This window comes from Saccopteryx leptura, chromosome 2, assembly GCF_036850995.1.
Source record: "Saccopteryx leptura isolate mSacLep1 chromosome 2, mSacLep1_pri_phased_curated, whole genome shotgun sequence".
Lineage (NCBI taxonomy): Eukaryota > Metazoa > Chordata > Mammalia > Chiroptera > Emballonuridae > Saccopteryx > Saccopteryx leptura.
Window position 1 is genome coordinate 222,282,364 of NC_089504.1, and position 242,398 is coordinate 222,524,761.

The window sequence follows — 242,398 nt, forward strand, 5'->3', positions numbered from 1 at the left end:
GACCCCTCGTTTGCCACCTGCCCACCTAAATCCTATTTCTTGTTAAGACAGGCTGTGGATTAAGCAACAAAGTGATGCTTCTCTCCAATTCTCTTCTCTGTTGGGGCTGACGAGTTGGAAAGGGCATCCTCCTAGCAGAGGCTTGAGTGGCTCCTGACTGTGCTCATATTCATGCCGACATCAGATGAGGACGGAAGCCCCGGTGCAGCACACTCCTTTGCACGACTCGTGTTCACTATACCAGAGGGACGGTCATCCAGCAGTGACCTTTCACAGTGACACTTCTCAGTGAGCGGCAGCAGCGCCAACTCCTCCACTGGGGTCCCCTGGCTGCCACACTCGCCACCTCAGGCACCCCACCCAGTGCCTCCCGCAGCAGTAATCCCACTCCAGTCTCCCGAGCAGAAACAGTCCTCGTCCCCTCCCGGGGACCAGAGAAAGCAGAGGCACAGGCATAAACTGCTATGTTACTATTTCTTGCTTTAAAAAATCAATCTAAAAAGTTAACCTTTCAGATACCAAGTTATATCTAAAATAAAACCTCAACTCTTTCCTTAAAAAGAAAAAACAAAATAAAAATACGAAGAAGGAAATATGCCAAAACAGTAACAAGAGTTCCTCCTGGGGGTGAGATGACGAGGACTCCCACCTCCAGTCTGACTTTTCTCCTTCACTCTCCTTTACTGACTGTTTAGAACGGGTGTTATTACCTTTAAAATCAGAAAGCATATATAACAGAGTTCCAAAATTAATCAACCATCTAATAACATTCAAACACTTCAAAATTCAACAGAATAAACCTTCATGAATTAGTTTCCAACCCAGCTCCAGGAGGGGCCCCTGTGAAGTACACGCACTGCCACAGAAATATCGCTGGGGAGGCCCGACTGATTTTCATACCAGATGATGCAGAACTAGTCCAGTTTCAGAAACCCACAGAAACGGGAATTGGCCTACTGAAACATCCGCGTCTCCGAGGTAAACTGTCCTTGGAATACAAGAGCAAACACACTTCTGGAGAAAGGCCACGCCCTGTGTATCTGTTACAGAAGTCAACTTGTGAGTGTCCACCAGGCTCCGTCTGACGCCCCTGTTCTGGGCTTCAGCCTGGGCTCCCGGCCCTGTGCACACAGGAGTCCCCAGACTTGGAATAAGCCTTCAAGTACAAGGCAGGTCTCGTCAAAGGCTCCTGCCTTTGTTCTCCCCGAGTCTAGGCCGCTTCAGTTCTGGAGGACTGGCCTGGGGGTTCCCAGGTGTCTCTGAAACATCAACAAACACAAGGTTGGCAAGTAAGTGAGACTTCTCTGAGTTAAGAGCTGTTGATAACAAGACATTCTGCCTGGCCAGTTGGTGGCACAGTGGATAAAGCATCAACCTGGGATACTGAGGACCCAGGTTCGAAACCCCAAGGTCACCAGCCAGACTTCAAGTTCACCAGCTTGAGCGCAGGGTTGCCAGCTTGAGCATGGGATCGTAGACATGACCCCATGGTTGCTGGCTTGAGCCCAAGGTCAACGGCTCAGCTGGAGACCCCTGGTCACACGTATGAGATGCAATCAATAAAGTGCTACAACCATGAGTTGATGCTTCTCATTTCTCTCCCTTTCTATCTATCCCTCTCTTGCTTAAATAAATAAGATAAATTCTGTGCCCAGAGGAGAAATTACACTGCCTGGCAAGGTCCCATGTGCACAGAAAGAAAGGCTCTGTGTCAGTGGCTCTCAACCAGAGGTGACATGGGACAGTGGCCGGGGGAGATGGGCACCATCATGCAGGGGTGCCAATAAACATCCTACAATCACAGGACAGCCCACCACGAGGAGCGGCCTGGCCCAGGGCATCAGCAGCGCCGAGGCTGAGAAGCCGGCACTGACGTCTCTGACGGCAGTGTCCACCTCGCCGAGAGTTTTCATGGGGACGTGGCACCCCACTGAGAACAAACAGGCCTCCAGGAAGTCCGGACGGGTCTAGTGACATGCCTCCTCACTTTCTCAGAACTGACTTAACATGAGCGAATGTCAAGTTTGAAAAGAACAAAAGAGAACACATTCTGCTCTTCAGGATACGAAACCAGTGTCACCTACCTGAGTGAACTTCCTCTGTGGTAGGGGTGGAGGCCACACTGCCTGGTACCGCATTTGGAGTGTCTGCCTTTAAGGGTATTAAGTTTACCCTCCTGGATTAAAAGAAGGGAAAGGGCACATGGTGACCAATGTCGTGGGAATTTGTGTATGACACATTTCAGAACTACTCAAAAGAAACACTGGAAATTGCAGCCGATCGTACCACGTGAGGCATTAAACAGAAGGCTGACGCACTGCTCGTTTAGTGACAAAGGATTATGATCATGTACTAAGTTAAACCATCACAGGTATGATAGTCAACTTAGCCCTCAACCCAGCATCTGACAGTTCCAAAGCCTACGTCTGGTTAATTACCTGTGGTATGCTGTCAGACACGCTTTCTACTATGGAAAGCTCCAAAACAGAGTTTTGGTAGTTCTTTTTAAAATCCACAATCTCTATTTTCAACAACTGTTATTTATTTTTCAAAAATTACAACTGCAAGAGGCTTGTAAGACATTAAAATGGGAAAAGTTCAATACCAAAAATATTTCAAAGAACACCTTTCTATTCCCTTCCCCCACCTAAAAAACAAATAGAAAAAACAAAACACTGCTGGTCTGAAGAAAAAAAGTGATTCACAAAGAACCAACACACCCCTAACCCATGTTGTGGATCTGCTGATGAAGTCACATGAATATAGCAGAGACACACAGTGCTTCTAGCATCTCTGTCCACCCTCACCCCTCCTGCCCGGCCACCTCCCTGCCCAGTCTGTCCAGAACGCTGGGCAGTGGAGGACTGGTGGAGAAGGCAGCACAGAGCCAGGTGGTGGTAGTGCAGAGGGGTAACTTCCCTGACATCCAGGGAAGGAGGCCGGGCAGTGGCAGCCACTGAGGACAGTGCTGGCATCTGTCTGTGGCACCGCCAGGGACCTTGGGCGTGTTTACCAGCAGCCTGGCAAGAACTGGGACAAGCACGACTGTACTGTCACCGGCGGTGATTTCTTATCAGACCAGACCCACTGTTCAGGAGGAACCCATTTCATGGACAGCAAACACCACCTTGCGACGTCCCTTTGAGTTCTCGCCTACGGTAAAGTGCCCATTACTGTTCTGGGCAAGAGACCTGGGTAAAGAGGGGCACACTTCCTGCCCTCGGGGGCTCATAATCTAACGGGGAAACAAGCAGAAATGGGAGCCCTGCCGCTGAGTGTGACGTGTTGTGACAGAAAAGGGCTGGAGGACAGTAGTGTGGCCCAGGGGAGCAGATGCCCAGGGCTCCCCAGGGGAAGGTAAAGGCAGAGGCTCAGGACCCAGCTGTGCTCTGGGGACCGGCTCTCAGGTTGGGCTGGAGAGGCAGGCACACACGGCAAAGGGGAGTGACAGCTGACAGTCCGGGGCAGTGGGCAGAGCCACGCCGTCTCTGTACCAGATAGGGCTGTCTGGCCCTTACACAACAGGTCAGAAGTGGGGACCCCACAGGTCTGCGAGCAGGAAGCAGCGTGCTCAGAGCGGAGGTTAGGAAACACCTCTCTGGCAGCAGCAGGAAGGCCCTGGTGTGTGGAAGTGCACCCGCTGGAGGTGGGGGCCTTTGTCTCCCGCCACAGGCCACAGTTCTTACCGGGAGGTCATCTTGCTCCGGTTCTGCAGAGTGTTCAGAGTGACCCTGCGGGATGGGGGTGCTTTCACATTCTGACCGCTGGGCTGCAGGGTCTTCTCTGAGGGCCCGGACATGGAGCTTCTGGCCACAGCAGTTGGGGGCGTGTCCCTGGCCACCGCTGGGGCTGGAGAAGGCTTCGCCTGAGTGGGGGCTATACAGAGACTGCTGGAGTCTTGGATTCTGCTGGTGGGGGTCCCCTCTACCAGTCTGGGTCCTGGTGAAGACCCTTGTGGTGTCTGACCCTTAGTTTTCCTTGTTGTATCAGGAGTTCTCATGCTCAAATCTGGCTTCTCTTTGAAAGGTACTCCAAGTTCATTCTTCTCAAATGTCACAAATGAACAGTAGCCATCAGTGGAAGAAATGGCCAGGAAGGCCCCATCGCTGGACCTTTGTTCCAGAAACAGGAGAAAAAATTAGAAACTCTACCCACCTCTAGGGGCCACTCTTCACGAGTTAGAAATGGGAAGTTCAGACAAAGCCACAAGCTTGTTGGAAGGGGAGAAACTGGACTGACAAAGGGCCGGTGGGACTTTCTCATCCCTCCCCTCTCCCACCGGCACGACTCTCTAGGGCACACCCCCTCTCTGCACCGCCAGCAGTGCACCCAAATAAATGTGACACGACCTCTGTTTCCCAAAACAGAAAGAATATTAAAAAGAAAAAAAAGAAAAAGTTATAAAGAACAAGAAACAGCCTGACCAGGTGGTGGTTCAGTGCACAGAGAATCAGACTGGGACACAGAGGACCTAGGTTTGCAACCTGAGGTCACCAGCTTGAGCATGGGATCATAGACATGATCCCATGGTCGCTGGCTTAAGCCCAAGGTCACTGGCTTGAGGCTCTGCTATAGCCCTCTCCCCATCAAGGCACATATGAGAAAGCAATCAATGAACAACTATGGTGCTGCAACAAAGAACTAATGTTTCTAATCTCTCTCCCTCCTGTCTGTCCCTATCTCTCTCTCTCTCTCTCTCTCTCTCTTTCTCTCTCTCTCTCTCTCTCTCTCTCTCTCTCTCACACACACACACACACACACACACACACACACACACACACACACACACACACACACAGAGTAAGAAACAGATGCTGGCAGAGCCGTAGCTGCAGGTGGGCCTGAGCAGGCAGGGAAGGCCAGACGAGGAACCCAGGGAATCAGAGTGCAAAGTGATACCACAGGACAGACGGCACAGTTCTGGGCAGCAGAAGTCTGCAGGCACGGGCCCCCTTAAGTTGTGAGAATGACTTAACCCCACGGGGCAGTCCGAATGGCCCCATCACAGCAACGGCTGTTACAACAAAAAGTAGTATCGGCTTTCCTTTTCATGTTGATTCTTCTTAAAAAATTGGTAAATAAAGGCCAAAAGCCATGTCACTCCTCAACCCCAGCAGTAACAAAATGCTCCTAGACCCAAGGGTCTACCCCAGGGTACCAGATACCGTCCCTCCTCTGTCCGCCTTCCCTGTCCACAGCACTCACCAGGAAATGTCGCTCAGGGTGTGGTAATGTATGTTCGACACGTAGCCGAAGGGGAAGAGCTGCTGCGTGTCGTAGAACAGCACGGAGTCTTCGGAGGCCACGGCGAACACAAGGCGGTAGGGCAGGCGCACCATCGGCCCCTGCAGCGGGCCGTCTGTGGGGGGGACAAGGACAAAGGAAGGATCGTGACGCAAGTGACAGCCACGTTCCTGCAGGAAACAGGTAACAAAGACTCCCCCAAAAGCCTCCCGGGGGACAGATATGATGTTATTTTATGAATGCTTCACAAAAGAATTCAGGTCTATTAGTGTACAGGTGAACCCAGGACTAAATGAGAACCATGCATGAAAAACACCATAACATGACCCAAGAATCATGTGCACCAGAGGTGCACAAAACAAAGAAAGAAGGGGATGTGTGAACGTGGCAGGGCGACCTGAGGGTCAGGCTGCCCTGCCTAGAGCTTTCTGAGGAATACAGGGTCACAGCGAAACACTGTATGTAACAAGTGATGTTTCAATGCTCCTTAGAGTTAATTACACTCATTCACATAAAAGATTAGAAAGTTAAAAAACAGCTACTGCTTCCAGCCTGGGAGTAACAACGACCCAGTTTACCCTCTGACTTTTTAAGACACTGCTCATCAGTCATGAAGGACAGTGACCCCTGAGACGGGAAGAAAACGTGCTAAGTGCTACAAGAGCCTTAGTTTGTGGCCTGGAGCTTCCAGGCCCAGCAAAGGGAGGGAGCCAGGTCGCGTCCGGCACGTGTCAGAGCAGGGAGCTTGGGCTCAGGCGGGAACAGTGACCTGGAAGGGCCCTGTCGTCTACGGCAGACACTGCTCAGGGCATGCATGTGAGGACATAACCTGATGCCCAGCTGCCAGTAAGGGCACTCTGGCTCCAGTTGGCACACAATTTGGCTCACGTTCCCTGCCAAGCTGGCCTCTCCTTCTACTAATTTCCTATTTGGTTCAAAAATTGCCCTGAGGAAACAGCGTGTGTCCCCACCAGCCGGGGGACAAGCTCCTACTGTGTGTCAGCGACTAGAGTGTCAGAAGACTGCCTCAGGACCGGGGAAATCTGCCCTCAATGCAGTGCTGCTGGGAGCCCCCCAACAGAGTGTACCAGCAGGACCCGTAAGAAGCAACACGGTTCCAAGTAACACTACCACATCTCATGACGAAGTTCAAGAAGAGTGCTTGTAAGAATAAGAATATACCCAGCATCCACTAAGGTAAAAATTTACATCTGGCTTATAATAAAAAACTTAAGGGCACAGGGAAGAGCAGGAAAACATGACCCACCGTGAGGAGGGAAAAAGAAACAATCAAAATCAATCCTGCAGACACAAGAGTTGTGAACACTGTGCTGCTCCCAGGAGCAGGAGGACAGATGAGACCCGAACAGCACTGCAGAGGTGACCAGGACACTGTCCCAGGGACAGCACCAATGAGCTGTGAGGTACTTTACAAGGCCTGACCTATATTGAAGCTAGAGTCCCGGATAAAAAATACTTGGCAGAAATCATGGCTGAAATCACCCAAATTCAGAGAAAAAAAAAGTTTAAAAACCAAGAAAATTGTTGGTTTTTTACTGCATAAAAAAAAATCAATTATGAATAATAACATTCAACGTGCTTCAGAGAAAAATAAGACTGATTTTCCTTCCGAGTTGTTTTAAGCAAAGTGTGTGTGTTTAGGACAATGGAAACAACTGACATCTGCTGTGGTGACACTGGTCTTGGCTCCAGCTCTTGGGGATAACTAAACTAGGCCAAAGCCATATACTCCCTTTTCCCCACGAGAGCAAGTCCAGACCACACCCCATCCCCGGACCGCCTGACAAAACACTACACTTTCTCCAGGTTCCGCCGTACCTGTTTCCACCGCCGGTCTCAACTCAAAGTAGATGGGGCAGCAGCGGACAGCAAGCGTCGCCTTCCCGGGACACGGAAGGTGTGCCACAGGCCTAAAGGTAAATCGTGGTTTCAGAAACAGGTGCCATTGCTCAACAAAAGCAAAGAGATAGGGTGACCGTTTCCCACAGGTCCTCAGTTGCATACCTTTTCAGATTCTTCCTGGAGAAAACATACGTTGTGTTGGTCACGTTTTCACCAGATTCCACGCAGCCGGCTGGGGAGGCAGGAAAGGAGGCATGTCAGTAAATCATTCCCCAGCAACATGAGGGCACCCAGTTCTGGTTTGTAAAATAACTCTTTTTTTTTTTTTTTTTTTTTTTTTTTTTGTATTTTTCTGAAGCTGGAAACGGGGAGAGACAGTCAGACAGACTCCTGCATGCGCCCGACCGGGATCCACCCGGCACGCCCACCAGGGGCGATGCTCTGCCCACCAGGGGGCGATGCTCTGCCCCTCCGGGGCATCGCTCTGCCGCGACCAGAGCCACTCTAGTGACTGGGGCAGAGGCCAAGGAGCCATCCCCAGTGCCCGGGCCATCTTTGCTCCAATAAAGCCTTGGCTGCGGGAGGGGAGAGAGAGACAGAGAGGAAGGAGGGGGGTGGTGGAGAAGCAAATGGGCGCTTTTCCTGTGTGCCCTGGCCGGGAATCGAACTGGGTCCCCCGCACGCCGGGCCAACGCTCTACTACTGAGCCAACCGGCCAGGGCCTAAAATAACTCTCTTGAAAGACGGATTCCCTGGACAATGTTTTTGTGACCAGAGACACTTACAAACATCCCTGCACAGTCTGGGCTCAGCCTTATTCTGGTTCTACCCCCTGCCCTCTCATCTGAGTATCATCTCAACTGAGAGGCTTGGCCTCTCCCAGAGCCACTTCTGGGCTCGGCAGGAAGAACAGAAAGCGGGAACCCTTGCTCCAGACCTCCACCTCACACCCAGCCCATTCCTGCTGGGGCTCTGTGACCATATCCCTGGCTCGAGGGCCCCCGGATGCCAACCTCAGCTGCCATCCCAAGGCTGGGCCTTTTCCCGTCTGCCCAATGGAGCCAGGCAGCTGCCAGGCAACCCAGCCCTCTGCCAAATCTCCCTGCAGAAGCTGACTTAGTCTGGGGGGGGCAGCCCATACTTGGGATCTCACTACACTTAGCCCAGGAAGTACTTAAAACCGGGTCAGATCTGGCAGAGTGACTGTCAAACACAGCTGCTCTTGGAAACACCTCCTTGTCATATCCTGCTCTCTCCCGATGCACACACACATGCATGATCACAAGTGACCATTTCACACCTACCAGGGAGGGCAGTCCATACCTCATACTGTCCTTCTGTCCCCACACCCACTGTGACAAACCATTGTGTCATCTCTCTCTCCTGTGCTCACATAATGATGACAAGTTGTAACTGAACTGCATGCATAGGCACATAGTGGGTTTTCGGTTTGTTTGCTTTACAAAGTGGGGTATTAATTCAGGCGTCCCCAAACTACAGCCCCCTGAGGCCATTTATCCGGCCCCTGCCGCACTTCTGGAAAGGGCACCTCTTTCAATGGTGGTCAGTGAGAGGAGCACTGTATGTGGCGGCCCTCCAACGGTCTGAGGGACAGTGAACTGGCCCCCTGTGTAAAAAGTTGGGGACCCCTGATAGACATTCCCTTATTCCACCTCTTAGTCACTTTCTCATGAAAGCTAACTTGCACAGCACTAATGCGTCCTTTCACCCCTCCTCTTATCCTCCTTGGGTATCCTGCTTTCCTATTTTTATTCGTACTTTTGCCTTTAGTCTATATTTATGCATTCTATCTCATATTGGCACTCCCTGTTAGACACCTGGAGGTAACAGAGGTGCTAGTCCTTGGCCTGGGTCCTGGCAAGGCCTTGGCTCTGTTAACACACCTGGTGTGAGGAGCAGGGACCCGTCAGGAGTGAAGCTGAGTCTACGGAAGAAGGACTTCATGCTGTCGTCATGAAACATCCGGTAGCTTCTTGCCTTTGGCACAAAGTTTCATCATTATTCCAAATCCTGACATTCACAGGAAAGGCTTAATACATCCAGAGTCCTTTCCCTTTACATGTTATCATTTATTACTGACAATCACAAACAAAACTGAAATAAATCTGTCACACATCAAATACCCCTGCAGGACTGAACTCTCTATGTGTGTGTAGGCATGTGTTCATGTGTGTGTGCGTGTGCGTGTGCGTGTGTGTGTGTGTGTATGGTTCTATGGTGACTTGAAAACAAACCTCTATCAACAGCAGTGTATGTGGGGGTGGGACTGGGAGAAAGCAGAAAACAACTACTTGCTTGTTGTACTCTGCTTGCCATCTGTGTGTCTAACTTAGAATTTCCAACTGAATGCACATTTTTAAAACAGAATACAGTTACTTATTAAACTGGTAAGGCATATGTTTCCAAACATTTCTTGAACACCCCTGGGGAAGGTTTTGCTGCCATTCACAAACACCTGAACATTAAGACTTTAATTCTTAGGTGGTGGTACAGTGGACAGAGAGTCTGCCTGGGATACTGAGGACCCAGGTTCAAAACCCTGAGGTCACCAGCTTGCGTGCAGGCTCATCCGGCTATGACCCCCATGGTTGCTGGCTTGATGCCCAAGGTCACTGGCTCAGGCAACGGATCACTGGCTCGGCTGCAGCCCCCTGCCCCCACTCCGGTCAAGGCACATAGGAGAAAGCAATCAATGAAAACTAAGGTGCTGCAACAAAGAACTGATGCTTCTCATCTCTCTCCCTTCCTCTCTGTCCCTGTCTGTCACATCACCCCCTCGCTAAAAAGATAAAACAAAAAATACTTTAATTTTCAAGAATCCAAGGAAGTGCCTGGCCTGTGGTGGCACAGTGGATAGAGCACTGACTTGGAACCCTGAAGTTATCGGTTCAAAACCCTGGGCTTGCCTGCTCAAGGCACATAGGAGAAGCAACCCATGAACAACTAAAGTGAAGCAGATATGAGTTGTTACTTTTCGCTCTACATCCTCTCTGTAAAATCAATATATAAAATATTTTAAAAATAACCCAAGGAAGCATCACTCCTTACTTCACAAACGGTGTGACCTGTCACATCCACCAGCCCAAGGTACTGCCACCCTAGGACTGGAGTTGTGCCCGTTACCTTCTTATGCCAGTTACTGACTAGATCCCTCTTGCCTAAGCACTGGTGCCTCAGCAGTCTCAGCTCCTCCAGGACTCAGGACCAGGACCCTATTTTCATCCACTAGTTTTTTCTAAGGTCAAATTCCCTCCTATTCCCAAGTGCAGCCCGATAGCTGGGCCCTGCCGTCTGCTCCCGGAGCTCTGTTTACCTGCCGAGAAGCTACACTGCCAGCTCCCAGATGACCCGCAGCATGACCACCCACCTTCCCACGCCTGGTGCTGGGGTCCTGAGGTCAGAGTGCTCAACCCTCGCCACACCTAGGAATCCCAGAGGCCCCGCCTGCCTCGAGCCAAGTGAATCACATCTTTGGAGTGGATACCAGGCATTCGTATTTTTTAATGTTTCCCAGGCGACTCCACACTGCAGCCGGGGTTGGAAACCACTAATCCTCCCTCACCAGCTCTCCCCCAGGCCCCTGGCGTCCTGGTTCCCAGACAGGCCAGCCCCCTACACTGAGCTGTGACTATCTGAGAGGAAATCTTACTGTGAGTCATGAGTCACTGAGACAGTGATTTAGCTGCAAGATGAAGGAGCTCAGACTTCCTACGTCTCAACTAGAGCACCACTACAACGGAAGCCACGGTGTTCCCACCTCTCCTTCAGCCCCTGTTCCAGACAGCATCTTGGAGACGTTGAACGCCACACGTTTCTTCTGGGTGCTGTACACCCTCAGGGTCCTAAACAGAAGAACAAAGTCTGGTTTGTCTCTTCTAGTAAATGAGCTATGTTCCACCCCTGCCGATACTCAGAGAACCTCCCTGCAGATTGCTTCGCTAAGTTGTGGCCTGCGAAATCAAAGAGTAAAGAGGGCATCAGCGGGTGAGGCTGGCAGCTGGTGACTCTTGTTATTCCCGCTGGCTGACCAGCGGGTTACCCTCCCGACTGCCTGAATACATCTCATAATCAGAAGACAAATGACATTTGGAAGGTAGCAGGAGATTCCACAGAAAATGCACCCTATCTCTTCCCTATGACTTCCCTTTCAGGGCCACTGGAAATTAAGTTTGCTCTAATTAAAAGTAGCTGACAAATATTCAAAAGGACTATTTTGATGGATGAGTAAGTAATATGCCAGGCGCTCTGACTTCTAAAAATACTCATTGTTCCAAGAACACAATGTAACCCAGATGCCCGGCACACCAGGAGGCCAGTCCTCCTTTCAAAAGGGAGGAAAGACTCTATTTTTACATTAATGTAAATAGCATTACTAAAATCACTGCAGTCATCAACTATAATCAAAAATGAAATAAATGTCCAAACCCCATCGCTAGGTATCTCTTCTTTATTTATTTATTTATTCTTTTTTTTTTTTTTAGAGGAGACAGAGAGAGAGAGAGAAGGGGGGAGGAGCAGGAAGCATCAACTCTCATATGTGCCTTGACCAGGCAAGCCCAGGGTTTTGAACCAGTGACCTCAGCATTCCAGGTCAACACTTTATCCACTGCGCCACCACAGGTCAGGCGGTACCTCTTCTTCAGTCGTATTTACAAAGGACTTTTTCTTTAAAAACTCCCGTGAGCCTGACCTGTGGTGGTGCAGTGGATAAAGTGTCGACCTGGAAATGCTGAGGTCGCCAGTTCGAAACCCTGGGCTTGCCTGGTCAAGGCACATATGGGAGTTGATGCTTCCTGCTCCTCCCCCTTCTCTCTCTCTGTTGCTCTCTCTCTCTCCTTTCTAAAATGAATAAATAAAATTAAAAAACAAAACAAAACTCCCGTGAAATTCTAATTTAACTCAAAGCCCTCCTGCATTCCCTCACCCATTCAATAAAGATTTACCAAGTACTAACTCCATGGAAAGAACCTGCCCTGATTAGTGTCCCATTTTTCATATGTCGTAGGAATAACAGAAAACAGAATTCTGTATGTAAAACCAAGAACAGAAGAATCCAAGCTAGACCACAGTTCATACTGGTAAGTTGTGATAAAATACCTCTGAAGAAATCTTCAAGTAAATAGATAAGATAATTTGTCCAATACGAACATACCTGTCGCAGCTCAGGGTAGCCACATACTGACCCAAAGGATCCCAGGTTACTCCTTGTACATAACTTTTATGTTCATTAAAAATTGAGATCTTCTGTCCTACGAGAGAAGCACACAAACCCTCCTGACTACAATTTAAGTGTTCTTGCCTTTACTCTATTCTGCATTAGGTAAGGGGTAAGTCAGACTCTGGGGACACAAAGGTGCCGTCACACAGCCCCATTCCCAGGTAGTCAGTCAGAGCTTAGTGGCAGACCCGCCAACAGGTAAGCACATAGCAGCTTTGACAGAGGGTGTGCTGTGGCCCAGAGGAGGACAGGTTAACGAGCAGCAGGTGAGGGTCAAGGAGGCGCGCTGAGCCCAGCCCTGCAGGTCAGGCAGGATGTAGTGGTTAGGGAGGGACGCTAAGCAAACCCACGGGCTAAGAGCCAGCTCGGGTACATGGAGCAGACAGCAGCTGGGACTGCTAGCGGGTAAAGTCAAGGCCTGAGACGACAAGGCCAGGAGTAAAGGAGCCTGGGTACAAGGAAAGGGCTCTGGGCATTCACGCTACAGCTAAGAGGTGTGACCTGATTATAAAGATGGAATGGAGGTTTTGAAAAGAGCATAGAAAGTGTCACTAGTTAGGGGGTGAGAGCAAACCAGATAACAGACAAGGGCTTGAGTCAGAGAAGTACTAATACGATGGATAGGGAACTTTGGGGTAATATTTAGAAGGAAAAACCACAAAGATTACCTGGATAGAGAGAGGAGGGAGTTATGAAGCATTGGCCATCGTTGAAAAAAAAACAAAACCCTCATCTCTGAAGTGGTCCACCCTTAGCTCACTCACTGTCCATTCCCCCAGCGCTCTGCAATGTGGCTTCCACTCCCCGCCTCCTGCAGAATCAGACCCTAAAGCTGCCAGTGACCAACTCGTGTCAAACACGCACATGCTTCAGGCTAACTCTGCCGCCCCTTCTTCCTTATCACGCTCGTCAGAGAGCCTGCTGAGGTTCAGGGCCAGGCTGACAAAGAGGGCAGAAGGAGGCTGGGGGTGGGGGGTGGGGGCGGCCACTGGGAGAGCAGGAAGGGGTCCGACTCCCAGGTGGGGGACACTGAGACCCCACCTGAGGGTAGTGAGGGCGACTTGGTAGTGGTCCAGTCTGCACGGTCACAACCTGAACCAGCTGTGCTCAGCCTAGGACCAGGAACTAAAAGGGGACTGTTACCCCAATCCCGGGTTGGGGTCTGTCTTGGTGGGAAGAATGGAAGGACAGGGTCCGAGGGAACCAAGTGTTGATAAGTGACCACCTGGGGACGCACACTGGCTAGGGAAAGTCACCACAGCCAGAGCAGCCAGCAGACAGGGAAACAGGAGGGGACCCCAGGGCTCCACAAGAAACAGAAAAGGGGTCAAGGGAACTGAAGGAGATGGTTCTGATGGTGGTGTGGGGCCCTAGGCTTCAAATGTCACTGGCAGAGCAGCTAGAAGACCTGCGGACTGAGGTGACGTGACGTGACGTGACACCTGGGGCGGAGCAGACATCGTCTCACGAGTGCTGTGTGGAAGATTAGGAATCACACTGTGAGGAACTTAGGTGACGGGCAGTAGAAGTAATCACAACACACAGGATTTCTTAAGTAAAGATGTGCTGACTTTAGAGAAGTTTGCCTGTGTTACACATAATTTAAAAAGGAAAATTTTACAAAAAAAAAGAGAGCAATCTGGGAGGTGACCTTGATTTTCACACTCCCTGCCAAGACGGTTCCCTGCCCCTCTGCACCGTGTCCCAGCTCAGGAAGTGGCACCAATATTCACCTGGCTGTCACAATGCTCAGAGTTACAGCCCATGTATCAAACCCTGTGAGCCCTCTCTACAAATCAGGTCCCAACCCAAGCCTTTCTCACCCCTTCCATCACCAGCACCCCAGCCCGGGCCATCACTACCTCTCTCCTGAACTACCCCGACACCACTCACAACTTTCCCTGCTAGCACCTGTGTCCTTCCAGGATCAATTTGCCATGTTCCACCCAGAGACACCTTTTTAAAACATAAATAAAAATCCCACTAATCTCCTGCTCAAAACCCTTCAGCAGCACAGGTCACACCTGGGACACAATCTTCAACCCCCCCCATGGCTTACCCCCTGATCCGTAGGTTATCAATTTCCTCCACACACAGGGCCTCTGCACTCCCTGGGCCACAGGCTGGAATGCTCTTCCCAAAACAACGCACACAGCTTGCTCCCCAACTTCATTCAAGTCTCTGTTCAAACACCCTCCCATGCCGGTGCTCCGAGAGCCTCCCGGGCCCCTACACTCTCTGACCCCTCCAGCACCTTCACTACCCAACACCCCACGAGAACACAAGCACCTTGCCCATGTACTTTCCCAGCACCTGCAAGTGTCCAGCATGCTGGCTACGTTCAAGGTCATTACAGCTGGCTTCATGGGGGCACCGGCAGGACTGTCCAGGACAATGGCCAGATCTGGGGACACTCGTCTTCCATTAGAAACAGCATAATGGAGGTAGTGGATGACAGAGCGAGGCAGCTGGAGGGTGTGGTGCAGCGATGCACCGAACTAACGGACAGATTGCTAAGGAGATGAAGACTGGGCCACGGCAGCAGGGACCCTCCTCTCAGAGAATCAGCAGCCTGTGCAGCAGAGGAAAGCGGAGGAAGGTCTGGGAGACAAGCCTGCGTGAAGGACTGCCCGGTTAGGCACGAGCCACTACTGACCTGTGGTGCTTCACGGCTCTACATGCACCTACAACTTCTCATGGCCTCTTGTCTCCCCAACTGGAGAGCTGGTTCTTTAAAAGCAGCGAGGTGTCTCTCATCTCCTGAGATGGAAGCCTGACCCCACCTCCCCCACCAGAGCAGCCAACACCCCAGTAATGAAGACTCGCTCACCTCCCAAGATCTAAGCTCCAAAGGTGAGGTCAGCCTGTCCCCACCAGGGCTGAGTGCCCGAGCTGTGGGACTCCTTTTGATTGACACCAGTGATTGAGACACCACTGCTGAGCCTCACACTTCCTGACCGGGACCCTCAAACTGAGTTGGACCAATATATGGGCAAATCCCTAACCTGTTGTGCCGAACCCCCATGCAGCTTGCTGACGACACTCTTCTTTCGCTTTTAAACAGAATGCAGGTTAGGCTTTTTAGCCACTTAGAACACTCCTTCCCCGGAAAACAACGAAAACATATCAGCTACCTTTGCTGACATCCCATATGATGGCTGTGTTATCCACCGAGGCAGAAGCCATTAAATTCCCATCGGTTGCCCAGCAAATATCATACACATCTTCCAAGTGGCCCCTGGAATCCAGAGAAGAGAAAGAGGGGGAAAAATAATCAAAAACTTAAAGGCAACCTCAGGGACCATCCATTAGAATGGGATTTTAGAAACAGCCACTGGAGCTACATTAGCCATAACTATAATCTACTACATTCAGGGACATCTGTATCTTTAAAACGGAATTTTACTAAGGAAAAATTTATAGCACAAACTAAGGAAACCCGTTTTAATCATGCTTTTATTTTTCTCTTTTTTAAATTTTATTTACTGATTTTAGAGAGAAAAAGGGGGGGAAAGGCGAGTGAAGAAGGGGGGTGAGAGAGAGAGAGAGCGAGAAAGGGCAGTAAGGAGGAGTGGGAAGCATCAACTTGTAGTTGCTTCTCATATGTGCCTTGCCCTAGCAAGCCTAGGATTTCGAACTGGAGACCTCAGCATTTCAGGTCCACACTTTATTCACTGCGCCACCATAGGTAAGGCTAATCATGTTTTTATCTTTTAAAACTATTCTTTTATGTCTTGAATAAGTAAAAGTCTCAAGTTAGATACAAAAATCAAAACATGTATCAGTATCATGTACTCAGAAAGCCCAGGTAAGTCACCCCATGGTCTCTCCCCAAGGTACCTCAGGGTTTTCACCACGATCCAGTCTTCCTTATTCAGCTCGGCCTCAGCCTCATCCTCATCCTGAAAGGCGATCTGCTCAGGCTCCTTGCTATCATTCACCTTCCACAGCAGGATGACAGCGTCTGAGGAGTGATTCAGTTAAGGATGAGTCACTTCTGGACTTTTAGGCTATTAAATAATATTTATGCTGTCTGACTATGACCATGATGCTTTACTTCTAAGAATCCTGACAGGAGAAATAGGCTTGCCTTCTGAATTAAAACTCGAAAATCAAACTCATACCAGGTCAGAACCAGACAAAGGCGCCTTAAAAGCAGGGTCCCCAGGCCACCAGGCACTACTACCAAGTGACTGACCACATTAATCAATCTAAAGCCATAACCTAAAAATAACTGAATAAGGGGAAAACATAACAACAAAAAACAGCCACAAACAGCCACCAACACAAGGACTAGCAAATCATCCCTAGCTGTGTAACTTTCAGCAAGTCACTTGAGGCCTCAGTTTCCTCACCTGATATGGGAAAACAGTGGTACCTTGAGATATGAGTTGAATTCATTCTGTAACCAAGCTCGTAAGTCAGTCAACTCTTATATCAAACAAATTTCTCCCATTTAAAATAACTGAAATAGATTTAATCTGTTCTATCCCTGTGAAACATCCCCAAACCATCCAAAATTATTAAAAAATACATGTTTTTAATTAAGAAACACATGTATACTTTACCAATGCATAACAAAATATATAAAATAAAAGAATAAAGTGTTATTTATTACTGTATTCTTACCTTGGAGACAGACGAGTGCGGCTAATGGAGGTGAATGGCGGAGGAGGAGGGAGGGATGCAGGCACTGTAGACACGTAAACTAAAACTGCACTTTAACACTAAATGCATTAAAACTGCATTTTCTTTACTTTAAACAAAACTAAAACTGCACTTTCTTTACTTAAAATGAAACCACAAAAACTTAATTGTAAAACAATATACTTTCTTAACTTTAAACTTAACCTAAGCTTAACATTACATATTTTTCATCTAATCATCACCTGTTTTTGCCTTTTTGGCTGCACTTTTGGCACTTTCACTTGCAGGACTTTTGAATAAAAACCTATCCAAAGAGGTTTACTTTTGCCTGCCTTTTAAAATGTTACGGAAATGTGACAAACAAGTGTCATTAAAAAGTGCTGAAGCACAACCAGATGAAACTTTTTCTGGGTGTTTCTTTTCAATGAAACTTGAAAGCTTCTCCCACATTGCCAGCATGGCTTTAATTTCACTTGTAGAAATCATTTCCTCCGACTCTACCTCCTCCTCACTACTAATCTCTTGCAGAAGCTCCGTATGTTGCATCATCTGTAGCTCCTTCAACTCCTCAGCTGAGAGTTCCTCCTCATGTTCCTCGACGAACTCATTTACATCACCCTCATCTACCTCCTGGCCCATTGATTTTCCAAGGGACACAATCTCCAACGCTTCTACCTCGGTCTCAGTCTCTGGTTTGAATCCTTTGATGTCCCTGTCTGCAACAACATCAGGCCATAACTTTTTCCATGCCGAGTTCAAGGTTCTTCTTGTAACCTCTTGCCATGCCAAGTCAATAATGCATAAACATATCACAATGTTGTAGTGATCTTTCCAAAACACTCGAAGGGTTAGAATTGTATTCTCAGTCACCTCAAAGCAGCGGCGGGACAAGTGCTTTGTGTAAAGCTTTTTAAAGTTGGAAATGACCTGCTGACCCATAGGTTGCAAGATGGAAGTCAGGTTGGGTGGGAGTTAGAGGACTTTCATGAATTTGAACTCATCGAGAATGTCATCTTCAAGACCAGGTGGGTGGGCTGGAGCATTTTCAAGGATTAGAAATGCTTTCATCAGGAGTTTATTAACTTGAAGATATTTCTTCACTGAAGAACCAAAGATGAGATTTACCCATTCAATAAAAAAACTGCCGCGTAACCCATGCCCTAGCATTGGCGCACCGCATAACCTGCAGTTTTTTTTTAAGAGTCTTGTGAGTCTTAAAGGCTCGAGGATTTTCAGAATGATACACTAGCAGTGGCTTTACTTTACAGTCACCACGAGCATTTGCACACAATATAAGGGTCAGACGGTCCTTCATGGGTTTATGGCCTGGCAGCTTCTTCTCCTCTGCAGTGATGAAAGTCCTCTGGGGCATTTATTTTCCAAAACAATCCTGTTTTGTCAGTTGAACACTTGTTGGGGGATGTAGCTTTCCTTTGCAATAAGCACAGCGAAACGTGTGATGTACTCCTCAGCTGCCTAACGTCAGCACTTGCAGCTTCACCATGCCTCACCACCGAGTAGATGCCAGATCTCTTCTTGAAATTTTTAAACCAGCCGTGACTTGCCTTAAACGTATCTTCTGCTGCCTCTTTTGAGGTTGATGGTTCTTTCTTTTTCAAGTTGCTGTAAATAATACGGGCCTTTTCACATATTACAGTCTCCATTACTGTATCTCTTGCCAGTTTTCTCTTTCACCCACACCAGCAGAAGCTTCTCCATTTCTTCATGGATATTTGTCCTTAATTGGGACAGAATTGTAGTTCCTTTTGCTGGATTTGCACTTTAGATGGCATCCTTTTGTTTAAGGATGGTACAAATTGTAGATGTATTGCAGTCATACAGCCTTGCCAGTTCAATCACTTGTATACCACGCTCATGTTTTCTATTATTTCTTGCTTTACTTCTATTGACATCATTCTCTTCTTCTTCTCACCACTGTCTTTTACACTCACTTTCTTCGGCCCCATGATAGCACATAAAAAAAGTTAGTAAAAAATGCAAAAATGATGCAAGAACGAGTACAACGCATGAGATTCTACTTGATTCTGTGGATAACATGTGAGAAAGAACGAGATGCTGGTGTTGTGCTGCTGATACTGGACCCGTGTGCCAACACGCCAACTAGCAGCAGCTTCCCGAATCATGACTCGTATCTCAGAATTTCACTTGGATCTTGAACAAAAATACGGACCGAGTTGCAGCTCGTTATCTTAAAAAAATTCATATGTTGGTCTGCTCGTATCTCAAGGTACCATTGTAATAATAGTATACCTCCCTCAGAAGGCTGTTGTTGCAAGGATTAAATGAGTTAATGAGCATAAAGCACAACACAATGCCTGGCACATGGTAAGCCCACACACGTGTTAGGTGTCAATATCGTGGACGCAACAGATAAGTCAGCATGGTGTCATCCACTGTCTGAGTCCTGACTCCTGGCACTTTGACACCAGCTCACCACATAACCTACCGTCCACAACTCTATTTTCCTTTGAGGACCACCCCAGGAGAATGAAGGAGACCACTGTGTGGACACATGCCTTCTCATTTTGTAACTGGAATTCTGGGAGCTTGGTTGAGCAGAGACGACCCCTGATGGATGGACACTCTCCACATGCCAGTTTCTGGGCCTCCAAGGTCAAAGGACTTTGCTGCCCAGTGCAACCTCACAAAGAAGAGTGGCCAGCCCTACCAGAGGCACTCCTCACTCACCACCTGTCCCCTCTATGCCAGTGCTTGGACTGTCACAGCACTGAACTGAATAACCAGGTCTCTCTCCCTCCTGCAAACAAAGTCTGAGATTTGTTTTAGTTTGTACTAAGTTCTAGACTCTTCTAGTGTTAAAGCATGGTAAAAAGATTTACCTTTTCTGTATAGTTTGAAGAAAGGGTAGAAATAGGGAATATAAAAAGTGGAGTCATTTCAACCAAGCTTGTAAAATTACTCGCGTTGGGAACGTTGAGGCAGGAGGAAAGACTGTTCTTATTCTCACAGCCTGAGGACTCAGACTTTCTGAACTTCCTGAACTTTCCGGTCCTGAGTCAATGCCTGGATATGTATTTGAACATACACCAGATGTCCAGGTAACACTCTGATTGCCCACTAAAGGACTCACTATCCAGGCCACCTGACATCCATTATCCAGACCACCAGACGTGATTAAACCCATGTTGCCCATCCTCAACCACCAGGCATCCACCACCCTGATTGCTGGACACCTAACTGATAACTACCCTGGATGAATCCCACAGCTAAGAGCACAGGACTGGCAATTCTCGAGAACATACCTTTGACTATTAGAAATCTTAACCTTCCTTGCCTTGATGGAGCACTTCTGGGTTTCTGCCTCGCTGTGTGCCCAGTGGGTAAACTCTAGAACTCTCTTTTTTTTCTTTTCTTTTTTTTTTTTTTACAGAGACAGAGAGAGGGACAGGGACAGATAGGTAGGAACAGAGAGAAATGAGAAGCATTAATCATTAGTTTTTCGTTGCACATTGCGACACCTTAGTTGTTCATTGATTGCTTTCTCATATGTGCCTTGACTGTGGGCCTTCAGCAAATCGAGTAACCCCTCGCTCAAGCCGGCGACCTTAGGTCCAAGCTGGTGAGCTTTGCTCAAACCAGATGAGTCCGCGCTCAAACTGTCGACCTCAGGGTCTTGAACCTGGGTCTTCTGCAACCCAGTCTGAAGCTCTATCCACTGTGCCACCGCCTGGTCAGGCTAGAACTCTTAAATAAATCTCTATCATTCATTACTAGCCAAAGCCTCCAGATTCTTCTTGAGTTCGTTCAACAAGTTTTACGCCACTTAAACACAAGCAGAAAATATAAAACAATCTACTTCCACCAAACAAAAATAATTTAGAGGGCCATGTGAACGATACTCTCTAAACTAATTGATTAACTTCATAATTATACATGAAGCAAACTGTGAGCACTTACAAATTCTGAATGAACAATCAAGCAAGGCCAGACAGTGCCTTGAGACCCTGTTGGAACGATAAGTACCATCCTACTGTCTCCAACCCAGCTTAGTGGGAGCAAGTGGGAAAGCAGCCGTTTTCCAATAGGTCTTCTCAGTTTAGGTGTGTGTCCTCCTTCCGTTCATGCTCCCCACAACATTATTTTTATTTTACTAACCTATCTAAATGATGGATTGACAGGTCAAGCAACCTGTAAAATAACAAAGCCTATCTGGCTGCAATCTCACTATATAACACAAGATACATGGGTAATGTGAATCAGAATCTAAAGGATTCTGAAAGATAATACTCACCATCTCCTCCTGATGCTAAAATCTCCCCCTTTGGAGAAAAACGCACAACATTGACAGCTTTGGTATGGCGGGCAAGGCTGGACAAAAATTCAACAATGGCCTCTCCATCTGGTCCTTTCTCCACCTTCCAGATCTGTTGATACCAAAACATTCACCCAGAGAAATATATAGTGAGCACCCACCATACTATGCACACAAAAACAATTGCTTATTTTCAGGAAGAAAATTTATCTTTTCTTTTGAAACAGAAAATGAAAGAACTTCTGTCTGCTCTCTCCTACCTGGTTCTAGTAAATTATTCCCAGTCAGGAACCTGGCTCAGGATTCTACAATAAAGGGGCATACAAGTTCCATCAACCTTGGAAACAGTACCCAAGGAAGAAAGCAGCTTTCTTTTATTTTCACTGTTCTCTCATGGCCCTGAGGCCTTATCCCTCCAGACTAGATGAGAAAGTAAGTCTGAGTTCATTGACATTAGTTTATAATAAAAGATTGGAGAATGCTGCTTCAAAGGTGCTTCCTGTGCCCTTCTGTTTCCTGAAATTTACCCTTACGGCAGTGTCCACCCCTGCGGACGCCAGTCTGTGAATCCTCCCGGCCGTCCCATGCTGGAAATCCAGGCTGTACACCGGCTCCTTGTTGTGCCAGGCTATTTCGCGAGTGATGACTTTCATTCTCTTAAGTCTCGGAGGAGCAGAAGGAATAGTCCTCGGGCACCGTTCTTGATCCAAAGACAAAGGAAAGCTGAAAATCGATGGTAATAAATTGATTAGAGAGAGAATTGGAACACTTATGAGCCAGGAACCCTAACAATTAAAAATGCATGCTATATTGGAAAAGGAGGCTAATATGTCCTGACACAACACCTTGCAAATTGTATCTAAAAGCTCTACTACCTTCAGAAAAGCAAAGTGGAACCTTCAGGCAGAGAAAAGCAGGCCATCGGGCTGTGCTCGGGGGCCTGCTTAGTGGGGATTGGGGGGCATAACCGGAGAGCCGAGGCTTCCAGGAGGAGGGGGCTGTAGAATGCGGGGGCCGGGCCGCGCGGGGACCCCACTTCCCAGAAACCAGGCAGCCCAGTGGAGGAGACCCTCCCATGAGAAGGGGGCTGCAGGAGTTGAGGGCTGTCCAAAGGAGGGGGCTATATATATAATGAGGCGGCCGGGGCCGCGAGGAAATCCCGCTTCCCAGGGACCAGGCAGCCCGCGGGAAGGGGCCCCTAGGAAGATAGGGCTGCCCGGGAAGGGGGCTGGCTGTAGAATGTAAGGGCGGCCGGGGCTGGGGGGAGAGATCCCACTTCCCAGGAGCCGGGTAGTCTGAGGGAGGTCCCAGGAGAGAAGGCTGCGGGTTGGGGGGTGAGGGAGCGGTAGGAGGCCGCTAGAGAAGTGGGCTGCCCGGGGGCTGCAGACGAGGGGGCCGAGTCCACGAGGGAACCCCGCTTCACAGAGGCGAGGTCGCCAAGTGCAGAGGGCCTTCCGAGGCAGGGGACCTCCCCTTCCCAGGCTGCACGGGACACGGCGCCCGGCTGGCCCGGGAAGCCGAGACCCAGCCAGGCGGGGAGGAGACCGCGCGGGGCCGGAGCCGGAGCGGGAACCGGCCGCCCGGACGCACATCGCCCGCAGCTACCCTGCCTCTGCAGCCTGCCTTCAAAAGAACCTCTCGTCCCCAACCCGCCCGGAGACCCACGCGGTCACAGGGACGCAGAAGCCAGCGGGGCAAACACCGTACCTGCAGGGACACGATCTGCCGGCAGCACCTCCCAGCGCGCCAAATCCCGCGCGACAGAGCGCCGCCTCCGCGCGGGCGTGGTCACGGGGCGCCTCGCTCATCCCCTGCCGCGTAGCGCGCCGCCGAGTTGTCCAATCAGGACGAGCTCCTCCGGCCCCGAGTTTCCCGCGGGACCGACGCCCCGGCTGGAGAATGGGTGAGCTCATCCATTCATTCGTTCAGGCGCTTCTCCTCGTATTCAGTCATTCTTTTAGCACACCTTGCCGGAACATCATCCGCCCTACGCTGAGCTGCGTGGGGGTGCAGGACACGCGGTGGATGGCGAAGCGGACTCAAACTGACCCTCAGGAAACCTACAGCCGCGGGCAGAAGAGCCGCCCAGTAGGACAGGGGCTCTGAGACCCGCCCAAGGCTCCCGGGCCTTTCCATGCTGCAGGGGATACTGGAGATATGTAACCTGGGTCGGCCCTGTCCTGTTTCTAGTTTCAAACATCAACAAAACAGACAGTTCTCGGCCTCCTGTCGTCACGGGCACAGGAATTAAAATTAAAAAGATAAAGTGGAAAGGAGCGTGAAAAGGACCCATGTGCTCGTACAGCTTCAAGGACAAAGTTATTTTGTATTTGAGGACTCAAAGGAAGATTGAAGAGAAGAGGGCATTTGAAGTGGGCTTCGGATAATAGTTTGGGATGAGCAGCGCTGAGATATGGGAACTCGAGCTAAAGAAACTCAGTTGACAATAGAGCACACAGTGGGAGTGTTACATCCTGGCGAGATAGGCCACAGCAGACACAAAGTAAATTTTATAAGTTTTATTGCAGACCTGCACAGGGACTGCAGGCAACCCATGCAAGGGAGCACTGCAGCCCCCCAAACCTGCGCAGGGACTGCAGGCAACCCACGCCTCCGAAGAGACTGGAGCACTGCAGCCAACCAAACCTGCGCAGCCAAAAAACTGCGCAGGGACTGCAGCCCCCCAAACCTGCACAGGGACTGCAGCTCCGAGCTTCTAAAATGGCTCCTTTTTATAGGGTGGCTATCTAGGATGAGCAAGCATCATACAGCTGATGTGGCTGTTAGTCATTGGCTAGGGAGGTCGTGCGCAGTTACGGGGGGGGGGGGGGGGGGGGGGTATTACTCAGTGGAGAATTTCAAACATAAACTTCTGATAAGGGTCTCTGACTCAATGCAGGATGTTGCTGAACTCTTTGTTCTCAGCATCACAGGGACCTTGTACACTCTTGGCAGCCCCAGCATGTCAGTACTCCCTGAATCTAACAGGAGCAGTACGACCTGTGATGGGAAAGGATGGATGGGGCAATGACCCGGAAGCCTTTGGAAGCCTTTGGACGGGAATGAGCATGTCAAATGGTGTGTTTCAAAGGCAGTGCTAAATCTCGTTATAAATTAACTGGTATCCTGGGTTGCATACATTAGTCTTGGAGGTTGGTGAATATGAGATTGACCCCAACAGATGGACACTCTCTTCCTTGTTGTAAAAGCAGGGTTCAGTGCCTTCAAAGTCAAGGGACTTTACAAAATGAGTGCTATTCTGTGCAACCTTGTAGAAGAAAGCCTCCTGCAGGCGACTCTCCCACTCCTCACCTTTCTCCTCATCTCTCTCTTTGGGTATCACAGCACTGAAATCAACAAGGTCTTTTTCTTCAACAAAAGTCAGATTTGTTCTTAATATGTTGGCTTCTACAACATTTTGAAGAGGTCAAAGCTATGGGGTTCAGCACCTGGATTGCTTACATTTGACCTCAATTAGCAGATGTGGTTATAAATACTTTTTAAAAACAGAATTCAGCCCTGGCCCGGGTAGCTCAGTAGACAAAGCGTCGACCTGGTGCACTAGTGGTGGCAAGTTTGACCCCCACAGTCCAGGCCTGCAGAAGCAATCAGTGAGTACAGAACTACATAAATAGAACAATTAAGTGAAACCAGGAGCTGATGGTTCTCCATCAGTGGGAAAAAATAGTATTATAAAGGGAGGCTAAGTAAGAAGACAGAAATAGATGTAGCAGGCCTTTTGAATGGGATAATTTTCCGAATGGGACAGTTTACTTGTGAACTTCCTAGAAGACAAGGAAACAACTACGTTGGGATACATAGCTTTTACTTGATAAAAGAAACGGGATAATTGAAGAGCCAACTCTTCCTGGCATTTTTAGGAAAAAGAATTGACACAGATTCTTCTATAAGTGCTGGTTGGTGCTAACCCTAACCCTAACCCATACATGTTGTATATAGCTGCTATCATTTAGATGTTTTCTTTTTTTATTTATTGATTTTAGAGAGAGTAAAGAAGAGACAGAAATATCAATCTGTTCCTGTTATGTACCCTGACCAGGGAGGGATCGAACCTGCAACCTTATGCTCTAACCCAGTGGTTTTCAACTGTTTACATTTGGGTACTGGTGACCTAGCCAGCTGGAAACAGAAACACGCTATGACTAAAGTTTTATCTTACCGTACATAACAGTGCAACATGGTATAAGTCTGTGCTTGATTTCTGAACTCCACATGTACAATGCATTGAGCACTACATAATTTTGTCTAAATGCTTTTTGTAGATTGTGCATGATTTGTAAATGCTCTGCATAGTGCAAAAGGTTGTTCAAATGACCCTACAAGTTCCAAAGACATCTAAGACAACCTCAATAGTATTTTCACTGAGGATACAGGCCAGTAAGTGGCCATCACCCTGAGCATAAGCGAATTCGACTAAGGTCATTGGCTCTACAGTCTTCATACATCAGGATGGTTAACTTTTGCAGACCAGCATCAGCCTGCAGACCAGCATCAGCCCGCACACCAGCAGCTGAAAAACACTGCTCTAACCTACCAAGCTAGGTTGGCCAGTGCTAGACAAGGCCTCTTAAGAGTAAATTACTTGGACACAGAAGTTCCTTCTCAAGTGTAAAATATAAGCACACACTTCCATTTCAACATGAGCTCCATTTTAGAGCATTGGGGTAAAATGAGCTCAACTTTAGGGTCGTAATGGACACAATTTTAGTTTTCAAAATATAATCTGAATATAGAATTCTTTAGAAGTAATATCCAAGGAGTTGGCCATTATATATATTTTTATTTTATTACAAGATATTTTTAAATTTTAGGCAGATACAATTGTGACAGAAAACCAGCTTCATACCAAAAATACACTTTCAATTACTTTATCAAGCAAATAAAACAATCTTCATTTATTTGCTTTTTCTAGAACTTAAGGTACAGTAAAAAAGTATTGTATAGGACAGACATAATTAAGCATACAAAAATGTATTGAATGTTCAGAAACAAAAGTAAAAATAAATAGCAATGATAAAACTTTGAAAAAAATGTGCATTTAAGTTGTGGAAAATATGATTCTTAATTATATATACAGTTATACTTAATAAAAAGCCATCTCTTCAAAATTGCACAAAACAAGGGACAAGTAAAGCATTAATTTTTATGGCATGTAATACTATAATCCTAGGGTAATCTGTTGCTTAACTCCAGGACATAAAACACTTAGGTTTGTAATATAATAAAAGGTATGCTGTGTTGTTTGAGAAAGACTGTCTTCCTCAACTCACGGAAACCTGTAATAATCCTAATAAAAGGCTGTACAGGAAATTTCATTAAAAAGCAAAGAAATTAACTATTTCTGTGCCTACTCCACGCTGACTAAGCAGCCAAAACTGGGCTTCCAAGTAAACATGGTAAGACAGTTAACATACTTGGATACTTTTTTATACCAAAGCTTATTTCTTTGTTCTATAAAAAACACTTTGCTTAATCATGATTGGCAATCTCAGCACAGAAAATATGCCAGGTATATGGATGGAGAGAGTTTCTACTTATCTTATTTTCAGGAATAAAATATTTCAGGAGATAATTTATAGAAAAGAAACATTAATGCTCAATTCACTTACAACTTATCAGGAGTGTTAATCCATTTTTAAAAACACCTGCTTAAGCTTCTCTGTACAAAAATCAAAGGTAGCATTTCCACTTCTATCATGGAACAGCCCTAACTGCAGATAAAAATACACTTTGGGAAACCAGAAAAGACTGCACAAAGGTTAGGGGCAACCTGAAAACCTCTCTGTGAAAAACACTTAAGTCATCTGGGTAATAAAAAAATATGTGCAGACTTAATTACAAATATTTACATTTTAAAACAGAAACATGAGTTACTTATTCAGCTGCTCAATATCAAGACTCACAGGCATTTCAAAAGGTGTGATAATGTGTCCACATATTTGTAGCCACACTTGACTGCATAGGATACAGTTCTTCAGTCTTCACCTATCATATCTATAAAACAAAACTGTTTACATTTTGAAAGCTGTACAACGAAAAGGACTGAGCAAATACTTTTATTATTTCACATAAAATATACATTAAGAACTACTGATTTCACTCATTTGTTCGACAACTTGTCCTAAAATCTCATCAACTACATCAACATCATAGTTCACTTGCTGAAGGTCGAGGTCGGGCACAATCATGGCCAGTAGCTGTCCTACGTTAACTCGGAGAGACCGTAGTTTGAGGCTGCAAATAGAAACATTACACTTATTAGACGAACATTGTAATACAGTTTAATACTCACATGGGGCTTAATATTTAAGGGAAACAATCTACTTATTTAATAATTCATAATTTAATAATATAGCTGGTGGTCAGTACTGTTTTATAACATTACAAAGTGACTTTTTGGTTCCAACTAATAGAATTTTTATTTGAGGCCAAAGATAGCATGAACTGGTAAAATGTATAAATTATAAGATGTTGTTTACAACTTAGAACATTGTTATCACCTAGAAAACAGCAGTGATATACTAATGAGAATACTGGTCTAAGAATAAGAATGCATCTCTGAATTTCAGCTCCTTTGGAGGAAAATAAAATGAATTGTTCCCTAAAATATGTTCTATGAGATAGCCATTGTTGTACAAGAAGAGAAAGAAATGGTTCTGTAATCAAATAAGCTTATAAAACACTGGGCAAATAATGTTAGTTATGTATGTATGTATGTATGTATGTATGTATGTATGTATGTATTTTTCCGAAGTGAGAAGCAGGGGAAGCAGACTCCCACATGCACCCGACTGGGATCTACCTGACATGCCCACCAGGGGGTGATGCTAGGCCCATCTGGGGTGTTGCCTGCTGCAACCAAAGCCATTCTAGTGCCTGAGGCAGAGGCCATGGAGCCATCTCAGCACCCAGGCCAACTTCACCCCATGGAGCCTTGGCTGTGGGAGGGGAAGAGACAGAAAGCAGAGGGGGAGGGGTGGAGAAGCAGATGGGCGCTTCTCTTGTGTGCCCTGGCTGGGACTTGAACCTGGGACTTCCACATGCCAGGCCAACGCTCTACTGCTGAGCCAACCGGCCAAGGCCTGGGTAAATAATGTTAAACAAGACATTTTAAAACGTAAGACCATGCTAAGTTCACTGAATACCCACTTTATGTATTTATACAATCTTTTTTTTGTATGCTTTGGGATCTGGCACTCTCTTTTTTTGACAGAGACAGAGAGAGGGATAAATAGGGACAAACAGACAGGAAGGGAGAGATGAGAAGCATCAATTCTTCATTGTGACACCTTAGTTGTTCATTGATTGTTTTCTCATATGTTCCTTGACCGGGGGGCTATAGCAGACCAAATGACCCCTTGCTCAAACCAGCGATCTTGAGCTCAAGCTGGTGAGCCTTGTTCAAACCAGATGAGCCCGCGCTCAAGCCAGTGACCTCAGGGTTTCAAACCTGGGCCCTCTGCATCCCAGTCTGACACTCTATCCACTGCGCCACTACCTGGTCAGGCACAATTTTTTTTACTTATGCAATTTTTAAAATCTATTTTGCTGAAAACATTGGGAAATCCTGGACTAGGTCAGCATTACCATTCCTTCCAAGTTCATATACAAGTATCTGACTGTCAACATGTCAGACTTTAAACACCTACAGCTACACAGCAGCCTCTGCATCCAAGCCCGAGTGAAAAGAGAACACTGCAGCTGTTGTCCTGCACCCTCAAACGTTCAGTTTACAGATACTGACATTTCTAGGGTAGATCTCTTTGAGGGGATGCTCATCTTTAGGTTAACAATATACAAAAATGTGATTTTAAACATGTTTGGTTGGCTCCTGTGGTAAGATTCCATGGACCTTTGATAAAATGTTACACCATTCTCATGGCAGTGGTTTTTGTCGAAGGTTTCCCATTCAGCTCCCATAAGAGGCCCAGGGTCCAAATCCTTTGGTTTGCTTTGTGGGAAGGATTAACCATCCTATGTCATACCAAGAGCATCCCCTTTCTCAGAACTGTGAAATAACAAACACAGACCAGTGTGACCCTCCGCCCTCTTACCCAGCCTTTATGTCTTCATCCTGGGCAAATTTCTCCTGTCTACCTGACCTGTCACAGACTCCTATTCTCAGTGTATAAAACAGCACTGTCTGAGAGAAACACTGTGTGCTCCACACACAGTTTAAAATGTTCAAATAGGTCCATTAAAAAGTAAAATGAAACAATAAATTTAATTTTTGTTATACAGTGGTCCCTCGTCTATTGCGGGGATTAGGTTCCAGAACACCCCCCCCCCCCCCGTGATAGGCAAAAATCCACGAAGTAGGTGAAGTAGCGACCTTATATTTATTATTTATATACATTTTAAGGCTTTATAAACCCTTCCCAGACTCTTATAAATCTTTCCCACACTCTTATAAACACTTCCTATGCTCTAAACAGCGGTTCTCAACCTGTGGGTCGCGACCCCGGCGGGGGTCGAACAACCAAAACACAGGGGTCACCTAGCCATCGGAAAATACATATTTTATAAATCCACAGGTTGAGAATCGCTGCTCTAAATACTTTTTACATTCTTTTTTTTTTTTTTTTTTTCATTTTTCTGAAGCTGGAAACGGAGAGACAGACAGACTCCCGCATGCGCCCGACCGGGATCCACCCGGCATGCCCACCAGGGGCGATGCTCTGCCCACCAGGGGGCGATGCTCTGCCCATCCTGGGCGTCGCCATATTGCAACCAGAGCCACTCTAGCGCCTGGGGCAGAGGCCAAGGAGCCATCCCCAGCGCCCGGGCCATCTTTGCTCCAATGGAGCCTTGGCTGCGGGAGGGGAAGAGAGAGACAGAGAGGAAAGCACGGCGGAGGGGTGGAGAAGCAAATGGGCACTTCTCCTATGTGCCCTGGCCAGAAATCGAACCCGGGTCCTCCGCACGCTAGGCCGACGCTCTACCGCTGAGCCAACCGGCCAGGGCTACTTTTTACATTCTTAAACCTACGTAATTTTAACATATAAAATTCTATACAGGCTATATATGTAGTATATTCACTCAGTGAATATACTACAATTTGAATGATGAAGATGATGATGAGTTAGCTGTGCAGTACTGATGACGATGAGATGAATGTACTGCACAGTCAAGAAGAGCATTACAGCTCTTCTGAAGACACCACTTCATCAGGTGGTGCAATATCTTTGCTCTCGTCTGTACTTCTGTTTTCTCTAAAGGTGTAAGTGTAACCAGTGTCTCCTTCCAAGTGAGAAACATAAGTTATAGGAGTTGCTAGCACTTTTTCTTCTGGGCAAGAAGGTTTTTATAAACTGACATGCCACCCTGGGTTGTATTTGAGAAATGCAACGAATGAAGCACCTGGGGGTCCCATTCTTGAGTCACTTGCTCAAGTTCTTTGGCCATTCTGACCATGATTGTGAGGCAATGGAGTGTTAGGCCAAACTCCTCTTCTTCAACCCCTAGTTCCTCTTGTTCCTCTTCAGGCTTAGAGCCTCCTTCCTTGATGATGGTTTTGAATGTGTTATTCTCGTACTCCTCAGCTCTGCTTTATCTTTATCTGTAGAGGCAGCTTCTCCATGCAGAGTAACACTCTTAAGTCTAAAGCGTTTCTGAAACTTGTCAAACCAGCCCTTGCTGGCATTGAATGGGGTTGGTCTGGTGGAAGAAGCACTCGATGGTCCAGCTTCAGCAGCAGCGTCCTTGTCATTGATTTCAGCAAAAGTTTCCTAAAGCTTCTTGGCCTTCTTGCAGATGGTGTTGGTATCCATGGTATCCAGTGAGATATCCTTCTTCCTGTAGTCACTGATCCACAGGGCCAGTGCAGACTCCATTCTCACAATGGCCTTATTGCAGGAAGTTACCACCCTCTTCGCAGTCTTGTTAAAAGACACTGCTGCTGTCATCCTTATATTCTTTTCGTCCTTCTTTATGTAGCGAACCGAAGATTCATTGATCCCATAATGGCGGCCTACAGCCGTGTAGCTTCTCCCTTCCTTTAGCAGGTCGAGAAGTTCCACCTTTTCTGGCGCTTGGGTTTGGTGCCAAAAGCCTTAGAAGGCGCAGAACGTTTGGGCAACATCATAAGGCTTGAAATAAATTCAATTTTTTATGAAAATTTCACAAAAACACAATACCGCAGTGCAACACTACCTGCAGCGATCAGACGTAGATGTGAAACGGGCAGGACGAGATGCTGAACACTTGCTATACGCGGGAGACGGAGGAGACTGATGCTACAGTGGTGGAGCCAATCAGCGCCCAGAATACAGAACACAGCGCTCTGGATGGTCGCCTCCCATCCACCAGCCAATAGTGTGCTGTGTACAATCTCACCTGGGCAAACTAGCTCAAGTGGAAACAGCCGTAGCTGTGTTTTCCATACATGTGAGTCTTTGTTTACTCATCTGCTGTATGCTATGTATTTTATTTCAATTTAATATTCTTTTAATGTTTTAATTAATACTTTTTATATTGTTTTCAATTTTTTAGGCTGAAAATGCTTATTTTACCACAAAAATAATTAAAATAATAAATATATAAATATACCTATATATGGCAAAAGCCCACGATATAGCAAAAAATCCACGATACAAAATTAGATATATACAATTTAAAAATCTGCAATACAGTGTGACTGCGAAAAGTGATCCACGATATGGCGAGGGACGACTGTATATTTTAGTTAATCCCACACATCATTAAGATATTTCATCGTCGGCCTAGCGTGCGGGGGACCCGGGTTCGATTCCCGGCCAGGGCACATTGGAGAGGCGCCCATTTGCTTCTCCACCCCTCCGCCGCGCTTTCCTCTCTGTCTCTCTCTTCCCCTCCCGCAGCCAAGGCTCCATTGGAGCAAAGATGGCCCGGGCGCTGGGCATGGCTCTGTGGCCTCTGCCTCAGGCGCTAGAGTGGCTCTGGTCGCAATATGGCGACGCCCAGGATGGGCAGAGCATCGCCCCCTGGGGGGCAGAGCACCGCCCCTGGTGGGCGTGCCGGGTGGATCCCGGTCGGGCGCATGCGGGAGTCTGTCTGACTGTCTATCCCCGTTTCCAGCTTCAGAAAAATGAAAAAAAAAAAAAAAAAAAAAAAAAAAAAAAAAGATATTTCATCATATTATCAAAATATAAGTTTACTGAAGTATCTTACATTCTCTTTCTTTTCATGGTAGGGCTTCAAACTCTACAGTGTATTTTTTTTTTTTTTTTTTTTGTATTTTTGTATTTTTCTGAAGCTGGAAACGGGGAGACAGTCAGACAGACTCCCGCATGCACCCGACCAGGATCCACCCAGCACGCCCACCAGGGGCGACGCTCTGCCCACCAGGGGGTGATGCTCTGCCCCTCCGGGGCATCACTCTGTTGCAACCAGAGCCACTCTAGCGCCTGGGGCAGAGGCCAAGGAGCCATCCCCAGCGCCCGGGCCATCTTTGCTCCAATGGAGCCTTGGCTGTGGGAGGGGAAGAGAGAGACAGAGAGGAAGGAGGGGGGGTGGAGAAGCAAATGGGCGCTTCTCCTATGTGCCCTGGCCAGGAATCGAACTCGGGTCCCCTGCACGCCAGGCCGATGCTCTACCGCTGAGCCAACCGGCCAGGGCCTCTACAGTATATTTTTATACGTAAAGCACACCTCAGTCCACTTCAAGTGTTGGCAGCCACATGCGGCTGTACTATTCTGGAAAGCGTATGTCTAAAGATCATCAGTTATTCAAGGTTAGTGCGCAAGACAATCATCTGGGAGACTGTTTCAAAGTTTCCAATGTAATAAACTGCACTGCAGCCCAAGGACCTGAATTTCTACAAGTACTGCAGCCACTTGTGGTTCCCATTTACAGAAACATCAAGTGGGAGCTTCTCCTGACTCCTTTCCCCCCTTGCTTGTACGTGGCCCTCTGGTCTATTTCCATGAACAGATTTCATGAATCCTTCAAAAATTTAGGCTAAAAAACACAGTTATATAATTGCTATCTAGTGAGGATGGTGGGTTACTTCTCAACAGCACCTTTATATATCTGAAGCCCTACTGTGGGAGCAAGAGGGGGCGTGTCATTTAGCCCTGAATGTCCATTTTTGAATGGCAAGCCATCACCACAGCACCAACACTGTCATCCCCCCATCTGAACAGAAATCTGCCTTCTCCACTCTCAGAAACAAAATATACCAAAACAAAACCCCAATCCAAGTTTATATATTACTGAGATAATCATTTGCTGTATTTTAATTGATTTTCTTTTAGAGAGAGTAACTAATCAATTTGTTGTTTCGCTTATTTATGTACTAATTGGTCGATTCTTGTATGTGCCCTGAAGGGGATTCAAATCCGCAACGGGGGCAGATCAGGATGACGCTCTGACTGACCTACCGGGCCAGGACTCAGTTGCTGTTTTCTTATTTTCAGAGAACTTCTTCCTAATGAACACCTGTACTATGGCAATTTTTAGTAACTTTGGAATGTCCTAAAAGTTATGATTGGGGAGGGCACAGAGTAGTAAAATGAGGATAGCAAGACATAGAGAAATGGTGCCAAATACAAAAGTCTAAGAAATCAAGCATTCCAAATCTCTACCAATCAAGTGCTTTATTCCTTTGAAATTCCTATTTCAATGAAGTTGAATCTGAACTGTTAGTTTCTTGAAAAGAAAGATGATGACATGGACATCTTTTCTATCTCTCTATCATGTTGGGATCAGTCAATAATTTCACTGGATAGAACAGCAGTTAGGTGTATCCTAGTAAGTAGGTATCTTGCTAACCAGAACTGCACCCGCAGCAAAATGCCTCATTTAAAATTACCTTTCCCCATCAGCATAATTTACAGACTCCTCAATGTTACTTGAAGTTGAAACATCCGTTCTTATCTGTTGAGGTGCAGATTTTAATTGTTCAATTTCAGTTTTCAGTTCTTCACACTGTGAACGCATTTGTGATTTCTCCATTTCCAATAATTCAACCTGATAAAAAATTAATTTTTAACTGTAAAAGTTTTAAAATACTAATATCAAAGCACAAATTTAAGCTAAGAAATACAGAAAACCTGCTTGATGAAAACTACTAATAAAAAATAATTAGATAAAGCCCCCACTAGCTTTCCATAAACAAAGCTTCATTTGTCTAGTTCACCTCTACATCCTTTCACATCAAAAGGATAAAGGAGAAAATGTCAATTACTACTTGAATGAAAATAAATGGTACCTAAAAACTGGAAAACCAAGATAAAAATGCCTGAATTATGTTACCATCAAAGTAGCTTCCAGTTCTTGCACACACATCAGCTCTAAGTAATAACACGAAGCTTTTACTGATTTTGATATATTTTATCACCTAGCCCCTAAGCCAACAACACATGAAAAGTGTGACTGAGCAGTTATGTCAGCAGTATTTCCAAGAATGGGCAGTACTACTGTTTCCAAACTCTTTTGCACAGAAACCCTCCTTTCAAACACCATCTAATATGAAACATATAATAGATTTTCTTTAAAAAGAAGCTGCCAAAATATGAATTGGTGACTACTACTTGTCTTCTGTCACCTACTCTTTCTCAGCAAATGAACCCCTGCATAAAGACTACACTTCCAGGTCACCCATTAGCCAGCTAAATCCCAACTGATAGAATACCAGTAACTCTCAGGAACTGTCTCTTCCTTTTTCCTGCCACTTGGAATGTAGATACACGGTGGCTGGGCCTGAAAAGCCATCTCAGAGCATAAGGGCACACTGGGAAGCAAATCCACAAAGCCAGGTCCTGCACACCGCAGGACCTTTACCAGATGCGGTCACCACCCATTACGTCTCCCAGCAAGCCCACTTATCTCAAGACAGTTTAAGAACCAACACCACCCCTACATATTTCCACATGCCCCCAGGACCAATCTCCACTTAAGAACCAGTGGAGTAAGTCGATAAATGGAACTACTAAGTGACTTATTCCAATCTAGCAAATGGCAGTTCTTGGGAGGTTCAGACACTCTGGGTTCCCATTACTCCCAAGACACTGAGTGATGTAACTCACCTCACTTTTATACTGGTCCCTCTCAATAGTGCACTTGTCCAGCTGTCTGAACACATCGTCTAGCTGCATAACCATTTCATCCACTTCACTTTTACTCTCATTATTGGAGCACTGACTACATTCGGGCTTTATGTGCTGCAAAGCACTACACTGTTTTTTCAGCCTTTCTATTTCTTCCAAAGCTTGCTGATACTGAGATACCACATGGTCTGGGCTTTCAGGTGTGCCGTTAACACTTTCAAGTAAATGCAGAGCTTCCGTTTCTGTAGACTGGTGGCAAGTTTCCTTCTTCACATATTTGTTGTTCATTTCCAATATTCTCTGCTGTAACACTGAGATCTGGTCAGTAAACACACGACATTGTTGTCTATAACTTTCCTTCTCTTGGGTAACTAGAAGCAGCTCATTTCTCAGTTCACTTAACTGGCACCCAGCCTCACCCACAGCCTGGTCCATGGCTTCCCGGGTCTCACGCGTCCCCACCTCAGCTGCCACACAGGACGGCAGTGCAGCAGCACCATTTCTGGTATTTATGTCATCCTCAACAGTTTCTTCCTTTTTGACAACGACACCTGGTACGTCAGTCTGTGTGGCCACAGCATTTCCCTGATCACTCATGGATGACAAAGTGCCTGTTGCACTTGTCCATCTACAAGGTTCACTGTCACCCATAGATAGTAGCTGAACATCACTTTGCTCGATGTGACTCTGTTCAGGTTTCACTTCAACATCATGATCGACTGCAGGCTTGGGAGTGCTGTTTTCCTCTAAGATGATGACATCTTCATCATCATCTTTATAAGAAGAATTTTCAAATGCTTGATTACTCAATCTCCGATTCTTTGCATTCAAAATTGAGGAGCGGGCAGAAAGTCTCCGTTTCATGCTGGAAAAAATTTTATACATAAATTAAGATAAAATATAGACAGACAAACTAGAAAACCTTCAAGTACTCCACCTTAAAGTTCTAAGAAATAGTCATGCTTACTATTATTATTTTTTTTCCTTTTTTTATTGATTTGAGAGGGAGGGAGGGAGAGGAGCAGAGAGGGAGAGGAGGAAAGAGGGAGGGAGAGGAGGAAGGAGGGAGGGAGAAGGGAAAGGAGGGAGGGAGAGGGGCAGAGAGGGAGAGGAGGAAGGAGGGAGGGAGAGGGGAAAGGAGGGAGGGAGAGGGAGAAGGAGGAAGAGGGGCAAGGAGGGAGGGAGAGGGGCAAGGAGGGAGGGAGAGGGGCAAGGAGAGAGGGAGAGGAGGAAGGAGGGAGGGAGAGGGGAAAGGAGGGAGGGAGAGGGAGAAGAAGGAGGAAGAGGGGCAAGGAGGGAGGGGAGAGGGGCAAGGAGGGAGGGAGAGGGGCGAGGAGAGAGGGAGAATAGGAAGGAGGGAGGGAGAGGGAGAAGAAGGAGGAAGAGGGGGAAGGAGGGAGGGAGAGGGGGAAGGAGGGAGAGAGAGAAGCATCAACTCGCTGTTCCACTTAGTTGTGCATTCATCAGTCACTTCTCGTATGAGCCCTGACTAGGGATTGAACCCACGACTTTGGTGCACTGGGATAATGCTCTATCCACTGAGCTACCCGGCCAGCCCCCCAGCTTATTTTTAACACTGATGCATTACAGAGTACTGCCTAATGAGTAGGAAAGTAGAGAGTATTTTCTCCTTCACAAATGAGAAACAGACTGTTGAGGTGTCTTTAAAGTATCAGTGGTACACTGCCAAATGTCTCTTCACTTGCTGTCCTCTGGGCACTTCAGTGTATCTATGTCCACAACAGAACACCACCATCCAGCGCAGGTCTGCCTTGCATTCAGAGCTCAGTGAGTGGCACTGTCATTCCTACTTGCCCATCATGATGTGTCAACATTCAGCCATCAAAAGTGGGCCTTTCATGCAAAACAATTTTCCTTTATTAAAAATTGCCTCAGGCCCTGGCCGGTTGGCTCAGCGGTAGAGCGTCGGCCTAGCGTGCGGAGGACCCGGGTTCGATTCCCGGCCAGGGCACACAGGAGAAGCGCCCATTTGCTTCTCCACCCCTCCGCCGCACTTTCCTCTCTGTCTCTCTCTTCCCCTCCCGCAGCCAAGGCTCCATTGGAGCAAAGATGGCCCGGGCGCTGGGGATGGCTCTGTGGCCTCTGCCTCAGGCGCTAGAGTGGCTCTGGTCGCAACATGGCGACCCCCAGGATGGGCAGAGCATCGCCCCCTGGTGGGCAGAGCGCCGCCCCATGGTGGGCGTGCCGGGTGGATCCCGGTCGGGCGCATGCGGGAGTCTGTCTGACTGTCTCTCCCCATTTCCAGCTTCAGAAAAAAAAAAAAAAAAAAAAAAAAAAAAATTGCCTCATTTGGCCCTGGCTGGTTAGCTTAGTGGTAGAGTGTTGGCCCAGTGTGTGGATGTCCCAGGTTTGATTCACAGCCAGGGCACACAGGAGAAGTACCCATCTGCTCCTCCACCCCTCTCCCTTTCGCTTCTTTCTCTCTCTCTCTCTCTTCCCTGCCTGCTGCCATAGCTCAACTGGAGTTGGCCTCGGGCACTGAGGATGGCTCCACGGCCTTGCCTCAAGCACTTAAAAATGTCTCCAGCTGCAATGGTGCAAGGGCCCCAGATGGGCAGAGCATCGCCCCCTAGTGGGCTTGCCGGGTGGATACCGGTACAGGTACATGTGGGAGTCTGTCTCTGCCTCCCCTCCTCTCCCTAAATTAAAAAAAAAATTGCCTCATTTTACTTAGTTTTCTGTAAATTTATCACCAGTTGATTACTTTTTGCCCAACTTAGAAGGGATATTTGCCTGGTCTGCTCTTTGGGCCTTCTGTGTTAGTCCACAGGCCTCCCTAACCTAAGAAGGACTTTCCTTTCTTGAACTTCCTTTCTCCTATCCTTGGGGCACACTCTCCAATCAAAACTTAAGAAAATATATACAGGAAATAAATCTTTGCTTGATTGATGAAAATATCTTTCTTTACCCCTCAAGTTTACTTCTGGCTTGGTTTTATACAGACTTTCAGATTGGAAGTTACTTTCTCAAAACTTGAACATCAGCCTGACCAGGCGGTGGCGCAATGGATAGAGCGTCGGACTGGGATGAGGAGGACCCAGGTTCGAGACCCCGAGGTCGCCAGCTTGAGCGCGGGCTCATCTGGTTTGAGGAAAGCCCACCAGCTTGGACCCAAGGTCACTAGCTCGAGCAAGGGGTTACTCCGTCTGCTGAAGGCCCGTGGTCAAGGCACATATGAGAAAGCAATCAATGAACAACTAAGGTGCGGCAATGAAAACTGATGATGCTTCTCATCTCTCTCCGTTCCTGTCTGTCTGTCCCTATCTATCCCTCTCTCTGTCCCTGTAAAAAAAAAAAAAAACTTGAACATCACCCATCCTCCATCTACTGTCCAGCATCACTGTCTTCCTCCTGACCTCCCGGAAAAAAACTCTCTTTCCTGGTGTTCTACAACTTCTGTGCTCCTTGGAATGCAGCTTTCCCTCAACATTACACTACTTGGTGGAAACTGTCTTTCTTCCATGGCTTCCTCCCATCTTCTGATTACCATCCTGAAGTTCCCTGATGTTCACCCTCCTATACTTTGTCTCTTCTTTCTTCTACTTTCCAACTGTTTCTTTTCATTCTAAGAGATTTGTCTAACATCTACCTCCTCCCAGCAAATGTCACATAGCTTCTTCATTTCCTTTGTTTCAGTTTGTGCATAACGATTCTTGGCTGGCTCGCTCTCTCTACTCGAGTGAGGGCTTGGCTGTGACTCAAGGGCGCTCCAACTATCCTCATCTGGGGCTTTTCTTCTGGAAGCCCAGTGTGGGGTAACTGTGTTAGGCTTGCTCGCGGCGTTACCAACTGCAAGCACTCTGCCTGATTGGTGCGTCAGCACATGGCTGTGTCACGTGTGTATGGCCTATATAAGGATATGGGTGCTTGCGCTCAGAGAGATTGTGGATGGCAGATTGCCTGCCTGCCACTATGAGAGGCCATTCTTGCTGTTTGTGTGCTGGAGAAGAGGTTTTCCCCTGCCTGTGTGCACATCTGCCATTGTGAGACTTTATTAAATGATAATAGCCCGGGCCCTGGCCAGCTGGCTCAGTAGTAGAGCACTGGCCCAGACGTGGAAGTCCCAGGTTCGATTACTGACCAGGGCACACAGGAGATGCGCCCATCTGCTTCCCCACCCTTCCCCCTCTCTTTTCTATCTCTCTCTTCCCTTCCTGTAACCAAGGCTCCACTGGAGCAAAGTTAGCCCGGGGGCTGAGGACAGCTCCATGGCCTCCACCTCAGGTGCTAGAATGGCTCTGATTGCAATGGAGCAACATCTCAGATAGGCTGAGCACTGCCCGCTGGTAGGCATGCCAGGTAGATCCCAGTTGGGCTCATGAGGGAGTCTGTCTCTCTACCTTCCCGCTTCTCACTTCAGAAAAATACAAAAAAGTAATGGCTCAACACTTTCCGGCTCCGCAGTTCCTCTAACATCTGCCCAAATTCAGTGGGAAGCTGCCTGGCCTCAGCCACCAGCATTACACTCTGTTGAGGGAGGTAGGGAGGGAGGCAAATTTCTCACCATTCAGTGCTCAAACTGTCACTGACTCCTGTTTTCAAAACTGGCTCACCCACATCCTCCCACAGTAGACTACTCCAGAAGGCACACCGTCCACCTTCTGAGGCAGGAAGTGAGGCATGTGCCAGACTCTGCAGGTTAAGAGGAGGTCCGGGAAACTCGCCTCCCTAAACGGTCATCAAGCCCCATGTTCTCAGCCCTGTTTGCCACCTTCAGAAGCTCTGAGTCCGTCTAGCGACCTCTGGAGTTAACCCTAATATTTTTCTTATGAGGCTTCTGCCTTGTCACCGATAAGACTTAATTTAGGAAAGTCTTTTCACAGAGTTTGGCTGTATAAATTTGAAAATTTTTTAAATAATAAAATAAATATAGGCTTTAAAATTTTCCTTCTATTCCCATTTTCCATTTTGATGTCACATTTTTTGTCTCTAAATTTTACAGATTTTACTTTTTCTGGAACCATTTTTATAAAGAAAAACCAAAAATATGAAGGAGACTGCCTGACCAGGTGGTGGCGCAGTGGATGGAGCGTCAGACTGGGATGCAGAAAGCCCAGGTTCGAGACCCTGAGGTCACCAGCTTGAGTGAGGGCTCAACTTGTTTGAGCAAAAAGCTCACCAGCTTGAGCCCAAGCTCGCTGGCTTGAGCAAGGGGTTACTTGGTCTACTGGAGGCCCGTGGTCAGGGCACGTATGAGAGAGCAATCAATGAACAATTAAGGTGTTGCAACATGCAACGAAAAACTAATGATTGATGCTTCTCATCTCTCCATTCCTGTCTGTCTGTCCCTGTCTATCCCTCTCTCTGTAAAAAAAAAAAAAAAAAAAAAAAAAAAAATTAAGGAGACTGGTTTAAAAAGTCACACATGTTCTTAGTTGGAGCAGCTGAGCCCCAAAGCACATCCACAGAATATGGGCTAGAAACAGCCAAGCATTTAGAACACATCTTTGATGCGCACATGCACAGGACAGTTATCACTCATCTTCCCTGAGGTCGCAACGCCCTGGGAGAATCTGATGAAGGCTAAAAAACCTCTCAGAAAATGTGGCCTCACCACCTCAGAGAGCTTGTTCTGGTGTTTCTCTTCCACAGTGAACATCAAGGGCCATCAGCGTGACCCACTGCTTCCCTGGCAGAACGAACGCTCTTCCTTCACCTGCGTTCATTCCATTCCCTCTGAACAGGCCTCGGGCAGAGCTTTCCGAACGCTGGGAACCAGCCTAAGCACCACGCCTCAGAGAGCCTCCCAGATCACTCCAGCCACAAGCACTAACTATGCAGCCCACTATCACTCACACCTTTCTTCCTCTTCCTTCTCCAATCACTCATCCTATCTACAGCATGCTACAGGCTCTGCTAAGAATTATGGGTCACACCTGACATCATAATGTGCTAATGACTTCATGTTTTTCTTTACTTAGATACTGATGTTCTTAAAAGCACAAATTTTCATACTATAGAAACTCTCCAAGAGATGACAATGTGATCAAATTCCACAATAAGTACAATTTATATTTTAAAATTGATTTAAATAGGTAGCATGAATAGGGTGTAGTGTAGAGAGTAAAAGCAAAGCCATGTGTCCATACTTTTTACACACAGACAAAGGGCAATTTGTTAGTCGTGCACTACTGCCCCACAAGTTCCAAGTAACGGCTCTGTTGAATACGCATTCCTCAAACCGAAAATCACATTTTCGCCACTGACCTATTGCTCTCCAGTTCAGACTGGGGTGAACCTCGATGATTATTTATAAGTCTTGTGTAATTGTTTGCTGCCTCTGGAAGATGTCCTCTTGGAACACTGTCCTTCATGGGAGAAAAACTTCCACATGACACAGGGGTTGTCCGAAGCAACAGTTCAGGATTAATCTGTTGGAGGAAAAAAAATTATCTTAAAGGAATTTATTTTTAATGTGCAAGGTCCAAAACACAAAATATTATTTTCCCTTTTCCCCTTATCCCAGAAGATATTGACAACTACTATCCTACCCAGCAAATTCTTTGTGCCACACCAGGGAGCAAAACACAACAGACCAATGAGCCAACTCCATCCTGCATGTGAGCTAAGAATGGTTTTATTTATTTATTTTTTTTACAGAGACAGAGAGTGAGTCAGATAGAGGGATAGATAGGGACAGACAGGCAGGAACAGAGAGAGATGAGAAGCATCAATCATCAGTTTTCCATTGCGACACCTTAGTTGTTCATTGATTGCTTTCTCATATGTGCCTTGACTGTGGGGCCACAGCAGACCGAGTAACCCCTTGCTCGAGCTAGTGACCTTGGGTCCAAGCTGATGAGCTTTGCTCAAACCAGATGAGCCCGCACTCAAGCTGGCAACCTTCAGGTCTCGAACCTGGGTCCTCCGCATCCCAGTCCGATACTCTATCCACTGCGCAACCGCCTGGTCAGGCTGGTTTTACATTTTTAAAGGTGTGGACAAAACAACAAAACAAACAAAGAATATGCAACACAAACTGTATGTAGTCCACAAAGCCTAAAACATTTACTATCTGGCCTTATACAGAAGACTTGCTGGCCCTATACTATATATAGAACTTACTGAGATAGAACAAAAGCGAATTTTTCTAAGAGAAATAAATTAAAAGTCATAAAGATGCTGCCTTTAAAAACCAAGTAAGCCCATTATTCTTCCAAGTTCGAGTTCTGCTCTCACCACTAAACCCTCAGCCTCTATACAAGAAAACATTTCAATGTAACTATAAGCAAACATACACATCTGTAGCAGACCGAAACTTCTCACACAAGCACAACCACCTAGTCGTATGCTCAGAAAAGGCTCCTTATCACCATTAAGCATTTAGAAAGAAAAGGGTCAGGAGGAGCGGTCAACAAGAGAAAGAAAACATCCTAGCTTTGGTCCAGGTTAGTACTAGGACACGGCTCCCTGGGGGTCCTGTGAACTTTTCCTTGAACAGCCTAACAACAAGATTAAAAGAATGTCTGCCTTTCTTCAGAAGATGCCCAACTAAATAACACAACTGAACAGAAGAATGAGTTGGTGGGTTAAGACATCAGGGTACGGAAGGAAGGTGTGGGGCAGCTGTGTTAGGCTTGCTCACTGGTTTGCTGGCTACAAGCCCTTTTTGCCTGATTAGTGCGTGAGCACGTGGCAGCACCACGTGTGTATGGCCTATACAGGGCTATGGGTGCTTGCACTCAGGGGAATTGTGGATGACAGATTGCCTGCCCACCACTGTGAGGGGCCACTTTTGCTGTTCATTTGTCTGAGAAGAGTTTTCCCCTGCTTGTGTGCTTGTACACCATTGTGAAACTTTATTAAATGGAATGGCCCAATGCTTTCTGGCTCTGCAGTTTCTCTACTGTCTGCCCGAATCCAGTATGGACCTGCCTGGCCTCAGCCACCGGCAATACAGAGGGCAAGGCAGGCACAGGAAAAGAGGAATGCGTGAACTGAATGAACAAGATCACTTCAATGCAACTCATAAGCTTTAAAATTGTTAAGTTAATCACTACCAATCTAAGACACAGCTATAAAATGGAACTCTTCATTACCTGAGGGATCCTTTCCAGTTGTCTGAACCTGAATTTTTCCTTGTCTCTAAAAAAAAGATAAAAAACATGCTTAGATTTATTTAATCATTATTTTCCAGTGGTCTCACCATTTCACTACCAAGTCACTGGATGTGCACGCCCTTAGACATCAGAGGGAAGCCCCTGGGCAGGGGCTTTCCCCTCATGTCTTAGTGACAACCAGACGTTGTGAGCCTCAAGCTCTCCATCCCTACTGTTTTCGGCCTTTGAATGGGAATCCACACAGGCTTCTACCTAGTTTGTCTACTTTCAGTCCTGCTGGATTTATCTATAAAAATCAGTGCACTATGAAACAAAACTCCCCAGAAGTTCTTAGTAGACCTGGCCTTCTGTGTGCAGCATATGAGCCTGACATCCACCCGGGCTGACCTGCACCCCACACTATCCAGCTTCCCTGGCCACCTCCACTTTCCACCGTGCCACCAACACACTTATCTAGTTCAGCTAAACAAATCACTGTTCCCTGTACAACCTCATCCCACTCCAAGGCCCATGACAAAAATGTCCTTCATGAATTTTCCTGATCCACTTTGCCTTCTCTGTCCCTGGGCCGGAAGTAATCTCTCCTATGGGTTTTGCAACAGGACTGGATTGTGCCTTTTACGGTACTTGTCAACGTCTAAGTGACAATACACGCCTCACTTCTCTATTAGACTATTTGCTCTTAAAGAGCAGTATTCACTTATGATGCATTTGTGTGTAGCCCCAAAAGACAAACTATTCTGTATGTAAACTATTGTGTATACAGGACAGCAATAAACACTAGGTGAAAAAAGAGGGCAGGTATCCACAGCATAATCTTTGTTAAAAAAGCACTTGCTATTACATCAGTATCTTTTTTAGGGTCATAATCTCTTCAGCTATACAGTCAACCCTGGAACAACATGGGTTTGAACTTTGCAGGTGCTCCTATACACGGATTTTTCCCAATAAATGTACAGTCAGACCTCCATATCTCTGGGTTTCACATCTGCAGACTCAGTCAACCACATACACGGAGGGCCAACCTAAGTTACAGGCAGATTTCTGAGTGCAGGAGAGCAGGGTGTGGTGGGCCAGTAGGCATCCCCAACCCATGCTGTTCAAAGGTCACCTGTCCTACCTTTATCTTGGAGAAACAACAACTAATAGGATCTGGGCGTCAATTACTTTCCCACTGCACTCACTTCTTTTTGTAAGTTTTCTCGTACGTGGGATGCACTAAGTCCTCATCTTCAGGTTCTTCTGGAACATCACAATGTCTAGTCAGAAAAATCACATGGGAAGAACCGGTCACCAGTGCCTACTTATACATTTTGAACAGCATTTCCTCCTTTCCAAAAAGGGAACTACCAACTATATGGTACCTGAACTGTGGGTCAGGGTTATTGGAGCAATACCATTTTTCTGGAAGTTGATCTATTCCATCTGGTAACTTTCGCCACTTTAGACAGGAATCACATTGAACCCATGTCTGATCAGGACGCTTCCTATAACAAAACAACAAAATATAAGCATGGAAATAAGGATGCTAAATATACCATTTCCATTATTAAATGCCCCTACCATTTCATTCTGTCCCTGAAAACTCTGCATAACTATTATTGTGTACATCAAGTTAAACCAAAATAACAATTTTGGTTACCTTCAAAAAGTTATAAATGACAGGCCAATTTAAGCGAAGTGACCTAAATGAATTACTTAATAACATACTATTAAATCTGTTCTATGATAATAAAAACTAAAACAACTGAAAATATTTCTAATGCCTTGCTTTGAAATGTGTAAGTTAGCATCTGCAATGTCAAATCTACTACACTATATTAGCACAATAAACCACTCAGGTCCAGAAAATAGACAAGTTGTACTACTACAGTTTAAGCGAGTCTTTATAACTGTATTACATTCTTAACCTCTATTATAGCACACTTCTTAATAACTAAAATTTGCAAATTCTTTCAGTTTATAAAATACTTTCATCATTTATAATATTACACTGATCCTTTAAAGAAGTAATATACTCATTTAACATATGAAGACTTCACCTTAATGACTAATTTTTTAAATCTAGTTTACAAAAATGCAATTTATAGTTATAAAAAACTTCAATCCAAAAGTTTATAAAGTAAATATAAACTTGTTTCAGGTTACATTATGCACATGTACACACACACACACACACACACACACACACACACACATTGGGAAATTACTATACTCGGTCATATCTGTTTCATTAAGTATCTTGAATACCTTTCCTACAGTACAATTACTCGTCCACAGGGTTGTATTATGTGCTCAGTGTATTTCTGATTGCTTGTCAGACAGCATATCTCTTAATTCTTACAATTCTAAGAGGTAAATTCTCTTAGAGTTTCCATTTTACAAAGGAAAAACCGGAAGCTTATAAGAGGCCAAGTAACATATTCACTGTCACAGTGACATCAGCAGAACTAGAATCTAAACTCAAGTCTGGCATCATACTCATGATCCTATAACACAAGCCCAGGGTTTTTCAAACTATGAGATATAACCCATTAGTGGATTGTGAAATCATTTTAATGGGTCAAAATGTGTATTTTTTCTTTTTCTTTTTTTTTTTGAGAAAGACAGATAAGAAGCATCAACTCGTAGTTGTGGGCCTTTTAGTTGTTCACTGATTGCTTTCTCATATGTGCCTTGATGGGGTGGGGGGGGCTCCAGCCAAGCCAGTGACCCCTTGCTCAAGCTGGTGACCCCATATTCAAGCCAGCAACCTTGGAGTTTCGAATTTGAGTTCTCAGTATAGCAGGTAGATGCTCTATCTGCTGTGCCCACCACCTGGTCAGGCAAAAATGTGCTGCCATTTTTTTTAAAGAGAGAGAGAAAGACAGGAACAGAGAGCTGCTTCTGTATGTGCCCTGACCAGGGATTTGAACCAGAAACCTTTGCATTCTGGGATGATGCTCCAATCAACCGAGCTATCTGGCTAGGGCTTAATTATTATTATTATTATTATTTTTGAGACAGAAAGAGAAAGGAAGAGAGAGGGTGCATTCATTGGTTACTTCCCATGTGTACCTTGACCAGGGACTGAACCTGCAATCTTGTTATTATGGGACAATGCACTTAACCAACTGTGCTAACTGGCCAGGGCCCAAAATGTGCATTTTAAGAAATGAAATAAATGATAATATACAACACATGGGTAAATACTGTTTCATGAGTCTTTTGTAACTACATGTAAATGTATATATTCATCAGTTCATTTTACAGTAAGCTGATTTGAGCTGTAGAATTTCTTTCTTATTATGGGTAAGAGTCAACTATGAACACCAATCGCCCTACCCGCCAACATCACATCTTGATATTAGAGTGGTCTTTTTAGATGAGCACTTACTGTATATCTTCAACTGGCAAATTTAGAGGATATTCTGCATTTTTCTTCACTTTCATTTCATTCCAGTAATCATTAAGTTTCTCTCCCAGTGCTATTATCGTAAGCCTCAAAAATGTAAATTACAAAATCAATTTAAGAAGAAAAAAACAGTAAAGTTTAAATCTTTGTCAAACACAGAGAAAGTACAAACAACCTAGTAATGATCATGTGGACAGAGGGGGGTTGGGGATGGACTCCAAAAAGTATAGTTACAGTCAGAGTAATAGCAATTTTCTAAAAGGACCTTATAAATTCCTAAAGCACAGCACAGAGCTCGGATCACCTAGGAAATAAGATATTAAAATAATACTTAGGGACCCCAGTGGTGAAAGCATGCTGTCCACCAATTACTAGGAGAACCACGGGCTCTCTTATTTTCAACTTCAACCTTACAAGCTTCAATTCAATCAGAACTCAAACTTTTGATTCATGCAAGTATGCAATCGTTACCAGCAAGTATACTTCAAGTAGCTTCTGTCCCACAATGAAGACTTTCACTTCTCCCACAAGAAAATATTTTCAATTTACTGAATTTATTGAGGTGATATTGGTTAATGAAGTTATATAGGCTTCAGGTGCACAGTTCTATGATACTTTACCTGTATATGTGCTGTGTTCACCACCCCAAGTCCCAAAATAAGACATTAAAAAGCAAATCAGCCTGACCAGGCGGTGGCGCAGTGGATAGAGCATCGGACTGGGATGCACAGGACCTAGGTTCGAGACCCCGAGGTTGCCAGATTGAGCGCGGGCTCATCTGGTTTGAGCAAAATCCCACCAGCTTGAACCCAAGGTCACTGGCTCCAGCAAGGGGTTACTTGGTCTGCTGAAGGCCCGTGGTGAAAGCACATATGAGAGCGATCAATGAACAACTAAGGTGTTGCAATGCGCAATGAAAAACAAATGATTGATGCTTCTCATCTCTCTCCATCCCTATCTGTCTGTCCCTGTCTATCCCTCTCTCTGACTCTGTCTCTGTCTCTGTAAAAAAAAAAAAACAACAAAAAAAAAACAAAAAGCAAATCAAAGAGACCCACTGAGATAAGATGAAAGCCACATTTCTTCCACATCTCTTTTTTCATCACCTCTATTGCTCAGCCTGTGAGACTGTACCCATTTCTGTTAACAATATATGTACCTAGGAGTGGAACTGCAGGGTCACAAGGTGGGCATCTACTTGACAAAGCCTAATAGTTTTCTTTTTCTTTTTTAAATTTTTATTTATTGATTATATTATATATAGAGAGAGGAACACTGATTTGTTGTTCCACTTATTTATGCATTCACTGGTTGCTTTTGTAAGTACCCTGACCAGGAATCGAACCTGCAACCTTGGTGTATAGGGCAATGCTCTAACCAACCGAGCTACCCAGTGAGGGCTGAGCCTAATAGTTTTCAAAAATGATCAAATTTCACAGCCACCACCAATGCATGAGAGCTCCAACTGCCCTACAGTTTGCCAACATTTGCCATGTTTTATTCATCGTAGATATTTTTCCATTTTTGCTCATTATAATGGATACTTTAGGCATTTTGTTTTAAAAACCTGTGTAGCCTGACCACGTGGAGGCGCAGTGGATAGAGCATCAGACTGGGATGCGGAAGACCCAGGTTCGAGACCCCGAGGTCGCCAGCTTGAGCGCAGGCTCATCTGGTTTGAGCAAAAATTCACCAGCTTGGACCCAAGGTCGCTGGCTCGAGCAAGGGGTTACTCAGTCTGCTGAAGGCCCATGGTCAAGGCACATATGAGAAAGCAATCAATGAACAACTAAGGTGTCGCAATGCGCAACGAAAAACTAATGATTGATGCTTCTCATCTTTCTCCATTCCTGTCTGTCCCTGTCTATCCCTCACTCTGACTCTCTCTCTCTCTGTAAAAAAATAAAATAAAAACCTGTGTAATAAAAGATTACAAAAATATTCTAGTTTCCATTTTGCTTTTGCCTTTCTCATTTAGGTCTACAATTCATCTACAACTGGCTTTTTGCTTCACTTAAAAGGTAGGAGTTCAAATTTATTTTATCTATACAGATAGTCAATTGAAACAGCATTTTTGGAAAAATCACCATTTTCTCATTACACACTAATGCAACCTCTGTAATAAATCAGGTGACCATATGTATAAAAAGTGGTTTTTGTGGTGTTTTTTTTTGGCTTCTCTACTCTACTATTTCAGTAGACTGTCTTTCCTTTCATTAATACCCACCTTTTTAGTTACCACAGCCTTTTAAGTGTTATTTTGTAGCGTAAGTCTTCTTGCTTTGTTGTTCTTTAATTATCACTGGTCTTGACTATCCACATAAAGTTTAGAATAAGCCTAAGAATATAGCAACAACCCCACACACCTGCAGGGTTTTTTTCTTTATTTTAACTCAAATAGCATTATTTAATTATTTCAGAGAAAAATCGAGATTTTATAATACCCAGTTTTCCAATTCTTGAACCTGTTATACCTACTTATCTAGGACTTGATTTCACTCCACAATGTTTTGTACAGTTTGTCCCGGTCTTTGCCTATTTTATTTATTCCAAAGTACTGGTTTTTTAGATACTACTACAAATGATTTTTTAGAAAATTCATGCTGTTTTTCTGTTGTTGCTGCTATGCAAAAATACAATTCATTTCTGAATACTTCTTATCCAGCAACTTTAGAATAAGTATTTTGGCATTTTTTAATTTATTGATTCCAGTTTATGAATAATTTTGGACTTTCTATATATCATATTATCATCAACAGAAAAGTTTTGTTTCTTTCTTTCCAACCTTTATAACTTTCACTTCTTTTTCTTGCATTATTATATTGGTTATTTCCTCAAGTATGTTTATCTCATTCTCACTCTTGGGTGGGAAGCTATCAATAATTCACCATTAGAAATGATGCTTGCTGCTTTTTGTAAATAATCTTTATTGTTATTTAAAAATAATTGTATTGTATTGTTACTATGCCCTTTATATTAATGGTTTTGTAATGCACTTTTTTCTAAAAAAAGATCCTTTTTACTTGTGTTTTATCAAGTGCTTTTTCTATACCTATGAAAATAACCAAGCCTGACCAGGCGGTGGTGCAGCAGACAGAGCGTAGGACTGGGATGCAGAGGACCCAGGTTCCAGATCCTGAGGCTGCCAGCTTGAATGTGGGCTCATCTGGTTTGAGCAAAGCTCACCAGCTTGGACCCAAGGTCGCTGGCTTGAGCAAGGGGTCACTCAGTCTGCTGAAGGCCCACAGTCAAGACACATATAAGAAAGCAATCAATGAACAACTAAGGTGTTGCAATGAAAAACTAATGATTGATGCTTCTCATCCCTCTCCATTCCTGTCTATCTGTCCCTATCTGTCTCTCTCTCTTACTCTCTATCCCTGTAAAAAAAAAAAAAAAATAGCCATGAGTTTTCTTTCTCTCTCTCTTTTCTTTTTCTTTCTTTCTCTCTCTCTCTCTTTCTTTCCCTCCCTCCCTTCCTTCCTTCCTTCTCTCTCTCTCCCCCTCCCCTTTCCCCTTCCTTCCTTCCTTCCTTCCTTCCTTCCTTCCTTCCTTCCTTCCTTCCTTCCTTTCCTTCCTTCCTTCCTTCCTTCCTTCCTTCCCTCTCTCCCCCTCCCCTCCCCTCCCCTCCCCTCCCCTCCCCTCCCCTCCCCTCCCCTCCCCTCCCCTCCCCTCCCCTCCCCTCCCCTCCCCTCCCCTCCCCTCCCCTCCCCTCCCCTCTCCTTCCTTCCTTCCTTCCTTCCTTCCTTCCTTCCTTCCTTCCTTCCTTCCTTCCTTCCTTCCTTCCTTCCTTCCTTCCTTCCTTCCGAGAGCTCTAGAGACAGACAAGAACATTGAGCTGTTCCTGTATGTGCTCTGACTAGGGATTAAACCAGCAAACTCTGCACTTCAGGATGACGCTACACTCAAATGAGCTATCTGGCCAGGGCCTAATTTTTTATTTATTTATTTATTTTTAGAGAGACAGTTTTCTTTTTTAACATCTACATGATGAACAACACTGAATTTTGAATGTTAGAAACCACACATGCCATCTTGCAATATAATCCACTTAGTTTAATTTATTATTCTTTTTATATATCACTAGATGGCATTTGCTATTATTTTAATTAAGACTTTTATATCTTGATCAGAGAAATGGACATAAATTTCCTTTCATTTCTTCCCCATTGATTTGAGAGAGGGGAAAAAGAAGAGAGAAAAGCATCAACTCATTGTTCCACTTAGTTGTGCACCCTTTGATTGCTTCTCATATATGCCCTGACTGGGGCTTGAACCAGCCACCCTGGCGCTCTGGGACAATGATCTATCCACGGCACCAATGGCTAGGGCATAAATTTCCTTTCTTGTAACATATTTATGAGTTTACTACTTAACATGTAATAAGTTTTCTAAAAATTGATTTAATTTCAAAGGAATGTTTTCATACCATCTAAAATGCTTAAAAATTATTCATGCTATCCCTTTGGTAAAGTTTTTGTGTCTATAGACCTTTTCATTTCTGATAATGACAATTCATTTTTTCCTTTATTTCCTTAGTGTTTCTTGATATTTAGAGACTATAAATCTTATTGAAGAGTTAACTTGGAGGTTTTTGATTGTGTCATATATCAATTTATTGTCCCTCAGCTCCAACTAGCCTTCCTTGCTCAGTTTTGTGATGCCAGAGCTTGCTCCTAGAACCATTTACCCTTGGCCAGCCTGGGCAATGCTAAACAGGGTTAGTAGGCACTGAGCCCACCAGGTGATCGCAGCAACACACTTGTCTTTCAGGGCTGGGACTCGACTGTCACTGGCTGGCTGGAGCCCATCAGCCTTCCAGAGGAACACCTGCTGTGCTCTCAGAGCTTGCTCTGCCCTCCCATAGCAGAAACCAGGTTCTAGCAGGCCAGATCCTAGCAAAGACAAATCTTTACAAACCAGCACCAGTCCACCCATGGCCTCTGGCAACAGGAGGCCTTGGTACAGATCAGTACTGACCAGGCAGGTAGCTCGTTTCATGACCCATGACCTCTAAAAAGAGATCTGACTCTCTGACTTCAGGGGTCGCGGGGGAGGGGCTTTCTCCTAGTTCCCCTACTGCCTACTCTTTTTCAACCTAGAGGTAATAGCTGTTCTTGCGTATTTGCTAGTTCTGGGCACCTACTGTCTCATTTACTTACCCCTTTTAGTAATCACCTTTTACTATTCTAGTTGTGGATGAGAAAATGGGCCACATACTAAACCTGACAAGCTCAGGGGAGGCCTGTATGGAGGCCTTATAAATTCAGAGACCAAAGTAAGCACATAGGATTATCTGAAATTAAAACTTCCTAAGTGAACCTGACCAGGCGGTGGTGCACTGGACAGAGCATTGGACAGGGACAAAGAGGACCCAAGTCCCAAGGTAACTAACTGGCTGGCTTGAGCATGGTTTCATAGACATAATCCATGGTCGCTGGCTTGAGCCCAAAAGTTGCTGGCTTGAAGCCCAAGGTTGCTGGCTTTAGCAAGGGGTCACTCGCTCTGTTGGAGCTCCCTGGTCAAGGCACATATGAGAAAGCAATCAATAAACTAAGGAGACTAAGGAGCCATAACGAAGAATTGATGTTTCTCATCTCTCTCCCTTCCTGCCTGTCTGTCCCACTCTCTGTCACAAAAAAAACAACTTCCTAACTGAAAGTGAGTCATGGTGAATAGTCATGTCCCAGCCTGGTATCTTCCTGACAAAGGTCAATATTTACCTTAACTGAGCCTGTTTACTGTCTTTTTTTTTTTTCTGTATTTTTCTGAAGCTGGAAACGGGGAGAGACAGTCAGTCAGACTCCCGCATGCGCCCGACTGGGATTCACCCGGCACGCCCACCAGGGGGCGACGCTCTGCCCACCTGGAGCTTCTCTCTGTTGCGACCAGAGCCACTCTAGCGCCTGGGGCAGAGGCCGAGGAGCCATCCCCAGTGCCTGGGCCTTCTTTACTCCAGTGGAGCCTCGGCTGCGGGAGGGGAAGAGAGAGACAGAGAGGAAGGAGAGGGGGAGGGGTGGAGAAGCAGATGGGCGCTTCTCCTGTGTGCTCTGGCCGGGAATCGAACCCGGGACTTCCGCACGCCAGGCCAACGCTCTACCTGAGCCAACCAGCCAGGGCCTGTTTACTGTCTTTTTGCATCTGCGATAATGCACCTCTGGAATGTCATTCCCCCCTGAACAGGGCACAATCACCGTACTATCCTTCTACCCCTAGTTGTTAATTGTTGACTGTAACTATGCTATACCCACCTATGTAAAAGATGTGTTTCTCAGGTTTACTTTTCATTCAATCCCACTTTGCTTTCTCCAGCCTCCCTAACCTATCACCAGTGGATGCCATGTAACCTCTGATTGTAATGTATATATATATAAAATAAAGTGCGAAACTGCCATTCTCTGAAGCATTTTCTCATTATTTCAGATTTAGTAGCAATTGTCAGTACCCTGGGGATATCCCTAACTGGCTGGGGATTAAGTTGCCCCCAAGGGCACAATGGCTCCTGTAGCATGTGAATGAGCCTGTGAATGCTTAGTTTCCCACTGAAGCAGGCTCCCCAGTTTCATTAAGCTTTGCTCAGTGTCTGATTCCCTTTGCTCCCTTCGCTTATTAATATTTAGGTACCTTCCCATATTAATACTTCCCTTTTCTCTTTTATTTTTTCTTCATTTGAGGAGAGGACTGATAATATTTGCTTTTACCTCAAATATTTACATGATATTTGCATTCTCCTCCAAAATATATGTTCATTAGGACTGTTCGTGCTTCTCAAATTTACAAGTAATATTAATGGTCATATGTATTCTATGGCTTGCAACCACTCTTAAAAGATATGAGTCTTTCTGTCTAAAGTACACAGGACTAAATTGTCTTAAAGTTCCCATCTAAGCACAGTTTCCAGGTTTTATGAATACATCAAAAATGTTGATACCAAGGAAGCAGGAACTTCCTCAATTTTCTATGACTCGCAGAAATACTTCATCAGTAAAGACGGGGGGGGGGGGGAGATGCATTCAGGCAACACTAGAATCTATGTAAACACAATAAATTAAAATCAATTAAAAAAAAAAAAAGACTGGGCCCTGGCCGGTTGGCTCAGTGGTAGAGCGTCGGCCTGGCGTGCAGGAGTCCCGGGTTCGATTCCCGGCCAGGGCACACAGGAGAAGCGCCCATCTGCTTCTCCACCCCTCCCCCTCTCCTTCCTCTCTAGTCTCTCTCTTCCCCTCCTGCAGCCAAGGCTCCATTGGAGCAAAGTTGGCCTGGGCGCCGAGGATGGCTCTATGGCCTCTGCCTCAGGCTCTAGAATGGCTCTGGTTGCAACAGAGCACCGCCCCAGATGGGCAGAGCATCACCCCCTGGTGGGCATGCCGGGTGGATCCCGGTTGGGCGCATGTGGCAGTCTGTCTGACTGCCTCCCGTTTCCAACTTCAGAAAAATACAAAAAAAAAAAAAAGACCAGAGAATATCTTTCTAGTTGTAGAGTACAATTCCTAGGACAAAGATCATGTTAACTGCTTCATGTGCAAGCCTTTCACACATCCAATCTTAATGTTCTACAAGGTGAAACATCCATAAGATAAAAAAACAAAAACAAAAACTCAGCTTAGGAAAAGTTACTAAAGTATTTCCAAAATAAACTACAAAAGGTAAAAAATGTAAATAGGTAACACACCTGTACTCGTTAGTATAGTCGAAATCTTGTTTGTTATGCGTTGGCTTTAGGAAATTGCACTCTATAATTCCCACTACTCCAACACCCAAGTTGTTTGCCTGAAAAAAAAGTGAAATTGGCTTTTTAAGCATAAGACATGATGCTCAAAATAACCCACGAAGGTTGATAATTGTATCTAACATTTTCCTGTATTTTAACTCATTGAAATTTAGACTGAAAAACAGCATCTGGTAGGTGTGGAGAAAAAAGGGGCAACATACTAAATCTGACAAGATCAGGGGAGGCCTGCATGGCAGCCTTGGGCATGGCACACTCAGGGACCTAAAGTTACCACACAGGATGGTCTGGAATTAAAACTTACTAACTAAAAGCAGTTCGTGGTGAGTACTCCTATGGTAAGCATGTATGTTCCCTGACAAAAGTCAGTATTTACCTACTCTGAGCCTGTCTAATGTCATTTTGCATCTGCAATAACAAACCTTTAGAATGGCAGGGCTCAAAGCCACAAATGCCCTCATTGTTATTATTATGTTCACTATTGACTTAACTATCCTACACCCACCAATGTAAATGAAGTATGTGCCTATTCCTTTTACTTTTGTCCAATCCCAGAGATTTCCCCAACTGTGCTTTCTCTCTCCTCCTAATCTATGGCTTTCTTGTAATCACCTTAAGCCTCCTCCTTTGATTGTAATGAATAAAATAAAGTGCAAAACTACTATTTCCAAGATCTTGCTTCCTACCAATTATCAGTTTGGCTTGGGTAACTCATGAAAATTTTTACAGGTTGGATGTTTCTTACGTTGACAGTGGTAATTTATGCTTCTGGAAGTTAATTCCTAAACATACTAGAGCCTTTCTCCCAAACCACTTCCACTGTTGTCAAATATCCATTCAGACAAGTATTACCACCCCCAATTTTATACAAGGGGAAAAAGATCACCTTAGAGTAGAAACCTAACTTATTTCTCTATCCATAATGCCTAACAAAGGCTCTGGCACATAATATTCCATAAATTTGCATATAAAAATTAAAGTTATTTATCCAAAATTATACATCCACCAGTTGTTAATGGCAATGAAATAAAAACCTACAATGGTAAAAATTCAAGTTACTACTGTTAAAACACTGCTAGCTAAAATACTGAACTCAAAGCATGAGTCATATTCTGATTATATGTGTATATGTGTGATTATCAAGTGTATTTTTTTGAGAAGATATTTTACTTCTGAGCCTACATATAATGTAAAATATGTAATTTACAAAGTAACTATTTTCATAAATATAACCACACAGGGTGGGGCAAAAGTAGGTTTACGATTGTGAATACACAAAAGTTACTCATATTATTACTTATTGTATTATTTTCCAAACGAACAAATGAAAACCTACTTTTGCTCCACCCTATAGATGAAACCATATAAATCTAATCATAACCCTATTCTATCAGAACCATCCGTAGTTCTGCATCTCACACCACTTGTAAACCACAGCACCCTTCAATTTATGTTCACCTTTGTTTCAGCCTCATCTTCCTGTCCCTCCCATTACTCTATTTCCCACTATCATCCGGGCCAGGCACAGCAAACTATGCCCTTAATGTTACCATCTCAGAGCTTCTTTCCCTTCCTTTGCAATACTCTGTTCTCTGCCTGGAAATCCCCTGCTAGACTTTCCAACACAGCACAGTCAACAGAGACTCATCTCAATCACTGTTCTCCCCAACAAGCCTTTTAGGGCGCTCCAAGGAGAGACCACATCCCCCTCACCACACTGAGCTCTGAGGGCATGCTCTGTATCTTGCCATCTTTTTATACTGAGCATCTAGCATGGGAAATCATACTGACATCTACTAAATAAATGTTTACTGAGTCCACAGAATGCAAATACTAGGGTCAGTCCATCATCTGGTAAAGAAAAACTTTAAAGTTGGTTGTATGCCTGACTGGTTGTGGTGCAGTGGACAGATAGCATTGACCTGGGATGCTGAGTTCTCAGGTTCAAAACCCCAAGGTTGCTGGCTTGAGTGTGGGGTCACAGGCTTGACTTGAGCCACCCCTCTTCCCAGTCAAGGCATATATGAGAAGCAATCAATAAACAACTAAAATGGTACAACTACAAGGTGATGCTGTTGACTCTCTCCCTTCTGTTCTCCTCTCTCTTTCTCAAAACAAAACAGAAAAAAGTTGGTTGTAAAAGTCTGTTCTTTACAAAGTCAAGTTTAACCATAAATTATACATATATGCATAAGGCAAATTTAACTGAGTGGGAAAAAGGACTATGATTCTTAAGTCAGATTCCTAAGTGGTAAAAGATAAAAAGATTTTACATTCTATAGCAAACACAATTTTTTTTGAATCCCAAAACACTTAAGAACTAAGACCTATGAGCAAAAATACATCTCCAATTAGTAGAAATTCAGAAAATTTAATTACAGAATATTTCTGGTGAAAAGTATTATTTTGATTACAAATGAAAACTGGCATTTTAAATATGTTATTGATACTTCTTACCATGGTTGCCAGAGTTGTGGATTTATTTGGTGACTGAAATTAATGGTCACAAAGAGCCCAACAATGTTCATTTACTTTTGCAAAAATGCTATATTCTGAGCTCATGCCATATAGAATATGTACTACAGAGTTATAACCTGCTGAATAACATTCAAGATAAATCCTTACTATCATACTGTATAGAGTTCACACATTCTATGATACAAAGAATTCAGAATGAAACAAAATACATCAAAACTGAAAGTCATAAAAAAAAAAAATGGGTCCTGGCCAGTTGGCTCAATGGCAGAATATCAGCCTGGCGTGTGGATGTCCCAAGTTCGATTCCCCATCAGGACACACAGGAGAAGCGCCCTTCTGCTTCTCTACTGCTCCCCTTCTCACTTCTCTCTCTCTCTCTTTCTCTCTTGCAGCCATGGCTCCATTACCTTGGCCTCAAGCACTAAGAGCTCAGTACCTGAGCAATGGAGCACCGCCCCCTAGTGGGCTTGCCAGATGGATCTGTCCAGGCGCATGTGGGAGTCTGTCTCTCTGCCTCCCCTCCTCTCATTGAATAAAAAATTAAAGTCATAGAATTGGAAAACAAAATGTGCCCAGACTTAAAACCCTTAACAAAGTTGATTTTCAGAATTTATCACAGAATTCTTAACACACACACCAAAATAAAACTTTCTGTGAAAGCACGTAAAGGATAAACAGGCCGACATGAACAGTGTCCATTATCCTAAACTGAATTCTACAATGGACATGGCTTAGAAGGCTCTAATATATTTAGAAACTAACTTCAAAAAAGTAAATCACCAACCAGATGCTGCTTTTTCAGGCTACTGAGTCAGCATCAATTAAAACCAACCAATTTCATCCCAGTGTGAAGTAACCAGGGATCCAGATCCAAATGCAGCCCCAAGAGCTGTGTCCGAGCCTGAGATCTGCCCTCCTCACTAGATCAAGTGGGAGTTACTGAGCCCCGACACTTCCTCATCTGTAAAACACAAACTACTCTGTCCCCCTCATAAGGTTATTCAGAATCAAATGAGAAATTAATATCAAAGTGCTCTAAGTTCAAGAGCCATACCAATGTTATTAAAAACAGTGACATTTAAGTCATCAGGCAAAAAGCATATTATTTCACATTTGACCCAAAAACAAGTTACTTTTATAAAAGACATAGACATTTTCAGCTTACCTTCAACTGATATCCAACTTTTTCATAGGCTTTGATGAGTCTATTTTTGTGATACATCATTATCCCATAATGATCTTTATTTCTGCAGTTGAATCCAAAAGTAATTCTCACTGCTTTAGTCTTAAATATTAAGGAAAATTCTGAACATACCATTTCAGTCCCTTGAAATCATCCTTTCTATTTTATTATTTGAGTCCAAAAGCACAGAAGGGCAAAGTTAAAGGATGAGACTCAGTATCAGGAGAAAGGGGGAATACACCTGACTAGTATAACTCTATCCAGCATCATAAAAAGGAAAACAAAGGATACTAAATATTTTGGTCGATAAACATCATGTTCAATGTAAGCAAGGCTCTTTGAAACTAGCTGTGTCTTTACTTTCTGTCCACGTAAGATGATCTGCATCCTTGGCTTTAGATACAATATACTGCAGTAAGCCTGTAAAGACACAAAACAATATCTGTTCTTTTGAAATAATTACCTACAAATTTATTCAACACTACTTATGCATCTATTTAAAAAGATACAATCCTACTTCCATAAAAGACCCATAAACTTTTCAATAAAATATACACTATATATACTTTTCACAAAAAATAAACTCAGTATACTAGAGCCATTAAAAAAAGAAATCTCCAGGCCCTGGCCGGTTAGGTCAGCGGTAGAGCGTCGGTCTGGAATGTGGAAGTCCCGGGTTTGATTCCTGGCCAGGACACACAGAAGCGCCCATCTGCTTCACCACCCTTCCCCTTCTCCTATCTCTCTATCTCTCTCTTCCCCTTGCGCAGCCAAGGCTCCATTGGAGCAAAGTTGGCCCAGGCACTGAGGATGGCTCCATGGCCTCCGCCTCAGGTGCTGGAATGGCTCCAGTTACAGCAGAACAACACCTCAGATGGACAGAGCATCGCCCCCTGGTGGGCATGACAGGTGGATCCCAATCAGGCACATACATGAGTCTGACTGCCTCTCCACTTCTAACTTCGGAAAAATACAAAAAAAAAAAAGACAACAGGAAATCTCCAAAGGAAATGAATTGAATAACTCAAGGATAGATGAAAAGTTCAATACAAAAACTAAAATTTGAACTTTTCTTTTTTTCTCCTGACTTCAAAATTAGTGGCATTTTGCCTCTTCTAAAATTCATTGATGATATTTTACAACGCTGTACTTTGCAGAAGACTAAATCCACACTATCCCCTCTGGCTACCTCTAGACCCATCCATACTTGAGCAAGATTTTCTTAACAATTAGGAGATACCTCAGTAACACATTGGTGTATATCAAGTTATAGTAATATTTGCCATTTGAATTGCTAACAAAATTATATGGTAAACTAGTAAATGTCAAATGTATCCTCAGCTTGGGTTATGAAATCACTGCAGCACAAAAATAAAGGGAAAGGTTAGTATGACATATTATAATGACTAAGTAATTTATATCAACATTGCTTGAGATATTAATTTCCTCAATCTCAAAATCAACTATTTCTAACATCAAATTTAAGAAATATTTATCACAAATTATATTAATGTACATTATCTCTAGTCTATACATAACACTGCTTTAGGAAGCAAAGGTGTATTTATTCTAGAGTATTTTACATTAAAAATAGAGAAATTCTGAATTTGGTCACTTTGACTGATTAATCAATATGGACATCATAGGATATACTGATTCTACTATTCCCAATGTAAGTAACATAACCAACACAGTGAAAAAAACTATAAATGCTGTTAGACCTTATGACTTCACAATTAAAAACGGTTTCTAAGCAAATAAAACAACCAGTGTGCTTATGAAAAGTTTAGCAGGTTGGCTCATATCTGAGACACTTTCATTTAGAGATCAATGGCAGCATTTATAACACAAGTGGACAAGATAACTTCCATTATTTCATTATTTTTCTGACTTCCATAGAAGACATGGACACATACCCTCAGGGAATAGTCGCTTTCTGGGGCAATTTGGTCCATCCTCTCTTGTTTTTTGTATCCCTTCTTCCCTGTTGTCTCATCTAAGTCTTCTGGAATTCTGATGTCATATTTATCCTTATCAAAATCAAACTCTGTTGCATTTTTGTACCTGTAAAAACAATTTTTTAAAAGAGTAAAATTTTAAGCAAGATAAGCAAGAAAATACTATTAGTTAACAAAACAAAACACATGTGTTTGGCGCCATGGTAGTGGTGGTGGTAGGGAACAAAAGTGAGAAAAAAAAGATAGAAAAGGCAATCCAGGAAAATGCAAAAACAAACAAACAACTGTATTCACACACATTGCTGATGAGAAGGTCAAATAGTAGAGCCATTCTGAAAAACATTCTGGCAGTTTCCTAAAAAACTAAACATACAATTCCCCTATGACCCATCAATTATACTACTGGTGATTTACTGTAGAAAAATTAAGATTATATTCCCACAAACACCTGTACACAAATGTCTAGAGCAAGGGTTGGGAACCTTTTTGGCTGAGAGAGTCATGAACACCACATATTTTAAAATGTAATTCCGTGAGAGCCATACAACAACCCGTGTACATTACGCATTATCCAATAAAAATTTGGTGTTGTCCCAGAGGACAGCTGTGATTGGGCTCCAGCCACCCGCAACCATGAACATTAGCGGTAGGAAATGAATAGATTGTAATACATAAGAATGTTTTATATTTTTAACGTTATTATTTTTTTATTAAAGATTTGTTTGCAAGCCAGATGCAGCCATCAAAAGAGACACATCTGGCTCGTGAGCCATAGGTTCCTGACCCCTGGTCTAGAGCTTTATTGGCAATAGCCAAAACTGTACACCCAGATGACTTTCAACAGGTACCATGGTTAAACACCCTGGGCTCCATCCACACATGTACTAGTACACAGCAAGAAAAAGGAAGCAAACTACAGCCATATGCACCTGCATGAATCTCATCACCCAATGATCTTTAGAGTCGGATGGGGAGGAATGAGAGGGGAGAAAAAAAGAGAGAGGGAAGAAGAGGGGGTGTAGGAGAGAGAGAAATACCACTTTGCTATTCCACTTATTTATGCATTTACTGGTTGATTATTTTATTCTACGTGCTCTGACCCAGATCAAACCCACAACCTTAGCACATCGATATGACACTAACCAAATCAACCAATACTATGTAACATTCTTGAAATGAAAAAGTTATAGAAATTGAGGCCCTGGCTGGTGGCTCAGTGGGCAGAGCATCAGCCTAGCATATAAATGTCCTCAGGTTTGATTCCTGGACAGAGTACATAGGAGAGATGACCATCTGCTTCTTCTCCCCTCCCTTTCTCCTTTCTCTCCCTCTCCCCCTCTTGCAGCCAGTGGCTCAATTTGCTTGAGCGTGGCCCTGGGTTCTGAGGATCGCTCAGTTGGTCTGAGTGTCAGCCTCAGGCGCTAAAAATAGCTAGGTACTCGAGCATCAGCCCTAGTCGGATTGCTGGGTGGATCCTAGATAGGGCACATGTGGGAGTCTGTCTCACTATTTCCCCTCCTCTCATTTTAAGAAAAAAAATAAAAAAAGAACATGTTAGAGGTTGCCAGGGATTAAGGAAGACTGGATGTGGACATAGAAGGGCAACTTGAGGAATCCTTGTGGTGATAAAAATGTCCTTTATCTTGACTGTATCAATGCCAATACCAACTGTACTACAGTTCTATAGTTTTTTAAGATGTTTCATGGGGGAAACATGAGATCGTTCTATTATTCCTACAACTGCACAAGAATCTATAATTATCTTAAAATTTAAATAAAGAAAACTGGGGGAGGGACAAGAAAGCAAGAAAAAAAGAAAGAAAAAGGGAATACAGGAGAGCAGAAAAGGACAAGAGTTAAAGTATTTTTGGTTTACCATAAGTTGTGCTTTATTCCTATGGTGTAATATGTCTTCTATCTCTCAATATTACATTCATTCTAAATTTTAAAACTTTTATTTGCAAAAGATCTTATTCTCATCACAAAGAAAAGAACTACCAATTTAAGTCTCATCTATATTACTTTTCTCACCAGAGCTAAATCATGCTTAGCTTTAACTAATGAACCAAACGGACAAAAATTTCTCTTTTAACTCATACGAACTTGGACTTGGCTGGGTTTTTATCTCCCCATTTATTTATTCATTCGTCTTGTTTTGAGGACAGGGGTGGGATGACAGAGAAAGAACAGTGTGCAATGGAGACTAAACCTGAGGGCTGAAATTTATAACAACATGAAATTATTTCAGCCCTGGCCGGTTGGCTCAGTGGTAGAGCGTCGGCCTGGCGTGCAGAAGTCCTGGGTTCAATTCCCGGCCAGGGCACATAGGAGAAGCGCCCTTCTGCTTCTCCACCCCTCCCCCTCTCCTTCCTCTCTGTCTCTCTCTTCCCCTCCCACAGCGAGGCTCCATTGGAGCAAAGATGGCCTAGGCGCTGGGGATGGCTCCTTGGCCTCTGCCCCAGGCGCTAGAGTGGCTCTGGTCGCAATAGAGCGACGCCTCGGAGGGGCAGAGCATCGCCCCCTGGTGGGCAGAGCATCGCCTCCTGGTGGGCGTGCCGGGTGGATCCCGGTCAGGCGCATGCGGGAGTCTGTCTGACTGTCTCTCCCAGTTTCCAGCTTCGGAAAAATACACACACACACAAAAAAAGACAAATCATTAACTATGCCAAAACATGAGCCCCTTCCAATGCATCGCTACTCTGTTCAACAACCAATGGATGACTGTAATAATCATTCTGGCACATGCACTTAACTTCCACAATGATCAACATCTAACTGAAATCTGAATTTACCTTCTAAGATTCCAAATGATGATTCTTGTCCCCTTCTTACCCATAATGGCATCCAGTTCTGCTAGTAATTTCTGTTCCGTAGAAAACAGAGAATGGTCCAGAATTGCAGCGAGGCTTGCTTTTGATTCTGCTGAATTAATCACCTGTCGTATATCTTGAGTTAAAGACTTAGACCAACAACGTATTTTCCCCACAATTGCAATATGAAAACCAATTCAAACTTAAACCACAGAAAAACTATTTCTTAAATTATTTTCTAAGTTTTAAAATGGCAGTTTGAGTTCAAATGAACACCCAGAGGATGAAGCCAGGAACAAGTTTATTATTCCTAATTTAATGCTTTCCAATATTTGAAATGTTTTTACACAGAAGATATTTTCCTATAGATATCCTGCTTTTCATGGTAATTAGTGAAATTTTCAAGCCAGATCACAGTCCTATTAGACCACAATGAGACTGCTATAAAGAGGAAGGCAACAAGAAGTTCAACACGACATGCAATCAGCTAATGGTAAGGATTTTCACAGTACAACTCTGCAGAGAATAGGGACAGCGCTTAGATGCAGATGTAGGGGAAGAAATAGGAACAGGAGCTAGAATGGAAGGTGTGATTTAAAAACAAGAGTCTGGAGGAAGGCAAAAGGATAGATGGTCCACATTATTTCTTCAGTTTCTACAGTTTCCGTTTCAAAATCAAAAGGATATGGTGTTTATTGAATGTCACTATTGGGACAACAACATGTTCTGCTTCTATGGTGTCCAAGTAAGTCTGAGACAAGAAGCCCACGCTCATACCTTCTCCATTTTTGGTAAAAACGATTGCATCTTTACCCAAACGCATAGAACCTGACTTGAAACCATTTCCATACAATCCAACTGGAACACGACCATTCATGGTGACTTTGTCACTGAAGCCAAAGCTAAAAAGAAAATGAAAAGATTTTAAAAGTAAACATATAATCATTTTTATTTATTGATTTTTACAGAGAGAAAGGGAGGGAGGGAGATGGAGAGAGAGAAACATCAATTTCTTGTTCCACTTATTTCTGCATTCTTTGGTTGATTCTTGTATGTGTCCCGACAGGGTATAGAACCCACAACCTTGGTGTTAATCGGGATGATGCGCTAATCAACTGAACTATCCAGTTAGTGCTAATCTTTATGTTTTTAACTCAAAAACATATATAAAAAGCCTGCATTTGTATGCTGCCTCATCCTTCCTAGATGATATGCATAGGCAAATAAGCTTTAACCTGCCTTGATGTGTTTTCCCATCTCTGAAATGAAGGAAGCAAGTCTCCCTCATTGGGATTTAAGGGCACACATACTACCCAGGAGCCGGTTGCCTGGCACACCCTGGATAAACGGCAGCATTACTGTCCGGGTCCCTGGGGCCCTGAAACAGCACCCCACGCAATCTCTTCTTGTAAGTGGGAATGCTTTCCTTGCTCTCAGCAAGCCTGCCGTAGTCTGAGGGTTGGTTGCCTTGACTTTTCGGCAGCGTAAGGAGTTTATGAGGAACAGTAGAAAGGCCTCTGCTAACAAATTCTCCCTCTACCCTGTACCTGTGCTAAGCATCTTAGTTTCCATTTCAGGCACATTTGGCTTCATATGACATCCTGTATTGTGACTCTTGGGCCCAAAACCTTAGGACTATTTTATGCTGCTTCCTCATCCTCTGAATCCTTTTAAAATTAACCTCTCACCCCACCAAAAGCGGTACACTTTATTGGAAATACTGGTTAAAACTAATTTACATGAAAGTAAAAATAATGTATTCAATATACTACAACTCTAGAAAGGAAGAGTGGAATTTTAGGTAAGCCAGACATGGGGGGAGAGATGAGAGGAATGGTAGAGACTGCTGATACACTAACAGTGGAAATGATGGCAAACTTTAAAGCAGTGGTTGGCAAACTCATTAGTCAACAGAGCCAAATATCAACAGTACAACAACGATTGAAATTTCTTTTGCGAGCCAAATTTTTTAAACTTAAACTATATAGGTAGGTACATTCCTTATCAAGATAGCGCCCGCACGTGATATTTTGAGGAAGAGCCACACTCAAGGGGCCAAAGAGCCGCATGTGGCTCACGAGCCGTAGTTTGCTGCCCACTGACTTAGAGAATAGAGTGCACTGTGGGTACCATATTTCACATTTAAAAAACAAGAACTTTGGACAATAAATGTAACACATAAAACCGGGAAGCAGGGAAAAGCATGACTAGGTGTGACACTTTACATACCTGAGCATTTTATGTAACTTGTCTGGCGTCATACCATTGCCATTATCAGTGAATGTCAAACATATCTGGTTATCTATCACTGTTTTGTCAATCCATATCTGTTTAGCATTCACATCAGGATCATATGCATTATCTGAGAAACAAGTTTTGAGAGATTTTGAGTTTGCATTTTTTTAAAAAGCAATTAGTTCAGAACAATCCTTTAATAAGCAACAGAATAACATTTTAAGGACATTTAAAATACTAAAATATTAAGAACACCTGAGATTTGAAAACATGAAACTTAAAAGATAGTACCCTATTATATTATATATCACTCACTATTACAGAATTAACTCTTTCCAAAACTCTGCTGTCATTATACACAGAACAAATACTGGTCCTCACTATACCGAAAAAGTGTAAAGCAGGAGGAATCACTGCACTACAGAGATGTTGGAGAAAAGAAGGTCTTCTGCCCCAAAAGCCAGCCCAGCGATCACAGGAAAGCCAGGAACCGAGTGTCAGCAGGCACTCCGGTTGCTGCTGCACAAACAAGAGAGCAGCGTCATTCTCTGCTAAGCTGCGTACACAGAGAGAGGAAGGTTTACCTTCTATAGTGTTTTTCAAATTGTGGCCCTTATCAAATTTTTTTAATTTTTATTTACTAATTTTAGAAAGAGAGGAAGGGAGAGGGGGAGAGAGAGAGAGAGAGAGAGAGAGAGAGAGAGACCAACAGAAACACTGAACTGTTCCTGCATGTGCTCTGACCGGTGATAGAATCAGCAACCTCTGCACATTGGGACTACACTCTAACCAACCAAGCTATCCGGCCAGGGCACAATTGTTAGAGAAAAACCAGAGGCCCAAAATGGTGTTCCTCATGCTAAAAGCCCATATTTTAATATGTGACCTAACTGCAGTTTTAACCTCTCCCCAAAATGTTATCTTAGTTAACCTTGACCAGTCTGGAGTTTTCTGGTCAAGAACCAGTAAGGTCATCTGTGACATGACCTTCTCCATCCCCCACCCAGAAAGAACAGACAAGGCAACCTAAAGGATTACAAAAACCTTTTTCCTCCCCCCCAAGGATGCTCCCAAAATAATCCTTTATTTTCTTTCACTAACAGCTCCCTTGTTCCACTGGGCTTCCTATAAAGTCCTTCCATTCTGTATCACGCCCCCACTGGCCCATCTAGTTGCTAGAGGGGATGCTGCCCCCCATTCATGAATTGCTTCGTAACAATTAGAGCTCCAAAGTTACTTGGTTGAATTTTGTTTTTGTTTTAACACGGTCTAAGCAAATTTATGGTGGCTTTTATACTTCTACGTTCTCTGTACATCTCTCATTTAACACCCTAGTTTAGCAACCTCGTTTCAGAATAAGTGTGAAGGGAATACATCAAAGGAAAAGGGGAAAAACTCAACAGTAGCAGTAATACAATCAACTTGTAACCAAAAATACTTCGTGAAGTATATTTTAAAGTATTTATTATAATACAAGTAACAGTTCTCAAACTATCGTTTCATAGGCTGCCTACAATTAAAATCAAATAATCGGGCCCTGGCCGGTTGGCTCAGTAGTAGAGCATCGGCCTGGCGTGCAGAAGTCCCAGGTTCGATTCCCGGCCAGGGCACACAGGAGAAGCGTCCATCTGCTTCTCCACCCCTCCCCCTCTCCTTCCTCTCTGTCTCTCTCTTCCCCTCCTGCAGCGAGGCTCCATTGGAGCAAAGATGGCCTGGGCGCTGGGGATGGCTCCTTGGCCTCTGCCCCAGGCGCTAGAGTGGCTCTGGTCGCAACAGAGCGACGCCCAGGAGGGGCAGAGCATCGCCCCCTGGTGGGCGTGCCGGGTGGGTCCCGGTCGGGCGCATGCGGGAGTCTGTCTGACTGTCTCTCCCCATTTCCAGCTTCGGAAAAATAAATTAAAAAAAAAAAAAATCAAATAATCTTTTTTAAATCAACCACTTCAGGAAAGACGCTGTTTCATTAAAAACTTAAATCTGATACACCACCCAGAGCACCACGATTTTCAGCTGCTCTACCTGGAAGCTAGAGAACCACTGTGTGAATGAATGATCTCAGGCTAAGGAGATTCTCCGGGCTCCAATGCCACAGCATGTCCACTCAGGGGTTTTAAAAAAACACCTGAATAGCGGCTACAAGACTATGAATAATCTAACTATATCAAGCAAAAAAGAAACTCAAAAACGGCTTCCTTCTTTTTTTTTTTAATTATTATTTATTGATTTTAGCAAGAGAGGAAGGGAGAGAGACAGGAACATCAATACGTTCCTGTATGTGCCCTGACCGGGGATTGAACCAGCAATTGCTGTGCTTTGGGACGATGCTCTAAGTTCCAGGGGTCTCCAAACTTTTTACACAGGGGGCCAGTTCACTGTCCCTCAGAGCATTGGAGGCTGCCAAATACAGTGGTCCTCTCACTTACCAACAATGAAAGAGGTGCCCCTTCCAGAAGTGCAGTGGGGGCTGGATAAATGGCCTCAGGGGGCCGCATGTGGCCGGCTGTAGTTTGGGGACGCCTGCTAACCCACCCAAGCTCTGACTAGGGCAAAAAGTGGCTTCCTTTTTAAGACAGTCCCTTCCTTGATAAAGAATCTATATCTAAAAATATCTTATTATGTTTCTCAAATATAGCCTTAAGCTAAAAGAAAATTCAAGTGCATAAATCTTCCCAAGGAAAAAAAACCATGACCTCATAATGTAAATCTGCACAACCTTGCCTCTTTCTTCATGTTTATTAAGGCATTATTAAAAGACAATCCTATGCCTCGATCATTTTATCTACTGGAGGAAACAAGATTACCACAAATCAAACATAACTTTAATCCTCCTACTAACTACTAACAACAGAAAAAATGAATCCATTCTATGTTTTACATACTTCCCAACTATTATAAAACATAATTCTCATTTTCTAGAGTAGATCTATTTCTTTTCTAATCAGAATAAAAATACTTTCAACATAAATGCTTTATGAATGTAGCGAATTAAAATACTGTCAGTAGTATAGGAAAGGTTAAACAGTAATTAATTTGACTAACTTGATATTCATTTTGAATAGCTGTTATGCTAGATAACCTTTATACTTAATGCTATCAATCAAGATACATTTGGTTTTTTTTAAAATAAAAACATATTTACATAATATTTTCCAACAAAAACTTTTTCAAAATTTCAACTGCAAGCAATAGTTACATATGAAATGTCAATTTTACATACCTATTAATTCAGCAACTGCACTGAATGGCCAAGTGTGACTAGTAGAATTTGTGTGTAAAAACTTCGGGCAAAGCTGAAACAAACCAATGATTTACGTAAATTAACTCAGGTCTTACTTTTTTTCTTTTTTAAGTGAGCGGAGGGGAAATAGAGACAGATTCCCACATGCATCCCGACAGGGATCTACCTGGCCACCCCCATCTGGGGCCAATGCTCAAATCAACTGAGCTATCCTCAGCACCTGAGGCCAACGCTTGGATCGCCCCAGCTATCCTCAGCGCCCCAGGCCAAGGCCTGAACCAATCAAGCCAATGGCTGTGAGAGAGTAAGAGAAGAGAGAAGGGGAAGAGAGGGAGGAAGAGAAGCAAATGGTCACTTTTCATGTGTTCTCTGACTAGGGATCAAATCAGTGACATCTGCACGCCAAGCCAATGCTCCATCTACTGAACCAACCAGCCAGGGCCAGGTCTTGCTTTTAAAAACAGAAACCAGGGAGAGAAAAAGTCTGAGAGATCCTAAATTAAAATACAGTGGGCAGGAGAGAGAAAGTAACCAGTCAATAGCTGCGGACCAACTAGCAAAACTGCACACATTCCTGGCTATATGTTGAAGCTTTGAATCAACTTCTGTCATGACCACCAGACTCCACAGCATCCTGCTAACGCATGAACTTTCAGGACTGTTTCCCAAAACCAATCAAAAGTAGTACGCATCTCTTCCTCATTAGCTGTGCAATGATCCTAGGACTGCCCCCACTTCACCTTTTCACCCCACCCCCTTATCTGTAGCCAGTGTAATCTGTTTCACAACTCACATCTGTATAAAAGTGCCCATCATCTCCAGGACTGGACACATGTTTGTCTTTTCCACTAGCAGTGCTGGTGGTTCAGACTTCATGCCCCAGGATCTGGCCTTTTCTGGCTACCATTTGGCTCAATAAACCTTTTTTGCACAAAAGTTTTCAGCCATAAAAGCTTTTTTTTTGTTTAATAAAACCAATATAATTTTCTGTCCTTGCTTTAAACAACACAGAGACCGAGTAAAAAATAACCTAGCTGCTTCTTTCAGGATATACCTGGAAAATATAACATAAGATAAGGCTATTACTCAAGTAAGTAGTTTAGTCATCAAGACCTTCTTCAAAACCTTTGCCTCCCTATACCCACTAATCCAAAGCCATGACATCACAAATTGCCCAATCCCAAAGTTATCAACCTTGCAAGACCTACCTCAAAACTACCCAGCCAAGGTCCTAAAATCCTATACACATCATTTCCTAATCTCCCTACTGTGAGATACAACTAAAATTGTCAAGTGGGTGTTTTCCACTTAGTACATTAGGCTTATTAAACTTAGCTTTGCTTATTAATCAAGAGGCTTTTCTAGTGATCTACTGAAGAGTCATCATAGTTGAACTCATGGCAGTAGAGTAATACCATGTTTCCCCATGTATAAGATGCACCCTTTTTCAAAAAATTTGAGATAAGTAAAAATTAAATAAATAAATAAATGGCAAAAGTAAATAAAATAAATAACCCATAGATCAAACAAAATCCAAAAGTAAATTAGAAAATATTTCTAACTAAATAAAAATGGATAAACAGGAAAAAAAATTGGGGGTCTAAAAACTGGGTGTCTTACACAGTGGTTATAGATTTTTATTTTATTTTTTTTGTATTTTTCTGAAGTTGGAAACGGGGAGGCAGTCAGACTGACTCCCGCATGCGCCTGACTGGAATCCACCCGGCATGCCCACCAGGGGGCAATGCTCTGCCCATCTGGGGCGTCGCTCTGTTGCAACCAGAGCCATTCTAGCGCCTGAAGCAGAGGCCATAGAGCCATCCTCAGCGCCTGGGCAAACTTTGCTCCAATGGAGCCTTGGCTGCAGGAGGGGAAGAGAGAGACAGAGAGGAAGGAGAGGGGGAGGGGTGGAGAAGCAGATGGGTGCTTCTCCTGTGTGCCCTGGCCAGGAATCAAACCCACGACTCCTGCACACCAGGCCGACGCTCTACCACTGAGCCAGCCGGCCAGGGCTGGTTATAGATTTTTTTTTTTACTTGCATTTCCAGCTTTTTTGGGCTTGTTTTTGTGCTCATTGTTGCCATTTTTTTTACTTGCATTTCCCACTTTTTCATGCTTGCTGTCTTTTTTTCAAATTTCAGGCCCCAAAATTAAGGTGTATCTTATTCATGGGGAAATATAGTATATATATCCATAAACCATTTAAACAACGCCAAATAGTTCAAATGCAACAAAACTTAATTTTTCAAGGATCTTATGTTTGATTTAATTCACATGAATCCAGTATGGAGAAATATGCCAGTCAACCTCATGGTAAATATCAAGCGTATAAAAATATACAAATGGTTTTAAAAGGCTGAGGCTTGAATATTTCCACATGCAGAGAATTTCCATGCAATCAGAACTTTACAGATTATCTCATATTTAAGTGGAAAAAAAGAAAGGTGCTTCAAGTGTTTTCTGTGAAGAGCCCTAGAAATGTAATTAGACTTCAAATCAGCCACATTTGTAGTGCTCAGCTGCAGCCACAAGGTGTCAGAAAGAGGTCACTTTTCCTCTGTGCACACTTGACTTTAGATCAGTGGTCCCCAACCTTTTTTGGGCCACGGACTGGTTTAATGTCAGAAAATATTTTCATGGACCAGCCTTTAGGGTGGGATGGATAAATGTATCACGTGACCAAGACAAGCGTCAAGAGTGAGTCTTAGACAGATGTAACAGAGGGAATCTGGTAATTTTTTAAAAATAAAACATCATTCAGACTTAAATATAAATAAAACAGAAATAATGTAAGTTATTTATTCTTTCTCTGCGGATCAGTACCAAATGGCCCACGGACTGGTACCAGTCTGCAGCCCGGGGGTTGGGGACCACTGCTTTAGATAATCCCCAAGAACTAGTTCACCATTAGGCTGAAGTACACGTGTGAGAAAAGGTATTCCCACTGGAGTATATGTAATTACGATTTCTAGTGGCATATATTTATGTAATGTAGAATATAAGTACTATAGTTCAGACTTCCCAAAACACACATCAAAAAGAGTAATGAAAATCGATGCACAGATTTTTATCTTGAACAAGGAGCCTCTCCTCTAATTAATCTGCCTGAGACTGTGCCAGGAGTCATAGTTCCTCTCCTTGCACAATCAATATTCTATCATTTTTTTTTAAATAGCATATTGCTCAACCTTTCTATATCTTAGTATGGGTGTAAAACTTCTAGCTTCAAAAGAAGAACATGATTCATCAATCACCACACAACCTTTGTGTTTCTGTCGCTATTTTATTCATTCCCGCCAGGTGTGAAAACTGGAGTCAGAAGTATGGTATTTGGGTCTACGATGCAGTACTTTGATTTTAGATGTATGGCAAAGTGTGATGGTAGAAATGTTAATTTTCTTTTCTTTTAAAATTCTTTATTTATTGATTTTAGAGAGAGGGGGAAGAGAGGAAAGAGAGAGGAAAAAGAGAGCCTGACCTGTGGTGGCAGAGTGGATAAAGCGACCTGGAATGCTGAGGTCGTTGGTTCGAAACCCTGGGCTTGCCTGGTCAAGGCACATATGGGAGTTGCTGCTTCCTGTCCCCCCCCCCTTCTTTCTCTCTACTCTCTCTAAAATAAATAAATAAAATCTTAAAAAAAAAAAAAGAGAGATCTATTTGTTTCACTTATTTATGCATTCATTGGTTGATTCCTAGCAAGATCAGGATGACACTCGAACCAACTAAGCTACCCAGCCAGGGCAGGAAAGTCAGTTTCTATTTAATAACTTCATCATATTCACCAGCTCCAAACTGACAAGATACAGATACAAACTCATCTATTTATTTATTTATTTATTTATTTATTTATTTATTTATTTATGACAGAGAGAGACAGAGACAAAGAGAGGGACAGACAGACTGGAAGGGAGAGAGATGAGAAGCATCAACTCTTTGTTGCGGCACCTTAGTTGTTCATTGATTGAGTTCTCATATGTGCCTTGACGGGGGGGGGGGGGGGGGGTTACAGCAGACCAAGTGACCCCTTGCTTGAGCCAGGGACCTTGGGTTCAGGTTGGTGAGCCTTGCTCAAACCAGATGAGCCCATACTCAAGCTGGCGACCTCAGGGTTTCGAACCTGGGACCCTGTGTCCCAGTCCGATGCTCTATCCACTGAGCCACCACCAGGTCAAGCCAAACTGTTCTTGAGTAAGTCTCAGGAGAGCAAAGAAAAAAAGGTGTCAGTGAGAAACAATGAAAGCAAACAGTGGCGTTTTGGATGTTCACACATAAGCAATTATTTTCAACTATTCTATATATTAATCTCTAGAACATGTCATTAACTGGAAAGAAAACCACTCGAACAGCTGAAGCAGCAGTGTAACACACACACACATGCAGACCATGGTGTGTGGAATGTATTAAGTGTGTGATCCTGGGCAACAAACTTAACCTCTGTGCCTCAAGTTTTGTCATCTGTAAAACTGAGGATAACAGTATCAGTATACAAGGTTGTTAAGAGAATTAAATGACTTAATATTTGTATATGCTTAGAATACCTGGAACATAAGAGCATTGTAAGTGTGTGTGTGTGTGTGTGTTTTTTAAAGTATTCCTTTTAGAGCACAACTAAGCTCATAAAAATAAAAATAAGTAAAGCCCTCAAGAGTCTCAAGTAGCCTGACCAGGCGGTGGCGCAGTGGATAGAGCGTCAGACTGCGATGTGGAAGGCCCAGGTTCGAGACCCCGAGGTCGCCAGCTTAAGTGCGGGCTCATATGGTTTGAGCAAAGCTCACCAGCTTGGACCCAAGGTCGCTGGCTCAAGCAAGGGGTTACTCAGTCTGCTGAAGGCCTGCAGTCTAGGCACATATGAGAAAGCAATCAATGCAACTAGGTGTTGAAACGAAAAACTGATGATTGATGCTTCTCATCTCTCTCCGTTCCTGTCTGTCCCTATCTATCCCTCTCTCTGACTCTCTGTCTCTGAAAAAAAAATATATATATATTTTTTAAAAAGAGTCTCAAGTAAAGGAATAAGAAAAATAAGATTTGAAAATGGGGATGCACTGGGGGTTAGAGTGTTTAATGGAAGACAAAGGCTTTGGGGTTAATGGAGACTCTGGGACAGATGTGCTGAAGAGAAGCACACACTGAGCCTCCCACCTTCAGTGAAGAGGGGGAAGGAGTGAATCTGCCCAATGTGAAGCTTGTCTGCTTCAGTCTGGACTCTAGGTAAAAAAAGGAAAAAGTATAGCCTGAGATTCTGCAAAGAGAGGCAAGCTTCCCCTTGGGTTAAGCGTTTCAAATTCTATAACCCATAGATTCACTGTGGAGACAGATACTGCCTCAAGCAGACAGCATAGGATTCTTCCAGATTGTTATTTGAGGAATATTTGAGTATACCACCTAAAATAACATTTAAGGAAAACTCCACCAGGAGAAAATGTTGCAGACAAGACAGCACTGTTAGACACCCACCCCAAACATTGGGTAAAAGACATTATCACCCTCTAAAATAAGTATTCCTTTAAATCACTAGACATTTAGATAGTGATTTCCAAAAAAAGGCGTGTGAGCACGCACACACACATAAATGAGATGCTATGAAGACCACACAAATGTTTTTAAAAAATATATAGTCACAAATTTTAAATAATTTAAGAATAACTTTTAAAACACAAAAGCTTGGATACATGGCAAATGTTTATCTCTGCTCTGTCTTGAATCTGTTCTCTAATGATAGAAAAAATGGCATACACTCTGAAGAACAAAAAGAGTCAATGGATAACAGTAGACAGTAGTTTGGAAACTGAAATTTTTCACTTATTTAATAATCTGGAAGTGAAAAATCTGACGCCTAGCGGAAATAAGAAACCCAACAAGAAGCAAGCCAGGAACCTTAGAAGAACCCCAGAAAGCCTTACAAATTAGACTTGGGTGCCTTTGGAAAACAAGACAGGTTGAAAGTCTTTACAAAAATCAGTTCAAGCCCTGGCCAGTTAGCTCAGTCAGTTAAGAGCGTCGTCCTGAAACAACAAGGTTGTGGGTTCAATACCCACAACCAGTCAGGGCGCACACAGGAAGCAACCAAAAAATGCACACCTGAGTGGAACAACAAATGCTTCCCTTCCCCTTTCCTTTCTCTCCCTTCCTCTGTCTCTCTAAAAATCAATAAAAGTTAAGGCCTGGCTGGATAGCTCCAGAGCATCCTTCTGGAGCACAGAGGTTGCCAGTTCAATTCACCAGTCAGGGCATATACAGGAACAGATTGATGTTTCTATCTCTCTCTCTCTCAAAAAAAAAAAAAAAGAATCAGTTCAGATTCCCTGAGATCCTTCTTTCACCCTAAGTAACCCTGCAACTACCCAGGCAACCTCTGACAAGACTGGAAGTGTGTTTTCTGGAGAAATTGATGATGGCAGGGTCAGGCACAACTCAAAAGAGATATTAAGAGCAACAAATAGCCCAGATATAAACCTTCCCATATATAAGGCCCCAAATGATTTTTCCTAACCAGTGTAATAATGACCATTAAATGGGGGGAAAGAAAATCTTTACAACATATATAGCTGGGCAAGCTGAATATCCATATGCAAAAAAAAAAAAAAAAAAAATGAAGCTGGACCCTTACCTCACACCATATACACAAGTTAACTCAAAATGGATCAAAGACCTCAATGTCAGAGCTGAAACTATAAAACACAGGAGTAGGTCAAGTTTCATCACACTGGATTTGGACATTTTCTTGGATATAACACTAAAAGCACAGGAGAGAAGTGAAAAAAATCAATAAATAGGACTATCAAACTTAAAAACATCTGTACACCAAAGGACAAGTGAACAGTGAAAAAGCAAGCTAAAGAATGGGAGGAAATACCTGCAAGTCAAGTATCTATTAAAGAATTAAAATCCAGAATATATAAAGAACTATCACTCAACAACAACAAAAAACTAATAACCCAACTTAAAAAACAAAGCACTTCAGGCCCTGGCCACTTGGCTCAGCAGTAGAGCATCGGTCTGGCATGGAGAAGTCCCGGGTTCTATTCACGGCCAGGGCACACAGAAGCGCCCATCTGCTTCTCACCCTCCCCCCTCTCCTTCCTCTCTGTCTCTCTCTTCCCCTCCTGCAGCCAAGGCTCCATTGGAGTAAAGTTGGCCCACGCTCAGAAGGCAGCTCCATGGCCTCCACCTCAGGCACCAGAATGGCTCTAACTGCAACTGAGCAATGGCCCAGATGATCAGAGCATTGCCCCCTGGTGGGCATGCCGGGTGGATCCTGGTCAGGCACATGCAGGAGTCTGTCTCTCTGCCTCCCTGCTTCTCACTTCAGAAAAATTTTTAAATAAATAAATAAATAATAAATAAATAGCACTTGAATAGCTCTTTCTATAGTGATGGTATACAAATAGTCCCTAAGCACATGAAAAGATGTTCACACCATACTAATCACCAAGGAAACGCAAACTGAAATCACAATGAGATAGCCAATGGCTATTATCAAAGAGTTAAAAAATAAATCCACTTCACAAACACAATAACAAAACCAGAAAATAAGAAGTGTAAGAAAAGACACGGAGAAACTGGAACTCTTGTCTATTCTTGCAACATAAAACACTACAGCCACTATGGGAGTTCCTCAAAAAATTAAATCTAGAATTACCATATAACCCAGCAATCCCAGTTTTGAGAATATACTAAAGAGTACTGAAAGCAGGGATTTAAACAGATATTTGCATACCCATGTTAAGAACAGCATTATTCACAACAGCCAAAAGGTGGAAGCAACCCAACTGTGCATGGATGAATTAACAGGAAAACAAAATGTAGTATATTTACACAATGGAATATTATTTGCCCTTAAAAAGGAAATTCAGACACAGGCTGCCACATAGATGAAACCTGAAGACATGTCAAATAAAATAAGTCATTCACAAAAAGACAAATATATACTTATTTTATGGTCTAACACTTCCACTCTTTAGTATTTGCAGATATTGACACAGAGTGCCCCCCACAAAAGAGTTGCTCTTTCCTATCTGATCACCTAACACAGAATCCCGAGGACTAGTTCTACACAGGAATGAACATCTTTCAGTCAGCTGTTGGTGTCTCACTTGGAAATGTAAGCAGAAGGCTAATCATCTCCAGACATCAGAAATCAAAACAATACACACTAAAAGAACAAATAGCCTGACTAGTGGTGGTACAGCAGACAGTGTTGACCTGGGACACTAACGTCCCAGGTTCAAAACCTCAAGGTCACCAGCTTGAGCATAGGCTCATCCAGTTTTAGCTCAGGCTCACCAGCTCGAGTGCGGGGTCCTTGGACTGAGCATGGGATGGACATGATCCCATGGCCAATGGCTTGAGCCCAAGGTCATTTGCTTGAGCAAGGCGTTACTGCCTTGGCTTGAGTTCTCTGGGCAAGGCACCTACGAGAAAACAATCAATGAACAACTAAAGTGACACAACTATGAGCTGATGCTTCTCATCTCTCTCTCTTCCTGTCTCTCTCACTTGCTCTCAAAAAACAAACACACATACAAACGAGAAACATAAAGAGGCAATGTAGAATAAAAAAAAACTTCAAAAATACTATGACTAATATGACTAGCAATTAGAACAAATATTTTGTCCTGGGAGATTTTTTCTTTTCTTCTTTTTTTTAATTTAGAAATTAAATTTGATGGGGTGACAGTGATCAATAAGAGTACACAGGTTTCAGGTAAACATCTCGATAGCATACGAATTCTTGATTGTGTTGTGAGACCATCACCCAAAGTCAAATCACTTTCTGTCACTGTATATTTGTCCCTCTTTACTCCTCTCCCCACCCACCCCCCGTAACTACCAGTACTTCACTATTATCTATTTATATAAGTCTCAGTTTTATAGGGGAGATTTTTTTTTAATTTTTTTTTATTTTTTATTTATTCATTTTAGAGAGGAGAGAGAGAGAGGAGAGACAGAAAGAGAGAAGGGAGGGAGGAGCTGGAAGCATCAACTCCCATATGTGCCTTGACCAGGCAAGCCCAGGTTTTGAACCGGTGACCTCAGCATTTCCAGGTCGACGCTTTATCCACTGCGCCACCACAGGTCAGGCTATAGGGGAGATTTTTAAAAACTTCATTTTAGAGAGTGGAAATGAAAGAGAAGAAAGAGAGAGACCAACTTATTGTTCCACTTATTTATGCATTCATTGGTTGATTCTTGTATGTGCCCTGACCACAAATCAAACCTGCAACCTTGGACTATCAGGATGATGCTTTAATCAACTGAGTTACCCAGACAGGGCTGTCCCAGAAGATTTTAAGAAGACATTGAAAAAATAAGATAGTGTTTATAATAATGAAATACACAGTGAGAGAGGTAGGGGGGATCAAATGGAAGAAGTTTCCCAGAAAAGAAAAAGCAATTAGAAGGGGCCCTGTCCAGCCGGCTCAGTGGTAGAGCATTGGCCCAGCATGTGGAAGTCCTGGGTTCGATTTCCTGGCCAGGGCACACAGGAGAAGTGCCCATCTGCTTCTTCACCCTTCCCCCTCTCCTTCCTCTCTATCTCTCTCTTCCCCTACCACATCCAAGGCTCCATTGGAGCAAAGCTGGTCTGGGTGCTGAGAATGGCTCCACGGCCTCCGCCTCAGGCACTAGAATGGCTCCAGTTGCAACGGAGCAACACTCCAGATGGGCAGAGCATTGCTCCCTAGTGGGCATGCCGGGTGGATCCTGGTCAGGTGCTTGCAGGAGTCTGTCTGTTGTAGTAATATAATGTTATAGTAATTAAATATATAGAAATATAAAAAACAAAAATATGGAAGATATATACAAGTAATTAAAATATAATATTAAAAATAAATATTAAAATTAAATAAAGTTATGCCATTGGGATAGGAATTAATATAGTGGGTACAGATGTGATAAACAGACTCTGACTTTCAAGCAGTGCCCAGTTAGTATATGTATGAAGTTATCCATAGATAAGAAGTGGCTTGGTGTCATAACTCTGTAATGTGATAAACAGACTCTGACTTTCGAGCAGGGCCCAGTTAGTATGTGTGTGAAGTTATACATAGATAAGAAGTGGCTCAGGCCTGACCAGGTGGTGGCGCAGTGGATAGAGCGTCAGACTGAGATGATGCCAAGGACCCAGGATCGAGATCCCAAAGTCGCCAGCTTGAGCGCAGGCTCATCTGGTTTGAGCAAAAGCTCACCAGCTTGGATCCAAGGTCGCTAGCTCGAGCAAGGGGTTACTCAATCTGCTGAAGGCCTGCCTGCGGTCAAGGCACATATGAGAAAGCAATCAATGAACAACTAAGGTGTAGCAATATGCAACAAAAAACTAATGATTGGCCTGACCTGTGGTGGCGCAGTGGATAAAGCTTCGACATGGAAATGCTGAAGTCGCCGGTTCGAAACCCTGGGCTTGCCTGGTCAAGGCATGTATGGGAGTTGATGCTTCCAGCTCCTCCCCCCATCTCTCTCTCTCTGTCTCTCCCCCCCACCCCGTCTCTCCCTCTCCGCTCTAAAATGAATAAATAAAAAAATAAAAATTTTTTTTAAAAAACCTAATAATTGATGCTTCTCATCTCTCCGTTCCTGCCTGTCTGTCCCTGTCTATCCCTCTGACTCTCTCTCTGCCTCTGTAAAAAAATAAATAAATAAAACTAACTTAAAAAAAAAAGAAGTGGCTCAGTGTCATAACTTTGTAAGTTAATGTAAATAAGAACATCTTAAAAAGTGGTTTGATGTAAACATTTCAGTAGATTAGCATAGAGGGGGTTCCCTTCGAGGAACTCCCAAAAAGGTGGTTTGAGGTGATAATCCTGTAGATTGACACCTGTTAGAAGGTGTTGGCCAGAAAAGGTACTAAAGCTGAGGGGCCTCCTGCTGCGGTAGTCGCCCAGACTCCAACATGAACGTGAACTGTCTCCACGCCGCTCTGAGCTCTGACCAAAGACAGCTGAGAGGAGCACACCGACGGGGACCCCTTAAGCTGTACCCAGGCACAGCAAAAGGATTTGTGAGTAATAAACTGCCTGTGTGATTCTTGCAACTAACTTGTGTGTCAGTCGTGTCTTTGGTGGCAGTTAGTGTGGGCACTGATAAGTAGAATCCTCATAGCCGCCTCAAGAGTAGTCTCGAAGAGGCTGCCAGCCCTGCTGATAAGCAGGAGTGTCCCACTGCACGGGAAAGTCGAATCAGGGACGCCTGATCGACATAGAGCTTGGGCTCTACTGGGATACTGTCTCTCTACCACCCTGCTTTCTCCAGAAAAATACAAAAAAAAAGTGCAATTAGATAGGAAACAAAAGAGAACAGAAATACAGAGGGAAAAATCTGGTAATTAAATGAGAAAATTTTCCAGATTTAAGGACTTAAGTTTCCAGCCTATGTGCCCAAGGCAATGCACAGGACTCTATTAAACAATAACACATGTCGTTAAAACTCTAAGACAAATCATTTCTAATCCAGAATTACCCAGCCAAATTATATGTAAAGAGCAAGCAATGGTACCAAAAGATCTTTTTCCAAGTAAAGGCATAAAATTTTTTTCTTCCTATGTACTCTGTTCTTATAAAGCTACATCTGTTTTTGGAAGAATGGATGGCTCAACCACCACCAGTAACAAAATAGCAGTATTTCCTGGTTGCTTACAGCATGCACATGTCCTTTATAGGTATTTGCTCATTCAATATTTAAAACAACCCTCTGAGGTGTGTAAGACTATTTCCCCCATACTTCAGATTGAACACTCGGGCACAAGTGGTTTGATTTAAGTAAGCTGCCCAGGGTCACATATCCAGGCAGGCGGTTCCACTGTGCTCACCAAAGGAGAAAAACTCAAAAGAGAAATATGTGAGATGGAGACACAACAAAAAGGGGAAGGAAATATCCAGAAAAATGATAAAGGGAAGTTCCCAAATCACAACTGAACCAACAAAACTGACAAAATATTGGGTATGCTTGAACATATTTGGAAAAGAGTTTCCAGGTCTCTGAAAGTATGAATGAAAAAGTAAGCAAACATGTAAACAAAATACAAATCAATGATTAACTGCAGGGAAAACAAAAAGCTGTACAGCAAACTAAACAGAATCACAGTTCTGCTGATTCATTCGTGAATAGTAGTAAAATTGGTAAGTCACAGAATAATTCAACCAAAAATGAGATATATAAGCACTGGAGAAAGATAGGAGGAGGTGAAAAGTGTGTGTATGTGTGTGCTAAGTCCACAGCAGGATTGCTGGAAAACATCAAAATGCTGTCAGCATTTTACTTAGAAATATGGAGGCAAAAAATAAATATTAAAAAAAAAATTTTTTTTAAGTAAATATTTAAGTTTTTGTCACTCCACATTCCATTCTGGGATCTCCCAAACCTACTGATTTTTTTAAAATTTGTATATATTACGGTTCCCGGTTTGTGTTTTATGGCTTTTGACAAATGCATAAACTCATTAATTCCTAGACCCTCTCAATGTAAGTATTTGAGAGCTATACATAGACAAATGAGCATGGCTAAATTCCAATGAAACTTCTGTATGAAAACTATAATAAAATGTCTATTTCATACAACCTTCATATGTCACTAAATATTCTTTGATTCTTTTGGTAACCATTTAAGAATCTAATCATTCTTAGTTCATGGGCCATACAAAAACAGGTGGCAGGCTGGATCTGGCCCATGAGCTGCAGTTTGCCAATTCCTGTCCTACAGCAAAAAGACTGATAGTGCGGTAGTGAGCTAGTGCAGAAACTGCAGATGGGAGATTTTGGTCAGCGAGGTTCCAAACAGTCCCTACCGCCCACAAAAGATTTAGCACATGGGCAACTAACTGCTTCACGACTAGCTAACAATAAAGGTCTCTTAAGACTGGTTTGACCCTTATCTAGGCTTTATTTTTTCCTCAATCTTGAAGAGCCAGAGACAGAAACATGGGAGGGGGAAGGGGAAGAAGGGAGAAGAGAATCTAAGTGCAGACAGGGGGAAAACCAGCTCACTTCTTTCTCCATCACAGGTTTCTTGGCCAGAATTTGGCCCAATCTGGGAAAAGGGTGAGGGGACAATGAACTGAGACAGATTTTAAACTACATGAGGTCAGACTTGACTATACCTGAGGCTAATTGGAAAGCATCAGAATCTGCCCAGACTCACCCATGTGTGGGGATGAACAACCAGCAAACAATGTTTAAAGCCAGTAATAAGAAAGAATAGTTGCTCTCTACATTCAAACTACAGTACTAAATGCTGTCTCATACAATAAACCAGTTATGTAACCACAGGACCTTTATTCAGAACAGGTAAAGGACGCTTGGTAAGATTCCCCCCATCCCCACCCCGCCGCCGCCAAGAAAAAGGAAACAGAAAAACCGGCAAAGGATGAGTATTTTTGAAAACCACCAAAATGACAAAAAGAGTGAATAGGAAAAACTTTCTATTTCACAAGCAGTCAAGCAAATGCAGAGTAAACCCAGGTGCCATTTCACACTCATCGGGAATAAAGTCCGACAACACCAGGTGATGGGAAGAAACTGGCTGAATGAATGAAAGGGGCAGGGCAATGCAGCATTTCAAAAGTAATAGTCTTCACCGCGCGGGTGTCCAATGGACAGAGGCTGGAGTGGCCATCCTTCGGCCAGAGTCAACATTCTCGGTAGAGGTGGTCGATTTTTGCATAACACACATCAACTTTTTTTTTTTTTTTTTTTTTTTTGATGAGCAGGAAGAGAAACCACGCCCACGTTTTAAGATGTGAAATTTTCATTCGTATTGTGTGGCCGCTTCCTATGACTTAAGAGTCAACCAATACTGAAAGCTTTCCAAGAACCCAAAACAGACGCGGCGAAGAGGCCAGAGGGGAAACCGGAGAGCTCAGTGACCTAGTGGTTCGGCCCGAGGGCTCCACTCGAAGGAAGAGGCAGGAATTTCAACGAGTCAGAAAGACTAGCCCGGGCTCGCTGGGCCGGTGCAGCTGCCAGGAGGTCAAGGCCGCCGGCATTGCTGGCCGCTCCCTGCCTCTCCCTTCCCCCCGAGAGTGCCCGCCGGCCCGCAGGCAGAGAAGGGTCAGAGGCCCCGCGGTCCGAGGCTGCGGCTACCGAGGCCTCGCCGGCAGACCACGGCTGCCAAACAGCCTGGACGCAGCCAGGAGGAGGGGCCGCGGGCCCGGCCCGCCCCGCAGCCTCGGACGTAGAATAGAAACCTAACGCGGAGGAAACGGGACGCAGCCGGGCCTGGCCCTGCTCTGCCCTGCCCGACGCCGAGCCGCTCCGCTGACGGGACCGAGACGGCTGCCCCCTCCCGCGACCCCAACGCGGCCCCGGCCGCTCGACCGACTAGTCACCACCGCCCACTGCCGGCCCCCCTCGCTTGCCCGCCTGCCCGCCCTCCTGGGACACGACCGCTCCACCCCTCGCGGCTGCTCACCGCGCTGAGGCGGATCCCGCAGGGTGGCTGCGTCGCCATCTTGAGCGAGCTACAAAGCCAGGACCGGCCTCCGCAGCAACCCGACCGGGAAGCTGGCAGCGGGTGCTGCCGCGGGCCCTGAGGGGGGTACGCCCATTTCCGGGGCGGGCCGCACGTCCGCTCCGCCTACTCACTTCCGCCTCCAGGCGCAGTCAGGGTGGGTGGGTGTGTAGGGCTGGCAGGTAGGCAGAGCCGGAGATCTGGGCGGGTGGCGGGGCGCGGCGAGTTCCGAGGAGTTTTCGCCCTAACCCGATCCTGCGGCTTGAAGGTCTCCAGTTTGAAGCCTGGCGCGGTGTGTGCTGGTTTCCCAGAAGGATGCACCCGAAGCGCCTGATCTGGCCAGGCGTGAATCGAACTGAGAAAAGCCATTCCGTACCCACCCGTGTCGACGTGATGTGAAAGCTTATTCACGAAGTGAAAAATTTGTACTTTCTGGGTTCACCCTGACAGTTACTGTTTTTTATCCTGATCGAGTCCATTTCTGCATGCGTTTGTATCGAGGTCTTTGGCCCTGGCTGAGTAGGATATAGAAATTAAGTAAGTCAAGAGCTGTCGTTCACTACACATAAAGATTGAAAAGGTTTTTACTATCTGTTGTGTTTTATGACTGTAAAACTGACGTTTTCTTTGTAAAACAAACAAACAAAAAAACCTCAAATAATATAGAAACATAAAACCAAGTTTATCCCCAGTGCCTTCGCCAGAATATATAAACAATTTGGTGTACATTACTCCAGACTTACTGTACATTAAATATTATTTACAATATGGGACTAGACCTTACAGATTCTTCTGCAATTTATGTTTTCATTTTTTCCAATTACTTAGACTTGAGGCTTGTAAGTGGTCAAAACATTTCTGAATTAATGAATAAATACATGAGTGAGGAAATGCTAAACAAAAACGTGTGTGCTGTTGCCACCTTGGCCCCTGAGCATTGGGTAAGTGACGATCTGAATCACCTAAATAAGAGTGCTGGTTAATTCTGTGTGAGATGCTCTGGCCTCGGTAATTGCCTCCAGCTTTAAGATTGTGAACCAGGATAGTGAGAAGCCAGGGAAATTCCCTGGAAAATGGAAGGAAGGAACTGAGAAAGATAGCTGATTCCAACTGGCCTCATCCGGCACCCTGACTCACCTGCCCCCTTCTCCCTTGCATGACCACGCCCCTAAGCATTAAGCCCTCAGGACAATGAGGTTCTGATCAAAATCAAATAATGCTAGGAACAAAGCCTTGGGTCTGCTGACCACAGAAACAGTTTTGGTCAAACTAGAGATAACATCTAGGCCTCAGTTGTGTTTCTGCTCCAGGCCCAGAAAAGTGACAAAGCCAGATAAAGGGAGGATATAGCTGACCTCAGAACCAGATGCAATGACTAACGGCCCCATTTTGTAGTGCTGACCATTCAGTGGAGACCAAGACCCTAACCCTATACACACATTTTGATGAATCATCATACTAAAGGACATATCTGGAAAGCTGACAACTATTCTATTGAGATTCTCAATAGAGTCTACTGAGACCGCCACTAAAAGTTCTGCCCTTAGACAATGTTGGGCAAATAAGTTTAATGTGATTTTTACGGTCACTTTTATTGTTAAAGATGGTGCTGCCCACGTGGATGGCTGTCGCCTAGGTGATATTAATTACCTTCCTGCTTGGGAAAGAGCTTGGTTATGCTAATGTGTGCTGGAGGAGGGGTTTGTCCTGCCGAAAAGTTTTAAAAGGAGGCCATTTTGGAGAGAGAGAGACCATGTTATTGTAGAGAGGAAGGCAAGGAGGCCACGTGGAAAAGCCAGCCAAAATGGAGGCATGCAGAGGGGACTGAGTGAGGCCTTGGATTCTAGCAAAAACCTGAGAGTCAGTGGCTTTGGGAACCCTGAATGGAAAGGGAAGTGTTTTCCCGCTGTGTGTATTTTCTCGCTGGCCGATTGCAAGCAGGAATAAAGGAAAATGGCCCACCAGTTCTTGGCTCTGTTGTTTCGCTACAATAGATCTGAATTAAATGCGAACCTAAACCTGCAAAAGCCAGGCAGCTGTGATGCTGGCTGTGGCTACTGGCCCTACAGAAAACATAAAACTCATTAAGACAAAGGACCCAGGGTGCTCTCTCTCTCTCTCTCTCTCTCTCTCTGAATATGCTGGTATATTTACTACCACCACCCCTTCTTTCTTAAGATGTTTATCTTTGCTTTCTTTTCCCAAAAGCCCTTCTTTTGTCTCAGTAACTTGATCCCTGAGTCCATGCAGCCCAGCTGGCTCACTTCTTCTGCCTCTGTGACTTTCTAAAGAGCCAAAGCAGCCATGCCCATGTGTGACTCTCCCTCACTTCACTTTTCCATAATTGCTAGGGCAGTTTGGCCTAAGCTCACTCATATAGCTATGATCTTGCTTATTCTACCTTAAGCCCTTCCTTTTTTTCACTGTTCCCAGCTTTAATAAACTTACTCTCAAAATCACCTGTACTTGTGTTATGAAATCCTTCCTGCACAAAGGCAAGAATTGAGAGCCCACAACACTTCCACTAACAATTGTATTGTTACATGTGAGGCTCTTGCCTCTTCCTGGCTGGAAAAGTGAGGCACTAAGGGTGCAGTGGTGACCAAAATAGAGAAGTTCCATGATGTCAAGGTTGTGTTTATTAAATAAGTTGTGGCCCATTAGTGAGATGCAAAGTTAATTTACTGAGTTACTGAGTTACAACCAGCACTTTGTAAGAAACAGAATAGAATTTTTTTTTAAAGATTTTATTTATTCATTTTAGAGAAGGGGGGAGAGAGAGGAGGGGGAGGAGCAGGAAGCATCAACTCCCATATGTGCCTTGACTGGGCAAGCCCAGGGTTTCAAGCCGGCAACCTCAGCATTCTAGGTCAATGCTTTATCCACTGTGCCACCACAGGTCAGGCATAGAATTTTAATTTACTAGTAGAGTGCAGTGTCTACCTGGGCCCAAATCCAATTTCTTCACTTATTTGCTATGTGATGTTCAACAAGTTACTTTGCTTTCCAATTGAGATTGGCCTAGGTTATCCAGGTGGGCCCTAGATACAAACACAAGCGTCTCTAAAACAGAGGCAGAGAGATTTGGTCACAGAAGACTGTCTGACTACTGAAGGAGAAAGCAACCTGAAGGTGCTCTGCCACTGGCTTTGGAAATGGAGGAGGCATGAGCCAAAAATGCAGCTCTAGAAGCTGGAAAAGGCAAGAAAACTCCATGCTAGGGCCCTTAGAACTTACGAAGGGAGTGAAAACCTGCAGACACTTTGTTTTCAGCCTGATGAAAGGCACTTTAGACATCTGGCCTCCAGTACTGGATGAGAGTACACTGCTGTAGTTTTGTTTTATTTTTGTTTGTTTGTTCTTTATTAATTGATTTTAGAGAAAAAGAGAAACAAACAATGATCTGTTCCTGTATGTATCCTGACCAGAGATCAAACCCACAACCTTTGTGCATCAGGTTGACTCTCCAACCAAGCCGTCCGGCCAGGGCCATTTTTGTAGTTTTAAGCCACTATGTTTTTGGTAATTTGTTAGAGCAGCAACAGGGATAGACAATAGTTCATTCATGTACAAGCAAATCCTTACCTATACATGTAAATTCTTGCCCCGCCCTTCCACTTTTTTTTTTTTAACACAATTGAGCAGACTGTGGAATTCTACATTACCAGGGCTTACTCATTTAGACGAAATGGAAGGCAAACATGTACAGGCTGAACTTACAGTAGGTACAACCCTCTGGCACTTGTATCAGACAAACTCAAGTTTACATAGAAAACTTTATTTTAAAAAATGTCAAAGCTGAGTTTGGTGTGATTTTTTTAAAGATTAAAACTATTTTCTTTAGGGAGTGCTGCAGACTGAATGGTTGTTTCCTTGTTCCCCCCTCCCCAATCCATATGAATGGATTAGTACCCTTTATAAAGCAGACCCTCCAGCGGTTCCTCAGCTCTTCTGCCATGAAGACACAACAGAAAGAATTAGAAAGGTGCTTTGATCTTGGACTTCCCAGATTCCAGAACTGTGAGAAATAAATGTTTGTTGTTTAAGCCACCCAGTCCATTTTTTAAAATTTATTGATTGATTTTAGAAAGAGAGGAAGGGAGAGAAAGATAGAAACATTCATCTGTTCCTATATGTGCTCTGACTGGGGATCAAACCTGCAACCTTAGCATATGGGGATGATGCTCCAATCAATCAAACTATCCGGCCAGGGCTATGATATTTTTATTATAGCAGCCCGAACCAACTAAGGAGAGAGAAATTTTTTTTTTTTTTGTAGTTTTCCGAAGCTGGAAACGGGAAGGCAGTCAGACAGACTCCCGCATGCGCCCGACCGGGATCCACCCGGCATGCCCACCAGGGGGCGATGCTCTGCCCATCTTGGGGCGTTGCTCTGCCGCAATCAGAGCCATTCTAGCGCCTGAGGCAGAGGCCACAGAGCCATCCTCAGCACCCAGGCCAACTTTGCTCCAATGGAGCCTCAGCTGCAGGAGGGGAAGAGAGAGACAGAGAGGAAGGAGAGGGGGAGGGGTGGAGAAGCAGATGGGCACTTCTCCTGTGTGCCCTGGTCAGAAATCGAACCCGGGACTCCTGCACGCCAGGCCAACGCTCTACCACTGCGCCAACCAGCCAGGGCCAGGAGAGAGAAATTTTAAAATTCTGTACAAGGGTTAGAATATTGGTCAGATAAAATAAAATCTCCAACTGATCAAAATCAAACACAATGTGAAATTGTTACCAAACTCAAGGGGTTCACTTGGGGTATCCTAATCAATGAGAAATGGTTGTCAATAGGTACTTTTATTTATTACAGGAAGTAAAGGAGACAGCAGATTCACATCCAAAGCTCCGTCTCCCTGAAGGGAGGCTTGCTTATTCATTGCTTATGTACACTATTTGGTTAATTACATGTTGATTTTTTTTCTTTGCAGTTGGCTAGACTTGTCGGTTGGGTTCAGGTGTAGCTCATCCAAATACAGGTGCATCTGCAAAGTACTGTTCTGCATTTTATCATTTAGCAAGAAGAGCATTTAGTAAGAACCAAAATGTAGTTGCTTTCAGAAATCTGTGGTAATGCATCTTCTCTTACATTGAACAACGTATCTCTGAGATCCTTCCACAGTTGCACACAAAGAGCTTCCTCACATTCCATTGTATTGATGTATTATAATTTATTTAGCCCATCTCCTACTGTGGACATAGGGTGTCTCCAGCTTTTGCTATTATCAATAATATGCTACAATGAGTAACTTGTACATAACATTTTGCATATATGTATGTATGTATAGCAAATTCCTGAATTTAGAATTTTGGGGTCAAAATTCATAGTTTTGATAGAAATTGCCAAATTTCCTCCACAGAGCTTGTACCAATTTACATTTAATGTAGGGGGGATCTTGTATTCACTGATTACTGATATATGCTAGAATGGTCAGTGAATAATATCTCAGAGCAATTTAAAATTTTTTTGTCATGTAAGGTGGGACATTTTTTTTACATGTGTAAAAGCCAGATGTTGTATGTGTATGTGTATGTGTGTGTACTCCCTGTACATATCCTTTGTCCCTTTTCTATTCTTTTACTTTTTATAGAAGCATTGGAGAAATTAGTCCATGGTAATATGAATCTCAAATATTTTTTCTCAGATTTTCATTTGATTTTTTAAATTTTTTTTACAGAGACAGAGAGAGAGAGTCAGAGAGAGGGATAGATAGGGACAGACAGGAACAGAGAGATGAGAAAAATCAATCATTAGTTTTTCGTTGCAACACCTTAGTTGTTCATTGATTGCTTTCTCATATGTGCCTTGACCGTGGGGCTACAGCAAACCGAGTAACCCCTTGCTCAAGCCAGCGACCTTGGGTCCAAGCTGGTGAGCTTTGCTCAAACCAGATGAGCCTGCGCTCAAGCTGGCAACCTTGGGGTCTCGAACCTGGGTCCTCCACATCCCAGTCTGATGCTCTATCCACTGCGCCACTGCCTGGTCAGGCTCATTTGATTTTTCACTTCTTATGATGATTTTTGTTATGTAAAAAATTTTACAGAAAATTTTACATTGTGAAAATTATTGAACTTTCTCTTATGGCTTCTGGAATTAATGTTTATTTACAAAAGATTATCTTCATTCTTTGTTTGTATAAATATCCCTCTCTTAATTTCTCCCAGAATTATTATAGTTTCATTATGATTTCAATCTCTAATCTGTTTGGAATTCATTTTAGTGAAAGATGTGAGGTATGAATCCAACTTTTCCCCCTATTGATTACTCAGTTATCCCAATACCATTTATTTTTATTTTTTTAAGACTAAATTTATTCAATTTTTTCAAAGGTGTTTATTTTTTAAATTTTTATTTATTTATTTATTCATTTTAGGGGGGGAGAGAGAGAGAAGGAGGAGGAGCAGGAAGCATCAACTCCCATATGTGCCTTGACCAGGCAAGCCAGGGTTTTGAACCGGCAACCTCAGTGTTTCCAAGTTGGCGCTTTATCCACTGCGCCACCACAGGTCAGGCTAAATTTATTCAATTTTTTTTCAGAGGAGACAGAGAGAGAGGGAAAGAGAGGGAGAGATAGAGAGAGAGAGAGAGAGAGAGAAGGGGGAAGAGCAGGAAGCATCAACTCCCATATGTGCCTTGACCAGGCAAGCTCTGGGTTTTGAACCGGCAACCTCAGTGTCCCAGGTTGATGCTTTATCCCACTGTGCCACCACAGGTCAGGCCAAATATCATTTATTGAATAAGCCATTTTTCTTCCTCCTTTGGATTTAAAGTGTTCCTTTAATCATACACTAAATTTTTCTATGCCTTTATGTCCACTAATAATAGACTTCCTGTTTTATTCTATTTATTTCTTCTGTATTCCTGCACTGGTACCAATTATTTCAGTTTCATAATATGTTTGTAGATCTGCTCAGGTTAGTTCTCTTCATTATTTTCTTTTTAAGAAAATTTCTGGCTACTTTTGCCTATTTTTCCTTGCACTTGCACTTTTTTTTTTTTTTTTTATTCATTTTTAGAGAAGAGAGAGAGAGGGAGAGAGAGACAGAGAGAGAGAAGGGGGGGAGGAGCTGGAAGCATCAACTCCCATATGTGCCTTGACCAGGCAAGCCCAGGGTTTCGAACCAGCAACCTCAGCATTTCCAGGTCGACACTTTATCCACTGCGCCACCACAGGTCAGGCTGCACTTTTTTTTTAAGCGAGAGAGAGGGACAGGAAAGGAGAGGGAGGGTGAGGAGCATCAATTTGTAGTTGCTTTCACTTTCGTTGTGCATTGATTGATCTCGTACGTGCCTTGACCATGGCTGAGCTAGTGTCCCCTTGTTCAATCCAGCAACCCTCAGGCTCAAGCTAGCGAGCCCTGGTGGATGATTCTCATGCTCACACTAGTGACCCCATGCTTATGAGCCTGAACTCAGAGTTAGCAACTTAGGGTCTTTGGGCCAATGATCCCAGCATTCTGGGTTGATACTTTATCCACTGCACCACCACCACTCAGGCTCCTTGTATATTTTTAAATGAGTTTATGTGGTTCAAAAAACAATCCAAGTGTCGGTTCTTTGGGGATTTCATTAAACTTATAGATTAATTTACAATTCACAATTTATGCTGTTGAATCTTCCTCTTCAAGACCTAATAAATGTTTCCTTTAGCTCCATGGCTTTACTCCTTTGGTAGTGTTTTCTTCAAGAAGCTTGTATGAAGTTTTTCTTCTAAATATTTTATTAGTTATTGTAAGTGGAATTTTATCTCATAACTGATAGTTTACATACATAAAGATATTGATGTCAAAGTCTACATGGGTGTATACATATTCACTTTTTTTTCATATTAACTTTTATTGAATTTGATTGCCTTTAAGACAATCATCATCTTCAGTTGGCCACAAGATGCACCCCCCCCCCAATTACATTAAATGATTCATCTGCTTCTAGAAGGAATTTAGATTGCTACCTTGGATTAGATTAAGAACAAAGTAATTGGAAGGGAAACATGTGGAACAATATATAATCAAATGCCAGTTGGTTAACATGGTATCTTTAATATCACATGAGGAAGGAGCTAGAGTGCATAGTGTGCAGTAGTGCACAGTCACGTGCTCACCCTCTGTACTGTACTGAACAGTGTGTGGCTGTCCAAGTTCCAGGAAAAATTAAGGATGACTCCAGTGAAGACCCAATGGGCTGTCCTCCGATGCTTCAGGTAGACTGAGCTGACTCTATGTATCAAGAAGTTCTGGGAGCAGCAGGAAGGAGTGGTGAAAATAAGCCAAGCAGAGCATCCTCCTGGGCCTAAAGAGGGTGGTCAGTGGAACAGCATGAGCCTCAGGAAGGTGCTGAGAGGGTTAGAGTCCAAAGTTGAGGTAGAAAACTCACTCCTCCCTCAGCCTCCCGTCCTGAACCCTGTTTAATCCTACAAAGTAATTTATTCAAAATTTGGTTCAGGAACAAGGCAGGGGTGCCCCCTTTCACAACTCTTATTCAACATAGTTCTGCAAGTCCTAGCCACAGTAATCAGACAAGAAGAAGAAATAAAAGGCATCCAAATTAGAAAAAAAGTAAAGCTATCATTATTTGCAGATGATATGATATTGTATATAGAAAACCCTAAAGTCTCAGTCAAAAAACTACTGGACCTGATAAATGAACTCAGCAAGGTGGCAGGATATAAAAGTAATATTCAGAAATCAGAGGCATTTTTATACACCAACAGTGAACTGTCAGAAAGAGAAATTAGCCTGACCTGTGGTGGTGCAGTGGATAAAGCGTCGACCTAGAAATGCTGAGTTCGCCGGTTCAAAACCCTAGGCTTGCCTGGTCAAGGAACATATGGGAGTTGATGCTTCCAGCTCCTCCCCTCTTCTCTCTCTGTCTCTTCTCTGTCTCTCTCTGTCTCTCCCTCTCCTCTCTAAAATGAATAAATTTAAAAAAAAATAAAGAAAGAGAAATTAAGGAAATAATCCCCTTCACTATTGCAACCAAAAAAATAAAGTACCTAGAAGTAAATTTAACCAAGGAAATTAAAGACTTGTACTCAGAAAAATTATAAAACATTGATAAAAGAAATCAAGGAAGATACAAACAAGGGGAAGCATATACTGTGCTCATGGTTAGAAAGAATAAACATCATTAAAATGTCTATATTACCCAAAGCAATTTATAAATTCAATGCAATACCAATTAAAATATATACCAATGACATACTTCAAAGATATAGAACACATATTCCAAAAATTCATATGGAACCAAAAAAGAACACGAATAGTCTCAGCAATCTTGAAAAGGAAGAATAAAGTGGGAAGTATCACACTTCCTGATATCAAGTTATACTACAAGGCCATTGTACTCAAAACAGCATGGTACTGGCATAAGAACAGGCACATAGATCAATGGAACAGAACAGAGAACCCAGAAATAAACCCACAGCTCTGTGGACAACTGATATTTGACAAAGTAGGTAAGAGCATACAATGGAGTAAAGACAGCCTCTTCAGCAAATGGTATTGGGAAAACTGGACAGCTACCTGCAAAAAAATGAAACTAGACCACCAACTTACACCACTCACAAAAATAAACTCAAAATGGATAAAAGGCTTAAATATATACTGTGAAACCATAAGCATCTTAGAAGAAAACATAGGCAGTAAGCTCTCCGACATCTCTCACAGCAATATATTTGCTGATTTATCTCCACGGGCAAGTGAAATAAAAGACAGGATAAATAAATGGGACTATATCAAACTAAAAAGTTTTTGCACAGATGAAGACAATAAGAACAGAATAAAAAGACAAACTACACAATGGGAGAACATATTCTACAATATGTCTAATAAGGGGTTAATAACCAAAATTTATAAGGAACTTGTAAAACTCACCTGACCAGGCGGTGGTGCAGTGAATAGAGCGTTGGACTGGGATGTGGAGGACCCAGGTTCGAGACCCCAAGGTTGACAGCTTGAGGGCGGGCTCATCTGGTCTGAGCAAAGCTCACCAGCTTGGACCCAAGGTCTCTGGCTAGAGCAAGGGGTTACTCAGTCTGCTGTAGCCCCACAGTCAAGGCACATATGAGAAAGCAATCAATGAACAACTAAGGTGTCGCAACGAAAAACTGATTGATGCTTCTCATCTCTCTCCATTCCTGTCTGTCTGTCCCTATCTATCCCTCTCCGTCTCTTAAAAACAAAGAAGAACTTGTAAAACTCAACATCAGGAAGATAAACAATCCAATCAAAAAATGGGCAAAAGAAATGAATAGACACTTCTCCAAAGAGGACATAAAGATGGCCAATAGGCATATGAAAAAACGTTCAACATCACTAATCATTAGAGAAATGCAAATTAAAACCAAAACGAGATAACACCTCACATCAGTCAGAATGGTGCTCATCAACAAAACAACACAGAATAAGTGCTGGCAAAGATATGGAGAAAAGGGAACCCTCCTGCACTGCTGGTGGGAATGCAGACTGGTGCAGCCACTGTGGAAAACAGTATGGAGATTCCTCAAAAAATTAAAAATCGAACTGCCTTTTGACCCAGATATCCCACTTTTAGGACTATACCCCAAGAACACTATAGCACTGTTTCAAAAGGAGAAATGCACCACCATGTTTATGGCAGCATTGTTCACAATAGTGAAGATCTGGAAACAGCCCAAGTGTCTGTCAGTGGACGAGGGGATTAAAAAGCAGTGGTACATGTATACAATGGAATACTATGCGGCCATGAAAAAGAAGGAAATCTTACCTTTTGTGACAACATGGATGGACCTGGAAACTATTATGTTAATAAAATAAGCCAGGCAGAAAAAGAAAAATATCACATGACCTCACTCATTTGAGGAATCCAATGAACAATGTGAACTGAGAAACAGAATTGAGACAGAGGAGAGAGCAAAGGGACCAGAGGAAAAGAGGACAGAGGGAAAGGGGATGATAGGATGGGATAAAGCTGAAGGGAAGGGAGGAGGGCGCTATGGAGAAGGGGGCAAAGGAGATGTTGAGGGAAATACGGGGGAGGGGCGATGCATTCAGGGCCACACTAGAATCTATGTAAACACAATAAATTAAAATCAATAAAAAAAAAATTGGTTCACTATCCTTCCAACACCGCCTTGGGAAAGTAAATCAATCTTTATACTCTTCATTTAGCTATTTACTGGCTGTTTGCATTTGCCAGGCACCAAAGGAACTGAAGATACAGGCTCTGTCTCTTCTACAAAAGTAGTGCTTCCCTTTGGCCAGGGATGGGCTTTTATCCAATTAGGTGCTCTAATGGGGCCATGCTGTGACTGAGTGTCTCGCTGTGCCTGAAGAAGTGTAGAAAGAAGCAACACTGAGGAGTTAGGCTTTCCCATCTGTATATTTGGTAAATAGACCAACAAATGACTTGAGTAGGACTTTGCTGGGTTAAAGGAGAGGAGAGAATCGTTACTAAGCAGATAAAGCAGCACAGTAAGAAACGCCAGAGATAAGAATGGTTGGAAAAGACAGACACTAGAGAGGCCTTTCTGAAGAAGACCTGAAAGCTCTATCAGGCCCCAAGAGTCATTATCACAATTTCAATTTAGGGTAAGATAAGTGACTTCTTTTTCTAGAGCCAAAACTTTAAGGGCAAATTGCTCCTTACTTTCCTACATACCATCAGCTTCGGGTTGACTTTAGGGGAGGGACCCCAGTGTGGGATAGGTGCTCATTAACCAGATAAGGAGGAGCCTGGCTATCTCATTTTATACTCACCATATTGTTTAAAAAATATATTGTGGTTGCCTGACCTGTGGTGGCGCAGTGGATAAAGCAACAACTTGGAATGCTGAGGTCCCCTGTTTGAAACTGTTGGCTTGCCCAGTCAAGGCACATATGACAAGCAATCAAAGAACAACTAAAGTGAAGCAACTATGAGTTGATACTTCTCACTGCCCTTCAACTCCCTGTTAAATCAATAAATAAAATCTTTAAAAAAATGTTATTGTGGTCCTGTATACAGAACACAAAATGTACTATTTTAACCCTTTTTGAGTGTACAACTGACAATAATGACATTTATGTTGTTGTGCGAGCATCACCACCACCCATCTCCAGAACTTTTTCATCATCCCAAGTAGAATCTCAGTGCTCATTAAACACTAACTCCCATTCCCCCCCCACCTGCAGCCCCTGTCAACCACCATTCTATTTTGTTTCTGTGAATTTGACTACTTCAGGGACCTCATATAATTGGGATCATACAATATTTGTCCTTTTCTGACTGGCTTACTTCACTTAGGATAATGCCCTCAAGGTTCATGTGTGTTGTAGCATGTATTAGAAATTCCGAGCCCTGGCTGGATAGCTCAGTTGGTTAGAGCATTGTCCTGAATCACAGCAGTTACCAGTTTGATCCCCAGTCAGGGCACATATAGGAACAGATGTTCCTGTCTCTCTCCCTTCCTATAAAAGCAAAAAAACCCCCCACAAAACCCACTATAAAAAACCCAAACAACTCATAGATTTTAAGCCAATGCTCTCAAACTTAAGCATGCATTGGAATCAGTTGAAAGGCTTTTTTTTTTTTTTTTTTTTTTTTTTTTTTTGTGGGAGAGACAGAGAGAGTCAAAGAGAGGGACAGAGATAGGAACAGACAACCAGGAAGGGAGAGAGATGAGAAGCATCAATTCTTCGTTGCAGTTCCTTAGTTGTTCATTGATTGATTTCTTATATGTGCCTTGACTGGGGGGCTACCGCTGACCAAGTGACTCCTTGCTTGAGCCAGCAACCTCGGGGTCAAGCTGGTGAGCCTTGCTCAAACCAGATGAGCTCATGCTCAAGCTGGTGACCTCAGGGTCTCGAACCTGGGTCCTGCACATCTCAGTCTGCTGCTTTATTCACTGCACCATTGCCTGGTCAGGCTGAAAAGCTTCTTGAAACACAGATTTCTGAGTCTTAAATCCAGAATTTTCTATTCTGTAGGTCTGGGGTGAAGCCTGATAATTTGCATTTTATTTATTTATTTTAAATTTTGAGAGAGGAACACTGATCTGTTCTTGTATGTGCCCTGACCAGGGATTGAACCCACATCCTCTGCACTTTGAGGTGAAGCTCTAACTAACTGAGCCATCCAGCCAGGGTATCCTTTCTTTTCACTACTGAATGGTACTCCACTTCATGTCTCCACCACATTTGGTTTATACATTCATCTGTAATGGCCAGTTGTGTTCTTTCTACCTCTTGGCTATTGTGGATAATGCTGCCATGAACACAGGTGTACAAATATATCTTTAAGACTGTTTTCAGTTCTTGTTGGTGGAATTACTGGAGCATGTAATTCTATATTTAACTACTTGAAGAACTGCCATACTCTTCCTAAATCCACGGCATTTTAAAGTCCATTTCCTTTTTTCCCTTGGTTTAAAGGTGGGCTTTCTTTGATTTAGATGGAGAACCACTTAGGAAGAGCTACTTGTATAACAAGAGAAGCAGCCAACAACCTTCCACCTTGCTGGCATCCTCCTTGTTTCCACGAGAGCCATCCCCTTTGTGATTGCACTGCTCTGAAAACCAGCATTTCCCTGAAAGTGGCCCAGGAGCACTGACATAAAAAACAACTTGTTACAGATTCCTGAATGTCACCGCACCTACTGATTCACACCCTGCGGAGAGAAGGGGAGGCATTCTGCAAGTTGAGCAAGCTCTCCAGGTGATTCTTGTGCACACAGGTGCGAGGGCCCCTGCCAGGAACAGCTGCTTTGCTCGATTCTTGCTGCAGCACATACAAGGTAGGGCACACACAAGGTAGATTTCTAACTGCAGGGTTCTCCTGATCACCCTGAACAAGGCCTGGAGGGTGCACTTCACTCGGAACTGTGAGCCAGCAGAGCCAGGAACTGAAACCTAGGTTGGTCTCGCTCTAGAGCCCTGTGTTCTCAGCCCCAGTGCTGAAAGTCAAACAGGAAAATCTCGAGATGGCTGCTGTTGGGTAATGCATGGAAGACAGTTTCTGAGATGACCCCACCCACCTGACTTCCTGCTAAATCAGCTTGTGCTTGAGGGCCACAACACAGAGGGGGTGGCTCCTACCTCAAGGTGTGGCGAGGTGTGTTTTAAAAGAGAACAGGCTAGCCTGACCTGTGGTGGTGCAGTGGATGGAGTGTCAACCTGGAAATGCTGAGGTCGCCAGTTCGAAACCCTGGGCTTGCCTGGTCAAGGCACATATGGGAGTTGATGCTTCCAGCTCCTCCCCTCTTCTCTCTGTCTCTCCCTCTCCTCTCTAAAAAATGAATAAATAAATTTAAAAAAAATTAAAAAAAAAAAAAAGAGAACAGGCTATATCTTCCAGTATTTGTATGTTATACCCCGTTAAATTAGGAGTTGAATTGGCTAGATTTGTGGAAATAGTTGATGAAGTTTTGAACAAGGAGCTGGGAGACCAGACAGAATCGTATGTCCTTGGAATTAAGTGCTCTGACATAATATAGTGCCTTCAACCAGGTTCTATTTGCAATTTAATGAGACAGACACACAAACCAGGGAATGTGCAAAACACCATCAAAGAAGAGGTGGTGCATGTCCTTCATGTGGACATGGACCAGTTAAGGAACACACCCATTCTATACCAAGGGGCAAGTGGACGCTGGTGAAACCACTGTATTAGTATTTTATGTGGATGACCAGGGTTACATATTTTGTTAAACCATAATCATTCCATACCATGAATTCAGTCATCTTTGACCAGACTTTGTGTTGTCTCTAAAGTTCAGAGTGAAGAGAATCCCTTCGAGCCTTGTTCAGAGTGGTCAGGAGAACCCTGCCACTGGAAATCTGTTGCAGTGAGACTCGAGCAAAGTAGCTATGGGTGCAGAAGGGCCTCCAGTGGAAAGTAAGTAAAAAATATCAGAAGTGCTAATTTTGTTTTTCCTCATAGGTTAAAATCTCCATTTCCTCTTTTATGACATACACAGTATATGTTGGTATTGAGGTAATATCTCCATTTCCTCTTTTTCTAAAAAAGATCTTTATTTGATTTTAGAGAGAGGAAAGAAATGTGAGGAGCAGGAAGCATCAACTCGTAGTAGTGAGTGCTTCCCATATGTGCCTTAACGAGGCAAGCCCAGGATTTTGAACTGGCAACCTCGGCATTCCAGGTCGATGCTTTATGCACTGAGCCACCACAAGCCAGGCTCCATTTCCTCTTTTATGAAATATGTAATGTATGCTGGTACTCGGGTAAGCTAATGTAACATGCAGGTTTATAGATATTGGGGGTGAGCACAGGCTACATTTTAACAAATGGGTACATGATTAAAACTGTTTATATAGATCATAGAGGTGGCAGAGATGATTAATTGCTATAACTCAAAGAGGTAGTTACCATTGATATTCCCATTTTACAGGTGAGAAAACCTAAGCTAGCACGTGAGGGAGTTGACGTTGGAGCCTGTATCCTCAATTACTGTGGTATACACTGACAAAAGAGATTTAATGTATGCCACATCTATAAGACTTCTTCAGTGTCCAATGAGAAAGAGGGATGTGTTGTTGAATCCCTTCCCTTTAAGATTTCTCTTGAACAATTAAGGATTAAATTACGTATGGTATTATCAGAGACCACTAAGTTGTTTTAGATACTGGAAAGAAAAAAAATGAAAAAACCTGTAAATCTAAGTACAGATATAAGAGCTGCCTTCCGTGGCACAATAGCACTAATGATATGAATAAGCTCTTAGTTTGGTTGTAAATTTTGGTAGATAAACATTTAAACCCACTTGATGTTAACTATTTATAAATGAGTCCATGGTAACTCCTTACAACATGAATTATAGGGAAACGCATAGTACAAGCTACATAGAATTCATAATTCTATACTTAGACACTTAAAATGTTAGTGGCCAAACTTGCAAATGTTTTCAAAGCTATCCCCCAACACACAATTTCCATGTAGTTTTTAACACCTGTTTGTATGAATATTCATATGGTGCCTTCCGATCCTTATATTTAGTTCTTATTTGGGAAACCGAGTGGTCCTGTGCTCCCCAGGTCCTCTATGGGGCTTAGGACACAAACTGCTTCTGCTCTGCACTCAAAAGGATACACAGCAGGATGTCAGGAGAAATGTAACCCGCCGTGTCAGTCAAATCCCCAACACTGTTATCTACACAAAGGACGACATGAGAGCACTCATGAGGACAGTAGGCATCATCTGGCCAGGAAGTGATCTCATGCTCTGGTGGCTGAAAGGGGACTGGAGACAGGCAGGTCCAGAAGGCAAACTGCAGCAGAGGCGGGGCACCCAGCCAGGTGCTAAATGGGGCAGTTGGCAGAAGACGAAAAGGCTAGGAAACAGTGGGGTGACACCCTGCCAGGCTAGAGAAGTCTGTGCCTAGAAGGGGATTACTCTAATGAGCAGTGATGTGTGCACAGTGGCAAGGAGATCCCAGAAAGGAGAGGGGAGAAGGGAAGAGTCCCAAGAATGAGTTTCCCTGGTGGTTGTTTCAGGCACGCCCGTCTCTCTGACCACGCTGACTGATTTACGATAAATGGAAAGTACTGGCAAGGTGCGTTGTGGAACATACCTAAGGTGACAGCTGTCAGAGCTCTGAAAACTAGGTGTTCTTTACTCGGCTGAACAGTGCACACACGTGATTTTAATGGGAAAGAGTTAAATATACTCAGATAACTTCTCCAAGCGCCCCCCACTGCTAAACAGTCCATTGTAACGGGCAATTGTTTTCAGAAAATATATTTTGGTTTTAAAATGTAGCACTAAAATAATCACTTTAAAGGACATATGTGTGAAAGGTTAAAAAATAATATTCAGCAAGTTAAAACTTTTAGACAAACATCCTGAGACAGACTCGTGTGCTTGCATCAACAAAGAAAACCTCACTCTCTTCATACTTTACTTCGACTTACAAGTTTTTTGCTATCATTAGATGATATATTAATTTTATTTTCCTTACACAAATTGAGGAAGAAACATATAATTCAATACAAATATATTACAAGGCATTTAGGGAGGTGTGTTTTGTTGCCCAGCAGAAAACTGTCTGAAATCTGCTTTCAGAACTGAAACAGACTTGTTTGTAAAAGCGTGCCCGGCTCTCTCCTTGTTTAGAATACATCCTGGTTTCCGCTGAAGGGTCAGCAAATGGATCAAATTGTCTTACAAGGTTAACATTCCAGATGTTCCAAAAAATCACATTCAATGCACTCCTCCAGTTGTTTCAAGACCCTTGGGCAGTCTGTGACAGGAAACTCTAAGAATGGAGGTCCACGAGTGTCGGTGGGCAGTTTATTTTGGGTCTTAAAAGCACAGTTTAACGTCTTGAAGAAGGACATCAGTTGCCTGATGCTGGACACAGAGTGCTGGCGCAGAAGAGGAAATTCACTCTTCATGGTGATCTCGTCAGAGCCACTAACTTCCTGCAAAGAAATCCCCCCAAAAGCCCCATAAAAACAATATGGCTTTGCTAAGGGCTTGAAATTCAAGTGAAGTCCGTGCAGGTGGCAACTCCTAGGAGAAGGATCTTTATGAAAAGTGCGTTATCAGCACTAAGGACAGCAGCATAAACGCAAATGCTAGGTCTTCAACTGATCTTCTCCACTCGGATTTCACGCCCCCCCCCCCCTCCCAAGGCCCCTGCCATTCCTCCACAGTCCCTTCCTCTAAGTAATAAACTTCTACACAGTGTGTTATCCAGGACGCCTTACCTTTAGCAACTGGGATGAGAATGTGACATACGAATAAAAAATAAAAGTAAAATTCATAACTATCCCCAAGTTGTAACATTTAGATGAGAGAAATTTTGAAAATTATTCCCGGCTACTAAATTCAGGTGGCATCTCGAATATTTCACTGACCTCTTCTCCCTTCTTCCATGAATACGTACAGTTAAGAGGAAAACACTTACCCCATATTTTAACTTTAGAAGCTCTAGAATCCTGACAGTGTGGGGCTTGCACTCCTGGTGATTCCCCTCCAGGTCGGACAGGAAGGCGGGACCCTCTGTGTCCACTTCTGGAACGAATGCCCACCTGTAACTGAAGGAGAAAACCCAACGTGTCAGGCATGCTGGCTCAGAGCCCACTTAAAAAAGATTTTCCAATAGTTTCATTGGGATATAATTCACATATACAATTCACCTGTTTAAAGTGTACAATTCAATGGCTTTTAGTATATCACAGAATTATGTATGCATCACCATAGTTAATTTTAGGATATTTTCTTTAAACTTTTTTTTTTTATTTTAGAGAGAGAAAGAGGAAGAGAGAAAGAGAGGGCGAGAGGGTAAGAAGAGGGTGAGGGGAGAAAGAAACATTGATTTGTTGTTCTACTTATTTATGCATTCATTGGTTAATACTTGTATGTGCCCTGACTGGGGATCAAACCCACAACCTTGACATATTGGGACTATGCGATAACCAACTGAGCTACCTGGCCAGGGCAAAAATATTTTTTCTTTCTTCCTTTCTTTTAATTGGTTGATTCCAGAGAGACAGAGAGGGGAGGAAAAGAGGGAGAGAGGGAGAGAAAGAGAGAGAGAGAGAGAGGAAAAGAGGGAGGGGAAGAAGGAGAGGGGGAGGAGGAGAAGAAGGGGGCAGAGAGAGAGAGGAAAAGAGGGAGGGGAAGAAGGAGAGGGGGAGGAGGAGAAGAAGGGGGCAGAGGGGTAGGAAGAAGGGAGAGGAGAGGGAGAGAGAGAAAAAAGGGAGAGAAAGAGAGAGAGGGAGAGAGACAGATATTCATTTATTGTTCCACTTAGATGTGCATTTGTTGGCTGCTTCCCGTATGTGCTCCGACAGGGGATGGAACCTGTAACCTTGGCATTTCAGGACAACACTTTTACGGACTGAGCTAACCAGCTGGGGCCAAGAATATTTTCATTATACGCAAAAGAAATTCTGCTCAGATCCCCCCTCAGTCTGCTGTATTCCCTTAATCTAGGCAACCACTAATAACATTTCTGTCTCTATAGATTTTCTTACTCTGGGCACTTCCTATAAACAAAATCACACAATATGGGGTCCTTCGTGGCTGGCTTGTTTCACTTAACACAATGTAGTCAGGGTCATCCATGCTGTAGTGAGTCAGTGCTTCATACTACTTACTGCTGGAGATTTCATGCCATGGACAGAACACGTTATTGATCCATTCAATTGATGGACAGTTGGTTTGTCTCCACTTTTTGCCTATTATGAATACTGCTATGCATATTCAGGTACATCAGAACCAACTTTTTAAAAAAAGCTTTCTTTTTAAGAACAGTTTTACGTTCCCAGCACAGCTGAACATAAAGGACAGAATTTGCATACACCCCGTTCCCCCAAAGGCACAGCCTCCCTGCTATCGTTACAATCAACGCAACTACACAGCACATCATCATCACCCACAGCCCACAGCTTACCACGGGGCTCACTCTTGCCAGCTGCTAAGCATTCTGTGTGTTTGGACTGATAGTATAGTGACATGTACCATCAGTATAGCAACACCCATAGTCGTTTCTTCTCCCCTATACAGAGGAGTTTCACTGCCTTAAAATTCCTGTGCTCTGCCATCCTCTCCCCTAACCCCTGGAGACCTCTAATCTTTTTACTGTCTTCACAGTTTTTCCTTTTAAAGAATGTCATATTATTGGAATTGTACCATATATAGTCTTTTCAGATTGGCTTCTCTCACTTAGTAACATGCATTTAAGGAGAACACACTTTTTAACCACAAACACATCTACATGATTACTCTCTTTTGTGGAATGGGATAGAGAGAAGTGGCATCAGGGGCCAGGCATAAAATTAAACATATGAGCAGCTACGTTAAGCCTACAGAAAATGTAAGCCAACAGGGGCAAAGTGAATTGGAGATGGTATGTTCCACTTGTTTAATTAAAAACAAAGACAAGGCCCTGGCTGGTTGGCTCAGCGGTAGAGTGTCGGCCTGGCGTGTGGGGGACCCGGGTTCGATTCCTGGCCAAGGCACATAGGAGAGGCACCCATTTGCTTCTCCACCCCCCCCCCTTCCTCTCTGTCTCTCTCTTCCCCTCCCGCAGCCAAGGCTCCATTGGAGCAAAGATGGCCCGGGCGCTGAGGATGGCTCTTTGGCCTCTGCCCAGGCGCTAGAGTGGCTCTGGTCGCGGCAGGGCGACGCCCCGGAGGGGCAGAGCATCGCCCCCTGGTGGGCAGAGCGTCGCTCCTGGTGGGTGTGCCGGGCGGATCCCGGTCGGGCACATGCGGGAGTCTGTCTGACTGTCTCTCCCCGTTTCCAGCTTCAGAAAAATACAAAACAAAAACAACAACAACAACAACAAAAAAAACAAAGACAAAATAGTCTACACAAATGCAGCGAGGCTCACTAGTACATCACTCCTATTTTATAAGCATTTGGCTGCTAAAAGCACCTAAACACACACACACACACACACACACACACACACACACACACACCCATAACACACTACTGTGTGCCAAATTCACAAAATCCTCGATATTGCGAGTCATCTGAACCTTGGTGTGCTGAGTGGGCTCATCGGTCACTATATAACTGTACTATAGTTTCTCATATACTGTGCAGGAAAAGACAGTGTAAGTGCTTAATGAGAAAGAAAAGTCACCCACTTCAAAGAGGTCACATGATCTTATCTGACTTACATTTGAAATAACGGCATCTTGTCAGATGGAAAAGAGAGTGCTGTGTCCAAGAATTTGCAAGCTGATAAATATAAGACGAGTTCACTCTGGGACATCTCCCCTATCGAGGGCCCATTTGCATCAGGGACTGAAACTTTCAATCTGTTGACTTTGTTGCTGTTTCTATAAATTTGCAAAGAAACTTTTGTTATAAACTCATTCACATCTGCTGTAGTCCATTTGCCTATGCAAACTGGAACAGCATGAAAAGCTGAGCCTCTCCAACTCCATCTTGTTCAAGCCAGCCTTGTTCCCATGGCCTTCAGGCAAACAGCTTCTTACATATAGAAACACCAATCTTTAGAGGAATCCTGTTTGTGGCTTGAGTTTAACAAAAACAGCCCTTACCAGAAATTACCTCTCCCAGGAGATATGTATTGTTCATCAATGATTTGCAGGAATCTGGTAACTGGACTCACATCAACTAGTCAACAGTCTAAGCACAATCTTTCTCAGACCCCTTATGGTGCCCAGATGTCTACAGTTTCAATCGCCCCTTGCCCCTCCCATTTCCCTTCTTGACATAAAAGAAGCCTGAAATTTGTCCTTTCTTAAGACAGATGTATTTGAGGCACCAGTAAGTCTCCCATCTTCTAGGTTGATCCCTTAGTGATCAATAAACCTTTCCTTACTCCAAACTCTGATGTTTTGAGTTTTGGCCTTATGAAGCACACATACTGTGAACTAGTAACATAATGACCAAAAAAAGGTTTTCCCTTTTAAGAAATTATCAAAATAGGTGGTCCCTTCACAAGAACTTCAAAAAAATGGTATTTGGTGTTATGTTAGGTAACCCTAAATCATAGTGATATCCATGAGCCTTCACAGACGTGCACAGACCCTCACCCACTCACCTCAATGAGTCATCGTCCTCTTTCAGATAGTCCTCAAGCTGTATGAATGTCTGAAGCTTAAAAATAAAATGTGAATTCAAGTTACTATTTGAGAAAGATTAAGCCTAGCTTAATTTCTAAAATTTGTATGTCCATAAAAAATAGCAAATAAAGCAAAAGAAACAATCAACAAATTAAAAGACAACTTAATGTTAAAGAAATCACAGGTCCAAAGTGGCATCACTTATGCTAAAGTCCATGACACCAAACTTTGATTTTTATTTATTTATTTGTTTATCCATTGACAGAGAGGGAGAAGGGAGAGTAGGGAAGGGGGAGAGAGAGGGGGAAAGGGGGGGGGAAGAGAGAAAGAGAGAGAGAGAGAGAGAGAGAGAGAGAGAGAGAGAGAGAAGCATCCACTCATTGTTCCATTCAGTTGTGCTCTCATTGATTGCTTCTCATACGTGCCCTGACTGGGATTGAAACTGTGGCCTCAGTGCACCAGGATGATGCTTTATCCACTGAGCCTTAGATCTTTATCCCAAAACTCCAAGGTTATGTGTTTGATCCCTGGTCAGGGCATATACAGGAAGCAATCAACGAATGCAGAAGTGGAACAATAGATAAATGCTTCTCTATCTTTCTACCTTCCTCTCTATGTCACTCTAAAACCAATCAATTTAAAAAATAAATAAATAAAAAGATATAACTGCAGTTTCAACCTCTTCCAAAAACATAATCTCAATCAACCAGTCTAGAATTTTCTGGTCCACAGCAACGAGATACTCTGTCACCAGGCCGTCTACATTTCCCAGAAGAAGAGGCTATCTGCTTGATAAACTCATCCTATTCTGTGTCCTGGAATCCTTTCTTCTCTTTTGCTAATAGCTTCCTTGCCCCACCTTATTCCATATATAAATCTTCCATTTTGTATAATCCCTCCAGAGGTATGTCTACCAACTTGATTGTCTTCTGCACTGTTAAGAATTTCTAGAGATAATGTCTGGTTCTTCCTGATCCAGAAAGGAAGACACCCTTACAAATAAGGATTTCCCCTATGAATACAAATGCCTTTTACAAAAGGTAACTTCTACTTAGTTTTCAGAGCTTCTCCCCTGTTAGCTGCTTCTTAAAATTAACTTGCCTAAAATAATACTAATGACAAATATTTTGTAGTAACAAATTCTGTTCCCTTATAACAACATGACTCCAATTAACACCACTGTGTGGTATATATGAAAATTGTTGAGAGGAAATCCTAGGAGTTCTTATCACAAGGACAAACTATTTTTTTTTTATCTGAGATGGAGATTAACTTAACTTACTGTGTTAATCATTTCACATATATCATTTTACAACATATATAAGTCAAATTACTATGTTGTACACCTTAAATTTATGTACTGCTGTCTCCCAATTATATGTCAATAAAACTGGAAAAATATTGAAATAGCAAATAATGATAGAAATGTACACCTAAAAACTGTGATCTTATTAAGCAATGTCAACCCAATAAATTTAATAAAAAATATATTAAAAAGCAAATAAAAATACAGTACTAATTGGAATAACTGACATTTAGGAGATAGAATATGATTACAGGGTAAGATATTCTTTTTTTTTTTTTTTTTTTTCTGAAGAGAGAAGCAGGGAGGCAGTCAGACAGACTCCAGCTTGAGTCCAACTGGGATCCACCCAACATGCCCACCAGGGGGCGATGCTCTGCCCATTTGGGGCGTTGCTCTGTTGCGGCCAGAGCCATTCTAGCACCTGAGGCAGAGGCCATGGAGCAGTCCTCGGTGCCTGGGCCAACTTTGCTCCAGTGGAGCCTTGGCTGCGGGAGGGGAAGAGAGAGAGAGGAAGGAGAGGGGGAGGGGTGGAGAAGCAGATGGAAGCTTCTCCTGTGTGCCCTGGCCCGAAATCGAACCCGGGACATCCACATGCCAGGCCGATGCTCTACCACTGAGCCAACCAGCCAGGGCCTACAGGGTAAGATACTCTTAACCAAGAGCTGACTAGTGCTACCAACTTGACTGGAAATTCTACAGATAAAATTAGACGTACAGTCATGCCACCTAGCAATGTTTCAGTCAATGATAGATGCATATACAAAGATCCCTCTCACCTATTGTCCTCATACTCATCATAATGTTGTAGCTCAACGGGTTAGTTTTTGGGTGGTTTTTTTTTTTTGCAACTCAGAACAATTTTATTCAGTGGACTCAGAGTCAAGAAGTCACCACAAGAATTATTGACAGCTTAATAACTGAACGATGACCAGATCCTGGTCCATGGCAAAACGGTTCTTACACTATGAATGCGGATGCTGCATCTGGTGGTGAACAGTCACTTTTACGGATCTGAGGAGTAAACAAACTTACTGCCCTGCCCACTGTAAGTATGGGCAGTACAGAATACTTGATTATAATACACAGCTGGGTTACAGGTATAGGTATTTAGTATGCCCTACCTCTTATTGTTAGAGTCCTCTTCCTATTTATATAAACAAGTTCACTATAAACAATACACTGTGGTACGCCAGCAGCAGCCTCATACATCTTATGGTCACTGCGTCTCTTGATGGCATAATTTTCTCTTGTGCTTGATCTAATCTTGTGTTGTTTTATACCGTAAAGTGCTGTATAGGCTTGTAGCCTGGGAGCAATAGGCTATCCCACACAGCCCAGGTGTACAGCAGGTTACACCATCTAGGTTTGTGTAAATGCCTCTGTGATGTTCACACAACCATGAACTTGCCTGGTGACTCATTCTCACAACGGACCCCCACTGTCAAGCAGCACATGGCTGTACATGACATAATATTATTCCTGAAAAAGCAATTTTAAAAGCTCCAACTTTGCTTTCAAGAATTAAAATCTTGTGCCTGACCAGGTGGTGGCGCAGTGGAATAGAGAGTCGGACTAGGACAAAGAGGACCCAGGTTCAAGATCCCGAGGTCACCAGATTGAGTGTGCACTCATCTGGTTTGAGCAAAGTTCACCAGCTTGGACCCAAGGTGACTGGCTTGAGCAAGATGTCACTCAGTCCGCTGAAGGCCTGCAGTCAATGCACATATAAGAAGGCAATCAATCAACAACTAAGGTGTTGCAATGTAAAACTGATGACTGATGCTTCTCATTTCTCTCCGTTCCTGTCTGTCCCTATCTATCCCTCTCTCTGACTCTGTCTCTGTAAAAAAAAAAAAAAAAGAATAAAATACTTGTACTTACTAATTCAGAGACCATTATTGGCCACAATGAAGTCAAATGCTGGGAAGATATTCTTAACAGCAAAACTCTGAAAAAAAGAAACATCTGAGCAGCAACTAGGGGTGTCTGTCCAACTCTGAGATTGTCTGTCAGGCGTTCTAAGGAGAGAAGATTTTAAAATGTCACATAAACACGCAGTTCGCTGTTTCTCAGCAGACAAAAAATTTAACACAAAACTGGCATTGTTTTGACATTTCACAACCAACCAGTTTAAGAAGCGGGTTTTGGGAAAATGCCTTTGTGCCCTGGTCCACCCCAGCCCTCCTCTCTATTCTCGACCTTTGCTCAAGGAAGTGATTCCCAAGTCCCATGGTTCTCACTCCCTCGCCACAGCTGAGGAGACAGACAGGAACTTTTGGATTAAGCCAGAAATCCACTGGGTGATCAATGGACATCTAAATTTTCTTCTAAGAACATAAATTGCCTGACCAGGCAGTGGCGCAGTGGATAGATCGTTGGACTGGGATGCGGAGGACCCAGGTTCGAGACTCTGAGGTCTCCAGCTTGAGTATGGGCTCATCTGGTTTGAGCAAGGCTCACCAGCTTGGACCCAAGGTCGCTGGCTTGAGCAAGGGGTTACTCGGTCTGCTGTAGCTCCACAGTCAAGGCACATATGAGAAAGCAATCAATGAACAACTGAAGTGCCACAATGAGAAACTGATGATTGATGCTTCTCATCTCTCTCCATTTCTGTCTGTCTGTCTCTATCTGTCCCTCTCTCTGTCTCTATAAAAAAAAAAAAAAAAAAAAAAAGAACATAAATTGAGACACAGAAACCAAAGACAGTCCTTGGCAAATGATGGGACCTTGCGACCATGCAGATTGGTTGGCAATGGCACCACATTTTGGTGGTGGAAAGGAAAAAGTGGTGTGAGTGAACGAAATAGATTTATTCAATAAAGTTTCTATTTGATGGCCATGACAAAAAATTTAATTTCTGCAGGGAAGGAAATGTTGTGGGCTAAACTCTGTAGCGACTAACAGTCTTTCCCACTTGCCTACTAAAATAATTGAATAATTGTACAATGTGATTTTTCCCCTATAACTTAAGGTTCCTTAGGAATATCAGTTGTCACAGCAAACAGCAGACCTATGGTCATGCCAGTTAAGATTCGCTGTAGCCCATTAGCAGTGAACTCTTTCTCTATTTTGAGCTTGCTTAATTGGGTTTTTGCTTCTTGCCTTTACAGGCACTCTGATAAATGAAGGACCCTGTACAGCTCAAACACTTGACAAACACATTGGCATTTTAAAAATAATGTTTATTTTTATTAATTTTAGAAGAGAGGAAGTGGGAGAGAGACAGGAATATCCACCTGTTTCTGTATATGTCCTGACCAGGGATTGAACTGGCAACCTCTGTGCTTTGGGATGACACTCTAACCAAACAAGCTATCTAGTCAGGGCAAACATACTGGCATTTTTAAAGAGTGGCTAATGCTTCTGGTTCCAAACAAGATGCAATTAAGTATATTACATCCCATTTTTCTTTCTAATGGGAATTAAAAAACAAAAAACATCCTTGAATAGAATACATAAACCAACTATCAGCAAACTAAAAGGTAAAGGACATGTGGCAGGACTGGCCAGGAACCTTGGGACTTAAGGAATAACCTGAAGGTAAATTCCCTGGCTTCTTCTTCTTTGTAATTTAATTGTTATTTCATTCTGTCCGGAGTATCTGAGAAGGCCGTAACCTGGAATGCCAAAAGTCTCAACTAGAATATGAAAAGGTAACCAAGAGACACTAATGAGAGATGACACAAAGGTTGGACTTACTAGAAAAGGATTTTTAAAGCTGCTGTCTATACATACTCCAATAATCAATTACAGACACTTGAAACAAAGAAAAAACAGAACGTCTCAACAAGGAAATAAAAATACAGAAAAGGGCTAAATGGAAATGTTAAAAGTGAAACTGTCACCACTGAACTAGAAAAGCTCACTAGCCCTGGCCGGTTGGCTCAATGGTAGAGCTTCGGCTCAGCATGTGCATGTCCCCAGTTCGATTCCTGGAAAGGGCACACAGGAGAAGCGCCCACCTGCTTCTCCACCCTCCCTCTCTCGCTTCTCTCTCTCTCTCTCTCTCTCTCTCTCTTTATCTATCTACCTCTCTCTTCTCCTCCCTTCCTGCATCCATGGCTTAATGGAGCGAGATGGTCCTGGGCGCTGAGGATGGCTCCATGGCCTCCGCCTCAGGTGCTAAAAAAAAAATGGCTCCAGTTGCAACAGAGCAAGGGCCCCAGATGGGCACATCATCGCCCCTTAGTGGGCTTGCTGGGAGGACCCCAGTCGGGGCACATCCGCCCCCATCACTAAAAAAAAAAAAAAGGAAAAGAAAGGCTCACTGATGAGCTCCGGGCCATAATGGAGATGACAGGAAGGAGAGAGGGTGAAACAGTCAAGAGAAACATCAAAACTGAAGAGAAAAAAAAGACTGGGGAAAATGAATAATAAATCCTAACATGCCAATAATTACCTTAGAAGCAAGTCGTCTAAACATGCCAATTGAGGGACTGGTAGAATGAATTAAAGGAAAATGACCCAATTATATGCTGTCTTACACAAAATGCATTTCAAATATAGTAACAGAGTAGGTTAAAGGTGAAAGGATGGAAAATGTTACACTATGCAAACATTTTAAGAAAACTGCAATGGCTTTAGTAATATAAAACAAAATAGACTTCAGAGCAAAAAGAAGTACTAGGGTCAAAGATGGACACTACATAGTGGTAAAAAGGTCAAGTCAACAAGAATATGTAATAATCTTAAATGCACCAAATGGCAGAGGAGAATACATGAAATAAGAACTGCCGGGACACAAAGGAAAACCGGAACAAACCGGCTGTCGCTGGGATGCCAGGTCTTCAAAACCCCCATCCTGTAACTGACAGAACTGCCAGAGAGACATCAGTGAGGACAGAGAGGATGAGCAACACCAACGTCCACTAGCAGGATCTTGTCCACATGACAGGACGCTTCACTGGAGAGCAGCAGAACATGCACTCATGAGTGCTCACAGAACATTCACCAGGACAGACTGGATTATGGGCCATGAAACAAACTTCAATGAATATAAATCCTATAAAAAGTGTTCTCTGAGCATACTGAATCAAACTAGCAATTAATAACAGAAAGATAACAGGAAAGTCTCCCAAATATTTGGACATTGACAACTTCTAAATATGGCATGGGCTTAAGAGAAAATAAAGAAAAACACAAAGAAATGCATGAAAACAAAAATACAACACATCAGATTTTGTGGGACACAATTAAGGTACTGCTGGGAGGGGAATCGGCAGTGCTACAGTGGTTACATTATAAAAGAAAAGGCTCAAATCTATAATCTAAGCCTCTATCTCAAAAGGTTAGAAAACGAACAAAATAAACCCAAAGTTACTACAATGAAGGAAGAACAGAAACAAATGAAATTGAAAACAAAGCACAATAGAGAAAAATCAATTGAACCAAAAGCTGGTTATTTGAAAAGAACAGTAAAACTGATAAACTGCTAGCAAGATTGACAAACAACAACCGAGAGAAGGCTCAAACCAATTAAGAAGAAAGGCTATCTCTATAGATCCTACAGACATCAAAAGGAGAATGACATTTGAATTATTGCTTAAATAGGAATGCAAAATGGTACACCCAGTCTAGAAGTTTGGTAGTTTCTTATAAAGTTAAATGCACATTTATTGTAGGACCCAGTAATCACACCCTTGTGTTCACACTAGAGAAATGACAACTATATCCACATAAAAATGTGTATGTGAATATTTATCAAGCTTAATTCATCATAACCGAAAACTGGAAAGAACCAAAACATCTACTAGGTAAGTGGGTCAACAAACTGTAGTACGTCCATGAAATAGAACATTAATTACCCATTAAATAGGATCAAACTCTTGATACACTCAGGGATGTGCCCCAAATTCCCTTTGGATGGACTCAGAGGCATTATTATGCTAAATGAAAAAAGCTAATCCATAAAGTTTACATACTGTATGATTCCATTTATGTAACATTCTCAAACTGACAGAATTAGAGTGATGGAGGACAGATCAGTGGGTGCCTGGGGTGAGGGTTGAGTAGAGGGTGTGATTCAGAGGTAGCGACACAGGGAGCTGCCTTGTGGTGATGAATGTGGACAAGTTCTATACTCTAGCTGTGGTGCTGGCTATAGGAATTTGTAGATATGATACTTTCAAACAAGTACACACACACACACGCACGCAAACATACACCAGAAGAGAGCATGTAAAAACTACTGAAATCTGGATAAGTTTCTGGCTGAGTTATGGTTATAGCCCCATGTCAGTTTCTTGGTTTTGGTAAAGGGCTTTGCTTATGTTAGAGGTCATCCCAGGGAAGCTGGACAAACATCACACAGGAAATTGGTACCATCTGTGCAACTTCTTGTGAGTCTGAGTCTATTTCAAAATAGAAAGTACTTTTTAAAAAAGTGGTTTGTGCCCTGGCCGGTTGGCTCAGCGGTAGAGTGTCGGCCTAGCGTGCGGAGGACCCGGGTTCGATTCCCGGCCAGGGCATACAGGAGAAGCGCCCATTTGCTTCTCCACCCCTCCGCCGCGCTTTCCTCTCTGTCTCTCTCTTCCCCTCCCGCAGCCAAGGCTCCATTGGAGCAAAGATGGCCCGGGCGCTGGGGATGGCTCTGTGGCCTCTGCCTCAGGCGCTAGAGTGGCTCTGGTCGCAACATGGCGACGCCCAGGATGGGCAGAGCATCGCCCCCTGGTGGGCAGAGCGTCGCCCCTGGTGGGCGTGCCGGGTGGATCCCGGTCGGGCGCATGCGGGAGTCTGTCTGACTGTCTCTCCTTGTTTCCAGCTTCAGAAAAATGAAAAAAAAAAAAAAAAAAAAAAAAAAAAAAAAGTGGTTTGTACATATAGGGCATATTCCTCAGTGGTACTTCATATAAGAGCAAAAATCATGAAATATTCTTTAGCCAAGATGATCTATATGTTTTAGAATCCATAAATTTCTTCAATCTCTAATACCCCTTCCTTGACTGGGGATAAACCTTACAAGCTTAGGGAGTCTTCGTGAGCAGACAGCTGGAGAACGCCCCGAGCCAGACTCCTTGCACACCAGCTCAGGCTGTGAAACCTGCTTTAATCTCACCATGTCTCTGTTTCCCACATGTGAGACTAGTACTCAACCTGCCTCAAAGTGCACCTGCTGAAGACCACAGCCCTATCACTGGGCACAGGGCTCAAATCTCAGTCCAGGTTTTGCCAGTTAGTGGCAATACAACGTTAGGCAGGTGCTCGCCTCCAGAGGAGAAACATCGGAACTCCCCTGTTTATGGCCTTGTGGGCCAGGCCTACACTGTCACCGTGGTCTGCAATGTGAAGCTTTGGGACGCAGTTACTCCCTCCGTGGGCATCGCTGCTGCACGGAGATCAGCCAAGTGTCACAGGACTCTGTCAGAGATTGCTGTGAACCCTACTCACCAGGACCTCCAGGAGGCTGACCCTGTCAACAGTCCTGGGGACAATGACAATCCAGAGGAAAGGGGTTTGCAAAGTGTCTGTTCATAAAAAAATGAAAGGGGGTAAAAATGTCTGTTTTCTTAAACATATAGTAGTTTGAGAAATTCAGCACTGGACCTATCCAAAATGGAGGGTAGTTAGAGAATACCTCCTCCACTAAGAGCCCAAAATCCATCTCCTGTTTTAGTATTATGCTGATTTTACATACACACATAAATATATATTATATATGTTGTATGTACAAATAGGATATATAATATAAATAATATTATATTGCCCCTTCTTCTCTCTCCCTCTCTGAGGCATGATTTCTTGGAATCATTGGACACTTAAACCCTGCCAGGGTCAATCTTCCACACGCCTGTTTGAGAATGGCTGTTGTCTGTCTGTTCTTATTCTATTCACCCCATACTGCCTCTTTAGCTCTCTGGGCCTCACCTCAAATTTCAGAGGTGTGTGTGACGGGAGAGAGGGGATAAGGAACAGGTGTTTGCTCTCAGAGGTACCCTCCCCGACATGCTCCCTCCCTCCTGCATCCCTCCTCTACTGAGAGAGCCTACTCCATGGGGCCCGCAGCCCGGTGCACACAGCAGTGCCACAGACACGGCACATGAACTCTAGGAAAGCGGTTCCCTGTTCTTTTTCCCTCCATACTGTGCAGGACAGCAACAAAGTTCAGCTTAGACTCTGCACTCAGCCCAAGTCTTTAGAGGGCTGCTGTTCCTTTAGCTGGCATGCCCAGTCACTCCCAGATCAAATCAGCCTCCTACCAGCAACTCGAGAAAGGCTTTGTCCAAACCTGAATTTTCGCTTTTGTAGACCTAAGGCAGTCAAGACACAGTAATGTGACAGTCTCCTCTGTGTTTTGTGTTGAAATCATGTCAGTTGAAGTGTAAAGCTATTTTATTATTACAAATATAAAATATCATATTAATAACTGTGAAAGCTATTACTGTTTTGAAAGACCTTTCAAATAGTTAATCGAGTAGAGAAGTAGGCTGACAATTAGTACTATTAGAGCCATTAAAATGACTTGAAGAGCATGTACTCTGTGAGCTGACAGATATTTATAACAATTTTTTAAAAGGGCAGAGTAAGAGATTTATATCAAAATTCTTCTTGGACACAACCCAAATACCATTTCATTGGTGAACTGGTAAACAAATCACAGAATGGAATATTATTCAACAATAAAAAGGGAATAGCTAGTGATGAATACAATAGAATGAATGACTCTCAAATACATTACACCAAGTCAAAGAAGTCAGACTCTAAGGTTAACCACTCTCTAAAGATGGAACCATATAAAGAGAAAGCAGTTTAGTGGTTGCCAGGGGCCAGAAGTCAGGGGAGGGGATGACTGCAAAGGGGCATGAGAGAACTTTCTGGGGTGACGGATATGTTCTGTCTCTTGACTGTGGTAGTGGTGGTTACATGAGTGTGTTTGTAAAAACTCACAGAATTGTAGAGCCAAAAGGTGATTTTACAGTATGTAAATTATCCCTTAATAACCTGACACCCCCAAAAAAGGATTTACACTATAATTCTAATATTTATAAAATTGTTTGTTATACTAGCCTACATAATAGCAAACAAAAAAATCCTTCCAGCTCTGGCCAGAGAGTTTGGTTGGCTGGTTAGAGTGCCATCCTGATACACAAAGGTTGCTGGTTCAATCCCTGATCAGGGCACATGGAAATGGACTGATGTTTCTATTTCTTTCTCTCTCAAATCAATAAAATTAAATTTTTAAAAAATCCTTCAAGAATCATATGAATTTATTTGATTCCATATAGGGCTAAGTGTCTTAACAAATACACATTCCTACTTTAAAATCTTGGAAGAGGATGAGTTAAAACAGAGTGTCTGCTTTGCCACATCATTATTTCATAAGGAGGGAATAAGACCTTCACAATACCTTCAAAATCATATACAATATCCATAATAATTCATTTCTGAGGCAAACGATACAGTGAGTATGAAGAAGAAAATAAACTGTTATGGATCCCCTCTAAGATGAATAAATAATAAAAAAAATTAAAAAATAAAATAAACTGTTATGGAAAAATGAGTTACTTCTTCAAACTCTCGCTTGCTCCCTGGCCTGCGCTGGTGTTGCAAACTCGACATATCCTGCCTGCAGGAGGAAATCTAGCAAAAGGCACTGCTGAGAAAGTGCTGTCAGACTTTTAAAAACTGCCTAATAGAAACTAACAGCATTATAATCACTGATTTTTAAAGTAAAAGTTCAGATCTACTGATCTGTTTTTGAAGTTCTTTTATAGTTATCCCACTGAGTCCTTTGCACCATTCTGCCAGAAGGCGCTGTGGCCCATCTGAGCCCCTCATGTCTGTCTGGGTGGGGGTGGGCTGGGGGGGCTGGCCTTCTTACCTTGTATCACGGGAAGGTAAAGGTGGTATTGATCGAGTTCGCCACTGAACACAGCAAAAGCCTGGCGCTTTAGCAGCATGGCTTTCTGCTCAAAACTTGAGAATAGTTTCAAGGAACTGCTCTGCATGTCTAGAGCAAATATAGGAAATAAATTCCACTTAGTGAGAAAACTACAATGAAAGGTAACCGATAAGAAATTTATACTAATGTAATTCTTATTTTCCCTGATGAAAAAACTACGATCTTGATTAAATAAGGGTATGTAGTTATTATATTTATTTGTTTATAAAAATACTTATTTCTTGGCCCTGGCCGGTTGGCTCAGTGGTAGAGCGTCAGCCTGGCGTGCAGAAGTCCCAGGTTCGATTCCCGGCCAGGGCACACAGGAGAAGCGCCCATCTGCTTCTCCACCCCTCCCCCTCTCCTTCCTCTCTGTCTCTCTCTTCCCCTCCCGCAGCGAGGCTCCATTGGAGCAAAGATGGCCCGGGCGCTGGGGATGGCTCCTTGGCCTCTGCCCCAGGCGCTGGAGTGGCTCTGGTCACAACAGAGCGACGCCCCAGAGGGCAGAGCATCGCCCCCTGGTGGGCAGAGCGTCGCCCCCTGGTGGGCATGCCGGGTGGATCCCGGTCGGGCGCATGTGGGAGTCTGTCTGACTGTCTCTCCCCGTTTCCGGCTTCAGAAAAATACAGAAAAAAAATACTTATTTCTTTAATGATACTTAATGATAAGGGATTAGAAAAAGATGAGACATTGAAAAACTTTAATGAATTATGTGAAACTTATCATAACTTTCAAAAGTATTTCTCCACGACAAAGCTATAGAACAGCTTGCTAAGACATCCTGCCAATGGATGGCACTGCAAAGGCTCCCTCATCTAGTCCTGGCAGGTTCCACCCAGCACAGCACTGTTTGTGGCGTGAAGGCACCACGAAGGCTGAAGTGCAGTTCTGAAGTACATGGTCAAAACTGATTACGGTGGTGGCGTTGGGCCCTTCAAGTGTGACGTATGTGCTAGTAACACAGAACTTACTCATTAAATCTTTGAACATTGTTTTCTCATGCGTCAGAAGATGGTCAATAATGGACTTCCAACTGGATATTAAAAAAAAAAGGCAAAATTAGTTAAATACCCAAAAGAGGACAGTCTGATTAAAAGCATCAAGAAAAGACCATGCCCCTTTAAGATCTACTAAAAACTACTTTCTGAAAAGCTAGTGAAATTAATAGCTTTTATAAGAGGGAAAGCTAAGCAAAATCTTTTCATTTATAACTGTAACACAGGGAATAAATAGCGGAATGAGTAACACAGGGAACAATGAGTAAGTCCCAGCTGGCCATAAAAGAAAACAAACTGTCAAGGCACTCTGGTTTTTCCAATGGTTGCCCTTGCACACGCTCACACAGGAGGATGTTCACACACTCGTGTTGACAGGAACAAGTGGGAGGCAGGGAAGACAAACATATCTTCAAGTAGACTCCCTGGGAGGTGAGCGGGGTGAGAGCCACTGGGCTCTGGCATGGCAGGGCAAGCTTCCAGGTCACACACAAAAGCTGAACAATCCCCACTCTCTACCCCTGCCATGAATAAGGCCACATTCAGCCACACCCAGAGGACAGTCACTGTGGTATTGTTGCCCTCAAAGGAAAAGGCACAGACGTTCACCTCGTGGCTGTATCTCATTGGCTGCAAGGTCTCAAGGAGAACTCGTGAGTGCGAGCTGAGAAGTGAGACAGGGACAGCAGTGCCAGGCCCCCGTCATGCCAAGGTAAGCAGTGCTACACCAAGACCCTCCGGTGCCCCGCAGTGAGCTCCTTAGGAACAACATGCTCTTAATGGAAATTCTTTTGATTAAACAAAACAGCACCTCTGTATTTTTAAAAGACTTAATTCCTTCCCTATGAACACACAGCAAACACTGGACTCTGACAGAGATGTCCTACTAATGCTAACTCTGCTCCCTTGCAGATATGAAATTATTTATGGAACATGAAACACTTTCTCCAGTTGGAGATTCTGGGAACGTTTTATCGGGACAGCATTTCTTACTGCATGCAGGACGTGTCCATCTGAAAGAAAGCAGGGTCCAAGAACAGTTCCACGACTTCTTTCTTCCAGGCCCGTTTCGTGTAGGCATAGCCGCTCAGAGAGCTCAGCAGCTGAGCGCCGGCCCGGAAGCTGGGAGCATTGTACGTGCTAATTGTGGATGGGAAGAGAGAGGGGGCTGGTCAGATTCTGCCCAGAGTCAGACGCTGCCCAGGGTCAGACGCTGCCCAGGGTCAGACGCTGCCCAGGGTCAGACGCTGCCCAGGGTCAGACGCTGCCCAAGGTCGGCTGCTACCCAGAGTCAGCCAGTAGGTGCTTCTCCCACAACCTGCTGTCCTGTACATGGGTGGGATAGAGTGGCGAGACGTTACCTGTGGTTGCGCAAGTAAGGAAACACGTAATAAAGCAGGCGGGAGATCAATGGCACGGCTTTCTCCTTTTCGTCACTTCGATAAACCATGTCCAGGAGAGATGCCACAACCTGGAAGAATGGGATCACAATAAAACAAATCTTCTGAGCCAAGTGATGGTAAGACATTTAGTTCTCAAGGTATATAGCGTCTAACAGAAAACTCCACAGTGCAGCTTGAGGCCAAGACTGACTTGAGCTCACCTGGGACAGTGTGGCCCATATTCACTGGCAACTGAGGAGGTGGGCCTTCCCAAAGATTCAGGACGCAGTCCCTTCCATAAGAGATGACAGTCAGGTGTGTACTCACCTCTGCCAGGAGAGAGAGAGCTTGCACACTGTACACAGAGGGGGCAGACGCAGACACCATGGTTGAAGCAGCAGTAGCAGCATCTGTTAACAGAAGAGGCATCTGTGTGGTAACCACGATGGACGGGTCATCATTTATGCCCTCATAAACATGAGTCATAAGTTTCTACCTTGTATACTGATTATGTATATAAATATAACTTAGGGATTCCTCTCTGTTAACACGCTCAACTTTGGCAACTAATCATCTGTATATTTTGAATAAATAAATTAACACCAACTCACTGTCTTCCTCCCCTTTTCTGTTCTCACCATCATTCTAGGAACATCAGCCTTCCCTTGGATGATCCATCTAACATCTGGCCTCTGAGATCCTTGACCTTTTCTCTTCCAACAAACGTTGATTCTGCTCTAGCTATTGGAGACTGCAAGCTGACAGGGTCCTTGCGGTTTAGATTTTGGGGGACCGAGGTGTGGGAGACTGGCAGTAAGCTGACAGTCTGCCAACCTCCACCTCGCTTGCTTAAGTTGCTAAAGCCTAAGTTTTTCCCCACACCTCCATGTTAGCTGTGATGCTGGAGTATTTCTACATGATCCATCCCCACTTGTTTGATTAAGTTGCTAGAGGCAATTTACATGCCCTTCCTCTCACCCTTTGTTTGTTCTGATGTTGGTTGATTTCAGTTATGCATGGTGGGGAGATTATTGTTATGCCTTAAATGGATTCCAGTTAATGCCTCAGATGTGTGACTTTGTATCAGAGACTTCCTTATTTGCATACAGCTCTGCATTATATAATAAAGCAGACAGGGGGCATTACTTTGCTCTGGCTTGCCATCAGCTTGCAGAGGCCTACCAATCCCATCCTTTTTTTCTCTCTGAGTGTATTTTTTCATTCTGCACCATTCTCACTCAGGACCTGGACAATTACTAGCCGCGCTGGTCCACAGCATCCAGCTCTGGCAATTCTTGAACCCTTGTACAGACCTCCAGTCCCTGAGTCTACCACTTTAACTACCCATCAGCTCCTCCAGGCCTTCACTGCTCTACCTCCTCATCCACCCCCCATGGCCTATCATCGACCTCGCACACATCCTTAACTCTTTCTTCCCTCCCCCTCTGAAGTTCCTACCCACACAAATGCGATGCTGGCTGACCCCAGAATCTGCCCACGTAGTTTGGTTGTTTTGTGTGGCTAACTGCTCTGAAACTGATCCTGCTTTATTTCATGAGCATGAATCTTGAAAGAGACCCAATGCTACGAGATAATCCCACCACATACCCTTCAGCAGTATGCTGCTTTTCTCTCTGCAACATAATTCTTTCCCATCCTCTCTCAGTAACCAATACTACCCCTCCCTTTTCAACTAATAACCTCACTTCCTACTTCACTGAGAAAATTACTGCAGTAGAGTGGGAATGCCCTCAGTTTGACCACTATGAGTTATTAACTGGAAGCATTTACCTCCACATGCACTGCACCTTGTGTCCTGTTGTAGGAGACCTGTCCCCAGCTCCTGTCCAAGAGCAGTGACTCCATTTCTGATATTAATCCCAGCTCTGTGACCACCAGGGCTTTGCGTTCTCATTACCCTTTCTCTCTCTGGGATTAATTTCTTCCTCTCTGATGTAACATTTCATCACTACACAAATACGCTTTGGCATGCTCCCAGTTAAAAATGAAAACACAAAGAAGGGCGTTCTTTGGTCCCCAGTTCTCCTTGGTCACTGCCCTACTGACAACTGAGCTTCAAGGATTTAGTGCAGACCCTGCCTCCTGTTCCTCATCTCCCCTCCTCTCCCCCACCCCCTCCAATCTAGGGTCCACCCCAGTGACTGCCACATTAGCAGGTAAGGACAGTAGTCTCTGTCCCTATCTCACTCTCCTTCTCAAGAGCCTTCTGCTGTGGTCCCCCTCCCCCTTGAATACTTCCCTCACGGTTTCTGGGACGCTGTGTTCTTGGCGTTTCCCACACCCCAGTGAGCATGTGTCTTTTCTGGCTACTTTTCTTTTCCAGATATCTCCAATGAAATCTGGGCAAAACCTGGCTCAAATTCACTGTCCAAAGTGTTCTTGCTTCAATCTGCTCCACCTCAATAAACTGCTTAAGACAAAAGCCTAAGTCATCCTTGAAGGTCTTTTTTTTAAAAGACCATGTCCACCTGCAATCCATCGGCAACTTCTGTTGACTCTGCATTTAAATCAGTCCACCTTTTCCCTACTGCCACAGCCTCCAAGCTGAGCCGACAATTTCTCTTGCCCAAATCACTGTGAAATCCTTTTAATTGGATTCCAGTTTCCGCCCTCACTCCATACAGCCTATATGTTCACCGCAGCCAAAGTGATGTTTTCTGAAGACTAAGACCCCATCACTGCTCTACACACCTGAATGGCTTTCCACAGCAAGTGGGATGCAGTCCAAGCCGGTGACAATGCTCGATGTCAAGCCCGACAACCTCCGGCCCCCACTCCCTCCCTGACCTCTTCCACCAGTCACTAAGCTCTGGCCACATTGGTTCTCCAGTTTCCTGGTCTAAGCCACTCCCACCTCAAGGACCTGCCATCTCCTCCTGGCAGTGTCTTCCAGGGTCTTTGCATGCCTGCCCCCTCACCCTTCTTGGGGATATGTTCTATAACATCTCAGGTGGCCCATGTCCCCCTCCCAGTCACTATTTATAATATTACTTTGATTTCCTTAGACTAGAAAGAGCCACCTAAAATTCTCTTGGTAATATACTTTTTAATTTTTGGTCCTTAAATAAACTTTTGTTTGAAATAATTTTAGATTTTTCAGGAGAGTTGAATCTTACTTTTGTTAACTTAGCTTTGGACTATCCTCTTCCACGCCCCCCTCCCCAAGAGCAGAGGCCCCGCCCACTTTGTTTGTTGCCGTGGCGCCTGTGCCCAGAACAGTGTGTGGCTGCACACCAGACATGTGCTTACAGGTGAGGACCAGCATATCCACCGCACACAAAAGCTTTCAGAGGAGAAGGACATGCCACTGTGAAGTCCCATTCCGTATCATGAGTTATGAGGCTAATATGTATACTTAGTTTGCTCAAGACGGAAACAACATATAGTTGTGATACAAACACTCAGGTTTTTGGTACTCTATAACTTGTGAACTAAGTCTTACTGGGAAATTCAAAAGTCATCTCAAACTTTTGAATGTTATGATTTCCTAAAAAAAAAAAAAAAAAAAGAAAGAAAAAGAAAAAATCAGGTAATTACTACAGTATTATCTTAAAGTAAAAGTTAATTACTGCACAAAAGCCAGGCCAATCACCAGATTGGGGACAGTGAGCACAGCAGGCTGGTGGTAGAGATGAGGTCAGTCTGCATCCATACACATGACAGAAGCACCTGAGGGCAAATCAGCCAAGGGGATGTAAGCGCCCTTTTTCTAGACCCACAACCAACAGCATAACCATAGCCTGAGAAAGCCTAATGGTTGGTTTATACCAGCCAATGGCAGTATACTAGCTGCAGTATCTTCACTACAGAGTATAGTTCTTTTTCTTATGCAAACCACTAAACTGGCTAGCAAGCAAACACAGCAGAAGTGATGGACGGTGCTACCATGGTTTGTCTGGCACACCACCCTCTCTCCTCCTGAGAGAAGGGCCCCCTTTCAGGTGGGAGCCCATTTCTCATGGCACCGAGTACCAATCCTTCCTCCACTGCTTTGGTCAGCCGTGTGGCCCAGCAAGCCAACCGGAATCTCTGCATGGAACTTAACCTCATCTGAGCACTGGTGCCTGCTATGCCTAGAACCAGATAGCAACACATGGGCTTCTCACAGGCAAATGGTCTTGTGTTGCTTTTGTTTCTGCCAGTCTAAAACGGGATTCTGATACTTGAAGGAGCAAAGAGCCCTGACTTCTCCACACCTCTTCCCACATATAGTAACAATCACAAGTTCAGCTTTGTTTCTGCTGATGTAACTACTGCCAATGACAGAGGCAGAGGTAATAAGATAGAACAGTTTTTTACCATCTACTTTGTGGCAGACATTGTGCTATTGAGAATACAGAGGTTTTTGGGGCTTTTTGTTCAATGTAAATAAAACTGAGACCAAACTAATTTTCTCATCCGGTGTTAAGCAATATTGGACTGGATATACTTTCCTGTCCTGTGTTAAATAATACCAAGAAATAGCAAGGATAATTACTTGCTCCAAGATAGACTTAATCCTGAAATAATAACTATAAACCAATAAAAATAGTTGGCCCTGACTGACTGGCTCAGTGGTAGGACATCAACCCAGCATGTGGATGTCCTAGGCTCACTCCCTGGTCAGAGCACACAGGAGAAGGGACCATTTGCTTCTCCTCCCCTCCTCCTTGCCCTTCTCTCTCTCCTCCTCCCACAGCCATGGCTTGAACCACATGGTTCAATTGAGCATGACGGCCCCAGGCACTGAGGATGGATTCATGGAGCCTCTGCCTCAGGTGAGAAAAATGTAGCTCAGTAGTGAGCATGGCCCCAGATGAGCAAAGCATTGGCCCAGACAGGGGTTGCTGGGTGGATCCCAGCTGGGGTGCATGCGGGAGTCTATTTCCCCTCCTTTGACTTAAAAAAAAAAGTTAACGTATCAAAACGAGTAACGTGCTTAGCAAGATCCGCTCTGGCTCCTCACCTTGCGCTGTGCCCACAAATCCAAAGGCGTTTTAGAGATTATCTTTGTCCATCCCAACCAATGCCCACACTGAAAGACCTGGCACAGACAACTCAGTCTTTGCCCTACTGGCCTATAAATATCCTCCTCTCCCAATCTCCCTGTTGAGACACACTCCTGAGACTGCCAAGTTTCTCCCTCACTGCAGGTCTAACAACCTCAGGTCTGCCTGATTGACAGACTTATCTGGTGATCTTTGGGGCAATGGCAATGGACAACCTTGTAGACTATTGCATTTAATTCAGGCTCTTCAAGAGTATCTGACTGATCAGTGGATCTTGGAGTAGACAGGCAAGTCTCCCCACGACTTTCCTAGGAAACTTTACCTCGTAATAAAACTGGGTGTGCCTGATCTATGTGCCTTCCCTTACAAATCTTCACATCCTGGGCAATGATGAAACACTGGATTCCGAGAGGCAAGGGTGTATCAGCCAGAAATGAAATACACATGTAGATGCCTGACAACAGTTTGTTGGTTTACTATTTCTTTCCACAGTTCCATAAAAACAAACAAAAGACAAAAACAAGCAAAAAAAATCCTATACATTCTTTTTTTGTGTGACAGAGACAGATAGGGACAGACAGGAAGGGAGAGAGATGAGAAGCATCAATTTTTTTTTATAAATAAATTTTTATTTTAATGGGGTGACATCAATAAATCAGGGTACATATATTCAAAGAAAACATGTCTAGGTTATCTTGTCATTCAATTCTGTTGCATACCCATCACCCAAAGAGAGATTGTCCTCTGCCACCTTCTATCTAGTTTTCTTTGTGCCCCTCCTCCCCCCCCCCTTTTTTTGTATTTCTCTGAAGTGAGAAGCAGGTCAGACAGACTCCCACATGAGCCCAACTGGGATCCACCCAGCGTGCCCACTAGGGGGCAATGCTCTACCCATCTGGGGTGTTGCTCCGTTGTGGCCGGAGCCATTCTAGAGCCTGAGGCGGAGGCCATGAAGCCGTCCTCAGTGCCCGGGCCAACTTTACTCCAATGTAGCTTTGGCTGCAGGAGGGGAAGAGAGAGACAGAGAGGAAGGAGAGAGGGAAGGGTGGAGAAGCAGATGGGCGCTTTTCCTGCTTGCCCTAGTTGGGAATTGAACCCGGGACTTCCATATGACGGGCTGATGCTCTACCACTGAGCAAACTGGCCAGGGCCAAGAAGCATCAACTCTTTGTTGTTGTTCATTGATTGCTTTCTCATATGTGCCTTGATCAAGGTGGCTACAGCAGAGCAAGTGACCCCTTGCTCAAGCCAGCAACCTTGGGCTTGAAGCCAGTGACCTTGGGCTTCAACCCAGCAACCCTACACTCAAGCTGGCGACCCTGGGGTTTCAAACCGGCATCCTCTGCATCCCAGTCCGATGCTCTATCCACTGTGCCACCACCTGGTCAGGCTCTCCCTCTTTTTTTTAATCCCACAGATTTTTCTATCCCTCAGACCATGCAACCTGTCCTAGGAGATTCCTTCTGCAGACTCTATCTAGGCTCAGTGAGGGATTAACACAATAGCATGTCACTAGCAACACTGCTAGTGGAATCCTACTGTTTATCATACACACGACTAATGTTGTGAGAAGTAAAAGCAGAGTCTACTCTTCAGGGAAACCCTGCCGGCCAGCAGCGGCAGTGTCTGCCCCTTCCACACCTACCGCACAGATCTTCCTCGGTGTCCGAGTCCTCCAGAGAGACCTGCGGCTGTGCCTTGACCTCCAGGTTTCTGCTTAGCCAGCTGGTTTGTTCCAAGGAAGAACCCGCAATGTTCGCCACGGCTTCTAGGATTTTTTGAGTGACTTCCTGAGAAGAATCAGGAGGAGGAGGGAAAAAGGTTCACTGAGAAAAAGAATGCTAAGTGCCTAAAAGAGCACCACCCAGTAGAAATGCAATGCAAACCGTCACTGTGAGCCCTCTGGGTAATATAAAATTTTCTAGGAGCCAGATTAAAAGGTAGTTGAAAGAAACAAGTTGATAATATTGAACCCTCTGTATCCAAAACAGTACTAACATGTAATCAATAGAGAAATTATTAACAACATTTTGCATTCTTCTTTTTGGTACTGTCTTTGAAATCAGTATGCATATTACTTAAAGGATATTCAGCTCAGATGAGCCACATTTCATGCTCCGCAGCCACATGTGTCTGTGACTACTGTATTTGTTGACCAAGATAAGAGACAGAGTATAAAGAGAATTTCACACTGTACACTGCATCTAGCAGATCACTTTTCTGGTTTCTCTAGAACCAGGGGTCTTACTAGAACTGTTCCTTTCAACAAGACATCAAGGAACCTTAAATAAATTGAACGGACTCCAAGGGGGTGAAGAATAGTCATCCACATCAGGAGAGCTCCATCAGAGAAGGATTTACTCAAGTAGCCGGAATAGAGACCAGAACTCTAGCCAGTTTCTCAGGCCAGCGTCACTGAGCACCACCAGCTAAGAGCAGCTGTCGGTCTGTGATACCTGAAGGCAGAATAATCCCGATGCCCCTGTAAGCCCAGCAGCTGTGTTCGGGCATGAAGAGAGAGCACGCCTGCCTGCTGGGTGGTGAGGAAGGTGCACCCTGAGGCCAATGTCTGAAGGGGAAGCCAGCCTGTATGTAACAGTCCTCACAAGGTTTGGTCAGGCACGTGTTACCCAAGTGCTGGGCACAGCGCCTGCACGTTCATGACGCTTCTCTTCTACAAGGAAAGGCCAAAGGAGCCACCTCACTTTCTAATGAAGCTCCAGTGTACCTCACTCAGTACTGGCTCAGAGATGGGGCCTGCACAGACCTTTCACAAATCCAGGGATCCTAACAATCAGCAGTAATGCCACCAATGCCACAAAACATCCATCCCAGCTTACATCAATCAAAGCCTTTGCATCGAGAAGCTCTTCCATCAGTGACTAAAACGGCTGAAGGGCAGGGATTTTTCTAACTGTATCATCCCATCTATTTTTAGTGGCATTTCACTCTAAGGACAAGATCTTCCTCTCCTTTGGGTAAGTTCACCTTTAATTTTCAGTACTTTTAAAATTCCCTATGAGTATGTATTGCTTTAATCAGGGGGTGGGGGAGAAAATGTTTAGGGAAAGAAATCCAGTTATAGAGATGGACTCATCCCAATCATACTTCGGGCAGGTCCACACGTGCCTGCGCACAGCGGGAAGGAAGGGTGGCTTGAAAATTCCTCAGCAGGTGTGCAGGCTGAACACAAGACCCTTCCCCATGAGAACATCAAGCCATCTGTTTCTGAAGACAGAAATGGAGGAAGCAGAGATCCAGTTCTGCCCAGTGCTAACTACCCCAACGCAGCCCTCTGAGGGTGGATGCCACTCCTGGGGCAGCAACAACGGCTGAGCTGCTCTCACACTGACCTGCAGGTCCTTCTGATCCTTCTTGCTTTCCAGGCTGGGGGTTCGCGTCACAAAGTCGTTCAGCATGCTGCGGAGAGACAGTCAGCTTCAGGCTGGGAACGCTGCTGAAATGCAACATACTCCGGCAGGAAATGCGGCCACGCAAGTGCTGGGACAGGGTACCTGAGCAACAGGAAGTGTCCCGGGGGAGCCAGGTTCAACTGCACGGACTCCTTTAACACACCCAGCAACGAAGGGAAGTTCTCCTGCAAGGCTGGTACTGGGAGCCTAGTTCCAAAACACAGGAAAAACACCCACCCGTGAAGAAGTCAAAACAAAATGTTTGTTTATAAGCAGATTTTAGGTCCGGACAGCTGGGAAACAGAGGGAAGATGGCACATCTGACTGATTTGTTTATTCTTTTTTCAATTATAATAGACACAAGCTAAATGTTGGTTTTCTGGCAAGAACCTGGAGTCTGGAGACCCAAAATCCTGAGGCTAACAGGCCAGATGCTCCTGGCTTCCTCCCTACAAAATAAAAGTCTTAACCTAAAGGGTTGTCTCTGATCATTTAGGCCTGTCTACATCTAACATTTGGCTTCTCCAACAATGGTGGTGACACAGTCACCCACCTGAAGATGGTGAAGTGATAGGCCAGGAGTCACCACCAGGAGGCTGATCTTCAGGAGCCTCAGGTCAGCCTTCATGGGGCAGGAGGAGGATTCAGGGTTGTTGCCATTGCCCCAGGCCGCAGGTTCAAGTCCTGGTCCCAGACTTACCCCCGAGCGACCTCAGCAGTGGCCCCTCTGCAAAGGGAGAATGGTAACATCTACCCTGCAGCTGCTGGGAAAGTTCACGTCACTTAGGCCACTGGAGCAGACACTCACTGTGGTCACCGCATGTCAGCTATCACGAGCCGTGACCAGCTCCTCTAACTCCAGGAGGAAAAAACTACCATGATGCTTGTGGGTGAAGAAGGGTCCAGACCTGGTCTGAACTTAACCCCAGACGCAAGGACCCGTGGGATGATGAGCCTTCCCGTGACTGCAAGATGTGGTGAGTGGGAAAAACTATGGAATATGAACCAAGGAGCCTGTACCTGGTTGTCAGATTTACTTACTGTAAAACTCCTGGGCTTCCCTGGGAAGGGGTCTCTGCCCCCTTCACACTTGCACCTGCAGCAGAGAGTGCCCCACCCAGGAGAGGGGTATGGGAGCTGCACCCTGGAGGTGCCACTGTAAGATCTGAAGGAAGGGTCCCCTCCCTCTCTGGAGCAAAGCCTGGGAAACCTGCTCCAGCACCTCCTGTGGCTGAGACAGCCAAATGTGGAGATTAAGCTCAGAATCCCAGGCAGAAGCCCCCCAGCACAACACCCAGGAAAGCCCCACATGCAATCACTTCTCCTTTTTCTGAATGGATTCTTGAATACTTTCCTTTTTCTCCCTGGTATCAATTTAATGCACACTGCCTCTTTGAATGTTTACCAGGCCCCACATGAAGCTTTGCTAACGTCCTGCGTTCAGCACACAGATTTTAGTATGTAAGGTTAGACATCTGGGGAAGGAAAAGTCAGACTGTCAGCGCGTTCCCACACCTCAGGAAGGAAAGAGGACACCGTAAGGTATTTTCTGCACTAAGACTCTCCAGCAGTCACGGCGAGGACTTGAGCTAATCACACAGTAGCATCTGTACTGGGGAGTGGTCTGGGGCCGCTTTACCTCTGGATGAACACCTGGCAGAACTGCAGCACAGGGATGTCCACAAGCGGTGACTTCTGAAAATCAAAGCAAAACCCCATCATGCCACGTTGGTAGGAGATGAGGCTAAACAACAGTTAGAATTCAAAGTGAAACCCAGTCTGTGTCCTAACAAAGCGAAGCTTTTTAGCCAAAGAGTCTTTAAAATATAGTAACAGACATGAAAGTATCCCCCATGCGGAACAAAAATAAGTGACTCCTTAAGGCCCCTAATCATTAGTGCCCCTTGTATCAGATGTTCGGAGCAATGCCCACCATGTTTACCTACTGTCACTTCAGGCTCTTACCAAGCACACAGGGAAAATTTGCCATGATTAACTAATCCCCCAAACAAAGAGGGGGGGCAATGTTGACCTTTCTGAATACTTGCAACTAGCTATAGACAAGAGACAATTTAGACCACTAACTCAGCACAAGGAATTCCCCCAAACCCAGCCTAGTAACTTTTCCAAATCTCAAGTGGCTGGAATTACTCAGGCATTGGTTTCCTCCTTGCTCATTAACAGCTATTTGTAGAAATTATAGAAGTAGAGCTAATTAACTGACCTGACCACAAAACGTAATTTTGTTATTTGAACAGCCAAAACCCAGTCAGGCTAAGATCATGCTTATTTTTTTAGGTTGGAGGCAGAAGTTGCATGCTTTTGAAGAAACTCGTGATGTGAGGGAACAAAAGCCACGAGTGCCTACTCCATCCGTACAAACGCTGTCGCAGAGACTGCTGGCTGCTCACTCGGCAACGCTGTTCATAGGGACAGCCCACCAGCGTGGAAAGTCACCCTCCCGCCCCAAGACTTGCTCAGTTACCATGTGAGTCCGTGCAGGATCTGACGGTCCCTCTATCTCTGCCTGGCTTGTCCTGGGACAAGTGACTTCCAGATTTGTGTACCAGGGCGAAACGGAACAAGACTACCAGAAGCTTGTGGAGACCTGGGGCCGACCTCCGACTAAACACCGGGGAAGTCACCATGGTCATTTTGCGTCGATTCCTTAAGCCCTTAGCTGGTTCCATAGCCTGGTCTCACAGTGTTAACATTCAGGTTGGCTTTTGTCCCCTTTTCTCAATGAGGACACAGGCTGAGGGAGGGCAGGCCAGGATCACTGACACACAAGGCTGATTTTGAGCAAGCAGGTGGAGTGAAGGGCACCAGGGCCCCATGCGTCACTGAAAGGGGAGAAGACCAAGCTCGGCCAGGCCTCCCAGCATGGACGACTCTGCAGAGGGCTTTCCTGGCCACAGGAAGAGGCCCCTTCACAGGAGAAGCCCCTAAGGAGAGCTCTATGCCAAGGCAGATAAGGCCATAAAAACTGCTAAAAATATTTGTGGTTGGTTTTCTCACTGTGGGGTGAAAACTGGCCAAAAAAATTTCTGATTCCAAGGTTCAGCTTTTGCTCACTACCCTGAGTGTGATGTTAATATCTAAAAACACCATTCCTTTTTTTCTTATAAATGTTCACCATGGTAAATATACATAAATTTCCATCAGTGATATTCTGTATATTCACTTTCACATTTTTTGGGCAACCATCACCACCATCCATCATCTTCCCAAACTGAAATTCTGTTCACATTAAACACTGACTCCCTCTCCTCCAGTCCCAGGTGACGACCATTCTACTTGCTATCTCTATGAGTTTGACTACTCTGGGGGCCTCATAAATGAAATCATGTATTTGTCCTTTTAGTGACTGGCTTCACTCAGCATAATGTCTTCAAGGTTCATCCATATTGCAGCCTGGGTCAGGATCTCCTCCCTTTTCAAGACTTAGTAATATCCCACTATACTTATGTAATACCTTTTGTCTACCCATCCATCTGTTGGACACTTGGGTTGTTCTACCTTTCACTGTTGTGACTAATGCTGTTTTGAACACTGGTGTACTGATATCTATTTGAGTAAAATATTTTAATAGTCACTTTGTCCATTCCATTTATTTTCACTTAGGGAATCTTTTTTTTTCCTATCTGTATAATTTTAGATCACTTGATAGAAGGCAATTATTTCAAGGTTGGAATAAATCCCTGGTTTCTGTCAAATTAATTATAATTAAGAAAACAGACTGGATTCTACTTGGGCTCCTTCAAGCCCTCTTCACGATGAGGCCTCACCCTTGGCCTGTGAGGACTGAACCTTTCAGCACAGATGACTTGGTCCGCCCCCAACAGCGGGAGTCGTGAATGACTCCAGTGTGGTTTCTAGCAGCTCAAGGCTGTGTCAAGGCTGAGTTCCCAGGATTATGGGCAGCCCCAAGAACACCTGCCGAGGAAGCTCCAGGCTGCCAGCCGCTCCCAACCTGCCTTCCAGCATTTATAAAGAAAGTGAGTTATAAATCCTTCCCCTGTCCCTTTGAGATGTATACACATCTCCTACAACCCAGGAATGTCTTTGTCAGGGGCCTGGGAGCCTCCCTCTGAAGTACCATAACGACAGGGCCCTGTCTCCCAGTCTCATGGGAGGATAGGAGCTTACCTTCCGCAAGGGCATTAGCAAACCCTGATGGCCTAATCACACTGACACTGACGGACTGCCCCTTCGGGGTTTTGTAATTTTTCTACTTCCCTGACTTTGCTGGAGCCCCTGTTCGTTGCCCCTCCCTGCACTGCCATGCAGTTTAAAATTCCTGGTTACCTTGGCACAAATCAGAATTAAGCTCAGCTCTCTCCCCTACCATAGCAGTTACTGAATAAAATCAGTCTTTACCACCTCTAACTAGTGTCTGGCATTATCTGTGATGCATTTTAACTGCAAGTTCCTTGAAGCTAGTGCCACTTCCTCTTTGTAAAGGTGTCATTCCATTTGTAGCATGGCAGGTACTTGATTGGAACCCAGTACTGGGCAGGGCGGTCTGCAGCAGGGAGCCAAGGACAAGAGAGTGTTCCCACCTTCACAGAGGCGTACCGAAGCCTATGGGGAACATTACACATGCCCTCCCCAAAGCCCAGTAAGAACACCTCTGTTTTACAGCCCAAAGTCCCAGGTGCTCTTGTGACCTATTTCCTTTCCAAACACAATTTTTAAGATGGGCAGTTGAGAACGGCCTGCATTTGTCCAGGGCCCCCGGGCTGCTGACCTGGTCCCCGCGCATCTGCGGCGGCCTCCTCACCACCTCTTTCACCAGGTGGAGCACCGTGTCCGCCTGTAGGGTGCTGAGTGCACAAACCAAGTCGACAAGGGTTAGCTGGGACACGCTTGCTGGCGGGACAATCTGCCAAGAAAAATATAAACAGAGAGAAAACAAAAGTAAGAATGATGCACAGAAAGTATTCTGTAAGAGCGGCCCCTGGAAAAAGAGATTTGTTTTAATCTCTTAAATATTTAAGTGAAAACTGGGTAAAGGACTCTATCAGTGGGAACAAATAGTGAGTTAACCCCTTAATCACAAGATAATCAGGATCTAATACAAATTAGAACCAAGAGGTGCATTTGATGACAGGACAGTGAGATGGGTTACGCTCAGGATTAGATGCCTGTGAGAACAGACACAGTTCACTGGAAGGAAACAGGCTGGCATCAAGACATGGCACCCAGCCTGACCAGGTGGTGGTGCAGTGAATAGAGCATCGGACTGCGATGCGGAGGACCCACATTTGAGACCCCGAGGTCGCCACCTTGAGTGCAGGCTCATCTGGTTTGAGCAAAGCTCACCAGCTTGGACCCAAGGTCACTGGCTCCAGCAAGGGGTTACTCGGTCTGCTGAAGGCCCACGGTCAAGGCACATATGAGAAAGCAATCAATGAACAACTAAGGTGTTGCAAAGCGCAACGAAAAACTAATGATTGATGCTTCTCATCTCTCTCCATTCCTGTCTGTCTTTCCCTATCTATCCCTCTCCCTGACTCACTCTCTGTCCCTGTAAAATAAATAAATAAATAAATAAATGCAGAGTAGAATCATTTTAAAAAAAATTTTCTTACCATCATAGAAAAATGTTTTTATAAATTAAAAAAAGCCTATTATTAGATAGCTCAGTTGGATAGATCATCACCCTGAAGCACAGAGACTGCCTGTTAGATCCCTGGTCAGGGCACATACAGGAACAGATCAACGGTCCTGTCCCTCTCTCGCTCCTTCCCTTTCTCTACAATCAATCAAGTAAATGTTAAAAAAGAAAGCCCAGCATTAACTATGGACTTCAGGAGATAACAGTAAACAAGTAGGGGTGTGGGAGGCTGTGCACCCAGGGGAGGATGTGGGGACTCAGTACCTCCTCCCACTTTGCTGCGAACCTAAAACTGCCCTAAAAAACAAACTCTTTTGAAAAAATGGTTGGTTGTTGTTGTTTTTTTAACAGAGAGAGAGTCAGAGAGAGGGATAGACAGGGACAGAGAGATGAGAAGCATCAATCATTAGTTTTTCGTTGTGCACTGCGACACCTTAGTTGTTCATTGATTGCTTTCTCATATGTGCCTTGACCGTGGGCCTTCAGCAGACTGAGTAACCCCTTGCTCGAGCCAGCGACCTTGGGTCCAAGCTGGTGAGCTTTTGCTCAAACCAGATGAGCCCACGCTCAAGCTGGTGACCTCGGGGTCTTGAACCTGGGTCCTGTATGGCCCAGTCCGACGCTCTATCCACTGCGCCACCGCCTGGTCAGGCAAAAAAAAATGTGTCTTTTTTTTAAAAAAAGCTGTAAGATGGTACCACAACCAGGGAAGGGCCCTGCAGGGGTCTTCACAGGTAGGATAATGAACCACTCCTTATGCAAGGTAGTGGGTCCATGGCAGTTTATTTTCTGAAGTGTACATTTAATAGACACTGTCATCTGCATGCTGTTGAGATGTTAAATTTAAGAGGTTAAACAAAGTACTCTGTGCTCATTATAGAGATGAATAAACAAGTTGGGGTAGGCTCCCTACCCACCCAGCACACAAATTCAGCTGCACTGGGACTCAGCTGCAGCATCTCCTGCAGTTAAAACAGTGAAACTGCTTCCGTGCTTTCCTGTATTGGCCTTCGATGTCACCTTTGATTACACACGACTTTGCGCTATTTTCTTTTTTTGTGACAGAGACAGAGAGAGAGAGACAGAGAGAGGGACAGAGGGACAGATAGACAGGAAGGGAGAGAGATGAGAAGCAACAATTCTTCATTGTGGCACCTTAGCTGTTCATTGATTGCTTTCTCTTATGTGCCTTGATGGGGGGCTCCGCAGAGCGAGTGACCCCTTGCTCAAGTCAGTGTGACCTTGGGCTCAAGCCAGTAACCATGGGGTCATGTCCATGATTCCATGCTCAAGCCAGAGACCCTGCGCTCAAGATGGTGATCCCGTGCTCAAACCAGAGACCTCAGGGTTTCGAACCTGGGTCTTCTGTGTCCCGGTCTGACACTCTATCTGCTGTGCCGCCGCCTGGTCAGGTGACTTTGTACTATTTTTGTCAGGGTTAAGTTTAGCAACTACTTTACATTTTTAACCTCACCTTTGTCTTGCTGTGGCATTTAACTTTCTTCCTGCTCCACACTGCTGCCACGGCGGCTGTTAACTGAACTCCCAGATGGGCTGTCAAAGGGTTCAGAAAGTCTAAAATCTTCTGTTGTATAGTCTAAGAAAAGGGGGAAAGGATAAAACAGTTGTGGCAGAGTTGTGGCAGGGATCTCATGTACCTGGCACTTGACTACCTCCACCTGTAAACCCTGGAACAGGGTCATGCCAGTCAGTGTTCCCTACACCAGAGAGAACTGGAGCTCTTCCTGGAGGACCGGGGTGTGTGACAGCTCAAGATGCACGGTGGGCAGATGGGGGGACAGACAAGGGGACAGATGGGGAGGCAGACAGATGGCTAGCTCAGCAGAGCAGAAAGAGACTACAGGACGCGAACTGCCACCCTTGAGCAGACATGAGCAGGGCCGGGACTGGAAGGGAGCCACTCTGTGCATTGTAGGGAATGAAAGGGAAGACCAGTAGGCAGAATGGGCACTGTCCCCATCTGAACCCCTGGCCTTCGCTTGTTTCAATCAGCCTTAGAAGGGCTTATATTCATTTGGAAAGATGTTTTTCAATTTCCAGAAATAAGTACCATGTAACTAATTTTATTAGTTAATCAATTCAAAATACACCTGCAACATAGCCCCGGATATCACTCACTGCTCTCCCTGTCATGACATGTGGATTTTTCTCAGCTCCTGGGGCTGCCATGCTCCTCCCTCTGCAAATCCTGTGGGTCTCCCAGCCAAACCCTCCAACCCGGGTCTCAGCTGAGCCCATCTACCATGGCAAGGCCTCCGCAGGCCTCAGATCAGGTTAGGCTCCTTGGCTGCATACTGTCAGAGCACCCTGCATTTCCTTGGAGCATGATCATCATTCTTTTTTAATTGCTAGTTAAAGCCTGTGTCTGCCATAAGGCAAGGACCTCTCCTATCCTGGTTTATAACCAGGGTACGGTCCAGCAGCAGACACACAGATGTTCATCACATGCATGAATATGGCCCTGGCGGGTAGTTCAGTGGATAGAGCGTCAGCCTGGCATATGGATGTCCTGGGTTTGATTCCTGGTCAGGGCACACAGGAAAAGCAACCATCTGCTTCTCCCCACCCTCTCTGCCCCTTTTCTTCCTCTTCCCCTCCCATAGTCAGTGACTCGATTGGTTCAAGCATGGTCCGGGTGCTGAGGATCATTCCATTTGAGTGCATCAGCCTCAGGTGCTACGAATAGCTCGGTACTCAAGCATTGGCCCCAGACAGGGTTGCAGAGTGGAACCTAGTGGAGGCGCATGCAGGAGTCTGCCTCACTATTTCCCTTTCTCTCACCTAAAAAATGCATGAATATACTGAACATTTACTACGTCCCCATTGCCTATGTTTAGTGTCACATGAGATACTGAGCATGGGACAGAGATGTCCCCTCCATTCCACCATGGTTTCTGCTCTAGTGAGACTATTGGGATCCTTGCCCAAAGATTTTGTCATTCAGGAAGACCTTAGAGTTATGGGCTCAACAAATGTTAGCTATCATCAAAATGAATCTTTCCAAAAACCCATGAGGTAGGATACTAATAACAGATCCATTTTACAGATAAGGAAACTGAGGCTCAGACAGAGTAAATACCTAAGTGTTTTCTTAACTTTCTTTTTGGAGAAGATCTGGTCTTTAAACAAGTTCCTGTAGCAGCTTAAGATAAAAATTTCCCTTAGAGGGCACCCCTGAAACCAACAGACATTCTGGAGGCCTATGCATCATAGTATCTAACCTGGGCGTCAGGGTCTAATCCTACTGTTGCTGCTTATCAGGTGTACCCATTCTCTCTGCACCCCAATGTCCTCATCTGTTACTGGGAATAATAACAACTTACCTTGTGGATGAGAATTAAATATGTTAATAAACAGTGTTTTTGGATGCTACCTGGTATTGTGCTTCTAACTGAAGAAACACAGGGAGGTTAATGAACTTGCCCCAGGCCTCAGGGAGCCGCAGAGCCCAGGCAGTCTGGCTCCCTGTGCTCTAAACCATTCCACATAAGCTCTGGCACACCAAGGGGGCTCAGCTGACGTGAGGCATGAGCTTCACACACAGTGATGTGGAGACTAAGTTGCAAGACTGGTTGCTTCTGAGACAGAGATGACTGCAGGAGGGTGAACTAAGCACATTCTGGGTTGTATGTCTCTGGTTGAACAAACCTACCTCAACCCCCCCCCCCCCAAACCTCAAAGACACCCAATATTCCAATGACAAAATCTTCTGTTCCACAAAGAGAAAAGTTACTTATAACGAACAAAGTGGAGATTTTCTCTTTTAACTTACTTCAAAGTCGGGTCCACTGTGCACTGTACGTCTGTTTATTTATGTATGCATTCATCTGCAGGGCACAACACAAGCCAAAGGGAATAATGAGACCGCAGAGGGAAGGTGGTCTCACCTTGGTGGTCTTAAAGTAAACAGAAGAGGAGCCCTTTGTGGCTCCGAGGAGGTCCACGGGTCTCTTTTGTGTCTCCTCCTTCCTGAGAATGTTCCAGAGAAGTGCCATGGTGTTCATGATGCGAGGCAGCTCCTCCAGAATGGCATTCTTGGCGTTTTTCAGGTTGGTGGGGTCACTTATAGTGGTGGTCTGGAAACAGAAGTGAATGCGTGAGACGTGGTCACAGCTGCAGGAGCTTCTCCCACTCCGTGAGCAGCGGCCGGTGCTGGAGGAGGAGGCCTGGCTGCAGGCTCATCTCAGCAAGTCCTGCATGTGCCAGTCTGGAAGGAGAACACTCCCCTGTGCATCTGAACCTACGGCCTTCTTTCAAAGGGAGGCCACGTTACAGACTTTCAACCATTCAACCTCAGCTGCATTCTCAAATGCAATGCTAGGTTTGGGTACCTAACAGCTCAAAGGTCTCCCAACCCAGATTTCACCAACACCACCAGAGCAAGTATATAACAGTGGAGAAAAATGAATGCAAGCCTAAAACACAGCATGCGACTTTACATTGTATCCCAAAGGACCAGGACTAAAGGAGTGGCCAGAAGAACAAAACCGCACTCATGTTACACACATTTGCATACATATTTGCACATGTTTGCATAATATTTGCATTATTTACATGCACAGATCTGTCTACACATTTGCATTACTTACACACAACCATTTCTTACTTGCAACAGTCATAAACCAACGAGGACAAAAAAAATATTATGGAAATTGTCTCTAACTCAGAAAAAAATGTTTACCTTTTTATTTTGGTTGGGTTGTTCCAAAAGACAAAAATGACCAATGGCTGTCAGACCTTCCAAAAGAGTGAGAGGGTAATCCGGAGAGATGTTTTCCCTCTTGGAAGTCATGCTTTGGTGAAAAAAACAAGAAAGGAGTTTTGAGAATTTTTAAGAATACTAAAAGATTTTTAATCCTACAAACACAGGAGCCAGAGACGTGCTGCTATTGTAAATAAACTGGGGCTCCCAGTAGGAAAATATTGTTACAATATTGGTAGGCTTTGTGCAACTTTAAATCCATGCAGTCACTTTGGTAATATGTTTTAAAATGCTTTTAGAATTTCTGTGAGAGTGATTCATTTTTATTTGTTTTGCAAAAAAAAAATAGCAGAGTAACTGACTTATCCTGCAACAGAGCCAGTCTGGGTAGCTGTGTGGAATTAAAAATATTCCTTGTCATCCCTCCTGACAAGGCTTCTGATTTGGCTCAAATACCCTCTTGCTGACTTTCACAGCAATCAACTCATTACAAATTGTCACTGAAGCAGTATTAATAAATTAAGGGACCACCATACCTGACAGAGAGCTTCGCGGATTCGCTTTCATACTGTTTGACCAGCTCGTCCAAGTTTTTGCAAATCTGGACAATGAAGGGTGTCACTGTCCAGCCCAGGGACTTTCCGAAGTATGGCAAGGATTGTGTGACCAGGCTCACCCAGGCTGGGTGCATGCCATAGCCATAGGCCGGCTGCAGACCTCGCACCACAGCGGACACCAGCAGCCCCTGGGAAGTGAGGGGGTGGGGCTGTACATACTGCACGGCGCTGATGGCCTGCTGGAAGTTGAGCACCCTCCTCCACTCCTGGGACAGGTCTGGCTGGTTGTCAGCCTCCTCTTGGAGCTGGCCCAGGTGATGCTCCAAGACAATCAGCACCTGCAAGAGCTTCAACAACTCAATCTGCAGGGGGTGCTCACTCCAGATCTGGTCCTGGCCCAAGTTGATGAGACTCTCCTCAAAGAGGCTGTCATCCTGTAGGGCCTGGCCTCGCTCCGCGGTGGCCAGGCTATAGCGCTTCTGGCTCGTGTACATGGATGCTGACAGGGACAGCAGGACAAACTCCTGCACTTTGCACCTCTGGAGTAGGCTTCGGATGCACTCCGTGGTCTTCTCTTCTGCGCACTTGGCCACTGAGACCAGCTGCATCATTATCCTAATCAAAACCTCCACGCTTTTGACCTGGACGTCCCGGTTGCCCAGCAGGTCTCGGTGGGAGACCTTTAAGTAACAAGGGTAATAGCTACGCAGGAAACTCAGGCACAGGTAGGTGAGCAGCTCGATCAGCAGGGAGTGGGGGCACACGTTGGGGGACTGGGTCTGGAGTTTCCCATAGAAGCTCTGGCCAACAAGGGCCTCCTGGTGGCGCGCAAGGAGGTTGGAGATGAGGTTGAGGTGTGCGGTGGAGCTGGTGTCCATGCTGGTCCTGGATACGGCCTCAATGAACTCCTTGGGGTTGGTTTTGAGCACGGCCTCCAGCACAGAGAAGGCGTAGAGGACTCGCCGGGAGTCATAAGGCTGCAAGTAGAGCAAAATGTGCTTGAACAAGGCCTCGGCCTGCTCCTGCCTCTCCTGCTGCTGCTTCTGCAGCCTGGACGTGGTGAGGGCCTGCAGTTCCACATCGGCCTCTTCGTCACTGGACAGTGACTCTGAAGCCTGGGTCTTATCTGAGTCCACACGCAAAAGGCTTAACTTGGCGTTGGACTTGAAGCTTTCTGCCTGGAAGGCCGCCAGCAAGGCTGAGCGCCTGGGGTGAGCCCTGCCGCCCGTGGGGATGGGTGCACAGCAGCTCTCTTCGTTGCTCAGCTCCTGCAGGTTGTGGGACGGGGAGGACAAGGAGGATGTGTTCTCGCTGTCCGTGTGGGCGGAGCTTGTATCTGCAGACTCAGTGTGTTCGCTGCTGTCAGGAGCAGGAGCACCACGGGCTGCCCCGTCCAGAAGGTCCACGTAGTAGGGAAGCTCTTCCTCGCTCAGCTCGCTCCCTGGCAGACATTTCTCCGGCTCCTTCTCTACCTCGGCCCAGATGGCCTCGCGGTCCACAGTGGTGAACTGGCTCAGAGGCACGCTTTCTTCAGAGCTGCCTTCCTGAAGCTCGGGTGCTCCACATGCCTCCTTGAAAGAGGTTTTCTTCCTGTTAAACCAACGATGCAAGTCTTCTGAAAATTACAAAATGACAAATGGCTTCAGAACGAAGGAGAAGCTATGATTATGTTAGTTTCAGGGTGATCTCTGACTTAGAGCCAGACAGAAAGATCAATATTAATAAAATTTCTCCCTGAAACTATAGCATCAGAGTCTAGAGTACATGATGGACAAAAGGTAGACAAGTAAAGTGAACATGTCTTTTAAAATGTTCAAGCAAGCAGATAATTTATACATTGTCATGAAATACATAAATACCACAACTTTCAGGGCAAGGGAAATTTAAAAAATGTGTATTTTGTCCCAGGAGCTTCCTTTCAAGAAATGTATTCTACAGAAACATCAGCAGAAGGTTTTAAAATTCTAGGAGGATTCATGGAAATGTTCAAGACAAAACAGAAAGCAAACAAAATGTCCACAATGAAAGAACACACACAGGCAATGGACTCCTGTTCCGGTCTGACAAGATCCATCCACACGCACTGACATGGAACAGCGTGCAGGACACATGAGTGCATTTAGGGGAGAGTATCTATAACATGCAGCTGAGGAAGCGTCTGCAAGACTATCTGCCATACCATTAATGTAACTAGCTCTGTCAGCTGGCATTATGAGGGACTCTCACTTGTGCTGTTACTTCTTTATTATTCCAATTTTAAAAACAAACATGTTAGCCCTTCTGTAATCAGAAAATACACATTTAAAAACATTCAGAACTTTTGGCCTGACCAGTGGTGGTGCAGTAGATAGAACGTCAACCTGGAGCACTGAGGTCCCAGGTTCGAAACCCTGAGGTTGCCAGCTTGAGTGTAGGATCATCAACATAATCCCATGGTTCCTGGCTTAAGCCCAAAGCTCACTGGCTTGAGCCCAAGGTCACTGGCTTGCCTGGAGTCCCCTGGTCAAGGCACTTATGAGAATTAGTCAATAAACAACTAAAGTGACGCAACTACAAAGTTAATGATTTTCACCTTTCTTCCTTAGTGACTCTCTCACAGAAAAAAATAAATAAATACATTCAGAACTTTTGAAAAGGAGCACAAAAGCCACTGGAAGTTCTCTGAACCCAAAGGCTTATTTCTTCTGCATTTCTGATTTTACATTAACAGAATTTTCTAGTTAGAAAGAACCTTAGAGAGCAGATAGAAAAGAAACCATGCAAATTTTGACGGTCTGGTCATTCATATTTGAATGCACCCTAACCTATCTCAGGCTCAGATCTGAATAGGGACCTGGGGAAGTGCTGGCCTAGCCATCCCAGACCTAACTTCACACCAGACCTCAGACCAAAAGTCTCCCTTTCTATTGAAGGCACTGGCTTTGGAGACCTTTGGGTGGATGGTCTGTTATTCTCGCCTCCTGCCTTACATGTTATTGAACCATTTTCTCCAGCAAAAGAATCAAGAATCAGCTATTCTTAGTTGTTTTTTTTTTTGTTTTTTTTTTGTATTTTTCTGAAGCTGGAAACGGGGAGAGACAGACTCCCGCATGCGCCCGACCGGGATCCACCCGGCACGCCCACCAGGGGCGACGCTCTGCCCACCAGGAGGTGATGCTCTGCCCCTCTAGGGCGTCGCTCTGCCGCGACCAGAGCCACTCTAGCGCCTGGGGCAGAGGCCAAGGAGCCATCCCCAGTGCCCGGGCCATCTTTGCTCCAATGGAGCCTTGGCTGCAGGAGGAGAAGAGAGAGACAGAGAGGAAGGAGGGGGTGGGGGTGGAAAAGCAAATGGGCGCTTCTCCTATGTGCCCTGGCCGGGAATCAAACCCGGGTCCCCAGCACGCCAGGCCGATGCTCTACCGCTGAGCCAACCGGCCAGGGCAGCTATTCTTATTGAAACATGGATTATTAAAATTTTTGTATTTTATTTTTAAAAACCTGATATTTTTAGTGAAAACAAACTCACTACCTAGCATTTCCTTCCTCTCTCCCTCCTCCCCTCCTTTCTTTCTTTTTAAATTTTACTTATTGACTTCGGAGAGAGAAAGACAAGAACATTGATCTACTCTCCATGTGCTCTGACCAGGGATCAAACTGGCAACCTCTGCACATCGGGACAACGCTGCAACCAAGTCAGCTGTCTGTCCAGGGCTATCTAGCATTTCTAAATGATGGTTCATCTGATCCTTAAATTTCAGAAGTCCCGACAAGTTTACAAAGTACCTTCACACCGTTTCAATCTGGCAAAATCACAAAGCGGGTCTAAGTGCCTTAACTGTCACACAAGCAGCAGGGTCCAGGTGCCCTTTCCTCCCCCCGAGACCTGGGGACACAGAGCTGGCGCAGCTACCAGTGCGGTGGGCTCACCCGCCAAGTTCTCCTGCTTGAGACAGTGAATGGAGGTCCTCTGGGTCTTGGGCTGGAGCAGGAGCAGGAGCACGGGCTCGAGGATGCGTGCCACGTCCCCAAGGGACAGCGCCCGCACCAGCCAGCCCTGGGCTGCTGCGCTGATGGCGCCATCCGTGCAGGTCAGGCTGTCTAGCACAACAAACAGGGACCTGTGGGGGGAAGTGCGCCATGAGTCAGCGAGCTGCACCCTCTGCAGGACACCCCTGGGGAGTTTCGCCATGCTGGACTTGACCCCAAGCAGACAAGGACAATGGGCTTTAAACCTTGGCGTATGCTTGGCGGAGCTTTTAAACTGTTAAGAACAGGTACACACTTGATCTTAGCCAGCAGGCCAAGAAGTAATAAGGAGGGCTTTTAAAATCCCAATCCCCAGTCCTCGGCCCAAGTTCGTGAAATCAGACAGTGGGGGTGGCCCGGCATGCAATGAGCTGGCATGTCAGGTTGTGGCTCTGGCCCCACACCCAGAGTTTTGGAAACAAGGTAGTGGATTTTTATAAGACAATGTGCATTATAATGTATCTGCAATAAATTTACACCTCAAATTTATGCTTGATGACTTACTTTATGAGTATATGCACCCAGTGTGGCCACCACTCCAATCAAGACCTAGAACATCTCCATTTCCCGACACACTTACCCTCCCCGCACGGGGCACGTTCTGAAGGCTCTGCAGTGACTCAAAGCAGCCTGAGTCTCCTCACTCAACCACAGTGAGAATATCCCCACCATGTACTTATTCCCACATTCCAGCCTAAATCCACTTAGGGGATCATGAGACCATTTGTTGTGCATCAAGAATGTGAGGTCATGCTGTCTATGTCACACAGGCCACCTCCCAGCCCAACACGGTGACCAGGCATGTCTTCAAAGTGTCCTTCTGAAGCATTAAAGGGCCGATGATAACAAAGATGACCTCACCTGTCAAAGGAGCGGTTGTGGGATGTCACTCGACTTCCTTGAATCTCTCGCGTCAGGTGCCAGAGAACGGAAAATCTAAACAGAGCCTCCAGTCTGGTTCCCTTGATGAGGAAACAAACAGATGTGAGGAGCCTGGTTTCCTTACAGTGCACTGTTCTCAGTCACATTAAAGACAGTTTAAAAACAAACGAGAGCAGGACAGCAGCCGCAGCAGAGGCTGGCTCATCACCATGCCCGGTGTCTGACCTGCTCACTGTAACACAACACACGTTTAGTAAAGCGCACAGCCCAGACTCAGCACTCACCCCTGCCGGGGCCACAGGTAGGCCAGCGCTTGACGAAAAACACAAGAGAATGTGGGATCTTGTGCCCTTCCCTTGGAAGTGATAGGGTGCATGGCTTAGAGCAGTGTTTTTCAACTGTTGGTCTGCGGACCGGAGCCGGTCTACCAAAAATTAGACTTTAATCTCCAGACAACATCGGGGTAGTTAACTCTTTTGCAGACCAGCATGAAATTTCTGGCAGACCGACAGTAAAAGTACTGGCTTAGAGCACAAGGACACCACTGGACTGCAAAGGACAGCCAGGGCTCAAAGGGCCGGCACGTGCTTTATGACTGCTGATGGCCCCAGCCTCGCAGAAGGTTTGCAGGGTCCTGCAAACATCATGGGAGTTTGGGAAGATTTCCCTAGTGAGCCTAAGGTGGACACAAGCCATGTTTTCAAAACTTCAAATGAAACAGCTCCTGCTCCTGGAGGCTTTCCCAATCTGACGTCTTCCCAACTTCGGCTCATCAGTGAGGCTGCCCACCGAGCCTGAGTGGCCTCAGCCGGATACATGTAGGTTGGCCCAGCAGTGGGGACCTCATGGATTGGAGGTCATGGCGACAGAGACTTGCCTTGTCAGGGTCCAGGAGGGCGTGGCAAATGATATCCTCACAGATGCTGGCCGTTGGGGCCAGGCAGTGCAGCCGGTAGAACAGCTCCACACAGGTGACGTGGTGCTCCCGGGTCTCCTTGTTCAGCTGGTTCCATAGCACACGGGCCACCCTCTGAGACCAGGGGATACTACGTGAACACAGGCAGCATGGTCCAGCCCAGTCCTGGTCCCAAGTACTGGTTCTACCTATGTTTGCTATGTGAGAATCCTTAATACACCAAGAAACATCAACAAACCCAAACCAAACCAGGAACCCAGCAGACGTCATCCAGGCAGAGGCAACGATACAGGTTACACGTGGAGCTTTGTGACCAGCTGAGAAACTCCACTTTCAGAGAGGAAATCAACCAGGTGCAAGAACCTACTGGCTGACATCTCCTTTCAAGAAGTACAAACCAAGCCTTACCACTTGCCTGCGCTGCAGTTCCAGACATGCGCCTCTGGAAGTGGATTTGCAATGGTCTCCCGTGAGGTGCACACTGCGGCACCTCCCCACCTAGGGTGGGCACGACCCAGCTTTAATCCCACAGACTTGTTTGTTCCCATTTCCGTGGACAGTGTCGTGGCAGATGACCGGCTCACTGTCACGACATGACTTCTACCAACCAAGTCATCTCCCAAGCCCTGTTCTCAGCTCTAAACACATGGGGCCTGCAGCCCTTCCCCACGTCCCAGACAGCATCCACAGGGGTGCCTGACCCCACAGGGTGAGACTCAAAAGCAGGGCTGTCCCCACTTCTGGGAGGGGGACTTCTGAAGGCATTCTTCCAGGTCACAGAAAAAGATGTCTCTGAGATTATATTTTAGGGACATCTTGGATCAAAGAACTCTTTTTGACCCTTTGTGTCTATGTGACAAAAATGTCTTCTCTGCACAGAGCAAATGAACCAACTGGCTCAAGCCCCTAACCAGTCTTTATATTTTACCTAAGGGAATGTGGTTTCCAGTTATCAAGTTACTAAACTCCTGATTCTGAAAACCCGCTCCAGGGACAGAAACTGTGCCAAGAACCCAAGGCAAACCGAGGTCTCAGCAACCTTCTCTGGGTGCCACCTGAGCCACCACATTCCTTATCATGAGACGACAGCCTGAGGGACATTTTTCCATAAATGGTCTGGAAGAGGATCCCACCCACCTTCTTTCCACAGGAATACCTGATAGAAGTCTGTTTTCTCTGCAATGACCTTCAGTATTCCTGGCACAATGGGAGGCACCGTCACCATCTGTAGCTTGCCAAAAAATGGATTGTACCCGGAGCTCTTGTAACGCTTCATCTTGTCTTCGATGACAAGTGCAAGGGACTGGGAATGGTTGATCACTTCTAGCAGAGTGGAGATAGCCACGTTCTGCAGGTAGCAGTCCGTCCCACAGCAGCAAATAGTCATGAGGGATTTCAGCCACAATGGGAACACAGGATCGCTGGCTCCTGCAAGGAAGTCAACCAGAGAGGATGGGGACAGATAGAACCATGTGAGACTTGCACAGCAAAGTGAAGATTTTAAGACACCCTGAGATCCGGGAGGCCACCTGAACCTCCTGGTGGTGACATGGCGCACAGTCACCACTCAGGGCCAGAGGACAAGGGAGATTGAGCCTGGTTTCATAAGCTTGTCAAATCATTTGAGTTCTACCAATGTCAATCTCAGGGCTTTGAAATAATTCAAAATGTTTCTTTTAAAAATTGACATATAGTAAAATTCATATAAAGTAAAATTCACACGATTTGGTACAGGGTTCAAAATGTTTTATCAGGGCTCTCTTGGTGGCATGGCACATGGCATTGGCTTTAAAGGGGCAAAAATAGATGGAAAACACCAATTTTCAATGCAATTCCCCGGCTTACGCGGCTGCTGGCAGCCAGAGCTGAGATGCAGTGCGCTGGGAACTTACAGTGAGGACTGCAGGGCAGAGAATCTCTGCCCTGTCCCACCAAACCTGGCTATTTTTCCTCCTTCCCCTTTTCTTCTCCCCCCCCCCTGCTGTTTCTTCTTTGAAGTGCTCATTGTCTGCTTACAGACTCAATTGTATCTGTCTAAGATTCATGTTGAAGCCCCAAGCCCTCACGGGATGGTTTGGAGCTGGACCCTCTTGGAGATAATTAGGTTTAGATGAGGTCCTGAGTGCGGGGACTTCAAATGGGATGGGTAGCCTTTAAAAAGAGGCATCAGAACCTGACCAAGCGGTGGCGCAGTGAATAAAGTGTTCGACTGGGACGCGGAGGACCCAGGTTTGAAACCCCGAGGTTGCTGGTTTGAGCGCAGGCTCACCAGCTTGAGTGCAGGGTCATTGACTTGAGTCCAAGGTTGCTGGCTTGAGCAAGGGGTCACTCGCTCTGCTGTAGCCCCGGTCCCCCAATCAAGGCACATATGAAAGCAATCAATGAACAACTAAGGTGCCCCAATGAAGAACTGAGAATTGATGCTTTTCATCTCTCTCCCTTCCTGTCCGTCCCTATCTGTTTCTCTCTCTGATTCTCTGTCTCTGTCAAAACTAAAAAATAAAAGTAAAATAAAGAGACATCAAAGAGGGTCCCCCCAATAACTGCAGGAAGTGAGCACCCAGTGAGAAGGTGGAAGGTGGCTATAACCCAGGGGACAGATGTCACCAGAAACCGACCACTCTGGCACTCTGATCTTGAACTTCCAGCCCCCAGAACTATGAGAAAACCAAGTTCTGTTGTTTAGGCCGCTCAGTCTATGGTATTCTGTTGGGGTGGCCTGGGCTAAGACACTGCCTACCATGGGTTGAACTGTGTTCCCCAACTATTCTTATGTTGAAGTCCTAATCCTAGGACCTCAGAATGGGACCTTATTTGGAGACATGTTAGATGCAGACATAATTAGCTACAGTGATGTCACAGTAGAGCAGGCCCTAACATGACAGGTGTCCTAAAAGGGAAATGTGGACCCAGGCATGCATGAGGAGAGAAGGACATGTAGAGACCAGAGTTACAGTGAGACAAGCCAAGGAGATACCAGGAGCCGGGAGATCAGAACACATCCTTCCCAAAACATCTGAAGGGAGTTTGGCCTGGCCCACACACTGACCTCAGGCTCTGCCTCCAGGATTGAGAGAAAGCATTTCTGTTGCTGAAGTCAGTTAGTGTGTGGTACTTTGCTATGACAGCCCAAGCAGACTAATGCACCTGCCTTTAACAACAGGTAAATTAGTCTATTTACTAGCTATTATGAAGCACCTCTTATATTCCAGACCTTTTAATGGGGTGACACCGAACACTTAAAAATAAAGACCCAGCCTTACCAATCTGCCACCTGCACACACAGCTAATTAGAAACAACAGAAGGAAACGAATGCAGCCTCGCTCCTCCCTGGCTAATATGAGCCCAGCTCCTTTGGAAACATCGGAAGCCTAAGTGCCAGGTGTCCCCGAGATGGCTGCTGCAGGCCGCCCGCTCACCGGGAAGCTGGAAGAGCTTCTCGCAGAGCTGCTCCGTCTCGTCCTCGGACAGGTAGACGGGGAAGGTGGCGCAGTCCAGCAGCAGGTGGCAGGCAGCAGCGAAGGCCTCCCTGCAACCCTCTCTGGAGCTCCCCAGGTCAGCAACCACCTGTTCCACGGCCCAGTCTCCCTCCTTTGTTTGGCCAGGGCTGCTGGGCAAAGGTGATGGCGGCTCCACATTTTTTGTCTTAAATGGAGACCCTCGAACTGTGAACCAGTCTGAGAGCATCTGCTTAAACTGGGGCACGCTGATGGGCTTGGCCTCCCATGAGTTCTTCCTGCCGCCGTGGCTGGGCTCCTCGTCCTGCAGGCCTGCAAGCTCTCCAGCCTTGCTTTCCTCCCCAGACGCCGTTAGCTGGATTCCAAAAATGTTCTTGTGGGCAAAGTTGGCAATTAGCTCCTGGATGCAAAAAAACGTCCTCTGCATACTCCCGCCCATCTTCCAAATGTCATCTTTTTCAGGAGAGACTCTGGGCACCCTCAAGTGCTCAGAGAGCTCCGGCGAGGACGCACTAAGTCCGATCCCACTGTCTTCAGATCTGAGTGCAGGAAACAAAGCGTCTTCATCACCTGGGACCACTGCCCTTGTGTCTAAAATTATTTCATTGTTTTCATCTTTTACTGGATTCTGCAAAAAATGGAAGTTTGTGATGTGCATCTTTTAAGAGCAGGGGATTCAAGTATTAGCCAAACAAGGCAAACTGTAAATGTACAATTCCCGGTTTTTAAAATTCCAATTCTCTGCACTAAGAGAACCCCTGTGGACAGTGTTTAATCAAGGAAGGTGGCACCCTGGCGAATAGCTCGGCTGGTGAGAGCATTGTCCTGATATGCAAAGGTCAGGGCACAGAAACAGATCAATGTTTCTATCTCTCAATCTCTCTCCCTTTCTCTGTCTCTGAAATCATTAAGTAAAAATATTTAAAATAAAATAAAATAAAATCAAGACTGCACATAGATAGGAGAGAGGTGTCCCCGCCACACACTCCCAGGAGGAGGCAGGCAGACCACCATGCCCTTTGGATAGGCTGGTGGTGAGTTGTTTAGATTCTTCGGTATTAAAAAAGTTAGTGAAAAACAGTTTCTGACAGATTTAATGATGTGAATGAGGAAAGTGGGCTGAAGGTAAAGTAAAGGCATGAAGAAACAAGAGAAAAAAGCCAGAACAAAGTTATTATACACACACACTTCAATAAAACACATATACACAGATGCGTATAGTAAGTCCTAACTTCATATCATCAGTAGGTTCTGTGACTTTAAGCAAAAATGACATATAAGGAAAGCAATCTTGCAATAGGCTGATTGATATAAACAACAGTTAAGTTCCTATGGCATCTCATCAACGTTATAACAAAACGTAATGCAAAGACCTGCTACTATTTTTGTGGCTTTTCCAAAGTGATGACATGTCAACCTTCCCTCAATCAACCTCTTTTCTTCTCTCACCTGTTACTTAGATAATACAACATTAAATTTAAAATGCCTCAGTACTTAACCCACGGTACTCTCTGGGAAAGAATGAAGAGTATTATGCAATTTTTGAGACCTTTTTAAAATTTGTAGATGACACATACTTAAGCTTTATGTCTTAAATCATTATTAGGATCTTTTTCTCCAATAGTTAGAACAGCTATTGGAGAAACCTAAGATCTTACCTAGCCACTGAAGTAGCAACCTGTCCTCAATCTGTGAGCTGAGACCCAGTGCCGTCAGGCAGACAGGACGCACGGCTCCCAGGAAAGCCTCGCTGTTCAGTCTGTTCACACACCTGCCTGCCATTGTACCAGGCAGATTTCAAGGGCACAATTTCCCAATCCCCAGACAGAGTAGAAAATAAAAATAATTCAAAGACCCTGGACCTCAAATTGCTTGTGAATCTGTGTTAGTCTTTTTAGAGGACAGTTTGGTGGCCTCTCTCTCAATTTAGAAAGAAAGCAGTTTGACTGCAACCCGCTGCTGGGAACTGATCCTCCCGAAACACTCGCAGTTGGGAACAGCTGTGAATAGCTGCACGGGGACGTGGACGGCAGCACTGCTCGAGAGCGAAAACTAGAAAAGCCTAAATGGCATCAACAGAGAGTGGCTGAAGAAATTCTAAAGCCATACTATGTAGACTACCATGCAGAAATTTTAAAAAGAGTAAGATACCTCTGCATACAGCAATATGGAAAAGTGTCCACTAGCAAAAGCAAAGTCAGTGTGTGTTATGGGTTGACTTGCGTTCCATAAAAAACAATAAAGTGCTAACTTCCAGTACCTGTAATCATGACCTTGTTTAAAAAGAGGCTCCCAGCAGATGACCAAGTTAAGATGAGGACTTAGAGTGGGACCCTAATCCAAGGACTGGTGTCCTGACAAAAAGAGGACATATAGGACATATGGACACACAGAGAAGACGCCCCAGGAAGATGAAGGCTGAGATGGGGGATGTGTCTACAACCCAAGGAACAGCAAGGACTGACAGCAACCCCAGCAGCTGGGAGGAGCATGGAACAGGACCTTCCCTCACAGCCTCAGACTAAATCAATACTGGTGACACGTCCCTCTCAGATTTCTTGCCTGCAGAACCACGAGACAGTAACTTTGTCATTCAAGTCACTCCGTGTGGCACTAAGTTGCTGCAGTCCAAGGAAACTAATCCCTCACTTATATTTTCAAATTATGTTAAGTGAAATAAGCCAAGCAGAGAAAGGAAAATATCATATGACCTCACTCATTTGAGGAATCCAATGAACAATGTGAACTGAGGAACAGAATAGAGGCAGTGGCAGGATCAAAGGGACCAGAGGGAAAGGGGATGAGAGGATGGGATCAGAGAAGGGAAAGAGATTAGTGAAATTATATATACATTTAACACAGCGTTATAGAGAGCAGGACAGCAAATCCTCGATGGAAGGGGGGAGGGTGTGGGGGGAGGGGGCAAGGGGGATGTTGAGGGGAACACGGGGGGGGGATGTATTTGGTGGGACACTTGAATCTAAGTAAACACAATAAATTAAAATCAATAAAATGTGCAAAAAAAAATTATTCACATACAAACCAGCCCATAGGATGGTCAGATGGTAGGCCGTCTTGAACCATGAGCTGTAGTTCTGCGCTTGGGCAGGGAACGAACAGGACGTGGGCAGAGGGGAGGGGAGTTAATGGCCATGCAAAAAACTTCTGTACAGTGAGGATTTGAGAATTCCTTTGTAGGTATTACGTACTCATCTTCCAGGCCTCATTCCTAGCTAACCGACCGTGATTACCCTCCTCCCAGGAGGGCATGAGCTCCCTTCAGCTCAGAACCATTTCAGCCGCTCCCAGCACATACTGAGTTTCCACTTGTGGACTCCGCATCCAGGTACGAAGGTGGCATCTGGACCTTGCTGAGCACTTTGAAACATGTCTTCAAAGCATGTGTGAGTTCAGATAAGCTCAGAGCCTCCGTTTCCTCAGCCAGAGGCTGCACCAGGCAGCTGAGCACCTGCGGGAGGTACTGGGTTTGTACCTCCGAGTACAGCTCCTGTGAAATAAAGACTCGATTTAATTAATGGGTTCTCAGTGCACAGTCACCAGGGAATAAGACACCTCAGAACGGCTTGTCAGGAAGTGCCATTCTCTTAGAGTATAAGGCAGGTTCCCGTTAATCCAAATCAGAAAACAAAGTAATATTTCTTTTTGATCTGGAAAAATCAATGGTCTTTCATTCTCTCCTTTCAAGTGCCTTTCCCATTTCTAATAGAAAAATCACTGCCACATTTATTTCTACATCAAGGAAATCAGTTTCCTTTGAGGAAACTGGCCAACTACTATAGTTTTAAATAGAAAATACATTTACTCCCACTCCTGAAGAAGGGCAGCCCAGGGTGGTGCCCCACTCCCCGTCTGGTTTACATACCTGCAGCTCAGCCCACGTGTAACTGGCCAGGAAGCTATCACCCTTTTTAAATAAGACACAGAACATATAAGAGGTTACATCCAGCTATGTCTTCTATGCTGGAAGGAACCTGAAAACTGCTGCGTGTTGTTGTATAACTATTTTTTACTAAGTTTAGGTTTCTTAAACAGGCTGACAACACTAATAAAAACGTAACAGTAAGTGTAGGGCCATCCATAGGAGGCCAGGGCCTTACCAAGGGGATGACATCCAGAAGGAACACGAGCAGGGTGCAGAGCTCCGAGACCGTGGGCGGAGGGCTGATGCTGTTCCCAATGGCGTGACTCCGCTTTGTTGGTCTACGGCAGTGCCAGGAGAGAAAAACAGATCAATTCTCTCTCATACAATAATTTCAAGCATTTAATTTTCAATGAAACTACTTATTCTGCTTCAAATATAAGGAAAGACAGCTTCACTAAGCTTTGGTGCTCCGAACCTAATATAGAAGTAAAAAATAAGTAGTGTCTTGAATCTGTTGCCTCTTAAACGGGTTCACTCTGACATGAACTTCATCAATTCAGATGAGGGTGGTGCATGTCCACGTGGGACCCACACCCAGCAGATCTGGAGCGCCGGCACTGGCAACCATTCCAGGCCGCCGACCCAGACCAGAGGCCTGTTCCCAGGGGAGGAGCCTGCTAGAGCAGGCGCAGGCTGCACACCCGTCAGCTCTCTGAAGGAGCAATCTGAGACGGGCTCCATGAGACACCAGAGCTCATCCACATGGGCTGCCCGGACTCTCCAGCTTCCCTAGAGAGGCGTAACTCCACGGCTCAGTGCTGCTGGTGGCAGCGTAACTTACACCTAAACTGAGCACTTCGTTTTAAAAGAATAGGCAACTGGCCTGACCAGGTGGTGGCGCAGTGAATACAGCATCGAACTGGGATGTGGAGGACCCAGGTTTGAGACTCTGAGGTCGCCAACTTGAGCACGGGCTTATCTAGTTTGAGCAAAGCTAACCAGCTTGGACCCAAGGTTGCTGGCTCGAGCAAGGGGTCACTTGGTCTGCTGAAGGCCCACAGTCAAGGCACATATGAGAAAGCAATCAATGAACAACTAAGGTGTTGCAACGAAAAACTAATGATTGATGCTTCTCATCTCTCCATTCCTGTCTGTCTGTCCCTATTTATCCATCTCTCTGACTCTCTCTCTGTCCCTGTCAAAAAAAAAAAAAAAAGAATAGGCAATTGGTTAAACATAAGTGACAAAGAATATATTAGTCCTCAAAACAGAGTAATTTTTGGTTCATCTAGTGTTGGGAAAATAGCTGTATTACGCTTGCTTGCTTGTACTTTGCCTGATTAGTACATGAGCTCATGGCAACGCCACGTGTGTACAGTCTATGTAAGGCTACGGGTGCTTGCCCTTAGGGCGAATGTCGGATTGCCTGCCCGCCACTGTAAAGGACTATCTTTTTACTGTTCATTCACCTGAGAGGTGGCTTTCTCTGCCTGTTTGCTCGTCCGCCATTGCGAGACTCTATTAGAATGGCCCAATGCTTTCCGGCTCCACAGTTTCTCTACTGTCTGCCCAGATCCGATGTGGACCTGCCTGGCCTCAGTCACCGGCCTTACATCTAGCTATCACTGTACAACTCGACCCAAGTTCATTTTCTCCATTGTGAATTATGGCTTCATTACATTGGAGTTTATCAGACCTTGAGAATGATGGAAGAATTGTAAATACACACAGCTTGGTGATTTCACTTCTAGGCATCTGCTCTATAGAAACCTGAGCCTATGTGCACAGGACAAAGGTGGGTACCACAGTAGCATCTGCACTAAAGAAAATTTCAGAGTTTAACACTGGGATGAATGGAGAAAAATGGTGGGGAGTTAGCACTATCCTGGCAGCCACATTTTATTCCTTTTAAAAAAAAAATCTGAAAAGCAATGGCCAACTGTTCTCTGTAAATTCAGCAATGGGTGTTGTGTCTGACATTCTTCCCTGTCCTTTCTTCTATATCTGAAATGTTTCATAATTTTTTCAAAGAAAGCAGACCCTGTAACTCTGAAATGGAACTAAGCTGACCACAATGTAGCTTCAATAACATGGCCCTGCTGTTGTCCACATCTGGTAGGCAGTTAGACATAAGCAGAGCAAGGATGATGGGCCAGGTACAGAAGGCCACCGGGGTGGAAAGTGCTGGGTGCCTAACAACAGGCAAAACTGAGAAAACAAGAACCTCGCCCCAGGGCAAGCTTTGCCCCATTGGCATGTTGCTGATCATGCAGTTTAGATCCCCCGATTTCATCTCACTGGTCATGTGCTTTGTACCCTTCCCTGACCTTTCCTCCCCTAACATGTTGCTAGTGAGGTGCCTTAGACCCCTTAGAGGGGAAATAAGGGGGCCGGAGAATAGTGCTCAAGCATTAACCCCCAGGGATAACACCTAGGCCTCAGTTGTGTTTCAGCTCCAGGCCCAGAAAAGCAGCAAAACCAGACAAAGGGAAGCCATGGCTGACCTCAGGACCAGCTGCACTGACTAATGACCTGTCCTGGCACTGCATAATCAGTGGAGACCACGACCCTAAAAGGATACACTTGGAGAGCTGATGAATATTCTGTTGAAATCCTCCCCTGGAACCTCCCTAAGCTCTCCACCCTTAAAAGTCCTTAGGATAAGGACTCAGCATGTTCTCCCTTCTGGGAGCAAGCCTGTTCCTTCCCCTTCCTCTTTTTCCTCCTCCTCCTCTTCTTCCCCGAAGCATGTTTTCCTTGACCCTCTCTTTCTCCTAAGCAATAAGGGACCCCACGAGACTTGCAATCTGGGAAACAGTGGGCAGCAGCAGCAGCTTGTCCCAGGCTAACCCCGTGAACCTGTCACGAAGGCCCCCTTTTCTTTGTTGGCTCAGTCCCTTCTGAGTGTATTCCTACATGGCCAGTAAGTTCTTGCTTTACTTGCTGCACAGTCTCCTGACTGAATTCTTTCCTTCAAGAAGACAAGAACTGAGGTCTCATGAGTTCACGGGTAACACATGGATTCATCCAATCACAATGAATGTAACCACCACAGGTCTGAATGCCTGCTGGCGCCTGGCTCTAGAGGCCAGGACAGCGTAGCAGGAGCAGCTAGGACGTCAGGTGTTCCTGGGCTCTAAGTTCAGCTGCCGCTAACAAGCTATGCAATGCCACACAAGGTACTTCCTGTCTCTGGGCTCGGCTTTCTGATATGACAGGAGTGCCCACTTTCTCTGGGCTGTCCTGAAGAGTTGCTGAGTATGGCCTGAAGACTGGAGGACGGCAAAGCTTCCAGGACAGCTGCTGGGAGACAGCTAGCACAGAGCTCTTCAATGGGGCGTGGCAAGGGTGGAGTTATGCTGCCTGGCTCACAGGACAAAGCAGGGCTAAGTGATTAATCACTCCTCAGCAGGGAGGAGGATGTGGAAGGGGCTGGGCGGGAGAACAGGCTATTCCCAGATACACCACCCCCAGAAATTCTGAGCTGGTGCAATTTGCCAGCTTCAAAGTGACATAAAGCTTATTACAGCAGCTTAAAACATTAATGCTTTTATCTGATCAGTTATACCGGATTTCAGTAAGAATCTAAGGAGGCTGATGATTTCAAACACACACTATCCAGTCACAGAGCCACAAAAGCAAGCTTCTCTCAGAGGCCAAGCCTCCGGGAGAACCGTGTGATGGAAGTAGATTTCATCCATGACTAGAAAATGCAGAGGATTTTCTAAAGCTCGACTTTAATAAAGAAGCTCCAGAATTATGTGGCAAAGATTACATGAACTGTGTCATGGCAATGTTCTTTTAAGTTCTATTGTAATTTTAAGTGAATTTTTTCCAATCATGTAGTCAGCATCCAGCTAGCCAGTACATGTAATCTGACCACAATAAGCAGCTACAAAACAATGAAACCCTCTAATTCTTCCTAAATGTTCATTATCCTGACCTGGATACTCACCTAAAGCAATCCTCAAAACACCTTGTCATATAATCCCAGAGAAAGTCTGTGCTCAGGGAAGTGATCAGCAAATTCACCGTTTTAACAATCTCAGAAGCATTTCTGTTTTCTTTTATTGCACTGTAAAGGAAGAGAGATATTTGTAAATACATCTACAAAAACCCTGTATGACAAGAAAATCATGTTTGAATAATTCATTTTACCATTTATAACTTATTTCATCCTGGCCAGTTGGCTCAGTGGTAGAGCGCTGGCCCAGCATGTGGATGTTCTGGGTTTGATTCCTGGTCAGGGCACACAGGAGAAGCACCCATTTGCTTCCCTCTCCCTCTCCCTCTCTTCCTCTCGCTACACCCCTCTCCCTCTCCCTACACTCCTCTCCCTCTCGCTTCTTCTTCCCCTCCTGCAGCAATGGCTCAATTGGAGTGAGGTGGCCCTGGGCACTGAGGATGGCTCCATGGCCACTGCCTCAGGCACTAAGAAGAGCTCAGTTGCTAAGCAACAGAGCAATGCCCCAGAGGGGCAGAGCATGGTCACCTAGTGGGCTTGCCAGGTGGATCCTGATCAAGGCACATGTGGGAGTCTGCCTCTCTGCCTGCCTTCCTTCCATTGAATAAAAAAACAAAACATACCTTTTTTCTAGAGAGACTGGCAAACTCAGTTAAAGATAAAAATATCACCATTTTTAAATTTTTTTTTTTTTGTATTTTTCTGAAGCTGGAAACGGGGAGAGACAGACAGACTCCCGCATGCGCCCGACCGGGATCCACCCGGCACGCCCACCAGGGGCGATGCTCTGCCCACCAGGGGGCGATGCTCTGCCCCTCCGGGGCATCGCTCTGCCGCAACCAGAGCCACTCTAGCGCCTGGGGCAGAGGCCAAGGAGCCATCCCCAGCGCCCGGGCCATCTTTGCTCCAATGGAGCCTCGGCTGCGGGAGGGGAAGAGAGAGACAGAGAGGAAGGAGAGGGGGAGGGGTGGAGAAGCAGATGGACGCTTCTCCTGTGTGCCCTGGCCGGGAATCGAACCCAGGACTTCTGCACGCCAGGCCGACGCTCTACCACTGAGCCAACCGGCCAGGGCCTATCACCATTTTTAAATAGGAGTATGCATGTCATCCTAAACACTATGTTGATACATCTTCTTAGAAATAAGCTTAAGAACTGTAGTAAAAAGAATGTGATATAGGCCTTGGCCAGTTGGCTCAGAGGTAGAGTGTTGGCCCAGTGTGTGGAAGTCCCGGGTTCGATTCCGGCCAGGGCACACAGGAGAAGTGCCCATCTGCTTCTCCACCCTTCCCCCTCTCCTTCCTCTCTCTCTCTCTCTCTTTCTCTCTCTCTCTCTCTCTTCCCCTCGGTCTGCTGAAGGCCCACGATTAAGGCACATATGAGAAAGCAATCAATGAACAACTAAGGTGTCGCAACGAAAAACTGATGATTGATGCTTCTTGTCTCTCTCCATTCCTGTCTGTCTGTCCCTATCTATCCCTCTGACTCTCTCTCTGTCCCTGTTAAAAAAAAAAAAGAAGACAGGCATCTCTTTCTCTTTTACACACACACACACACACACACACACACACACACTGAAAATCTAGAAAGAAATATCTTTATTCTTGATACCTTCAAATATTGGTATATTCTAAAATCAGCATGTACTGTTTTCTTATTCAGAAAAACATACTACTTGGGGAGAAAAAAAGCAAACACTAAGAATTCTTGGTACACTTATAATTAATAAACCAGAAAAATTTTCCAAGTAATTTTTTTCTTCTTTTAAAATTTTATTTATTGAATTTAGAGAGAGAGGAAGGGAGGGATGGAGGAGAGAGAGATACATCAATCCATTGTTCCACCCATCCATGTATTCATCAGTTGACTGTTGTACATGCCCTGACCTGGGATTGAACTCACAACTTTGGCATATCAGGACGATGCTCTAACCAATAGAGCTACCCAGCCAGGGCCTTCCAACTGATTTAAAATTTCAATATACCCAATGTCAAAGAAATTATATCAAGAGAAAAGTAACAAGAAAGAGGTTGTACTATCTTAAAAAGAACAAAACAAACCATAGGGCTGATAGATAACTAGACACTTTAAGTCAACATTCTGCCTCCCAAACCCCACTACCCCTTGCCCTAAGGGTCCTGGGTGTCCTCAGGATTTGACACCGCACCCACCCACTCATCTTCTGATGACTGATGTCCCCTGGCTCCACTTCCTGACCCCCCACACACACCTGCCCTCCTCCCTCTAACTCACTACTTGAGTAATCTAGATTCAACTGCCTCTGTTGAACAACTTTTCATACTTGATCAATAGATATGGTTTGTACTTCCCAAGCTAGGGCAGAGACTAGATCAAACTCCTTTTAAACCAGTGTTTTTCATTTTTACACTTGGGGACTAGTGAAATAGGAGAATGATTTCAGGGATCACTAAGGCAAATATCATCCTGAGCATAAACAAATTCAACCAAGATAATTGGGTCTATAATCTTCACACATCAGGATGGTTAACTCTTTCATGGACCAGCATGAAATTTCAGGCAGACCAGTCCGCAGACTAGTGGTTGAAAAAACAGTTTTAATCTCTTCACAATATTAAGCAGGGAACAGTCTGTTCACGGAAATAACCTGTGCTGCTTCTACACATTCCTAGCACTTCATAATTTCTGGTAAATGATGGAAGGGAGAAATTCATGGCATTAGGGAAGGGAAGAAACAGAGGCCAAACCCAGACCTTATCAGCGAATTTCCACTCTGTGTGTAGCTCAGCTGAAGGCCAGCGCCGAGGGCATCTCTGCAATAGTAATAAAAGGCCCGGATGACTTCGAGAAACAAATTCCCAACCACCTGAGGCCCTGTGATGAAAAAGAAAATGACCAGACAGAGATTAACAATCCGCTTTTAAATCAGTAAATGGCATACACATGAAATGTATGGAGTGACTCTGCATACCTAGAGACAATTTATACAGTCTAAAATGCACAGAAACATATCAAATTACAGCAATGACAACTTTAGCTGGGGATTAACATCCCTGAAAATCGCTGGTATTTTTGTAGAGATTACTATGTGCTGGACACTGTTGTAAGCATTTTGTATCTATTAACTTGTTTAATCCTCACAGCAGCCACACAACCAGGTACTACACGGCTGTCCTGGAAACAGACAAGGGACTGAGGCAGAAGTTAAGTCACTTCAACCAGACTCTACTGCGTGGAGCCGGACGTATGCACAACGTTCCTGTGCTCTTTTATTTATTCATTTGTTTTTTAATGTCTATAGGATTTATTGGGGCAACACTGGTTAAGTATGCTTTAACTATGCATAAACTGCTAGGCCAGAAATAGTACTCAATATAAACACAACTCGGGATTCTCTTAGTCATGAGCTAAAACACCACACAGGAAAACACCAGTCCTAAAAAGCTTATAAAGGCGGCAGGAAGAACCGAACAGGCCACGCGCCAGAGATGCATGTGGTCAGTGAGGCAACTGCAAGGCGGAAGGACATTTCTGCTGCACAAGCAGCAGCTGGCAGGCAGCAAAGGGAAGGACTCTCACCCACATGCACAGAAGAGTGAGAACAGGATCCAGTTAGAGAGAAGGAGAGCTCTGTTAGGGTATCTGTAAAAAGTAATCAGCAGGTTCATCTTTTATCTACAGCATGAGAATGCCGAATACTTTCTACAAGTGAAGGCCAGTGAGTTGCCCCAGTTAGTGGAGGAGAAGAGGAGGCCGTGGCTGAAGCCTTGGAGCGGGAGGACAGACAAGATTGAATGCCCATCCTGTGCTATCTAGTTCTACACCGTCCACTCCCCAGACAACTAAACTGACAAAGAGAGCAAACCAAACGACCGTTATGACTGAGCAGAAGCCTTCCACTCATCCCTTCCAGAAAACACAACCAGGAGCCCAAGTGAATGGCCTTGACATAAAACTCCCATCTCCAAAATGCTAACTTAAGATTTTTTTCTTTGAATGCTTCAAGTTACAAAGCAAGCTCTCAAAACAATTAAATTACATAAGTCATTTTGTGTCTCAGACCAAACCATGGCTTTTCTGAGCTGCAGTCCCTCCACATCAGGAGAAACTACTCCTGGAGCCATTGCTAGCTGACTGAGGGCAGGGAGAGGGAAGGGAGGGGAGAGGGGAGGGGAGGGAAGGGGAGGGGAAAGGGGAGGGGAGAGGGGAGGGGAGAGGGGAGGGAAGGGGAGGGGAGAGGGGAGGGAAGGGGAGAGGGGAGGGGAGGGGAGAGGGGAGGGGAGAGGGGAGGGAAGGGGAGGGGAGGGGAGGGAAAGGGAGAAGGGAGGAGAGGGGAAGGGAGGGAAAAGAAAAAGAAGAGGAGGGGAGGGGGGAGGGAAAAGGAAGGGAAGGGGAAGGGAACCGGAGGGGAGGGGGAGGGAAAAGGAAGGGAAGGGGAAGGGAACCGGAGGGGAGGGGGAGGGAAAAGGAAGGGAAGGGGAAGAGAACCGGAGGGGAGGGGGAGGGGGAGGGAAAAGGAAGGGAAGAGGAAGGGAAGGGGAAGGGAAAGGGAGGGGAAGAATGAGAGGAAAGTCTGCACAAAGCACATGGACCTGTAGGTAGCACTTGAGGGCAAAACGCTTCATGCTTTGACTCTGGACAGCAGCAACTAGAGCAGCCCATGCCACGCGACACAAGTTCATCTGTGCTCCATGAGTAATGTCTCAGGTAATTTATGTCTGAGAGCCATCAGGTAAACAGTAGTGTCTTATCAAGGACAGTGTAGGCTCTGGAGTCCCAGCTCCTGGGTGGTCTCAGGCAAATGACTTAACCTTGTTCAACCTTAGTCTCCCTATCTGTGAAATGGGTATAGCAAAGAAACCCATCTCAGGGCTGTTGGAGGTTTGGAGGTACGTTTGGAGACATACATTAAATGATGCATGCAAATCACTTTGCACAAAGTAACCACTCAAAAAAATGTCAGCCATTATTATTAACAGCAGCGCGAACACACAAGGACCTTCTGACTTGACCAGAAGACTTTTTTCCTTCATACCATTAGAGCAGGGGTCCCCAAACTATGGCCCATGGACCGCATGCGGCCCTCTGAGGCCATTTATCTGGCCCCCGCTGCACTTCCAGAAGGGGCACCTCTTTCATTGGTGGTCAGTGAGAAGAGCATAGTTCCCATTGAAATACTGGTCAGTTTGTTGATTTAAATTTACTTGTTCTTTATTTTAGATATTGTATTTGTTCCTGTTTTGTTTTTTTACTTTAAAATAAGATATGTGCAGTGTGCACAGGGATTTGTTCCTAGTTTTTTTTTATAGTCCGGCCCTCCAACGGTCTGAGGGACAGTGAACTGGCCCCCTGTATAAAAAGTTTGGGGACCCTTGCATTAGAGTTTAGACCATCCCTACCATACCGAGGATGCTCCATGCCTGTCTCACATCCCGAGGCCACAGGGAAAAGGAAACAGCACCAAGAGCGGGCACAGCAAACAGGGCGGGCACATCCGAGCACTCGGACGACGCTATCAAGCTGAAATCCATGGAGAATATGAGGCTTTTCTTCTCCATTATGGCGTTAAGATTGTACAGTGAATGGAAACTGCAGCATATTTCTTTACAGCAAGGAAGAGAGGTCACTTTTCTCAGCCAATGCTCACAGGACCACAGTGTGTAAGAGGCCCTTTAGAAGCCAAGCCCAGTTCACCCCTTTCATCTGAGAGGAAAAGAGAGGCTCACAAGACAGAAGCAACTTGCCCAGGGTCAGAAGGCAAAAAGGTGGAGGAGGGTCCCTTGTTTTCTTGAAAATAAAACCAGAGCTCATCTGAAGTCTAACACCCGGTGGAAGAAGCATTCCCACAGGGTCAGCACTGTGTGTGCTCTGCAGTGCTCCCCCACCCTGTGCCGCCACGCCCAAGAGGAGGTCAAAGCTGTTTCCTAACAACAATGGTCACAGCTTTTAAGTGGTGCCCAGATAGGATAACTCAGTGGTTAACAAACCGCGGCTTGCAAGCCACATGCAGCTCTTTGGCCCCTTGAGTGTGGTTCTTCCACAAAGGGTACTCCACCCTAATTAAGTTAATAACAATGTACCTACCTATATAGTTTAAGTTTAAAAAATTTGGCTCTCAAAAGAAATCTCAATTGTTGTACTGTTGATATTTGGCTCTGTTGACTAATGAGTCTGCCAACCACTGGGATAACTGAACTACATAACATGACTAAAGCACTTTGAGATTGTGAAATACCAAAGGTTAAATTATCTTTAAAATAATGTGCTATCTCACCACGTTTTAATTATCTAAAAATGGGTGAACTGTACAGCACACACTACATAACAGGGTTTCTAACAGTACCTGTTATCCATACTGGCACATGATGTGTAACAGGGTTTCTAACAGTAGGTGTTATTATATGGCACACAGCATGTAAGTGTTACTTTTTTTTTATTCAGTGAGAGGCAGGAGGCAATGACAGACCCTCCCCCCCCATGCGCTCTGACTGGGATCCACCCAGCAATCCTATACCATGCCATGCTCTGCCCAGCTGAGCCACAGCTCCATTGCTCAGCAACTGAGCTATTTTAGCACCGAGTCTGAGGCCATGGAGCCATCCTCAGTGCCCGGGGCCAACTTTGCTTGAACCATTCGAGCCATGGTTGTGGGAGAGGAGGGAGGGAAGGGGGGAAGAGAAGCAGATCGTCACGACTCCTGTGTGCCCTGACTGTGAATTGAACCCAGGACTTCCACATGCTGGGCTGATGCTCTACTGCTGAGCCAACTGGCCAGGGTCAAAACAAGATGCCAGAGTAGGGACAAGAACTGGATCCTCAAATTAAAAGTCTGATGTTCTACCAACTGAGCTATCCAGGCTAGGGTTTCTAACAGTACCTATTTCTGGCTTGTCCAGCAGACTGGTGAGGATGCGGAAGGGCCTCAGGTATGCGTAGTGGCGTTCCTCTACGTCAGCATCTGAGAACTCCTGGTGCAACAGCTCAGCCAGACCCTATTTTTTAAAAAGCCACATTAGGAGATTGTAATAGTGAAGTATGACAGTGCTAGCTGTTCTCCGGGACAGAAAGGAAAGCAAGTGCACAGCACTAAGTGAGCACACGGACTTTTCCTAACCGTGCACGAAGCAACGTGCCCTGTGTCTACTCTGAGGTCCCACAGAAAATGACACTGAAGCATATGATCAGGATTTGGGGTCAACTTTCCAGAAATGCTCCTTTACCTCAACTAAAAGATCCTTGGAATATTTTTCAAAAAAATATGAGGACTGGTCTTCATAAGAATTGGAGAGTTCAGATTCTGGCACAATGGTGTTTCCTTTGATATCTGAACCTATAAAAGAATAAGCAACATGAGCTGTAAAGAGAGCTGTACTGATAAAGTGCATCAAACTGTGCAAAGGCCTCTTCATGACAGAGTGTTTCTAAAAATGTAATTCCTCTGACAAAAAACAAAATCAGATAGAGCAAGACCAAGGCACAGCTCTTCCACTCTTCCGACATGCTCAGGATCAGACAGACAGAACACCTCAACACCGAGTTAGTCTGTCTCAGAAGTCAGCCCAAGCGTCTGACAGGTGGGATGGCCAGGATCTAATGGAGTAAGTATCATTTTGAAAATACCAGTGTATACTTGTACAGCGTTACTTGAACGCAAGACATTCCCATCTGTACGTCCTTATTTTGAATCCTGGGCAAGTCTGTGAGGTCCTCAGGGTGAGGAACAGCCTTCACATGGTACAAGCCAGGGGCCTGAGACTCCTGGGGCTGCGGCTAAAGTGGTTGGAGCCAGCATTGAGCCCGGACCCCAGGTCCTCTCTGTGCACAGCAGGACAAGCCCCAAGAGGGAGCTACACATGGAACAAAATCATCCTTTTGATAAAAAGGCTTGAAATCCTTGATGAGCTTCCATGCAATGACTTCCAGGGGGAGAGAGGGAAGAAAGGACTTCCTGACTTTGGTGTGATAAGTACTGTGTGTTGGGGGTTTAAAAAAGCTGTGAAGCACAGAGGCTTTTTTTTTTTTTTTTTGTATTTTTCTGAAGCTGGAAACTGGGAGAGACAGTCAGACAGACTCCCGCATGCGCCCGACCGGGATCCACCCGGCACGCCCACCAGGGGGCGATGCTCTGCCCCTCCGGGGCGTTGCTCTGCCGTGACCAGAGCCACTCTAGCGCCTGGGGTAGAGGCCAAGGAGCCATCCCCAGCGCCCAGGCCATCCTTGCTCCAATGGAGCCTTGGCTGCGGGAGGAGAAGAGAGAGACAGAGAGGAAGGAGGAGGGGTGGAGAAGCAAATGGGCGCTTCTCCCATGTGCCCTGGCCGGGAATCGAACCCGGGTCCCCCACACGCCAGGCCAACGCTCTACCGCTGAGCCAACCGGCCAGGGCCCACAGAGGCTTTTTAGGGCAGTGAAACTACTCTAAAAACACTGGTGGACACATGTCATTATACATTTGTCTAAGCCCACCAAATGCACTACAGCCCGAGTAGCCCTAATGGAAGCTGTCGGCTCTGGGGGTGACAGATGCTGATGGAGGCTCATGGACAGTAACAAGTGCACCACCCAGGGGGCATGCTGACGACAGGAGGCTGTGCCTGTGCAGGGGGTGTACAGGAACGTCCGTGCCTTTCACTTAATTTTGCAGTGAGCCTAAAACTGTTCTAGAAAAAATAGTCTTGAAACAAATAAAGGTGTAGAGTCCTTTCACAGTTGCTTTGCATACCATCTTTCCATAGGTACACAAATACAGGAATTTTAAAACTCAAAAAGTGCTACGCTTCCAGCCTCTGACTTCCTGGACTTTGTCCCTGGTGAAGCTTTCGAACTCAGAGCCAGGGGTTCTCTTCCTACAAGTTTACAGGCTGTAAAACACAAAACTCACAGTCACAGAGACACACGCCCTGGGTTCTCATGCTCTCCCCGAGATACCCAAATATGACCCAAGCATCGCAATGCCTCACACCACCCATCCGCACACAACATTTTACACACAGGCCGTGTGTGCAGGTACCCCCCCCCCAATCCTGTGAAACCTCTCCATGGCAACTGGCTTCTACCTGAATACGGTTTGGCTGCGTTTTTAGTGGTATTTCAAGCTTCTTAAAATGAGATCCAGTTAGCATTTTCAAAATTTTCCTTTATTGTTTCCTTGTTTTTAAAGTAATAACTTCAAAATAACCAGAGCTGCGGTGTGGGCAGCAGAGCCCAGTGGCACAGAGCCATGTGCATCGTGTTGTCTCCACAAGTCAGGACTCAGACATGCGCCACTGAGAGCAAAATTCACACCAACAATCAGCACTAACTACGAGGTGCCACCTGAACGTCCTGTGAGTGTGTATTTGGCAGTACCTAGTAACCACGCATAAAGCCTCCTGTTTAGAGACATGTCTCTTCTCAGCAAGGTCTGGGTGGCTGCAGAGAGGAGTCGTACGATGTCAGGTCTGAGCAGGGGAATGGCTCTCTCGTCAGGGTCCTACCAGGAGGACAGAGGAGACAGAGGGTCAGTTATTGACTCCCTGACACACTGCCCTTCCTACCCGTCTCCAGAGCTTCCTCTTAAAAAGGCCATTCTCCACAGTGCCCAGGGACATCATCCTCACAAAAGTGAACCAGGACTGTTCTGTGGCTGCAGGCAAACGTTGCTCACCAAGTGGTGCTCACCAAGTGGTGCTCGCCTCCCCAGAAGGGCACCTGAGGTCTATCCTGCCTGCCCGCCCCCTTGGGAAACACCAGTGATCTCCATAAGAACACCAATGACTCACCAGGCAGGTATAAAGTGGGAAGAAGAAGAGGACGATTTCCAGATTATTTCTTTGCACCAGAACATTGGAATCCAATAGTGATGCACATAAAGCCTTTACCTATAAATGACAAATGACATGAACATTTCACACCCAAGACTTTAACATCACTTGCAGGCTACCGTTCAGTCATAATAATGAGAGTAACTTTTCTGGGGAACTTGGAACTGCCGTGTTAAGTCATGAGAACAGAACAATAGATACATGAGTGGGAAACCCAGGTTCCAGGTCCAGAAACGAGGGGCTCTGGCATCAGGTTTTGGTCAGCTGCCACCCCACATTTTTGTCTCGGAGCCAGAGGGCTTTGGACTTGATGGTTGGGTTCTGAGACCCCAAATTCTGTGATTCCAGAAAGGAATGTCTGTAAGTTCCAACAGAAACTTTTGGCTAAACACACTCCAAAGACATTCAGTCATATAGACTCCAAACCAAGTTAGGCCCTATTTCAAGTATCTTTTCTGAGCACAGACAGTGGAGTGCAGTTGTGTAACAGATGATGGAAGCTCTAAGACAGCAACAAAAAGCTACGAGGACTCAGAAGAAGAAAGGACGAGACCCTTTCTTTTGAGAAAACGTGGAAGCTTTGTGAAAAAGCTGAACTTCAAGGACACAAAGGATCTCCATCAAGAGCCCTGGAGAAAAGGGACAGAGAGTGAGTGCAGGACTGTGGGAGCAAGGACAGCATCCCAGCCATCTGAGGCCAGGTGGGCAATCCCTCTGGGAGCGGAGGGGGCTGAAGAAGAGAGTAAGGCATCTGGTGGGCTGGGAGCAGACTGTTAAGAATATTCCTGAGTTTGGACTTTAGGCAACAGAATCCAGGTATTTTTCGAGCACAGTGTAGACATGAGGAAAGCTATGCAAATCTTTTAAGCGAAGGGGGGGGGGGGGGTGGAGAATGGGGAGAGGAGAAACCAGTTAGAAATTATGCTATGGAAGCAAGACTTAAGAAGTTGGAGCAGGGCCGTGAAAATGGAAGGAGGAGAGAGAAGTGGTGCTGACAGGGCAGAAGAGCAGGGGACGTATAGATGAGGCTCTCCTGTGTCCTGAGTGCTGTGCAGGTGCTTTTCATCAGTCGCTTCACTTAATCCTCAGACCTATTATCTCCACTTTGCAAAGAGGAATGGACTTGGGTGGTGGGGTAAGTGCACACCAAGTTGCCAACTCCCTTACCGTGGAATTCAATTTCCAACATTGTAAGTTCAAAGCATTAGGTACACCACTAGGTGGCGATAGCAAGCCGTTAAACACACAACTGTGTTTGGAGGGGAAGAGACAAACACCAGGGAAGTTCCGCTTTTTAAGGTCACAAGAACGCGTGTCACTGCCAGGGAAGAGAGCTGTCCTCAAAGGGACAGGGGTCGGACACTCGAGCAATCCCAACAATCTAGGTCTGGGAGCAGCGAGAGGAGAGGATGTGGCTGGAGTGGGACCTAGGCAGTGGCCAGAAGAGGAGGAATCCCAGGTGCAGGCGGTGGTCGGTGTGTCGCAGGGCAGAGGAAGAAAACAGATTTTATAAAGCTGCAGAGTTCCTGTGCAAGGCCTTCCACGTACTGTACATCAAACCGCACTGCTAAGGAGCTGGGGGCCTCCACAGGGCCCTCTTTAGGTATAAACATCAGTTATTTGAACACACAAAATAGTAATGCATGTGTGAAAAACAAACACCACCACCCTGGGCTTCCTTGTGAGTGATGATGCCGCCCCCATACCTGGCTCAGCAGATCATTACACATGCTCTGCCTCCACTTCCCCGCTGCTCCCTGATGTCCCTTTTGCAGCCCAGGGACCAGCTATACTTGCACGCCCCAGTGACCCCCACAGCTCCGGCAAGGAGGTTAGCGCTCACCGCCAGCTGGTAGTCTGTCCCCAACATGTACTTCTGCTCCTTGCCGGGCGAGTCCCTGCTGATGTGGCCCACCACAAAGAGTGAGGCAGGCAGGCGGATGGACGGGTTCGCCAGGACGCTCCCCCAAAGGGCAGCATAAAACACCTCTTTGCCGACCACCAGAGACAGTCTCAGAAGCAGAGCGTCTGTTCTGTGGACGAGAAATGACAGAATTTAAGGGCTGTTTCCACGTGTCCGCGTCTCACTGTGCTGCTCTGTGAATGCTTTGGGAACAGTGAGCTCATGCCCCCTGGCCACGAAACACCATCATCCTCCATTCTGATCTGCTGCCCTGTCTGGTCTTCTGGTGTTTGTCCACCTGTCACTGTCACTAAGATGAAATTTGCCAAAACACATATATCCTGAGAGTTACAGCTTCCTGGCCAACAGGCAGTGTGTGACCGTCTGCGTCACCATATCCTGAGATCCACATCTGCCTCTCACCTTGCCACTGATGGCGCTACTTTACAGGAGGGCTGCCCCACCACCAGGAAGAGGACGAGCATAGCAGCCACTTTATATCAAAGCATAAGGAGTCATTATGTGACCAACTTGAGACTTTACTTACTCCCAATGTGAGACCAGCTAAAAATGTGCCAAATGACAGCTGACTTCAGAAACACGGGGGACAGAATCCGGCTGGGCCTCCCACTCCACTGCAAGTTCCATGAAGCCTGCGATGGTGCTTTCTGTCACTGTGCCCACAGCAGCTCCACACACCGACCCTCACTCCAGGAGGTTTTCCAGCTGAGGCTGACACAAAGTCAGCTCTTATCTTTATCTAGATCTTCCCCATGACACCACATCAACAACTTCAGACGTCCTTTAGGAGAAGCAGGGTCATCAGCGGGTCAGGGCTTGTTCCCCCTGACGCCAGCCCTGCCAGGCCCTTGCTTGGTGCTGTACCTGTGGCTGACTAAAATGTCTTCCCTGTCAACAGTGAGGGCAAAGATGGCAGGCTGGGTGACAGCATCTGCCAGTAAAAGGCCTTCACTTAATGAGGGATCAGACTCAGAATCCTAAAGGGTTTCATTTCTCATATGCTTCCTATTTGCAAAGAAGACCGACACAGTCACAGAAGGACCAGGCCAGTGGAATGCGGTGGTCTGCCTGGGCTTCTGGTGTCTAACTCTCATGTCCACTTCTTGGCTGTGGTCTCCAGGACAAATTTAACTTCTGTGCATGTCAGCTTTCTGCTATGAGACAGGGAAAGATACGGAGATGTTGTGAGAAACATGTGAGTCTTGTGTGAAAACTCAGCCCAGAGACAGAGCCAGGCTCAGGCGACATCACCTACCATTAACTGCTACAGAGGCTCTGTTTGCTGACGTGTCCCCGGCGCCCAGATGAGCATCTGACACACAGCTGGCACTTGAAACTGTCAGACAAATGTCACTCTTCCCTTTATTATAACTCAAACTGTCTTCAGCTTAGTTTTCAACAATCAATTCAGCTTATGCAAAAGCATTTCAGACAAAAGTCTACTACCTTTTCATATTAAAAATGAGTTCTAGCCTGACCAGGTGGTAGCACAGTGGATAGAGTGCTGGACTGGGAGGAACCAGGTTCAAAACCCTGAGTTGACCAGTTTGCATGCAGGCTCATCCGGCTTGAGCACAGGCTCACCAGCTTGAGCACGGGGTCGCTGGCTTGAGCGTAGGATCATAGACATGACCCCATAGTTGCTAGCTTGAGCCCAAAGGTTGCTGGCTTGAGCCCAGGGATGCTGGCTAGAGCAAGGGGTCACTTGCTCCGCTGTAGCCGCCCCCCCATCAAGGCACATATGAGAAAGCAATCAGTGAACAACTAAGGTACCGCAATGAAGAATTGATGCTTTTCATTTCTCTTCCTCCCTGTCTGTCCTTATCTGTCCCTCTCTCTGTTTGTCAGAAAAAAAAATGAGTTTTAATGAGAAGCAATCAATGAACAACTAAAGTAGCACAACTACGAGTTGATGCTTCTCATCTCTCTCCTTTCCTGTCTTTCTCCCTTTCTCACAAGAAAAAAATGAGTTCTAGTTTCCTTAAAACTAGTCTGTGCCCTTTTTTGTCTAATAAAATATTTGTTGCAAATGACACATGGTTTCATTTTCTCAGAAATAAAACAAAGACGAAGAGGCCCAAGTAACAGCCAAGTGTTTAGGAACAGCATGCAGAACGCCATAGCTGAAGGTATACCCTGGACTTCCATCCATGCTGAGCGAACAAGCTATGGCTGCCCGGCTCTGGGCGACACAGCAAAAGCCTAACTTGGGCAGAAACAACACTCAATGGCTGCAGTTCCAGTACACTGGGAAAATGGTCACTGTGCCCCCTGCGCATACAAGACGGTTCTGAGCTAGGAAGAGATTCCTAGAGCAGCAAATTAATTTAGGAAGCCCCGCAGTGCTCCTCTCCCTGGGACCCCTCTCACTAGACTGACTCTGAGATAAAACCCGTCATAAACACTACAGTGCACATGCTATTACATCCTCCTTTGCTCACAACAACATATTCCCAAAATATGTTCCACGGAACACTGGCCACTTGAGCTGACCCACATAAGAGGGGTTCTTCTATCGCAAAGCCTAGGAAATGCCACATATGCTATTCCTTATTCAATATTCAGAGAATACCAGATAGTTCTCTTTATTAAATAAATGCAGCTTTAGGTCTCATTTTATTCTGAAAAAATTAATGGGTATTAAAATTTTAAGTGATGCTCCAGTTCCCCTCCAAAAAAACCTGGCAATTCCGACAACGTTGCAATAGAGAGTGGAGTAAAGCTGCGAGATAACTGGGGTTAACGGCTAAGTAATCTGCTAAATAAGAACTACTCTTATCACCATCTCAATTGTGAAACTCTAAAATGATCATGAACAGTTTAGAGCCCAGAACTCTAACCTTCTCTATTCAAAACCAATCAACAACCAAACACCAAACCAAACCAAATCCACTATTCCCAGCCTTCCTCACGCGTCCTGGCTGCTGAGCTCTGTGCTTCCTGCAAACACAAGCTCATTCGACGCCACCAACATTCTTCTCAGCGCAGCTGAGACAAAGGAAATGTGGCACCGTGTGCCGTTGCCACAACCTTGGATGGGTAGCCACCTTGCCAAATGGCCAGCCATAGAAAACAGAGCTGTCACAACATCAAACAGGTGGAATGGTGACAGCAGCATCCTGGTTGCCACTCAAGTCAGATGTTGTATCTGACAAGGGACGAAATATTCTAGAGCCAGCAAAACTCACCACAGTGCCTGGGATCAATAGCAAAAGACATCAATAAATATTTTCCATGCCTATTTAAGTCAGGCTCTCTCAGCCTTGACCCTGTGGACACTGGGGCTGGGTAAGTCTTTACTGCAGGATGGCTACCTATAACCCTGGCCTCCACCCACCAGATGCCAAAAGCACCCCTTAGCCCAGGTGTAACAACCAAAAATGTCTCCAGATTTTGCCAAATGTCCCCTAGGGACAAAAGTCACCAGGTTAGGAACCACTGATGTAAATGAAAATACCAGGTGAGCCCATTTTGCTTGCTTACAAACCATTTAACAGCCACCTGTCCTCCAACCTCTAAGAAGAGGATTTGCATATTTTCGCCCAGCTAATCCTGTCCTCTCAGGACAGAAAAACACAGCTATGCAGCTGTTGCGTGGCACTTTACAAAAGAAATTCTGGCCAGGAGTAATTTGCAGGCACCAAAGAGTTAGAAAACCAGCATGAACAGGAAGTCCTAACACTGGCCAAAATTCCCATTCCTTACGGTTCCCTAATGAACACAGACCAGGAACAGTCTCTGCCCCTACGAAATGGTGGGTCCCTGCCTTCGTGAGCTGCGACCTAACTCACCCCTCTTTGCATTTTCTGCCAACATGACATCTTGACCCCCTGTGCACCCCCTTTCATGTCCTTGCACAGTATTTGCTGGGGGCATCTGACTCAATTCCTAAGCACTCTGGAGAAGAAACAACGGCTGAACTCTCTTGAACACCATGGGCCAGCTGCATCATTGCCTCAGTTACTGTCCCCTTTTGTCCCCAGATGCTATAACCTGTGGCCAGCGCCTCCCTTGGAAAGCTGATAGCAAGTAACTTGGGGCGCTGCCGACCCTGGACTCTGCTTACTGTCCCAGCACATGTACTCAGTGGTTCCTGCAGGTTCAGTCAGCTCGTGGTTCAATGTCAAGGAGTCACAGCATTAGGGGAAATATCCATGTCGAGTATCTTCACCAACTGTTCAAGTGACCCTTGTTTACTAAGTAAGAGAACACACAAAAAACACCTCAACTATGAACATGCTTCTGGTGTGATTTACTCTTACAGATTTTAAAAAATCAATCCATTTTGGAAACTGGTGTATTTATCCATCACATGATAGAAAAAGCACTTATACGCATATAAACATACACATATGTTTGGACAGCATGAATGGGTCAGAGCCTCTACAAAGAGCCTGGGTCTAGGAGTCAAGAGACAGTCTGTGAAAAGTCCTCTTGCTGACCCCTATGTGACCGTGACCTTTCATTAACCACACACCAGCCCAGCTTCACCACGTGCAGCCAAGGGTATGGTGGCCAGGTTTTACAACGGCAACAAGATAGACTGGTTCCTAAGAAAGTGGATCCCAGCAACTCTACCCTCTGTGAGCATGGATTCTGCACAGGGAATGGAAAGCTCTACAGTGTGCTCTGTGTGAAGCTGGAGTGGTCAAGTGCAAGGTTCTGCTTAGCTCTGTCAAATACCAACACAGATGTTCGTGATTTAAACGCACCCTTGGTCACCAGCACACTCGCCCAAGTCATTCTGATTATTTGGTTCCCTTGAGTTCAGGGGAACACTCTAAGTACTGGATTGATTCCTTGATTCCACCCCACCCTTCTGGTCAAAGGCAAAGGTGCTGTGACTGGGGACTCTGGCCTGGAACAATCTGGGCTGTGTAGTCAAACAGAAACTACTGCAAGTGCAGAGGTTTCGAAACCTCCCAGTCGGCTGCACGAGGGCTCTGAAAACGAATCACGTGAACAGAGGTTATCACTGTGGTGCCACGGAGACAGCTACTACACTGGAAACGTGCTCTCACACCTAATTCTCCAGAGAAACAGGACACTGCGTGGATCAACAGTCTGAATGGGTATCCACTTTCTCCCATGCCCAAGTAGTGACCACAGAACTGGCGTGAACATTTACACGTTGGCTTTACAGACTCCCCAGATGTGGCTAGAATGTGTCGAGCTCTTCTGCTCAGCATCACCTTTTCAAGTCCCACCAGTCAGTGAGACTGGCCTTGCGCTCTACTGAGCATCCCCGTGCAGCGGGAAGAAGAGGGACTTTGGGATCCACCATTCGTGGGTCACAACCCCATCTCTGTCACTGCTGAGACTCCGGGAAACTTCCCTGTCTTCTCACTTGTACATGCAGGTGCTCCCAGGAGACCATGGTACCTGGTCAGTAGAGACCAGCACAGAAACGCACACCACCAACCCCACTTCTGCCCCTCGCCCTGCTTCATGCTTCTCTGCACCGTCCCCCAGATGCTCACACTGCAGTGACACGACACAGGCAGTGGGGCCCACCGGCCAGGAGGAGGCGAGCTGGGGTGGAGCCGGCCGCCCGCTGAGACCCACCTGTCGTAGATCTCCGAGCCCTCCTCCAGGCCGGGCAGCAGGCCGATGAGGAAGGCCTGGAGGCTGGGCAGGAGCAGCTTGTGCAGCGGGAGGAAATACTTCTCATACAGGCCGAGCAGCACAGGCCTCACCGACATGGCCGCGTGCGCCAAGAGTGGGAATAGCCCACAGCTTTGGGGGAGAAGAGAAGAGAAGGTAGTGAATGAATGAGACACCTACTCAGAGGTTCCAGACACTCAGCCAACCGGCCAGCCCTCTCACTGGAGAGGCAGACACCTTCCTGTCCTCAGATGGTCAGGACGGACTGTTAACAAGAGCAGGCCACTGGGCAGCATGGGCCCCACACCCCTTACAGAACTGTCTGGGGGCCATGCTCCAGGTGGGAAGCCACAGCACTCCCCTTCAAGCTCTGCCAGTTTATTGTTCACTGATCTTGTGGACTAAAGCATGGGTTACTTGGATAATGAATAGAAACGAGTGCTGGCGAAGCTAGCCTACCTGTACAGGAACAGATCCTTGGCCAGCCATTTGGTCCCCACAATTTTAAAGACAATCTCATAGGTTTCCAGGGCTTTCAAGTGCACACCACTGGGCAGGGCAGGGTGCAGGCACTGAGCCAGGCGCTTGCTGATGACGAGCCGCCGGGGCAGTAGGGAGTACCGCAGGTTACTCTGGAGAGCCTGGAAAACAAGAGGAGAAACACCTGAGGAAGAGGGTGGGGACGCTGACAATGGAGAGGAAGCCTGCCAAGGCTTGGAAGATGCCAGCAGGCCTCACGCGGCTGTAAGAGATGGGACATGACAGGACAGGACAGAGGGACTGTATGACAGGGCCTGGGGGGCCACAAGCCAGGCTCCAGACATGGTGCTGGGGACATACCCAGTGGTACTGGGGATGAAGCAGGCTCCAGACTCAAGAGAAAGGGAAAACTGTCCCTCAAAGTGGCTCTGTCTCCATCAGGCCAGGTTCTCAGCCACACATGGGCACCTATGCACAGGGGAAGGTCACATGGAATGAGGTGGCCTCCCATTCCTATGAAGACTCTGTGTACCATGGAAGACCCCAGATTTCTGCCTATGGAAAGGATCAGGTCAGAATCACCCCACCATAGTCAGGTGGCTCTGAGTGGGGCACCCCTCAAGGCTGTGACTCCGGGAAATCTTCACCAGTCGGTTCCAGAGCGGAAACACAGACCCTTGTGGGCTCCAGGGCTGTGTGGCCCCAAGCAGGACACAGGCCTTGTCTGTGCTAAAGCACCCCTGGCTATCTGCTGTACCGGGAGTGTGAGCAATTTACATGATCATCAAGGCACCAAGCGCCATGGCTGGGTGGGTCCTCATGACTCAATCTTGTAATAATACTAAGTGTCTGACATGGTGTTCATAACTCACAAATATTTACTGAAGGCCTATGGGGTGAAGTCCATGCTCTTAGGAAAGCCACTCACAGGCCTGCACAGCAAGAGTCCTGCCTGCTTCGGCTCCAACTCCAAAATGACACAGACCCACTGTGGCTCCTCGCTGTCCCCCTAATGCCGTTCCTTCCCACTCACCTCGCTAATGTTCCTCATATAAATCCCTCTAGGCACCCTCTCATGGAGGCACAATGGCCCCCCTCCCACATTTAGTTTCTTCTCTACTGGGTTCCATGTGCACATCTGTCATGCCTTACAACTCTGTCCTGATGATTCCATGCCTAACAGTCCGACTGGGACAGAGTCCACTTGAGGGCAGGTCTGGCCCTCTCTATTGCCATCAGCCCTGTGCCCACAACACAGCAGGCCGCCCCACAGAGGCTGCAGACATGGCAACGCCAACCGCCCTCTGTCCGTGTGTCAGAGCCACTGGCCCTGGGACCATCTGGTCTTAGCACAAGACAGCTTTATTTTTTATAAACAAAACAATCCCAACTCTAAAACAAACACTGAGACTGTGTGGGAAGTAAGGGAAATAGAATGTTTTCCATCAGAAGCCTGTGGTCTAACTGAACTCTCAAACTCAATAAAACATTAAAAAAAAAGAGAGTATCAAGAAATACTTTAAAATATTATTATAAGAGTCTAACATCTTAAAAACAAAAGTAAAGCCGACAGAATACTTAAATTGCTTATGTCCAAATAAAACCATGACACAAACAATTGAGGCAGGCGGCGATATGAAACACAAGCTGTGACGGAGAGCAAGGACAAACTGACAGTGTGGACAACCTGGCAGACGGTCTGGCTGGGTGGAAAGGAACCGGGAGATGCCCAGGGAATGCCGCATTTTGTGTTCGGCATTTTCAATCATATGGAAATACCAGGTCCAACAGCAACATCACTATCATCTAGTTTCAACAAGGTCACCTGTTGCTTTCCACGGCAGAAACAACCCAAGTGCCCAGCAGTGGATGAACATATAAACAAAATGTGGTCCGGCCCTGGCCGGTTGGCTCAGTGGTAGAGCGTCGGCCTGGTGTGCAGGAGTCCCAGGTTCGATTCCCGGCCAGGGCACACAGGAGAAGCGCCCATCTGCTTCTCCACCCCTCCCCTTCTCCTTCCTCTCTGTCTCTCTCTTCCCCTCCCGCAGCCGAGGCTCCATTGGAGCAAAGTTGGCCCGGGCGCTGAGGATGGCTCTGTGGCCTCTGACTCAGGTGCTAGAATGGCTCTGGTCGCAACAGAGCGACCCCCCAGATGGGCTGAGCATCGCCCCCTGGTGGGCGTGCCGGGTGGATCCCGGTCGGGCGCATGCGGGAGTCTGTCTGACTGCCTCCTCATTTCCAACTTCAGAAAAATACAAAAAAAAAAAAAAAAAAAGAAACAAATAACCAAAATGTGGTCCATAGGTGCAATGGGATATTACTCAGCCTTAGAAAATAAAGACATTCTGACACACGCTGCAACATGGATGAACCTTGGAGATATTATGCTAAATAAGCCAGTGGCAAAATGACAAATACTGTATGATTCCACTAACATGAGATCCCTGGAGCAGGGAAACTCACACAGAAAGCAGAACGGTTGGTGCCAGAGACAGGGGTGGGGGTGGGGGTGTCAGAGAGTTCATGTTTATTGGGTACAGAGTTTCAGCTCAGGAAGATTAAAAAGTTCCAGAGATAGATGGTGGTGATGCTTGGCACAACGGTGAGAATACACTTGAATGCCACTGAGCTGTACATCCAAAAATGGTTAGGAAGGTAAATTTTACGTGATGTCTATTTTATCACCACCAAAAGAGAAAAAAAGAAAGAAACACTGGGTTTCACGCAACTATTCTTGTTGGCTGAGCTATGAGAAGCATCAATGTGTGTGATGTTTGCACAAAGGCTGAATTAAGAACCTCTCTCCTGACCAGAGAAAATGGAACTCCTTTGAACAAATTCAGAAGCAGCCCAGGGACTCGGCTCAGCCTCTGCTGCATATGAGGCTTAACTCTTCATTAGCCAAGTAGTCATCGTGAACTGAGTCCCACCTTCTACCTGAACACCCCTGATTTTCTCCATCCCCTACCAGCTGTTCCAGAGTGGACGCAGTGGGGCCGGGGGCAGCCCGGGGTGCGTCCCCTGCCCACCTCCCCCTCCCAGCCTCCAGCCCAGCACTCTGCTTTGGGAGGACCCTTCTTCAGGAGGAAAAGCAGAGAATGGCTCCAGGAAGGCCCATTGCTGGAAACCAGAAACCCAAAGTGACTGCCTACTGAATAAAAACGATGTATGCACACACACACAGAACTGAGCCATGTTCTTCTGCAACTATAAAATAAGTATCTCAGGGGAACAAATGAATTGAGAAGGGAAAAAAGGGCCATGCTTTCAAAATCACTTTTTAAAGGGCTAAACAGAAAGGAAAAACTATCATTAAACTCCCTTATTTATTTCACTTCTGGTACAATACTATTTTAAAAGCATTCCTTGAACTACAATTAATATATAATTACGCCCTGGCCGGTTGACTCAGTGGTAGAGCATTGGCCTGTCGTGCAGGAGTCCCAGGTTCAATTCCCGGCCAGGGCACACAAGAGAAGCGCCCATCTGCTTCTCCACCCCTCCTCCTCTCTGTCTCTCTCTTCCCCTCCTGCAGCCAAGGTTCCATTGGTGCAAAGTTGGCCCAGGTGCTGAGGATGGCTCCATGGCCTCTGCCTCAGGCGCTAGAATGGCTCTGGTTGTAACAGAGCATTGTCCCCTGGTGGGCATGCCAGGTAGATCCCGGTCGGGCGCATGAGGGAGTATGTCTGACTGCCTCCCTGTTTCCAACTTCAGAAAAATACAAAAAAAAAAAAAAAAAAATTTATATATATATATATATAAGGTCTACCGGAAAGTTCTGTCCGTTTCTATCACAAGTTTCGACACATAAACATATGTTTATTTGGCACATGTGTGCCTCTCTATTTTTATCACTTAATGTATACATACTGACATAGCAAATTAACTAAAACAAAGTTGATTCACGTTAGTCTTATGTATGAAGCGATAGTGTACCCATGGCTACTGATAAAGTTCATTTACGCCACTGTAATTTTTACGAATTTCAACAAGGAAGAAATGCTACAGAAGCATGGAGAAATTTATTGAAAGTGTTTGGTGAAGGTACAGTTTCTGATAGGACATGCAGAAGATGGTTCGAAAAATTCGAAACAGGTTATTTCAACCTTTCTGATAAGCCACGTTCTGGGCGACCATCTTTGATCGATGACGATGTTAAGACCATGTTGGAGCAAGATCCTTTTCTGACAACATCGGAGATCGCAGAAAGGCTTAATTCAGCTCAGCAAACCATTTCGGACCATATTTGGAAGATAGGATTGGTGTGGAAATATTCAAGATGGGTGCCACATGAATTAAGTCAGAAGAATTTGGATGATTGAGTCGTCATATGCACATCTCTGCTTGCTCGGAACAAAATCGAGCCCTTCTTGAACCGGATGATAATTGGGGATGAAAAGTGGATTACCTACGAAAACATCGTAAGGAAAAGGGCATATTGTGAACCTGGATGGAAAACCTTGCCCTTCCACCTCTAAACCAAATTTGACTCTGAATAAGAGAATGTTGTGTATATGGTGGGACATTCGAGGACCAATACATTATGAGCTTTTAAAATCGAATAAAAAGCTCAATTCGGAGAAGTCTTGTCAGCAACTAGATAATTTAAAGACAGCAGTCCAAGAAAAGAGGCCAGCGATGTTCAATAGGAAGAACATCATACTGTATCATGATAATGCCAGGCCACATGCTGCTTTGGGGACTCGTCAAAATATTGCAGAACTAGGCTGGGAAATTCTGTCTCATCCACCATATTCCCCGGACTTAGCACCCACTATCACTTGTTTTTGTCCTTACAAAATTTTTTGAAGGGCAAAAAGTTCAAAAATGAAGATATCAAACAAGCGCTAGTTCAATTTTTCGCACCAAAAGATAAAACATTTTTCAAAAATGGGATATACAAATTGCCCTCACGCTGGCAAGAAATCATTAATAATAATGGCAATTATATTATTTAATAAAGTTGATTGACGGTAAGAAAAATTTGTATTTTGTTTTATTCCAAAAACGAAAAGAATTTTCCAGTAGACTGTATAATTATAATATTTTTTTCTGAAGCTGGAAACGGGGGGGGGGGGGGGGGGACAGTCAGACAGACTCCCGCATGCGCCCAACAAGGATCCACCCGGCACGCCCACCAGAGGGCAATGCTCTGCCCACCAGGGGGCGATGCTCTGCCCCTCCGGGGCGTCGCTCTGTCACGACCAGAGTCACTCTAGCGCCTGGGGCAGAGGCCAAGGAGCCATCCCCAGCACCCGGGCCATCTTTGCTCCAATGGAGCCTCGGCTGTGGGAGGGGAAGAGAGAGACAGAGAGGAAGGAGAGGGGGAGGGGTGGAGAAGCAGATGGACGCTTCTCCTGTGTGCCCTGGCCGGGAATCGAACCCGGGACTTCTGCACGCTAGGCTGACGCTCTACCACTGAGCCAACCGGCAGAGCCTAATTATAATATTTTTAACTCACTGTATTTATGGGCTCAGCAGCTTGCCCTTTAAACAAAATAAGAAAATAAAAGTTTAAAAAAAACAACAGCCTGAGCCACATCTGAGCTTCATTAATGAGACCGGGAAGTGTGCTCCTCACCCTGCCAGACAACACACCTGTTTCCCTGTTTGCCTCTGGCCTTACGCGGTCTGATGCTCTCCAGGACTCTCCCCACAACTTAGTTCTATGTAAGAAACACGATTAAAAATTCCAAAAGGGCAGACCACGGATTCAAAAAAGTAATTTCACACACTTAAAATTATTCAAATGCTGATCCAATATATTTTCTGTTGTGTATATTTTACCTACAATAATTAAGATGATAAATGTATATTCTGTTACAATTAAAAATTTTTAAGAAGGTAAACTTACAATATGGAAGTGGAGAATTTACATTTGATTTTAAAATGCTTTAGCCTGCAATGGAAGATTGTAAATGTTTCCAAGTGCCCAGAAGAGCGCAAAGCACAGTGGCAGTGCTAACTTCCGAATGCCAGATGCTCGCCTACGAAGAAACGTACTGTATGCACGCCAATTTAATAGCATGTCTCTCATCAAGCAAATGGTAAAGTACCAGCATGTCTTCCTTCTGCAAGCCGGTCAGCTTTACCAGGATGTTGGTTTCATGCCACAGAAGCGAAGCCGTGCAGTGAGTAAGGCTGGCCAGGTGGCAGCAGTTTGAATACTCATTACTAAGTACTTACCGAGGGCCACAATAGCACTCGTCTAGAAAGAATGGAAACAGAACAGACACTCGGCTGTAACAGGACGGGCCAAGACCTCCCAAATTCAAGTAGGCCAAGTGCCAATGGCAGAGGGTGCCACACCTTACCTGAAATGGCAATGACCCAGCCACTGTGCCAAGTCAGGAGGGAGAGGGTGGGTGACAAGAGGCAGCTGGAGAAGCCAGTAAAATGTGGAGCTAGGTTTCACAGGTAGCCAGTGAGGTTAGCTCTTATCTAACTGGGGTTGACACCTGTTTGACTCCTGTAAACAAGGAGCATCTGTCTCAAAAACATCACCGACTGAACTGTCATGGTATTGCATGCTGAGCACCCTATCAGTTAGCTCTCAACCCGGTCACGACAGCTCTGTTCCACAATCCCAGCAAGCAGGCTACTCTGGTTACCTTTACCTTCTGCATCAGAATACATTTTTTCTTTAGAGTTTATTTCTTTTCAATCAACTTTACCTTATTTTTGCAGTGAATATTAACTTGTACTTTCTGGGCAAACACCAGGCTGCCTAGCCCTAGGTGAAAGCATAGCCCCAGGTTGAGCACATCCACCTGCGGGAGGGTGACAAAGTGCTGACAAAAGGGACAGGTGGCCAGTTCCTCCAGGCCAGGTCACAGAGATGGGGACAGCGGCAGCCGATGTGAAACTGGTACCAACTGAATGTCAGGAGGAACAACCCAGGACCTGGCAGTTTCATAGACTCATTCTGACCAGTTTGGCTCAGCTGTAGAGGGAGCGCTCTGCTGGTCTCGCATGTGAAAAAGAGCCCAGAAAGGCAATCCTGGAAAACATGACAGGGCAGAGGCTCCACATCAGCCAGACCCGGGCCTGAGCCAGGCCCCACCTTCCATCAGCTGCACAGTCCGCCACAAGTGACCAGAACACACTGACATGCCAGCTTCGCACACAGAAAATGTTCTGCCACGTGCTCACCATCGGGTCGTGTGGGCCAGGCTCAAAAAGGAGTTCTAGTTCCACTTCCCCAGGGCAGTAGGACACTACACGCACGCACACATAGGCACGTGCACAGGCACACGCCACGGGAACATCCTGGCCCCTCCAGCTCTTGGTTAAGATAACCCAGGAACCGACATGCTGTCCCAGAAGACTACCTGCAGCACAGGTTTGACACTGCTTTGTATTTTATCCCCTTCCTAATTTATCACAACATCCAGATTGTAAAAGCTACTCAGCCTCATTGATACCCGTGTTCCTGGTCTTCCCATACAGAAACCATGGACAGCTACTGTCACACTTCCCGTGTGCCCAGATTCACATTTCACTAGTTTCTGACGGCAACACATTTGCTCAGGGCTCCTGGACACCTACATGCTCACCCCTGACCTCCTGTGGGCCTCACAGGACCTGGCTGAGCTGAAATGCTGTCCATGGAGCTGGGAGGCCTCCAGCAAGTCTGAGCTCCAGTGCCTTCCTCAGTACAAGGGGTTAAATGGCAGGGACTGTGGAGAATTACAGATCTGAAAACAATGGATGACAAGCACATGACAGGGGCTCACTACAGGGAACTACTCTGTTTTGGGGGTTACAGGCCAATAGGCTTAGAAGTAATGGAAAATGATGAGAGGAAGTCAAGACTCTAAGGACTAGAGTAAAACACGTGAAAATGAATGTGTGAGACAAAGACACCCTTCAGAACATATTCTAAACCCTGAAACACACAATACAGAGAACACTGAAATACTTAAGAATTAACAAAAAATTTTTAAAGATTTTATTTGTATATCCCACATAGGTGGGGCTCGCAGACACTGATAGGAGGTAGTTATCGGGGGGAAAGTGAGGGTAGGAGTGAAGAGGACAAATAGATGGTGACAGAAAGTGATTTGACTTTGGGTGATGGGTGCACAGTGCAATCAACTGTTAGGTGCTGTGGCGATGTTCACCAGAAACCTGTGTGCTCTTGTTGACCCATGTCACCCCATTAAATGATTTCTAGAGAAAAAGAGAAAAAAAATTTTTAAGATTTTATTTATTGATTTTACAGAGGAGGGGAGCGAGAAGTATCAACTTATAGTTGCTTCACTTTAGTTGTTCATTGCGTGTCATATGTGCCTTGACCGGTCAAGCCTGGGGTTTCAAACTGGAGACCCCAGTGTTCTAGGATGATGCTTCATCTACTGTACCATCACAGGCCAGACTGAAATATTAAAGAATTTATTATCACAAACCAGGGATCTAATAAAAGTTAATTGTACCATAAAGACGCTACATGATGCAATGTAGAGAAACATGCTCTGCTTTTGCTTAAACAAATTTGACTTCATATACAAATGATATTTTTAACAAACCAACCAAGAGTCTATGATTTTGGAAGTCAACTTGTTAAATTCAGAGCCAGAAGAGAGAAAAGAACATCTTGGGATCAGATTTTTATTACGTAGCCCAAACAGCCTCCATTCTCCAAAACTCACTCTGCTAGAAGTCAGTATTCTCCTGAATTCACATCTGGCTGCATGAGACCAACGTCACCCATCCCTGCATAGAGCGGCCCTTCCCAATCTGCGGTGGTACAGTGGGCTGGGTTCAGAGTGGCTGCTTAGAGCTCGGGTCATGGTCTCCCAGGGTGCTCTGGTTCGGCCAGCCCAGGTCACGCAGAATGGAATGATCAGTTCCAGATCAGTTCAAGCCCAGGCTGGCCCTTCTCTCTAAACCTAGCAGCTATAGAACTTCCTGGACCCCAAGAACTGAGAGCCAGATCGCGCTGGCATAAGGCTGGCGCTGGAAGAACATGACCTGCTTAGAAATACAACAGAGGTTCTGTACTTGGGGTAGAGGCTGTGTAGACGGAGAGACAGCTAATCCTCTCTGCAGCTTCTCTATGGAATCCTGGCACCGGCCAGGACCACTCCTGTGCAGACGGCGAGGGCGAGGATCAGCAGAGGACATCCTGCATCTTTTAAGGACACACAGACACCTTTCCTGTTGAGAACCAGACACCTTGACTGTTGAGAAACAAGTGTGCCCGCATCAGCCCTCAGAGGAAACAGGCTCTGGCAGGTCAAGGGAGGACCAGGGTCACCAGCTCAGTGATGAAGCTTCCAACCATAAAGGACAGGCTATCCAACTATACAAGTCTGGATGAAGAAATGTGTTGCTCACAACTAGAAGTCTAGAGCAGTGATTCCCAAGCTGGGGAAATTTTGCCCCCAGGAACACCTGGCAAAGTCTGGCGATGTTTCCAGATGTTACAGTGGCGGGGGGGGGGGGGTGTCCAGCATCCAATAGACAGAAGCCAGAACACTGATGAACACCCTCCTGTGGACAGGGCAGCACCCCCGCCCCATCACAGATGTCCACAGTGCAGAGGCTGGGCAGCCCGCTGTACAGCAGCATACGTGTGGTCAAGAGGGGCTGACGGCATCATAAAAGGACCCAAGCGTTCTCGGGCTTATTTGCTGTCAGCGATGAGCTGACTTAACCAGAGCCTTTGCTCTCATGGCCTCAGATGTCTGCCACACATTCAGGTGCTCAATCCTCACACAGCTACAGAGAGGAGGGAAGCCAGTGTTGGTTCCTTTCCTGTCTCTCTGTTTTAGGGGAAATCTTTTCCAGAAGCCGCTGGCCATATTGCATGGATCAGGGCCGGTCACGTGCCCACATCTAAATTAATTCCTGCCTAGGACAATAGAATTAACAGGATTCAGTCCTAGAACAACAATATTTGATGCTGGGGCTGGGATGTGGGGGCCCCCACCCTGTAGCACATCACGACCTTATCCCTCAACACAGCTGGGTTCCTATGACAAGAAGGAGTGGCTGCTGGGTGGGCAACCAGCATGTGTGCCCCAAACTCAGAAGTGGTGACCCTGAACATGAACCCAGGTGCTCTGCTGCCAAGTTCAGTGTTCCTTCCTTCCCGCCACATCTGAATCAGCAAACCTTCCAAAATACTGACAAGTCCCATCTCAGGCGTGGGGAGAATCTGGCTTGAGTACAGTAATCACCAAAACCACACGAGGAAAAGGTGAGGCAGAACTGCATTGCTTGGAAAAAAGCAATTCAGCATTTTCCAAACTGATGAGGCAATGAAATGGATGAAATACATTTCTTCTTGTATAGAGATAAGATGTTATTAGAGTTAGCAAGTAAGGAACAAAATGATCCTCAATGAGAGGAGCAACACTATGGGGCCTGCGGGGCTGAGATAGTGGAGAAACACTAGAGGCACGCCCATTAAAATGCACGCGTGCTGGTTAGGGGCAGAACCGACCACCCCAACCTTGCTGCCCTCCATGCAAAGGGTTGTAGCTGGGCATGAATGCTCGGCCAGGGCATATTTTTCTTCTTTGGAGATAGGAGTGGAAGTAACACGTCCCACGAAGGTTTATGCACGTTTCCCTCTTCCTGTGAAAGAGAGGGGCGGGGAAGGAGCAACCTGGGGAGCCATGTGTTAAAAACGCAGAGTCCCTGGTCTGAGTCTGTTAGAATAAGCACATGGAACAGAACTGCCCAATCTGGAAAACTATGCTGAATGATACATGAGTGAGAAATAAACTTCAATCTTACAGGTGCTGAAGTTTTGGACTTGTTACAGATAATGCTGTAACAAACACTCTGACGATATCATTATTATTTAACACCGCTCCAGAAAACGCTGGCAAAATATGAGAAAAAAACACAGACTCTGGCTTGGTTGATGGTATGCCTGTCTACCTGAAGAACTCAACATGATCACTATGGCCATTTTCCAAATCTGTAAGTTGATAGTTTCCTACATGCCAACAACCAGTTAAAATATATAGTGGGAAATAATCCCGTTCAAAATAGAACAAATACGTGTATAAAATACCCAATATATTTAAGAAACATGAAGGACTTACATAAGAGCAATTAAAGTCTTAGGGACATGCCTGACCAGTGGTGACACAGTGGATAGAGTGCCGACCTGAGACAGAGAGTCCTGGTTTGAAACTCTGAAGTTGTCGACTTAGAGTGCAGGCTTATTGGCTTAAGCCAGTAGTTCTCAAACTTTTTGAAGTTGGGGCTCATTTAAAATCCTACAAATAATTGTAGGTGTACTATATACAAATTTCTGAGAAATATTATAATAATTAAGTCAAATATTAAAGAAAAAAATATAAAGTCCAAGCATGCTCTTATGGTAATTAAAATAAATACAAAATTAAATTTATTCTGACATTAAAAAACATTTTTATGTTCTATTTTCTGAGTTTCGAATTCGTAAAAAAGGGGGTTAAAAAGTTAAAAAACGAGGCCCTGGCCGGTTGGCTCAGCAGTAGAGAGTCGGCCTGGCGTGCGGGGGACCCGGTTTCGATTCCCGGCCAGGGCACACAAGAGAAGCGCCCATTTGCTTCTCCACCCCCACCCCTTCCTTCCTCTCTGTCTCTCTCTTCCCCTCCCGCAGCCAAGGCTCCATTGGAGCAAAGATGGCCCGGGCGCTGGGGATGGCTCCTTGGCCTCTGCCCCAGGCGCTGGAGTGGCTCTGGTCGCAACATGGCGACGCCCAGGATGGGCAGAGCATCGCCCCCTGGTGGGCGTGCCAGGTGGATCCCGGTTGGGCGCATGCGGGAGTCTGTCTGACTGTCTCTCCCCGTTTCCAGCTTCAGAAAAATAAAAAAAAATAAAAAAAAAATAAAAAGTTAAAAAACAACAAAAAAGTTATCTTTTTATATATAGATACATTCTTAGTAAGATTTAGTAAATTCAGCAGGTCCCGGCGCGAATGTGTTAAATTTTTTCATTCTTGTGTTTATGAGAAACATGAGCCTGATGTGTCCTCATGATTTCTTCAATGTTTGGGAATTTTCTGAAAGGCAAACTCTCATTTCCTCGTCAATACACTGAAGAATTCCTCTCTTTTTACTCTTAATTGTGTTGAGGGTAGAAAATCCTAATTCACATAAATAGGATGTTGAAAATTGTAGTAAAATGTTCAAAGCTTTTTTAGATATTGCCGCATATTCTTTTTTTAGAGAAATCCAAAAGGCTTCAAGAGACAATTCCTATGTTTAATCATCAATCCATGATCAGTGGATATAGCTGCCAGTTCTTCTTCTTCTGTTAATGTTAAACCAAAATCACTTGGAGCTTCCATGGATGGGTTTCTAATCCAATGGTATTGTTCAGTGTTAGGTGATGGAAAATGCTATAAATTAAATTCTGCCCGTCAGCCTTCAAGTCCTATTTTATTTACACTTAACTTTTGCTCACTTTCAGAATCAGATTCTTCAATATCACACTTCTTTTTGAGAAATCTATCCATTTTATTTGGGTGTATTTATCTAAAAGTAATATAATAATGTGTTAATAATAAATATAATAATGATGTGTTAACAAAAAGAGCAGTATTTCCGTAATAAAATGGTATAATAAAGTAACTATATTTATTTTTATATCTGGGCACATGCCACAAACCAGCACAGCTAGTAATTCCAGGTCCCAAGTGGGAACAGTGCAGAATTAAGAAAATACGTGGAATTAAGAAAATATAGGGTCGGGAGGGCCCTGTAATTGCTGCTGGCAAGAACAAAGTGCGCCCAAAAACCCCATCTTGCTTTATTTATAGGGCAAAGTGAGGTCATTAGCAAATCAATAGTCTCTGATCACGTTTCCAAAGCAACCCAAGAATTTTTACCAAGTGCAGAAAACCCCCACCATACATATCATCTTAACTTTACATCAAACAAAGGATAGAAGAAACTAGCCTCCAGTCTTTCCTGGGAACATGGAGGATAAATGTATACAATCCAGCACCACAGCTTAACAGCCTTTTGCAACCTAATCAGGCAAGTGAGGTGGGGGGTTGGGCAGACTGTCAGCTTACAGCCAATTCCCCACACCTCTGTCCCCCAAAAATCTAAACTCCAAAAACCCTGTTGGTTTTTTGGTCCCCAACAGGCACATATTTCTCTGGAATACCATAGGGTGCACCTGGAAATCTTCTAGGGCGCACCAGTGCGCCCTAGCGCACACTTTGAGAACCACTGACTTAAGCACAGGTTGGCCAACTTGAGCGTGGAGTCGTAGGCTTGGGCACAAAGTCACTGGCTTGAGTGGAGGATCACTGATATGATCCCAAGGTCACTAGCTTAAGCCCAAAGGTCAATGGCTTGAAGCCCAAGGTCACTGGCTTCAACAAGGGGTCACTGGTTTGACCTGAGCCCCCAGGTCAAGGCACATGAGAAGCAATCAATGAACAACTAAAGTGAAGCAACTATGAGTTGATACTTCTCATCTTTCTCCTTCCCCTCTCTCTCCCTTCCTGTTTCTCTTTCTATTTAAAAAAAAAAATCTTAGGGACATAAGTGAATTCTTTTTAATCAATGAAGAGAGCTACCACATTTCTAAGTGGGAGGGCCCAGCTGTGTAAGAAAGCATTTCTTCTCAAAGTATTCTATCTTGTTACTTAATACCAATCATCCTCCAAGAGACTTCTGAACCTTACAAATGACTAAGGTTGATGCGGAAGAAAACAACCAGGGAACAGTAGAAAGGTTCTAAAACAGACGAGTGGGTAGGCTGGGTTCAGAACCTGGTCCTGCCAATTGAGGACATTAGGAAGCACAGAAGTTTAAACACTGGAGCTCTGAATAAAGTCCACACACAGACTCACGTGTCCACAGGTTCAAATCTATGACCAATGACACAGGAACTCCACCTCTGGCAACCTACCTTGACAAACATCTCCATGTGTACAGAGTGTTCATAAGAGCATCATTTAGAATGATGGAAAACTGGAAGTGAACCAGTCCAACAATAAGGAGCTATGCATGTTACCTGCTTTCTGATCATTTTGTGCAACGGTGGGATACTGAATAAAAGCAATAAAAAAGGGGGTTCATTTAGGAACATTATGACATTTCTTAAAAAGGAGCTTTAGTGTTGGCCCTGGCCGGTTGGCTCAGCGGTAGAGCATTGGCCTGGAGTGTGGGGGACCCGGGTTCGATTCCCGGCCAGGGCACATAGGAGAAGCGCCCATTTGCTTCTCCACCCCCGCCCCCTCCTTCCTCTCTCTCTCTTCCCCTCCCGCAGCCAAGGCTCCATTGGAGCAAAGATGGCCCGGGCGCTGGGGATGGCTCCTTGGCCTCTGCCCCAGGCGCTAGAGTGGCTCTGGTCGCGGCAGAGCGACGCCCCGGAGGGGCAGAGCATCGCCCCCTGGTGGGCGGAGCGTTGCCCTTGGTGGGCGTGCCGGGTGGATCCCAGTCAGGCGCATGCGGGAGTCTGTCTGACTGTCTCTCCCCGTTTCCAGCTTCAGAAAAAAAAAAAAAAAAGAGCTTTAGTGTTAATGTTCTACAATGTACAGAATGCATTCATCTGTACTGCCTTCATTTCCATAATCAAAGTTTTCATCCAGGCTTAGTACAGTGAGTGTTTGGGCTCACAAGGGTCCAAAATATACTGGATCTTAAAACATTCAGTGAAAGGTGATGGCCTGAAGCCTCAGATACACAATTAAGGAAATAGTACCCTGTTCATGTGGCTATGCCTAGAAACTATAAAAGATAAACTTTTCTTTAATACAGGAAAATTCTAAAAATGACACTGAAAATGCAGCAAGTTTTAAAAATGATATAATTAGAACTTGTACACAGTCTGACAAACCAAGACCTTTGGGACTCAGTGTTCTCATCTGTCGAGGCGAGCCTTCTGTTGAGTGTCCAGTATATGTTTGATAACCCGCAATCATCTACTTTAATTACAAAGCATCCTGACCTAACCTTTGTAGACAATATTTTTCTATTTGCATTGTAAAAATGTTTTACTAATTATGCACTGGATTTCTGTGTATCTGTGAGTCCAAGAAATCCAACCATCACTAAAGCCTTAGGAAATTCTTTCTGCACATCACCTCCTGCCAGGTGTCCTTGAACACAGAGGTAATCATGAATGCAGATGGAAGCTTGCTCCCTCCAGCACTTTCTCAAACCCCCCACGTCCAGGGACAACAATCTGGATGCTGAAGCTGCCCCCTGCCGCCAGAGCAGGTTCCCACACTTGGGCTCATGCCCCACGCATCAGCCATGAAGGGTTCTCCTAACAGGTAAGGTGCAGTCACCTTGCTCAAAACCTTCCCGGGGGGCTCCACGGCTCTCCCTCCATCCCAGAACAAAACCCATGATCTGCCCTGCTATCTCCCCTCCCTCATATTGTCACCTCTCTGCCCAGCCACGCCCTCCCCTTCTGTATCTTGGACACAGGCCCACGCCCCAGATGGCCTCCCTGCCAGCTCACATGCTGCATCTGGGCCTCTGCTCAAATCTCCAATGTCACGTTATCAGAGAGCCATCTCCGTCTCAACTAGCACCCCCATCTTCCTTCCTCACTACCCCACTTCCCTGTTTATTTTTCCACTCAGCATTCAGCACCGGACACCACCTTTTATTTGTTGTCTCCTGATGCCCAAACCTTGTGCTCCCCGAGAGCAGGATATCTGTGTTCAGTGCAGTATCCCAGCACCCGGGAGTTCACACCCTGGCTCTACCCTGCGTCAGTCTGCTCGGCCTGCTGCAACAAAGCACCGCATGTCAAGCACAACACAAATGGACTCCCTCGGTCAAGGTGTGGGTTGGGCTGGTTCCTCCTGTGGCTAGGAGAGAGGATCTGCTCTAGGCGGCTCTTCTTGCTCCCAGTGGTCAGCTGGCCATCTTTGGTTTCTTGGTTTCTAATTGCGTCACCCAGATCCTTGCTCTTTTCCTCACATGGTGTCTTTCCCATGTGCATGTCTGAGTACCAACTTCTCTTTTCATAATTTCACCAGTCATACTGGATAAGGACCCACCTGAATGACTTCATTTTAACTTGACTTGCTCTTTAAAGACCCAATCTACAAATAAGGTCACATTCTGAGGTGCTGGGGTTAGGACTTCAATATTTTTTTCTTGAGGACACAATTCAACCCATACAAATCATAGCCACGTGACATTGGGTAAGTTAACCTTCATCTGTAAAATTGGGCCAATAGTTGCACCTTCCTTGTTTGGATAATGAAGACAGTGCCCCTTACAGCAAGAAGGTGCACCCTGTGCCCTTAGGTGAGCCACACAAAGACTGACATGAAAAAGCTCAGGAGCAGGGCTCTGGAGCCAGGGGCCTGAGTGGAAGCCCTCCCTCTGGCACTTGCTCAGTCTAAGGCTATCTCAGGATAGAATGTGGGTACTCTACAGTAATGCGTGTCAAGTCCTTAGCACACAGCATGCTCACTATGAATGTCACCTGTCACAGGCAGGGCCGAGGTAGGAACACTGTCACCCTCATCCCACCAATATCTTGCAAATTTTTCAAGGGAGTGGCTTGCACTCAATGCCTAATCCCAGCAGCAGAACAGGAAGTTTGCACTAAGAGAACACAGTTGTGGGATTACAAAGAATTGGGAACCAAGTATAACCTTTTTTTTTCAACTTTTTATCCAGTATGATTCATATCCAACTGCTTATGCACACTTACAGGTGCCTCATGCTAACTTGTCCCAAAGTGACCCCTGGTCTCCCTGCCCACCCATGGAGACACCCTTGCGTCTTCTCAAAATGCAAGTCTAGGAGTCGTACTTGATGCCTGTTTTTCTTATCCCTCCTCTGATCCATGAGCAAATCCTTTTTTTGTATTTTTTTTTATTCAGTGAGAGGGGAGGAAGAGAGACAGATTCCTGCATACACTCCAACTGGGATCCACACAGCAAGCTCACTAGGGGGTGATGCTCTGCCCACCTGGGGCATTGCTCTGTTGCTCAGCAACCGAGCTCTTCTTAGCACCTGAGGTGGAGGCCATGGAGCCATCCTTGGTTCCTGGAACCAATTTGCTCCATTCAAGCCATGGCTACAGGAGGGGAAGAGACAGAGAGAGAAGTGAGAAGGGGAGAGGTAGAGAAGCAGATGGGTGCTTCTCTTGTGTGCCCTGACCAGGAATTGAAACTGGGACAGCTACATGCTGGGCTGACGCTCTACTGCTAAGCCAAACGGCCAGGGCCAAGCAAAACCTGTTAGCTGCCCCTGCGAAGTATATTCAGCACCTAAGCCCTTCCCCAGGACACCACCCCATTACAACAGCAGCTCCCAAAAGGAAGGGGTCCCTGTCTCTACCTTGCCTGAGCCCTCCCGTTTTATACCTTCAGCAGGGCAGCTGGAAATGGTTCTGGCATGCTAGAAGGGCAGCAAGTTATGTCCCTCTGCTTGGCTCCCCCCAGGGATCCCTGCTGACTCATGGCCACTGTCAGACTCTAGTTTTAAAGAATCTACAAGATTAGGAGCCTTCCCCACGCCCTGCCTCTGTGGCCTCATCATCTATGTTCTCTTCATCCCTCATTTGCTTCGTAATCTCACTGGCTCAGACACACCAGAGCCTCTGAACTTGGTCAAATGGTACCTTCTTTACAAGGCTTTCCTGGATGACCCCATTTATTATCACTATGTCCCCCAAACACTTACTGTCCTCTCCCTTCTTTACTATTCCCATAATACTTTATCTAAGATCCCATATATATGTGTATGTGTATGTATATGTACGTGTGTGCGTGTATAATGTTTATTTTACTCATTTTAGAGAGAAAGGAAGGAAGAGAGGGAGAGAGGGAGAGAGAAACAGGAACAGTGTATATGCCCTAACTGGGGATCAAATTGGCAACTTCCATGCTTCCAGATGATCGCTAACCAACCGAGCTATCCAGCCAAAGCTAAGATCCCATATATTCTGTTTATCATCCAGCTTCACCGGATTCCTCACCAGAATGTGGGTGGGGTCTTGCTGGTTTTGTTCTCTGCTGTACCCTGATACTGGAACAGTGCTGGCCCATTGTAGGCGCTCAAATAGTGAATGAATGAGTGAATGAATGAATGAATGCCCTGTGAGGACAGGTATTCAAACAAAAACTTGTATACAGTTGCCCAAAGGTGACAACCCAAATGTCATCAGTGGATGAATAGATAAACAAAATGTGGTCTATCCTTACAATGGAATACAGTGGTACTTTGAGGTACGAACAGACCAACATACGAATTTTTTAAGATACGAGCTGTGACTCGGTCCATATTTTTTTTCGAGATCCGAGTGAAATTCCAAGATACGAGTCGTGACTCGGGAAGCTGACGCTAGTTGGCGCGTTGGCGCACGGGTCCAGTATTGGCAGTTTGATATACGAGTTGACTGACTTATGAGCTCGGTTACAGAATGAATTAAATTCATATCTCAAGGTACCACTGTAGTACTTAGCCATATAAAAGAGTGAAGTGCTGGTGTCTTAAACATGGATGAACCCTGAAAACATGCTAAACGGAAGCAAGCAGACACAGAAGGCCACCTATTGCAGGATTCCCTTTATACGAAATGTCCATAGACACAAAAAGTACATCAATGGTTGCCAGGGTCTGGGGTAGGGGTGGTGAAAATGTTCTGGAACTAAAAAGTGGTGATACACAACATTGTAAATGTACTAAAATCCTCTTAATGATACACTCTAAAATGGTTAAATGGTAAATTTTATGTTAGGTAAATTTTACCTCAACATAAAAATAATGAACACTTATCCTCCCAAAATAATTATGCTATTTTTAGATTCCAGGAGAGTCGAGTATTAAGATGGCATCTGGAAGAACCCGAGCACACCTAAGTCCCCCTTCAGCGCCTCTCCCTTACCCCAAGTGCTGTCTCATCTCGAGAATTCCCAGGTTAGAGCTGTAAAACCCAATTCTTAGGTTCTTATCTGCTCTTTTCTGACATTTGTCCAGCAGTCCATCTCAGCCAGCACCCAGTCATGACGTTCACAGGTTGTAAATATACCTTGCAAGACACCACGCAGTTTCCCAGCCACTACCTGTAATAACTGCTCACCTGCGAGTACGGACAGCTTTCGGTGGCTGGGGCTGAACTGCTGCCCAGGCATGGCACCATGGTCAGCCTGCCAGCATTCTTCACTCCCCGCCCTACTCTTTGAAGAGGTAAATGGAGAAATTCTTTCTCTTTAGTGAGGTTTGTTAGAATCTCCAGTGTCTGTGACCTTGGGACTGGAGAACTGCAGAGCAGGGCTGGGCACCCTCCAACTCCCACATAGCACTAGGGCTCCAAAGTCAGGGATCCCAGCCAGGAATCCTGGCCAGATGGCCACAGAGCTGGCGCAGCCTCTTCGAGCTCAGGTATCTCTTACCTACGGTCACAGAGGTCATCTGAGTGCTTGCCCATTTCTGTGTCATCCTCCTTCTGGGCAGGATGGGAAAATACAACAGTGCCATCTACAGAACACAAGGTCGAGCCTGCGTGGGACCAGTTTTGGTCTTCCCGACCTGACCCCTTTTCCTTGTCCAAACACACACACAATTTCCAGGCAGATTTCAATATTTATTTCATTCCTCATTGGTAACTAGGAATTACCAGTCAGCAGTAAAATGGTCAAAAAACTAGACCAAAGAAGAAAAAGCCATATGAATCCTAAACGTACATAGAAAACAATTCATCTTTAAATAACTGATTGGACTATTTTATTGAGAAAAAAGACTGTTCAGCTACTCTACTGACTATGTCCGCACTACATGCTCAGGAAAGAAAGCAGGAAGTACGTACAATGACCAGTTAACACTGGCAACTCTGGGTGACAGTGTGGGTGGCTCTTCTTATCTATAGTTTCTAATTATTATAATCAGCATGTAACTGACAATCCCTTAGAAGAAGTAAAAGGAACTTGATTTGGGGTGGTGACCATACAATACAATATATAGATGATGGATTACAGAATTGCACACATGAAACCTATATAATTTTATTAATCAATGTCACCCCAATCAATTCAATAGTTAAAAAATATAAAGGAGAAGGACAGCTGTGTCCCTGCGTCCATGCAATACAAACACGCTCCACCCACATACCTTGTTGAGCTTGCCCAGTGAAGAGATAAGATCCGCCCACTCACTGGAGGACTCGAAATTTCTTAAAGCCTTTTCAATCACTGAAGAGTAAGTTCTGTATCTGTAGTCATTAAGTAGTTCCTGCTCTTCTGGATCCATCTTACATTCTCACAGCAGAGGAAATATCTAAAAGCAAATTAAAAATAAGTGAGGCAGCTATTCAAGGACACAAATCATTCCCAGCGCAGAGCTGTTGAGGACAGGCGTCCATTGCACAGCACCGTGCACTCAGGAGATCCAGTTCAAATATTTGAGCAAGGTTTCTAGTCCAGGCACTATCACAGATAAAAGATAAACAGTTCCCACCCTCCTGGATTCTGAGCTAGATGAATGGATAATGCGGGTAGAATCAACAAGGCTGGGGTTCTACCTCACTGACAAAATTAATTCTGGGAGGTGAACTCACAAAGCAGCTAACATATTGTTGCCAATGGATAGTGCTGAATGCAGATGGCCTCTCCCATTGTAGAGCATTTATAAAACCTAAGGAAACAACCTACTTGGTAGTTCAATGGTTCTCTACTACTAGACCAGGATAGAGGATTAGACATATTCTAGAAGAAAATCTGGTCGTGACCAGGTATCTCAGTTGGTTAGAGGGTAGTCCCTATATGCCAAGGTGGCAGGTTCAATTCTCCCTTAGGGCACATACAAGAATTAACCAATGAATGCATAAATAAATGGAACAACAAATTGATGTTTCTTTCTTTCTCTATTTCTCACTGTCTAAAATTAACCAATCAATAAAAATTTTTAAAAATCTGGTGGGGAGAAAAAGTTAAAAAAACATGAAGATGTCAGAGTCTTCTGACAGGCTATTCAGTTACTGAGCTCCCATCCCCCTACAGGCCCCACCAGGTGCTGCCCTGACAGTTTTAGGCCAGAGTGTAGAGCAGGGGTAGGGAACCTATGGCTCGTGAGCCAGATGTGGCTCTTTTGATGGCTGCATCTGGCTCGCAGACAAATCTTTAACTAAAAAAATAATAATGTTAAAAATATAAAACATTCTCATGTATTACAATCCATTCATTTCCTATCACTCATGTTCATGGTTGCTGGTGGCTGGAGCCGATCACAGCTGTCCTCCGGGACAACACCAAATTTTTATTGAATAATGCATAACGTACAAAGGTAGTTGTATGGCTTTCACGGAATTACATTTTAAAATATGTGGCGTTCATGGCTCTCTCAGCCAAAAAGGTTCCTGACCCCTGGTGTAGAGTCTAGATGTAGGAGGTTACACCAGAGCCCAAACTATCACTTTATTCTTCTTGCCCTTGTACATTCTTTGATGGATTCTTTCATCTTTTCCTGTGGCTAGACACATTCATTATATATGAACCACTGCAGCTATTGCAAAGCCCAAGATGTAGACAGTCTAATCACAACTCCAGCAGCAATCATTTCCCTTTATTTTTATCCGCAATGAGACAAAAGGAAACAAAGAACAACAGGGAATGCTGCTGACTTGACTTTGTGAACACACCCATCATTTATACATTGTAACGTACATAATATACATGCACACTTCTGTCGTTTTGTTTTTATTCCTTCATTTAAAAATCTGTGAGAGTACTTAATGCTGACCCATGAAGTATTCTATATTTATGACCTCAGAGACTCATAGGTACTACAGGACACCCTCCCTCTGGTGTCCAGCCCCAATGTCCAACCCCAGAGGGTGGGGCAAGTCTGTGTATTTATTTGTCCATTCTGTAGGCTTACGTGTCCAGAATTCTCTACGGTTTTAGGATGCCTTCAATATAGACTTTTTTGAGGTAAGAATATTTCCTATTAAAAAAAAAAAATCTGAAGGTCATCCCATCAGTCTATTTAAACAAATTACAACTCCAAAAAAATACTCTATAAGATATGGAAATGTTGACAATCCTGGCACCAAGCCTGGGTGCCTCTTTCTTTTTCTCTTTATTCTTGGTGATCTATATCTCCCCATTCCTATAACTTACAAATACCATCCCTGTGCTAGCAACCCATGGACTTATAACACCTGCCCAAACCTCCCTCTGATGTCCACAGTCATGCACGTATCCACTTGACCCCTCCACCTGGATGTGGCACAGCTGTCTCAAAACTCGGTGCATCCCAAACTAGGCTCTCTGGCCACATATATTGTATTTACTGGCCAAGTGAGGGAACATATCTCCTAACTGGCAATTCTAAGAAGGAACAGAGTACTAAAACAGGGTTCAGGAAGGATGAACCTGGAAAACACGCAGTTGGTAGAAAAAGCCAGTCATGAAAGACCTGTACAATTCTGTTTATATTAAATGCCCAGAATTGCTGAATCTATGGAGATGTCAAGGAGATCAGTGGTTGCCAAGGGTGGGGAGTAGGGATGGAAGAACTACAAATAGGCACAAGGGATCTTTTTAGGGAAATGGAAATGTGCTAAAATTGGCTTATGGCGATGAGCGCACAACTCAGAAAATTTACTAAAAATCTCTATACTGTATATTTGGGTGAATGTTATTGTCTGTATATTATATCTCAATAATGCTGTTGTTTAAAAAAACCTATCCTCTTAAGCACAGTAAAAAATTAACAATAGAACAATTATAAAAATAAATTAAACTAAGAAAACCCTCTACTCTTGATTCCATTTGCTCGGCATGCTCCTTCTCCAGTCTTATTTACTCAGAAAGTAGCTCTACCACCCATGGGACCTTTGACATCATTCTAGTCTCTTCCTTCTCTTCACTGGCCACACTGCACCCTACTCCGATTGGCTCTTCTCCCAAAACAGCTGTGGACTTGCCTGCTCTCCATCTTGATTGCACTGCTGTGCATGGCTCCTCCTCCCCCTGCCCCCCGCAAGCCTGTGGAAACTTCCTAACACTTCTGTATGTACTTTCAGAAAGCAATCCAAGAACCCTCTGCACATAAATTAAAACCCATTTTCACTGCTCTAGCCAGGTAGCTCAGTTGGTGAGAGCATTGTTCCAAAATGCCAAGGTTGAGGATTCAATCCCTGATCAAGGCGTATACAATAGTCAGCCAATGAATGCATAAATAAGTGGAACAACAAATCAATGTTTCCTTCTCTCCCTTCCTCTCTCTCTAAAAATCAGTAATTTTTTAAAGAAAAACACACCTCACCTGACCAGGAGGTGGCACAGTGGATAGAGCATCAGACTAGGACACGGAGGACCCAGGTTTGAAACCCTGAAGTCACAAGCTTGAGCGTAGGCTCACCAGTTTGAGTGCGGGGTGGGATCATAGACGTGACCCCAAGATCGATGGCTTGAACCCAAGGTTGCTGGCTTTAGCAAGGGGTCCCTTGCTCTGCTGAAGCCCCCCTCCTTCATCAAGGCACATATGAGAAAGCAATCAATGAACTAAGGTGCCGCAATGAAGAACGACGCTTCTAATCTCTCTCCCTTCCCATCTGTCCCTATCTGTCCCTCTCTGTCACAAAAAAAAAAAGAAAAAGAAAAAGAAAAACCCATCTTCACCATGTTTAAACTCTTCCCATTAAGCCTGACCAGGCGGTGGCACAGTGGATAGAGTGCCAGACTGGGATGCAGAGGACCCAGGTTCGAGACCCTGAGGTTGCCAGCTTGAGCACGAGCTCATCTGGTTTGAGCAAAAGCCCACCAGCTTGAACCCAAGGTCGCTGGCTCCAGCAAGGGGTTACTTGGTCTGCTGAAGGCCCGCAGTCAAGGCACATATGAGAAAGCAATCAATGAACAACTAAGGTGTTGCAACGCGCAGTGAAAAACTAATGATTGATGCTTCTCATCTCTCTCCATTCCTGTCTGTCTGTCCCTGCCTATCCCTCTCTGACTCACTCTCTGTCTCTGTAAAAAATCAATCAATCAATCAATTCTTCCCATTAAGCTTACAATAAGTCCAAACCCCTCTCCCACTCATACTGTGGCCTACAGGGTTCCTCCAACCTCTCTCTTCAAGATATTCTGCTTAACCTAAGACTAACTCTTCCTACCACAGAGCCTTTGCACATGCTGGGCCTCTCCAAAAAATATACTGTACCCACACCATAGGCTCGCTTGCTCATTCTTGGGAAGGCCTGCCCCTTTTTCTGAAATAGCCTTCACACTTTGAAAATATTAAAGATGGTAACAACGAGAAGTGGTAGTTTGCTTATTTTGCAAAGTAAGGTATCATCCAAATAGTCCATAAGTTTTTATGCCCCCAGGAAATTTACAGGTCTGAAATCCAGCATCTCTGAACCATTGTAATCCCCATGTGTAGTCTGTTAAATGTCAAAGAACTGAGGGAAGAAACATTAAAAAGGCTGGGTTTCACTCTCATAGTTCATAGTCCAATGAAAGAGGAAATACCTAAATACATAATTTCAATGTAACATGGCACACAGAGTGACAGAGGGCAGGCTGAAGTAACAGAGTGACGGTGGCAAGAGGAAAGAATAGAGAAAGCCCAACTACCAGCAGAGGTTCACAGGTGTGGGCAGCTACTTAGCAGGAAAAGAGAGAGCCTTGTCAGTGATAATGTGTGTGTTTAGTAGGTGGGTAGCAAAGGGGCATCACTGCTCATGACAAGAAGGGTGTCAGTCACAAGAGCAGGTAGCTGGAGCAGTTCAATGTTGGCTATACAAAGAAAGTACTATTTTGTAAAACTAACAGCACAATTAAGAAGTTTGGAAATAGTCATTCAAGCAAGCTTCTTTATTTCAAAATATGGGGCATTCAATATTATGTTATTAAGAAAGTCTTCTGGGTAGGCTTGGGAAATCCACCATTTACACATGCATTTATCTCAAGCATCACACAAGAGTCCTGTGAGATGGGTATCATCAAACTCCAGCTGAGGATATTGGAAATCAGGCCCTCCAAAAAACAGCCCCAGGCACACAGCAGGCAATTGGCAGATCAGGATTCTAGCTCAGGTGAGCATAATGCACAGAGCCTTCACTACATTATGCTATAGTCCAGCACTTAAAGCAGCAGATTTAAAATGATCTTGCAGCCTATCCTTAATACTTTTACTGTGCGAGACTTCTACAGCCTACTAACAATAATATACACAAGAGTCATCACTTAAAAAACTGTATCTGACAAGATGGATCTGCCTGAAAATCTAAGCTGTCAGCAGAAAATCTCTCTCCTTACCTATTCTTAATGCCTCAGAAAAACAAGTTCAAGTAAAAAATCAACAGCCAGAGCCAGAAGTTAATTGTAGGGATGTTTACATGAAGGAACAATTCTGAGTTACATGAAAAAGAAAACAGTGAAAAATAACAGCTACCCACCCACCTTCATGAGCAAGGACATTTATCAACAGATAATGACCCTTAGTCTACAGCACAAAAACACTCCTCTGCAATTGGTTAAGTGGTTGTCAACTCTAGGGCACATTATTTTTCATTTGGTCTTTCAAAACAGTAATTAAATTGTGGAAAATTTAAAGACAGTAATGGGAGCAAGCTGAAGGGGGCGGGGGAAGGGGAGCTCCACTTCCTTATTTAAAAAAATAATCCTACAGAAGTTTTCCAAGGTGTAGGGAAGCTGTCCCAGGTTAGAGAAATACCTGCGGTGCAGTTTCCATAAGCAGCTGCACTACTGCTAAAGGGCCACCCACGTCAGCAACAGCCAGCAATCCTGTCAGACGCAGGGGACAGGCAGGCAGAGAGCGCGCATCGAGGCTAGAATCCCTTCTCCCGGGGACACTTTGGGGTCTTCCCTTAACAGGAAAGCCCTCATTTTATAAGGGTCTCAGTCCTCCCTGCCTAGGTCCGCACAGCAAACAAAGGGACAGCTTCTCCAGCGTCGGCAGGCCGAGCTGAGGAACTGATGGGCCGTGACCCACCTGACCTCAACCCGCCGGCAAGGGCGTGGCCGCACTTCTCGCCCTACCCGGAGCAGCGGGAACAGGGGTATCTGCCCAGCCTCCTGGGCTGCCTCTTAGGGGTCCCGGGCCGGAACCAACGCCCACGCACGGCCTCGCCAGAACTGCCCCCGCACTACAGCAGTGCTGGACGGGTTTGCGCTCCGGAAGCCACCGACCCTCCGGGACCGGCGCCACTTCACCGCCAAAAGCCTGCGCAGCCCGAGGAGGACGCCTGCACCTCTCGCCACTCGCGGGCCGGCGGGAGACGCCTGGGCTCCCCTGGCTCCACGCGGAGGCCGAGGACGCGGGCCCAACTTACCCACAGCGGCGGCGGCCTTTTTCAGGGACGCCCCCACGAGCGGCGCGAGGAGCCGGCCGGACTGCGGCGGAAAGAGGACGGAGGATGCGGCGCAGTGGGAAGCCGGGACCACGGAGGAAGCTGCGCCGGAGCCCGTGTGGCCGCGGCTCCGGGAAGGGGCGGCTCCGGGGGCGGGCCCTCGGCGTGCGGGGCGGGGCAAGGGCGGGACCTAGGTGCGGGGGGCGGGACCGCGGGCGTATCCTGCGCGCTCGGGGCTGGGACGGGAGGTTGGGAGGCGGGCTCTCGGTGGGAGTGGGAGGATCCTGTGGGAGGATCCTGCGCATGGACTGCGGTGCACGCGGCTTCGTCCCACAGCTTCCGGGCCATCGGCGGGCGTCGCTGTCAGCAGCCGCTGCCAGCTCGCGCCTTCGCAGTGGGCCAGTCCCCAGCAGCCAGGCTTCGCACAGGTGAGCAGGGGGCTCCGACCCTAACCTGGCGCTCCCGAGAAACCCAAAGAACGCGGACGGTTGAAGCAGCTTGCCCGAGGAGGGGCTTTGGAGTTAGAGACAGGGGAACCGTGGGACTCAAGCAAGGAAGGGACCAAGGCAACTGGCTCGCCCATTCTTCCGGTCACTCAAACGCTTGGGGAGGAGGCGGGCCTCAGGAGGTTCGAGGACTCCAGCTAAGGTGCCTCGCCCCTACAGGCCGCAACCATCCCGACCCTTGGCATCGGAGGAGGTGAAGAAGTTAATTCCTGAGATGAGTTTGGTTAATTTAAGTGCATCTTGGCTCGGAAAGGGGCTCTCGTCAACTCTAAAGAGCATTAATATTTACAGATAAACTGTAACCCCTTCCTGTCATTCTCACAAACCTTCAGACCTGGGACAGTTTAGACCAGGGGTCCCCAAACTTTTTACACAGGGGGCCAGTTCACTGTCCCTCAGACCGTTGGATGGCCGGACTATAAAAAAAAAAAACTATGAACAAATCCCTATGCACACTGCACATATCTTATTTTAAAGTAAAAAAACAAAACTGAAATAAATACAATATTTAAAATAAAGAACAAGTAAATTTAAATCAACAAACTGACCAGTATTTCAATAGGAACTATGCTCTTCTCACTGACCACCAATGAAAGAGGTGCCCCTTCTGGAAGTGTGGCGGAGGCTGGATAAACGGCCTCAGGGGGCCACATGTGGCCGGCTGTAGTTTGGGGACCTCTGGTTTAGACCTACCCAACCTGACCTGACAGCTGCAGGGCAAGAGGCACCTTGAAGGATGGGAGTCAGGTGGAGTTCACCTGAGCAGCCTGGCTGCACCAGCTGGGGTTAGGGACCAACCAAAACTATGCTACCTGTTGATTGAGGTTATAATTTCTATAGAAGCTTCTACCCGTGAACCCCTTAAGGTCCCTTAAGAATGTTCAGGTCTAGTCTGGGGCTAAGGCAGTCATGAAAGAGTTTAGCATGAGAGTACCATATACCCTAAATTGTGCAGAACAGGCCCTGGTAGGTTGGCTCAGTGGTAGAGCATTGTCCCGGCGTGTGGAAGTCCCGGATTCGATTTAAGGCCAGGGCACACAGGAGAAGCTGCCATCTGCTTTTTTACCCCTCCCCCTCTCCTTCCTCTCTTCCCCTCCCACAGGCAAGGCTCCACTGGAGCAAGGTTGTCTGGGCGCTGAGGATGGCTCCATGGCCTCTGCCTAAGGCACTAGAATGTTTCTGGTTGCAACAGAGCAACGCCCCAGATGGGCAGAGAATTGCCCCCTGGTGGACATGCCAGGTGGATCCTGGTCTGGAGCATGCGGCAGTCTGTCTCTGCCTTCCTCGTTCTCACTTCAGAAAAATACAAAAAATAAATAAATAATTTGTGCAGAACATTTTAAGTATATATGAATGTTTTTGGAGAAAGGGCATATCGTTTGTCTCAGATTCCCAAGGGGATTTATCTCCTTCCCCAAATCACCAAGAATATTTTAATAGTTTGGGTTGCTGGATCTCTGGCCTAGCTATCTCTATCTTCTTTGGCTATATACTAAGTGCCCTGGATGTAAATCCTCCAATGGTCAATTATGGGAATGGTCTTAAAGTAGAAGCAGAGAAAAACAAAAGGATTGAGCATTTAGCCAGAAAATTTATTTCATGAAAATTTATTTCCTAATGAAAAGATGATAAATTTCATTTTTACAAAAACAGAGTTGAGCCTGACCAGGCAGTGGTGCAGTGGATAGAGCTTCGGACTGGGATGCGGAGGACCCAGGTTCGAGACCCGAATGTCACCAGCTTGAGCGCAGGCTCATCTGGTTTGACCAAGGCTCACCAGCTTGAGCCCAAGGTCGCTGGCTTGAGCAACGGGTCACTCGGTCTGCTGTAGCCCCATGGTCAAGGCACATATGAGAAAGCAATCAATGCACAACTAAGTGCCACAACGAAAAACGGATTGATGCTTCTCATCTCTCTGTGTTCCTGTCTGTCTGTCCCTATCCCTCTCTCTGGTTCGTGCTCTGTCTCTAAAAAAAATATATAAATAAATAAATAAAAACCAGAGTTGACAAAATGGTGAGATTTTTCAAATTATAGCCACACCCCACAGTGCATTGAACTGATGAGATAAAAGAACAGTTATACTCACCTTTAAAAAAGAAGGAGAGAAGCCCTGGCCGGTTGGCTCAGCAGTAGAGCATCGGCCTGGCATGCGGGGGACCCGGGTTCGATTCCCGGCCAGGGCACATAGGAGAAGCGCCCATTTGCTTCTCCACCCCCTCCCCCTCCTTCCTCTCTGTCTCTCTCTTCCCCTCCCGCAGCCAAGGCTCCATTGGAGCAAAGATGGCCTGGGCGCTGGGGATGGCTCCTTGGCCTCTGCCTCAGGCGCTAGAGTGGCTCTGGTTGCAGCAGAGTGACACCCCAGAGGGGCAGAGCATCGCCCCCTGGTGGGCAGAGCGTAGCCCCTGGTGGGTGTGCCGGGTGGATCCCGGTCGGGCGCATGCGGGAGTCTGTCTGACTGTCTCTCCCCATTTCCAGCTTCAGAAAAATACAAAAAAAAAAAAAAAAAAGAGGGAGAACCAGTCTGCCAAAACCACTAGGTACAACTTTGTCCTAATAAATTTACATAAAATAATATGCATGCCTTATATTTATGTCACCTATCTCCAAAGAACTCCAAATGTGTGGGAAGTTCATTTAAATTAACAAGTTCAAGTATTAGTTATATTTAGATTTTACACTGTGTGGGAGGTTGGCACCCCTCACACACATGTTGTTCAAGGGTTAACTGTATTTTAAACCCATAAAGTAATAACTCAGGTTATAACTAGGATTGACAGTAAACGTATAGCATTAAGATTTGAAAGTTTATTCCTACAAGAAGTGTTTCTTGGGTCAAGTCTTGTCACACTTAAAAGTCTACTTAGCTCTGCTCATACTAATTAGGGCATTTCAGGTTTAATTGAAATCAGAACTTTGTTACCTCTTCTAATCATAGAAAAGGCATTATAAGTCAGAGATGACTACATTATCTGACTCAAGCTGGCCCACCCATTCGCGAGATTGGCCAGATAAACATATTCTGAGTTTCTGTGTGAAGATACTGGTGACTTTTTAAGTGTGTCTCTTCTATAAACTTGATTTTACTCCACCCATCTGGATAGAAGTCCTGCACAGTTCTGTATTTGATGCTGTGCCCACCTGTGGTTGACTTGCAGGAACAAGTAAACCTTTGTCAGGATCGTCATTATCACTGGTTTCATCTCCACACTATATTACTGTTCGGCTTTTTGCTCTGTCACAATCCTTGTTGCAGTTCTGTAGGTGAGGGAGAAGTCCAAGGCCAGGTCTAAGGCTGATATTGTGTGGGGATTTCCCACACATAGGTCAGCCTAGAAAAGTGTGTCACAGAGAAGCTGATGTAGACAGGATCACTGGCTCCATCTGGTGCCTGAAGAACACATCTGATAGATAACCCGTTTAAACTATATTTCATTTATCTACCTTATGGAGATCCAATTTGGGGATCCAATAACCACATGGCTTACAAATCACCTACATTCATTATATAACCTCCCTTCATTTTTATACCAAAAGAGTTTCCCATTGTCTCTACACTCATAGTGGTAAAGCTGAATGTGACAAGTGTGAGGTGCCAAGTAAAGCTAGGGAACTCCATGCCAAAACAGTCCTAGAGACAATCCTGGCTCTCGGCTCTTAGCCATGTGATCCTGGCAAGTTGATCAAGTTCTCCAAACCTTTACTTCCTCACTTGAAAAATGACATTAGTATCTACCTCAAAGGACTGTTGTGAGAACTATGTAAAACAGTGTTGGGAAACTCTTAGTATGCCATGGATTCTCAATTCATGATTTTTTTTTTCTTTTTCCCTTCTGATTCCAAGCCTAATCTATTTTTCACTATTGCATACCATGAAACATTTTTATGCACTTTTATTAGACTCCTTTGGTTGCAAAAAACCCAGTTTACACTAGCTTAAGAAAAAAGGAACTTTCTTTTAAGTTTACAGAGGATCATGGAGCATGTCTTAGAACCAGGTGTCTCAGGAATGGTCTGAGGCCAGGAAAGGTTTGCCACCATGGGGCGGGAGCTGTCTCTCTTTGGGCTACTCTGTAACTGCTGCTTTTGAGAGTCAGTTGTCTCCTTCCCTGGCAATGCCTGGCTCCCTCTGCTCTTTGGACCACATGGGGTGGGCCTGCTCACAGTAATAGCTCAGAGCTTTCCCGGGTTCTATTGCAGTTGGTCCCAGGGCTGGAGTAGTCAACTGAGGCTAGCAGGACAAAGTCATCTTGTAGTTGCTGCAGCTGTAAACTTGGGGAAGAAGCAGGGGGTGGGGAGGCAAGAGGTAATTCTTGGGGAGAGGGTGCTGGGAAGATCATCCAATAAGGGCCCCCTATGCCTTTTTCTTAAAAATGAGAAATGCCATTCATATCAGCAGTTTACAATTAAGAGTCTTCTAAGTGAGCTACCTGCTGACCCAAAAATGTCAAGGTGAGATCTGAGTAGAGACAATAAAGGGGACAGGGATGAAATCAAAGGGATTGGCCTGTCTGTTTACTTGTGCACTTCCTGTCTGTGAGCCCAACAGGCCATCCTGAAAGTGATCCACATCCCTGTGCTACTGCCCATTATTGGCAGGACTCAGGAAGCCCACATAGAGGAAGACCAGAATGTAAAAGGGAGGCAGGAAGTATACAGAAAATCATTAAAATGTTTTTAGAGCCAGAAAAGAAGTCATTAAAATGTCTTAGGAGCTATGGTCCGAGACGAACATAAGAGCATGTGGGATTTAATCAGGCAATTGAGAGATAGAGGAAGGAAGTGAAGTGCAGGCTGGGTAGAATTCGGACTTCCCTTTGTCCAGAGAGGATGAAACAGTGTGGTGAGGGCTGAGAGAGCCAGAGAGGCATTTGCTGTGCTGCTATGTAAGTTGGAAAGTCAGGAAAAATAAATACCCTGCACCCTGTGATAGACCAGAAGTAATAGGGTCACCTAGGCAATCCTAGTCTCCAAGATAAATGAAACCTTGAGTATTTTCATGCTTTACTGATTTCCAAATGGAAAACAGTATTATCACCCTGGCTCTGTAGCTAAGTTGGATAGAGCATCTTCCCTACACACCATGGTTGTGGGATTGATCCTGCAGTCAGGGCATGTACGAGAATCAACCAATGAAGCCTGGACTGTGGTGGAACAATGGGGAGAGTGTCTACCTGGAATGCTGAGGTTGCCAGTTCAAAACCCTGGGCTTGCCTGGTCAAAGCAGATATGACAAGCAATCAATGAAAAACAAAAGTGAAGCAACTATGAGTTGATACCTCTTGCTCTCCCCACCCCTATATCCTCTCTGTAAAATCAATTTTTTTTTAATTAATTTATTTTTTTTTGTATTTTTCTGAAGCTGGAAACGGGGAGAGACAGTCAGACAGACTCCTGCATGCGCCCGACCGGGATCCACCCGGCACGCCCACCAGGGGCGATGCTCTGCCCACCAGGGGGCGATGCTCTGCCCCTCCGGGGCATCGCTCTGCCACGACCAGAGCCACTCTAGCACCTGGGGCAGAGGCCAAGGAGCCATCCCCAGCGCCCGGGCCATCTTTTGCTCCAATGGAGCCTTGGCTGCGGGAGGGGAAGAGAGAGACAGAGAGGAAGGGGGGGGCGGGGGTGGAGAAGCAAATGGGCGCTTCTCCTATGTGCCCTGGCTGGGAGTCGAACCCGGGTCCCCTGCATGCCAGGCCGATGCTCTACCGCTGAGCCAACCGGCCAGGGCCTGTAAAATCAATTTTTTAAAAAATCAACCAGTGAATGTATAAATAAGTGGAATAACAAGTTGATGTTTAATTTTTCTCTCTTTACCTCTCTCTAAATTAATAGAATATTTTAAAAATGGCATTACCCCCCTTTTTTTTTCTTAAGTGAGAAGCGGGGAGGCAGAGAGACAGACTCCTGCATGCGCCCCAACCTGGGATCCACCTGGCAAGCCCCCTACTAGGTGATCTGCCCATCTGGAGCTCTTGCTCCGTTGCTCGCCATCTGAGCTATTTTAGCGCCTGAGGTGAGGCCATGGAGCCATCCTCAGCGCCCGGGGCCAATTTGCTTTAACCAAGTCATGGCTGCAGGAGATGAGAGAGACAGAAGGGAGAGGGAGAGGGGTGGAGAAGCAGATGGTCACTTCTCCTTTGTGCCCTGACCAGAAATCGAACCTGGGATATCTACATGCCAGGCCAGGGCTGCATTACCCCTTTTTTTCTGCAATATTATTGTCAGATGTAGTTTTTGTGGTCATGAACAAGTGACAGTGTTGCTGTTCCCACTGTGAACAGCCCACCTACACTTGGAAAATGTATTTTCTTCCCTTTGCATGTTGTCCATTGGACATCTATTGTATTTGTATTGTCCAGCTAATCATTCTGACTAAGGTCTTCATTCCTTTCCAAGCTTTCTTCACAAGTATATATTTTCTCTTTAGCAATATCATTTGGTCTTCGAGTCCTTTTTTCTACAGACTATAACAGGAACCAGTCCCCTTTGAAAGCAGTCAATGTGGAGTTGCCTGTTGTCCACGAGACCACAGCAGGGGCCGTGGAGGCATCTGAGTAATCATACCAGGCTGTAAACCAGAGGGGAGCGCAGACAGGTGAAGGGGAAGACACCTGCATGTGTCAGAGCAAGGAGATGGTCTGGACAAAGTTGCCCAGGCATGAACAAGATGACAGAGGTGGCAGGGAAACCTTGCAAACAATCTGGGAAGAACACAGAATGCAAAACCTAAAAGAAAAACCCATTATGGAAGAAATCATATCCTGAGGGGTGGGGGAGACATTTCTCCTGAGTCCTTCAAGCTACATAAACTACTTAAATATAAGAACCAATTAAAATGTACTCAAATATAGTAAAACTGAATGAGATGCAATGCAAGGGTGCAGAGCTAAGGAAACAGAGGCAAATCATCATCCCTATAGAGTTAAGAACCAAGAAGCAGCTGAGGACAGCTAGAAAACCGCTCCATAGTCCTAGGACCTCTCACCAGACCACTGGTTCTAAAGTACCCTCTGAACACCAGCAGTGCCTGGGAATTTGTGACAAGTGTTCACTGTTGGGCCTCAGTTCTGGGCAATGTTTAACATGCCCTCCAGGTGATTCTTATGCCCTCTAAAATCGGTAACCACAGACTTGCTTCCTCTCAGGCTGGACTTTGGGTATAGCAAAATTACTCAGCTCTGTTCCAGAACTAGAAACTTCCTCACTGAAAGATCCTAGCTGACACTCCTGAGGGACAGAAACAGACTACAATACCAGAATTCGTTCACTCATTCCACAAACATTTATTAATCATTAAGCATCAAAGAAGGCATTCACCAGTTTTGGACAACTTTGTCACGGACTAGTTGGCCGTGTGGCTCGGTAGCATCTGGTGGCAAGAGGGCCAAGTAGACAGGGGTCTCAGCCCCCTCCTCCACAGTCCTGGTGCCGTAATCTCCAGCCATGTCTGTCTTCACCCACCCGGGGCAGCACGCATTTAGCAGAATCCTATCTGCTTTTCTCTTCTCATTCAGATGCCGGGCCAGGATTCGTGATAAGACTGTGACCCCCAACTTGGACACGCCATAAGCAAAGTTGGGCCAGCCTTCTCTCTCATGCACTTCATTCTTTGTATCCTCCACAAACTTTTTCATGAGGTCCACCAAGTCCTCCTCCGTGAGGGTCTCACAGCGAAACTTCTCCTGCAGATCTTCACTGCAGTTTTCAAGAGCTTTGGAACCCTGTAGACTACTGATATTCACCACTCTGCCTGAAACAGAATGATAAGAAATATGAAAGCATGTCACATAAACAATTATTGGTTGACTCTGCCAACCCTGCGATTGAGTTATGGTGCCAGTTTAACTGCTGATTAAAAAACATGACTCGCCTGACCAGGCGGTGGCACAGTGGATAGAGCGTTGGACTGGGATGCCGAGGACCCAGGTTCGAGACCCCGAGGTCGCCAGTTTGAGCGTGGGCTCATCTGGCTTGAGCAAAATTTAAAAAAAAAAATGTTCACCAGCTTAGACCCAACGTCACTGGCTCAAGCAAGGGGTTACTCGGTCTGCTGAAGGCCTGCAGTCAAGGCACATATGAGAAAGCAATCAATTAACAACTAAGGTGTCGCAATGAAAAACTGATGATTGATGCTTCTCATCTCTCTCCGCTCCTGTCTGTCTGTCCCTATCTATCCCTCTCTCTGACTCTCTCTCTCTCTGTCCCTGTAAAAAAAAAAAAAAAAAAAAAAAAAACATGACTCGCCTGACCAGGCAGTGGTGCAGTGGATAGAGCGTCGGACTGGGATGTGGAAGACCGAGGTTCAAGACCCCGAGGTTGCCAGCTTGAGCGCGGGCTCATCTGGTTTGAGCAAAAAGCTCACCAGCTTGAGCCCAAGGTCGCTGGCTCAAGCAAGGGGTTACTTGGTCTGCTGAAGGCCCGCGGTCAAGGCACATATGAGAAAGCAATCAATGAACAACTAAGGTGTTGCAACAAAAAACTAATGATTGATGCTTCTCATCTCACCCTCCCCATACACCCCACCCTCCCCATACCCACTCCAGGGGCTTCTGAACCTGCTTTTCTAGGGGCAGGCCCTCACCCTGAGGACCAAAACTCTTACCGATTTGCACAATTTCCTAGGGCCAATCCATGGCTTGGGGATGAGCCCTGTCCATCCTTAATGATGCCTACTTTCACATGTGGAGTGCGTTGATTCTCCATTCTGATTTTGATTTTCCTTACATTTTAAGCGATCGTTAGTAAAAAAATTATAATTAATGAGTTAATATTCATATTAACAATAATTCATGGCTACTAAAGACACAGCTCTCTGTAAACACAGATATGCAGGCCAAACCTATATATAAAATTTTGGCCTGACCTGTGGTGGCGCAGTGGATAAAGTGTCGACCTGGAAATGCTGATATCGCCAGTTTGAAACCCCGGGCTTGCCTGGTCAAGGCACATATGGGAGTTGATGCTTCCAGCTCCTTCCCCCTTCTCTCTCTCTGTCTCTCTCTCTCTCTCTCTCTCTCTCTCTCTCTCTCTCGCCCTCTATCTCTCCTCTCTAAAAATGAATAAATAAATAAAAATTAAAAAAATGAAACAGGAAAAAATAGTTTTAAATTTTTTTTGAAGTATTGGTGGAAATAAAAAACAGTACACATATAAATTTATACATTTCATCCAATATTGAAAAACAGCAATTTATGGGGATTCTTTATTTTTTTTTTAGTATGAGAGACAGTGAGGAGAGAGGGACAGACAGGAAGGGAGAGAGATGAGAAGCATCAAGTTGTTGCGGCACCTTAGTTGTTCATTGATTGCTTTCTCATCTGTGCTTTGACTTGGCTGGGGGGAGGGGGGGCTCTAGCCGAACTAGTGACCTCTTGCTCAAGCCAGCGACCTTGGGCTCAAGCTAGCAACCTTGGGCTTCAAGCTAGTGACCTTGGACTCAAGCCAGCGACCATGGGGTCCTGCCTATTATCCTATGCTCAAGCTAGCAACCCCACACTCAAGCTGGTGAGGCCACACCCAAGCCCGAGACCCCATGCTCAAGCTGGCAACCTCAGAGTTTTAAACCTGGGTTCTCAGAGTCCCAGGTCGATGCTCTATCTACTGTGTCACTGCTTGATCAGGCGGTGGGTGAAGGGTGGGGAATTATTTTCTTACATATTATTCTGAATCGCACACCCTCTGCATCCAATAGGATAACTGGATTTTATTTACTTTTCTGAGTGGCACAACCCTGTTAGGAGGTCCCCTCACTCAGCCCCTGAACAAGAGCACCCACTGATCCCCCAGGTACCTAAGACTCTTCGGTATTTTCTTTCTTTCCATCCTTCATTACTTCCCTCTCTCTCTCTCTGGTAAAATCTTCTTCCCGATTTTTTTTTTTTTTTTTGTATTTTTCTGAAGCTAGAAACGGGGAGAGACAGTCAGACAGATTCCCGCATGCGCCCCACCGGGATCCACCCGGCGTGCCCACCAGGGGCGACGCTCTGCCCACCAGGGGGCGATGCTCTGCCCCTTCGGGGCGTCGCTCTGCCGCGACCAGAGCCACTCTAGCGCCTGGGGCAGAGGCCAAGGAGTCATCCCCAGCGCCCGGGCCATCTTTGCTCCAATGGAGCCTTGGCTGCGGGAGGGGAAGAGAGAGACAGAGAGGAAGGAGGGGGGGTGGAGAAGCAAATGGGCGCTTCTCCTATGTGCCCTGGCCGGGAATCGAACCCGGGTCCCCCGCATGCCAGGCCGATGCTCTACCGCTGAGCCAACCGGCCAGGGCCATCTTCCCAATTTTAACTTTTATTTGAAACCTACAGAGAAGTTGCAAGAACAGGTCAATAAACACCCATATACCCTTCACCTAAGTTTACCAATTGTTAGCACTTTGTCACGCTGAAGATTTTTATCATGGTATGACACTATTATCTAAAGCAGTGATTTTCAACAGATGCACTACAAAAAGTTTTAAAACATGCAATACCTGACCATTTAGTCAGGGGCACTGCCCCCTCTTCCCTTAGACTGTCAAGTAAAGAAATGACCAGAGCCAATACAACAATAGCTGTCTGGTGTAAATGCCTGTCTTGAACCATAAAGATATAGGCCATGTAATAGAGTTGCATCTTATTTTTCATGTTGCATAATAAGGTTGTGTCTGATTGGTTAATTCTCGGCACCAGAAATATTTATGTACAAGTATAGGCACCTGGTTTTTTAAAGTTTTTTTAAAAAAATATTTTATTAATTGATTATAGAAAGGATAGAGAGAGAGAAGGGCGAGGGGAGGAGCAGGAAGCATCAACTCATAGTAGTTGCTCCTCATATGTGCCTTTACTGAGCAAGCCTGGGGTCTTGAACCAGCGACCTCAGAGTTCTAGTAGTCTATCCACTATACCGCCACAGGTCAGGCTATGTACCTAATTATTATTATTATTATTATTTTTGTAAATCAATAAAAGTTATACCTATTTGGTTTTAAGAGTAAGTTTATTAAAGCTGGAAACAATGAAACAAGGAAGGGCCTAGAATAGAAGAAACAACAAAAGAGAGTGCAGGCAGGCTGCCTTGGCCCCCTAGAACCCTTATGGGAAAGAAATGACCCTACACTGGGAAGTCAGAGCAAAGGGCGCCTGGAGACAGGTGCAGGGGTTAGTTCCAGATAAACTGCTGCTGCCCATTGCTCCCCTGGTTGCAAGTCTCATGGGGACCCTTAAAGTTTAGGAGATAAATGTCTATGGGGGAAGGAGAGGGGGGAGGGAAAGGCACGGGAGGGAGAGCATGCCTTATACCTATTTTTTGTCAGATCAGCAGTAAGTACATTTTTTGGTGTGCTGCAGAATTTTAGTAACTAGTTTATATGTGCCATGACTTGAAAAAGTTTGAAAATCACTGATCTAATGGATAGTCCAAATGTCCCCAACTATCTCAGTGATCTTTCTTTATAGGCTTTGTTTGTTTTCATCCAGGATCCAATGTGAGATCATAGATTGCATTTAGTTGTCATAGCTCTTTAATCTAGAGAAGGTGAATATTCTAGGCCATTATTTTGCAATATTTCCCCCAACTTGGATTGGCCTGATTTTCTCATTATCAGGTCCACTTCAATATTTTGGCTGGGAGTATGACATCAGAGATGTTGTGCTTGTCATTACTTTCTAAACAGTTTTGTTCTCAATCATTTGGCTGCTACAGGGAATTAAATTTAAAAGGAAAGGAAGCTGGAAAAGAAAGACAAATTGTGGAAGCTATTCTTATGCCTCTGATGGAAATAAAATACCTAAGAGGAAGTAGTGTCCTCTTTGATCTGAGAGCACACCTCTGGGAGAGGCCACGAGGGACAGTCTTAATAGCAAATGGGTCCAATCAGCCCTGAGAAGGGCTGCACCCAGACCACCCCACCTGCTCTGCTGAGGTCAGGTGGCCTCACGGACCCAGAAACACACCCTCTTTTTAGAAAGAGTGGGCAAGCTGCTCCCCCTAGCGGCTGGACACTTGCTTAACCTATTTACTCAGAACCTTCAACAAATAAGCCAAATAACTTTCTTTAGAGTGATGATTATAAACCTGAATAAAGAGTAGTTTTTAATTCAGGAGGACAGCAATTCCCTACAAATCAAGAGGCAATGATACTCAGCATTTTTTCCTCCAGGCAAACGTGAAAAGTCACAAATATTCTTAATGTGTCGTAAAGCAGACATTCTGCTTTGGGAAATATAGTTGAATGAATTAAAAAGTGTGATTCCCCTTTTCTGGGTTGATCCCTAAGCCCCACCTCCCCAGAGCCTTCTCTTCTCTTTAAAAATGACTTGGTTTGGCCCTGGCCGGTTGGCTCAGTGGTAGAGCGTCGGCCTGGCGTGTGGGGGACCCGGGTTCGATTCCCGGCCAGGGCACATAGGAGAAGCGCCCATTTGCTTCTCCACCCCCCCCCTCCTTCCTCTCTGTCTTCTCTCTTCCCCTCCAGCAGCCAAGGCTCCATTGGAGCAGAGATGGCCCGGGCGCTGGGGATGGCTCCTTGGCCTCTGCCCCAGGCGCTAGAGTGGCTCTGGTCGCAGCAGAGTGACGCCCCAGAGGGGCAGAGCATCGCCCCCTGGTGGGCAGAGCGTTGCCCCTGGTGGGCGTGCCAGGTGGATCCCAGTCGGGCGCATGCGGGAGTCTGTCTGACTGTCTCTCCCTGTTTCTAGCTTCAGAAAAATACAAAAAAAAAAAAAATGATTTGGTTTGCAGTCATTTGGGGCTGCAATCCTTACTTCACTGTAACTAATTACCCCGATTTGATTGAGGGGTGTAGTCAGGAAACCTGGGATTGTATTTCCAGTTCTGTTACCACCTGGCTGTATTCACTTCACTGGGCGTCAATTTCCTTCCTGAAAGTGAAGGTGTAGGAACATAAGTTTTCTCCAGTACCTTGCCACTTTCAAATTCTATGACTCTAAAATCCATCAGGAGAAGACCTCCTGGTACTTGGTACAAGACATCCCTACAATGAAAGCTTTCATCCCAATAGGGAAGGAGCCCCAAGTGAACTAAATGAAGAAAACAAGGTGGCAAACATTATACTTAATGTCCCCTTTTATGTAAAAACGGGAGCAAAAAAAATTATGCAACTAGATTTGAATTAAAACTCCATCACCTCAGCCCCAGGCACTCACCAACTCCAGCAATCTGGAGACCTAAGGCTTCCTTCTGTCAATACCTGCAACTCTACCGGTGAGTTTTCCACTATCCCACCCCACTAAGAAACCAATAAAGAGAATTGCCTATGGAGGCTGGAGACAGGAATTGGGCAAGTTGGATGAGCAGTTCAAGTACAACTCTCACCAAGCAACTTTTTAGATCTTAAGATTTTTGCACTTATGCCTGACCAGGCAGTGGCACAGCAGATAGTGCGTCAGACTGGGATGTAGAGGAACCAGGTTCGAAACCCTGAGGTTGCCAGCTTGAGTGCAGGCTCATCCGGCCTTAGCGCAGGGTCATTGGCGTGAGCATGGGATTATAGACATGACCCATGGTCGCTGACTTGAGCAAGGGGTCACTCGCTCTGCTGTAGCGCCCGGTCAAAGCACATACAAGAAAACAATCAATGAACAACTAAGGAGCTGCAACGAAGAATTGAGAATTGATGCTTCTCATCTCTCTCCCTTTCTGTCTGTCTATCTGTCCTTATCTGTCCCTTTCTCTGTCTCTCTCTCTGTCACAAAAAAAAAGAAGAAAAAAGATTTTTGCACTAGAGATCATCTTTATTCTAAATATTAACTTTTTAAAAGCACATTTCTAATAAGAACCACAGAGTTGTTTCTTCTTAGAATCACAGCTGACTTCTTGGGAAAGAAAATCTTCAGGGAAGCAAGCCTTCTCTCCCCCCCCCCCCCCCCTTGCTGAGAGGTGCAACTTGACAATCCACACACTAGACTCACCATGAGGTTTTATTATCGGCAGTAACTCAGTGCAGATATTTCTTGTGGCAAAAAAGTTTGTCTTCAGTGTTATCTCAGCTTGAATGTCAAAGGGCGTTGGATCATCAACTTTCAAAAAGAAGGAAACAAAGACAAAGTCAAGCATTTTCCCCTGAAACTAATATGACAAAGTGAATTTTACCTCTAATTAAAGGGGGGGGGGGGAGCTAACTTTACAACAATTTTAAAACTACCTGGTCGATGGTTCTTAAACTTCAACCATGTATTGAGTCACCTGCAGGGCCTGTTAAAACACAGCTTTCTGGGCCCCACCCCCAGAGTCTGGATAGGGAAGGTCTGGGGTGGGGCGCCAGCACTTGCACTTCTGGCGAGTTCCCAGGTGACTACAGCTACTGGTCTGTGCGCCAGGCTGGCTGACAGCTGCTTCTCAAACTCCGATGAGCAGAGGGGGCAGCTAGGGGTTGTATTAAAACGCATACACACATTCTGATTCAGCAGGTGTGGGGCAAAACCTTAAGTTCTGGGAATTCAGCGAGTGCTCAGGGTTGCATGCGGTGCTGTCCACTGCCCACACTTAGCCGGACAAGGCTTCCAGCCTATGTCAGTGTTCCCTCATGCGCAGCCCAGGAAGCGGGGTGTTTATCCACCTCCCGCCTGCGCTCCCAGAAAGCCCGCAGACTAAGTTGCTGGTGCGGATGCACAGCAATGATGAGTAGCCAAGGCCAAGAGGATGAAGATTCATGCTTCACAATAGTTCCTTTTACTCAGTTCTCCTCTAGGTTTGTTTCTCTTCTCCACTAGGCCTGTTACTTCTTTCTACCCGCAGCACGGAGCAGTTCAATAACTTTGTTAATCGAGTAATGGAGTAAGGAATCGCCTTGATACGCCCCTACACACACCCAAAGTTTCAAAGATGCTACTTAAAACTACACTTGCACGTTTGATAATACACAAGTTCTCTGGGGGAGGGAGAAGGCTCACTTCCTTTATATCAGAGCCTATCAAAGCTCTCCATTAAACAGAGTCTCGAGTCCAGTAATGTGCAAGTGCGCGCTAATCGTGTCCGAGAGATTCATTTCCTGTCTGGGGCAGATGTCTCCGGACATCTGTGAATGCGCCCTTTCAAGAAAGTGAAAGCCCATAGTGAGCCAAGAGACCCTTCTAAGAGAAAGTGATTTTTACACGACAGAAAGCTGATCTGCCGAGCGGGGCGTAGCCCCTTCCCAGAGGCTGTTTACTTGATAGCCGAAGCTGATGACAGTTTTGCTAGGGTCCTGGACTGCTTACAGGCCGGCACAGGCCCGCGGGCGGGCGTGGCGCACTGTGCTCGGCGCCCCGGCCCACTCGAAGCTGAGCAAACTGCTCCTCCAACTCCGGAAAACGAAAACCCGCTACGGGAGGCGAGAGCAGAGAGCATCCTGAGGGACGCACACTGCTCTTCCCGGTCACTCAAGTGAAGGGGTGGGGATGCCTGCGGCTAGCAGCCCCTCACCCTCGGGACACCCAGGCCCTCGCACTCCCGCACTTACTCTTAAAGGCGATGCCCGCGTTGTTGACTAGCACGTTGAGCCCCCGGTACTCCTTGAGTAGGAAGTCGCGCAGGGCGCGGATGCTCTGCAGGTCGTCGATGTCCAGCTGGTGGAAGCGCGGGCTCAGGCCCTCGGCCTGCAGCTTCTGCACGGCCGCCCGGCCCCGCGCCTCGTCCCGCGCGGTGAGCATCACATCGCCCGAGAACTGCCGGCACAGCTCCCGCGTGATGGCGAAGCCGATGCCCTTGTTGCCTCCGGTCACCAGCGCCACACGGCTGCAGGACGACATGGCTGGGGGGAGGGGTCGTGCGGGGCACTTGTGGGAAGAGGGGATCGCGCTGGAGGATATGGGGGCACCGGTTGCAGAGATCTAGCCTTGGTCAGAGAAGCCGCACAGAACTGAGTTCTAGGATTCAGTTATGCGATTTTAAGGAACGAGGTCCCAGCCTGGGTCCCTCCCTCCAAGGAGGGGCCTTCTGTTCCCGAAGCTTTCGTAATGCCCCATTCTTGGGTTTGCACCCTCCCCGCGAGGCGTCCTCTGAGAGCCGCCTCTGAGCCAGGCCATAGTCTTCTGGTGGGGTGGTTGTCATTCTCTCAAAGCGAAGCCTAACCGTGATGGGTTGATCGGGTCTAGAGATTCTGGCAGTTGGACTGAAGAAACAACTTATTTAAGGAGAACCTCAAACAGAAAAACAAGTGTTGAGTGATTTTCTTGGGTGTGCACCCATCACCTCTTATAAGATTCAAATGTTTGCTTTTCCCTTAAAATGCAATGAAACTATTTGGTCACAGTAACTGCCTCTGAGGACATTGGTCCCATTGCTTGCTTAAGAGATACTCAAGAGAGAATTAAGAGCAAAAACGTCCAATGAGTAGGTTAACAGGTGTGCCCAGGGTATATTGCTGTGTGATTCTCTGTGTGCCCCCAACTGGGAGGGAGTGTTTATGAAGCACTTGGCACACTCTTGTGTGCCAAGCCTTTCACTGGAAATTTTTTTTTTTTTTTTGTATTTTTCTGAAGCTGGAAACGGGGAGAGACAGTCAGACAGACTCCCGCATGCGCCCGACCAGGATCCACCCGGCACGCCCACCAGGGGGCGAAGCTCTGCCCACCAGGGGGCGATGCTCTGCCCCTCCGGGGCGTCGCTCTGCCGTGACCAGAGCCACTCTAGCGCCTGGGGCAGAGGCCAAGGAGCCATCCCCAGCGTCCGGGCCATTTTTGCTCCAATGGAGTCTTGGCTGCGGGAGGGGAAGAGAGAGACAGAGAGGAAGGAGGGGGGGGGGTGGAGAAGCAGATGGGCGCTTCTCCTATGTGCCCTGGCCGGGAATCGAACCCAGGTCCCCCGCACGCCAGGCCGACGCTCTACCGCTGAGCCAACCGGCCAGGGCCTGGAAATATTTTTATTTCATCTTTACATAATTCCTACAGGTGCTAAGTGTCTGCATTTTAGGTTTGTCCAAGGTGAGATTTTCCCCCTCCCAAAGAAAGCTGTGCACCCACAAAGTTCAACTGAAAAGGAATTCCCAAAGGTGTGTGAAGGGTGGCTGGGTAATTAGAACTCCCCACCACCTCTATTAGTGTAATCTCAATGTGTTTGACCTCAGGGTATTCCATGGTGACTTGTAGATTTATGGAGAGTTTCTATCTCATCATGACTCAGCTTTTCTCAAGCGGAGCTGACTAAGTGCGTCTGCCACTGTGCCTCCACCTTCTCAATCAGGTCAACAGGTGAGGTCAGGGAGGTGGGCACCTGTTAGGTGTGCTCTCCTACTGTGGATCAACCAATATTTTTTTCCCCAACAGATTATTTGAAACTCTGCTTTAAAAATATTCAGATTTTCTGTATCTTCTCATGTGAACTTAATTCGTTTTTCAAAAAATTAGTATATTTCAACTAAGTTGTTGACTCTGTTGATATGAAGTTGTTCATAATATGCCTTTATTAATCCTTTTAATAGTGGTAGCAATGCCACCTCTCTCATCCTTATGCTGATCATTTGTGCCTTTCATATTTTCTTTTCCTGATCTGTCTGGCTAGAGGTTTATCCATTTTTCTCAAGGCAGCAGCTTTTGGTTTCATTGATATTTTTCTCTGCCTGTATTATATTTTTGTTCTAATCATTTTTTTATTTTTATTTTTTTTTGTGACAGAGACAGAGAGAGGGACAGATAAATAGGAAGGGAAAGAGATGAATGAGAAGCATCAGTTCTCAATTCTTTGTTGTGGCACCTTAGTTGTTCATTGATTGCTTCCTCATATGTGCCTTGACAGGGGACGGGGGGTTGCTACAGCAGAATGAGTGACCCCTTGCCAATGACCTCGGGGTTTTGAACCTGGGCCCTCTGTGTCCCAGTCTGACGCCCACTGCGCCACTGCCTGGTCAGGCTAATTTTTTTTTTTTTAACAAATGAAGTGTTTTTTTTGTTTGTTTTTTTATTTATTGATTTTTTAGAGGGGGAGGAGAGAGAGAGAGAAAGAGAGAGAAAGAGAAAGGGGAGGAGCAGGAAGCATCAACTCCCATATGTACCTTGACTGGGCAAACCCAAGGTTTCGAACCGGCAACCTCAGCGTTCCAGGTCGACGCTTTATCCCACTGCACCACCACAGGTCAGGCTGGTCAGGCTAATTTTGTTCTAATCTTTACTTCCTTGCTTTTACACACTTTGGGTTTTATTTATTTATTTATTTATATTATTATTTTGTAGTTTCTTGCCATGGAAACTGAGGTCATTGATTTGAGATCTTTCTTTTTTTCTAATATAGGCATGAAGGGCTATTAATTTTCCGGTCCTGGTCAGGTAGCTCAGTTAGGTAAAGTATTGTCTTGATACACAATACTTTAAGATCAAGTTCTCAAAGACTGTGTGGATGAACCATGTGAAGGGGACAGGAAATCTTGGTGTGAAGGAGGTCAAGGGACAAAGGAGCCCAGATACTAGATGGATCCTGCACATGGCTACAACCCCACCAGAGGTGAGGACAGGTGTGGAGAGAAGAAGACATTGAGCCATGAGCTGGCCTCAATCCTGGGTCAGGGAAAATAGAAGAATTAACCAATGAATGTATAAATAAGTGGAACAACAAATCGATATTTCTCTTTCTCTGTCCCTTCCTTTCTCTCTAAAATCAATCAAGAAATAAAAACAACAACAACAACTAGGTACTCTGTGGCCTCCTATAAACATTGATATGTTGTGTTTCAATTTCAATTTAAAATATTTTCTGTTTTGGGATTTCCCAGATATCTTGCTGTTATCACTCCTAACTTAATTTCATTGTAGTCAGAAATGTATTTTGTGTGAGCTGAATTCCCTTTAAAGAGTTTTAAAAGCTGGGAAACATTAAAACATGTTTTTATACAGTGGTCATAATTGCAAAGAGATAAAAACTGGTGAAGGGGAGAGGAATAATTCAAGAACAATGTGTGTTTGACAGCAAATACAGATGGAACCGTGGCTTGGGTGGGCTTAGCCCTGGAAACAGGCAGCTGTAGTACCAGGAAGGCCAAGTGTGGGTGGAGTTGCAGGCAAATTGGGTGGTGCTCTTGGAGGGCATTATTTTCTCTAGAAAGGGTGAGCAATTTGAGGCCTTTAGCAAGTGGGATCAGTTTGGGAGACATGAAGGAACGTAGCCATGTTGCAGAGCGGGAAAGTGAATGTGTAGAGGGATCGAGGCAGCACTAACTTGCAGAGTTGGGGGGCCATTTGTGATCTGTGGTCAGAAAGCCAAGAAAGCATCATCAGCCTCCCGCAATCTCCCCCCAGCATCTCCAGCGGCTAATGCCACCTGTGGCCCTGTGAAGTTCGAGGGTTGGTGTTTTGCCAGGCTCACAGGACAGTGAAGGCTGTCTGTAAGGAAAGACGGTAGTGTAGGGCTGTGGCCTGTATGGATAGAAGGAAGGGCATGAGGAAGCTGGAGATTTATAACCAAGGAAAAACAGCTGAGTGGATGGACTGGAGGTCCCAGAGGGCAGGGCACCCCTGGAGAAAGCTGGTTCCTGAGGGTCAGTGTGGGATGCTTTAAGATCGAGTTCTCAAAGACTGTGTGGATGAATCATGTGAAGGGGACAGGAAATCTTGGTGTGGAGGAGGTCACGGGACAAAGGAGCCCAGATACTGGATGGATCCTGCACATGGCTACAACCCCACCAGAGGTGAGGACAGGTGTGGAGGGAAGAAGACATTGAGCCATGAGCTGGCTTCAATGTGTACGCCCTCTGCAAATTAAATAGCAGGTCTTCACAGGGGCATGCAGGGGAGTTTGGGGAGGTCTTTGCTCATATCAGTGGTCCCCAAGTTTTTCATGTTATAATTCCCAAGGACATATTTAAAAAAAATTTTTTTTGTGAGTTTATTTGAGCTAAACTGGCCACATATGCTGAGAACAAGATAGCAAATGCTTTCCTGTGGATATTGTTTATTTATTTATTTATTCCTTTATTTTTATAAAAACAGAAGCATGTTTTATTTTAATCTTGTTGAGGGAGTGCGACTGAGGATATTTTTTAAAAATAGTACTGATGCCTGGCTGCATCAGAAGGTATTGTGGTGTAATTGTGCTGTGCTATGACCCAAGCCCTAGGAGTTTTAAAAGTTTTCCTGGCCTTTCCAATGAGCAGCAAAGGCCAGGAGCTGTTGGGTTACAGTAACGAGGAGGGTTAATTGGTTTAAAGCAATACAACCTTTGACAGTTGGATTTTCAAAAGAGAAAAGAGGAGAAAGGGTTTGGAAATGGCAGAGGTCCTTGTGGTGGAGTAATGACCCTGATGCCCAGATGTTATGTCCTCAGCCGCAGAGCCTGCAAATGTTACTTTACCTGGTAAAAGGGATTTGCAACTGTGATTAAAATTGGGAATCTTGAGATGAGGAGATTGCCCTGGATTCTCTCAGTTTGTCTGATGTGATCACAGGTTCCTTATTAGAGGGAAGTGGGAAATTCACAGTCAGGGCAAGAGATTTGAAGATGCTCTACTGCTGGCTTTGAAGATGAAGGACAGGAACCCGGAATGCAGGTGCCTCTGAAAGCTAGAAGAAGCCAGGAAGTGGGTCTTCCCCTTGAGCTCTGCTGATGTCTTTTCTGACGTAGGACTTCTAACCTTCAAAACTATAACATGATAAATATGTTGGTTTTTTAAAATTAATTTTTAGAGAGATAAAGAAACATCAATTTGTTGTTCCACCCATTCGTGCCATCGTTGCTTGGTTCTTGTATGTGTCCTGACCGGGGATCAAACCCGCAACCTTGGCATGTCGGGACAATGCTCTAACCAACGGAGCTATCTGGCTAGGGAAAATGTGTATTGTTTTAAGCCACTAAGTTTGTGGTGATTTGTAACAGTGGCAATTGGAAGCTAATACAATCAACACGGAGTTATCCCCACCTCTCCTCCAGGATAAGGTAAGACACCTTTCAATGGTACCCAGTACAGTGTCGCACAACAAATTTAAGTCATGAACAAATCTTTGAAAAAAGAACTGGTTAGGGGGATAAACTTTGATATGTTTCTTGCAGCTGAGGAAGAATGAATTAAAAGGGGAAGAGCCACCCGACACCATCTGTCTCCTGGAACACCTGACGTGGAGGGTGACTCCGTGTGGACTGAGACAGGCGATGAGCAGGCTTCAGAGCCGCCCCATTCTCCCTTTGTCTGAGCAGCCAGTGCTGATTCAGGAGAGTTATGGTTTCTGGAAGTTTTTAATAGCTGCATTTTTACTGGCTTTGCTCTTATTCTATAAGACTACTATCCCTTTGTATTTCCTAAATTATTAGGGTAACACCTGAAGTGTTCACCAGCAACATGGCATGTTCGGAGTTCTCGTTCAGAAGGCCCGTTGGGATCTGGGGGACTGGATGTCCATGGCATTCATTCATCCACATCCTCTGGCAACTGTCTGAGCACCTGGGGTTCCAGGCACATTTAGGAAGGAAGAGATGGGGAAATCTCCCTGCCCTATGACTGCTCTTAACTTTGCTGCTCTGGGCCACATAGTCTTGGACAAGGTTCTCAATCTCTCAGTGCTTCGGTTTGCTTACTTGTAAATTGGGAATAATTGTGGTGTCTAGCTCTTGTGATTGCTGTAAAGGTGAAATGAGTTAATTGTAGGAAAATGGCTGGAGATTAGACTACTTCCCTGAAACAAGTCTTTGGTGCAGACTGTGGAACGCCAACACTGCTCAGTCAAGCACTGATAAAACTGTTTAAAGGAAGCAGCTGATCCCTATAGCCATTTCCTCCATACCTGAAAGGTATTAGTTAATCATCCTTCTCTGCACCTGAATCCATGCTCCACTAATTTAACCCAGGCTTTGTTAATTTGCTTGATGATTAAAGAAATGAATAAATACAATGAGGCTGCAGAGATCTGGGCTCTCAGTCCTAAAGGCTGGGAGTCCCTTGTACCAATCTTTTCTCTATGTTGTGTCTTGTGTGTTTTTTCTTTTTTTTTAGATTCTTTATTTTTATTTTATTTATTGATTTTTAGAGAGAGAGGAGAGAGAGAGAGAGAAAGGGAGGAGCAGGAAGCATCAACTCCCATATGTGCCTTGACCAGGCAAGCCCCAGGTTTCGAACCGGCAACCTCTGTGTTCCAGGTCGACGCTTTATCCCACTGCGCCACCACAAGTCAGGCCTCTTGTGTGTTTTTTCTTAAGTCCTGCAGTGCCTTCCTTTTGTGCACACCCATTGCCGAGCTGGTCTCAGCAGTTAATGTTATGAAAGAGCTGAGAGCAGTACGTACTGGCAAAGGAGAGCACTATGGAAATGTTTGCTGCTATTACCTTCTCCAGCGAGAGGAGATGGACAGTTGTCTAAAAGCCAGCATGTTGATTTGCTTGCAGCCCCTTCTGGTCTTCCTGGATAGCAGCCATGACTCTGCCACTTCTTTGCTGGAGGCAGATGACACAGGCGAGCAGGGGTGGGAGATGAGGAGAGCCCTTCTCCAGCCCCACCTTGCAGGCAGCACCCTTGACTCCGACCCCCATCAGCTCCTACAACACTTGGGTTGCCAACGGCAGGCCCAGGCTGGAATGGGGCCCACTGTCTTCCTGGAAGCAAGATTAAGGTCAGGTTCCTGAGTCAACTGAAGAGGTGAACAGAGGGTTGGTAACAGCCCTCGTCCTTAGTTCAGCCCCAGCAGTTCAGCCCAGCGGTTCAGCCCCTGTGCTTCCCAGGGGTGAGCAGTGAAGTGGTTGAGGGTCAGAACCATGGTTCTGTGAGTGCCACAGAATGTGGCAGGGAGGAGGCAAGTCCTGCAAAAGCCCCATTCACTTCCCTGTCCCACCCCTGCCCCTCCTGCCTGTATTCTATATTTCCTTTCTCTGTCTGACTTACTTCACTTAGCATAACGCCCTAAAGGTCCTTTCACGCAGGTACAAGTAGCAGCATTTCCTTTTTTTTATTGGCTGAATGATACTCCACTGTATATATAATATATATCACCTTTATTCATCCATAGCTGGACACTTAGGTTGCTTCCATGCCTTGGCTATTATAAATAATACTGACATGAATATGGGAGTGTGTGTATCACTTCAAGGTAATGATTTTATTTCCTTTGTAATTCAAAAGTGGAATTGCTGGGTCATATGGTAGTTCTATTTTTAAGTTCTGGTGAGTATGTAACATTATTTCCTCAGTGGAGAAAAATTAGATCCTGACTATTGAAATTTAAAAAATATGTATCTCTTCCTGGAAAGGCTATTGCCAAGGATGGGGGTGGGGTGGAAGTGGGGATCTGTCCTACAGATACCCTCAGATCCTGGCCAACTTGTTGCAAAGATCATAAATTATCCAGCTATATGAAAATGGTTGTAAATTTTTAAAGTGATAAATAATCACTTGTTGGCCCTGGCTGGTTGGCTCAGCAGTAGAGCTTTGGCCTGGCGTGTGGAAGTCCCGGGTTCAATTCCCCGCCATGGCACACAGGAGAAGCGCCCATCTGCTTCTCCACCCTTCCCCCTCTCCTTCTTCTCTATCTCTCTCTTCCCCTCTGGCAGCCAAGGCTCCATTGGAGCAAAGTTGGCCCAGGCGCTGAGGAAAGCTCTATGGTCTCTGCCTCAAGTGCTAGAATGGCTCTGGTTGCAACAGAGCATCGCCCCCTGGTGGGCATGCCGGGTGGATCCCAGTTGGGCGCATGTGAGAGTCTCTCTCTGCCTCTTCGCTTCTCACTTCAGAAAAATAAAGTAAAATAACTTGTTTACCATCATTAAAAAGAACACAAGTGGCCCTGGCCGGTTGGCTCAGTGGTAGAGCGTCGGCCTGGCGTGCAGAAGTCCCGGGTTCGATTCCCAGCCAGGGCACACAGGAAAGACGCCCATCTGCTTCTCCACCCCTCCCCCTCTCCTTCCTCTCTGTCTCTCTTTTCCCCTCCCGCAGCCAAGGCTCCATTGGAGCAAAGATGGCCCGGGCGCTGGGGATGGCTCCTTGGCCTCTGCCCCAGGCACTGGAGTGGCTCTGGTCGCAACAGAGCGACGCCCCAGAGGGGCAGAGCATCGCCCCCTGGTGGGCAGAGCGTCGCCCCCTGGTGGGCGTGCCGGGTGGATCCTGGTCGGGCGCATGCGGGAGTCTGTCTGACTGTCTCTCCCCGTTTCCAGCTTCGGAAAATACAAAAAAAAAAAAAAATAAATAACACAAGTGTTTAAATTATATCTGAACACTATTTGTATGGTGTAATGCTGGTGGCCGAGGTCAGGCAGGTCCACTTTGGATTCAGACAGGCGGTTGAAAAACTGCGGAGCCAGAAAGCGTTGGGCCACTGTTTAATAAAGTCTCACAATAGCGGACAAACACACAGGCAGGGGAAACTGCCTCTCAGGCACACAAACAGCAAAATGGTCCCTCACATAGGCGGGCAAGCAATCCGCCATCCACAATCCCTCATCTCTCTCGAGCGTGCTCACCCATAGCCTTACATAGGCCACACACACGTGGTGCTGCTATGCACCCACATACCAATCAGGCAAGTGCTTACAGCCAGTAACCCTGTGAGCAAGCCTAACACAGCTGCCTCACATTCCACCCCTTTAGGGTTGCTCACCTCACAATCTACATGACAGGAAACAGACTACAACAACAGCAAAAGTTACACAATTATTACAAAGGTGCCCTTCACAATGTCTCCCTGAGCACTTTGCCCAGGGTTCACCTAGAGGCCCACCTCTAACTGCCTACCCCATGGTAGGTGGGAGGGCCTGTATAGTCCAGGGCTGTGTCCATGGAAACCATAAAGTTTCCTTGGTGCATCTCTGTAACTGGATGAGAGAGAACCAGTGCAAGAGGGCCTCCACAGGTGGCACGGGCGCCCCCCATCAGGGTCTCATAGTACTATCCATGATCGATGTGTTCATCCATCAAGGGAGCTGGTGCCCCCCCTCTGGTTGCAGTCCAAGATAGACAGCCCAGCTGTCTGTAAAAGGCCCATTACAGCAACTAGCCACACAGCTCTTTATTAACAGACCTCAGCACCTTCCCACAGTGTGCTGTCCGTTGCCACAAACCCCCTCCAAACCCCTTAACAAGCTCACAGGGCCTGGCAGGTCAAACACATTCAAGGCCTGTGTTGCCTTAACTGTTCTCTTAGCTGCTGTTATAAGAAAAAGCACCTATTACCTTCTAATGTCAACACCTGCTGCACATTAGAAGGGGGTCAGAGGACTGCTAATTTCACATGAGGCCTCTGGCCCCCACCCTTCCTGTCAGACGGGTCCCTTGCCCTCTCCCTATTCAAACTGGGACAACAGTTGGGGATCCTGTAACCTGAATGCCAGCCATTTTCCTGGCAGATGCCAGGGCCACCCGCTTCCCCCACTTTTTCAGCGGCTGGAACCTCTGTACTGACTCAAACTGCCACCAAAGCTCCAACAAGACTTGATTAGGTTTGCCATCTAATTTCTCCCTACCTGCCTTGGCCGCAATCAAATCTACCCACATCTGTGTTCGGGTAACCTTCACAGGCCCATTTTTCCTGTTAGTCAGGGGGCAGCATGGGCAGTGGCTCTCACAGCTTTATGGTCCATCTCTGTTCCAGAGAGCATGATGCTATCCATCCTTTTGTCCTGCAGCCACACCAAGCAGGCTTCCAGGGCTCAGTGGGTTTCTGCCTGAATTTCACCCCCAACTCCATCAACTCTGCCTGGGCATAGGGCCGGACCACAGAGTGTTCCACTACCTGAGGAGGAGGCTGTGTCCCCTGAGGGTGTACTGCTGCTAGGTCTTTACCGTCTTGGTGATCACTGGCCAAGCTCTGAGTCTGCGGATAGCAGTTGCAGCCTGAGCCTCCCCTTCAGAAGAGTCGGAAATGCCTGCTTCTGCTGACTTAGAGCCACTCTGCTGGCAGGAATGTAGCTCCATCTTCCATGCCCACTTTGGCGCCTATGGCTGCTGGCTCTCATCCTGAAGCTGATAATTCAGCTCCTGAACCTGCAGTTGTTTCTCCTACAACTGCCAGTGCCAATGTTCAGCTTCCAGAACAAACTGCAACTCGTGAACCTGCAACTATTTGTCCAGAGACTACTTCAGTTCCAGATACTGTTGGTGCTCAGCCTGCACCTTCCTCTGCAACTCTTGGACTTGGTTGGCCTCCAGTGTTTGCTCAAGTTCACACTGTTGTTGTTAGTGCTCAGTATGCAGCTCATCCTAGAGCTTTCAACCTTGCTCAGCTTCCCACACAGAGCTTTTGGTTTCTTCTCACAGGATTGTAAAAACACCCACCAGGGGAGACCAGTCCACAGTCTCCACCAGGAGAGCCACTGAGAATAGCCACTCCTCTACCCCACCCCTCAAGGATGTCGGTAGCTCCATACCAATCTGCTTCAAATCCTGCCCACTATGCCAGGTATAATGCCAGTGGCCAAAGCCAGGCAGGTCCACATTGGATTTGGGCAGATGGTAGAAAAACTGTGGAGCCAGAAGGGTTGGGCCATTCCATTTAAAAAAGTCTCACAACAGCCTGACCAGGCAGTGGCACAGTGGATAGAGTGTCAGACTGGGATGTGGAGGACCCAGGTTCGAGACCCCAAGGTCACCAGCTTGAGCACGGGCTCATCTGGTTTGAGCAAAGCAAGCTCACCAGCTTGGACCCAAGGTTGCTGGCTTGAGCAAGGGGTTACTTGGTCTGCTGAAGGCCCACAGTCAAGGCACATATGAGAAAGCAATCAATGAGCAACTAAGGTGTTGCAACGAAAAACTAATGATTGATGCTTCTCATCTCTCTCCATTCCTGTCTGTCTGTCCCTATCTGACTCTCTCTCTGTCTCTGAAAAAAAAAAAAAGTCTCACAATGGCAGACGAGCACACAGGCAGGGGAAACTGCCTCTCCAGCACACATACAGCAAAATGGCCCGTCACAGAGGCAGGCTGGCAATCTGCCCTCCACAATCCGCCATCTCTCTTGAGTGCATGTACCCATAGCCTTACATATACCATGCACACATGGCATGGCCACGCACCCACACACCAATCAGGTGAAATGCTTATAGCTGGTAACCCTGTGAGCAAGCCTAACACAGCTGCCTCACATATGGCTTTCTATGTAAAATTCAGTAATTATTTTGGGTCCAAGTTTATGAGTATGTAGCACACTCCCATATTCTAGTGCAGTGTTTCCCAACCTTTTTTGTGCCATGCCCCACCTTAACCTTTCTAAAATTTTTATGTCCCCCCCTATGTAACAGACATAATTTTTAACATTAAAAAATTGATTTGTTCACTTAATAAACATAAATGATAGGTTCTAGGAAGAAATCACTATGAAATTGTTAACAAAACACAGTAAGTAAAATTTCAAAACATATAATGAAAAACAGAAATTTAATTTCCAAATAATTTTAATACAGATTTTTCTATATTAATTTATTATTTTAATTTAGTGTGATCCTTGTGCTTGATGCTTGCTGCACAGAGATTTTATATTAGGTTCCAATTTGGTTAGCTTTAGTCTCAAGTCTCCACGTTGTGTTATATCCAGCCGATTTCTTTTTTTTACCAGTAAATCACTTACAGCACTAAATCCACATTCAGCTAAAAATGAAGATGGAAACGGTAGCAATAGTTTTCTTGCACATTTGGTTGAATTTGGGTATTTGATTTCTGTTTCCTCACAAAGCCATGCCATCGCTCCTTTGATATTAAATAAAGCTTTAACTGACTCATCATTTTGCAATTCTGCAAGTTCTTCTTGATACTGCATATTTGATATATCAGACAAATCCTCTAACATTGGCTGCATCATCCATGTTGGGAAATCAATTTGTTTTAAATCAGAAAATCTTTCTTTTTTTTTTTCATTTTTCTGAAGCTGGAAACAGGGAAAGACAATCAGACAGACTCCCGCATGCGCCTGACCGGGATCCACCCGGCACGCCCACCATGGGGCGATGCTCTGCCCACCAGGGGGCGATGCTCTGCCCATCCTGGGCGTTGCCATGTTGCCACCAGAGCCACTCTAGCGCCTGAGGCAGAGGCCACAGAGCCATCCCCAGCGCCCGGGCCATCTTTGCTTCAGTGGAGCCTTGGCTGCGGGAGGGGAAGAGAGAGACAGAGAGGAAAGCGCGGCGGAGGGGTGGAGAAGCAAATGGGCGCTTCTCCTGTGTGCCCTGGCTGGGAATCGAACCCGGGTCCTCCGCACGCTAGGCCGACGCTCTACCGCTGAGCCAACCGGCCAGGGCAGAAAATCTTTCTTTTAAATCAGCCGATAGAATATTCAAATGATTGACAATAACAAGTAAAGCGGTATCAGTTACTTCACATTTTTGGAGCCAATGAAACTGTTTAAAGTTTTTGTTGTTAATATGTTTCTGACATAACTCAATATTGGTAATGAAACCAAATATCTTTGCTTTTGCATCGACAAGAGTTTTATTTGTTCCTTGAAGTTGCTTATTTAATATATTTAGTTTTTCAAAGATATCGGCTAAATAACTCACAAATGCTTTACCATCTATTGTTAACAGATACTTCATTTCAGGTTTGTCGCTTAAAAAATCACTAAGAGTATCAAACAGTTCCATAAATCTTTTCAAACAATTTCCTTTAGATAGCCATCTTACTTCAGTATGAAGTAAAAGTCTCACATGGTCTTCATTTTGTTCTTCACAAAATAGCTTGAAAAGACGCTCACATTTGGCACTAGCTTTAATAGCATTAACACACTTTATTACTGTATGTAATACTTCATTCAGAACAGGTGAGATGTTTTTAGCTACCAAGTTTTCCCTATGAATAACACAATGCACAAGAATCATTTCTGGATTCGCATCTTTCATCAATTTTAAGCAGCCATTTTTCTTGCCCATCATATTGGGAGCACCATCTGCAGCACAAGATGTTATATTTTTCATTGGTATATCATTGACATCTAAGTAGTTTTTTAGCTTATTATATATATCTTTGGAGGTAGTGGTGCTTTCTAATCTTTTACAGAATAACATTTCTTCAGCAAAATGTCCTTTATCAATATATCTTACATAAGTTATCAATACTGCCTCACTGTCTCTCAAAGTTGATTCATCCATTTGCAAGGAGAATTTTCTTGTTTTCAGCTTTTCAATAAGTTGTTTTTCAATATCCTCACTCATTTCGTCTATTCTTCTGCTGACAGTATTGTCACTGAGTGGTGTGATTTTCTCCAGTTTTAGCGATGAATAAAGAAATTTGATAACTAGCCTCAAGAACACGATTATTGGTTGAAGTATGAGCAGTAAATAGAGACTTTAATGTTGTTCTTTTTTCAAAATTTTTCTTTAAAGTTTTAAAGTAACTCAAATCTGAATTAATATGAGCACTATGTTTTGCCTTCAAATGCGCCTCAAGACGACCTCGTTTCATTGATTCGTTGGTCAAGCATTGCTGGCATAAAAGACAAAAGGAATCCGCTCATGGTGAACAGTGGGTATGAACCCAAATTTTAAATATTCCTCTGAATATTGACGAGTTTTTTTCTTGCTTGCACCACTCATTTTACTATGGGCTATAAGAAATAAAAATAAGATCAATTAAAAGCTAATATTAAAATATGTGTTAAAATATATTCAATGTGACATAGAGTAAACATATACTAAAAATTCATATTTATTTAAATGTATATAACACATTTACTACACTACCACCACAAATCAAAAGGTATCTATATTTTTCCACTTGACAAAATTTTCTGGAAAGTTATGCTTCTAAAATTAAAATTGTCGTGCATGCACTATTATAGCCCCAATAATATTTATAAAATATTAGTGCTTTCTAGCTCCGATGCAAGAAGTACTTAATAAAGAGTTTAATATTGATAAAAATAAAATCAAATACTTACCAATTATATCTATACAATATATATATGTATATTTATTAAATCAACGAGCTTTTACAACAGTTTTGACTGACACTTATTTCAAATTAACACCAACTGAATGATGTGAAACACTACAGAAGTTGCGATGGGCCAATTAGGTGAGAATAACTGCGTTGTTTAGCGAGTTTTTAAAATGTCCGGGGTTCCCCGCGGCAGATGGCACGCTCCGCGGTGAACCCAGGACGAAGTTTACTTGACGACGCCAATCACCTAGTTGATATTTTGGTCTCGTCAAACGAAATTATACTTAATAATTATTTACCGCAATTATTTAAGAATTGCATTTTTTGTTAAATTTGGCACCGATATCTAGCATTGCATTTAAATGGCCCAGGGCGAAAGAGTTAAAGTCGTGTCGAGTCCATTTTCAAATTGCCCCCTTAACTATTGAATTGCCCCCCCTGTGCGGGCAATTCTAGTGGCTATCCTTTGTGGCATCTGGATCCATTTCCTGTGGCTGTCATAAGAAATACCACACACTGGGTGGCTTCTAACAACAGAACTGTGTTCTCTCCCAGTTCTGGAGCTTGAAGTCTGATATCAGGGTGTTGACCCGGCCATTCTCCCTCCAAAGGGGCTAATAAAGGATCCTTCCTTGCTGCCTTCAGTGTCTGGTCGTACTGGCACTCCTTGGGTACCTCAGCTTGTAGCTGCATCACTCTCCTCTTGCCTTCTCTCCTTTGCATCTGAGGGTGTCCTCTACCTTTCCAACAAAGGTGCAGTCATTGGATTTAGGGTCCTCCCTAATCTAGCATGACCTCATCTTAACTAGTTACATCTGCAAAGACCCTGTTTCTGAATAAGGCCAGGTTCTACAGTTGTGGGTAGACATGAATTTTGGGGTGGCAGGACATTGTTGAGCCTCCCAAGGAATCTTCCCTTAACTTTTCTATCAATTCTTTTCAGTCTAATAAATAATTCAGTGCTGACTTGTTTATCATTTCAGTCTAATAAGTAACTTAGGGCTGCCTTAATAGAACATTTAGTTTTCTTTTGATATAATTTGCTTTTTTAAAATTTTATTTTATTTATTTATATATTTATTTTTCTCCAAAGTTAGAAGCAGGGAGGCATTCAGACAGACTCCTGTATGTGCCCGACCTGGACCCACCCAGCATGCCCATCAGGGGGCGATGCTCTGCCCATCTGGGGTGTTGCTCTGCTGTGGCCAGAGCCATTCTAGCTCCTGAGGCAGAGGCCATGGAGCTGTCCTCAGTGCCTGGGCCAACTTTGCTCCAATGGAGCCTCAGCTGCGGGAGGAGAAGAGAGATAGAAAGAGGAGGAGGGGTGGAGAAGCAGATGGGCGCTTCTCTTGTGTGCCCTGATCAGGAATTGAACTCGGACTTCCACACGCCAGGCCGATGCTCTACCACTGAGCCAACTGGCCAGGGACTCAATATAATTTGCTCTTATAGTCATACTTTTCCCCTATCATCAGAAAAATTATATATGGTATGTTTACTGTTATTTTTGTTATCTGGTATCAGATGTCTCTAAAGAGCACTTAATTGGATAGATGTCTTTCTCTTCCCTCCCTTTCCAGCTTTTTTTTTAAAAAAGGATAGCTAATCTCTACTGAGTTCTCTCTCAAGCCAAGCTCTATTCTTGGCACTTCAAGATGCAGCTGATTCCATTTTAACACAGGCCCGCTATGCTGCAGAGTGAGGTATAAAGCAGACTTCAAAGCACCTGGGTAGGAATGCTGATTTTCTTTCATAGTTATCTTGTGCTTTTTACTCCTCTTTGTTACAGCTGGTGATGGGTACACCTAGTTACCAGCGGTCTACTGGACAGAAGATTCCGTGACAATTACTTTCCAGAGACATTACATTCCTTGGGAAAGAATCTCTGTGCTGCTATCAAATGATACATTTATCCTCTGCTATTTAGCAACTCATGTTCTTTAAACTTGCCAGTTTCAAAAACAGCTTTATTCAGATGTAATTCATGTACAGAACAATACACCCATTTAAAACATACAATGTAATTGCTTTTAGTGTGTTCATAAAATTGTGCAACCATTACCATAACTTCTTTAGATTTCATTTATTCTTTTTTTTTTTTTTTTTTTTTTTTTGTATTTTTCTGAAGCTGGAAACAGGGAGAGACAGACAGACTCCCGCATGCACCCAACCGGGATCCACCGGCATGCCCACCAGGGGCTACGCTGCCCCTCCGGGGCTTTGCACTCTAGCGCCTGGGGCAGAGGCCAAGGAGCCATCCCCAGCGCCTGGGCCATCTTTGCTCCAATGGAGCCTTGGCTGCGGGAGGGGAAGAGAGAGACAGAGAGGAAGGAGAGGGGGAGGGGTGAAGGAGATGGGTGCTTCTCCTGTGTGCCCTGGCCGGGAATCAAACCCGGGATTTCTGTACGCCAGGCCGACGCTCTACCACTGAGCCAAACGGCCAGGGCCGTTTTTTTTTCTCTATTCATTTTTTTATATAGAGAAAATAAGAGACAGAGGGAAGGGGGGAGGAGCAGGAAGCATCAACTCCCGTATATGCCTTGTCCAGGCAAGCCCAGGGTTTCAAACCAGAAATCTCAGTGTTCCAGGTCAATACTTGATCCACTGTGCCACCACAGGTCAGGCGATCCCCTTCCTTTCTTAAGAGAAATCAGGACAGCATTAAAGGACTAGGTCCTGTGATTACCTTGTGTGGGCAGGGTTCCTCGTAGGGATGCTCCTCAGTGGGAGGCAGAGTGTATGACGCCCTTCCCCATACGCCAAACCATTGACTGCATGTGTGTTTCACGGTTGCATAATTCCTGTGTGCTTCAGGTGCCTTCACGCTGGTTTTCTCCTAGGCCACAGTTAATAGATAGATAAAACCCTGGCCCACTCACTAGTTATAAATCATCTATGGCTACTTTCATGCTGCAACAGCAGGTCCGAGTGTTCCCAAGAAGAGACTGTGGCTCTTTCTGGAACGTTTCCTGGCCCCTGAGTCACTCTGTCCCTTCCTTGACCTAACTTTTAGGTCTATTAAATTTCTGAGCAGGTTCACCATGTAAATAATTTGCATGATTGATCTGTAGAAAGAACCATTTATTCATCGGCTGATTTCACTCATTACTCCCATCCACTCTTTTTCAGCCCGTGTCACAGAAGAAATCACAGGACTCACAGAATTAGTAGACAACTCACTGAATACTTTGTAGAGATATTTTGATTCATTTATTTTTGTTGGATAAAAATCATTTAACAGTGCGGGTGGCCTTTTGACAGATAACACAGTGGGGCCCATGAAGGGAGCTGGGAGAGGAGCTCACCATTGTTCAACTTTTTTCTCACTAACAAACTGCCCATGAGGCCCCTCAGCATCTGGGGGCAAAAGGGCCAAGTACACAGGGGTCTCTGCTCCTTCCTCTGGGCTTTTGGTGGCGTTGGGTCCAGCCATGTCAGTTCTCACCCACCCTGGACAGCAGGCATTCAGGAGGATCTTGTCCCCTCTCCTGTGCTCACTCAGCTTCCTGGCCTGGATTCTGGACAGGACTGTGACGCCAATTTTCGTGACCCCATAGGCGGTGTTCGGCCAGCCCTCCTTCTGGTGCACTCCGTTCCTTGTGTCTTCCACGAACTTGTTCATCAGCCCCACCAGCTCCTCCTCGCTGATGGCGTCATTTCTGAACTTCTGCTGCAGTTCTGGGCTGCAGCTTTTAAGGGCTCTGATACTTACGAAGCTAGACACATTCACCACTCTGCCTAAAATACAGCAGAAATTATCACATAGGAAGGCATGCACAGGAATGAGAAGTGCTAAATTTGCTGGGATTTTGGATCAGAAAATTTCTATTTGAAAAATTTCCAGTGTGCTATAAATGAAGGACATGTGACAATCTAGAAACCTGTCTTACCCATCATGTCTATCAGGGAAATGTTGTGTGGTGTTTTTTTTTTTGTATTTTTCTGAAGTGAGAAGCAGGGAGGCAGTCAGACTCCCACATGCGCCCAACTGGGATCCACCCAGTGTGCCCACTAGGGGGTGATGCTCTAGCCATCTGGAGCGTTGCTTTGTTGCAACTGGAGCCATTCTAGTGCCTAAGGCAGAAGCCATGGAGCCATCCTCAGTGCCCAGGCCAACTTTTGCTCCAGTGGAGCCTTGGTTGCGGGAGGGGAAGAGAGAGATAGAGAGGAAGGAGAGGGGGAAGGGTGGAGAAGCAGACGGATGCTTTTCCTGTATGCCCTGACCGGGAATTGAACCCGGGACTTCCACATGCCAGGCCAATGCTCTACTGCTGAGCCAACCAGCCAGGGCCTATCAGAGACATGTTTTAATGAGGGGGGTGGTGCCTAGAAATTCTGTAATAAAATGAAAATTGGGTCGGGGGAGGGGAGTAAAGAGGGACAAATACTTGGTAGTGGAAAATGATCTGACTTCGGGTGATGGGCACACAACACAATATAGAGATGTTCAAATAATATAGAGATGTTTATCTGAAACCTATGTATTTTTTTTTTAGATTTTATTTATTGATTTTAGTGAGAGAGGAAGGGAGAGAGAGACAGGAACATCAAGCTTTTCCTGTATGTGCCCTGACAGGGACCAAACCAGAAACCTCTGAGCTTCAGGAGGACACTCCAACCAAAGGAGCTATCCAGCCAGGATATGAAACCTATGTATTCGTATGGACCAATGTTACCCCATTAAATTTAATTTCTAAAACAAAACAAACTATATTTTCAATTTCAATAAATAAATAAATAAATAAAAATTGTTCATGCAGGAACATGCTAAGGGGAATATAAAGAGTTATTCACTGCATTCAGGAGCAGGTCACCTCTTTTCCCCTAAGACTATTTTGGGGACAGCTGAGGATCTTACAGTCACTTGTGCAGGGCTCTATGAACGAGTGTCTACTGACCAACAAAAAGCAGTTCTACATGATCGGTGGTGACACAGTGGCTAGAGCATCAACCTGGAACACTGAGGACCCAGGTTCAAAACTCTGAGGCCCCCAGCTTGAGTGTGGGCTCACCATCTTGAGCATGGCATTGCCAGCTTGAGCGTGGGATCATAGACATACGCTTGAGCCCAATGTAGCTGGCTTGAGGACGGCGTCTCTGGCTTGATTTAAGCCCCTCCTCTGCCCCCAAGGCTAATATGAGAAGCAGTCAATGAACTAATGTGCCACAGCTATGAGTTGATGATTCTCATTTCTCTCCCTTCCTGTCTGTATCTCTACTGCTTTAAAAAAATAAAAAAGGAAGTTCTAAAGTGAACAGATAACATCCGGTTTGGAAGGCAGCTACTCTGATCAAGGGAGATAAAAACCAGTTAGTTCAGTGGGCAGAACTGCATGCTGTTTTCTCCACGTTTGGGTTCAATAAGTTTGGGAACAGTTAATGAAGTGGACATAGATGTGGGCAGCTGCAGTGATGCAGAGGTGGGATAACTGTTGACATGTGACTCATATCTGCTGAGGCACAAGATGTGAAGAACCATTTTATCTGCCAGTGAGAGAGACAAAGGCTGCAGGTGGTCATGGGACAGATTCCCCGAGGGAAGGCCCTGCACAGAGCTGGCAAGTCAGGTTGAAGGAGATGCCAGAGAATATGAGCCACTATCTCCGAACCAGGCTGTGCATACTGAATTGGAAGATACTGTACGAATTTGGACTGACAAGCTTTATCTGCAGACCAAACAACATATCATCCTCAGAGCGGTGGTCAGACAGAGAGCTGGAACAGGCAATTGAACCATTGGTTGTCTCAACCATGAGGAGACACAGGTATGAGGAGCTGGCTCACACACACTCATGAGATGTGCTCACCCTCAACTGGAGGGGGGCCAAGAGACTCCCTGCTAGATAGATGCTGGGGTGACTGCACAATTCTTCCCCACATCACTTCAACTTTCTCTCTTCCTACCTGACACTGTGGCTAAGGGACCAGGGATGCACCTGTAGCTATGGGAAGCAGGGATAATCCCTAAGCAAGAAACTGTAATATACTTTTAAACTTTTAGGTCAGAACTCCTAAGGGTCTGATGGGTGGACTGTGCCTTCACCCCATCTGTTCAAACTGGAGTGGCAGTGAGTGCAGCTGTCCTGGGAGTGGTGGAAAGAGTCCGCTTGTTCTGGACCTCTGCAACCCATCCACACAAATGGCAGTGGACTGAAGGGAGGGCTGAACTCCGTGTCCCTTTCAAAGGTGAAAATGTTTGGGGAAATCACCATGACAAACAAGGAGAAGGAGGAATAGTGGCTGAGGGTAAAGGAATGAATAAAGTGGGTTCTGCAAGAAAAGAAATCCAACATTACATGAGAGGATAACATCCCTTGGCTCCGTGATACCAGGTGCCAGAAAGGGCGATGCCACGGGTTGTCCAGAGCACTCACTCCTGCTGTGGGGACCTAAAAGGTAGCAGGGGAGTCTGCGCACCTGAGCAGCATGGCTCTGGGGGATATGGTTGTATGAAACCGTGATGAACTGAGCCATCAATGAGGAGTGAGACTGGAGGAATGTGCCAGCATCTCTTACTTCTTACTTCTCAGGCTTCACATGCCACTGTACTGAATTATGGTGTAACACTGGCCTTGTTGGTAATATTCAATTACCACATGTACATGAGTTACACGATGATACTGGTATCAGTGACCAAATACATTGAGGGACCGAGTTAGAAGGTCTCCTCAGGATGTAATAATGGTGTAAAATGGCTAGCCTCGTGAGGAACGGGACAGTCAGCCGTCCGCTTTTCTGTAGTTAAATTAGTGAAACAAGGAAGCCATGATACTGCAGTGGCTACATAAACATACCAAATTCTAAGCCTGTAAATGCCTAAAACTTATAAAACCGAAACCTAAGGACCACCAATCACAGACAATTAGGCTTGAAGCTGTAGCCAACCAGTAATTTCCTTCATTTGCTCCCACCTTTTCTCTATAATAGTCTCTTTCCAAGTCCCTGTTGGTGGAGCACTCCTCACCATTTCTGGTTTGAAGTTTCCCAATTCAAGTAGATTTCTTTCTCAAACTCAATTTTGTGATATGCCTTAGTTTATCTCTTAAAACTAAATAGTTCTGCAAACATAGTTTATGCTACATAAAGTATAAATAGCAGCTAATCAAGGGAAATCTAATGAGGACAAGAACATGAAAATTTATGTACTGCCTTTACAGGATGGACCATCCGCTCCTTTCAAGCTATCCTTACCCTGCACTGGCTCCTCTTATTTCTGTCCCTAGTTCTCTGTTATATAAATTCTATACTATATTAAATGACTATGCTCAATGATCCTATTGCTGGAAGAGAGCCTTGGCAAAGGTCTAGGGGTGTGGCCTCTGAAAAAAAGGATTAAACTTGGCCAAAGCAAGGTTTGGCCCTTTGCCCAGGGCTACTGGGGTATAATCTTTAAACCCTTGGACTGTCCTTCCTGATAAAACTTTCCTTGTTTACTTGGGGGTTTAGGGTCAGGCTCCACAATATATGTTAATAATATGATTATGGTGAGGCTCCCTGGATCCCTTGTGGGGCTGGAGAGTAAGGTCAGCCAAGAGAACAATGGGCCATGTCCATGTGACCAACCCTCAACAAAGACACCTGAGATCAAGGCCTGGGTGAGCTTCGCTAGTGGCAGTACCCTATTCCACACACCTTGTGACACATAGTTGCTGGGAGAAATCCACACTGTCTGCGGGACTGCACTGGGACAGGACAACTGGAAGCTCCATGCCTGTCTCTCCTGAACCTTGTCCGATGAGACTTTCCCCACGGTTGATTTGAATCAGTCTGCATTTCCCATAATACACTATAATTTTGAATATAATAGCTTTCCTGAGTTCTGAGTCCTTGTGGTGATTATTGAACATAAGGATGGGGGCCTCCTGAACTTGTAAAACCAAGTGATATTGATCTCAGATATCGACAGTTGTTTTAGCATCTAGAAGCCAATCTGTAATGTTATCAGTAGAGTAAAAAGAAAAGGTCATGTGATCAAATGCAGAGAAAAATTTCAGGGGCCTAATGAATCAGTGGTTGTGAAATTTCCACTGATCTGAGTCAGGTCATGCAGAGAGGAGGGAGAAGGAGAAGAAGAGGGAGAGGGAGGAGGGGAAGAGGGAGGAGGGGGGGGGGAGCAGGGAGAGGGAGGAGGGAGGAGGGAAGAAGGAGAAGGAAGGAGGAAAGGCCCGGTGTAGGATTCTCAGGGAACTACAACATGCAGGGTACATGAGCAATGACTGGCCTCTCTCAGACTTCTGAACAAAGACCTGAAGGATAAGAAAGCCAGTTATGCAGAGACTGGCAGGACAGAGAGCACTGATGTACTGAGTCCTGAGGCTGTAGGGCACTTGGCCAGGTGGAGACACAAGGAGGCAGTGCAGCTGAGCAGGGGCCTGGAGACAACAGCAGAGGCAGCAGGACCAGATCCTATGAGAAACACACAACAAAGGCTCCTCATCAGGCTCACCTTGGGGTTTCATGAGAGGCAGGAGCTCAGTGCAGACGTTTTGCGTGCCAAAAAAGTTTGTTTTCATCGTCACTTCTGCTTGAATATGAAACGGTGTTGGATCATTAACTTTTAGGGGAGAAAGAAAGTAGAGTTAGTGAATAACAGCCATGTGGCAAAGTTCCATAGAATGATACAAAATGTGAATTTTGTCTTAAAATTGGTGCCTAGTAATAGTACTGTGCCAACGACAATTTCCTTGTTCAATGATATTATATAGTGTAAGATGGTACCATCCCAGGAGGCTGGGTAAAGGGTGCACAATGTGATTTCTGTGAACCGGTGTGTGCAATTTTTAAATTAATGAATTAATTAACCCAACTGTCCTAACGTCTAATAAACAGGGATACACTGTGACAACTAGAAAAGATTCCCAGCCATCCAAGCCAAGGCAACACAAAGGTTCGTTTGGCCGGTAAGCATTCCAGTTTTTCTTGTAATTGATCCAATGGCCCCCATCTCCTACCTCTCCGACTTCCCTGGGGAGCAGTTCTGTATCCCAGAGGTGCGAGGGAACTCCAAGGTAGCGACTCCCCGACAGATCCAGCCCACCCTGGCTGAAAGTCCTGAGGTGATTCCTCCCCTGCGACCACACAGCCGCTTACCCTTGAAGGCGATGCCGGCGTTGTTGACCAGCACGTCCAGCCCTCCGTACTCCTTGCGCAGAAAGTCGCGCAGGACGCGGATGCTCTGCAGGTCGTCGATGTCCAGCTGGTGGAAGTGCGGGCTCAGGCCCTCGGCCTGTAGCTTCTGCACGGCCGCCCGGCCCCGCGCCTCGTCCCGCGCGGTGAGCATCACGTCGCCCGAGAACTGCCGGCACAGCTCCCGCGTGATGGCGAAGCCGATGCCCTTGTTGCCTCCGGTCACCAGCGCCACGCGGCTACAGGACGACATGGCTGGGTGGGGGCGTGCGGGGCACTTGCGCGCAGAGCGAACTCGGCTGTGGAAGCCAAACGGCACGGCGCAACCACGTTTTCCCGCGAGGATCTGAGAGCGAGCCCTGCGTACACAGGCTGGCCCCGTTCCCAGGCCGTGTGCCGGAGCGCGCAGGCGCAAGCCCCGCCCCTGGGGGCTAGGCTCCTCCGAGCCTCCGCGGGTGCTGGGAATGCAGAGGGCGATCTGGCTAGTTTGCAGAACATCGTGGCTGAAGTCTAAGGCGTAGATCGCTGGCGAATCATTTTGTTTCGTTGTGTGACATTTAAAATGAACCCTTATTTATCCTTGGTTCTCCAAGGTTTTTTCCTCGTATTCCTCTTAAGTAACCATTCACAGTTGCGTTTCAGAAAATGGAATATTTGTCCCATTCCCAACGCGCCCCGGGTGCTTAAAAAATATATAGCTCGTAAACTGACGTCTTTGGAACTGTAGTTGTGGAATGAGCTGGGAGAACATGATAAAGGCTCACGTGTGTGCCGATTTGTCTCCTAAATATGTAAAAGCAAAGCTACTGGCTTATGCTTGGCTGGTTTTCACATAATAGGGGGCAATGTTTACTAAATCATCCCAGGGCTACCACCCTAGACACTTGCAGGGTCATCAAGTTCCGTGTACCCAAGTCCTCCAGGGTACAGGTGCCAGGCGGTTTCGCAGCCCTTTCTCATATTCCGAATAATTTGTCAGGATGCATCTCATACTCCTTCCTCCCTTCCTTCCTTCTCTTTCTTTCTTTTTTTTTTTTTTCTGGCTTTCTTGCTTTTTCTTCTTTTTCTTTCCCCCTTCTTTTCTTTTCTTTTTCCTTCCCTTCCCTTCCCTTCCCTCCCCTTCCTTTCCCTTCCCTTCCTTTCCTTTTTCACTAAGTGAGAAGCAGCATAGGCAGACAGGCACCCTGGTACAGGGTGATGCTCTGCTCATCTAAGGCTGCTGCTCTGTTGATTGGCAACTGAGCTATTTCAGTGCCCAAGGTGAGGACTTGGAGCCATCCTCAGCCCCAGGGGCTAATTCACTCAAACCATTTCGAGCCATGGCTGTGGGAGGGTGGGAAAGAGACACACAGAAAGAAAAGGGGGAGGGGTGGAGAAGCAAATAGTCGCTTCTCCTGTGTGCCTTGGCCTGGAATCGAACCTGGAACTTCCACATGCTGGGCAACACTGTACTGCTAAGCCAACCAGCCAGGGCCTGTATGCATCTTATTGTTCCTGTTTTATTTTATTTTATTTTTTTGTCCCCATTTTAAAGTGAGGAAGTTGATCCTCAGAAAGTTCATAAATTAGTTGTGAGGGGGAAATGAATTTTCTTCCCTACTATGTATTTAGTTCTTACAACATAGAAATAGGGTACTATAAAGTCAAGTTTCATTTCTGCGCTGTCCCTTATGGTAGCCACTAGCCACAAGTGGCCGTTTAAATGTAAATTTAATCAAACCAATACAACTTAAAATTCAGTTCTTCAGTTCACCAGCCACACTTCCAGTGCTCAATAGTCACGTGTTAATGGCCACTGTATTGGACGGTGCAGATAAATCATATTTTCAATACAGCAGAAAACTGCTGAAAAGCATGCTTTAGGTAGAATCCAATTATGTTGTAATTTCATGGTAGGTTTCCGGTCAGTTGCAAAAAACTAAAACTAATAATCAGTGAAAAACCTTTGCTTTTTTTGACTAAAATTTTTATTGAGATAATTGTAGATTGACATAACACAATAACAAATAATACAGGGATTCTTTTTTTTTATAGGTTACACCCTTTTTTCTTTTTTTTTTTTACAGAAACAGAGAGAGAGAGTCAGAGAGAGGGATAGACAGGGACAGACAGGAATGGAGAGAGACCAGTCAGTCATTAGTTTTTCGTTGTGACACCTTAGTTGTTCACTGATTGCTTTCTCATATGTGCCTTGACCGTGGGCTTTCAGCAGACCGAGTAACCCCCTGTTCAAGCCAGTGACCTTGGGCCTAAGCTGGTGAGCTTTGCTCAAACCAGATGAGCCCGCGCTGAAGCTGGTGACCTTGGGGTCTCGAACCTGGGTCCTCCGCGTCCCAGTCTGACACTCTATCCACTGCGCCACCGCCTGGTCAGGCAATACAGGGATTCTTTACACTTCATCCAGTTTTCCTCAATGGCACCATTTTGCAAAACTATAATATTTATACAACATCACAATAAGAATGTTGAGATCCAAACAATCCATCCATCAATCATACTCAAATTTCCTCAGTTTTACTTGCAGTGTGTGTGTTTGCCTGTGTATTTGGAGCTATCCAACTTTATCACATGTGTAGGTTTGTATATCCACTACTGTAGTCAAGATAGAAAACATTTCCGATAGCACAAGCATCTCTCCTGTTGCTCTTTTATAACCATAGTATCTCTGCCCACCAACTCCCAACACTATCTCCTGGCAACCCCAAATCCGTTCCCCATTTCTAAAAATTTTCTGTTTCAAAATGTTACATAATGGAATCATACAATATGTAACCTTTTAGGATTTTCCCCCCCACTTAGGATAATTTAAGCTTTGTTTTGAATTTTCTCCCTTATCCAAGTATATACTTGGTCTGTCACTTGCTGGACTCTTTCTGTACCACTAGTTAACTTTCTTCTATAGTTGAGGTGAGCCAGTGTTAGAAGGAAGTGGGATGGATTAAATTCATTAAGAGGCGCACTCAGCGATAGGATTTGGTATGTAGGGAACTTTGGGCATGTTGAGGGGCCTGCTGTTTCAAAAGGCATATTCTAAGAGGGCCATAAATCATAATTTTCAGCCTGATTTGCCTATCATTTTGGTACTGGTAGCTACACAAAACTCGACAGGACAATAGGATAGGATGCTCCAGAAAATACAATATATAAAATATTATAGAGTAGTAAGAATTTACATAAGACGTAAGCGGCATTAACAATTAATGGAGGAAAGGAAGAATTATTCCAAAAATGGTACTGGGGAGAGGGAATAATGACTAGAAAGAAAAAAAAAAGATACAACATATGCCAGTTAATTTGTAAAGAGAAAAAAAGTGTTTTCTTACTTTTAAAATTATTGTTTTATTTATAAAACAGGAAAACAAGTAAAAAATAAAAAAACAAAAGGAAAAAACAAGTAAAATGTGTATTTTTTTGTAAGGGAAAGGACTTTGTAAGCATGGGACTGGGGAAGAATCACAAAGGAAAGTACTGATAGATTTGACTAGGGGAACTTTTTTTTTTTAGATTTTATTTTAGAGAGGGGATAGAGAGAGAGAGGGAAGGGGAGAGGAGCAGGAAGCATCAACTCCCATACGTGCCTTGACCAGGCAAGCCCAGGGTTTAGAACTGGCCATCTCAGTGCTCCAGTTCAATACTTTATCCACTGCGCCACCACAGGTCAGGCATGGGGAACTTTTTTGAAAATTGGTTTTGAAAAGCTTGCTAATTTAAAGTTAGAGAATTAATCTCTCTTTGGGATTTTGTACCTTTTTTCCTCTGTCAACTTTAGTTTAGGTCTTGATCCTGGTGGTGTGTTTGAGCTTCTCACCTCCTTACAAAGCACCTTGTCTGGGTTCTGAATAACTTTCTAAATAAAACAAAAGAGTAAAGGTGGAGGCCCAGATCTTTGTTATTACTGCTAACGGCTAATCCTTAAATTGTGTGAGTCAAGTCAGAGATCATCCTGGCTTCTATTAACTTGTGGAATAAACTCGTATCTTTAGTACTGACTGATTCGAAGCAGTTATTTCATTTATCTTAAAGTACACAGTTCCACAGTGTCTTTAAAATAAAAGATGTTGGAAAACAGTCTTGTTAAACGGTAAGTTATTAAGCTCTCAGGGTCTTCCCTGGCCCATGATTATTTACCCTCATAGAACTCCACTTAACAGTGGCTTTGCTTATTACACTTTGTTTAGCAGGGGTAGAGCATGGACTTTGAGTCCAGGACTCAAAATGCGGCTGAGTTGCTTAGTAGATAAGTAACTCCAAACAATTTACTCAATTCTGTCAAAGATAAAGCCAGATACTAGTAAAAATGGTAAGGACAGATCTGAATCAGTAATATATTATTACAATAGAGAAGGTCTAGCATGAACTGAACTCAATTTGGATTTGTACAGAGGTGACTGGGCATTTTAAAGGGAGAGTGAGTGAGTAGGGTGGGAGATCAGAGGGGCTTGAGTAGAGTCAGGGAAGTGAAAAATTCCTAATCAGTGTAAATGCGGATTAGACTAGCTGTGTGGCTACACAGAACAGGGAGACAGAGATCCTATCCTTTCTGATGATTATATTTCAAAGGAATGGCTTTCAGGTCCTTGAGAAAGACTCTCCTGAGTTG

General features: G+C 45.4%; 5 protein-coding genes and 1 non-coding gene across 11 annotated transcripts; all 6 read right to left on the minus strand.

Annotated features, from left to right (window-relative positions):
• Positions 1 to 478: 478 nt before the first annotated feature.
• Positions 479 to 23,052, minus strand: CHAF1B (chromatin assembly factor 1 subunit B). The gene is made up of 14 exons (XM_066365930.1): positions 22,995 to 23,052; positions 21,815 to 22,010; positions 21,267 to 21,399; positions 16,187 to 16,310; positions 15,481 to 15,584; positions 12,281 to 12,377; positions 10,886 to 10,970; positions 9,012 to 9,105; positions 7,270 to 7,339; positions 7,084 to 7,175; positions 5,206 to 5,359; positions 3,687 to 4,112; positions 2,085 to 2,176; positions 479 to 1,259 (listed from the first exon to the last, which is right to left on the minus strand). Exons 2-14 carry the CDS (start codon positions 21,938 to 21,940, stop codon positions 1,180 to 1,182), a joined length of 1,677 nt encoding a protein of 558 aa, XP_066222027.1. The 5' UTR covers positions 21,941 to 22,010; positions 22,995 to 23,052; the 3' UTR covers positions 479 to 1,179.
• A 3,694-nt stretch (positions 23,053 to 26,746) lies between these two features.
• Positions 26,747 to 82,951, minus strand: MORC3 (MORC family CW-type zinc finger 3). 2 transcript variants are annotated; one of them, XM_066370242.1, is made up of 17 exons: positions 82,842 to 82,951; positions 68,418 to 68,490; positions 65,198 to 65,330; positions 63,656 to 63,870; positions 62,951 to 63,098; positions 60,117 to 60,264; positions 58,492 to 58,620; positions 58,183 to 58,302; positions 54,483 to 54,580; positions 46,793 to 46,897; positions 44,781 to 44,903; positions 44,601 to 44,675; positions 43,396 to 43,441; positions 41,564 to 41,727; positions 35,315 to 36,200; positions 34,099 to 34,256; positions 26,747 to 27,542 (listed from the first exon to the last, which is right to left on the minus strand). In XM_066370242.1, exons 1-17 carry the CDS (start codon positions 82,878 to 82,880, stop codon positions 27,389 to 27,391), a joined length of 2,814 nt encoding a protein of 937 aa, XP_066226339.1. In that variant the 5' UTR covers positions 82,881 to 82,951; the 3' UTR covers positions 26,747 to 27,388. The 2 variants fall into 2 exon arrangements, with proteins under 2 accessions (XP_066226339.1, XP_066226340.1); XM_066370243.1 differs by lacking the exon at positions 68,418 to 68,490 and having other exon boundaries at positions 82,842 to 82,915.
• Positions 82,952 to 99,644: 16,693 nt separating this feature from the next.
• Positions 99,645 to 198,567, minus strand: DOP1B (DOP1 leucine zipper like protein B). Of its 5 annotated transcripts, none has more exons than XM_066370245.1 (37): positions 198,418 to 198,567; positions 192,231 to 192,395; positions 172,162 to 172,343; positions 171,664 to 171,834; positions 166,018 to 166,207; positions 164,133 to 164,231; positions 163,720 to 163,843; positions 161,594 to 161,703; positions 161,251 to 161,365; positions 157,127 to 157,247; positions 154,388 to 154,507; positions 150,668 to 150,770; positions 149,866 to 150,057; positions 146,511 to 147,177; positions 144,247 to 144,518; positions 143,052 to 143,204; positions 142,154 to 142,254; positions 141,194 to 141,384; positions 137,267 to 138,902; positions 136,710 to 136,821; positions 135,916 to 136,104; positions 133,482 to 133,604; positions 131,138 to 131,272; positions 128,027 to 128,082; positions 126,490 to 126,594; positions 126,328 to 126,394; positions 124,620 to 124,764; positions 118,293 to 118,375; positions 117,945 to 118,054; positions 117,577 to 117,723; positions 116,560 to 116,621; positions 115,529 to 115,657; positions 107,593 to 107,729; positions 104,384 to 104,439; positions 103,491 to 103,652; positions 100,763 to 100,892; positions 99,645 to 100,274 (listed from the first exon to the last, which is right to left on the minus strand). In XM_066370245.1, exons 2-37 carry the CDS (start codon positions 192,366 to 192,368, stop codon positions 100,023 to 100,025), a joined length of 6,885 nt encoding a protein of 2,294 aa, XP_066226342.1. In that variant the 5' UTR covers positions 192,369 to 192,395; positions 198,418 to 198,567; the 3' UTR covers positions 99,645 to 100,022. The 5 variants fall into 5 exon arrangements, with proteins under 5 accessions (XP_066226342.1, XP_066226343.1, XP_066226345.1 ...); XM_066370246.1 differs by lacking the exon at positions 198,418 to 198,567 and adding an exon at positions 197,799 to 198,019; XM_066370248.1 differs by lacking the exon at positions 192,231 to 192,395.
• Positions 141,392 to 141,578, minus strand: LOC136396313 (U2 spliceosomal RNA). The gene has a single exon (XR_010749656.1). It is a non-coding gene; the product is annotated as a U2 spliceosomal RNA (small nuclear RNA).
• A 7,636-nt stretch (positions 198,568 to 206,203) lies between the features above and the next one.
• On the minus strand, positions 206,204 to 214,983 carry LOC136393316 (carbonyl reductase [NADPH] 3). Its single transcript, XM_066365931.1, has 3 exons — positions 214,372 to 214,983; positions 212,843 to 212,950; positions 206,204 to 206,694 (listed from the first exon to the last, which is right to left on the minus strand). Exons 1-3 carry the CDS (start codon positions 214,658 to 214,660, stop codon positions 206,258 to 206,260), a joined length of 834 nt encoding a protein of 277 aa, XP_066222028.1. The 5' UTR covers positions 214,661 to 214,983; the 3' UTR covers positions 206,204 to 206,257.
• Positions 214,984 to 231,856: 16,873 nt separating this feature from the next.
• LOC136395442 (carbonyl reductase [NADPH] 1) lies at positions 231,857 to 238,184 on the minus strand. The gene is made up of 3 exons (XM_066370250.1): positions 237,763 to 238,184; positions 237,119 to 237,226; positions 231,857 to 232,410 (listed from the first exon to the last, which is right to left on the minus strand). The coding sequence occupies exons 1-3, from the start codon at positions 238,049 to 238,051 to the stop codon at positions 231,974 to 231,976; spliced, it is 834 nt and encodes a 277-aa protein (XP_066226347.1). The 5' UTR covers positions 238,052 to 238,184; the 3' UTR covers positions 231,857 to 231,973.
• Between the last annotated feature and the right edge of the window lie 4,214 nt (positions 238,185 to 242,398).

Coding starts and splice junctions, on each gene's coding strand:
- CHAF1B (XM_066365930.1), bottom strand. CDS start 21,940: ATGAAAGTCATCACTCGCGAAATAGCCTGGCACAACAAGGAGCCGGTG. Junction 10,971..12,280: donor GCTACCCTGAGCTGCGACAG/GTATGTTCGTAT, acceptor TCTTCTGTTTAG/GACCCTGAGGGTGTACAGCA. Junction 7,176..7,269: donor TCCAGGAAGAATCTGAAAAG/GTATGCAACTGA, acceptor ATTTACCTTTAG/GCCTGTGGCACACCTTCCGT.
- MORC3 (XM_066370242.1), bottom strand. CDS start 82,880: ATGGCGACGCAGCCACCCTGCGGGATCCGCCTCAGCGCG. Junction 63,871..65,197: donor AAGTTACATAAAATGCTCAG/GTATGTAAAGTG, acceptor TTTTCTTTTTAG/CTTTGGCTTCAGTGACAAAG. Junction 60,265..62,950: donor ATCATTTGGAATCTTAGAAG/GTAAATTCAGAT, acceptor TTGTTTTTACAG/GTACAAAAATGCAACAGAGT.
- DOP1B (XM_066370245.1), bottom strand. CDS start 192,368: ATGGATCCAGAAGAGCAGGAACTACTTAATGACTACAGATACAGAACT. Junction 144,519..146,510: donor GAAGCTCTTCCAGCTTCCCG/GTGAGCGGGCGG, acceptor ACTTCCTTGCAG/GAGCCAGCGATCCTGTGTTC. Junction 136,822..137,266: donor TCCGCGAAGCTCTCTGTCAG/GTATGGTGGTCC, acceptor TTTTCACCAAAG/CATGACTTCCAAGAGGGAAA.
- LOC136393316 (XM_066365931.1), bottom strand. CDS start 214,660: ATGTCGTCCTGCAGCCGTGTGGCGCTGGTGACCGGAGGCAACAAGGGC. Junction 212,951..214,371: donor CGCGGGCATCGCCTTTAAGA/GTAAGTGCGGGA, acceptor TCTTTTTGAAAG/TTGATGATCCAACGCCCTTT. Junction 206,695..212,842: donor GCCGATAATAAAACCTCATG/GTGAGTCTAGTG, acceptor ATTCTGTTTCAG/GCAGAGTGGTGAATATCAGT.
- LOC136395442 (XM_066370250.1), bottom strand. CDS start 238,051: ATGTCGTCCTGTAGCCGCGTGGCGCTGGTGACCGGAGGCAACAAGGGC. Junction 237,227..237,762: donor CGCCGGCATCGCCTTCAAGG/GTAAGCGGCTGT, acceptor CTCCCCTAAAAG/TTAATGATCCAACACCGTTT. Junction 232,411..237,118: donor GCCTCTCATGAAACCCCAAG/GTGAGCCTGATG, acceptor GCTGTATTTTAG/GCAGAGTGGTGAATGTGTCT.